This window comes from Phaethon aethereus, assembly GCF_964289735.1.
Source record: "Phaethon aethereus genome assembly, chromosome: 12".
NCBI classification, from domain to species: Eukaryota; Metazoa; Chordata; class Aves; order Phaethontiformes; family Phaethontidae; genus Phaethon; species Phaethon aethereus.
The window spans coordinates 9,645,288-9,933,645 of NC_138588.1; the positions used below are offsets into that span (position 1 = coordinate 9,645,288).

Here is a 288,358-nt window from a genome sequence, read left to right on the forward strand (position 1 = left end):
GTTGTTTCAGGTGGTGTATTTGGTTTGCGTGGCCAGGTTTTGGTAGCGGGGGCTGCAGGGGCGGCTTCTGTGAGAAGCTGCCAGAAGCTTCCCCTGTGTCCGACAGCCAGCGCCAGCGGCTCCGAGATGGACCTGCCACTGGCCACGGCCGAGCCCGTCAGCGATGGTGGCAGCGCCTCGGGGGGAGCAGGGTTGAGAAGGGGAAAAACCTGTGCAATTGCAGCAGAGAGGAGTGGGAATGTGTGAGAGGAGCAGCCCTGCAGCCCCCAGCTCGGGGCAGGAGGGCTCCGGGCGCCGGAGCAGAGGGTCCCCGGCAGCCCCCGGGGAAGCCCTCGGGGAGGCCGGCTGTGCCTCTGCGGCCATGGAGCTCCACGGGGGAGCAGATCTGCACCCGCACCCGGGGAGGGCCCCACGCCGGAGCAGGGGGATGCCCGAAGGAGGCCGTGACCCCGTGGGCAGCCCGCGCTGGGGCCGGCTCCTGGCAGGGCCTGTGGCCCCGTGGGGAGAGAGAGGAGCCCCGGCTGGAGCAGGGTTGCTGGCAGGACCTGGGACCCCGCGGGGGCCAGGCTGGAGCAGCCTGTTCCTGAAGGACGGCACCCGTGGGGGGACCCAGGCTGGAGCAGCCTGTTCCTGAAGGACGGCACCCGTGGGGGACCCGGGCTGGAGCAGCCTGTTCCTGAAGGACGGCACCCGTGGGGGGCCCAGGCTGGAGCAGCCTGTTCCTGAAGGATGGCACCCGTGGGGGGACCCAGGCTGGAGCAGATGGTGAAGAACTGCAGCCTGTGGGAAGGAGTCACGCTGGAGAAGTCTGTGGAGAACTGTCTCCCATGGGAGGGACCCCAGGCTGGAGCAGGGCAGAGGGTGAGGAGTCCTCCCCCTGAGGAGGAAGGAACGGCAGAGACCAGGTGTGATGAACTGACCACAGCCCCCATTCCCCGTCCCCCTGCGCCGCTCGGGGGGAGGAGGGAGAGAAAATGAGGAGTGAAGGTGAGGCTGGGAAGAAGGGAGGGGTGGGGGGAACGTGTTTTTAAGATTTGTTTTTATTTCTCATTATCCTACTCTTGATTCATAATAAATAAAATTAATTTTTGCCCGTGACGGTAATCGGTGAGGGATCTCTCCATCTTATCTCCACCCACGAGCCTTTCGTTATATTGTCTCTCCCCTGTCCAGCTGAGAAGGGCAGTGACAGAGCTGCTTCGGTGGGCCTGGTTTCCAGCCAGGGTCAACCCACCATAGATGGAGAGATGAAATGTGGCCGAACCTCTCCTGGAGAACAAACACTGTCTTGTATACCCCTGTACAGGTTGGAAGGGTATAAAAAATGTGGGTAAGAGGGGACGATCTGGTAGAGCCTAAATCAAAACTCTTTTCTTGGCCTTGTGTCTTACCAGGAGCGTCATTGGAGCAGATGCCTGGATTTAACGTGAAATTTTGTTAAGCCTTTGTTTGAGGAAGCTGCCAGGAGCACAGCTACAGTCAAATAACTCTTTGCAATGCCACCATTACCAGCAACATTTTCATTTTTAGTGAAAAATCAAGTGAACCATTTGCAGGCCAGTAAAGCATGAGAAGTGGTGTTGCTCAGCTGACTGGACCCAGGATTGAGTTTCAGATAACCTGGGTTCAGCCCTCGGCTGTGCTGTGGACCTGCACCTGTGACCTTGAGTTAAGGTCCTTCTTCTCTCTCACCCAGCCCTGGTGCCTGCCTAGCTTTGTTATCTGTGGGATTTACTAAAGACGGTGAGGTTAAGCATCAAAACCATAAATCAAATGAGTAGCTATTGGGCAGGGAAAGGAGGTTTGAAGGTAGCTGGGTTTCCTCTAGCTTTGCTGTTGTCCTTCCAGGTACTGGGTCAGTAGCAACTTCCATGGTCAGGGATGGATATGTTGGACTTGGACTAGGCTGGGCAGGTTCTACAGATAGTGTGATCCCCGGTGGCCCTGGCTAAATGGGAAGAGCCAAGTCCCTTAGCTGTGGGCCTGCTGGCGGGGCAGGCGCTATTTAGTCATGTAGGTGGGTTCAATTGCAAAGTCTTTGCAGCCAGGACTGTTTTCAATCTGGCAGCTGTGCCCAGAAAAACAGGAGCAGGATGTCAGTGGGAGCCTCCAGAGCTGCTGCAGCACAAACATGGATCAGTCCCTAACAGATAATGTTTCCTTTCTCCAGCTTTTAAGAGAGCCTTGTGGGCCAAGTGAATAGAAATCTTCCTCTCTTATGGGTTGCGGTCTCCAGTTCAGGCAGGTATAACAGGGAAGTGCCTGTTCGCTGCTCCATCAGTTCTGGATGTTCTCCAGATGCCACTGGGGAGAACTGGTGACTCCTGAGAAAGAAAATATTATGCCCATGAAGGCTCATTGGAGTGATTACCAGCTATCCCACACCTTGGGAAACCAGTGCTATCTGTGGCTCTGCCCTGAGGAAACTAGGTACCGTCTGGATAACGGCCAGGCCTGGGCGAAATGGCCAGGCAGAGCGTAACAAGGGAGCCAGGAGGAAGGAAATGAAGTCAGCCCCCTGATCCACACCAGAGGCACGAGCTCATTACCCCCTGACCACACGCTGCCCTGATCCGTGGAGGGAGCTGCCAAACTCAGCAAGGAGCCGGCCGTTCCCAAAGCTCCCTTTCGGGTGCGAGGCAGCCCTTTGCCCAGGGCCCCGTGCAGAGCGGCCGTGGATAAATGAGTAACAGAGAAACGTCCCTGCATGGCCAGCCGTAGTGCAGCATCGGAGCATGGTGATTTGTAGGGACCAGTATGATTCCTCCCAGGCTTCTGTGGTGGCTGATGGACGGCCAAGGCTGAAAATGCTGGGTGGATAGTGATCGCAGAAAATATTTGCATTGTTTAACAGGACATGAAAAGTCATGGGGTTTAAAGGATATATCCACTGAGTACAATCAGTAAGTAGTTGCTTAAGACAGCCTGCTGCTGGGACAACCAAATCACGGCCTCAGGGCAAGAGGGGAGAAGATCCTGTTTCCCACAGATCTGCTGGCAGCAGCCCTGGCTCTGTCCTGAACTCCTGCAGGACCGGGATGACCGCAGCTCTGATCCCGGGGGCTGTGGCTGAGGAAAGAGGAGGTGAGCTCGGAGAGGTGGCTCTGTGGGAGCTTCTGACACCAGGAGATGAGGTGAAAGAGCTGGAGCTTGGCCTTTTCACGACTCTTAGTAGCACTGATTTGTTTGAAGAAGTAGCAGTTGGAAGGAGAGGGAGCAGAGCAGACACAGCTGTAGGGTAGGAGGCCAAAGGAGAAAGAGGCAAGACAAGGGAAGACCACTGCTAGGAAACTCATTCAGCCAAGCCAGCTGCAGATCTCATGTCGTGGTTTTTTTTTTTTTTAATTGATTTTCATACTAGCAGACAATTAAGCTGATCTATTTATTTTTTGATGTTTCTCTAGTACTGAGTCATTTCCTGGGGGGCAGGAGGAAAATAGCATTTTTCACAAAGCTTCATAACAGTGTTTTGGGGTTTGGGTTGAGGATTCTTTGTCTGTTTGTTTCCTTTCTTTCAATGAAACAGCTACATTTAAAAAAGCATGAAAACAAAAGCCAGAGGTTGACAGCCCCTAAACTTCTGCCAGAGTTGCTCTTTGTTCACAGAAATGGGTGTTCATAATGGTAGCACAAGGCAGCGTACAGGGTGAAGGATGAGACCTGCCAAAGCAGCCAAGCACCAGACTGCCTTGTCATCATATTCCCCCGCAGAGGTTGATGCTTTTTCCAGCTCCTACACACGTCACTGGTGTCGGTGCCCGTCTGCTGCGCAACATGCTGACCTTTCTTCTGGTTTACACATCAAAATGGACTGTTTTGGCAGTGATTTCCAGTTCAGTAAGCCACACGCCTTTGCGCTGTAGTGGACATAGGGCAAAGCTGGCTATTGACCCCAAAGCTTGTGTGTTAGTAATGCTGTTGGTCTAGGGAAGCCTAGAGGTGAGTCTGGATCTTTTTTTGCCAGAAAGCTACAAGTAAAATGTGTTAGTTAGATCTTTGACTAATAAAAGTGGTAATCTGCAATCAAGCTGATTTGGTAGAGATTAGAGCCTAATTAAAACCAAAGAAGCAAAGGGGCTGCCAGACTCAGAGCTAAGCACACACACAGAGCAGCACACATTGACAACTAAGAGATGCGCCGGCTTTTTGAAATTAAATAGCAGTTAACCACCCTGAAGGAGAAGCCACACCACCCTGAAGCTCCCAAGCACCAACTTCACTCCATCTTGTCTTGTTTGTGGGTTGGGCACAGGCGAACCACTGGCCATCATGGTATGAACAGCAAAACCTTCCATTAACTTCAGTGAGTCCTGGACCCATCTTGTGGCCTTGTTTGTTTGTTTGTTACACACGTCTTGCAGTACTTCTTGTCCAGAATGTTTTACGCATAGCTTCTCAATGGAGGAGGAAGAAAACATACACTTGCTTTGTGTGACATATTGCTTGTACATCACACAGTTGGCATGAAAGGGAGCATTGCTCTTCATTGAGCGTTGGCGTAATTAAGCTGGAAGTCAAATAGAGCCTGTGCAGTTACCTCAGATCCAGAGAGTCTTATATCACTGCAGTATTAACCTGTTAACATCCCTAAAGGGTATGCCATGAAGCCAATGGTGGGAGGAAAGAAAACTTTTAGATGTGTGGTCACTGACCCAATGAATACTGCAGGAAACCACAAAAGGTATGCTGGGACCATGCACAAAGCAAACTTGACCCTGCTTCTACCCCCCAGTTTCTCATGTCTCTTTTCTTGGTGCTGATGCTTGCAAGGGCCCTTAGCACCGCATGATGTGCAGTAACAACTGGAATTAAGTGCTAGCCTGAAGCGCTAACTCTTAGAAGTCAACATGCACATGGTCAACATCAGGCACTTGTAAAACAGCTTGATTTCTTTCAACAGATTGTATTAACCCGTTCCTAACTAAATCGGGGAGGAGCACTGATTTAATGTTTTAAAACAAAAGGAAGCAAGAGGATACTGGTGACTAATTTCCCCCAGACAATATCATGTGGGTCATCTTCCTCATATGTTGTTTGTTTTGCTGATTAGTCTTTAGGTAGATATTCATATATCAACTATTATTTTCCGCTGTGAATTGTGGTTTTCTGCCCAGCCGCAAGTCCAGTTTCCAGGGTAATTGGGAAGCCAACTCCTTTCTAACTACGCAAAAGATGAACTGTGTTTCCTGCAACTTTAATGTCTCTACTGTTACTGGTTGAGTAATAGCCGGACACAACAGTGTCTTCTGTAAGGAAATATGCCAACAGTTATTGCTTAGAAGTGAATAAAACTTACTTTTTTTTTTAATCTAAAAAAAAGTGTTTTGAATTATTTGAAGCTGCAACAACAGTCCTTTCCAGTCAAAGCTTACCCTTCTCAACAACAGGATGCTCTGCTCTATTTAAGCAAGTAATAATATTGGTTTTAGGCACTACACATGCTTCGCTTCCTGTTGGGGATATTGCACAGAAAACAAATTCACTGCGTATCCGATAACTAATTCACTGCGTATTTACAGATTTTATATACAGAGTTGTTTTCTAATAACATCTGTGTGCAAAGAAAATATGTTTGCAATAAGCTAGCATGATCTGTTTATTGGCTGTACGAGCTACAACAAAATTAAGGAAAGCAGCTTCTAAAAGACTGTGTTGCTCTGTTAGTATTAGCAAAGCCGTGTATATTTAAGGTCTCAATGCTTCTGATTTATGGTCAGAAAAATTTACTGTCACAAAACGTTCATTCTGGTTGTACAAGACCTTTCACCTACAAACTCCCAGTTGCTTAAAAGGCAATTACTGGGAGCAACGGCAAGATTTAGCCTAAGGACTTCTGCATTTGCCCCCTGCTAATGATCTGCTGGGATTCTGTCATCTCCCAAAACATAAGCACAGCAGCAGTAATTCTGATGTCTGTCACTGCTTCCTTACTTATATTAACAGTTTATTTCACAGCTGCCTTCCCGGCTTGCTAAGTTAGTTTCTCCATGTCAGGCTGTACTAGTGAATAGAGAAAGATCCTGAGCTCTCTCTCTTCCAGGGGAAAAAGCACAAGCTCGGCTGAAATCCATGGAGTTGCTCTGCCTTGACCCCGTAAGGAGGATCCTCTTCTGCCTTCAGGTAAATGCCCCGGGGCTTTTCTTTCAGCCAGGCAAGCGCTGCTGATGACATTCTCCTAAAAGCAATTAACGTTTCAATCATCTCTGTATTTCAGCAATGCGGTTCCTGTCATAGTGCTGAAGCAGTAAGACATGACAGGCAATGCCCCACGCCTCCGAACCGAGAGGCTGTAACGAGATCTTGAGAACTTCCCTTACGGTAGAGGACAGGCTGCATCTCTGCACTGCACATTTAGTGAGATGCTGGGGAAGGAAACGCGTATCAAAGCTGGCGACAACTTTTGGGTATGCATATGTAAATCAAGACTGTGCTATGGTCTCCATTTTTTTATAGAAACACATAATTTTTTTAATCTATCTATCGATATGTCAGTGGAGGGGTTTTAATCAGAAAGCTATCAACATTTGCAGATCCACAGCATCATTCATCCTCTGTAGTCAAACTGAACATCTGCCAGCCCAGCTAATGGTTTTAACATTTTCCTGCTGGGCTATCCACTGCTGGGAAGAGGAAGGGGGTGTTATGCCACCATCTAACCCCAAGGGCCAAGTTTCCTTATTAGTCCAAATCAGGAGCCTCCTTTCAGTCCAGTGGAGGGAGAAATAAAATCATGATCAGAAAGGACCATGTTTCTCCACAATGCCAACAGCTGAAAGGGGCACTGGGTCACAATGAATAGTGCACATAAAGGGAAAAAAGAGGCTCAAGGGGAACCTTGCCATTGAACTTCACCCTTATCCTCTTGCCACATGAATTACGGTCCCTGAATGCTTCAGCTCAAGCCGTGTTTAGCTCCTTTAGGACTTACACTCCTTTTCCATCCTATTTGTTCCTTTGGCCAGATCTTTCACGGCAGTTAACTGAGCTGGTTTCACTGATTTCTGTGAAGATCTGCCAAGCCTCCCAAGCTGGAGAAGTGGGTCACCATGCATCACCGACACCGGGGCTTTGGGGGGAAGTTGCTTTGAACCTCTCTTAAGTGAGGAGCCTTTCTGCTGACACGTGAAGCTGCATTTTCACCTCTGTTTCACCAGATGATGACTGGCTTCCGCAGGAGGAACGCCTGGGAAGTGGTGTGAGGAAAAGGAGGGCCTGCTGACTCAACATCTGTGCGAACCATGCGTACGTTGCTTCAGATAAATTTAACTCAGGACTTAACTCTCTTTTAAAAGCTTCAGACAGAAGAAAACTCCAGCAGATTGTAAGTCCCCGATGAGGGAGTTATTGCCAAATGGATGCAACGCATCAAGCGCTTACAAGAAACAAATGTGTCCAAGAGGGAGAAATAATCCTTCTGTTAAAAATTACTGCAAACAAAACTGCAAATGTTGCCATCACTGCTGAAATTTCAGCTGTGACAGAGTGGAATTTCCAGCCCTCAAAAAACTGCCTTTTGGCCTAAACTGGGAAGCAGAAACCTTTCTGTTAAAAAAAAAAAAAAAAAGAAAAGAAAAAAAGAACAAAAGCCACAGGCTCTACCCCTTAAACCCACTTTTGTTTTAGACCAGGCTATAATTATGCCTAGAGCTCTACTTATTAAATTAAATGATCAGCTCTAAAAAGACCAAATCCAGAAAAACAGGAAAGTAACTTAGTGGTTATGGCCAATTTTATTCATTTCAATGGAAGTACTGGACTCTTTCAGGTTAAGCACCAGATTAAGTACATAATCCAAATTAATCAAATTTCTGTAAGCAAAAAAATCAATCACATCTCAGTACCACTAAGAAGTGTTTGTACTTTAACCAGTTTCCCTTTTGAAATATAGAGAGTAATAGCAATTTGTGAAAACAGACACCTCCCAGGCTGAGTCGCAAAGATGCTTGGAATGAAGAGCAGAGTTCAGGTAGTGACACTTAGCGTAAAACAAAGCAGCCCCACCTCGCCTTAGTACTCCCATATTCTAGTGTAACGCTACTCACTAGGGTACAGTTGCAAGTGTTTTTCTTAGTATAGTGTGAATGACTCAGCCCAAAAGGGTTTTTTCCTCTGTTCCGCTCGAGTGACTGATGTGCAGGAAGAGGAAGATGATACGTTTCACACAGGGAGTTTTCCCATATCTTCCTGAACTTGTCAGACCTTCCTCCTCTGCTTTCTAACGCTGCAATACTTTTACTTCAAGCTGGTAATGGCTATGTTGAGACTGAAAAGGGATGGCTAAGTGGACCAGCAGATGCACAGAGCTATGTACCGTTCTTGGTCCACCTACTCAACAGTGCCTTCACTACTGAATATAACTTCAGTGTCCATATGAAGCTAGTGAGCCCCTGGCCTGAATGCAGCTCTGGCATTTAACACCGTCGCTGAAAGCCTTGCTGGTGTGTACCAGTGATAGCCTGCGGGAAAGAGGTGTCTTCTTCTAATAACTAGAGCACAGAGAAGATCTGTCAGGCTGGTCACCACTCTGAAGGGTTGTGAGGCATCATCTCCTACGCAGCATTTGTAGTATTCAGTCTTTATGACCTGCTGACAAACATGAGCACCAAACTCCCTTTTATTATCGAATGAAGCGAAAGTAGCGAGATATTCCAGTTCTTGTGGTCATGGAAGAATAAGGAATGTGTGCTTAGCTGTAGCATGGCGCTCAGCAAATTGGGACCGTTGCAGAATTGTTCCAATTACTGCATCGTTATATACACAGTTAACACGTGAAAGCCACGGCAGGCAAACATATGCTTTGGGGTTTATCTTCCGCACAAGCCTCTAATCTTTCCTCAGGAAATTACCATGTAGTTTATCAGTACCTTGGCGTTAATTTTTAAAACCTCAAGACTTCAACCAAAAGGAACTGGCCATTTACTGGTTTTCTTTCTTATAAACGTAGTTGTCGTTAGCTCATTAACTATTTAGCAGCCTGGCAGGTTACCGCAATGAGCTTGGCTCGGCAGAACCGCAGGGTTGTAACCCCTGAAGGAAAATGTCATTGCTCTCCTTATCTGATACATTTTGCTGAGCAGAGATTTAAAAGCAGCAGTAACGGACCCTTAATAAGATACGTTTGGCAGGAACATAGGAAATAACTATTAAGCTGGTTTACATCTGTCTCCTTTTTCATTCATTTTTGCCGTATCTAACCGCATACTTATCATTAAACTGCTATCACGGTAACTTAGATTATTTTGTTTCTGGGTTTATCCTCCACATCACTGTCATTAAATTTCATTACTGCTACTTCACCAGTAAGTAATGAGAGTCTTTTCACCTATGTACCCCATCTCCTGCAGTCAACGTGATTAGCAGCACCTCTCTTCAAACACTCATGTCAGACAAAGGTATGAAGAATGACTAGCCCAGCTTCGTTCCATCCGTGTTGCCAGAGAGTTCCTATGTGTAGAGTCTGGTAATTATACATAAAACAGTATGAGATTTTGGAAGATCGGGGCAAATCTGTAGAAAGCTTTACGTACTTCAGAAAAAAAATGTCTTTTGAGTAAACATAGTTCCCCTAAAGCACCTCATATATAACAGCAGACGTTGCACAGCAGGTTCAGCAAAAAAAAGGGGGAAATAGTTATTTTTTTCATAGGATGGTAAATAATTGTGTGGGGGATTTTTTCCTCTGGTGATGAGAAGATAGATGTTTCATCTGTTTAGAGAAATGTGAGAGTTTGCTTCTGCCGGTCATTTTTCGACGTTCGGGTGTAGCGGGCTGACTCGTGGGGTGTGGGTTGGGGTGGGGTTGGCGTTTTGCCATGCAGCAGTGCACTTGCTGCCCACCCACGGCCAGTGTAAGGGGCTCTCAGAGAGGCTGCCTCAGTCATCCTGGCTGGCCAACAGCCGTAGTGCGTGTCATCTATAGAAAAGAAGGGGTCTGAAAATAAGAATATTAAGTGCTTCTTGAAAAGGCAGGGCTGACCTAAGCATGGCCCCTGTACTCCGCTGTATTTGTTTGCAACTCTGCAGGTGCTGAGTGTGTTGACTGTATTAGAAATGGAGAAAGACAACCCGATAAGGACAACTGTGATGTTCTGCGTGTTGGTAGAAATAATCAGTTGCAAAGAAATGGGGTAAAGAGCCAACAGAGAGAGCAGCAGTTGGCTGAAAACATGTGGGGGTTAGAGTGAACTGTGGGATCAGTGGGATCAATGGGAACCAGCAATGTCATGCAGCTCTTAATTAAAAAAAAAAAAGGGGGGGAAAAAAAAGGCCAATATCATACTGAGATAGATCAGTGAAGTCTATAAGCTGTGAGATCATAGTACCATTCTACTCAGCATGAGTAAGGCCACAGATGGGGTACCTTATCCAGCTTGAGATTACGCACTGGAGGACAGTTTGTGGGTCAGCTTGAGAGAGGCAAAGAACAGGAATGACTCAGAAACAGAAGTTACAAAGAAAAACTGAAGGAACTGCATTAATCTGAAGAAATGACTGAAGAGAGGTAATGATAAATATGTAAATAGCTGGCTGCTGCAAAAAGGAAAAAGAGACTACTCAATGTTGACTGTAGGTAGAAAAGGTAGTGGTGGGCTTAAATTGTCAAAACATATAGCTTGGAAATCAAGAAAAAAAATTGCCAACAGGAAGAATAGAGACACAATGGAATAGGTTGCCTGAGGTTGCCTCCCAAGAAGTGTTTAAGAACAGGTTAAAACATGTTAGTTAGGCATGGCATGGGTTTGCCTCCAAGCAGGACTGGGAGACCTCCTAAAAGGTCACTCGGTTCTATTTATTATACTTGTGCTTGGATGTAATTGTATTGCTTTTTTAGACATTAGGGACCAAATATAGAAGACATTTATAGGAAACTTCCCCTAGACTATGAACATCAGGGTTTGATCTTTCAGAAACAACGACTAAAAGGCAACGTGTGGGAATTCAGTTTGCCAGCAAAATGACTCTAAGACAGCGCAGGGGACTCTCTCAGCTCAGTGCCCCCTCTTCTTCTTCCCTCTGTTCCTCAGAATTTCTCCTTGAGCTAAAAAGATGCCATACTTGTCTTTAAGGAACAGCAACAGTTGTAGGGAGTTGGTGAGGAACAAAGCCAGAACATGTCTTTCCTGCTGCCTCCTATCGCTTTTCTCACAGAGAGGAGCACCTCTGCTCCTCTGCTTCTACCCCAAACAGCTGTATCTTCCATAGGTCCCACACACCCAATCCATTCAGCCAGCGCTGCGTACGCAGTATACTCGGATTTACCGCAGCACTTCTGGTAGCTTCACCTCTTCCCTCCAAGTTCGTTTTGCCAGGGTATCTGTTCACTCAGTGTTTTCCCATTTGCTGCCAAATGTCAGGCTGGAGAATTCAAGGTGAGTATTGCAAAAAAAAAGAGCAGGCTTGGGGCACGCAGCAGTTCTAGAGGTCTTGCTGTTGTTGCTACAGGAGGCAAAAAAAGTGCCCCCAGCATATAGTGACAGGTAAAGTAACCCCCTGCAGCACCGCCAGCAAAGAGGGAATATGTTCCACAGCTCAGTTCCCTGCTTCCTCATGCGCTGATGAAAGCATGTTATCAGAACAAGAGGGGAACAACAGGCTTTATCCTGGCTTTCTCGGGAGAATAGGGGAGGCAACAGCTTAAGGAGAAGGAAGGGAGGAGGGGGTAATGCTTGAGGGTTGGGCTATCTGGTTTCCAGCCTGGCGCCTTGCACTCCAGGTGAAAACATGTGACCTGGTTTTCACATTTACGTCTCTCTCAGTGAGTCCAGGGATGGTCTCAAACTAATGGCGTTTTTTGGTGTTTTTTGGTTTGCATGATTTGAGAAAACAGTTTCAGTGATGTCGGGAAGAAAAAAATTGATACACCTCCCATAAGAAATGAAAACCACCCTTGGCCCTTCTGTGCTTGTACTTTTAAAAAATTAAATTCAAGCTACTTATAATAGATCTATTTCAGCTGAAGAATACAGTTCAGAGTTTGGATGTGAAGATTGTCTTCATTTGACAGACAGTTGGAAGGGTACACATGCTTCAACAAAGCATTGCTCATTTCTGACAGACAGGAGTATGCATAAGCCTAAATCTACTTTTCTATTTTAATTACATGACCAGTACTCATGAATGGGAGCCTGAGCTTTATCTCCACTGACCTTGAAAATCCCCTGGAGGTTTATGCTGAAATGAAGCATATGTTTTCTGGTGATTTCTAGAAAATGAGGAAACATTAAAAACAGTTGTTATAGCTTTGATTTTTTTTCAGGAAACAATGCGATACACCATCAGAGCTTCCACATTATTGCAGGAGAATTTGGACGTTCTCCACTTTAGTTCCTGTGACATACATGGGATTTGGCAGCTGTATGCAGATACTCAGACGGGGTTTTCATACATGACAGCCTCTCCCCTGAAAATCTGCACAAGTGTAAACCACATGAACAGTAATTCTGGCTCTTGCTGATAAATCAGATCATCTTAATAGATGTATTATTGTAATGAATGAAATGTACGTCTACACCTTGGTCACATTAACAACTCCGTAGCAGTGTAGACATACACAAACTAGCTTTTAACTGATAGCTTGATTATTGGTCTAGCCACAGCGACACAGCTCTGGCTCCGTCCAGATTTTGTTTGGTAGCAATGCCTCAGTGCTTACTCCAGTTTCAGACCTGAACGAAGGCACTAGCCATAGCCTAAATCTAGATGTCCTAAGGAGTCTTTGCAGTGAGCTTGTTACCCCCACGCTGAATGCGTGGATGGGAGTGGAGTGTGGATCAGCTGCTCCCTGAAGGTCACCACAGCTGCTGGGAGCCCAGCTGGAAGCCAGGGCTCCTAGTGAGCATCCTTGATGTATCAGCAGAATAAAAGTTCTCACCAAGGGATAGTATAGAAAAAAGGTGGACAAGGACATGAATGCAAAGAGAAATACACCTACGTGAATGTGCTCAGCGGGAACTAATCTGCCTTTTACCCCAAATATTGAGTGACTGCAAGGTAGATGGATAAAATGGTTTTGATGTGGTTTTCTACAATTAGTATTCCTTTCTTTTTTTTCTTTTTGCTATGGGTTTTCTATTGTTTTTCTTTTTTTCTCTCTCTTTCATGCACTGTCTGCATATCCATGTCTTACTATTTTTCACACTTCTTTTCCTTAAGACTTTCACTACACTTCATCTCAGTTCTTCCCAATATAGCTATGCAAATTTACAACCCCTTTCATTTCCCATGACACTGCTTACATTCAGTAACGTTATAAGTTGCCAGGTTATGTAGCCATCCTCCCCGCCACTCCCAAATGACTCTAGACTGCTCTTCCCTTGAGGACTAAACTAGATTGGGATTTATTAAACCCTTAGCCCCCTGTTTGAATGATATATGGCCTCAGGCAGTAGGAACCAAGGTGAATGCACACTGCTTCTTTCTAAAGGCACAGTAAACCATGCTACAGAGTGCCCTGCCCCAGGCATTCCTAAACTGTCTTGTCCTGTGTCAGCAAGATGCCTTAAGAGCTCTCTATAGAGATTTCACTGCTCCATTCTCCCTCTGCTCCCACGCTGTGCATTTCAATACAGTAAGGAAAGGATTCATCCTTAATTGAAATTCCTTTCATCAGCCCAGATATAGCCTGAACAAAGATACTGACATGAAAAAGCAGTCAAGAACATATCTTTAAAATGTCAATTTGCCAGTGACAGGCATAAAATGTAGTCACTGCAAACCAGGACTCTAAACCCTCACTGTATATCACATAGCTGCCACGTTGTTCCCCCATTATCCCTCCTGGAAGTTTTGATGTTTGTACATCTTTGTTTTCCTTTCCACATTCTTCTCATACTGTATTCACAACAAATCTGAGGATAGCTGAGTCTTGATTAAACTCCTGCAAACCTTAAAGAAAGCTCTTTTAAACCCTGAATAGTGTCATTTATCTTAGACTCATACTTCTGAAGAAATCGATCATTCAAGCTCTGTGGGTTTTCTCTACTATTTTTTCCTTTTTTTATTCATTCTGGTAAAGTAATTGATGCACTTTTGTCCATATAGACCTGCAAGTTTAATGCTACATGGGTTTACGTCGCAGGAAATTGCTACGATCTTGCTCAGCTGCAGAAAGAGAAATAAGAAATTAAAGTTCTTTCCACTGGCACAATGCAGGGAAGGATACACCCGACAGAAAAAACAGAAGTATGGGCCATCTACTGAAGGCTATATTTAGTTTGCTTACCCTGGGTGACTAATTGAGGTGTTACATCTTAAAGTCTCGACTACAGAGACCAGGGTCTGGCACTCTGGCAGCTTGCGTGATTGGAAACATTCACCACCCTCTCGAGCTTCAAGGCTACGCTAAGCACGAGGGGCAGCTTAAGCTCTCTGCAAAGAAGGTTTGCTGTGCCGGACTGCCAAGGGCGGATGAAGAGCCACGGCCCCAGTGCTGGCTTTGTATAGGGCAGCATCTTGGAAAGGAACACAGTGTGCTGCTGCCAACGGGGAGGCTGGTCTCTGTGGGGTGGAGGACCTGTCATGTCCCAGGAGTAGCAGTTACTGCCCTGGCTCTCCCTTCCTCCTGGCAGGAGAAGGAGCAGCAAGGCCAGTCCTCAGGGGCTCGGTGGCTGCCTCTCCTCCCTCGCTCCATCCTGTCCCTCCACTCTCCGCTTCCTCTGCAGCAGCGATTTAGCATCAGCCTGGCACCGGTTTGCTGGGGGCAGTAAATTTTACATACCTATCTGAGAAACCTGAAACTGGCTCTATGTTTCTAAAGAGTTGCTCACTTTAAAATACTTGAATTAAAGTTATTGGCACTTTTTGTTACTTCTTATTAGTGCCTAGAGTTTTACCTGTGAAGCTAAGGAAAAGAAGACCAAAAGCTAAGATCCAATTATCCAACTAAAGACAAGCAAATGGAAGAATACGTGAGACGCTGTCAGTCAAAGTGCATAATGAAGGTATCACTTTCAAATCCCGATTCCTTACCAGCTTTGGCTGTGTTGCAGGTTCTTTCTTGGGGCCTCTCCAATACATCCCTGTCATATGAACCCTCTTTTTTTTTTTATTAACTCCACTGGCTAATGCTGTGCCTGTAGCACATCCCATGCAGCGTTCTTGACTTCATTTACAAGATTTTCACAGTGTGTCCTCAGGCAACATTTCATCTTCTTCCCACTAGCACAAGAGTGATATATGTCTCCAGTAAGTTCTTGATGCCACCATCTCTTGCCCATGCATTGTCTTATTCAGACACACTACTTCCCACCACATCTGCTTCTCTTGTGTCCTCCCAGGGTCCTCTTCACCGCCAGAGCAAATTAATTTTTCTTTTTCAAATCCTTCCTTCAAGCACACCATTTCCCAGAAACTGCAAAGAACATGACAGTGACTTGGCTGATGAGAACACAGCCAAGTACGCTGATTAACAGTGCTTCATCATTTCCCCTACACCTCAGTTTGGTAGAGTACAGTGTGATCTCTTGCCATGTGCTTCAGCTGGGCGAGATACTGCCTTTCAGTGTTGCTACTGCTTTGACATATTCTAGAACACACTTGGGATATACACATACTAACTTACATAAGCAGTAAGAAACAATACTTGCACTCTTCACGTACTATTTGTCCAGGGGATAAGCATTGAGGACCTTCCTAGTCGGAACTTGGCATTTGTAACCAGTCCTGCAATCGGATGATGGCTGCACGTGTGCAGGTATGAGATGCGGACTGTTTATCCAGCTGTAACCGTCACGCAGTTGGCAAGCGGCAGCAGGAAGTTAGGCATGGTTAATGTTTAAGATACATAATCTTCACAGTGCTGCTGCCAGGTGTCTTCTTTGGCTTCAGCCTCACTGTCTTCTCGCCTATTCTTTTCTCTATCTAGTGTTCAGGAAAAGGAAGTGGAGTGCAAAGGGCTCTGCCCTTGTAACAGGCATGGTGAGACTGCAGGACATGGTGGAAATAATCAAGGCATAACCAACCACTGTGTCCTCTGTTTGTTATATTTACCTTTTTGGTAGCTATTTGAAGATTTTCCCTGCTCACCTGAGGCATCTTTCTAGGTCCATCAGCAGCTAATTAAAAGCTGATAGTGAAAGTCTGATAGATAACACATTTTCCTGTGGGTTACTTCCCATCTCTTAGTGGGCTTGACAATTTGTTTATTATTAAACACTTGCATATTCTACCCTTGCAGACCACATATTAACATTTAGCAATGAAGCAGGGTACTTCACGGAGTCTTAGTGTTATGTTAGTTACAAGGCACAGCAGTGGGGAGATCTGTATTTACAGATCATTAAAAAGATGAGTTCTGCGTTAACAGAATAAGCAGAAATACTTGTTTTTCTTGACCATTTTCACAGTATTTGGTCAAGTGAAAACTATGCAGACACCTGCTGGCTGCAAAACGAAAAGGAGAAGAAAGAGCAGAGGGAAGGATGGGGTTGGGGGAGAAGAGAGATGAGACAAGAAGGACCCGCTGGACTGAAGCAGTAGTATTGAGGGGAACACACAGAGAAAAGACCCAAAACAGCCATTCTTCAAGTAGCAATTTCAGCTGTTGAGCATGAGAACTACTGGCACATTCACCATCCGATGTCTTTCTGTGCCCACCATAGCTGAGTACTTGGGCGTAATGACATCAGAAGATTTGCACATCCGGGAAACATCCTCATCCCAGGCTGAAGGAAGGAGGGAGCAAGCTATGAGGAACCAAAGCTATCTATGGTGGTGAAGTGCCCAGCATGGTTGTTTGGCGGGCTAGTGTGATCAGTACAGCTCTAAGATTTGTCTAAAATGTTAGAACAAACCAAGCAGCACCAGGAACAGGGTGTGTGTGAGAGGCACGAAGCTGGCTGTGCCCAACTCTCCATAGCCACCCCTTCAGCCCAGCAAGCTCCAACCCAACCCCCCAGGACTACTGTGGAACCTGGAAGGTTAGAGAAATGGGTGCCACTGAAGCAGCACACAAATGCACGGCTTAAAATTATTTTAATTTTCACTCTCTTAAGCACTTGTTCATTACAGGTCCCCTCTGACAACTCAGGATACAGGATAAACAATAAATGAGTCCTAATTTTAATTCCTGGTTGCTTTACTTTATTGAGCTACAAACTCATGGACACTGTGTTTTCAGCTTGCCATGATGGCAGAAGTATTCAGGAACTGCTTTTTCTTACTTTTCCATCCTTCTCATGTGGTATGATTTCCATTTCAGTCACTCCCTCTTGCTCCTTTCTTCATTTTGTTCTTCAAGACACTGGCAAATGTTACCTTTCTTGAGGAGGCACCCACTATGCAGGAACTATTTTATTGTACAAGAGATGGACTGAGATGAATGTAAACTACAGAGAGCGTATGATGAGAACAATGAAGAAACTCTTAACTAACTCTTAACTATAATGCTTAACACCTCTTAAATCTTAACTAATGAGGTTTGCACAGCCCAGTTCACTCGAGGAGCAAATTACATGACACTTCCCCTTGGATTCAAAGAGGACACTTTAATCTCACTACTATAAACATGACCTAAGGAAGGACCAGGGTGGAGCATGGGAAATACTGTCCTTTTAATTGTCTATTTTTTGTAGTAGCAATCTACTTATGATATAACAGCCTCTGCTGTCTGGCTCCAGGCGAGTCATGCTGCTTTTGAGAGGGTTCTGAGAAATGTTACTTTCAATTGGTGGGGCATGCTGGAATTCCAGCTCTTATCTTGGTTTCAGTGTGTGTACAATGAGCGGGACGCACAGCGGCAGCACTAGACAGGCTTTTCTCAGATCTCATCAACCAAATCACTTCTCAGGGTATATCCAGGGCTTTCTCAGGGTTGTATCAGTCTTCCTGCAGTATATCAACAGTGCCTCTTGTAATGGCATAGGTGGAGCTTGAGGACATTTGTGTTCCCCAAGGAATTTCACAGGGTTCCTCATTTATCTGTTCTGGATTTTCTTTATCCAGATTTTTCTATCACATTCTATAGAGTAGGAGTCCCTTTCAACATTTCATCAGATGTCCAAACAGCCCGTACATGGGGCGCGTTGGCTCTGTCTCTGCCACCTGAAGGAACCCAGTGTCAGCAGATGGGACATGCTTAGTTATCCTACTCCACCACTGGGGCCTCTCACCCTCCCAGCGGGACATGCCTGGGACACATGTAATTAACTGGGTATTCTCTGTCCTCTGGAGGAAACAGTGCGTCCATGCCTGAGGCCACACGTTCAAGCTGTTTAGAGATACACAGCCTTCATTTCCTCCCTTAACAGTCAGTGTAGACACAACTATTGCTGGATGAATTTAGGATTTCTAAAATTCCCATTGTTAGCAAAACTAAATGGAAGATTGATGTGGATGGGGGTTGGTCCTACTTTTGACATTCCAAAGACAAAGGAATATCATGCATGACTGACTCTTTTGTATACAGGTTTTGAACTAACTTTCTTAGAGCTGGCAAATGCTAGCACTGAAAATGAAGTTTCTCTCAGGCTTGTCATTAATGAAATGACCTGAGCTCAACGTTCTTCTTGAGTTTTGGAACTTTGTTCTTCACAGGTAGCAGATCAGGTAATGGACACACATTAGCAGAGCACCATGAAGGGGTGGATGCGCATGGCATACCTGAAGTCAAGACACCGGTTGGATGTACATGAATTACACGGCAAGTACAGCTGCATGGGTGTAATTTTGATTATATTTTCACTTGGGCTGTTTATAGTTAACGCTACACTACAGTTTTTTTCAGCAAGCACACAGTGCTGGTTAATTAATTGAAGTGTATAGTCATAACCAGTTTTAGTAACACAATGTTACACTTAAGTATGTCCAGTTGTCTTTTGCCTGCAATCTTCTTTGTGCTCTTCACGATCGATGTCTTGCAGACACACTACCATGACCAGTGCTGCCATGTGCTCTAATGATTTGTTAATTTATTCAATGAATGATTTGGGATATGGGTTATTAGCCTTATTTTCTAAGGAAATGAGGCTTCCACAATGGCACAGTATCTCTAAGTTCTCTGTGGGAATCTCTTGAAACTGCTGACCAATTTCAGCCAAATCTAACAAAGATACAGAGGTTTCCGTAACTTTCAAGCCTGGGACGCACAGCACGCTTGACACCAGGAGAGCGGAGCTTGGCACGCTGCAGCTGAGGAGCAGCTCTACGCACCCTTCTGCAACCTACATCGGCAATTCTCTAGGAGTGAGACTGAACGCCATCGGGCACCCCTCATCCGGCCTAGCCGGAGAGCAGCCTGCCATGCCCCGGAGAGCTCCCCGTGACCGGCACCCTGGGCCCGCCATGCCACGCTGTGAGGGATGAGCGCGGCCTGAGCAGCAAACAGCCCTTCCTTTCCCCAGGGTGACCCGAGCACGCGGGAGCAGGAGGGCTCGGGAACAGCGCCAGATGATCCCGAAGGCTGCGGGAGGGCAGAGGCCGCCCCGAGAAGGACAGAGCGGCCCCGAACGTGAACACCAACAGGCCGCAGACCGCCGCCGCCCCCGCCTCAGCCGGCGCGAAATGGCCCCCGGCGCCCCGCCTGCCCGCAGCCCCTGCCCCCGGCCCCGCCGCGCATGCGCGAGAGGTGGGCGGCCGGGGAGGAGGAGGGGGCGCGAGCGCTCCCGCCGCACGTGACCGCGGCAGCGGCGGGGGGCTCCCTTAAAGGGCCAGGCGGCGCGCTGCTCGCGCGGGCGGCTGTGTCCCGGCTCGGTCTAAGGGCTGGCGCTCTCCTCCCCTCCCTCCCTGCCCCGCCCCTCCCCGCGCACCTGCTCGGCGCCCCTGCGCAAGGCCTAGGGGGCAGCCGCGAGCCGCGGCGGGCGGTGCTGTGAGCAGTGCCGGGCACCCGCCTCGTCCCCGCCGGCACCTGCGGCGGGCGGCCCCGCTCCGCGCCCGTAACCCGGAAGCGGTGCGGCTGCGAGGAGGGGGGAGCGCCGGGACATGGCCGCTGCCTGCTCCTGCCTGCGCGCCGCAGCCGGCATGGCCTTGTCCGCGGCGTCGCGCGGCTGAGCCTCGACCTTGCCTTCTCCTTCCCCTCCCCGACGGACCCTCCTCCTCCTCCTCCCACCGCCGCTCGGACGCTGCCTGGGCCGGGCCGGGGGCGGTAGCGCTGAGGGGGGCCCTTGCTGCCTTGCGGGGGCCGCGGGGCTGGGCTGGGGCGGGCGTCCCTGGGGACTGGGGCCGGCGGGGGCCGGTAGCGGGGTGGAGCCGGGCAGGCGCCGGCGGGCCGCGGGTGGTCCGTGGGGAGGAAGGGCCCTCGCCTGGTGTGGCTGCATGGTCCCTGCGGGGGGGCGTCCGCTTGTAATTCTGGAGCGTCGCCCTGAGCCGTGGGATCTGGGGATTCATTTTATAAATGTGGATATGTACGTGTGATCTATTTTCTTTGAGGGGCTCTAGGGAGGCATGTTAGAGGGTTGCATTTACTGTAGCATTAGTTGTGGGATTTTTAAGGGCTAGTTGTACTTCGCTTATATTTTGTGGGGTTGGTGTGGTGTTTTTTTTTTTAATAAGCACGTTTTCAGGCTTTGAAGAGCTGCACTGCTTTTGCTGAACTGTAGTTCCGCCGAGGTTGTCGGTGTTCGCATTTTGGGAGGGCAGCCGGTAGCCTTGCAGGAAGGTGTGCAGGTTGCGTCGGAGGAGGGCTCTGGGACGGTTCGGTTTGACTTCTTTCCAGTATAGGTTAGTTTTTTTCTCTGGTGTCTCTGATGCCAGAACAAGGCCCCAGAATGAACGGTTTCTCTCTGGGCGAGCTCTGCTGGCTGTTCTGTTGCCCGCCTTGCCCCAGCCGCATCGCTGCCAAGCTGGCCTTCCTGCCCCCGGAGCCCACCTACACCGTGCTGCAGCCCGAGCAGCAGCAGGAGGCTGGGGCAGCAGCTGGGGCAGGGACCCCGACGGGATCAGGCACCTGCAGTCTGCACTTGAGCGAGCGGGCGGACTGGCAGTATTCACAGCGGGAACTGGATGCCGTGGAAGTGTTCTTCTCCCGCACGGCTCGGGATAACAGGCTGGGCTGCATGTTCGTACGTTGTGCCCCCACGGGCCGGTACACGCTGCTCTTCTCACATGGTAATGCTGTGGACCTGGGCCAGATGTGCAGCTTCTACATTGGCCTTGGCTCCCGCATCAACTGCAACGTCTTCTCTTATGACTACTCTGGCTATGGGGTGAGCACCGGCAAGCCCTCTGAGAAAAACCTGTACGCAGACATTGATGCAGCCTGGCAGGCCCTCAGGACAAGGTAAATGGATATTGGGGACAAGGTATTTCTGTATCTCTGTTTAAGCCTAACAAGGCCAGTGTCTGCACAATTAACCTGCTGAGAGGAGGAGTGGAAGCGTTTGTGGCTGGCTTGAGTTATTTTGATGACCTCACCAGATGTTCCATCAACAGCTACAATGCTATTTGCTGGATGGCTTCATTTGTTAAAAGGATGCACAAACCTTCATCCTTGGGTTTTTTCTAGATTTGGGGGTTTATTCAGCTGTATTTTGTGCTAGCCATTGCTTCACCATTGCAAATCTCCATCTTGAGCAGGAGATACTGCACTGGTTGCAGTTTTGAGCTCGCAGGATGTAAAAAAACTTTAGTTTGACTTGCCCACTGCTGTGTACGCTTAGAGGTAACCCAGTTGAGCCAAACCTTTGAATTTGACGGTAGCCTGGGGTAGTGCTTACCAAGAAATGGCTGGTGTTCAGTGATGCATTTGGCATTTCATGCAAGCTTGTGCGACATAGATGTCTTGCTCTTTTGGCAACAAAACAACTGTTATCAAATGGGCTAGGGTAGCGGGGTGGAAGGAAAAATTGTTGGCAGGTGGAAGTAGAACTGGGGATTCTGCCAGGAGGAGATGCCGAAGTAGCTGGCATCCAAAGGGATGGAGCAGCAATGAGGAGACTCTGGCAAGGTGGCATGGCTGGTAGGAACAGGAAGCCCTTGGCTTCTAGGAAATCCTGAGCTGAGCTGCAGCCTCTGGCTCCTTCCTACAACTGATTGCCATCTCTGGGCCTCTGTTGCTGCTTCTGTCCACAGAAACCATGAGCTTCTTTTGCTATTGCATAAGTGGTTCTTAAAGTAGGACCTCGCAGAACAAATCCTGAAAGAGAGAGCTTTAAAAAGCTTAAATTGTGGCAGTAGGGCAAGAGAAAAGAACAACCAACGTTTTCTGTTCTTGGCTCTGGGGTTGTGTAGATGAACTTAGCATATGTGAAATGAGTATTTAATACCTATCTCTGGGATACGTGCCAGCTTCAAAAATAGTGACAGGAGTTGTTACTAATTTAGATAATTGGCTTTTCAAGGATCTGGAGATTGGTCAGTCGTGGAGTCCAAACGGCTTTTGACATTGGTCTGCCCGAGTCAAATTAAGAACATGGGGGAGAAAGGTGTAGGGGGAAGTTGCCCATTCGTAGTGTGTGTTCTGTCTGTGAGCAAACCAGATTCTGGGTTAATTTTCCAGGACTCCCCCCCCCCCCCCCCCCCCCCCCCAAAAATACTTTGCTTGAATATAAATAATATGGGTTTATGTGAAGAAATAATTTTGATATGCTGTATATGCAGAATAAATTATTAAATGCCACTATTATGCATATGGATTATATAAATAAGGTTTAAAGGAGGAAAAGTGCTATGTCTAAGCCAAGCCTTGTTAAGTTGGTCCTTCAGTTGCTGTGTGTTCTCTCTGTTTCACAATGTTTGGTTGATGATATTTTTTCATGAAAGCCTTCTAGAGCTTTGAAAAAGTGCTTTCATGTCTGCCTAGAAGTGCTTCTGTCTTGACAGGCAGTTAGTATGTGTTTAAGATCTACGTAGATCCAGAAACAAGGGGTTCCTTTGCTTAAGTCTTTTGAGAAGCCTGACCCAATAGGTGATGCCAACACATGCTTAGGTTGCTCTGAGAGTATTGGGCTCTTCTATTAAAGTGTAACTGGAGGAAGTTTGTAGTTTTATATTAGAATCCTTTCTGTGGTTTATACAAGGTCTAGGTTCTGCTTTCCTCTTTAAATTCAAGGGTTGAAATTTGCCAACTCTTACTTTGCCATGTTTGTAATTCCCACATCTTAGTGCTACTTTGCGAGTACTGTTAGAGTAGTTGTGTTATCATTGGTTAGATTTTTGGGAGTCAAAGAAAATATTACAATATTTTAGGTGTCCAGTAAAGAAATAGGTTACTGTAAAATGTAAGCTTAAGAAAAAAAAGTTAATTGATTCTGTCTGTTAACAAAGGACTGTCTTCATAACATGTATGAGCTGAAGTAGTAGTCTCTCTGCTGATGAATTCTCTAAGCAATAGTGAGAACTTAGAGACTGACAATTTCTTAGCCCTTTTTAATAAGTCCATGTGGGTCACAATTGAGTGAAATATTCTGCTGTAAAAATACAAGTCTGCTTCTTGAGGTAAAATGTCATATTATGCCATTTCAGGTGCATTGGTAGCTTCCAGGAGTTTGTGTATGCTTTCATTCTTAATGCAAATTCCTAACATTTGTCCCGTGGTCGTATATGGTAGTGAACAGTAATGCAAAGTTAAAAATGAAGTCTTAAAATAGGAGAGGTTCACTGTGCTGTGAAAGCATTTAGTCATCTGTGCTAAGTTCTGTGGGAAGCTGTTGCTCTTACGAATCCACCAGACATTTCACCTGGCAGCAGAAAGGAATCATTAAAATATTGGAAGTCTGAGATTCTTTTTTTTTTTTAAATTGTGCCTGTGAAGTACCAATGATACTTAGCAAATGTTAATTTATCACTGTATTTTGAAAGTTGCCCTAAGGTGGGAATTAACCCTACACTTGGACAAAACAGATTGCTGCCCAGTTTTAGAAATTATGGTGAGCTGACTGTGGTTGCAAACATGGCTGCAAATCTTGACTGTATTTTTTTTAAGGTACTGAAATGAGGACCTTGCTATCACATACACATTTAGGTATCAAACCTTACATAACAAATTATTTTTCATTTACTGTTTGAGTTTTACAATCAAATCATCAAATTTTTTTGTTCGGTTTCAATTATCAGCCTGTCTTTGGAGAATCAGTGTCAACTATTCTCCATTATTTTAGTCTTTGAAGAGTAACTTATTTTCCTTAATTAAATTAGTATCTCTTCTCATGAATAAGGTATACTCTTATATGATAATTTTACTAATTATTAAGTTTGAATGCTAACTATCTTTCAGCCCAGGTAAAGATGTTGACATATGATTTTATTCCCTTGAAATGAGTTTTTATGGAAGTTCCTTCAGAGATCTGACTGTAGCATTGGTTGTTCTAGTTCCAATATAAAGTATTACTCAGTAATTAATTTGTTGTTTTTTTATGTATTTATTTCCACTTGATTAACAAATTTCTCAAAAAGAATCTCCTTTTCATTGCTTCAGATGACATTTTTTTGTGAGTGTTTTATTTTAGGCAGGTTGATCTGTTTCTGTTCTGTTTGTTCCATAACCAGATTGAAAAGAAGCTATATCAGACTCATGAGTTTTCTCTCATGGTCCGTATGGTTTTAAGTTGCTGCTTTTTATTGAGATGTGATTAACCTTATCCTAATACCTGATTGACTTAGTACAACATCTGCACAGAATGTCTTGACTGTCATTGTCCTCCCCCCTTTCCTGAATTCCACATGGAAAGGTTGAACTTTTGAACACTTTTACATTAAGACAATGTACAGTACTTAAAAACAGGATGCACACTTAGGGTTTGGGTACAGTGCTTAAGCACAAAACCATGACTGCTTTGTTGATTGCATGCTATTTATATTAAAATAAATTTGTATGTTCTCTAAAAACAGAGATTTGTGAAATGTTTTAAAATCCCTGTCAAATGAAAGAAGGCACTGCTTCCTGACTCTCTCTGCTTCTCTACTAGAGTATCAAAGAGGACAACCTATTAGTCCATCTTTTGAATATTGAAAGAAGGTGAAGAAAATATTCTTAATAAATAACTTAGAAGAGCTGTTCTTGTTGCATTTGACAAAATACAGCGTGATGTTTTTTCATGACGCACAATATAACCTAGTATCTTATGTTTCTATTTAAGCTTTTGGTAAATGATAGATGTTATTGTAATGTTTAAATGCTTCATTCTCAAAGCATGTATATTTGAGTTTGTCTTTCAGTCTGTAGAAGAGCATTGGTTCACTTCCATATTTCATGAAGCTTCTTGGCCAATAAGGCATGGTGAAAGGAATTTAGTTGTGAAATGGTGTAGTAAAACACAAGGGCTTTTGATCAATGGATGGCAGATAGTTTAGAATGTTTAAATAGTTTTTTAAACTTTTTCCTCAGATTTAATGTTTAAAAAAAACACCACCTTTTATTATATGGGAATTTTATTATTTGTGGTGGTGATTATCAGTCTCTTCTTATTGCTGTTTGCTTTGCAGGAGATGGTAGAAAAGTGTTATAGTTTTCATTTGACTAAAATTAGGAAACACACCAAATTGTATTAGACTAGAGTGATAACTAATCTTCTGAGGTTGTGTCAGTTTAGTTCATCTCCATTCTGATTTGCAGAAGTGGTTGCAGCTTTCTAGGTGAATAATAGCTTCAGGGTTTTTTACCTTAATTTATCAAAATAGTTAACTTCTACTTTAATTTTCATTGCAACAGAATCTTCTTTCACTAGCACTGTGTTCCTGTGCATGATCTAACCTGAATTCTTTAGATTGAATATTTAGAGGTTTTGGTAAAAAGTTACCAACTAAATTCCTGACATGGCCAAAGGCAGTGCTTGGCAGAATCGTGATCAATAGTCCTGGAGTAATTAGTAGGGTTCCCCTTGCTCATGGTGCATCAGCTGGTAGATTTTTCTGTCATTCACTTTGATAGGGTATTACCCACTTCCAGTTTTCAAATAATGTTGATATGGTATCTGCAAAGGATCATTTAAAGAGGCTATTCTCAAAAAGTTAACTTGTCCTACCTGCCATGGTCAGCACTTCAAGAAAAAATGTGTACAAGTTTGCTCAAAAATAGAAACATTCAGAGTAGTGTCCTGTTGTCATCCATGCAGTGAGCAGAGATTAATTCAGATGATGGGTGTCCCAGGGATAAATAACAACAACTGTTTAAAACAGGTGCTCTGATGCTCAAGTGATTCAAAATGTTTACTGAGCTTTGGAGTCATATTACATAGTTTAGTCACTGAGGTAAAAGTAGTTTTGTTAAATATTTCCCTATTTCTGTTAGGATTGCAAGATCAAAGCTTCTTTAAAAAAAAAAAAAGATTTTTTTCACTGTCAAGGATGTTTTGCAACTAGTGTTATTTGTGAGGAAAAATAAGCTGCCAGAGAGACTTGGCTAACAATACTTGTTATCCTGGGTGTAGATGGTCCTGAAATTCAGCTGCCTGAACTGGAGATGTTGGTTTACCCTGCCGTACAAAGGTTGTAGGACCTGGTTCTCAACATCGCCAGAGCAATGAACATAAAGGTTTCTAGAGGACCATATTGCTAAATCCTACATGCTGAAGTAACTAGAGGTTTCCGTCTGCTTTTAGTTACATTTCATGAAGTGTACGAGAAGGAGAAAGGCAAGCTTTTTCCCTTGATCACTCTGGATAGAGACGTGTCACCTTTTGAGGTTCAACTGAGGGCTGTTACAGGGTGGCTGTTTGACCTGGGTGTGTTGCTGGTACCACTTAGATTTGTTCAGTTTGTTCTTAACAGTGGAGTATGAGCTGGACTGTGTAAACCTCAGTGGTTTTGCTCTGAAGGCAGGGTCAATCTCCAGTCCACTGCAACCTCAAAAACAAAAAATCCCTCTAAATTCAACCTTTATCCTTTGTTACTCTGATATTTTGGAGGGTTTCTAAGTGCTGGGCTAAGTTTACACTAGCTCATTACTTGTGAATGTAAGTAAAAAGAACAAAGAAAAAAACCCCAAACATTTAGCAATGCTATCCAGGACTGTAGATACCTGTGGTCATAGGTGGAGAACGATTTCAAGCTACAAAAGTGGGTTATCTGTCTGCAACTGGTTTTGTGGGGAAAACTGACACTTCTTGAGCAAATGGAAATTATTTTTCCATATTAAATGAAGAAAACAGGTTCTTTCTGGTTTTTGTGGTTTTGGTCCTGCGATGCTTCCTCACACAGAGATAGACTAGTACAAAGGCAGTGTCAAGCAAATGGCTGTTTGGAGCTTAAGTTCTGTAGCATATGTCTGAATTTTGTATTTCATTTTAATATGATATTTGCTAGGTGGAGAAGGCAATGTGATTATAGTAACTTTTACTTTTAAATCCTGCCCTAAACCTACTTTTAAGCAAAATATCGAGACATTAGTTCCTCAGTTGCATTCTCTGTTGGCTTTAAAGACGACAGTCTCAAAATTATGTAGCAGTAATAAATTAAATAAACAAATAACATAGCCATTTCTTTTTTCCTAAAACCAGTAATAAATTTAATGAATAACTAACACTCCCTTTTGCCCTCCCTCGCAAATATAAATCAATTCCAGGGTGCATTGGAAGCAGTTGAAATGAGTCATAAAACAAGCTGCGAATGTGTTGTGCCTAACATGCTTGTGCACATACAGGCTTGCTTTTGCCAATTAGCCCCTAAAAGAAATCTCTTGGATTAGGAGATAGTTTCAGTTGCCACTGCACTGGAGAGAAATTGAAGGCAGTTCTCCATGTGCAAGGTGAGGAGTGGTTCCAGGTGTTTTCTTGAATCTAGGGAAGGCACATCTTTACAATTTTTGAATGCTGGTGACTCTTAAGTGTCTCTTCATGTTAATTTGAGTATGTATTGACTGTTTATATTGATCTGAAATAGAAATAAGTAAGGATTGGTTTTTGTCTGACTCTATAACCTTGTGTTTGTATGGGCTGAAATACAAGAGGTGGACAAACCTCCTGTATCTATAAAAGTTGGTGGACGGTGGACAATTGAGATCGCTAGAGACTAATACTTGTGAATTGAATAAGCAGTTTCAGTGACCCATCCTCTACTACTTCATCTTGACTGTCCTGCTTTCCAGTTTTCAGATGAATGACTTGCACTGCTCTTGCATGCTCAACCTGGCACCTGATGATGAAGCTGAATTTCATTCTTGTTCTCAAACTGAGTGTTTTGTTGGTGTGGGGTTTTTAATGTGTCAGGTTTGTGAGCAATGGAAGTGTGTGATTGTAAACCCAGGAAACTGTATGAACACAGAGGAATAAAGTTGCTTTTAATAGAAAGCTAAGGATGTAGAATGGGATGAATAGTGCATAGTGTCATCTTAAGGACTGAGGAATATCCTTGCATTTTGTATTCCAAAGGCTAATTTGAGAAAAATGGGTTATTGTGGCATGTTTGCACATGAAGCTATGCAACCTGCAAACAGTCTCCGGAAGGTGCAAATGTAGGCCAGTTGTATAATGACAGTGTTATACTAGCATTATCTATATCCATATCTTCATTGTATTTTTTTTTAACCACTATGTTAGCTTTACAGAATGAAGCTTCTCCTACTGGCGTTAAACATTGTGGTTGGATTTGTCAACTATGAGACCAAATAATACAAAGGCACAAAATTGTGCTAAACAGTAGGATCCAGCTCAGTGCCCATCCACCTTTCCACCCTTGGTTTCATGTCTCATGAGCATATGCATGTCTTTAGGAAAATCCCTAAAATCATGAAATAAATCTGTAAAATCTTAACTTTCAAAAAGAAGTCTATGTGGGTTCACAAATGAAGAATGATGTTGATGGGAAAGATGAAGTTTTAAGTTCGTGCACTTGCCTCAAAGTCCAGAGGGAAACATTTAAATTAGAGGTAATCTCAAAGCATTGCCTCTGGTTTTTCTGAATTGGAAATCTGTTAGAAAATCTTCATTTATGCTTTCCTGACAGTAATGCTATTTATTGGTACAGTCTCTTGAAATTCTTTCTAGGTACGCTTTTTAACTGTTAATTTGAAATTATTGGTTTCGACAGTTTTGGGTATGCTTTTAGGAAGATCTGTGTTACCGTGCCTGATTGAAAAATCCTCCTTACATAACGAAATGTTACTTTAAGAGCTTTGACTCTTTTGAGCCTTGTTTATCAGCCAAGGCATGCTGCTGAAACAAGCTGCATACATCAGTGTCTGGCAAATAACCCTTCTCAAGGCATGCAGTGTTAGCTAGTAGCTCAGAGATTTTTTTTTTTACAGGACACTGCCAAATTTCTTAAGATCCCAGTATGTTAGACCAGTTAACATTAACTTTGTGATACAGCATGGCCCCTTCTTTTTTTGTGCAGCAGATGAACAACTCTGCAGTAATGGATAATGGGATCCAACAAGTCTGAAAATTCTCGGACCAACTTCAACATGTTTCTCGGGAAAGCATGCTTTAAATAGTATGGCTCACAATGTTTCTTTTTTAATAAGGTTGTTTAGAAAGGATTTTGCTCAGATTATAAGATCTTTCTGGACGTTCCTCCTCTCTGACTTTTAGCTTTGCTTTGGATGTTCTCATAGAACTTGAAAAATGGTGTTCAATATCAGCAAAGAAGCAAAACCAGCTATGTATTTTTTTCCAGTGTACAGGTAAACTGAGATAAGGTTCAGATGATTTAATAATTATTCCATGAATCTTAATGGCTATTTACAATAAAAGTTTAAACAAGACACTTTGTCTTAACTATTGCACTATACAATAAACTGCAAGCCTTAATAATATGCAAAATAAAAGAGAAGCCAACAGTAATAGGAGGGTAGACTTCTGTCAAGCGTTTTGCAACCAAATGGTGTACGTAACCATCTATACTTTAAAGGAAATTTTGAGTAGTTAACTTGCCACTGTAAGCATTGGACTGTTTGGTTTTTTTGTACAGTAATTTTTGGCCCATTTCTGTATAGTCTTCCCCAACATCTGATGAATTTATTGAAGTAGGTTGTTGGTTGTATGACAGCCTGGGGAGAATGGCATCTTTCAGGAAAACAGTCTTGTTCTTGAAGCATGTTCTCCAGGGCAAATTTACAAAAGTTTTCTCCAGCATGTTATTTGTTCTTTATAGCTTCATTTCTCACAAAAGTGTGTGTATGCTTTGGTGTGTTGTGGTTGGTTTGTTTTTTTTTTTTTTAATTGAAGTAGCTAATTCAGTATAATATTTATTTTGGAGGTGTTCCCTGGACAATTCTTACCTTGAGGCAGCTGGTCAAGAACCAGTCAGTCTCCTCCTTCCCCTAAGACTGGAATGTACCTCAGCTTACCTACTAAGCTGTATTACAGATTTTCTTCATCATATTTTTTGTTGTTCTCTACTGTAAAAAGCTTGTCTATTTTTCTAGTAAAGCATGGTTTTTAATGTGTCTTAATAATACTACAGAAAAAGTTAGCGTTTCAGTCTGGATATGAGCATCTTATCAAGTTTAACCAACTGTGAAAGTACCAGTGTTGTAGGAAGAGGTGGGGTAGTGTTTCAGCTACAGTTTTGCTATTTTTATGCATACTAGTTTATGAACATGTAACCTTTGCCTCAAGACTGGTTAATAATTACACTATGACTTAGCATACATTGCAGGCATCTCTCTCTGATGCAAGAAGCACCCTTTCAGGAGTCAGTACAGTAGTTTAAGACATTGTGGTTTAGCTTTAGGCCTGACTAATATGCCTAAAAGGTTTTGACTTTTGCTGAATCTCTGCTAGCTTTCAAACTTCTGTTTCTCTGATACAGAAACCCTCTGCCCTTTCCCCAGAGCTCTTGCTAATTATTCATGTAATGTGATCTTTTTCATTTCCAAAGCCCCCTGTGCGTAAAACCGGTACAATTAGTTCTTTATTCTGTTTTTGAAATTTGTACTAAAAATCAATCTGATAATGCAGAAAGTACTATCTGTGAAGGAATATAGGCAGAAATATAGTTGTCTTTTTACAAAAGAAATTATTGTAATTGTATTTGATTTTACAAAGAACGAAGATGACAACGTACCTGAATATAACTTGGATCTGAATTCTTGATGCAAAAGATAAGATTGCCATAACTATTCAGTGTTCACCGAGTTTTGTACAGGTGAAGGTTGTCATGTCTCCTTGGTTTATTGAGTTCTTTTCTATCCTTTATTGTTCTGCTAAGACTAAGCAAGCAGGTGCCAAATATACCACCCTTCCAACTTGGATGCCCTTCTGTCAAAGCTCATCTAAGATCTGTAGACCATTTGCATAGAGCATTGAACAGATGCTATTGATACAAATAAGATCTGGGACCTTCCAGTTATTTCAGGAAATTACCCTTTCCATCCAAAAATCCACTTTAATAATGTTCTTAATGAGGAACATTAAACCTAAGGATCTTGGATGTTTCTTTCCTGGATGTAGTTCTAAACTTGTTGCACTTTAGTAGCAGGAGAAACTGAACCAAAGTTTATTAGTCTCATTGGACATTCACAGCAATTTCCTATTTTTCTTTTTCATTATGAAGTGAGTGTTAATTTGGAATAAAGGAAGCAATGTTAGCTTAAACTTGGCTAATTTTATTACTGAGATTTTGAGGGGGAGAGGAGAAACTCAATTTAGCAAGCATTGTTTGTCATTTCTTACTCTGTTTTTCTTCCTTCTGCTATTGCCATTGCTTCTGGGCAGTAGTCTAATGTGAACTATGTTCTTTCCTGCTCTTCACTGTAGACTTTCTCTTTAAATAGTTTCTTAAAAATTCTCATTAAATATTTCTATTTTGCCTCTGTCTAGAAAGCTTTGTGGTACTAGGAGAAAGGGAAACGCTATTCATTTGTAAAATGTAACTGTGTGCAGAACTAAATATGAAAAATGTGTGTTGGGGGAGAAAACAGCAGTAGCTTACAACTAAAAGCGCATGTGTCATGAAATGGTGAACTGCAGAAAACCTACGTAGCCAAAAAGTTACTGTCCAAATTGGCATTTGGCCATAAGGTAGGCATTAATACACCTACTTTTCCAAGCACTGTTATCTGTTTCAAAAATAGAAACTCCAGCATCACAAGACTTCTTTATGCTATGCTGGTTTATTGGTAGGCAGTTAAGTGCTGGTGTGGCATGTACTGGAATTGCTAAGATTTTTTCCTGCATAACCAGTTGTTCCCTAGTGATACTGCAATCAAGTCAGTGCGTGCTTTACAAGGACTGCATCACAGACAGAGGGAAGTAGGGTGCTGAATAACATCAGGAAGCTGCTTCTCGTTTCCCTTTTGTTTTTATTTTTTAAATTTTCGAAGAGGCATCTGCAGGTCAGTTTCTACCTTTAGCATCAGCTGAAATAATGCACTCAAGTGATGGCATTAGCAATTGTCCTGCATCCACTGCTAGGTACTTCTGCTACTTGTGGAGTAGCCAGCTGTTAATTGGTTAGCATCCTTTTTTGAGGGGAAGAAGTTGACTAGCTAGAAATCTTTCACCAAAAAGGCTACAAAAGCAATGGGCCCCATTAACTAGGTGTGTTGGCAGAAAACAAAGTATGCAAGCATGCTGTTTGACCATCGTTAAAATATCTTGATTTGCACAATCTGGGCAAAATGTCTTTTACTCCATAGAGGCTCAGATCATGTCAAATAAGGTAGGTGGATAAGCTGAAAAGCACCTATGGTCTGCTTTCAGGACTGAATTTTCTGATGTGAGTTTAGGAAAGTTATGAGAAAATTAGTACTTTTCTAAATGCACAAAAATAGTGTTCCCATTTCTTAGATTAGCATTTTTTTACTTTAAAACAGATAACATTTACTCTTAATGTTTTTGCGTATAATTAAATGCAAACATCTGTTTTTGTGATAAATTACTTTTTTTGTGCTATGTTGTTAAGTTCCTGGAGAGAACAGGGCAGGTTTCATGAGCACTTCAACTGAACAGAAGTGTTCAGGAAAAACTTGGACTCTGTGCTAAATTTTATTGTTCACAATTCTAACTAGTATTTACTGGGAGAAGAGAGGAGGGATTTAGCCGCGGGTTTGTGATAAAGGCTTTGGCAAGGAAATTTGATTTTTAAGCTCTGAACTAGTTATCTGTGGTCTGCTTTTTTAGAACATCTGGTGCTGTTAATCCTGGTGATTGCTATCTATTTTTTTAATCATCTTGGTTTTATATTGACTGTTACTGGGGCCTGAACATTCAGTATGCTAAAAGTTCATTAATGGAACATGCACAAGAAGAAAATGAAGTGTAAAACAGTGCAGCTTTGAATATTGGCTTGCTAATGTATAGATTTTGTGGAGCAACAGATCTTTAATCATGGTGGAGTCAAGTTAGCCCATCTTTGAGTGACAGGAATGGAAGAACTTGAGGATGCTTAAGAAGAAAGGAATTGATGAGTGATTTAAAAGTCAGAGTGCAAGTATACAAATGGCACGGAGAAAGAAAGAATGCTGAGGTTTTCTTGTTTCTGAAAAGATGCTGGAAAATTCTTTTCTAGTAATAGATTGCTTTCATAAAATGACTGTCGTCTTCCATTTGGCAGTTATCACTCCTGGTGTTTACTAGAATATTTAATGAATCTAGCTGCAAATGGATAATTGAGAGAAGGCAGGAGAGACTCATCAGGAGAGTAGTGTTTTGCTGTGAGGCTGTGAATTCGCCACTTTGAAAGCAGATGCTTAAGTGCATACGGATTCACACTGTAATAAAGCTCAGTGTTTGGAGCAATTAGAAAATTACTATATGTTTTCTCCACTTATCTGGGGGTGGGGGAAAAAAATTAGTGTCACTTACCTAAGTAGGATTTCTTCCTGTTCATGATTCACAAGACATGTCAGTGCAGAGGAAGCACTGATTGTGTTTATTTTTAAATCAAAAGAAAATACTACCTTTCTCTTTTAAATCTATGGAAATGGTTAGAGTAACTGAAGGAAACATGAAATATTTCCAGAGAATTAAGGACTATCCAAGCAGGATGTGTGGTCTCCTGGATAACACAGGCCATGACACTTCTTCACTTGGCTTCTGCATAGAGCCCTTCAGTGTTTGAGATATTGCATATCTTTGAGAGGAGCCCAGTCTTATTAAATAACTTGTTTGTTCTTCTACAGTGCTTGGGCATATTAATGTAAGTATATAAGGGAAAGAGAAATCCTACTGCCAGCTAAGTCATCTTCATATAATTCTGGCTGATAAAATATTCATGTACTGGGGACAGATGCATTCATCTGCAGTCGGTTCATGTTAGGAATATTAGACCAGTTCATTGGTACCAATCACTTCTGTATCGGGACCTGTCTGCTGTTCTTGTCATCCATCCTGCCTTTCTGCCTTTTCATCCCCTTCCTGTTTGAGACTCTCAAATCACAGCCAGAGCCATACTGATGCTTCTGGATGGGAAGAAATGATGCATACAGTTTGTCTCCCTGCATACTTGCACAGCCTTATCTATTCCAGCTCCCAAGTAATCCTCTCGGACTCTGGCTTTGGTGCTCTGTGGGAGAGACTGCATTTAGCTTTCCAGGGGTCTTTGAAGAACAGTGTGAAAATGGCTTTAACTTTGTCTGCTGTAATAGGATTTCGGATACAAGCATCTGCTGTTTGTTGAGACTGTTCAACTTTTTCTTTGTTCTCCTCCGTTAGCGTGATGGGGATAATACTTGAATCTTTTTTTAAAATAAATAAAAATAAATTTAAAAATCAGGTTGTTTTCTGGATATATTTAAGAATGTCTGTAAGTGACATAAAGAAAATGCTGTATCAATGCCACGTATTTCTTTGATACAGCTTACAAGCCATTAAATGTGAATTGTAGCAAAACTAGGTATTTAATGCTAGCAATGAAAACATGAGTTCTTTGTAAAACCTGTAGATGAAAGAGCTTTTACTTGGGGACTGAAACATAAATAAAATTACAATAAATAGGTGTAAGAGAATGCAAAAAGAAAGCAAGAATAGGAAAAAAACAAACCACAAAACTTTCTTTTGTGTGGGGGGTTTCTGTTAAGTAGTTTCCTTTTAATTCAGTGGTGGGACTAGTTACCTGAGTAGCTCCAAGGCCAAGCCTGGTACGTATCAAAGTTTTTGAGTGGTCTGCTTTGATTTTTTTCATTTAACCTTCCTAATATTACTCTCCAAAGGATTAATTGCAGCTTAGTAAACCATTTAATTCTTCTAGAGCATCTAGACAATTGCCTTCAGCAGAATTTTTTAAGATCTTTAGGTTGGGAATACCTTTTCTATTAAGTAATAGTGTGTATAGCTAATCAGCTGTGCAAACCTAGAAGTGTGAAATTTTAGATGAGCTTTGCAGCTTGATTACAGTTTAGTGTTAGTCCTGTTTCATTATATGCTTATACAGTCATAACTGTATTTTCAGAAACTACAGCCTGATATATTTAAGGAAAACTTATCTGGTGCCGTCTCTTTTTGTCTTGGCTGTTCTGGTTCGTGCAATTCAGTAATTATTCCCTGCTTTGAGCAGCTGAGCTCTACCTGGCGAAAGGGTTGAAACATCGGAGATGAGTGGAGCGGGCAGCAGCTCTGGTTAAAGGCCACTGCGCTCCTTCTCAGATAAGTAATCCCAACTCATGAGTCAGAGGCTTCAGTCTTGCATAGGTGCAGCTCATGGCAATTAGTGCCATGGCAGGATGGCCTTAAACTACTGTGTGGTGCTATAGGTATGTGGAGCTAAGGGAAATGCATCAGAAAGTTGATTTAGTGTTTTGATGTGAAGAGGAGTCAGGATAAGAGCAGTGCTCAAGATTGAGGTGTCAGAGGTGTTCCAGTAAACAGATGGGAGTACTAGAAGAATAATACAGTTACTCCTGAACAAAAATGCTTTGAGAACTGTTGGAGAGCAGCAAGATTGCTTCCTCCAGGTTTGTAAACCCTCAAATCTCCCAGTGCTGAGCCAAGGGTGGTGAGGAGGGTTATGTGGTGTGCTTGGGAGGTAAGCCAGAATGCATTGGCTCACCGTGAATTTTCAGCCTTGGGAATAAGGCAAGGCTCTCCAGTTTGGAACTAACTGAAGTGTAAGAAAAGCTATGAAAGCACAGAACTTGGGGGAATGCATAACCAGTGTTAATATTTGCAGTCAGCTTTTTTAATGTTTCCTAGGGAATCAGAGGAGACTTTTTTTCCAAGCACAGTTTCTGTATTAGTTGACACTTACTTGGTTTACCTGAAGTCTTTATATAAAACATATATTTTGTTTAGGTACATTAATATTACCAAGTCTTTCTTGTTCTTTATAACAACCCTTATAGGAGTACAATTTTAGGGAGTATTCAGCTTTCGAGTATAGCATATCCAAAGTGAAAGTACAGGCTTTCTGCAACACTAAAAGGTTTGTCAAAGTTTTAATGTCATGTTGTTGTGAGGATTATGCTCATCTGTCTTAGCTCTGCTGTATTATAAAACAGAGTTTGATGTGTGCAACTGAAATAAAAATACCACAGTGGGGCAGAAGCTGAGGGTGAAGATAATAAATTCCTCACTCCAGAGGATACTATAGACTGAGCTTCTCTGAGAAAGTAACAGAATTTTCTTTGCTGTCTTAGGTTATTTAAATGTACCTCAGAGATTGGCTATATAGATTTTTGTAGACAGTTTACAATAAAGAGTATGTAATAGAACGTAGCTGACTGAGTTTTTGTGAATTATTGATGCTGTGGTCAATGAAGATAGTTTTTAGTGGCCAGGAAAGGTTTCCTGTCTTTGATAAATAAAGCTTAAGACTTCTGTATTCCACGATTATTTGCTACAGAGCATCTTAATTAACTTTAACAAAGTATTTTGCATTTAACTGCAGTGCTCTATTTTTAAAATAACTGGACTGAAAGATTCATTTTAGTATGCCATCTACCCATTGTGTTTTGGGACTGAATGGTGTAAATGAAGAGTGCTCTAAGAACTTTGGGACAAGCAAGAAACTATGAAGAGTAGAGAACATTTGTGTATCTTCAAAACCATAACCTTGTGGCTTCAGAACTCTAGTTGATTTCTAAGGTTGCTAAAGCAAAGAAAGCTGGATGTGGGTGGGAATTAGATTTAAATATATCCATGTGTTTAAATCCTGTTTCCACTGTTACTAGCTTCTTGTCTTTCAGATTACAGTGGTTGTAGGTTGCATTTGCTCCTGTGATTAGGGAGATAAAATAAGCCCCCAACATTTGGGGGTGTTTATTTAGGACTTAATTTAGGAAAGTGCTCCCTCCCTTTCATTGCATGAATGCACACTGAGTATTGGAGGGTTATTTACCTTTTGTCATAAAGTATTGGAATGATAAAGGTAGGAATTCAAGCAGAAGACTCAGCTGCATCATTGCTCATTTTTATTGGATGTCCTACAAGAGTCTGGTTTTGCTTGTCAGTGGCCTTCTTGCTAACTTTCAATCAATATAAAATAATTAATGATTGTAGAAGCAAAGTGATTCTGTTCTCTTATATCAGCGTGCCCATGGCACAAGTTCCTGCTTACATTTCAAAGCACATTTAATGAAAACTCCATTTCCTCATTCCGTGCTATATAGGGAAAAAAAACCTTCAGTCAGGCAGAAGCAACTGTTCCAAATCTGTTTGTTGTTTATTCATACAACTGGTAGTTCATGTGGTAGACAAGTGAGCAACCTAACATAAACCAAACACCAAAATTTAGTATTCTGTATTACTGTGATGGTAGAAAGTCATGTCGTAAATACAGTTGAGTTCTCAGTACAAAAATGAACAAAAGAGGTTTTACTATGTAGCTCCTTAAAAGTATAAAAAATTGATCTGCAAGCACAGATTGCATATTTCTGCCCATTCTGTCTTTTGTATCACAATATTTTGCTACTGTTCAGCTATCTTGGGGGAGATTTCTTCCAGAACACAGGTTTGCAGAAGTCTTCTTTCCTGGCTGATGATGTGTACTATCTGGTTTTTTTCCAAATGTTCTTATATTTTACTTCTCTTTTGACTCCTGTTTCTGAAAAATGCTTGAAAAATTAGAATGGATAGGTGCAGTCCGATTGCAATTGTCAAACGATCTCTGGTTGTCAGATTGTTAACTATAAGTGGTTGTGAGGATAGAGCCTGGTTGATGAGTGACAGGAGAGAGACCACAGGCTGGACCTGCTACCTGCCGGGCTGCTTAACTGGGCTGGAGGTAGAGTGGTGGCAAGTTGGCTTAAAAAAGTGTGGTGCAAGACAAGCATGTGGAAGTGCTGCCATGCTGTGGCATAAAATCCTCCAGTAAAATGGGTATTGAAGCGGGAGGAGGAACTTCCTTGTAATGGTGAAGCTGGGGAAAAAAGGAGGGAACTGGATTTACTGTTTAAGAATGTTTTGTTTTGCTCTGAGTCTTGAGCAGATTTACTTTAGTTAAGGGAGGTGTTTCCCACTTTGAAATGTGACATCTTCAGGAGCCTATTTTTAAGGCAAATGAACACAAGGTAATTTAAGGTTGTATTTGACAAAGAAGCGAGTTTGCAGAGGAACTAGTATTATTTGGATTTTTTTAAAAAAAGACACACACACCCCCAATCAGTGTAAATTCGCATAATTCACTTAATTTAAAATGTAATTTCATTACAGTTTCTACCAGAAAATGCCATGAAATAGCTTTCCTTTACCTACATGGGTTGTTCAGGGCAAACTTGAAGTGGGTTCACTACTCTGCAGTGTATAGATCACCTGCTTTTGTGATGGTTGCTTGAGCTCTCCAGTGGTATTTAATATCCTTGTTAGGTCTTGATTGAACTTGGAGCACAGTTCTCAATATTTGATAACAGATTACTGATTAACACAAGACAGTAGCCAAGAAGCAGTTGTAGTGGTTCATGCTTCGGTATAATTAAGTTGCTGCAGTGCAAATGATCATCCTGAGAAGTGCCTAGAAATTGCTTCCACTCGATCCATTTGTTTCTATGAAAAGAAGAGCTGGTACATCACTGGATTAGTGCTACAGTCACACAGTCCAGCAAAGCTGTAGTATTGTGATATTTGCAAAAAATGATGTTCCAAAATAGCCTTTAAGAGGGCATTTTCAAGATTCATAGGTTCATTCTGTAACTCCAGTATTATTTAGCCTATATTGATTAGGACTGGGGTTTTTCCATAGCATAACCAAATAAGTACCTGGTATGGCAGTAAAATAATAGTGATATAAAACTGTGGCAGATTCGTTGATTAAATTTCTGTCAGCCATTGAAATTATTTTGAGTGTGAACACATTTGTGGAATTATTTGTCTGCTCCTGTGACAGTGTGCTGGGATATATGCCAAAAAAATTTGTCCTTTTTTTGTGGCTTCATAAACCAGAATACTATGCAAACCATTTTTGGCTCTCACTACAATGAAAATGTAGACTCAAAGGGAGTCTGCTGTACCTGAACTGGAATGACATGGTACTTGCAGACTTGGACAGGAAGGAGGTAGAGGAGGAAGAAAACATTGCATACTTTAAAGAATCAATGTCTACTGTGCTCAGTAAAACACTGAAGAATTTTAGACCCGTGTTTTTGTGAATTCAAGGAAAATGGAGTGAGAAACTGGCACAGGGACTCTTGCTATGTGCCAGGGTTTCATGTGAATCTTGAAATAATTCTGATTTTTCTCATTTGACAGTTGTTGTTATGGTTAACACCAAAAATTCTTAATCCAATGCCTTGCTCTCAATTTAGTGATGGCATTTAGGCTGAAAATCTGCTGTAATTTCTGTGGTATTTTGGCTGACATGCTTGAGTGGTACTTGCTGAAGCATAATGTGAAATTCAGTGTTTTGTTCTGATACTGTAAATTACTTGCAATAATATTTATTGACTGAACTTCTCTTGTTGAGCTTTTTTAACATAAAGGTCCTACAATGTAAACTCTTGCTCAAGATGCGCAATCTGCCTGTGGCGTTTTTACTTGATTGAGGATTTTTGTTTTTCCTTTCTACCCCTAAAAATTGGATTTTTAGATTCATACGAGATTAAATAACCACTTGTTTCTGAATATGTAGATGCATATCTTATGGAAAGGTATAATGATGCCATAGAAAAACCTGTTTCTTAAAGCGATCTAATTTCTTACAATTTCTCTGGATTATAAAGTTTGGAGAGAATGCATTTTGAAAAGGGAAGTAGTAGTATGTTTTGACAAATGGGTCGTATAAACAGGAAGAAATAACCTTGAAGAATAGCCTGTGAAGATCTTGTTATAACTGAGCACATGTACGTTCTAGTAAAAATAATCTAGAATTCACTATTTCCTCCAAATGTGGCATGATTTGTGTCATTCCTGATGTATGCTGGATTTTCTTTGTGTCTGGAAATGAATTATTTCATTGGTGTTTCCCTTGAGAGGGGAGTGCACAGTTTCAAACTCTGTCCTCTGGCAAGAAGGCATGAGCTAGTTACCTTGTTTTCCTGGCCTTTTATCTTTATATACTGTGTTTAAGCAAGAACTTGACCACCAGTAGCTGCCTTAGTTTAGTAGCAGTTAAACAGTAGGTCTCGACAGTGTTAGGAGATGGGGTTTGTGTAGTCAAAATGTTCTGCCTAGGTAGTTATTGTGACTGTTTTTGAAAACGAATTTGTTGCTATTGCTGTATCCATGCTGTTCTATATGCTTTCCAGTTTAGGTAAGGGATACTGGGACAGCAAATACCATAAAGCTTCAGAACTGAAAATAGAAGGTGTGGTTAACTTCACTGATTCAGTAAGCCTGAAAAAAGGGCTGGCCTCATAAATGAATATGTATTTATCACCGTTGAGGATTGGCACAGATGCTGTAGCTTCGGCCATGAACATTGCAGGGCTTCAGCTGTATGAGACGTCTGTAGTCCCTGACGCAGCATTCCACTAGCGCTTTTAACTGAGTAGGAAGACGTTAAAAATAGCAATGGTAAACTTTCCATCTGTATAGCTCGAAGGTGAAGCCCTGAGGCGGTGGGGAGAATCAGTATCTTATGCTCATAATTAAATATGTTTTATGATAATACATAGTTTGCACATAGTGCTGTCAGCCAGAAAACATTACGTACTTTACAAAAGCGATTGATACCGTCATCTGTGTTGTGTGAGGAAGCTGAGGGGGGACATGGCCCAAGCCACAACCATACAGCTAAGCAGGCTGAACTAGAAGTAACTATGTCCCATCTTCCTTTTGATATACTCACCATCAGTGATGTTCCCCATCTCTCCCATCCCAGTGACCTGTTGGTGTGACCGAGGTCTGTTATTACTCAGTGCAGGAGTAAGTAGAAGAGTCTAGGATGTGGATTCTTAATAGCCAACTTCTGTGCAATAGTTCCTGGTAACATAAGGAGACCAGAATTACTGGTAAACCTAATTTATATAAATTGAGACAGTAACATGGGGAGGGGAAAAAAAAAAAATATTTTGGAGTGTGTTGGTGCCTTAGCTAGACCTGACTTGAATTGGAAAGTTGTAGGTGCAGATAGCTGTACTGCTTGTGAAGATAGCCAGAGGGTTTTTTTGCACACATAAGAAATGTAATCTGTAATCCAGATAATCTCCTCAAGGGTTATTGAGAGTAGACTAGGCTCGGGAATTTTGCCACTTGATAAGTGTTTGTGGGTAGGGAGGAGTAGAAATGCTTGCATTGTTTTAAACAGCAGTAGCTTTGCACTTCTCAGTAATTGACTTTCCTTGGGGAAAAAAGCATGTGTGCCTCCTAGTTTATTTTTCCCCGCCCTTGTCAAATTAGTGTTTTACCTATGCCCACAAGAACTATTTGAATTGTTTCCTACTTTGCTTTTGCCGAAGGCTGGTTTCCACACTGCAGTGTTGCTCTGCTTGTTTTGAACTCTGATGAGCTCCATAGGAGAAGTGCAGCAGCATACCCATAAATTTAACTTGGGTCTCCCGCTCTGTCGGATGGGGCTCTGTTTCCACAGAGACCAAAGCTTGCGTGTTTCAAGAAAGATATTTTTAGGAGCTGCTGGAAGGAATCCCTTCCTTAATAGGAGAGCAGACTGTAACAGGATTCCTCTTTTTCTCAGAATACTGTTTGTCGTCTTCTATCACATTCTTTTCTTTTTTCCATGTCATTTAGTTTCCCTTTCACTGCTGCTGCCTTATCCATGTCTGCTCTTCCTCTGTTCTTCCGTTTCACTTTCTGTACCACTGTTCCTGTTGCACAAGAATCTAATACCACGAGGGAGTTTGCAGAGAGTGGGGAAGGGGTCTAGCTTTTGCTTAAATGATACTGTATTTTAAAAATAAAATCCCCAGGTCATTTTGTACCTCAGTTGAACGGTGCTTGCTGAGTCACCAGCTGGGCAGCGTTTGTGAAGACACAGAGTGTCACGGAGCCAAGCCCTGGCCTTCAGCTCCAAGAACCTCACACGTGTCAATTATTCATGGCCCTTGCTTATGAGTTGTCATATGTCCTTTGGCCTTGCAATAAATAAATTTTATGTGTAGCTGTTTCTGCTGATGTTTGCGGTAAGCTTGATGTCTCACCTTCTGATTGATGGCCTAATGGTAAAAGGGCTTAAAAAGATAAATCAGTTACTGTAACTCTTCTGTCTTGGAAAGTTGGACTGTCCCTAACTAAAACAGTCCCAGAGATTCTTTTAGTTCTCAGTCAGTGAGAATACAAAGTAGAAAAGACATTTGACCTAATGACAGGCTACAAGTACACTAACTCAGTGTCCCAATACCCTTTTAAGGTTTTTTTTTTTTGGTCAAAATTGTCATGTTGACAATTCTGTGGAGTTGATACTGAATAGTTGTAGCATTTATTTAGTGATGAAGGGTACTTTAAATTCAGAGATCTCTGTGGGGGTTTTTAATGATGCTGTAGACTATATCTGGCTTTAATTGGTGTACTATGAGATTGAGATTTTTTTTTTCTAGAGTATTGCCACAGCAGCAAAGTGCTCCACTTATAATATGAGCTGTTTTCAGAAACAAAATAACATCAAAAGGTGTGAAACTAAAGCAGATCCATGTTGAAGAAAATTGCCATACTAAGGCAATTGTATGTGTTGAAGGCATTCTCTTGCTACTCTATGCTGTCCTGATACCCTGCGAACAAAAGCTCAAACATCTGTTTCCATATCCTGTGTAGATTGTAAACCTTTAAGAAAGGAGACTTTTATCATGATACTGGAGTTCGAGATGGTATTGCAAAACGTACTAGCATTAATATCATTCCATCCCTACTTAAGTGTCATGTAGAGGATCTTGTTCCAGTCCCGTTTGCTTGTATTCCCTGATGTTGATGTGTTTCTGCCCATCTTGAATACGATGCAACTGCTGATAGATCAGCAGATTGGATGCATGTGCTGCCTTCAAAGGTACATGCCTCCAGCCTTCCCCACCCAACAGCCAGAATGAAGTCTGTGAGGACAAGACTTCGCGCCAAGATCCTGTTAACAGGCATACCAAAGTCCTGTAGGCTCTACTGTGTGCTGGACTATTTCTAACAGCAAGGGAGAAAAAATTTTCCGAAAAGAGCTTCAGAACATTTCTTTAAAAACATCAGGCCACGGCTGTGGTGATAGACCACCAACGTGAGCTGCTGCTTGGTTACCGAGGGGATAAAATTTTACTCCAGGGAGATATTTTTATACAGTTGCTTATTCATGTTTCAATAGATACCGAAAGCACCCTTACACTCGGTGGTGTAGAAGTATTAAGAAAATTCCAGTTTCACAGAGGTTACCATCCAGTCTAGTTTTACTTCTTCATAAAACCAGGCAATCTTGATAGCCTGTATTTGGATGATTAGTACTGGATTATTCTTTTTCTATTGTAACTTTAATTATTAATTGATTATTATTCTATTGTAATTTTCTCTTTTGCACATATCCAACCATTTAGCTGCTGGAAAGTCAAGTACTATGCAGGCCTGCCATACACCTCGCCATCAGCTTGGCAAGGAAGTTGAAACCTTCCAAGTGTATGTTTGGTATAGCCTAAGGTTTTGATTTTCATTGTCATAGCAGTGGACAGCAGGACTGTAGACAGTGTAGACTGTCAAAAAGACATGTTCTGCACAAATTATTTTCTACTAGAAATGTGTTCTCTTCTGCACTCGATTGTTCTTTATATGGCTTGCAGTAGGAAGTGGAGTTACACATAGAAATCTTCTGGGTAAATATTTTATAACTAACTGAGAGCTGTGATTTGCAGCTCTCCTAACAAGTTGTGGTGACCAAATGCTCGTTGTACTCTTCACTTCTTCCTAGCCACTGTCACCGCCTTCTGCACCCCTTCCGACTTCTTTCATATTTTGCATACTTTAAGTAAAAACTGAATTAGTATCATCCTCGACTTTTTTGCAGCTGTGAAACGGCACACAAGCTAGGAGAGTTTTATAGACTGGATGGGAATATTGGGGAGCCATCCAGGACTACCTATGAACCCTTCATTTTATAGAATGGTGTATCTTTATTGTTACAAGATAAGCTTGACATTTTTTAAACTGGAAAAGAATGAGGAATAATTTACACTGATCAGAAATTGAAAAAATTAACAGAACTATCAGATTTTTGTCCTCTTTGGTATCTTTAGCTTTCGTCTTTTTGTTCCAGCTGCATGGAATGAAAGGTGCGCAGGGATTAACTACCTCGTTTAATAGTGGAAAAGTTATTAGCCTCCAGAGTATCTAACTGAAATTCCTGAGAGTGACTCTGGATAGCGGGGAAGTCTAATTTATAACTTGCGGTGCTGTGGAGTGAAAGATAAGAGGTGTTCATGAAGATCGTGAAGATTAATGAACAAACTGATGTTCCTTCTTTGAGGATAGCTCTCTTCAGCTTGTGTATTTTCATTATTTACTTTACTGGACTGTTTTAAAGTTTAGACTTGTAAATACATGTCTCCTAGGAATAGATTTTAAAGAGCTACGATGGGTAGGAGAGATGCTTTGGGTATTATTCCCCTCTCCTTTTGTTTTGTTTGGTTTTTTTCATTTTGTGATGCAAAATGTGTTGGGTTTTCTGTGGTTTTTCTTCTTTTTGAAGGGATGTTTCTTTTCTCTACAGGTATGGTGTTAGTCCTGAGAACATTATTCTGTATGGTCAGAGTATTGGTACTGTCCCTACAGTAGACCTGGCATCTCGGTACGAGTGTGCAGCAGTAATCCTTCATTCTCCCTTGATGTCTGGATTACGGGTAGCTTTTCCTGACACTAGGAAAACCTATTGCTTTGATGCTTTTCCAAGGTATGTATAAATGCTACAAAGAGGGTTGTTCTATACTCAGCAAGCTGTTTAGGTGTTTAAAAGCAACTGTTGTGTAACTTTCCAGGGAACTTTATTGATTGTCACCTGCATTTTAAACTTGAGATACGCACACCTTCTAAATCCAAGCAGAGATTCACCATGTAAGAAACAGGCTGATGTCAATCTCAAACTGACATGACTCGATGAACAAATAAAGTCTTTGTGTTTACAACTAATTTTTCTCCTGTTTTATGTGTTATGGGTTGTTAATACCAGAATTCTTATGCTGTTAGGTTTTGGAATCGTAGCTTAACAACTGATAATACACTATTAAGTCCTTCAGGCTGATGACTAAAATTCGTGATTGTACACTCTTAACATCTCAGTCAACTTTGATTTAGAAGGTAATATGATTATCATGAAATGGATGTGCTGTTTTTGAGGTGCTTGTTAAAATGTTGCTATAGTTTTACCAGATCAGAGAAAAAGGTATAGATACTTGCTGCTTTTAAAGGGAGAAAACAAGAGAGGGTCAGAGGCTAGAGTGTTAGACTGGTGTGGTTCGCTTTTCAGCTTGGTTCTGCATTTCATGTATAAACTTGAGGGAATGCATTGAGTGTTTCTTTGCCTTTGGTCGTCGTAAGTAAAAGCATTTCTGCATTTTTGGCATGCTGTCCATATCACTGACGATACCAAGACTTGTATTTTGTTCCTCCCTGATGGAGATCATGTAAGATCCTAATGTCTGTGACCAAAATAAAGTAGATTACTGCCCCTCTTGTGGAAGATTTTGAGCTTGTTTTAAGAAGCTGTGGCATATTTTACATACAGAAAGCTATATACAACTGTTTTCAACATAAAACAGTTGCCTTTATAGCCTAGTGTTTCATTTAGAAAAGCAATTGCAACAGTCCTAAATTAGAATGTCCAAATATTTGGGAATAGTAGAGGTCCTGGGAATAGCAGATGTTCTAGGAATCTTTTAAACTGGGTCAAATGAGAAGTTTTAAATTGTGGGAGAATACGAGAGGGGAAGCCAGTCTCTTTACCGCAGTGTATATAGACCTGGCGGGGGCGGCGGGGGGAGGCACAGATAAAAAGCTGTGGTCTGTGAAAGGGAGAAGACAAAGCAGAGACTCACTGAAGTCTTGTGCAAAGCTTGGCTTTGCTTCAGAAGGTCATGTTTGCAATAAGTGTAGTAGGGGATATTCATAGCATTTATGTTTGTTTTATTTTGGTTACAACAGATTAAAATTAGAAGGCGGGGGAGGCCATAGATATAAGTCTGTGTGCCAAAACAGCTAGAAGTAATAGTGACCAAGTGACCAAGTAATAGTGGCTCTCACAGTATCTATGGCCAGTCTCCATGTTTAGAATTCTTCCAAACAGGTTAAGTAATTAAATTGTTGAAGGTGCAGTCAGAATTTGAAACACTTGTACTCCAACTCATTCATCATCCTCAAACCTGAAATCCAATATTTACAAATGCTTCTGCGAGAGGGGAAAAAACAAAGCCTTAAAAATAGCTCTGATTACAAAAGTAACAGTGATTAGCTGGTATCAGCCAAATCAAATAACAGTTTAAAAAAGAAAAAGTGGGAGGGGGAAACAGTGACAACAGATGTACTGTAGCACTGGAGTATTTTGTTCTTGCCCTACTGAGCTGTTCATTGCTGTCAGTCTGACTTCACTTACACTGCAAGCAGTGAAAATAAAAGTGCACTGCTGTTTATGAATGTGTGCAGCTCAACTGTCCGTCTTCACAGTGGGAAACAAAATAGCTCTGTGTGCACCTACAGTGAATTGCTATTATGTGCATTTTATGTTGGGACTCCATGAGAATTTGGTCTCTGTAGATTTTTCTAGCTGCAGAGTGGTATGGCTAAGAATACTAAGTAAGTCTAATGTGCAGTTTAAATACTGCCTTATGAGTTGCTGAGTTGGCAATGGGACGCTTTCCAATTTTCTGCAAAATACAAATACTATCTAGCATAATGGTCTGTGAATATATGTGAAAAAATAGTTTTATTATCTGACTACTAAAGTGAAAGGGGTTTCCTGCAATAAATGGCTTAGTATATAGCCACTAAAATTATGTATAAACATCTCTGTAGCTGTATGTAGCTGATCTGTCTGTCACATCGTGGAACTTGGAGGCAGACCCTTCATGGTCTTAAGACTTCAGTTTATATAGCATGTTGATTATAAAGTATTACATTTGGCTATGATTTGGCTATTAATTAAGGATGAAAATTATGGGGGGAAAAAGTCTGTGTTATTCTGATATCTCTCTTATGTTCTTGGGATGTTTTTCTGTATTCAACATAGTTGCACACAACTCAAGTTCCAGACAGGAAAAGTTAAATAGGCTACATTTACACTTTTCCTTTTTAAATGACATGAAGCCTGTTTTTTGGAGAAGTATTGCGACAGAGACAGAAATGTGTTTACACTCAGCTGTTTACTGGAATACCAATGGCGGTTCTCTAGAATACTAAATGCTGAGATTTATATGCGTGAGGTTTAGTGCTTCAGTCTACATCTTAATTTTTAATTAACTTCATATTTTCATAAAACTGCTTTAAGCCTGTTTAAGTCAGTGTATATTGGCACCTGTGTTTTTTAATCATTTTAAGCAGCCTTGATCACTTTGTGAAATCTCTAGTCTTACCAAAATTGCATGCTTTTGCATTCTTCAGGAGCAGGAAAATCCAAACACCTTTTATCAGATAGTGTAAAGAAATAGACTTGTCCTTCTGTCAAATCAAATATTACTGATACTAATTTTTCCAGCCACTTTATCCCATACCCTGCATAACGTCCTGAGCCAATTCCTCTGTTGTTTGATGTAAGTGGAGCTGGTAGGCAGCTCAGAGTTCGTTAGCACTTGGTGTCTATATACTGATTTGGAATTATTGGTAACTGCCAACATGAAATGTCCGTCTGGAAATAAAAGCTGGTGCCTGCATGAAGACAGTCAGAGAAAGCTGCTGTTTACCACTTCAAAGTTCACGTGCTACCAGCATGCTTCACGGTTGGGGTTTTCTGGTCTGAACTCATAAGTGTGAAGGTGCCTTTGTCACTCTTCTCTTTCCTCTGAGAGGTAGTCACTAGCTATATAAGTGCAGCTGGAACAAAAGGAAAAAAGTTTACTTTAAGGCCATTTTGCAGAGTAAGTTGGTTGCATGACATAAAATCCTATGTGTTTCTTCTGGCTTGTGGTTAAATATCCTTGTGTAATGCTCTTTTCCCACAGTTTTCTTTCTTGCCATTTGAACGTGGACAATCAGTACAAAGAACACATTGTTTTTCTTTAGCTGAAACTGGGGTTTAAAGACAAGTTCAAACCTCAAAGCTGAGGCTTTTTTTTTTTTTTTGCATGAGTCTTATGACCAGAATGTAGTTAATTAGTTCCTAATCTGTTAAATTGGAAGGTGATAATGTGTAATGTGAAGAGTCCACACTGGCAGCATGTACCATGGAATCTTACTTGCCCCTCAGTGGTTTTTGTGGCAGATGTATTCCCTGTTTTGGGGTTATTTTTGTGCCAAACTTTATTTGCGTGCTGCCCATTCAATCTTTCTGTTGTTACAACTCGTGGTATGATGGTGATGGCAGTGCAGGCTCCTGTTTACACGTGTGTTTTGGGAGCAAGCCTTGTTCCGTATAACCTGGGCACAATTCCAGTGCTTTGAGACATTTAAAAGCATGCCGTGGTAACTGGATCCAGTATCAATAGTTAAACTTTCTTTCTTTAATGGTATGAAAGTGAAGGCCCCAACCTGAGCTATGTTTTTCTCTTCCATCCCCCAGCATTGACAAGATATCTAAAGTAACCTCTCCTGTGCTGGTAATCCATGGTACCGAAGACGAGGTAATCGATTTCTCCCACGGCCTGGCCATGTACGAGCGATGTCCACGAGCAGTAGAGCCCCTCTGGGTGGAAGGGGCTGGGCATAATGACATAGAGCTTTATGCACAATACTTAGAGAGACTAAAACAGTTCATATCTCATGAACTTCCCAACTCCTGAAGAAGCCTACCCAATTTTACCTCAGTTACTGTGAATGGAAGAAATTACCTGTTTTTGCACATGCTTTAACTGGATAGCTGTAATAGCTTTATACTATGAAGAAATACCCTGTCTTTAGGGTGTTCTAATCAAACATCTGATGAAATTTGTCTTTTATATCTGGAAATTATTCTACTAATGCACACAGATATGGTCAACTACTGTAATTCCAACAATTTTTAGCTTCGTTGCCCTGAAGGAAGTGGGAATACTAGCTGCTTATGGGGACACTTTTTACCTAGTGCTGTATTAATCGAAGATCAGTTTTCTCTGTCTCACTTCAGATCGTTTATAATTCTGTCCTACAAAGACTTTTTTTCCCAGTGCTCTCAGTGCGGAGAACACAACTGTTATGAGCTACAGCTTGCTCTGAACAATTGGTTTTGGGTTCAATCTAAGGGAGTATTTTCTCTGTAAAGTTTCTAGCTGTGGTATTGTAACTGGAAAGTTATTGTGATGAAGTTTCCCCTCCTCCCTTCTAGTGTTCTTTTGTTAACTTACTGATCTTCCTGAGTAAATTATTTAAATATAATTTTTCCTGAAAATAAACAAACTACTATATGGGGCTAAACTCTGTAACGACCTCTCCATTACCTGTATAAACATAACTGGGATATTCTTAAAGGAACGAGGGACAAAATTGCTTTTGTTTAAAATAAATGTGTAAATTTACTACTAGAAAACTCATTTTAATATTCAGATGGTCTGAATAATAGCCATAACAGACATTTCCTTCTGTAAAGCATTCCTGTAGACTTTTTAAAAGTACTGTACATATTTGAATTTACATTGTGCATAGATTCTTAATTGGTAGTTTTAATTTAAGTCTAGTTACAATAAACTGCAAAATTCTGGTTTGTATATGATTGAATACATTTTGTTAAAATATGTTTTTATCCCTATATTATTTTGCTATTAAAGTTTTATAAAGTTTCCAGGACAAAAAAATTTACACATTTATGTTTTGATGAATTTATGTAACTAAATTTTCATTGAGCTGATCTTTTTAGTTTAGAAGTAATTTGATTCTTTGACACTGGAATCGCACAGATTATGCATCAGAAATGCAAGACACTTAAAAATTGTTACACTACTAGCATAGGTCTAATTTTTCCAAATTTAAAGGCCTTAAATGTACTGTAAGCCTCAGATTGTTGTATAAATTGATTGCGATTGATTGCAGTTTGTGTCCTGTTGCTAGAATGCAACACAGTGATTGTAATGGAATAAAGGATGCATGGATTAGAGCTTGCTGAATTTTGGAATCTTATTTGGTGCATAATTTTCCATACACAAAGTGTAAAGTGCAGATTACGTGATAAAGTAACTTGAATTTCATTATTTAATTCCTTCCTTTCAAGGAAAACTCTCCTACAAAGCCACGTTCCCATGAAGCTTGGTATGTAAATCAAATGGAAAAGATTACTTTTTAAATGGTGTTCAGCTGCGTTTAAGTAACAAAAAATCATGATTCATTGCCTAGAAGAAATGCTTGAACATAGTTGTCACGAGTCCTTATAACAGGGCTGCAGTTAATTGTCTGCACTTCAAGTGTATCTGTCGTTTTTGATTATTCACTTGGCCCTATTAGTGTAAAAGGAGTGGGGGGACATGAGGACAGCCGTCCTGCTCCACGGCATCTGGATCCCTAGAATCTGGATCGGTGTTGCCCAGGCTGGAGTTTGAAATGCCGCAGGCAGCAGGGCCCCCAGGTGTTCTCTTGGTGACTATTCCAGCCAAAATTGGCAGGTTTTGCCTAATCGTCACCTCACGCTTGCGACTTCCCTCCTGTATTTGAAATGTATCTGAATGTTCAGATACATGTCTCGGTTTTTTTTTATTTTGCACCTTTGTAAATCTGCAGTGGATTTTCTTCCATTTCTACATGTGTTCTTCCTGAGACTATAGCCCTGTGGAAACAAAGCTGATGTCTATGGTGTTGATATTCAAGACAATGTTTGAAAATATAAGTCTGTCCATGTAGTGACTTGGGGCATTTTTTACCTTTTAGGCAATGCTTTTTGATACCCACATTGAACTTTGTTGCTCTGAAAGCTTCAGCCTACAGTGTTTCTTTTCCGCATGACCTCTTGTACCTGCCCTTTTACTTTAACGAACTGGTACTTTTAACCTTTTCCTTATAAATTGATTATTTTTCATTAATTACTCATTTTCCAATTCCTGCAGTCCTTTTTGACTTGTCTTTGGATTTGCTTTGCTCTTTGTCAGTATTCCTCTGTTAATGAGAACGCCAAATCTGAATTCAGCATTGTCACATATGTCCCATGGTCTCTGCACATGCAGCCCAAGTTCACAGTATTCTGGCTGAACACGAACTTCCACTTGTCCTCTTTTATTTGTCCAAATCCCTGCCTAACTAATTCTCAGAGGTGCCTCGCTGTTCTGGCTTCTGCGTTGTCTGTTTTACTTTGTGAAATTCATCTACGTTTTTAACTACAGCAATTGTTTTGCTGTTAATTAAAATGTTAATGACCTATCAGTGATTCACTGGTATGGATCTTCTTCCCTCTCTTTTAATTCAATAATTTGTTTACCTATGTGGTCCCTTAAATAATTTTCCTTGTAGCCCTATTCCCATCCAGTAGTTCTTAAACGAATTCTGGAATGTTTATAATTTTCTGACATATCCTTTACACAAAATAAATAGTAGTAGTGAGCTGCTTTATATTGTGAACTTGTGTCAAAGCATCGCTATTTCAGGCATTTCAAAACACTACGGCTGGTCAATATTAGAATCATCCGTTTAAATGCGTAATGTGGGCCTTTACAGGAACTTGTTATGCATATTTTAGAGCTACCAGGGTGTCACTGTAAAAATGGCTGGCTGTGCCTGGATAAACTGTGCAACAGGTCTTCCAAGGGTGTAAATGATAACTAACACTTTTTTTTATGTGGATGCTCTATCCATTTTTCCTGTGTGACTTACCGTCTTTCTTCATGTAGTACAGCTGTACGTGAAGTACAGCTTTTTTTCAGGAAGGTAAGATGTGACACACTTGTTTTTCTGTCACTAGTTGTCTAATGTTTGTACTTTTGAAAAAGCCAGGGGAAAATATTTGTTACAACTTTAAAGGTAGCATTTTCCAAGGAAGTTGATACACATCTGTTTTAAATTTATGTAACTGTTAGAAATTTAACTTGTATTCACACAGAGAACCGTTACTTGTGTGGCCTCTGATGCATTTTTCTTTCTCATTCTTCTGTGCCATTCCCATAACTTCTGGCAACCCCACTCTGGGCGCCGACCCTTTAGCTTTCAAAGTGCCCAAACCTGTATTTACACTTAGTATTGTACACATCTTTTATAAACTCTGCATCGTAGTTGCTTTTTCTAAATTATGCTAAACACAGAAACAACCAATGCACTTTCTTCCACTGGTTATTTGTTCAACAGTGAACCTCGATTGCTCTCATTTGGAAAATGTTTTCTTCCCTAGGTCTATTCTCATGAATGTAAATTCATAGTCTCCTTTAAGTCCATTTAACTTATTTCTCCATATCCAGCCTCCCTCCTTTGTGCAATTAACCAGGCATTTTAGCTCTGCAATGTCTTGTGTTGCAAATGCAGCCGTTTTGTACTCCCAGCACTGGGTAAGGGTGGGGTGGCTCTTTGGTTGTGGGCACTCTGCTATTGGGAACGAGGTCAGGCACAGAAACTACCTGCTCAGTATTTATTGCTTTCGAAGTCCAGCAGTAATTCTTGGATCAGTGTGGGATGAATTCCAGAGCGGGAGCTTGTGTTTCAGCTGTGCAGTATTTGGGTCTCATAACTTTGTTACAACAATGAAAAGGACAAGCTGGTTCTTGCAGCAGTAGAGTGAGTACCAACTCTTCTGATGCTTTGCTTCTGGCAACGTCTGGTTTTTGTAGCTGGGTTCCTGCGGTAACCAAACTCATTTTTCAGAAAGTGTTGGAGTAACATGCTGCTGTATTTTAAAAAAAAAAAAAAACCAAAAAAAAAAACCAAACCAAGAATACCCCGACGCTTTCAGCCTGATACTTGTAAATTGCCCTCTGGCTCCTGCTAAAGCTCCGCGCGCTTTGTGGTGGAGCAGTGTGGTGGCGGACGGCGGGCGAGTTCTGCCCTGGGCCGCTCTGGCCCCTCTGCTCGCTGTGCGCGGGGGCCGCGGAACGCCGAGCCGTGCTCGCTGCTCTGCCCCGCCGGGGACGGGGCTGGAGTCTCCGCGCTGGGCAGGGTCTGGAGCACCGCGGTTCCCCGCGGGGCAGCGCCGCTCCGTGCCGGGGGCGGCAGCTCCCGGTATAACCGCCCCTTGTGCCCAGGTGGGGTGACCTCCTGCCGCGGCCCGGGCAGCCGCCCAGCCGCCTGGGCTCCGCGCCGAGGGGCAGCGGGGCTGGCGGCGGCGCCGGGCTGCGCTCCGCCGGGGCCGGCCGGGCACGGCCGCCAGCGATGCCGCTCCGCCGGGCGCGGCCGGGTAAGAAGCCGCCGCGGGCGGGGGGCGGGCGGGCCAGGGGTGGGGGGCTCTGCGGGGCCAATCCCTCTGTCTGTGTTGCAGGTGGCCCCCCCAGGAGCCCCGCGGCCGCCCGGCTGCTTCTGGTGCTGCTGGTGGGCGTCCGGCCCGGGCCGCAGGCGACGAGCGTCAACGGTCAGTAGCGACGGGGGGACGGTCTCCCCGCGAGCGGCCGGCAGTGGGGTGGGCAGTGCTGGCGGGGAGGGGGTGAGGAGGAGGAGGAGAGGGGAAGGCGGTGCTGCAGCCGCCCCGGGACCGAGCCCCTCGGTGCGTGCCCGGGGCCGGGAGCGCTGCGCCCGCGGCAGCCGCGGCCGCTGCCCCTTAAACCCCGGCGTGGGCCGAGACCGGGCCCGGGCTGCCAGCGGGGGCTGCCCGGGCGGTAGCTGTCCCGGGAGAGCAGCAGGAGCGCGGCTGCGAGGGCTAACCCTTACTTTTATCTGAAGAAAAAACGGAAGGGAAACGCGCCTCTGGTTTCCAGTTTGACTTCAAGACACACAGATGGCGTAACTGACTGTGGCTTTGGAAGTGACTGCTTGCAACGGGCGCTTAATTTATTTTCCCCTTTAGTTCCTCAGGCCGTTTATCATTTAAGGGCTGCCTTTGAAGATGAGACATTGGGGAAAAGTTTTGTTTATTCTAAATAACGTTTTACACAACAGTTTATTCTAGAAAGCTTGCAGACCTACTTAAAGATTTAACATTGCTTACATTTCAAGTCACTCTGCTGCAGGGGTGTCATTAGGTGCACTTAGGGACGCTTTGGGTCTGCCCCAAAGCCCTTTCCCTTCGGCTCAGGCCGGCGCCGGTCAGACGGCAGTAGTGTGTGCAGCCCTTCTCTGCATGGACCATCCTCCCCTCAACACATCTGCACAGGAGAAGAGGGTAACATGGACTCCTTATTACTGGGGTCCTCCTGGAGCTGGGTCCCCCTTCCTCTCTCCTTGCTCCTCCCAGGGATCTCGCACAAGCAGTTTGCTCCCCTCTGTGTCAGCCCATCAGTAAACTCGTGGAAGAGCTCGTTGATCTCTCAGGAGTCTTATGACTGGGGTTCTTGCAATGGCTATTGATCACTCTGAATGAAAGATGCAGTAAAGATGCAAAATGCTTCTTTCACTATGACATATTCCGGAGCTATGCTCTGCGACCTAGTCCTAGCAGTCATATTTTGCAGTTTCTAAGTAATACAATGTTCTATTTCAAGGAACAATTACAGACATCAATGTGCATTTTTATATGTACAGTTACAAGAGAATAGTAGAATACTTAACTAATATGATGACAATATACAAGCAATCACCTGGACCGTAAGTCACAACTACTTGAAGCTGATAACCTTAATCTTGAATCAAATAATAAAAAAAAACACCTGAAGCTTCTCAAACATGCTGGACTGGGATCCACCTCCAGGAAACAGAAGAACATTCTTAAAAATCTTGTTCCCTGCTTAGAAATGAAAAGGAAGGCTGCAGGCACATTCCAGGGCTCCCAGGACGTGACCTCCAGCCTTTAGCAGTATGCCGCTATGTTAAAACGTTAACTATTTCAAACACTTTTTTGCCACATGCAAGTAAGGTTTGGATTCCTTGTCCCTTTTAATTATTAGAGCTTTCTTGTGTGTTTGCAGCCCTACTTGTCATGAAGTCCCAGCCTACTTAGGTTGCATTTAATTGTTTTATTGATCAATTCTCAGAGTGTAAATTGAACCTTCAGGCTCAGCCTGGATGAAGGAGAGCTGAGTAGGGGCACTACCTTAGAAGCAAATTTAAGCTCCAGAGAGTCCCGCTTCTCCCGTACCAGTCCCCTCTTGTCTGCAGGAGGAAGCTACTGTGGCCTTTGAGCAGTCGCAGCTTAACCCTGTTACACCAGGCTAATGGCTTTCATAGCAGGCAGAGACTAGAGACATCACCCAGAAAGCAAAACTGAGCCTTTCATTTAAACCCAGCCTATATCTATCTGAAACCTAGAGGCTGTGCTGGGCCCTAGGGCTGGGCCCAAAATGCAAACAGCCCAGCGGGAGTGTAAAAGTTTCCTGTCTTAGTCATGTATGAAAAAGGCTTTTATAGTCTTTCATAGGAATCTATTTTTCTTAATGTTTTTCAGAAAATGTATATGGAATAGTACATATTCTTTTGGTGATTGGGGTTTTTTTTTAGGAATCTCTACTCTGGAGTGTGTGTATGAATAACAAAGGTAGTTTTCCTGAGCATTACAGAAAACATTAGTTTAAATAAAAAAAAAGACAAATGATCATTGCTACCTTCCAGTACCTAAAAACCTGTCTATCGTAAATCTATTGATGTGGCCTGTCGAAACGTTCAGTAAGTTGGTCAGAGTAGCGTAGCGATCTGTACTGTATCCAGGGCTACAGCAGGATGTTGATAAGTGTAGAGAGAGATATATATATATTTTAAAGAAACAAACCCACCGGGATTTTTTGCTGTTTATGTTTAATAGATTTTACTGTATTTGCGATTATTTCAGAACATAGCCTGAATCCCAACAGTTCTTTGTGGGATATGGATTATGAAAGACTGTTGCACAGTAAGAAAACCCCTCCCGGTACCGTGGGCTCTTACAAACCCTCCAGCCTGTTCAGGAGCAGCTCTCTCCTGAGTCACCAGGGAAGGAGAAGTTTGCCAAGTCAGAACCTGGACCAGAAACCACAAGAAAAGCAGTTGTCCTGCAACATGCTCCTTAAAATTTCCAGATATATTTTAATGGATACCTTTGGTCCTAGCTTGGCCTGGAATCTCTTTCGGTTTTATGACTGTGATCGAGAAGTCAACCTGCCCAAGATTCGTATCAGTCGTCTGAAGATGGCCCAGCACAAGGTGAAGCCGTTCTTGCTACACGAGGTGCTTCGGCTCCTCAGGAATATGGGAGCGTTGTCTGAAGCTCAGCAGTCCAAGGCCTTCTCTCTGCTCAAGAAGCAAATGCTTAAACCAAGGAAAACACCGTTAAAGCCCAAAGTGGAACAGAGTGGTAGGTATATAAGGAGGACACGCGATTTTGATATCTCAAATGCTTTCTGGTGCTGGTTTAGCGAAGCCGTGGGGCCAGGCTCCGTGCTGCTGGGCCGAGGGGTGCCGGCAAGGGGCGGACATCACTGGGTGCAATTCCGTACGCGGTGGTCCTGTGTCGTGCCAGGAGCTGGCACTCAATGTTCCGGCTGAGCGAGAGCCAGGGCGCGGAGTGCTCAGCCCTAAGCAGAAGGTCTGTGATGAGGCGGTAGGAAGCAGTTGCCATCTGCAGAAGAGCAGACACTAGACAAAGGCTGGTACGGCGTGCGGAGGGCAGTCACCACAGCTGGGCCATCATAAGGAGACAATCTGTGCGAGTCAATACAGGCGCTAAGCCACGTTGTGGTAACGTGGTGCCCGGCTCAGTGGGGCTGCCAGGCCCACGGCAGCCTCCGAGTGCAGCTCTAATGCGAGCATTAGCGGTGCGGTGTGCTCCGCTCCCCTGCTCCCGGCTGGGGCTTGCCTGCGGAGATATAGTGACCGTGATGTTAAAAACTTCAAATGAGTTAAAAAAAAAAAAAGTGGAGACTTACAGGAAATGCGGCTGGGAAAAGGAACAAAAAAATAATAACGGCAATACAAAAATCTTATTTGTTAGTTAGTAGAACGCAGGAGCTGAGGGCCCGCGTCCCGCGCCGCCGGGATGCGCAGGCAGGCTTGCCCAGCCCGGGAGGAGGGAGGCGGGGCGGGGCGTGCGGCGCGGGGCGGGCAGCGGCTGTGCAAGGGCGCCGCCTTCCGGCCGCCCGCGGCGCCGCAGGGGCAGGGCGCGCGCCGCCGGTCGCTGCCCGCGTGGCCGCTGTGGGCAGGCGGCGGAGCGGTGCCCGCGGGGGGCTGGGGGGTGTCCGGACGCGGAGGTTTGGGGCAGTCGGGTCGGAGCCGGCGCCGGCCCCGCTGCGGGCGGCCCGGGGCCCGCGCAGCCGGAGGCATCCCGGGGTGCGGCCAGTCCCGGCTCCGTGGGAATGGGGTGCTGCGCAGGGGATGCTGACGCCGCTTCTCCTTCCCCTCTCTGAGCTGTGAGAAGGAGAGAGGAAAGCCGTCCGGCGCGGGAGCGTGCCGGGGAAAAGCACTTACGGAGGAGGAACCGTCCTCTGCATTCGTGTGCGAGATCCGCCCCTGGGCAGAGGTGTTCGTGCTCTGGGAGCCGATTCTCCCACCGCTGACTCATTAGAGCAGCTTTGTTTTCTGCCCCTGCCTTGAAACGAAGCCTCGTCGGTACTTGTTACTGCATGTGACGGTCGTGTCGGTGGTCAAAGTAGTCTTTGCGGCAGGCCGAGACATGAAGCGGTCGAAGTTGCCTCACACCTGGTAGCCCGTTACAGAAAATGACCCGGTTTTGTTTGTTCGAAAGGTAAACTTTGGTTTATAACCAACAATAACACTCAAAGGAGGGTTTGGGTTGGTTAGTTTTGTGAGGAAGAGTTACACCAGCCATACGTTTGAGGCAGCGGGTATTAGTCATGATTTCCCTCTTGCGGGTGTGAGGAAGTTTGGGAATGTTCTTGTGCTGAGGATGTGTCCTGCTGTAAGCTTCAAAGCCGTGCTGCTGCAAAACAGAAATGAAATTTGGAAAAGAGTGAAAGGAAAAGAGTTCAGCTCCCGGGAACCGAACTGCAGATAACAATAGGCACGTCTTTGTTTTCCTTAGAAAGAGACAGGAATCTTTAGAAAAACAGGATGACATATCTCGTCTCATTTACTCTGAAATGTTCTTCCTCAGGCCACTGAAAACTCAATTGGGAGGGAAATGGCACTGAAATCATTCGCCTGAAAGTAGTTCCTTTGGAAAAAGAATCATGCCAGTGTATTTCTGTGGATTTTGAGGCTACAGAGGGGGAAATGGCTTTGAAGGATTTAAACAGTGCTCGCACCTTAAAAATTTGTGGTTCTTGTTCCAGAAAAGTCCCATGTAAACAGGAGTGACTTTGGCTTTGCTGATCATTTCATGAGGCCTGCACAAAGCTTAGCACTAACCACAGCCTGTGTTACATTTATTTCCACTATCACTATGTTAGATTAATCATTGTTGCCTTTTATTTAGATTGCAAGTCCATGAAATTTTTTGCACCGAGTAAATATTTTAAATAAAGATGTATGAGATTTCTAGGGACCTGACAGGTGTAAAATAAATGTTCAAGTCCTCTTCTACCTTAAATCTTGCACTTGTAGAACTGTTGAATTCAGAGAATTTAGTGTGTTTTAAGACAAAATATTCCCATTTGTCTTGTCTTGCCTGAAACTTCCACCGGCAGGTAAATCTTTCTCCAAAAAATTTGAGCACAGCCTCCTCTGCCTCTGATAACAGCTCTGCTTTTCCATGACCTGCATTCATATGTGTCATATTCAGATAAGAAGGAGGCACGACACTGACTAATGCGGCTTTTTTGGAAGGAAAATGACAAAAACTATTTGAGACAGGAATAGAAGTGCCAGCACTAAATGATAGATGAGCAGCCGGTAGCAAAGGTGGCAGCTCTAACGTTTCCCTGTATTTATGGAATATTGAAATGAGGGAGCGTTACCGGGATTTGTTTTGCTAGGCTGGATGCTTATCTTCAGATTCAGCAAGACTCTGGGTCCCAGGACAGGGTGTAAGAGAGCGGATGGGTTTTGCTTAGCGCAAGAGAGTGTTGCTCCCTCTCCGGAGCTGTTGTCTGGAGCGTGGGGCATGTTCGTGCCCCTCACCCACTCCCCTGCTTCCAGTCTGTTCCCATATTTTGTCTGACAGTGCTTGTTCCTTATTAACATGACTATAGCCTCTTTGTGCCCTCCGTCAGGAGAAACCCTGCACCAGAATAAATTTCGGAGGTGACAGATTGGAACAGTTTGAGCAGATGATGGCACACAAATGTCTCTGAGATCGGCAGCACCTGTGGCTTTGCTCCTCTTTGGCTTTGGCCCTGGGCAGGAGCAGTGACTGGCTCTGTTGCCTGCCCGCTCCTGGCTTGTCCTCTCAGGATGTTGGGCTCTGGAGTGGAGATGAGGGATTATGCATACACCCTAGGAGGGAGAAAGCAGTGACCGCAGTAAGCAGTTACCTATCTTTGTGTGTCACCTGCAAGCTCAGTTATGCTGTACTTTAGAGCCTATAAAAAATGTGGTAACCTGGTTATGGAAAACAAACCAGTGTGTGGTGGCTGTTCTGCAGGCAGTGCCATGTCCTCTGAGACTGGAGGCCAGACCTGCAAAAGCCAGGAATGCTGTCCCAGGCCACTGGGGTGAAAGCACATGGGTTTCTTTGAGGCCATGTCTCATAAAAGCAGATTCTAAGGCTTTTCCTCTCTTTCACCGCAGGCTCTGACTGCAGGTTGATTTGACAGGTGATGGGAGGTGAAGTGGCAGACACGTCTCTGCTCACCCACTGTCAGGGGAACTTTTGCAGCCACCGGGTTAGCAGCGTTCTTTGGAGACCTGCCAGACGCAGGACAGCACAGGGCAAAGCACCCCCAGGGGAAGGTGCCGGAGGGGCCAGCTGCCTCCCAGGAAGGGCCAAGGCATGCCAAGCTGCAGTGCCTGCATGGGGTCTGGGGGCTGGAGTGCCTCAGCCCTCTGCCCTGCTTGGGGAGGCAGCTGGCACCCCAGCCGCAGGATTTGCATGGGGCTGTTGAACCCAGCCGGGTGCTCTGGGGTCTGCCCAGAGTCCCTCGGGCCCTCCTCGGGCTGGGAGTCGCCCCGTTCCCCAGGACCCCGGGGATCCCGGCGGAGAGCTCGCAGGCCCCAGGGGCTTGGAGCCCGGGAGGACCTTTGCGTGCGGGCAGCGGGGCCCTCCGCGGCCCCCAGCATCTGGGCGCCGGTCGAGGCTACACGTCCAGGCTGGAGGGATCGTCCCCGGCTGGGAGGAGCCAGCAGCTCCGCTGCTGTAAACAGCGCGGGCAGCGCCAGCGGTTGGAAGATGGATATAAATAGGGAGGCGGAGGGGAGGCAGCCGGAGCGGAGGAGCGGGAGCTGCCTGCGCCTGCCTGCCCCTGCCTCCGCTGCCTGCAGCCGGGGTGCCCAGCAGCGCGGGTCAGGAGCTCCCGAGAGGCGGCGTAGAAAGTTTGCGGCTCGGCCCTGCCGGCGATAGGTAAGCGGTCTTTGCAGCCCGAGTTTGAAACCCGCCGGTGCTTCTCGTCGATCTGCCGCTGGGGTTTTCTCCTCGCCGGCTCTCCGTTCGTGCTGCCGTTTCGGTTGCCTCGCCGTGCCCGGGGTCGTACGGAGTCGGGGAGGGAAGGGGGGATGATTTCTGTTTTCGGCTACTTCAAGTGGAGGAAGGAAAAAAAAAAAAAAAGCCCAAACCCATCCAAAGCAAAAGGTGCCTTTGCGCCGGCCCCATGCAAAGCCGCGCAGGTGCTGCGGGCAGCAGGTAGCGGCTGCGCCGGCGCCCGGGACGCGCCGGCCGCGGGGAGCCCCGGGGAGCTTCGGCTCCTCCCGCCCTCCGCGCCGGAGCCGCACACGGACCCGGAGCCGGTGCCGGTCCCGGCATCGCCGCGGGATGCGTCGGGGAGCAGCGAGCGGCGGCAGCGCATCAGGTCGGTACCGCGCCCCACCGCGCCCCTCCGCGCCCCGCCGCGCCCCGCCGCCGCTGCCGCCGCCGCTCGTCTCTTGCAGGGCGCTGCCCGGAGGCCGCCCCGCACCTCGCCCCGTGGCGACCCGGCTCCGACACCCGTCGCGCCGCCGTGGTGGGCCGGGGGGCGGCCCTACGCCTGGAGAGCTCCGCCGCCTTCCACTCTCTCGTCATCCGCGACGGAGGTAAGCGGGGCCGCCTGCCCCCTCGCTGCTCCCGGGGTGCTGCGGGGGGCGGCCCGGCCGTGCGCGCCGGCGGGTGGCACCGCCCGCCCCCGGCCGCTGCGCGCCCCCAGCCCCGCTCCTCTCCCCTCGCTGCCAGGGAGGCTGGTGTTCGCCGACCGTCCCCACGGGCCGCCCATCACCCTGCGGGCCCGCTACATCCTCATCCGCGACGGCGGGGAGCTGCACATCGGCTCGGAGCGCTGCCCCTACGTCTCGCGGGCCACCATCTCGCTGTACGGGCGAGCCGCCGAGGAGGAGGCCGTGGAGGGCTTCGGCCAGAAGTTCGTGGGCGTGGGTCGCGGCGGCGTCCTGGAGCTGCACGGCCGGCGGCCCCGCTCCTGGACCCTCCTGGACAAAACCCTGCACCCCGGCGGGCTCCGCCACGGCTCCTACTCGTCCGAGAAGCGGTGGGGCAGCCGCGGGCTCAACCTCCGCGTCCTGGACGCCGGCACGGCGCGGGTGCTGGCGGCGGGGCGCTTCGACACCCACCTGCAGCCCGGCGAGTGCCGGCGGCTGCGCGCCTTCCTGGCCCTGCAGGCCCCCGGCAGGGTGGTGGCGGCCGCCGTGGGGGACTCGGCCGCCCGCAGCCTCACGCTGGAGACGCGGCGGCTGCTGCGTGACCGCCTCGGCAGCAGGTTCATCGCCCGCCTGGGCTACAGGTGAGGCGAGTAGCGGGCGGGGGGGCGGGCCCTCCGCGCCACCATGGACAGCTCCGCGCCGGGGCCGCCGCGCCCGCCGGGGGCTCGCCCCGACGGCTGGGCACGACCGGGGGCCGGGCCGAGCTCGGCGGGCAGCCCGGGCCGGGGGCGGGGGGCGAGCGGCGCTGCACCCTCTGCCCAGGCTCTTTGGGGATGGGGGGGTCGGGCTGTCGCGCGCTTTGCTCCTTCCCCGTCTCCTGCAGGCAGCCCTGGGCGCTGGTGGGGACCCTCGGGGGGGATCAGCTTTCCACAGCAGAAGACAAGCGGGAGTACCGCGGGAACGGAACAACGGGGTTAGCCGTAGCCCAAAGAGACTTCCTCACCGACGACGGCACCCGATTTACAGTTACTGCGTTCAGCGGATGGATAAAAGGTGTAGTCTTCCCTGGCGATTGCTTGTCTGCTGTTACCTTGCTCTGCTTTTCTGCCTGCTGTGAATCTGAACAGGGCAGTGATAATAATACCGTAGTCTTCTGCTCGCATGGATGGTGACCAAACTGACAGCGGTACTCTCACAAAGTAACGTTTTAGCCACCTACGAAGGGAAGACACTGACATATTTAATGGCTGGAGCACTTCTATCACAACGAGAGTTATCTAGATAAAAATTAAAGCGGTATGCTCTTTGGCTAATTGCGTGATTCTGTCATACGCAACTCTAAAAATAATTGATTGCTTCATTTTTCAGGGGTGCCTCATAATGGATTTAAAGTGGAAGTGTCCAAAGGAATAATTCTTCATTTGGTGGATGAGGTTACAAGTTGGTTACCTGGCGACAGGATCGTCGTTGCCAGTACAGATTATTCAATGCATCAGGCTGAAGAGTTTAATCTCCTTCCTTGCCCTGAATGTAAAAGTAATCAAGTGAAAATTGATGGTATGAAATATTTCTATCAAGCTGCTCATTTGTGGTAAATATTTACATTGTCTTATCTTTTGCATTCTACACTTACTTGTCTTTTTAGCTAGTTTCTGTCTCATAAACATGTGGGCACATATGAGAGCTGAGGGCCCCAATATTACATTTGGACTTGAAAGTTTGAGCAGGGGCAGCGGTCCTTTGTAGAAGCCAGGGGAAATGCTGATCTCCTCTGGGATCAGATACTAACAACTGGGCACATCCCCAGACTTGGTGATTGCTTAAATGAAAGGTGTGCACTTGCTTAGAACAATGCGATAAGGAAGATGCTGTGCTCACCCTGAATAAAAAGGTTTCTGATTTTCACAGGCAGCCCACTTTATCTTCACATTGGAGAAGTCATCGATGGTGTTGATATGAGGGCAGAGGTTGGTCTTCTGACTAGAAATATACTTATTCAAGGAGAAATGGAAGACTCCTGTTATGGACAAAATCAATGCCAGTTTTTCTCCTTTGACACATTCGGAGGACATATTAAAGTGAGTAATTTCTAACATGTATGCCTGTAAGATGGTTTCAGATTGTTCCTTTCCTGGTTTGTAAACAAGCAACATAATGCATGTAACTACCATTGTGTCTGGGGGAAAAAGTATACTTGTCTGTGAAGAAGGGGAAAGTTTGTTGGCCTGTTTTGCAAAACTAGACTCATGATGAGGCTGTACCATTTTCTTCACCGTGTATACAAAAACATACCCTTCCCTGGGCTAGAGGGGATTTGTCGTCGGCACCACTGTCAGTGGGAAGTTACATAGTTTGTGAGATGTCACTGAAGAAACTGTGCTTCCTGCAGAGCAAACCTGCTCCCTTCATGGCTCAGAGAGGTGCTGGGTCTTGCCCTCTTGTGCCTCCTCTCAGTCGTCCCTTGTGTTCTTGGTGGAGGTGCAAAGTCTTGCTGTTGCAGGAGCTTTGTGTTTTCCAGTTGGTGGGAATTGGGGCACTGTGCAAGTCTGGCCTAAAATCACTTGACAGAGATAAAATTGCCAGGAAATAGAGCCTGGTGGTAAATGCTACCCCTTTCTGTAGCTGGCAGGAGCACGTTGTCTGTAGCCGTCACACACTGCTGTTGCTAAATGCTGTTCATGGTGTTTGGCAGCTGTTCCTTGGCAGCCCCATGCCCGTAGGTGCGCAGCCGCTGGCACACAGCTCTGCAGGTGCTGCGCTGCTGTGAGTCAGAGCCGGGACCTGACACCTCCTTCTGGGATCAGGCCCTGTTTTACTCTGCAAACACATTGCCTAATGAGAGAGAGAGGAAAAAAAAAAGTTTTTCTTTTTGTGTGTGTTTGTGTTGTAATGACTTACTTGGATCTACATTTGTCTCAACAGATCCTAAGGAATTTTAGCTCTGTTCACATGTCAGGAGTGGAATTAAAAAACATGGGACAGCAAATCCTGGGCAGTTACCCTGTGCATTTTCACTTGGCTGAAGATGTGGATGAGAGAGGAGGATACGAACGCCCAACGTACCTTGATAACCTGGCTATCCACCACTGCTTCTCTAGGTGTGTTGCCATACATGGAACTCATGGCCTTCTGGTAGGAGACATATTTTATTAGTACCAAGTTCATTTCTTTGCTTATGCACTGCTGAACAGTAAGAGCCATTTGTGATGCAAAGAGAAATCAGAATATTGAAACAAGGCATTTTTTCCCCAAGAAATGTCCCAACTTGTCAACTTCATTTGACTGGTGTTCGGGTTAGGACTGTTGCTCTGGTGGTGCAGCTCTTTTAAATGAATTTCAGGTCTCATTAATATTATTAAAGGTGTGATCAGATATCATGAAATCTTTGTCATGGTTATTCTGGACAGTTTGAGATAATAAGAACTTTCATTTAAAATTAAAGCACTTTAATTTATGGACTTTGAAGGGACCTGACTGAGGCAATGGACCTTTAATTTGCAAAGGAGGTAAAAAAGGCAGGGGTTGTCCAAGTCAGGGCTATGTGAAATATATCCAAAAATATTCACATGACAAAAGGAATGAAATATGAGAGGGGCAGACCCAAACGGCTGCTTCAGTGCCAGAAAAGCCCTCAGGAACTTGGCTTTGGCCTAGATCTTCACAAGGGCATTGTGGAGAGGAACTTAAAAAAAAAAAAAGAAACAAAACCACAAAAAAGCCTGACGTGTCCCTGCTAGAAAATACAGGTTCCCACTCTAGCCCCAACACGTCCAGCTGCTGTGTGCTCTGCAGGACCCTGAACGGTGTTTTGTAGTCCACGGGCTTTTCCTCATTCACCCGATGTGTGCTCAGGCAGAGACACTCCCTGAACTATCCGTGACCTCCTGTGTTTTTCCTGACAACTTCTTCTCAACCCTGGACATGAAGTTGTGTAAGGCATGACATACATAGATGCACTCTGGTGGGACGCTTGCCTGAAAGGCTTGCCCCGAAAGGATGTATTCACAAAAATGTGATGCTGGACTTGGACAACGGGGAGCACTTTTCATGTATCCTAAACTGGATTTGTATTGTCCAGATCACTCAATATTATTGATTGCCTTATCATATGCCTGATTTGCTTTGGCTGTAGAGCTTGCTTTTGTGTACAGAGCCCTTAGGAGGCAGGAGACTTGCCCAGAATGCGTGGGTATAGTTTAACTCACTTTCTCTTCCTGTTGGTGTTAAACCTCTGGAATTGAAGGAACCTGCCTGGCATGAAAAATTACAGCGTATGTTAATATTGGTCTTGAGAAGAATGGTGCATGGTCTTGCTCTTTAACAGAAGTGAGGTTGTCAAGGGTTTGTCTGGATGCATGTTGTGAAATCAAGAATCCAGCCCCCCCATCTGACTGCTGAGGGCTTTGAGTCCATGAAGCGGCGAATAGATTTTACAGCAAAGGTTAAATATGTGATTCTGTGGAAGAATGATGTGGTTTCAATACAGTCATTAAGATAAAGAGTAATTAAAATGCAATAAAAAGCCTTGCTTTAAAATAATCTGCAGTCCCAGGGAAGAGCATGTGTATCAGAGCAAGGCAGCTAAATAACATAGACGGGTACCCGTTCTAGCATCAGATTACGAAACTTCAGCCCTTGAGGCAGAATAAACCAGACGGGTGTTTTTTTCCTCTCTTGTTTTGAGGGTTTAGAGGATGTAATTGTAGAAGTACATCGCAGGAGCGCGGTGGTTTGTGCGTTGCTGTGTGCGGGTCACGCAGTGCTGCCCGCAAGGCCCTTCTCCCGTCAGCCGCTCCCGCGTGCCAGGCGCGTGCCGCTTCGCAAGCCGGCGGCAGCGGTGCGCGCAGCTGGGCTTACTCACCGTGGCTGGGACGCGGGCTGCGGCGTGCCTCTCGCCGCCCTGGCACGCCTCAGGCGGGCACAGACTGCTGTCGGCTTTCACGTCTGACGCTGCAGTGCATAAAGGTCACGTATATTGTGTTGCTGAACTATATATAATTCAGTGTTTAGAGGCATCTTAATCATCTGGTGTTGGGCACACCAGCGGGGCTGTAGCCCGCGTCCTGGACGGTGTTTCTTGCTGCCACGTACAGTCATATGCTATTGTCGCAGTGCCGCGGGTGGGCTCTTGTTTCCAGGCGTTGAGTTTCTACCTGTGATATGCCAGAATGGATCAGCTGTTGGGGTTTTGATCCAACGGCATGGGCCTTTATCTTTTGATGCAAATGTAAATGATCTTTAAATTATGTTATTTCTGGTTAGGAGAGTAATCAATATAGTTTTGTGTATGTAAGTTTTCAGGGCTGCCATGTGTTTCTGAAGCTGTGATAAATCATATTAACTACAACTAAAATCTGGTTTCGGATACAAGGCTGGTTTTTAAAGCAGCTGTCTGAAGCACAGGTTAGCCAAACTTCAGCTAAATTCAGAAGAATGAAACTCTACAACTGAAATGCCGTATAAAACAGCGGGCAGTTTGCTGTTGCAGTTTCTTTCTAAAAATAGTCTTCGCACAGCTTCTGCCCATCATTTGGAAGAGCAGAAGTAGCCAGGCTTAGTGTTCTTAGTAGACTGGCGAGGACACGTGCATTTTGATCTAGATCCACTTCTTACCGGTGTTTCCAAGACTCAGCTGGTAGGGACACGTTCAGGGTCGCTGCACGTAGGTTCTCTGTTACCCTCCTGGCAGCTCGCGCCGAGCTACTGCACCGGCGTGCAGGGTCTCTCTGGATTTCCAAAACTGTGTCGGTTAGGAGTGTTGTGCCTTATTTTTAAGTCTCTCTTGAACACCGCACCGAGGCAGAAGCAAGAGCAGCAGATGACAAGTTTCGAGCCAGGAAAACAATGAAATCCAATAGAGATACACCTATGGGGACTATACCGTTTGTGACTCCAGATGTTAACTACGGTTGCAGCCCATTAAGGGGAAACCACAGGATATGAATCTGAAATGGATATGGTTCAAGTATCCCTCTATATACAGAAACAACCAAGTAGGTTAATATTAGTTAATCTTGCAGTCTTACGTGGACATAACTCTGACGTCAACAGGAATTTTGGATGCCTGAAGAGTGAATAAATATGCTGACAGGGATCATTTGAGCACAAAGTTAGGTTTCAGTAAGATTTAGTAACAAATAGCTGGCATTTTAACTAGCCTGATTTAGTATTTACATTTAAAAGAAGGATTTCTGAATTTGTCTTCATAAGTCTGTACATCAAAGGAGACTTGTGCTAAGTCCTCTTGCTCAAATTAGGGTTTAATGCAATATCCCTGTGCATGCCAGTTAATCTTAAATAGGCTGAAACAGTAAAGTACCATCTCTGCCCAAGCTGATCGTTAGAGAAATGATGTGGCCCTGCACGTTCTGAGTGGAGGAGAAAGAACAGAAATCTAGTTAATATAACATATTTAATATGGTCCATTTTAAAGAATTCCTTATTTTATTTGGGAATTGTTGCAGGCATGAAAATTTCTTTATTAACCAGGCTAACTTCTTGGTTTATCATGCAAAAGACATTATCTTTATGCAGATATTTACTCCCAACACTGAATTGAATATTCTGTCCCAGAGCTGGGGACAGTTTTAAACCCAGTATTTTGCAGTTTTCCTTTAATTATGCACGTGATCTTCCTCGGAGTAATTTTAATAGCAGTTTTACTGTATAAGAAGATCAGTCCACAGTTACGCAAACCACATGTAGTTTGAGTTAGCTCCAGGACAGGTGCCTGTGGAGGCACTGCTCGCCATGCAGAGGGATGGATAAACCACTCCATGAGTGTTTCGGGAATATATTGATAAGAAAACCACATCAGTCACAGTTCCTACTGCTGTTCACATTGCAATCTATGGCCTCTATACTTTTTTCCAGGTAAAAGACACCATTGGCTACGATACTTTGGGGCACTGTTTCTTCCTCGAAGATGGGACAGAGCAACGCAACACCTTTTATCACAACTTGGGCCTTCTCACGAGGTCGGGGACGATCTTGCCTTCGGATCGCAATGAGGCTATGTGCCTTGCCATCCGCAGCCACGTCTATGGGAATTACGTTCCTGTGCCAAGCACCGACTGCATGTAAGTGCTCCAGGAGCTGTAGTGAGGTTTTGCAGTTATGTTGTGCTGTATAGCTGAGTCCCAAAGAATGCCATCGTGAAAGATTTGAAAGACGCTCTTTGATATTAAATGAAAAATTGTCGCTTTTTCTATCGTTTTTCATTTTAAAATAATTTCAGTACTTGACCATGTTTTGCATGTGAAGATATCTATTAACACCTGCGTGAACCCTAAGCAAGGAATACTTGCTGCCTGTTATTCCTCTCGCTGTTTCCTGAGAGTCATAAATATGTTAGAGCATTTTGCTCGTTTCTGAACCCCTTTCAATTCTTTTTAAGAAGGATGTTGAAGTCTCCATGAAACCTACCTGATAAATGCAAGTCGGTTCAGCCCTGATATAGGCTGACAAAAATAACACTTACTACAAACGGAGGTTTTTTACTGCAAAGGGAGGGCTGAATTAGGGCTGGAGCGTCTAGAGTAAATTGGGCCATAGTACATGAGTGCATGAATATCTAGAGTACATCAGGAGAGTTAGTGAGAATGTAGAGATTAGCATAAACTAATTTTGAGCATCATTTCACAATAAACAATATCCTGCTATAGCTGACCAAAGTTAGCTTCTGTTTTGGAAACCAATGAGCTGTAACATGGGCACTCAGTGGACCCGGGTATTGGCCTGGCTAGTGTTTGTGAGTAAGAACATAATTTAGCCAAGGAAATCTGTATTTTCATGTTTTCTGGAAAAGGATGCAGTGGCCAAACCCAACTTATTTTAATTGACATAAATAAATTATTGATGAAATGCTAAGGTTGATGGTACAGTTAATACAGATTTATTTTGCACCTATTTAGTGGTTCTGTTACTCCAAAGGAGTGTGGATTCTTGATTATGTAATAGTTAAGGTATATAAAAAGTTATTGAAACTTTCTGCGTAGAATGATCAAATTAATTGGTATGGTCATGAGAAAAGATTTACAGTGTTTTTACATGTGGTCTTTATTACTGCAAAAGATGTTATCAAATGAAGTAAGACAACAGATGACAATGTTTTCATAGCTATATCTAGCTTCTGTTTGTGTCACTACTGATCTTCCCTCTGAAGCAAAATATCCTTATTTGAACAAACATCAAAATAATATCTCCTTAATCTCCTGCTTAACGAGCCATTTGGGGCTTGTGAGGATATTTGTTTTGTTTTCTACGTAGAAGCTTCATAAATACATAGAGAATCTCATACCTCCTGCCATTCCCCCGAACTTCCATAAAACAACCCAATAGTTCACCCTTCAGACATTTTCCAAAGATGCATAACTTAAGAAAAAAAAAACCCAGGACATTTGGTTTCCTCAGAGCATGAATTTTGTGTTAACGGTCTCATATAATTTACAATGGGTTCAGCATGTGGCTCCACAAATGAACGTCTGACATCACAAGATGGTTTCTTTTCCTTAAAGAGTATCATTAAAAGGTTGTGTGGAGTTTTAAAGTCAATAGGAGAGTTGTGGCTCAAGTCCAGTGCAGTGCTATGAAAATGTATCCCTTCCTGTTCAGTAACTGCTTAGAATCATTTTGATTTTGATTTTTCAGGGCTGTCAGCACATTCTGGATTGCAAATCCGAACAACAACTTAATAGAGAATGCAGCAGCTGGTGCTCAGGTAAAATAATTTAACAGCAAGAGCTATACTTTGCCTGCAGTTCCCGTATATTCTACTCTTATTGATGTCATTAGCATGAGGGCAATGAATTTCTAGTAAGCCATCGTAAAATGCGAACATGTATTTCTGCAATCTTTGTTAAGAACAAATATTTGCCTACAATTCTCACACTGGTATCTCTCACAACCATGGCTGGAAGTGCTGTGTGGCATGTCTTAGCAAATGTTGATTTTTATTAGTAGTTAATAGTTAAATGTCCAATAAAATTTTATATTTGTATATATAAATATGTATTTTCTCCTTGTTATTATCTCTGATGTTTACCCAAATCATGTTTGTGTTTAATGTGCCTGTATAGGGAAGGCTGTGTTTTCTAATAAACCACCTGAATTTCACCCACAGTATATGCACTTTGAAAACCCGAGTGTGTGTGCCCCAGGGGCCCACTGTCCGTGCCAAAGGATAAGCTGGGAGGTGTAAGAGTATGGGCTGGTGTGTGTCCCCTGGGGCTCACATATGTTTGGCAAGCTCAGGTTAGAAACCTGGCCAGCATAGTGGGAAGCCCTAAAGTCCCCAGGATAACCTGTATCATTAATCGTAGTGTCCCATTTCTCAGACCTCCCTTTGTCTTTTAGGATGTCGGCATATGGTACATCTTCCACCGGGTTCCCACTGGACAGTCCGAGGGGCAATATCCAGAGGGACAAGCAGAACATACCCCCTTGGGAGTATTTTACAACAACAGAGCCCACTCCAATTTCAAGGCATGTGGATGATTTTTATATGTTACTATCAATAAAATAGTATGGCGTAGGGCTGACCGTGTGTGGTGCTCTAATACCAGATGATCGTGGGCATCTTACATTTTTATAACGGTCTTTTAACACTGTAGCAAGGGACAATCAACTTTTGGGGGTGATACTCTTTCTAATGGTTAACGAGGGAGCTGAGCAGAATGGGTCTCCCATTTCAGGTGCTTCGGTCGGGTGCCTGTATTAGAGGGGATGTGCCCAGGCCATAGGTACACCTACTACTAGGTGAGATTTAAGGAATGACAGGCAGGACACTGAGCACTGCTGTTGGCCATAGTCGTGCAAGGATATAAGGGGATGAGCAAAAGTCGTTTGTGCCAGGGCCTGCTCATCACCTTTGAAAAATGAGACCAAAAATTCGGGGGTAATTCCAAGAAAAACACTTTCCCCCAAATATACTGTTGACATGAAAACATAACCTGTAAGCTATAAAAATAATTTCTAACCTATTTCTCAGGATTCTGGATTGAAATCGGTGCTGTTCTCTGTGACTTGTATATTTTACATCTTGGTCCATGACAGCCGCTGCTCTATCCCAAAGCCTTTAAGTTGGCTGCAGCAGCTCATGTTCTCTTTTGACTGTCGGGGGACTCGTCACTCTTTATTTAAAGCCTTACTTCTTGACAACACTCTTTTTCCAAAAAGTTATCAAGAGCTTGGCAGAGTCCCTTATTGCCTTCTGCGAGGGAGAGAGAGAGTGGGAGTCCAGTGCCTCGCTTTGGGTCAGAAGACAGCCCAAGATGCTGATGCATAACATATGGCAGGGCAGTCTCTGTCCCTGCGTCAGCCTGCTGCATCCTGTGCTAATGTCATGCTGAGCGGTGCCAAGTGACACCGAAAGGGAGGAGAAAGCCCGGGCTGCAGCCGCTCGCTGTGCCTGCACGCACTGGCTGCCCACGTTCATTGATAAAAATCTGGGCTCTCTGGTCTCTGTGGGGTGGTCTGTTAAAATAATTGGAGTCATGTGCATTTTCAGGCTGGTTTGTTTATTGGAAAGGGAGTAAAGACAACGAGAGCCAGCGCTGAAGATCCCAGAGAATATCTCACTGTCGATAATGCCAGGTAAGCACATGCTGTATGGCTAAATATTTGGGATAGCTGTACTGCTGCTTGGCTTCTGCATTGTATTTAGCAGATAGTTAATGCCTCATTATGGCTGCAGCATCCGAAAAAAACACACAAGCTATCTCTGATGTACAGAGGCAAATACTTCATAGCTATGCACTGACTTGTTTGTGTTATTGCTGACCAAAAATGATATGTGTGCACTTGGGGTTATGAGGACTAAGCAGTGAAGCACATGAACAGGGATCCAAATCCCATTATTCCATTAGTGGGTTTATAAACGCCAACATTTCTTATTAATTGCTTAAAAGAACTTACATGTGAAAGATGACATAAGAAACTGCTGAGGCTGGTCTAGGATTAAGGAGGAAAATAAAGTAGCCTCAAAGCTTTTTGTCAGCCGCTTTAAAATCCCTGAGCTTCCTTTCGCAGATGGAAGCAGGTAAATTAAGGCCTTTTTCTCTCTCGCTGCAGCCCTATGGGCCTGTGTGAGGAGGATGTGGCAGAAATCAGCCACTGCACCTTGGCTTTTTTCCTCCTCTGTCATTCCCTCTCAATGCTCCCCTATGGCGGAAAGGAAAGGGTGACTGTGCCTCCCTTTGTGAGACTTCCCTCCCCAGGCCACCTCCTTGGGCTCGGAGGTGGCACGTCCCTCGGGACATCAGCTGGAAGAAGTAGGAGGTGAGGGTAGACTCAGAAAAAGCAATGGTGATTTTTTTCCAGACAGGGCACAAGTCTACCATTAACAGCCAGCGTGGCGAGAGATAGCCTGAAAGTAATTGAGAAGTGCCCGATTCCCAGGGTGAATCCTTTTTTCATATGACAGCTTCTCTTTCAGCAGAGAGAGAAGCACATGGAGGTCTCGTCTGTATATGCAAGGAAAGCAGCTCCAATTACTCTGTTATCTTTGGTGAATGAGATTCTTGAAAGTGCCTAATTGATTTTCTAGCATCAGTCCAGGGATTCTCAATGGGCCTTGTAAGGACAATTACAAAAGGACTCAAGTGACTTTGGAAAATGTTTTTTATGCATCTAAATCACACTGAATCAAATTAAGCAGTAACCATGGGCCCCCTGAAGTCTAGCAAGAAATCTCCTGTTGATTTTACTGGGGCCAGAATTTCACCCTTATGGATGTTTCTTGTTTTCTGCTTTGTACCAAAGCACAGAGAGGAAATCAAGCTAATAGCCTGACTCTGACCCAGGGCATATCACCTCTTTAGGCCCATCCTACTGATATTTGGAAGCCAAACGAGGTCTGCCAGGCACGACCTCCTCTGTCTGGGGTTGGTTCCTATGCCTCCTGCGCTGCATTAACTAAGCTCTTTGCTTCAGGTTTCACCCACATCGAGATGCTGATCCTGAAAAGCCGCGAGTTCCTGCCGTGATTGATGGTCTTATTGCTTTTAAAAATAATGACCACGGGGCCTGGGCCAGGGGCGGAGACATTATTTTCCGCAACTCGGGGTAGGTTACTGTAATTACGTGTTATATCATTCCCCTCATGGCAGACATAAATACGCCTGTAGGCCAAATTCGCTACAGACATTCCTCCTCATTTACACTGTTGTGTTTCTTCTGTCCCAGGTTTTCAGACAATGGAATTGGACTCACTCTGGCAAGGTAATTTCTTAAAATCGACCTTCTTCCAATTTTTTCCCCCAGTGTAAGAGGCTCAAGAATGGAAGCTGAGACACTCCCCTGGTAATTCCTGTAACACACAAGAAAACCTCAAGTTTCCCTCCCAGACCACATCAAGTCTTCCCTGCACAGCCATTAATACAAGGGGCAATTTAGCCTTTCATTCTTTTTGCCTCAGCCTGTCTGGGGAATACATCATAATTGCTGAATATTTCCTCTTGGATGGTAGGTCCTGAACCAGCAGACTAAACATCTGGCTCTGCATTCAGGGAGACTCTTCTGCTCTAGCCCAGTGGAGCAGCATCACCCATAGCTCTGTGCTGCAGGGGCAGGGTGGCTGGGATGGTCCCACGTGGTGGCACAGCAGATCTTCTACCTCCTCTGCTGTTGTCTACCATGCTCCTGCTGCTCTCGTCTCAACGCCTCTTGCAAAAGATCCGTAAAAATATGCCATATCCAAAGCCCACTGCAGGCAATGAGAATCAGTGATGCCTGGCTCTCACTTCAGGGATGTAGCTAAAAACTTACAAAGGAACTCCCTCTCTCTATACACACATATATAGGGTAGAGCTGGTTTTACCCAGACTGAGTTACCTGTGTTACTGATGTCCAAGCACTAAGCTACCTCAGCACTAACTTGCTGGTTTCTGAAGAGATTTTAAAGCAAGTTGATATACAAGTGTATGCACTTTCTTCTAAATTAAGAAAGAAATTCTACTGTGTCTGTGGTGTAATTAAAAGTGTTAATTAATTGTTTGTGCTGTGCTGTGTAGTTACCTGGTGTTTCTTCACTTGTAGTGATGGGACTTTCCCAACAGATGAAGGCTCCAGCCTGGAGGTTACACGCTCCATTTTTGTTGGAGAAAGCAGCAACTTCGGCTCTCAGGGAGGTCAAAACAGCTACTGGGGAAAAGGGGCCAATGGAGAATACAGAACACTGCCCAGAAACAAGTGAGTTATTCTTCTGCCATTTCTTCTTGGTGTTAGTGTAAGCTAGAAGAAAAGCCTCAGGAATGAATGTGACTACCAATAAATAATTTATACCGGGTGTTTAAATTTTTGTACAGGCCAGAAATAATAAGCATCTGAATAAACTCACTCTTCAGGCCCACAGCTCGAGAGCATTCTCAACTGAATGTGTTTGATTTCATTTTCTGCTTAATTTATTAGTCACTGGAGAATGGATTAGAGAATCTGAAAGATACCAACTGGCTTTTGTGTAGTGCTTCAGTAGCACAGCGTTGAGCTGATGGTGCAGCTCCCATACACCATGCCACCACCCCTCCTGCCAGTGTAGCTGGGCAAACATGGCCGGTTTGACAAAGGAGAAATCATTTTTTGTTATTGCATCTTCTTTCTCTTTCAATAGCTGTATGTTATTTTCTATTTTGACAGCAGCACAGCCTCCTGCCTAGCAACTGCAGTGCCTACCCACATCCCCATAGCAAGGTGTGCTTCCCCAAGCCTAAATTCTACCCTAATGTCTGTTTTTGATGATGCTCACCCATCATTAATCGCTCTATGATGAAAATAAAATCAAGGAATAAGCATTACTCAGCAGACTCGCTATGCACACAGCCCTGACTATCCACGTCTCAGCCATAAGTGACAGAGGAATGAGGTTTGTGTAGGACAGCAAGAATAATCAGAGCTCTCCTCAGTTATTACCGGTGCTGTTATTTTAATTGCAATTGCAAAAAAGTTCCTCTGCAGTTCAAACAAGGTGTAATCATCTGTGATACTGTTAAGCAACATGTGCTTGGAAAGGAGTATGCCAAAACATCTGATATCTGTCCTTTCATTACGCCATAGTGCAAGATGGGATGTGAGGATTGTACCAGGCCCAGCTGCTGGGATAACAGCTCTGGAAATTTAAGAATTATTTGGTCAAGAAGCACTGTTTGTGCCTGGTGTTTCCAATTGGCAGAGTGTTTCTGGGTCTCTGGAGGCAACCAGTAAGAAAAAACATCAGGGCTGGGAGGAAATCTGTGCCTCAGTGACCTCCAGGCTGGAAAGAGCCTGTGTGCTCATGTGATGTCCATCTTGTGGCTTTCATGTCTGAACAACTCTGTCTGGACTCAGTAAGCACTGACCTACCCTTTCACGCTACTACTAGGCAGCTTCATTACCGTCTGCGAAGCTGATGCAGGCCACCCTTTAATCAAACACAACCGGGGCCAAGAAAATTTGGCACCTTCTCAAAACAAACCATGGAAAGGGCAGGTCCTTACCTGTGACTCCAGTTGTGTCTCCTTCAACTCTGATGCCTTGACAACATGTCCATGGACTGATGCTGCAGAAATTGCTTTTCTATATGAAATGCTGTGGACTAGGTCCTAGGGATCTTGTGTGAAATGGCTTGTAGGGAGAAGAGAAACTGTGCTGCACCACTTGGTACTTGCTTCCAAGGTGACACTTACCTCCAGGGAGTCTGACTGATAATAATTTTTTCAATCATGCTGATGTTTTCCTGAGAAACCCATCTACCCTAGAACAGGGAACCTCATGGCAGTGCTGCCACACAGTCCTTTGGGTCTTCCTCATGGTGATGAACCCCCAGGTGGCTGGGGACAACAATTTTGAACTGCTTTACCCCAGCTTACAAGCCTTATGAGTCTTTTTTTTTTTTGGCTCTTGAGCCTTATCCTGTAGAGGATGTTCAGCAGAGTTTCTTCTTTCATTTTCTGTGTCATGAGCATCCAAATTCCAGTTTGGGGAAAGAAAAGGTCATTTAGCTACTTGTTAATATCTTTCTGTGCTTTCAGGAGAAGACTCAGAGTTTACCCAAGTTTTGAATACAGGATTGTGTTTGTTTTTAAATCTCACAGGACATTTCCTATTCGTGGATTCCAGATTTATGATGGGCCTGTCAGGATGGCAAAATGCACTTTCAAAAAGTTCAACCCAACTGTTGACAGATACTCAAGTGCCATTGGGTTCTTCATGAAAAACTCCTGGCAGATAAGCCCCCAGAATAATGTGTCACAGATCCTGATGGAGAAAAGTGTAAGTAAGAAAAGCAAGAACACGTGCTGATAGATGTGCAAGTTTTTGAAGTCTTTAGAAGCAGTGAGAGACCTATCCTAGAGCAGGAATTTCCAGGCAGTGATGCATGTTACATTGGTGCATACCATTGACTCATTTGGCAACACTTTTTTTTTTTTAATGAAGGTTATTTATAAGCCAGTAAAATGTGAAGGTATCTTATGCTGGGCAGACATACATTAAAAAATCTGCATTAGAGGAAGATTCCACCATGTAGCCAGAAGCCCCAGAACATCACTCTTAGCTGGTGCAACATTACCAGCCTCTATATGCTGAGGACCTGGCCTCAGAGGTTGAAGGGAACACAAATGAGATGTCAGGAGACAGTAAGCTGCAATACAGTTCTTATACTGAAATAAGCAAATGCACTTAGAAGCAAAGCCATGGCCTAGTTCCTGGGGTCAGCAGGGAAATTCCCCTTGAGCAGCGATAGCAGAACGGCTCTGTATCTCTGCCTTGACAGTTGTAGAATGCTGAGTAATTCCCATCCTTGTCCTGGATTCCTGCAGGGATCATGACCCTGCACACTTGGCTTGGGAATTGCTAGATTGCACCTGGCTCACTCCCAGGGATCATAACTTCTCCTTAGCTTTTTTCAAACAAGGTCCATGCTTGTTGGGATGTCCATGAACTGTAGTAACTTTGGCTTGAGGTTTGGCTTTATCTTGAGGAAATTTCCATTGTTCTGGGATTGACCAATATCATTCCCTCTGGCAAGCAGTTAGTTTGTCTGTCCCCTCTCTAATACACTTTAGACCAACAACAGGAGGGTGTTTCATGAAAGGATGATGTTGATTGCAGTCACTTGACTGCTCCTCTAAAGAAAACACAGTTCCTGTGCGTTTCAGTAAAGATATCTTAATTACCTTAGATGCTTTAGGGAGCTTTGGAACAAGAATAAGGGCTAATTTGCCATACCTTCCTTATGTCCTCCCTTGGGGAAATGGTTATAAGATGATCATGGGGAACATGAATGAAAAAATCAACCTAGAACTAGGGAGCGGAGCACAGAGAAAAATGTATGATGAAAAAGTTCGACTGGTGGACTGAAAGAAAGTGGAAATTTTCCTCCAGTAACAGGTGTAGGACTCTGTCCAACTGAATGGTTTCAGACAGATGATGTCTGTGCACATTAGCAAAGGGGATGATTACTTCTTGAATGGCTGCAAATGCAGCTCTTTATAATAGAGTTGCACTGTTTGAGGCCAATGAGCCTGTTAAATATCCCAGCATTTTTTTCTGAGAGGCAGCTTAGTACTGCAACACCTTTAAGATCTGAGGTTTTCAAGGTAAAAATGGCCAGAAGACTTAATAAATACTTCTGCAAAGCAAATTAAAAGAATACTGTGTCAGCCCATTACAAAAAACTCAATGACATTAGCACGATAATTATTTCTTGTATGTACATTTCAAAGAAACATCTATTTCTGAAGTTGGTATTTTGCCAACTTAAAAACCATTTATGTTTGTGACAACCTGCATCCCAGCATTTTTCACTTTGATTCTCTTTTATCTGGATTGAACCCAGATGTGCTAAATCTGATTTCAGACTTGGACCATGGTTAGTTTATTGTTTTGTTGCTAATTGCTATATGGGACACTATGTCTTTGACTAGTTAAGATTAGAGCCTGTAGACTGTTTTAATTAATTTTCCATCTCCAGGCTTCATTTTATTACTTGTTAAAGGGTAGCTAAGTACTAATTCCCTAAAGGACAATCATTTTACAGCTGTTTTTTAAGACGACATTAAACATTACTGCAAGTTGTATAGTGATGACAAAACTATTAGTCATGCTGAACGAATAGTTGTATAATTAATCAGAGCAATCAGGAGATTGGTTAGGCAACAAAATAATACAGCCAGTCAGGTCTTGTTTAATTCCAGCATAAAAATAATGGCCACGTAGAATGGAAGACTTAAAGGTTACCCTCCACAAAAAGTATTCTAGTTGCCTTTCTGTTGACAAACCTAAATGCCACATATTAAGATATCTGTGCATTTATCAATAGCAACATTATTGCTAGGCTTGGTTGTTTGTTTTATAAAGAGTGCTTTTTAAAAGTTATTTCAAAGCGGTGGAAGCAGCAATTGGTCTTAAGCCAGCTGAGGACATAACTGGTAGTCGTGGTGTCCTGTAGATCTAGTTACTGGCAGTCAGTAGGACTTGTAGAGCTCAAGGGAAATGGTCCCAGCTCAGAACAGAGCCATGCCCAAACAGGACACTTGTGCATCATTTCTTAAGAACACCTGACATATCTCTTTTTAGTCTTAAAATAGCAACCCATTCACACTTCTGTCCTTTTGCTGCACAGCTCCTGTAGAGTGAGCTGAGGAGCAAGAGAACTTGTATGTGACCTTTTGGCCTCGCATGAACAAGGCCACCTCCAGCAGGTGCAGAAGACTCACAAAATATCCCAATTCACATCCCTCGCTAATAGTCCTTCTGGTTATTTTTTCCCTGCAGCCAGGAGCTTAGGGTGGATTCAAGCCTATTCTACTCCTAGCTGTGCCAGCATTATGGCATCTCTGAAATCACTTGTGCCAAAGAAATCCAGTGGTCTGTGTCGGGTGGGTTTGTTGTCCTCAGAAGAGTTCAAAGGGGGCAGAACTGGCTCCTGGCTGTGGTCTAGCGACTCCCAGAGGATTGCAGTCCTGCCTAGCTGAGAGACGGGCACTTCCTAATGTTGCCTTTGCTATGTTTAGCCTGTGTCGTCTTAGCGCTGGGTTTCTGCGTCAAAGCAGAAGTTTGCAAACAGTTCATGATGGAAAAAAGAAAAGCAGACGCTGAGTTAAAGTGCAAGTCTGTTAACCCCTGAAAAAGAGGGCAGAAAAAACCCCAACCCCAAAGCCCAAAGAGAATCCTGACCAAAAGGAACTTGCAGGGTGAGGGCTTGCATCACTCCAGCCAAGTAAAAGCCACGCTGTTGAGGGCAGAGTCCTTGGGTGGTAAAGCAGAGGAAGATTCACACTGGCTGAAAGTGGTTTCCTTAAAGTGAAAACAGTGATACAGTGATACGGCTTTTTTGGGCACCTTGTGTCAATATTTGAATTTTACAAAAAGTTGCAAGTTATTATTGATGTTTTCCAGTACATTATTAATTTTTAATATAGAAAGTGTTTTCCACTGCAGTCTTCAGGAATTGTCTGCAGCTGTGTTGGGTGTGCTGCCTTTGGACAGGTTGAGTTAGCATATTCCTAAGAGATTACATGCTCGCATAACCGTCATCCGTCAGATCTCCCTGCCAGGCTTCAGACAGGTAATTCAAGTAACCTTTATACCATATCACTCCCCGGTAGTCCACACCTAATGAAAAGTGGGTGTCTGAACAGTAGTGTGGTAGCTAGACATGACCTGTCTCTGTACCTTCTTCCGGCTCATTCCTAGCTCCACAGGGACATACCTGACGTGCTGAGCCTTTTCTGTGTTCACTTAGAAAAAAAATGGGTGTTGCCATAGCTGTAACTGCAACCTCAGTGCACCCGTATCCCTCAGCGCGCAAAAGTAAGGTAACCTTGAGACTTACAAAAGGAGTGACGCTGCTCGTTAACCTTTCCATTTCGTTTCTGACTTTCAGACTTTATAGAGGAGAATGTTAGAGATCAGATTAGCATTAGCACCAAAACTGTCTGCTGCTGGATGGAAACACTGAGAACGTTAATCAAATGTAAACTGTACTGGCCGCACCTTAGTTTGTTTTGAAGTGCAGCTGACACTGTTCTCCTCTCTGGTGAAGTGCTTTTTTTCATATTCAACTCCAGAAGTGCACTGTCACAAAGTATTTATAGTGGAGCTTTGAGCAGCAACACAGTGTTTACATTTTTAAAAATATCTCCTTTTTTATAAATTAAAATGAAAGAAAAAATCCCCACAACCTTTGGGATCCTCCCACTTTGCCAACTAGCCCTTTGGGCAAAAATTTCTTGCAGTGCAGTAAGAAAAGGTTTCAAAACATTCAAAAATACACATTAAATTTCCATGTGGTTGAGCCTCCTTTAAATGAAACTGCTCCAGGTGTTTGTTTATGATACTCAGACAAGAGCGTGGCAGAAAAGTGGTTCTAGGCTGTAATTTAATTTTAAAGGAATAAAGACTTTTATTCTGCAAGTAGTTCTTGCTGCAGTGGTCATTCTTTTTAATCCAGTGGGACTTTCCATCTAAGTCAGAATCACAATGACCCTCCTATTCTCCTAAGCTGCTCTGTTTATTATTGTTAAAATAAAGCCTTTAAAGCCCTTAGTAAACTTGGAGCCTAATCCTGCTGACCCTAATTCTTATTCATGTGCACAGTCCAATTAAAATGAGTTGGGCTACATGGAACAAATTACAGTCCTTTGGGTCGGCGTGATCCAGTCGCTATTTATGCCGCCTGCTTTTCTATACCCATTGCTGCAGGATTCATTCGCAGTGCTTGACCGGAGTAATTATTTTCTTGATTATTTCAGAACTTAGTCATCCCACACTGTAATAATGTTATCTGCAGATTAAAATATTCCATTCCTTTTTTCTGAATATCTTCAGTTTCCTTATTTTGCTGGAATTTCATATCAGGACAGATTCTTTTACTTAGCTACTGAACAATCTTGAAAACAGAGCTATCTCTTTCCTAAAAAAATTCTTCAGGGGATATATTGGAATGTGCACAAGAGCCAATTCTGAGAATTGCTGTCACTTTCACGAGTTTTATAAGGTTTTAGGGGAACAATTAGAAAAAAATGGGACTCACGGAACTGCTTAGAACAGCCATTGAAAAGATGTGAGAAAATCCACCAAACATCTAGTAGTTTTTGTTTCCTTGATCACAGCTGAGATGTTCCTCAGTAAATTTCATAATCCTCCAGTACTTCGCTACCCTTTGAGTCATCCTCTTCCTTTTGCTACTGCGCAATTTATTGCTGTGTGATTTCAAGGAATACATGGTTGTGTGGGTGCATTTCAAGGAATCAAAAGTCTAATTTTTGTGAACATTTCTCCTGGGATTTAGAAATGAGGGGGAAAACCAATACAGTCAGAAATTTTTCTAAATAGAAGTAGACCAAAACTCTTACTCAAACAATAAAGCTTTCTAGTTCTCCCTGTATCACTATTTTGGCTGTTAAAACACTGCATCCCCAAGTCCTTACTTAGAACTAACCAGTAATTTTTCTTCTTATTTTCTCCTGATAGGTTGGACTAAAAGTGTTTTTTGGCAGATCAGGCCAGTGGTTTGGAAACAATGATAATGATGGTGACAAAATGTCTATCTTCCACGATCTGGACGGCTCCGTGACAGGGTATCGAGACACTTTCATAGGCAGAGCGGACAACTACTTGTTGCGTCATCCCGGGTGTCTCACTGTCCCGCGCTGGAATGGGGTGATGTGCACCGGGAAGTTTGCCCAGGTAATGGGGGGAGGCTGCAGGCAACGTTGCTGGGCGTGTTGGGCGGGTGTCCTCAGATGCTCTGCTGAGGGGTGATGGAGTGAAACCTACTCAACACTCCGTAAGACAAGAGGTGAATAATAAGCTGGGTATAATTTTACTTCTCTCAGTGTTATCTGCCTAATTCCAAGGACTCAGGAAAGCTCCTGTGCAGCGGACTGTAACCCATGGCTATAAGGAGCCCTGTCTCTTCCCATTGCCCACAAGAAGCTCCAAGTTGCAATCCAGTTGGGGGAAAGTTTGGTATTTTCTAGTTCTTGCTTCCAAGCGTTTGTCCACTCTATCATGGGGCTCTGGTGGACAAGTCTGGTGAATCTAGTTTCAGTAATGGAAGTTGTTACTCCTCTGATACATCTCACTGTGTTCAGGATGGTGAAATGGGGTGGTCAAGACACAAACTTACTTCTTATTTCCCATCCAGAAATCACTGGCCAAGGGATGGTCAGTCTTAGGTCAGGGTGGTCTTAAACCTTCAGACCTGTTTTCTTCAGCACGCTTGAGTTAGAGACTTTAACTGAGATGTCAACACCTTGGTAGAAAGGACTGCAAATCCCAGGTAACCTTCCAGTAGGGAAAGAAAGAAAGAGCAGAATGGTAAATGGAGGGGAAAATGTGACCTCAAAATCAGATTGTGGTTCATTGTATGTTGCTCAAATTTCAACAAGACAAGTTCTTTGTGTGTGGGTAGAGCACATTGTAAACACATGATTCACCACAGCTTTCACAATCACCTGTAACAGATTACAAATGGCTCTCCTTGCTCCTCCAATTCTAAAGGATATTAATGTATTTACAAAGGCTTTGTCCTTAATATCCTTACAAAGGATATTAATGTATTTATCCAGGCCTTGGACATTTTGCTGGGTCTCCTCCCTCTTTGTATTGAACAAGCCAAACATTAACAAGGTGTGTGGCAGGTGCGTGCAGCACCACACAGTTTGGGGTTGGAGAGTGGGTACTGGCACCCGTCGTGCGAGATGAGGACCGTTACGTTCTCCCCACTCCTGAGAACAGCTCTGCACTGTCAAATAGAGACTGCAGTGGGGTGCGCTGCCAGATTCGAAAGGCAAGAACGGAATATGAAGTGATCTTAATGGAAGATCAGAGTTCATGAGATACAGCAGGTGTTATTTATTTATGAAGAGTCTTTTGTGCTCTCGGGAGCACGCTGCAAACTCTTGTCTCGCTGGGAGTCGGTAGACACCACTGCTCAGACATCAGCAGGTGCGGCACAGGATGAAACTCTTGTCTGAAGACATTGAAGACTGGGCAGGGTTAAAATGCTTCCCTGAGAGGAGCAGGCTGTCAGGTTTCCCTTTGTAACATGCAGCTTTGTGACCAGGGGATTAGCAGAGCCTGACTTCCTACAGTTGCATCTCAGGATGGATTTCAAACCTAGACTCATGGATTTTCCACATTGGAAAAACGTGGAAGGTGCTTTCTCTGTGGCTTCTCTGCTGTGTAGTAATGTGTGGGCTCGCACTTCGGTTAGTCAGACACAGCACTCTACTCCCCTTTCTCCAAGGAACTTTCTGCATGAAACTTTTGGGAACGCAATTATCTTTGAGACCTCTATGCCTACATAATATGTGCACAGTCAAATCCAGACTATGCGTGTCTCCTTAAGCTAAAAAAAAATTATATGCATTTGCTTCAGTTGCACAGCAGAGAGCAGGAATAGCCGTTTAAGTGTCTAGACACTCGATTTACAATGCCTGGTTTGCTGTTGCCTAGGCAGAAAGAGGATTGGGTTCCGATGAAACACTCCTGTTGAATTAGGGTTTTGCACTTGGCACTTGTGTTTTGCTCTGTGTCTCTAGAGGAATGATACTCTCTGCTCTGGCAACCTAACAGTTAAATTCAGAATTGTAAACAAGTAGGCATTTATATTTTTTTTTTTCTATTAATACTCGCCCAGCTATGGCACTCTATGTGATGAGGCAGTTTTTCCACCATAGAAAATTTCCTTGGCTAGGTTTAGGCAAGCATAAACATTTGCTTCTCTGGGATCCATTATTTACCAGCGTTTTTCAACTAATCAGCATCCAGCAGGATGAGTAAAGTTCATATTAAATGCTTCACTTTATGGGTTTTTGGGTAGGGAAATATATGTGTGTGCAGGGTAGAAGAAATTGGTCCCATGCAGCAGGGTTTGATTTAATTTGGAGGGTATAATTATTGGAGTATTTCAGCTTAACCCTGGTTCTCAGCACCTTGATAAACTGATGATTTGCTTGTGTGCAAATTTATTTTGAGAATAAATGACTGTCATACTTCAGATCAAAAGCCTAAAAGAATGAATCCAATTATGAAGAAAGATGGTTTGCTTTGATCTTAGCAACTCTATTACAAAATCTGTTTTTCTTTTCCTTTTCATGTAGCTCTGGTAGACAAGAACTTTTATTCTTCCCTAGTGTAAGCAGGTGACAGTGTTCTTTCAGTTTAAGGAAATAGTGACTCTTATATTACTGCTGAACCGGGCCCAAGATAGTCAGCCTAGGGATGGGCTACTTGGTGTAGAAAAATGAGATCCAAGTCCTTCAGCTAACATTGCAGCCAGATTTTTTGTGAGCAAAGTGCCTAGAGTTCAGTAATTCCTTTCTGCTTGGTTTCTTTCATTCAGTTTTCATGCTCTTCTTCTCCTGGATGTAATTTGCCCAGGAAAGGAAATGCTTGGGGAAAACCTATTCCTCTGGCAGCATTTCTAGCTCCACAAAGTCCTGGGGACAGACTTTCCTGAGGGCATCTTAATCTGGTGACTCAAGCTGACATTCCCACCTTCCTACAGTTGTTTCATGGCCCTTCCTCCTCACTGTCTCCAAGTAGCATCATGTCACCTTCCACATGTGGTGTCCAAGACCTTCCTTCAGCAGGGAGCACTAAGAAATGCCTCATGCTTTGGCTCCAATGTTGCCTTCCACTACCAAAAAAGGGATCTGGGGCCAGCTTGAAATCTCAAAATTTACACAGGCAAGAACTATCAGGTCTTTCTGTCCTCCCCTCTTCATTTTGGAGCCTGTAGGGTTGACGTTGTCCAAACAAGACCAACCCCTTTGCTTTTTAATGACAGCTGAAACTCTCATGTTGTAACGTAAATAAAAGTGAGGAAGAACATCAAACAGAGAGAGACTCACGGGGAAATCACAAGAGTTGGCAGCACCACATCTTCTGGCAATCTCTGTGAGTCACTCAGACTCCATCAGCAGGGCGCTGAGGCCCTTGGTGTTCCATTGACCTGACTTTCAGCTGTTGCAAAGGCAAGTAATAAAAATGTAGGGAGAGGCTCATCTCATAGTTCTCTCCATGTAGGTAGGTGAGATTTCCAAAGGCACCAAACTGGAGACTCATCACCTGCACTACTTGTTAAAATGTAAATGCAAATTCTAAACCATTTCTGATTTTTATATGAATCGTAAAACAAGTGCCTAGGCTCCCACTGGGCAGCTGAGGCTGTGCACTTATTGTTTCCTCGCAGAATTCACAGCAACTCATCAGTAGAGGCTGTGAAACCTCTCTTTTTTGGTACTAGTTTTCATTAAAATAAGCACAGATTTCGGCAGCAAGTGCTATTTTCTCTTATAAGCTTAATAAGGTGTTAGACAGTCATAAGACACTGACACATAGCTAAATCAGTGTCAGTTTTGAATTAACGAAAAGCCAATACCTTGCTATTATAAAATACTTCAGGAGATGTTGATTTTTCAGCAGTTCACTTAGTCGCTACCTTACTGCAGGCAGCTGAAATAGAAATTCTTCCACTTCTCTCAACTCTGTTCTTGCAATGAATGTTTGCAATTGCATTGATCCTGCATCTCCGAGTTATAAACCTTCAGCTGGTATTCTGTACTCAGTACCTGTGCAGCTGGTGTTGGTACTGATGCTTCTAAACGTAAAGCAAGCAAGAGATGCAGTAGGTAGCGAACCGTTCTTTTCCAACCACAGGCTAAACCATACAACCCCAGGGTACCTGCGATGCTTGAGGATTGTCAGCGCCTCACAGACTGGGAAGAAAGAAAAGCCTGCAAGATATTTTTCAGCTAATGGTGTCCGTATTTGGACAAAGAGGTCCAATTTTGATCTTTGATGTACATTAATGGAAAATCAAGGTAGTTTTGCTGATGTCAGACACATCCTAACATGTTCTAGCATGTCTTAGAGAAAGATACATTTTTTTCCTTTCTGAAAGAATTTTAAGGTCTTCACTTGGAAATTTCATAGAGAAAATGTTTTGTTCTGGGAAATTAAGCTTTTCTGAAGAGTCAAACAACCAGAAGAGGAGAAGGTGTGTTTTGAACTTCTCATTTTGCCCCAGCTTGACAGTTGACAGCATAGCAGGACAAAAGCAATGTTAAAGAAACTAGAAAGCAAGCAAACCTTTTCTCAGTAACTAAGATTTTCTGCTTCAATGTTTTGTATGTCACTTATCTTCATACTCGCTATCAAGTTGAATAGCAGATCCCCCATGAACTGTAAAAGAACTTATCTTCTCAGTTTCACAATCTACTTGGGAAAATTGCCACGCAAGCACAGGGTAATCTGACACATCTTTTTAGCATGAAGTGTTAAGCAGCTAAAATGACAACTATGCCTATTAAACCATCCGGGAAAGTAGAAGGCTCACATTTTATAACATTTTAACTAGTTCTTCTTCTCCTACTACATTAAGCTGTCACCCCCTCTCACATTTTAAAGTGTCTTTATGACCCACTTTCTTCTCTTAAATATTTTGGTAGACCTAATAAAAAATTATGGAGGTGTTGCTAAGGAAGATGGATTTTTTCATTCTAGAAAAAAATATCTCTTGTTACTCTCCTTTTCACTCCTATTGACAAGTGTTTTACCCCTGCAAAGGTAGATACAAGGAAGAAAAGTGGTAACGTTTTCCAAGTTCAGTTCAAGTGAGTAAAGGTGTGACAGAGTGAAGGCTGAGGAAGAAAGAGGCCACGGTGACATCTCAAGAGCACTATGCTGGGGCAGTGGCTGATGTTACCTACCTGGGGCCAGTGGAGCTCAAAGGGTTCTTTTTACTTCATTCATCTCATTGGGAATTAAAAGAAGCCTTTGGTGGATGACTCTTCTGGGATTATTCTGAAGTAATCTGTTGGTCTTGATTGCAGTCCTGAAGGGGTAAAAAAAAAAAAAAAATACTAGGACTGACATGAACAGCATCACAGAAAGGAGACCAGGGATTTAATGGACAGGGATTGGATTCCTCTCTTGTCCCTTTTTCCATCAAATGAGGGGGGAGGCCCAGAGAAAGGGATGAATGGGAAAATGTGGGGTGCTGCTTTCTCTGCAGCTTGGTATTTGCAAGAAGGACCAAGCCACTAAGACTGGTGATCCAGAGCTGAGTCCAATTGCTGCAGGAAACTCACCAGTCAGCCCCTGCTCCCAGTCAGAGTCCTGTTAACTTAGTGGTGTTCCACCTGGGCAAAATAGCCTCTTCATGTAGTATCTGGATTGCTTGATCAGGGCATTTACCTACTCCGACCTCCTTTAGTGATAAACGTTTTGAAAGATCCACCAGATACGTTATTGTATTTCTGTGGGGCTGAAAAACAGATCCTTGGTGCCTTGCAGTTCTGGAAGGCATTCACTCAGTGGCCACTGTTGATGACTGCAGGAGACAAAGTCAGTTTACAAATATTTCTATTAACACAGAAGTGGCATTCTTCCTTGTTCTAGTAATTACTGTTTCGTTCTCAAAACAGCTGTCACCATTATCCTTAATGTCAGACCTGTGAACTTGGTCCCTAGGCACTTGGGGGAAAATGTTACCAACAAATCTGACATGCTTTCCTCATCGTCTTATTGAAGCATACTGCAAACTCTTCCAGCACTTTCCTGAACTCAACAATCATTGTAGTGAGCAGCTTAGGCCATGCATAGTCAACACCCTCCTCCCCCTTTTGTTACACAAATACCTTAAAGTATATAGGAAACTTTTTTTCTTGGTGGTCTGTAATTTAGGAACTTTTGGGGCTCATGGAATGCAGTCTTCCTTTCTTGGCTTATTTTATCATTGGTACATTTAATTTTGTAATAAGTGCACAGCAGCTGCCACCTTAATATTCTCTGCTTGCTGGAGACATGTATTATAAGGAAATAATGTCAAAGTTTGCAGTGATAGGACAGAAACTCTTGCCTCTTATCCAGAAAGACACAAGTGTGCTATTATTTTGCAGTATCAGAGTTCATTCCAACCGTTCTGTATCAGACAATGCTGTTTTGATTGAGAACTATTAACACATTGATGGATTTCAGGTCCAAAGGGACCTTACTGATCACCTGCTCTGACCTCAGCATTTCCCCATCCAGGCGGGGACAAACGAGATTGAAATGTGGTTTATTGCATTGCACATTACTGACTTTCCAGTCATGGTTTGAATGTGAAGGGAAAATAGGTTTTCCTCCTTGGTTTCATAGATTAAAAAAGGTCTTTTAACAGACAGTAAAAATAATTTATTCTTCCTTGATCCATCAAGAATGAGCAAATGGGCTGCTGCTCAGAGATGGTTTGGGGTGAATTATATGATCAGTAATTCAAGCCATCAAGAAAAGCTTGTGTTTAATGCAATTCTGGGATCCACTTTAATCTCCAAAGGTCTGTAGATACCACTCAGGATAGGCTGTCATCATTAAAGTGCAATGGTGTGAAAGGAGGAATGGACTGAATATCCAAGAAACATTTACAACCACTTTTGGATTAATTTTTTTTACATGAAATCCAAATTTTTAACTTGAGCATTCAGCATGAGGCTGCTGAATTCAGAGGTGAGGTGAGGGGCAGGCAGAGATGGCCTGTCTTTTGGAGGTTCTGAGGAGCTCAAACTCAACACCAGGAGCAGGCACAAGTGTAGAGTCCTTCTGGGCATGAAATGGGAACTGGGAGCTGAACTTGCTAGAAACCCCAACTGAAAAAGGCCCATATATAAACCAGTGACAGATAGTCTGTTTTTGCAGAGCTTTCAGTCTGTGTAGTCAAGAGGAAGAGAAGCAGATATGGAGATGTGAGAGGCCAAGGTCTCATAACCCTGCATTAGAATGCGGATATCCTGATAGATAGGGTCTCGCCCTTTCTGCTCGTCTTGGCTTGCATCCTCGGTTGTATCCTTGCCTGCGGTGTTAAAATCTGTTAAGAGAGACTGCTGCCTCCATTTTGATCCACCTCAAAGACAGAAGTTAAGTTTAAAATTAATTTTGCTGGATGAATGCTCATGTAGAAGGTTAGACATTTCTGAGCTAACATGGATTTTTATGTTGGATGTTTTAAATCCTTGATGCAAAGAGCACTATTCTGCGCTGTAGGAGAGTGAGGGAAGCAGGATTATAGGTGTCCTTGCCTGTCCTTGGTGCATTTGAAACCCTTCAGGGAATATGACAAGGTGTCTGCTATAACCCCGCATGCCGAGACAGTTTTCTATGACTAGCTGTGCATCCTCGTTTTGCACTAGAATTTAACGTGGGGGAAGCAGGTGAAGATCACCTGTTCAGCCTTAAAACCAATGTTTGAGACATGAATTGGCCTTCATTTGAGTGGTGGCAGGACAGAAAAAGCATACAGCTGGAGTGTAGTTTTGCAACTGGTCTGTAGGGTTGAACTACAGGCCAGGGGCACTTTTTGGTCCCTGCAGAGGAGAGGTCTCTGCTGAAGCCTATGGAACATGGTATTTAGTCTATAAGGTCATATAGTCAGGTCATTGAGTTTTAGCCCCAAAATTTCAGCCTAGTCTGCTGCTTGAGAGCGAAGATGTGGATTCCATTAGATAACTGGACCTAATCCAAAGCCTCTTGAAATAACTTACGAGTTTTCTGTATTTTCAATGGAATAAGCCTGGTTTTAAAGTGCAGCTATTTGAATTCATAAAAAAGAGTTACTTTGCAATATTTCCTTGATTACCCTTTTCCCTTAAGATTTTGAATAGTGAACATTTTTATGGCACTGTACAATTCACATCTCACTTCATGGTGTCCCCACGAATGGCTGCAGATTCTATTTCTATTTTACCTTTTTATTTGAACTGGAAATGTTTCAGTGACTTTCCAAATGTTCTGAGCTCTTCATTGGCAAAAACCATTTATAGGCAATGATGATCAAATGCACATGTTATAGCTGAGCCTGGCTGGTTTAATGGATATATTTGTCATTTTCAGCTTTATATTCAGGCCAGACGCCCTGAGAATCTGACCTTATCCATTGCCAGAGCAGCATACCATTCCCATCCCTTGCGGCTGCAAGGCGTGAACAGAGGAGCACCATACCAGCAGTACCAGCCCGTTGTCATGCTCGAGCAGGCTTATGTCATCCAGTGGGACGGCAGAGCACCTGAGGATATTATCCTGTACCCGATCAACTTCAACAGGTACTGCCCTATGTTGTTAGAAAACGTTCTGTTTTCAGAAGATCCGGAGCTATTTCCCAGGTTATTCACAAGTGACATTTCAAATGTCTCAGCAATTTCTGAGAGCAAGGTGTTAATGGCTGGCACTTACTGATGCAAAGAGATGCCTCTGCTTTCACTTTATTCCAGCTTGTTTGATGCACAGAGACGTTTCTCTTTCCAAAAAGTTTTGAAACAGAATCCAAGTAAGTCCTGGCCTGCTGTCCCTGAAATCCCTCCAGAAGAGCTCTGGCTCTTGTTCGTTTGTTTGTTCTAGTTGCTGCACACATCATTTATCTCCCATATATATAAGGTGCAGAAATACATCAGAATGTGCACAGAGCTTTGCATCTTCTGTAATCCAAACAGCACGGCAATCACTGTTTCTTTTTACATCAAGTTTTAAAACATTAGGACTCAGTACAGCAAAATTGTAGGCTGTGCTGTATTTATTTCCCAAATTTCCTTCTAGCGTTATATAAAAGCAGGGTATATCCATTAGGTTAGGATAGTTTTGGCAAAAGCTTGAACTCTATTTGGTTCCCCTGAACTTTGGAGCTGAAAAAGTTTGGGGAAAAATACTGTTAGTTACCATTATGAAGCCCCATGGGAATGCAGCCAAGAAGGGCAATGTTTCCTCTTTATACATGCCCATTACAGCAAGTGACATATACCTGTTCCTCTTGATTTAAAGATGTAGGTAGCTGTAAGGCCATGACCGAGTCACTGGAGGATCAGTGTTTGGGCACTCCTGTCACAGAGGAATTATTAGAATTAAATCACCGTTTTCTCTATTAATATATCTTTGTGCACTTTAAGGAAGAGGAAAACCCATTAGTCACTCATGGACAAGCTGAGCTTTGCAATTATTATCTGTCTTAAAATGATTAGCTATTTCCTTGCAATTGCAGAGCTAAGTCTTCTGCCGGGTAACTGGTGGTTACTCTATCACTGTGTCAATTAACACTTGCCAAAGCTTTGGCCCACTGTCTTCAAGCACAGATACAAATTTGAAGGCAGCACTGGGTTGTTGGTAAAACTCAGCTTGTACAATTTACTATTGAAAAACCACAATGCGGTTGTGGTTCTCTTTGTCTTGTGTGAAACCAGTTAAGTTATTTGAACAGGGCAAAGGTTTGTAGATTTTTCTGATCCAGAAACAGTTGGCAAGGTGTGTGTTTTGAAGAACTATAAACAAGAAATATACTGTAATGAGGGAAAACCACAATTTTAGTTCATTTGATTTAGTGCGTCTTGCAAAGAAGTAATTGGGAATGAAATGTGTGGCTGCTCTGTGTACACCTCAAGCATGCTGGATGCTAACAACTGTGAAACTTAAGGCTGATGCAGTGGCAATAGTGAAATTGCATGCAAAAACAGAGAAATGACATTCCCGTGGAAGGGTAAAGCAATTGAGGCAAAAAAGAGGGGTTTTGGGTTTGAAGGAAGACAAGTGCCTGCCTAAGCAGTTGCATGTGTGACTTTTATCAAACATAGTTTTCTAATCCTTTTTGTAATGGAGAAAAATCTCAGATTGTGGAGCGCAGAGTAACCAGAGTTAGAAAACCAGGGAAGACTTTTTCCTGTCTCAAGTGGCTTTATGTTTTGTTCGTTCTTTTAGAATCCAAAATACTGAATAAACTGCCAAAAAATGAGCTCCTAAGATAGTAACATCTGTGCAGAATATGTGATGCAAACACAAAAATGTTTGATGAACTTTAATAGCATATTCTAGGATTAATAATTTCATACATAACCGAGTGAACAGCTAAATTATTTTTAGTCTTGTCGTTGTAAAATGATGGATAGATAGATATCTGGGATGCTGCCTCTGCAGCCAGACAGCCCTCAAGCTTCTGGAGTGATTTGCTCTGCACTGGCTAAAGGAAGGTCAGAGAGGAAATAAGGAATTTGACAGAGAGATGTGTACCAGGATTTGGATTTTTGTGGAGGTCAGGCATAGCACTGATGTTGAATACTTGCATGATTAACGCTTTCCCTGCCTCTGAAGCACTGTAGAAAGACCCAACAGAAGTCATGCCAGTTCAGACGTCTATTAAAAGACTGGAACGTCCGGATTCCTGGGGTGGGCAGGAGCTGGTGGGGATAAATTCACATGACTCAGCTGAAATTGGCAGTGTGAGCTGCAAATCTCGTCTGGTGAGTTCAGAGGCACCACTCGGTGGATTTACTCAGCAGAGGAGGACACCAGTTAGAGCACTGTAACCGAGCACATCTCTTTTCTTTCTGCCAAGGGCACCTGAAGGGTTGCTGAAGTACTTGTGTCTTCCTCGCACTGATTCAAACTGTGTTTAGAGTAATTCTTCAGTTTCTTCACTTCCATCGGGATATGTAGCTGAACCAAACAAAATCTCCGCGTGCTGCCATCTGTGGCCATGTGGTGCTGCTTAACGCACACCAACTTCCCTTCCAAAGAGAGATGTGCGTGTTTGCGTTTGTCAGGGTAGCTGTGTCACTAGCTGACTGATGGGCAAACGCAAAGCCATGGTGGAGACCCGCAGGCTGTGTTTTCAGGCTGCTAGGGAACATAGCTGTCTCAGCAGAAACGCCTTTTTAAGCTGTAGATGGGTTGTTTGCCTAATGGCTGGGGGTTTCCCTGTGAGGATGAGAAGGCGGCTGGGTATCTGGAAAGATGTAATGCAGGAGAAGTAACTTCTGAATGTTCTGGCAAATGAACAGAAGGAGAGCGTCAGCTGGAATTTTAATGACCAGGAATGAAGTGTGCTCCAGAACCAGTCCAGATCTGCTGAGGATCGCTCTCACCGGGCATAAAGAGTGTGCAGACCCTTCCTGAACAGAGACCTCAGACCCCTTCTCCATGGGCTTCATCTCTTTGTTGGAGCGCTTTCCACCCCCTCAGAGCTGTTTCTATGTTTTCTTGGGGTTTTTTTCTGCTTTACAGAAGTATGAGAATTATCTGTAAGATGGGGTTAAGGGCTTTCTTCAAAATTACTATCCTGAAGCACGATGGCCCACAGAGGGCTCAAGCTTTTTACAAGAGGGAGGAGCCGCTGGTAAGCCAGGAGGAGAGGATGGAAAACATTATTTGTTTGCAAGTAAGTGCCTCCTCCTTTCAGGTGCTGGAAAACACTACAAAGATTGGCACTTCATAAAGTAAGCAAAGTCAGAAATGAAGTCCTTCAATTTAATGACCTAGGCTTTATGCCTGTGCAAATTTTCTAATCGCAGAAGAAGCTAAAGCAAATACTATTATCAAAGGCACAGTGCTGTTCAGTAAATCAGCCAGGCTTCTTTGTGCTATCAGCACATCTAAAGATAAGAATTAAATCTTCTCAAAGCACATATCTGAAGTATGGTGTAATAAGTTGTGTTGTTGAAGCAGCCTGAAAAGCAGTGGCAATTAGATTAAACATTCCTTGTTTTTAATGAGCACAGGCAAATATCTCTATACTTGGTCTGTTAAGGCTCAGAGGGAAGGGTTTTCCCTTATTAGGGCTCTCTGCTGTGGTTCAACAGAGCGAATTCAGGGAAATGTGAGCAGCTAATAGTATAAAGAGGGTATTTTTGGGGGGTGGATTGCCACAGTCCTGCAAGCAGGGGCTTTCCTTTGTACTCCAGCTCTCCTGACAGATACTGGCTCCAAGGACAGGGCAGGACAGCCTTCCCCAGGCTCTCTTCATCAGCACCCTCTTAGCTTCACCTGGGAGGCTACAGTGAGGCTCATAATATTGATGTTCTTTGGTGTCTTGTTGCAGAAGTTGGATCCCTATGAGAGCCTTTAAAAAAAAAATAACCCAAAAATGGCAGGGGAGGGCCAAATTTCTTGTCAAGAGCAAGCAAAAGCGCAGATGTCCATGTGTGTGCCCGGGCATGCGTTCAGCCTTTCCCCTGCTCCGGTGTTTGTGCAGGGGTGGGCACAGGAGCGCTGCTCGACTCCCGTATTTCCTAGGCTGAGTTCTGCGCTAGGGCTTTTTATCATATTCACCAGCGAATAATCTAAATTATCTGGAAATTCAAGAGCCTGAAATGAGTTTGCGTCTAAATTCTTCATTAAAAATAGTGGATGCTGGGTGATAGGAAGTCTCCAGGATGCTGCAACCCACCCAAAGGTGGAGATTTCAGTGCAAGCAAACATATGCAGCCCATATCTGCACTGAGACTCTAGGGGACCTGTTATATTTGTACTTGTCAGGGTTGTGTAGGTAGGTGTTTTTCCTGTGGCTTCTTATTCAATGCCAGTCTGATTCATACTTTCAGCTACTTGTCATTTTTGCGATTAAATTCCTTAGTGGTGATAAGGCCTGGAGGAAAACAAAGATAATGAGACAAGGCTAGAATGTGCTTGTTGCAAACTTGCCCAGTTTATGGATATTTCCTAAACTGTTTCTTTTTCAGATTAGTTCTAAATGAGCTTTTCCTCTTGCTTCCCAGATTGATAAACGCACAGGAAGACAAAATTAGTATTTCAAAGCGGAGCTAACAGTTTAAGGCTGTGACTGCTTTCGTGTTCTTGTACGTACACGAGTTCTGACCTCGATCCCCCAGATCTGGATGTAATACAAGTAACACCAGCACTATTTCCAATAATAATAAGTAAAGTGCTGCTTGGGTTTCATAGCCTGCTCCTCCTGATAACATCTGTAGTTCAGAGTTAATCATCCACACAACACAGAAGTCAGCAGATATATTTGAATTCCCTTCTGTCTATTTAAATCCCTTAAATTACGCACAGGTCAACCAGTGGATGAAAGCCACAAGATTTTTTTTTTTTTTTTAATTGGAAAGAAGCTAAAACATTTGCCAGGACACCAGGCTGCAGATTGCACTGTTTCTGTACAGCTGGGCCAAAGTGGGTGCTGACATTGCCATGTCCGAGCGACCCTAAAGCCCCGTCTTTGCCGTCCTGCCTGCAGCCCTTGTTGCTCTCCGTCCTCTGCGGCTTGCGCCCACGGCTGGCCCGGTGGCAGCGTCTGGGATTAACAAGGTGACTCTGAGGAGAGATGTCCTTCCTGAGCTGATCACTTTACAGCATGAATTAGAGCAAGGCGAGCATCAGTCCCCAGATGGCCGTGGCAAACCAGGCTGCTTGTCGCATTGAAGCCCGGTGCATGAAACCTGAAGGTTTTTCCTTGCTTTCACCCTTCTCCTGGCCCATGGAGTGGCGCTTGGGGCTCCTCAGGGCCACCAGCCTCTCCTGACATGATGTGCACCCGAGGCACAGCAGCAGGAAAATACAAAATACACAACAGTCAGCGATAGAGTACCTGGGAATGCATTAAAAAAGATACAAAATTAATTGGGATGTGATTCCTCCATGAAAACATGTAGGGTGGGAAAAAGATGATAAGATGATGTACTATATTTAAATGCAGGAAGTTCTTATTTTTGCTTGAATACAATTGTCTGTGAGCCAAATGCTGTCTGAGTCAGACCCAGGTTTCATGAGTATCAGCAGAAATGTACCTCAGGGCAGGATCCTTTCTATAATTTGTTGAGCTTCACAACAGCAAAGATCATTCTTTTTGCCTAAGGAGGCACATGGGTAAAACCAAAGACTTTAATTTATATTAAGAGACGGCCTATGCTTTTGAATTTTTAATGGCATTTCCTAAATGGCAACATTTAGGAAAGGCATTTAAATCCCAATACACACAACTCTAGTTAGCTAAACGCATATCTAACTTGTTACTATCCCCACAGCAAGCGGTCTTCTGGAAGAGTCTATCCTTAATAACAAAGTCTTGAAAAATATTGCTGGATGTTCACCCAGTAGCCATGTTTGTCATCATGGGGGGTTTGAATGTGTTTAATGGACTTGAGTTGAAGGCAGAAAATTAAAAAGAAATCTAGAAAAGAGAAGGAGTGTCAGCTGCAGGGAGCCAGTGGAAATGTGGGTGCAAGGGAAAGAGCTTGAACTGAGAGGAAATGGTGAGGAGGTGGCCAGGTTCCTTGCAGCCCTTTCTCCACTCTTCTCAGCACCTGTGAGATGCATGGGTATTTCTCACACTGTTTTCCAACTAGCATCACTGGTGGGGAGAGGAGGTGGCTTGTCCTAAAAGGTTTTGTGCCAGAGGAGATTCAGCCTGGTGCTGGGCAGGTGCTTGTGAGGTTGGGAGACATTTTTGGAGGGAAAAAAACAGCTGTATGCTGACTGAGAGCAAGGAGTGTTGACCTCTTGTGATTTGTTCTTGGGATGGGTTGGAGGCTGAATAGTGGCTTTGCTTTTTTTGTCTTTTGAAGTTCAAAATTTGGCCTGTGAGAGGCAAACTTACCAAAGCAGCACGTGGTGATTTCTGCTTAGTTCCCATATTATGAACAGGAAAGTTTCAAATTCCCAGTTGTCTCACTCCTTTTGAAAGTTCAGCTCATGTAGTTGTTGACCAAAATGTCAGAGGGGTTGTTTTTAAATAGGAGTAATAACAGTTGGGGGAGACTGACTCACTGGATGAAAGTCTCTTGTTTTTTTGAGCCCAAGGAAAAAATAAGTAACTTTTAGTTGTACTCTACAGTATTCCCTCACTAGCTTACCCCATACTTTCATCAGTGAGATCAGGATTTGGACTGTGCACTTCCATAGTCATCAGCTATGTGACAGACGATGTCAATAAATACGGTGGAGATGTTTTCTAGAGTAATATTTATCACCTTAGAAGTTCCCTTAGCTAAAGTACAGCCAGGACTGACATCCACCATAACCAGCAACTCCAGCACTAGATCATACCCATTTTCCCAGGTCTGATACTCTATCTGATGTAAAGGGGCGCATTCACAATATTGAACAAGTGTTATTTGTCCTCTCCTGGGTGGTAAAGTTTCCAGACGTGCACTCTTTCTATGTTTACCCGGGCCAAATTTCATCTCCAAGTTACATGACTCACTTCACATCCCACCACTCACAAAAGTCTCCCCTCTTTTGCCTGCTTGATCGCGTTTTTCTGAGTGGCTTTGCCTTTGGGAGTTTGGGGTTGAGCTGGGGGTGTTGTTCTGAGGGTTGTAAATGAGGTATGTATGTGTGTACGTGCAGATCTGTATCTACCACATGTCCAAGAACATGAAACCTCCTGCCTGCTTTTTTTTGCTTTTCCCTTGTCCTTTTTTGCTTTTGCTTATCCCAGGAAACCTGCTCATTGCCAAAACATAAGAACACTTTTTTAACACTTTGCCTGATGTTTTTGCTTCACCTGAAAGAGTCAGAACTGCAGATGCCAATATCCTGGTGCAAAAAGAAAGGCTTCTTGGGTTTGTTTCACCCAGACATTTCCAAAAGGAAATAAAGAGGCTAAATACATTCACAAAAATGCATGAAACGCACTGTGGGGATTGTTGAATGACAGTAACAGAGGGGCAGAAGTGTCAGGTTTTATACAGGCTGCTGTCGGCAGACTCTCAAAATTTTTCCAAGTGGTGTTTGAAACTGTTAGGACCCACTGAACACTGATTTTTTGATAGTGCATATTTAGCTTTTCTCCTTCAAATGCCAATTTTAATTTTTCTTCTAAAAACACATAGGAAAATATTGGCCTGATTAAGAACAGGAATGAAAAAAAGAAAGGAGAATGTTCCTTACTTCTAAAATGAACCGAACTTCATCACTAGAAAAGGTTGTGAACACAGTTGCTTAGTTTTGGGATGAAAATATCTTAAACAGCTCGAATTAGTTTCCTACACGTTAACATGGTTTTTACTTAAACCGTCAGCTAATTCCAAAGTCAGATTTTCCAGCTGAGAATATTTTTATTTGTTCCTCTTGCAAGAAATTCCTAAGAATGAAAGTTTTTTTTTTTAAAAAAAAAGTCCTGTGTATTGCTACATTGAGCAGCATTTTGTGTATCGATAGTCTGACTTCCAGCCCTTGTGCTTTAAATGATTTTTTTCCCCTTGTTTGTGCTTGTTTTTAAGCATAAAAGCATCTAAAGCTACGCGTTCCCACAGCATTCAGGCAGGGGTCTGAAATTACTCCGAATTCATAATTTGGGATCTACTGTGAATTCAGTGTTTTCTCTTCTCGCTAGTGCTGCGTGTGTCTCCAAGCCTCCAGGGCACCTGCAAAGATCCCAGCTGATGTGCCGGTACTGAGAGCAGAACAAGGACTTATTTTTCTTATTCTGTCTGCAAATATTCACCCCAGAGTAGCAGCTGGTAAATAAGACAGAATTGCGAGGTTTAAGCAGAGAAGTAAAGCAGGAGCCACAGTTTATTTACCATCCTGAAAAAGATGAAGGCTTCCTGCACTTGGGACCCAGCCAAGGTGGCCAGAGCAGCGGCTGAGGAAGGCACACGGACATCTCTTTTCCTTTGAACACAACGTCCAAGACATGCCATGCCTGATCACTGCTTGTTGCCTGAGGTTGCGTTTCTCCCTTGGTTTTGGCAATGGCTGGAGGACAGGCATCTAACCCCCACCCGCTGGCCAGCTGCAGGGCAGAGTCCTGGGGACCGTCCCACGGTCGCGCTGCTGTTTCTTGCTTTGCTTTTCCTGGAGATGGTGGAGCCTGGTGCAGCCACACAGCCAGGCATTTGGGAGGGTTTATGGTGGATTTTGTACAAGCTGAAGAAACAGACCTGAAGTAGAGAACTAAATAGGAAGCTGTTAAAATACCGCTAAATTAAAGAGAAAATAACCACCTTATTCTTTCCTATATTTACATAAAAGATAACTTCTAATGCCTTCCCTTCTCACATCTCCTCCCAAGCCCTTTGTTGTGGGAATGCACTTATTTCCATCTCTTCCTCCACAAACTCCAAAGTAGGTGCTTTTCATTTCACCCTTTCAATCTTGATATAATTTATTCCAACACTTCACCCAGCCTGCTCACATGCACACTAGGCTCTAGCACTCATATTCCCAAACGCCCCAGCGACCCAAGACGGCCACAGCTGTGGGTTTTTTCACACTGTTTTTTTTCTTTTCTTTCACCCTCCACTTGCCTTTTCTAGTGCCTTTCTTGTTCCCCAGAGAGGTGCAGTCAGTGTAGCATGGCACCAAACCCCGTTCCCAGCATCTGAGGGAGATGACAAGCCCTTTTTTGATGGTGACTTCAGGGGGTGAAATATGCTAACGCAATGCAAATCACCCTTATGAAACAGCCAAATGTCTTGGGACTCCATCCCAAAAATATTCCACAAACATGGCTCTGCTGCATTTCTTTCATTTCCTCTAGTTGGAAGCCAAATCATCTGAAAATATATCCGTTTTCTAGCTGTCCTGTGTTATGACACAGCTGGAGTTGTTTAAAATCTAGAGGGCAGTATCTGGCTTAAGCTGATGGGTCTTTGTGCAGCTTTGATATATTATTCTAGAACAGCCTGTCCCCTCTTCCATCCTGTAGATACTTTTGTTTTGTTTTAATGAGAATACCAGAAAACGACTGAAATAGCTTTGCTTTTGTGCTCTCCGTGTGTAATGCAAAGCAGAGGTCTAGGCCTACAGATTCCCCAATTTCTCCAAAGCGGTTTCCCCTCATTTACTGCTCAGCAGGCGGGGATGGGTGGCGGGTCATTTCGGGGGAGCCTTTGGAGAAACTTTGTCTTCTTCAGCTCTGTAGGGCCTAGAAAGACAGCCGATGAAGGTGGTATTTGTCTTTCTCTAAGCTAAATTCATATTCTCACATTTTAACCAGGAAGCCAGGTAATCAAAAGAATGCATTTAAAGCTGGGATGCTTTTGGTAATGTGAGGAAAGCCAACCATGGTACTGGCTCAGGCACTTTGATGTGGTACGCTGAGCCACTTCAGAGGGTGGAAAGAAAAAAAATAATTAAGCTAATTATTTTGGTATTCATTTTTATTTTCCAAGTGTGAACTTCTTGTGGCTTTCTGCTTTGTACAGTATAAATACATCCCGCAGACAGGAAAGGGTGTTGGGTTTTGTGGAAGATCCTTCCCATCAGTGTCCAAAGTTTACGGTAGCTGCATCTTTTGGCTCTGAATCGTGCAGCAAAGTTTTCTGGTTTGGAGCCAGGTTTCCTCTCCATGAGGGTGATGATGCAAATCACAGGATAAAAGAAAGCTACGGGGGCAATTTTTTGTAAATGTGCGTGCTGAAATTGTGATACACAAGCGTTAAAAGGCTATTTAACTTTACCCTTAGTTATTCTAAACTGACATTGAAGAAAGAGCAGGGGAGAGGGAGATTTTAATGGAAACCATAATAATAAACTTTGCTGCAAAGTGGAGGAAGCAGGTCTCTTTAGACCGTGGCTCTGGTTCAAGTCAGAGATTAGTTTCTAATTCCTGAATCTGTGCCCCCGGTGAAATGTCTGCTGGATGCCGGTTCCCTCTCCCGCAGCAGCTCTGGATGAACTAAAACAAGCCCTGGCTGCCTCAGGAGATGCGAGTGGGTATGTGACTGCTTGTACCGCAGCCTTATGGGACAAGGAAGGGAAAATCTCTGGTTTTAAGCCATCCTGGCACCTGACTCAAAGTCCTCTGAGGTCAGCCGGGGTCCCTGGATCAGACCTTCGTAATAAGCAGCCGTTGTTTCTAGACAAAGCAAAAAAATCTGATTTTCTTTGGCTTTGAGGATTTGTTGTGTTTTTTTAAAGGGGGAAGAAAGCCTCAAAGGACATTTCTTTGTTTTCCCCTGAAGACTGTACTCTTGGCTGCAGACCATCTCTCCTGTACTCCAGTCCTTAAGTGCATTTTCTCTCTTTCCCTCCTCCTCCCCTTTTTGCTGACAGAGGAGACTGGCTGCGCGTTGCCCTCTGCTATCCCAGGGAAGCCGTTTTCCAGGTGGTGGCGGATATCTACCAGCGACGGACAGGGACGGTGCACAGTGTGAAGCACTACCTCGCCGCTCCTTCCCGGGCCAGCGCTCTCAACGGGACCAGTGAGCGGCTCTTCTACTTCGACCGAGCATCGGGGTGAGCCCTGCATTGCCCCTGAGGGTCCCTCAACGAACGGGCAGCAAAGCCTTGGGGTCTTGCTCTTACCAGCCCCAGCACCTCTTTGCTTTCTCATGGTTAAAATTTAGGACCATCCATCTTGCGTGGTCTTTGCACCGATTTCAGGTCAAAATGGATTTACGGGCTGGAGTACCTGGATTAGGTCTATTTCGGTATCACGGAGCCGTAATTTGCATTGCTGTTAAGAAAATGGCTGATTTCTTGCCTGGACTTAGCTCCTTTGAGGCATCCCTGCTGCTCAGATTGCTGCAGGTGTGGGTGCAGTGTGAATATTTGTTAAAATTCACTGGACCCCAAAGGGCTGTGAGAAGGGGCCCTCTCATGACTGCTGCAGCTCCAACACTGAGATAGTTTGGGAAGTTTCAACCTCTTCATATACCCATAAAAAGAGAATTCTAAAATCATCACACACTAAAAATCAGGTTTTGTGAACAAAGGAGAGCACCACAGTGCATCTCTTATTTTGAAGGCATGAAAAGAGTCCTAGAGATCTTGCAGTATCTTTATAAGACTAGGACACCTTTGGTTAAAAAAAACATATTACGAAACTGTGTTTCTCAGTCAGCTAAAATAGGGAGGAAAAAAGTGTTTTGTGGTCTAACCATGGGTCCCATGACGCTTCACCTGACTAAGTAGCTGCTTCAGGAATCAATCCACAAGTGCCAGATTTGAAAATAAGATGGGATATATTTATTCATTCAGCCATTACACATGAGCAATCGAATCCCGGAATGCCTTCCCTGCTGACCGGGCTCCTTGCTGATGGTCAGGTCTCTCTCATGGTAGGAATTGTGAAATAACAGTTTGCTAATTAATCTTCCTTTTCTTTTCTTGGGGGAAAAAAAAGTTGCCCAAATTCTGTAAACAGGTTGTTTACTACTGAATAGCAGGTTACACGTGTGGGTCTGTGGGGGAAGAGCCATCAGCTGCCAGCAGCCATCTAGACACAGTACATGCAGATTGATGGAACTAACCTAACGTAACTCTGGCAGTATCAACCTTTTGGTTCTCACTTTAATTCAGCAGTGATTTTTTTAGCCTTTCGGAGTACAGAAGTTAGGGTATTGGCTTTTTTCTTTTCCTGTTGTTGTTTTTTAGACTTTATTTCATAATGACTGGATGTTCCCCCTTCTTTTTTTAACCCCACTTGCTGGATCCTTGGAGAGGAGCCAAGCTTACTCATTCTTTCTTCCAGACGAATAGAAACAAATACTTAGTTCTAAAAGAAATAGAAAGAAAAATCCCTTCAAAGCTCAAGTATCTTTTTGATCCTGGAGCTGAACTGAGCTGTTTATAAAATTTCCTCAGCCTGAGTTGCACAGTGGACACGATTGAAAACATACTTAGAACAGCTAGACAAAAAAAATGAACTCCGCAGGCCAGAAAACCTGGCTGCCTTTGAGCTTTTGTCATGCGTGCCTAGGGCTAAGCTCTGCCTGCGGGCCAGGATCGGGGAGCCAAAGTGGGGATGCCGGCGCTCCCAGGCGAGCCTGCCTGCTTCTGCACAGCAGCCCCAGCATGGCTGCCGCTCTGCCGCCGGTGCCACCGCGCCCGGGGGCAGCGTGGCATGCCCGGGGGGCCTGCCCGGCGCGGCGGCTGCCCGGCGGAGGCAGCCGAGCGGGCCCGGGTGCCGGGGCTGCGAGCGCTGCAGGCCTTGTCGTGCCAGGATGAGAGAGGAGCTCCACCCGCACCCTTGCAGGAGCCGTTTCGCAAGGGCCGCGCCATGTTACGCGGGCCTAAGACAGAGTTGGTTTGTGATGTTGGGAAATGGGGAGGAATAAGGCATCTTAGCAAGCGCAGACCCTGCCTCTACTCGGCAAAAGCTCTAAGCGCACGGTGGCTCTGATCCCTCTGTTTGCTCTCACTTAGGTACCTATTTGTTCACCTGCAAGCCCACGAAGCTCGGAAAGGACACAGTTACTGCTCTCAGCAAGGCTGTGAACGTATTAAAATCACGGCGCGTATGTACCCAGGGGACTCCTGGAGCTGTGACCCAAACCCCTTCCCGGAGAGGCCAGCAGCTGCCCAGCGCCCCGTGTCCCAGCGCCCGGCTGGGCCGTGCGGGGCGTGTGGGGCCCCGCAGGTACCCGCCGCGAGACACAGCATCTCAGCTTACGCAGTTTATGTGCATCCACATGAGGCCAATCCATTTCCACAACGTATAAGGAAAAGCCGTAAGGAATTCCCACTCGTGAATCCACCCAGCATCATGTTACCTGTGTAAGAGGGAAGGGTTTTGCTCTGAATTTCTGCAGTTTTTTGTACTACGCTTCAAAGATGGCCTCAAAGAAATTGCCCAACTGGAAGCATGTGAATGCACCTTCATGGCACCTATTTTCCCTGTTTCTTTCTTCTAAACGAGAAAAAAAGGAGTCTTGAGAGGGCTCAGATTGGATTAGCTTTGAATTCCAAAGTACCACATTGCTGCTGAATTTCAAACCGAGAAGTAATTCTGATTAATAGGAATAACTGGAAAATTAGAGCCAGGTTTTCTTCTCATTTACTGTAAATTCACCCCACTCTAAATCCTGTAGAAATGTTTCAGGCTCTTACAAATCTGCACATGAGTTTATAACCAGGCAAAATATATGAAATTTATATTCAACTTTTAAACTTACTTAGTGGCAGAGTGACCATCAGAGGTCCCTTCCAACCAGCATTACCACAATCCTTTGATAAATAGTGTCTTAATAATGAGTACTTACTTGTGGACCAGGATCACAGCTTTAAAAAAGAATTCTTAAAGTTTTGCAGTCGTATATATATGAGCATTGGTACTTTGTGTCATTTTGTTGATGAAAACCCATTAGCAAGCCAGTTTTTAAGTTTCTGCCTCTGGTGTAATTGCAGCTTGCTATCACTAGCACACCCTCAGTTAAGTACATAAGGATCCAGATACAGTCTGTCAGCAGGATGGACATACAAAACCACTTGACATCAGCATTCATTAAGGTATGTTGTGTTTTACCGCATTTGAAATGGTGATAAAAGAGGGGGAACTTTATCTCCAAGGAAAGTTACTACAAAATCTTGCTGAGCCTTGGCGGAAGGAAATGGGAAGTTCCCCTGGAAGAGGCAAGTGCATTGTTCTCCCCTACAATTAGCTCCATTAAAGTCACTGGGACTTCGTATTCTATTCAGATGAGGATTTGAGCCTTTAGCAAAGGAGGGGGGGGGAAGGCCTTTTATCACCTCAGAAGAAGAGTTAACACCATCACTCTAATGTAGAGGAAGGGGGGGGAAAGCACACCAGAAGTCATTGTTTACAAAGGATGTGGGGGAAAAAACCCCAAGTTTGTTTTTCTGATTTTCTCTGCTGGCATTGCACTAAAGGATAAACACAACTATATTTCACTACTGAAGGGGTTTGGAGCTGTCAGGTTGTCCCTGCAGATGCCTTATATGTCTGTCTAGATGGTGAAGGGTGACTGGAATCGTGCTTGCAAGGACACTCTCCAGGCTTACATGCCCGTGTGCTACTGAATTATAAGTAATGCTAACAAATGCCAAGCAAAGCTGGTACAGCATCCGTAAGGAGTCTGAGAAGCCAAGATTTCTTGCCTGGTACACTAGTTGCATCATCAAAAATTTATTCAAAACCATCAGCAAGCTGGTGTTACTGGAGGCAGCATCCTCACCTGCGGTGAAGTGCAGAGACCTACGTGTGTGCAGCACTCGTGGGACAGGCATAATATCCTCAAAGCTTCTTTGCTTTTTCTAAAGCTTTAATGCAAAGTATTGTTTTTCAAAGGAAGTTTTATTTCCGACACTTGTACTCCTAGCTGAATTAAAGGCTGGGCTAGGCAAATGATAAAGATTAATGTCTAAAGGAGGATTCTTACCCCAAATTTTAAAAGGTGTGGGAAATTTGGAAGTAAAGAAGTGAAGCAGAGGAGCCCCCACTATGAAAGCACGTGTTTTATTCTTGTTTTGCTGAATGAAATGCAGAAGTTAGAAATGTTTGAAATTTATAATCCAAGCTCCCCAAGGACTGAGCAACCTGGGTGCAGCAGTGCCCTGCTGCAGCTCCCGTGGGGCTGCCTCAGCCCTTCCGCTGGCTCCTCGGTGGCTCTGCGGCGCGGGGGCAAGGCGCACAGCAGGGCTGCTCCTTTTTCCCGCAGCTCACCTTTAGGTTCGTTTGTGGTGGTGGCTGCTCTCTGCTCTGCGTGCATCCAGACTTTGACACACTTCCCAGGCTTAGGACCATGAGACAGCCAGGACCAGGCAAAAGATCTAGTTTGTGTTTCCTCGGCCTCACTCCCCTCTGCCACCCATGGCCTGGACATTTGTGTTTCTCTTACCCTTGAACCCCTATTGCATTCAGCATCCTCTGATGTCTTGCAGAGGCCACTTTTTAACACTTGGCTCCCTCATTCAGTCTGGCCCTATATTCCCTGGAGGCATACACATATCTCGGATTGATGGGACGTATCTGAGCTCCCTGGTGCCTGTGGGCTTTGGACGACTATGTGGATTACAGTGTGGATTACAGATTAGTGTTTATCCTGGGCTCAGCTTTCTGACAGCCTGACCTTGGTATGCTGTTGCTTCCCTTGGTGGAGGCTGTGCAGCGTGTGTCCTCCCACCCCAGCTGTCCCCTGGGGTGCTGGGGAGATGCACCAGTGCCAAGCGCCTCAGAGAGCCTTTGCCTTTCTAAAGGCAAAAATCGTGCTGCATCCTGAGAGGTGTAACCCGAGGAAGGAGCCCTTGCCGTAGAAAAGGAGGAGAGTAGGAGCCACTTGTGCTACAACTTCTTCAAGGCACTGGGGCAGTCCTACCAAGAAGGAGTATTTTGGTTTTGATATTTGTATTTCCAGGGAAAACAAAAGAAGTCCATGTGCTGCCTCTATTCCCCCATCTGCTGTCTCAGCACCTTTCCCTTGCTCCGTGGCCAAATCTACTTTGTCATGTGACAGTAATTTCCCCTGCATGGAAAGAAACTGTATTAAGACTGAACTAAGCAGTTTACTCCCAGGATTCTTGGCTTCCCAAATGTATCTTCCTAATACACAAAAGATGCCGATAACCTCATTTCTCATGTATTTGTACCCCATTGAGAACTAAGGGTTTTGCTTCCTCCTGCCACTGACCATCTATCAGTGATGTCACTTCATCTGTTCTAATTATATGTTTAAAATTATAGGGTCTACACCCTTGATATTTTCCTTGCTTGTGACTCCCTTCTTATGGAAAAGCAGGATCAGTCTGAAGCTCCCCAGCCTGCCTCCATAAAACCTACCCCTGCTTTTTGTTGCAGGTAAATGACAGGGTTTTCCTGTTCAATAGCCGTGGGATATTCTTCGTGGTGCTAGATGCGTGTTCAGGAGCAGTCGTGAGTAGGAGGCACTTTGACACAGTTACTGGTGAAAACGCTGCCAGTGCAATAGCTGATTATGTTCAAACATTTATAAAAGAGAGGTAAGCAAACTGGTGAGAGCCCAGTTCATGTAGCAACCCATGGCTGCTGATAGACAAAGAAAGGAAAATGACCTACTTTCATAACCAAACCTGTGCTCTGAAGAAATCTGGCACAGATTAAATATGTACAAATCCCAAGTATCACCCAGATAATAAGAGAAGCGGCATCTTTCTCCCAGGATTGCACAGATTAGAGCAGACAGAGACAGGTTTTCTCGCAATGTCATTTGCAATCCTGTGTACCTATCCCAGTGTCCAGCAATTTCCTGGCAGCCGATGATTCAGTTTTCCATTTCTGAAAAGAGTTGGCTTCTGTTTACTCTTACTGATTGTTTTTGCCTCTTGTGACAGATGAAAATGATAGGTGTGCCAGATTTTCCAGTAGGATTTTCTTGGGTGCGCCAATGAATAGACCTGCCTGCCTGCGGGCTCTGTTACCTTACATGTGTCCTGGCAATGGTCTGGATCATCTCTGTTTGTGTCTGTCCCACATTCCTTGTGGTTTTATGTGTTGCCACATAAACACGGAACAACAGAGATTTATAGATAAATTCTTGGCTGCTGGCAGAAGCAGGTCAAATAATCAGAAAACAGACTTTCAGTCCAAGACATTTCTGAGCAGTTCATGACCAAAGGTTTGAACGCTCCTGAATTATTACAACTGTATTTATGCACATGAGTGTGTACATGTATAAAATGTGCATGAAGTGACATACATCCATATGATGCCTGTACATTCGGTTTGATTTTCTGGTAGGATGTGTACTTCGCAAGTCTAGGCATTCAGCTAAATGCAGCCAGTTCTGCAACCTGTAATTCATTGTAGGTACAATTCACTGGGGGCTGAAAACACATCTGTGAGGCTTGACTGAAAATCAGACCCAGGACATAGATAGTTTCGGAGTCTCAGGATTGTACAGCAACTGAATTTCTTCTGCAAGCTGAGTGTCATATTCCCATAAGGGATGCACTCACAAACAGTCATTTGTCCTTGTTTCGATTCCATGTGAAGCACAGGTCTAATTTAGGAACATTTAAACTTAGGAAAGGTTACATGTGATTGAAATTTCTTCACTGAGAGAGTGGTCAGGCATTGGAACAGGCTGCCCAGGGAGGTGGTGGAGTTGCCATCTCTGGAAGTGTTCAAAAAACGTGTGGATGTGGCGCTTCAGGACATGGTTTAGGGGACATGGTGGCGCTGGATTAATGGTTGGACTTGATGATCTTGAAGGTTCTTTCCAACCTAGTGATTCTGTGATTCTGTGATTCTGTGAAATCAAAGGGATTTAAGCATGTTCTTAAAGTTAAGCAAGCTCTTAAGTACTTTTCTGAACTGGAGCTTAAAGGTCTTGCAGATTCTTAGTTAAGTAATATTTTGTAATCATGTAGTAATTACTGCCCTTCTTTTCAGATCACTTGTTCTCGTGTGCTCTAGAGATATTGCAGATATGGTGGGGAGCTCTGAAATGTCTGGGTTTACCAGGTTAGGTTTGGCAAAGCCTATTGTCTTCCATAAGGAAGGTAAATGTATTTATTCTACCATGTTTCTTTTGCTTAAGAATTATTGGTGTGTTTCCCTACCAAAAATGTACACACCCCTAGATAGTGCTTATCAATGTATTTCCTACCACAATATGCTGGTGTAACCTAGTAAAAACCTCTTGGCTTAGGGATGGTAGGAGAGTTATTTTGGGGCTTTGACCCTACTTCACCAGTGAGAAGCTGCATGCTGCAAATTTTTCATCCTAAAGGGAGCTTGTTTTTCTAAAAAAAAAAAACAAAAACCAAAAAAACCTTTGATAAAGATTCCATGTCTAAAATTCAACTGCTTTGCAAGGACAACCAATCATAAACTGAAAGGTTGATGAAAAAGAAAATATCCTGAAGTGAAATAGGACCTATTTATTTTTTTGGATGGAATGAAGATGAAATCACCAGTTTTGGAAAGTTCTTGTTACAGTTTTACCTTGGATTGCTGCAAGAATTAGCAAGAAATCCATTAGCCCAGGAAATCCATGCTTGGCTTCTTACTGGAAGACTAGGGGCTATTGAGTCCAGGTTTGGATGAATAATTTGGATGATAAGGAAATCAGGAAAACAACCAACCAGCTTGATTAAGATTTCATCTGTAATCTCTCAAGCAGAGATCAGATGGAGAATTGGCTGTATTTCCAGCTTCCTTTTTTTCTTGGGGGGTTGGGGATTATTTGTTTTTCCCAACTTTACTAAAATTTATATCAATTTCTGGTTCAAGTCTCAAAGCTCATTGCTGTGACCATTCCAGGGGGGCACAACATAGTCTTTACAGCAGAGACAGTGATTTCACTTCAGTGCCTGTTTGATTCCTGAGATGTTTTTTTTTTTCGTCCTTTTAAAAGCAAAAATTTGAGGTTTTCTTTTTGTGTTTGTCCTGAAAACAAAGCCCTGAATACTTTTGAAGGGAATTTTTTGATTAAAAAGCAATCTTTTTTGTTTGTTTTGTCAAACTTTGTTCCCTGAGCCACCTGTGATGCTCTCTTGGGCACAGCACTTCCAAATCATTTTGGGAGCTCAGTTCAGCCTCCAGCCCCAACCACTCCCGTGGCACAAAAAGCAGCAAGCAGGGCCACTGCCGTCCTGGGGACATGCTGGGTGGTAGCCACCTCCTTGCCCTGCCACTTCAGTGGGATGCTGGTGTCTGGTGGCAGGACTAAGCTGCCGCTGGCTGATCATGTGCCGCCCGTTTTGCTTTTCCTAAGGGTGAGGGTGTTCACCCGCACGTCTGCCCGGGTTTCCAGTCTGGGTAATTACGTTCTGCTTCATGAGCTTTCTCCCGCTGGTTCAGGTATGCGCACTGTTTGACTTCACAGCTCCAAAAGCGGTCGCACGTGGGACTGGTCCACGCTGAGCGGGCTGCGTCTCAGGGCAGGCTGGAACGTTTCTCCCAAGTGTCTATTGCTGCTGCCAGGGATAATGCAAAAACACCCCGATCCCCTTGACCCCAGTGGGATCAGGATTTAGGATCTTGTTGCCTGGTTTTACAAAACCTTATTTAAATTAGAAGTGTTTACAGGAATAGTCTCGATCCAACCAGCTGCAAATAGCCTTGGGAGTCTTTGCAGTGAAAAGCATAATATAAACACAAGACATTATTATTAAAATGGAAGAATACATAATGCCTTTGTACTTTGTGACAGCAGAGGACCAGAGCAGAGTCGACATGGGGAATAGTTTAGGCATAACAGGAAGAAACTGATGTAAACTAATAAAAGAAGGATTCAAAGTGCCTAACCATTTTCATGTAGTCAAATATGAAAAAGTACCTATGCTTAAAAATAAAAAGTAAAACAATATTCCTGCTAACTGGGAACCTACCTTAGCTTATTGAAATACCTGCAGATCTGGGGTGCAGTGAGGTTAGGGCTTCAGCAAGGCTTGTTCTCTTTTTCATCACCCTTTTTCCTTCCTAAATGTTCTCTAATTTTAATCCAAGGTAAAAGAGAAGGGCTAAGAAGTTTCCGTGATGTGTGGCGGGAGTCCGTGCTGTGCTGCTAATAAGTGAACCAAGCCATCCAGAGGGTCACCCTCTTTCTGTCTGTTTTTCAGGGAGTTTTGCCATGCTTGGCTATAAAGGACAAGCCAAACCCTCCTGGATTAAAGTCCTTAATCATGCTGGTTATCAGAAAGCTGCTTCTCTACAGCATTATGTTCCCTTGAAGCTGAAAGAATATCAATGCCCAGCTAATGCTGACGAGTCACTAAAATTCACTTTTTCTCAGAACCACCTGGAGCACATCTCTGCAGAGCTGGTGGCATCCCTTGGGTAACACCAGCCAGGCAAAGCCCATGGCTGTCACCAAAACCTGCTCTTGTTTTTACGGGATTGTACCAAACCAATGGTGTTCACTTGTATGTTTTATAACTAATAAATACATTCTCATCTTACCCACTGTGGCAGCTTTATTTTCCAAGCGGTGCCTCACAGGGCAGGATAGGAAAAGCCCATAGGCTGCCCTTTCCGAGGAGAAGTGTTTCAACATATCTACGATTTGGTATCCAAAGGTAAGTTTTAAAGGCAAAAGCCTGCTCTCTGGTATCACAGGGACTGGAAATGAAATTTGGCGTGGAAACTTTAGCAACATCCAGGGAAACAGGTGAACTTCAGCAGAGGTAGGGAATTCTCCCTTCAGTCCTGTTTTCCCTCCATTAATGTCTGCTTTTAAAAAACCAAAGTGTCCATCTGCCTTGGCATCGGAGGTGAACTCGGTAACACCTGCTTGCATCGATGGGTAAGCATGCAGTGATCTTACAATAGTATCTTCTAACCGAACTGAATATATCGGGTGCAAAAGGAGTTATAAATGTGTTTCTATCTGTAGCTAATGACTGGTGAAATTATGTTTGTCCAGCGGATGTGAATATTAATTAAAGACCTACAGGAATAAAACCCAGGATAAAGCATGTGCTGTGTAGGGTAAAGTCTTGCGTTCCTTTCAGACAATGCTCATATTGAGTTTCGGCTCCCATTGAGGGCTGAAATGCTGCCAAGCATTAGCGGCTAATTCTCTTTGATTTTTTGTTTATGCTGCTGATTTTTGAAGTAAAGACAAAAATAGAGCTTTGTGTGCAAACTGAGAAACAACTGATGACCCCAGTGACTACAGTTTAAGTACAACGTTACCCTGAAATGATGACATACTCATTTTTGTTTGAACGTGATATTACTTTATGACAGCAGGGAAGGGGCGGGCGATTTCAGACTATCCATGTTTTTGTCACACGGGTTACTCAAACAGGTAGGTGAAGGCTTTGTTACCAATGTCCCGTCGTTTTTTTGAAATTCTCAGAAATGGCCAAACAAGTCACTACAGGAAAAGGTTAGTGTTTTGTTGGCCAGACTTCTGCTCCCCGGTGAGTTCGTCGCTCTGGCATCCGCGCGCTGGCCAGCTGATATTGTGTCTCTGAGCAGGGACTGAACTCCTTGGCTGGGACGCTGGCCTCCATCAGATGCATACTGCCCGGTGGTCCTTGGATGTGGGGTGAGAAGACACCTGCAAGGTTTACAGGCATAGGAGGAGACCGTGGCTCCATCCCCACACCAGCTAGGGGAGATGTGAGCCGTGTTTGGCCAGGGAAGAGGTCCTGGCTTGCTAGAAAGTGTGAAGAAATCACTGATGCTGCTTGGTAAAGGTAAGCTAAAGAGTGATGCACAGGACATCATGGGCCTGAGCTGGCCCCAGCAGGGAGCAATCGAGGCTGATGCCCTTGGTGGAGATGAGAAGAGGTCCAAGAGCCTAAGTGGCTGGGACTGACCCTCCAAGGAGCTCCCTGAAGTCCTTTTGAACTCCTATTAGTACCTAATTGTTATGATTTCTGAGGCTGTGCAGGGGAAGAAAAGCAAGATGTTTTTGGCTTGCGAGCGTAAGCCCAATACTGGAACAAGTACTTACAGAGCAAGCTTTTAGCTTCTTGGAGATTTATTTGATAATCTGTGACAGGTCCAGACCCTGGATCCCAATAAAACTTTGCAGAGCTCTAACTCCAGGCTGAGACTAAACAATTGGCAAAGGAAGAGCCTGGCGAAGGAAGGAGAGGAATGTGCCTAAACCTCTGAAAAATCTCTATTCCTCCTCCTGCCCCAGAAGGAGAGCAAATGGCAAATGTCCTGGAGAGGAAGGCGTGGAGCCGTGGCAAGCCAGATGCAAACAGTAAAGTACCACAAAAGCAAAAAGAAAAATATTTACATCCTGATGCATTTATTTGGGTAGTTAAAAGCAGCAGTTTGAAGAGAATTCAGGATGCTGTGATCCTCTTCGGCCACTGCACACACTTTCCTTACCTTGGGAGGGAAAAAAGGCTTCAAAACCAGGGACACTCTGCAGAGGGTACAGTTCCTCCATGGACCCTTGGGACATTCAAGAGAATATTTTCAAAGGCTGCTGCTAACTTGGCATGCACCGGGAGTCTGTGTGTGTGAAGCTGCGGGGGTAAGTGTTGCGTGGGAAGCCGTCATATTCCTTCCGGGGATTTCCTGAGCAGGAGGATCTCCACCCGCATGCTGGAGTCCACACGGACTGTGCGTGTCCACATGGACCTCCAGCTAATCCGGGCACGTTCAGTACATCTAATGCATTCAGGATATACAGACGTCCTGCTTATCCCCAGCGCATTTCTGCAGTGGGAGCATAGTACCTCTGGCACTCCCTGGAAGCACAGCTGGGCTGTACACTGAGTTATTGTCGGCAGGCACAGCAAAGTCAGTGCACTCTGAGGCTCCAAAAATGGGGTTCAGCTTCCCACCGCTCTGATGCTTTGAAAACTTTATGCGGTAGATGGGGGCTGAATTCAGAGAAACGCTGAGCACTTCGAAAGCATGTGAGACTGGGAGTCAGTGAGCCTCGGCTGGGTGGAGTGATGTGAATTGCAAATGGTTTTGTTTTAGCTGAGCCAAAAATTGCTTCCTTTCCCTTTCAAGGTCTGTAAGCCTGTGCAAAAAAAAGTTAATTCTGAAAAAAAACCCATAGCTTTAAAATAACTCTTTTTCCCCCTTTATTTTTGTCCCAAAATAGGTTGCCAATATTGCAACAAATTTGCAAACACCTTAGTTTCCTTTAATTTATTCATTGTAAAAACTTCCTCTAACTCCTGCTCCTCATTCAGAATCTGTTCTTATGAATGTCAGGAATCAGGGAACTTGCAGTGATCTTTATATGCAGAAGATGTGAGCAGAACCTTCTTCCTTGTAGGGAAAGATATTGGATAAATTCATAAGAAACCAAGATTCATTGGGAAAAAAGTCAGAGTACGGCTTTTGACTCCAGTATTGATTATATTGAGAAGTAAAGCCTGTCCCTGAGTTTAATCCTGCTCTACTTGCCGGTAAAACGTGCTGCCGTCACGTGCTGGGGCCGAGGAAGCATTTTCATCAGCAATCCCTAGAAATGCCTTTGTTTATTTGCACGGCCGCCCGAAGGCTTTAGCCGTGCTTGTGGCCGGGCGTGCGAAGGCTCCCCGGGACAGGAACGTCACTGTGGCAAGAGCTGGCTTGTCCTCAGGTCAGCAAGGAATCAGAAAATTCAAATCCATCTCCCCAGCTGCGGCGAAAACGTAAAATTCCTCAAGTGGGGTGAGAGGGCAGTCGGTGCCAGGCGATGTCAGCAAGAAGGTAGCAGAGGCGCTAATTAAACAGCTCCTCCCTCTCTCAGGAATCAGCTTCCAAATCGATGCTGGCTTCTTTGCGTATGGATGAGGAAACACGCAGCCAGGCTTCAGACCTAGCCACCAAACCACTAAGACCTCGGCATCAGCGGTGGCGGTGGAGGGTGCGGTTTGGCCAGCCGGAGCACGAGGGGTGCACCGCAGCCCTGGCACTGACCCGCCAGGGCCTCCTGCAGCGTCTCGCCTTGCGGAGACGGTCCCCGGGGAGCGCAGATTTTACTCACAGGTCCTCTCAGGGACCTGTGCGAATTAGCGTCTGCTGCGAGTTCACCCTCCGCCAGGCTAAACCGCAGCTTTTCCATGTGAGCTTTCCCTGCCCTTCTCCGGGGACGGCCCCGGGCCCCCACTTTGCCCCCGCGCGGGGCTGCGACCCCTCTTGCTGGGCGGTTGCAGCAGTAGCAGCTGCAGACAGGTTGCAGGCAGGTTCCTTGCTCCTGCTCGACGTCTTTTCCGGGGGCGATCAGGCAGCTGCTGCTTTTCTCCCGCCCTTGCTGCGTTCGTAATGGACGGCTAATGCTCCTGTTACGCCCTGCATTGACATACCAGAAAGGAGCCGTGTCTTCAGGTGCTGAGGGTACATCCTCCTAAGCGTGTCATGCCAGTCATATAAAACATGTTAAGATACCCAATATCACGAGTTACTCTTTTAAAATTTTGGTGCCAGACTTGGGCGGTTGGCCCAGAGTCGTGCAAGGTGACGAGTGGAGGTTGGAGCCTGGCTGCGCTGCGCCGGGGAGCTCGGCTCTGCCCCCACGATTCGGGGTGTCTGTGTGACCCCACCACGACACCTGTGATGATCCAGCGCGCTCAGAGCATTTCTTCACCGTTTTGCTCTCGGGATCGTCTGCTCTGTGTTGCCTCCAGCATTAAATCCGCGGGGAGGGCAGCGGATTGGAATTCCTGTCTGTGCAATGCGCTTTCTAGTACAGCATCGCTGCCGACACCTGCGGTAGCGGCCAGCTGAGGACTAATGGTTTCCTGCATCTACTTTTAGCATTGTCTGCCGCTATTGTTCGCTTTTTGGACAGATCCAGCAGCTGGGAATCGTTTCAGAAAGCCTGCCTTGCCAGATCCAGGGATATGAGTCCCACTCGCCATTGCCAGGCAGCTTTTAACGGCTGGATGAAAAAGCTTTTCTCACCCAAGAGAGGAGTCACAGACGGTATTTGAGAAACGTTGGAGATGATAGACTTAGGAGGACACTCGTACGGCCCTTTATGCTCTCAGAGCGCCCGAGTCTGCAGGGAGATTTGTTGACATTGCTGGTTACATCAGAGCTGAGCTCAGCCGCGTGGCGCCTGTTCAAGCGAATGCGGTGTATCGCCGTGTCGCCGCGCGGCTCAGCGCTGAGCTAACGAACCGGCTGCCTGGCAGGAGGTAACTGCTCCGCAGTCCTCGCCAGCAGCAGACCTTAATGCAAAGAGTCACTATCTCTTTCCTCCTCTTGTATTTAACAGCAAAATCAAACATATCACTGTTTGTGTCTAATATTTAGGAAAGATGCTTAATTGGGAGCCTTTGAAGGAAAATTCCTGAGATTATCCTCCAAGCAGCATTTTCCAGCAGCGTGTTAGTCAGCGCTGAGTCGGAGGAGTCAGATCCTCTTGGCCCTCTCGGCTCTCAGCCTTTCCAACCCGAGTGCCAGTTAATACTAACACTGCAATGAACTCGGGCTCGCTGCAAGCCGAATCAAACACCCCACCTCAGTCACAAAATAAGCAGGATATTCTTTGGACTGTGGCAGATCAGACACCACAAAAACAGTGGAGCCTGGCACACAGCTGACGCCTCCAAAACCGCCATGACTTTCCCGTGTCTGATTGCTTGTTTTGACCTCTGCTGCTGCAGATGCGTGTGATCAGGGAAGCGGTCCCTGCTGAGCAACTGGGGATATAATAGCAGAAGCCCTTTTGCACAACCTGATGGTAAGTACTGTGCAGTTCTTGGCTCTAAAGAAAGCAAAGGCGGTGAAATTTCTTGTGCTAATTTCCTACCAGTTTGCTACAAGTTCCTGTCAGAAACAAGATCATGAGCTGGATGGAGCAGAGATGCTCCTCAGAGTTTTTAATGGGCCAGAGCAAAGAAATTTCATTGCTACCTATGAAGCAACATGAGAGCAAAGGCATGCCATCACTGCCAAAAACTCAGTCCCTTCTTTTTATTTCTGCTGACTCTTATATCATCTGATTGTATTTTATGACCAATACCTTACCAGTTGGAATCTGGCTTTATGCAACACTAACATACAGCTGTGTCCACGGTATAAGAAACACTGTTTATTCTTAATGATCATCCTGTAGTATTACCACTCGTTTATTTTTTCCTCTATCGTTAAAGCAGAACCTAGTGATTGGGTTTGCAGATTAGGCTGTCTAATAATCGCTAATAAATCTTGGCATTTTAATGGTGACTGCTGTACTTTGGGCGTACATCTAATATTGTTCCTTTAAAAGAGCCCTGGTTTATCAAATATTGGTGGTTAGTGCTGTTAAAATGTCAGACGCGTGCAGCCTGGGTCTGGCACAAATTCCACGGTGATGGTATTGCTCTCTGATAATGTATATCATTCAAAGTTATAGCATTACTAAGTGCATTCCTCTTTTCTACTGTTCTGTAACAGCATTTCAGCACCTGATAGACTGCGCCGAGCCCTGAGTCTATGCTGTTTCCAGAGCTCACAGCTGTCACATACACTATACCAAAACAAGCAAACATTTTCCTGCTGGAATATTTCCTGACAAACCTGGTTCTAATGCTATTTTTAATACAATTATTGGATTACACGTGGTTTGAACGTATCGTTGCACCTCAAGCTATATCACCTTTATGAAAAGTACAGAAGTGCTTTGCGTGTATACACTGTAAAATTTCCTCCCGACTAAATCCTGGCTTCTTGCATATCTTTTTCACATGCTTTTTGTTTGGTTTATATTAACAAGTGATATGAAAAATAACATGTGTTTTTTGCCCTCAAGAAATTGGGGCATTCCTGGAGTTTTTTTCAATTCCTTTTTTTTGCGTCTAAGCAAGCTGTGTGATGCATACGTTTATCCTATTTCATCATTGTGATGTCATGACAGCTACAAATAAATGTCTTCGATATTCCTCAGATACTGGCTTACATGATAAAACCTAATGGCTCCAAGGACTACATGTGAATTTTAAACTGTGCCTTAGGAACACAGAGCATTGACACAGAAGTGGGTGTCCTTGCCTCGGTGTGAACATGCACGTCAAATAAATTGTCATAAGCACGGGGCAGGGCTGCAGAATCCATCATGGGAGAGAATCACATTAATTCTAACTTTGACTTTCAAGACACTGCTTGTTTGTTTTTGCTGGGGGTTGGCTACTGAAGAAATGAAAACAACGTTAGATAGACGGGTTTCAAAAGCAGCTTTTGGTCTTGCAAGAATATTCTGGCACATTAAATATATAATGTTTTCTTGGATCTGAACTCTAAGAAACTGTATGCTTCAGACTGGAAGTGTGAGTACAGTTTATCTTGGGGGTGCACAAAACACCATTTTGCTAAAAATGTGCGGGTAGTACGGAGGGAGAGAGGTGCCATTGAAAGGTTACTTCATGAAAATTTGTCACTCTGCAAACACCTTCTCTCTTGTGTTTCATTACGTCTTTGCACATGTGAATATTCAGCCCTGGAGAGTCTTGACACTGGATGTGTTTATACTGCATTCCTAAGGTGTTTTTGGTTACATCTGGTGGTTGCTTTCCGAGTGTCTATTTAGATTCCCAAGTGGGTTTATCCTAAACCAAACAAAGGGTGAGGAGCTGCCCCTGATTTCTAGCTCTGTTCAGGCTGGTCCCGAAGCAGCGTGAAGGTGTTCTCAGCCATAGAGCTGAATGGGAGTGGAAGTGGGCTGGCATAAAGCTGGATATAACCTTTTTTGTGCAGTGAATGGTTTTTGCATGAGCTGGGGAAAAAGGAGTAACATTTGCTTGATATTCTTTCTTCACAGGTATCCATCCAGAGAATTAAAAATCCTGAAGAATGGCTCTACCTACCTCCAAGTACCTGGCCAAAACCATCATTTTTCTTCTGTTTGTAATCTCTTCTGTAAGCACAGGTAAGTTTTTCTGCCATTGGGAAAGTTTGTAACACTTTTTAAATAAAGACATTGCTGGTTTAGATTGAGCAGCTTTTCACTCTTCGTATAAGAAGAGTCAAGGACAGAGTGAGAAAACTCAGGAGAAAAGCAGTTTCCTGATGTGCCAATACTCCCAATCGAGGGCAGCTGGAGTGGCAAAGGCTGAAATTTCTGAGCAGGTAAAAGTACCCTCAGGAATCCCTCAGACTCTGCCACGCGTTCTGAAAACAAACCCAAATCCAACAAACTGCCACAAAGAAATAACAAAAGAAACCTCAGGTCCTAACAGGTCCTCCCTCGCCGTGGGAGGTGAAGTCGAGCATTTTGCCCAAGCCCAGATGTGGAGAGCAAAAAGCTCTGGGGTGGGATGTCCCTGCCCCCTGGGTTTTGTCTCTTCCGAGTAGCCCTTTTCCTAAGCAGTGAGGGAAAGGGGAAAAGGGAAGCTGGATATACATATTCCAAATACAGCTAATTTGGGGGTTGTATTTGTTTAAAACAAAGAGACCATATGTCTTGCCCCAAACGCTGCAGCTGCATGAGGCAGCCTCTCACTGCTGTGCTCAGGCCCTTTTGGTCAAGAAGCAAAACATTCAGTTAATTCCTTCTGCGGGGTAGAAGTTGCACTCTTATTTAAAAAAAGACAATGAGAGTAATAATCCAAGCTGGCAAGGTACCTGCACCAGCTGGGAGAAGGTGCTCAGCCCGCCGGTGTCTTTGGTGGAGTGCATGCCGGTGGTGTGCACGGCTTCTGCTCTCTGGTGTGAATTGGGTAAATGAAATTGGGAATTTGGGTCCTTTGTTCTGGATTGTGTTGGCTCTTGCTGAATGTCATCCCAAACATCACCGTAAATTCCTCTTGATTTCCCCTTAGGCTTCACTGTCTACCTCTCTCTTTCTAAATAATGAATTTTGGGGGCACAAGTCATCTTTTGAGACTGCAGGAAGCTCTTTTGAATGCTAGCATAGCCAAGTAAAGGGAAAAATGAAAAAGCTTTTATTCTGTCCACTTAACCTAGTTGATAAATTATATATCTACTTTTGAATCGATTCTTTTGGTTTTATTTAGCTTCTCATCATGAGCAAATTTTATTATTATCCTTATTCCTATGGGAATAACAGCTCATTGTTTTGAATTTGCTCTCAGTGTGTATTACAGTTATATTTGAACATCTATTTACAATGCAAGTCCCATTTCCGCCCTGAAATATTTATCTTTTCCAACTCATTAATTCTGCGTGTCTTCTGGTGGGAGCTCAGAAACTGCTCCTTATTTTCCTCAATTACTGTGAATTGGAAAAAGTGCCTCTGACATTACCGATACACTTCCAGCTTCCAGCTGGCACAGGTGGTATCAAAATCAGGTCCCGGACATTTATCAGTATTTGCCTTTCTACCTGGTAGATTATTAGCCCTCTCTGATTTGATCACTTCATGTACATGGAAAAAAGTTTGCAGAGAGCCAAGACATATGTTGCCCACATGAAATGTCCCTTGCTTACCTTGAATAGCCGGTATTTAATGGGTCTCTGGAGACAATAAGGTGGTAGCTGGTCCAATTCTATTGTTTTCTTAAGACATGAAACTGGTGGAGCAATCTGAGAGGAACCTGGATGCAGATGGCCAGGTTTTGCTTCTGTTTGCTGTGGAATTACAGATGTCCCTCAAGTTTCACAGTGGCAGCACACAACTCTCTGACTAGCACCGGGACACACTTCCTTGCATGGATTCACATCATCGTCCTTTCCATTAACTGAACGCATTAGTATCTGTGAGGCAAAAACCACCCAACTTTACTATACTAAGTGCCAGAGACATAACCCTGCTGAAGTGAAGGTGTTTTTCCCATGTCTATTATTATTGATGTGTGGATCCTGTAGTTTTCCTATGGTGTTTTTGCTTTAAAGGATAAAAATTGGAGACCTGGTGAGAACTCCCAACCCTTTCTGATGGCAAAGGGCTCATTGTTCAAACTTCCACTAACCTCTAATCCTAGGATTAGAAGATTTTCTACCCTCAGAAAATATGCATCACACATGGGACTCTCGCACTCGCCGTTTTGTTGATTAGAGTAAGATGTAAGGCTCAAATATCAAGTGAGATTATATCAGGGAAATATTTTATCTTAAGTAAATACTTACAACATGAGACTCTTGGATTTGGTATGAGAGCCGTTTAGACTAACACGTCATGGCAGTCTGTAATCGACTTTGTGTGTGGAGACTGGTGATGTGCAAACCCCGAGTGAATGAATCCTTATTGCTTCTTCCTAGAAAAGCTCACAAACCCAGAGTCTCTCTCTTGTGAGACTCCTGTTGCTCTCTGTTACTGGGTGGACTGGTAATTCCTTGGTGCTTGGTGTTTTCATGTTAGTTTGAGCACTTTTACTTTTCAACTCCAGAGAAAATGCAATATGCAAACATATTTTAAGATCTTTACCTTAAACAAAGCTTTTCAAACCTCACGGGTATTTTGGGGGCATTCTTAAAGGCAGTAGTTGTTTTATCCTTTCATCAACATCTTCCCTGGACTTGGGAAAGGTTTTGTGTCTGGATGGTATGACCAGAGCTGAATGTCACTGCAGGAAGGGCTCAGTTACAGCCTCTTCTCGGCAGTTTTCTGGAAACTGCATCCCTCGCAAGGCTCCTTTGTATCGGGTAGTGGGTTTTTCCATGCTTCCAGAAAACAGAAAACCATACAGCTTAAGCTGTTGTTTGTTTTCTTTTGGTCGTGACCCACATGTACTCTGCTGCACTGAGATATTGCTGTGTTCCAAGGAGACAGCAAGGGGGGTACTGCGGATGATGCTGTAAAGATGCCCAGATATGGAGCTTTCTGTCTTGCACCGAACAAACAGTAATTGTCTCCACTCTCCGTCTCTACCCAGCAGAAGCAGCTCTCGCATGTCCTGATAAGGATCCTGAGTTAGAAAACTGGAACCCAGGTCACAATGAAGAAAACCGCATTGAAATCCGTAATGGCAGGAAGCTTCTCCTCTCTTCTTCTGCGACTGTCCACTCCATCCACATCACTGACGGAGGTAAAACGTGCTGGTGGCAAGGCTGGGTGAAGTGTGCTTTCCACTGTGGCTATTTAAATCACTCTGTCTCACGCTGGGAGAGCTTCCTGCTTCTTGCTGAGAACTGGATGGCTGCTGGACAAACACAGCTTTAATTTGGTGCAAGGGTGGGCGGTAGCTGAGATGCTATCGGTTCTTTAGCCATTATAATCAACATATTTGCTGTCCTTTCTGGAGAATTTATAAAGTACCTCTGTATACTCGTTAGTTGTACTTCTGGGATTTGCTTCAAAAACATTTTTTTACTAAATCATTATCCTGATAACATCATACTGCAGTAGTTGTGTTCTCAAGGTCTCAGGACAGGGCAGATACACATGTGCCCCTCTGTCTCACTAAGACAGAGTCATAGTGTTGCTGGTGGCTGCTAGCATGAATAGCTTTTATTCATCTTAAGTCTTAATTTCTGTCTCAGTTTTGAATGAGTCCTCTTCCATGCAAAACTTAATTGCATTCTTCAAGAATTGGATTGAATAAGAACCACATAATGTCTTTAGGATTTGTATTTACAGCTGTTTTGGGGAGGATGGGCAGAATTTTTCAAAAATTGAGATGAGAGCCCAGCACTGGGTTTAGCACAATGGTATCACAACCTCTGGTGAGCTACTGTGTGTTAAAGCAAATGTCATAATCTTTTCTACTTAGGAAAACTGGTCATTAAAGATGATGTGCAGCCTATCATTTTGCGTACTAGACATATACTCATTGAAAATGATGGAGAGTTACACATCGGCAGTGAGATGTGCCCTTACCAAAGCAATGTGTTTATCATCTTATATGGGCGGTACGTATGTACGATAAAATATTGTGCTGCAACTTTCTAGGATCTCTATTCTACAAGAGGGAACAAAAATGTTCCTTAAAATTACATTTTCTCAGATATACTTATCATGAGTGCTCCGTGGAAAGTTAAACAATTTAATTGCCCTGTAAAAAATAGATGCAGTTTTGGTTCTGGTTTCAAATACTATTGGGAGATGAGCATCGGGGTATTTGGGCATGCCAGAAAATCAGCATGCACCTTGCCACTACTCAAGCTGATTTTCTAGAATAGGCTTGAAGCCCAAATAGTTATTTTATTCTGAAAATTCTCCTCCCTAAACACCCTTTCTTTCTGCATGAATGTCGTGAGCTAAAGGATAATACACTTATGTTTTGTAGATTGCCACAGGATCTCTTAGATTTTCAAGGATGCCCAACTTCTATTTAATAACCACTAGACCTCCTAGCTCCTGGTTATGGTCCTAACTTCCTCCAGAATTCAAAACCACAAATGTGTCTGGGCTTCAGACCTCCTCTGGCCTGGATATAATGAATACAACTTATATAATCAGAGTTCCAGATTGCTGCTGGTGTTCGGTAGTTGCTAGTATTATTTAAAATAATTTGTTTTCTATACAACATCAGCAGTTGCTCATTCTGAGAGCAGTTGAAATAAATACATTGCAAATCATGACACTTTTCTGCTTGGGCCATAACAAAACAAGGGGAGAGGCTCGTTGACTGTCAGATACAACCCCAAAACTGGTTCCTTTCCTCCCTTCCTGCTGCAGAGCGGGTGACGGCAGCCAACCAAATCCCTACTTTGGGCAGAAGTATCTTGGAGTAAGTAAGGGTGGCACTCTTGAGATCCACGGAAAGAAAAAGCTGTCCTGGACTTTCTTAAACAAAACTCTTCATCCTGGTGGCATGGAAGAAGGTGGATATTACTTTGAAAGGAGCTGGGGCCATCGGGGTGTCATTGTCCATGTTATTGACCCAAAGACGGGGGCAGTTGTCCATTCAGATCGGTGAGTGACTTTTCAGCTGTTTAGATGTGAGGATCTTTGGGATCAGGCTGGGGACAGCAAGCTCAGAAATATGCATTTTAGCGTCTTATTCAAATGGGTGTTATTGCATGTATATACCATTCTTTCTAGATCAGTAATCTCCAAAACCAAAGAGTGAGTAGTGTTACTCCCTTGCCATTCTGTCAACTAGAGTTTAATCAATTCAGTTTAACAGAAACCCCTAATATACCCTGTTAGGCAAGTGCTTTTGCAACAGGATAACATCATTACTGTAAACAATACATAAGAGTTATTTCTTTATAGCACTTCTTTTTCAATAGATAAAGCCGCGATGCTCACTGAAGTAAATGTTTTCGGGTGTTTTTATCACTTTAGATTTGATACCTACAGAGCAAAAGAGGAAAGCATACGTCTGTCCCAGTATTTGGGCAGAGTTGCGAATGGCATGATCCTGTCGGTTGCAGTGAACGATGAAGGATCTAGAAACTTGGACGACTCTGCCAGGAAAGCGATGACCAAACTGGGCAGCAAGCATTTCCTCCACCTTGGGTTTAGGTATGTGCCAGTCCTGCCAGTTCTCCCAGTACAGAGGCTTTATTATGCTCCTGAGATGTCCAAATAATTCCACTCTTTCAAAGGCACAAAGTTCTTTCACATGAAAAAAAAAAAAAAAAGAGGGAAATTTCTCAATGTGACGTTTTACCAGTTAATTAGATAGTTTACGATGTACTCAGTGTCTATATTGGGTATTTTTATTAGCAGATTGAGGAATAGCATATGATTCACATTAAAAGAGATGTTTTTCCAAGATATCATTCCCACAAATTACTTATTCCAATTTATTTTCAAGCTATCCCCCAAAGATTTAAGAAGCATTTCTACATACACACAGTGGACTGGATGGGCTGAACGTTAAGGAGAGTAGAATAATAGCCATGTAACCATGGCTAAATTCATATAGACGCACATAGAGCATATTCTTCAGCTTGTCCAATACATATTCAGGGACTCGTGCAGCACAGAAATTTAGGATGCATGAATTTATGCTGTGGACTGTAAATACTTCTGTGGCCAATACAGTGTCTATGTTGGCACACACACTGTTGAGAATATTTGCTATTTACCCAACCGTAGCCATTATATTTTTTGTTTTTATCTGAATTTATGTAGGGTTTTTTTTTTTAAAGAGGCACTAAGAGGGTCACTGCAGAACATGAAGAAAAAATCTGTCTTGTGGGGAGAAGTACAGCAGTCTGTGAGAACAAACAAGTGTCAGCTAGGCACGTGCAGATGGAGCAAGATTTGGGGTGGTTGATGAAGACGTTGTGTCAAATATTACAGGGACTCCTGTGCACCAGATAATGCATTTCAAAGAATCGGCCAAGGATGCAGAAATAGTCTCCAAAACGAGACTATCTTCATCAGTGCAATGCTTGCTCTCAAATACCCAGACATCATATTAAAGCCCAGTAGCCTGAGGGGTTTCTTTTCAAAGACTGGAATTAGGGAAATAGAAAAATATTTTTGAACATTATACTTTTTTTTCCAATTGTCCAACAGGAAGAAATTGATGGGTTTCACATATGTTTATAAAAGTAAATTGCACTTGATGCTTTTAGGCTGCGGTGGTGTTTTAATGTTAGTTTCTCACTTTGCCATAAATGTTTATAATGGAAATACCATAGAAATTCATCCATGGAAGTGTGACTTTCAACGTTGCTATTATTTGCAGTCAAAAAGCTAATCCTTGCCATGCTGTTATCTGGAATAGAACAATATTTCTTCTATAAATAACAGGGACATTGTGGGTACCATAATGTGGTAGTAGTTGGTAAATATTGTCTCCCACCAGCATGGAGGTATGTGGAAAAACACCTGCATCTTGGTGTATTATTTAAAAGACTGTATTTTTAGGAGTGTTCTCAGCGTTTAAGTTCATCAACTTTCAAAAAAAAAAAACATTGTCTGGATGGCAGCTGGGATCAGATTTATAAAGGCGGTTGGATGGCAGAGTGGAAGACAGGCAACGTCAGATGTATCCAAGTTTTTCTCCTTATGCAAATGGAACTTCCACATCACTTTAGTGTAACAAGATTTAGACATATTGGTTTATGTTTCAGACACATCTATAGCTATGAATAAGGATGTATACACCTGACAGGTGCTTTTTGGAATTTTTTGGAAGATCTAAAAGAAAATGTTCAGGATGAGAAAATTACAGACACGCGTACATACTTCAACCTGTATGGCAAAGGAAGGCTCTGACAGAGGAGAGTGGATGGATTTTCCTTTCTAACATGCCCATGTACGTGCTCTCACCATTCACTGCCCGGCACCCGGGGTTTGCTGGCTGGTCCCCTGAATCCTGGTTGTCAGATCTCAGTTCCCTGCCAACGGCTGGGGCTGACCATGGGCATCACTGAGACAAATAACAGTGTAAGTCCCGGGCGGTAATTTGGCTTAGGAAATTTCTGTTTCACATTTTGTGAGGTGCCACTTGAGTCGGGCTATTCAGCTGTAGACTGGGTTGTTTTCTGACTGGGGTGGTGGCAGGAGATATATGGACAAATTCCTGCCTATCTCCAGGTGCTCCATATTCAACCAGATTGTAAAGTTGTGCAACTCCCCCTTGCTGTAGCAGAGCCAATGAGCAACGCTGATTTACCCAAAAATGTTTTTGTGCTCCTGGCATCTCTTTCAGTTGCCTATTTGCTGAGTCCAGAACATTAGGAATGAAAGGAAAATTTTGCATTCCTCCTCTACTGTTGTGCTTTTGAAAAGCGAGTCTACTCTTTAAGTGTGAGCTTTTTTTTTTTTCCCCCTTCTAAAAAAAAATTAAAAGAAAGCCTTTCTGCGCTTGATGACATAGTTGTTCTCTTTGGAAACCCACCCAAATATCACTAGTTTGGTTCTGGACTTAGTGGTCCCTTCATCTCCTACAGCCCAAACAGATTACATGTGTACTTTTGTGTCCGGGTTTAAAACTATTATTAGTGATAAAATAACTGGGAGAAACAAGTATTTTAATGTATGAAATGGGGCCAAACCTTGAGTCGCAGAACGAGATAGTTTCTTATTCTTTAGATTATTTTTGAGATTATTTTTGGGCCGTCATCTTTTTTGTCATTTGTTTTGAATTTGGTGACCAAAAAAATAATAGCAATAATAATAATAAAAAAATCGACCTTGCCTGCTGAGTGATAAAGTGTCCTTCCTGCCCGCAACCCCCTTCTCTGCCTGGATGGAGATCACAGCCCGGCAGTGCCTTCGGCAATTGGCGCACAGGCCAGTTTTCCAGCAGGAGCATCTGGCTTGCTGGCAGGTTCCCGAGGCAGTTGTGCTGGCGGCTTCCTCCGAGCCTGTCCTGTGCTCGGGCCGAGGACATACCGCTGGGACCGCCTCGCCTTGAGGAGCCGTGTCTGGTGCGTGCGTGGGGCCTCAGCACGGCATGGGGTGCACCAGCGCTCACCCAGAACCTGCTCCTGCCGCCCCCGAAGCCCAGGGCTGCGAATCCCAGCAAAGCCCAGCTCACGCCACGCGATTTGTGCGTGCTTTAGTGGCTATCTGTAAATGTCTAGATATGTTTTCTTCTGAAGTCCCAGAGTGGTTTGTAACTTCGCTTATACCAGCAGATGATAAATGTAAGGTGACCTGCGAGACTCCAGGGTGAATCTTGATGCAATTGGAATCGCTGGGTGTTTATACCTATAGAGACATGATTTAATCTATGGGGCTGTTTGATAAATTCAGGGTAGGGTTGACAGTCTCCCTAACCACCCTAGAAGCATATTTTTTATTCTGTTAGACCTTAAGAGCAGATATGCCTGAACTTCTCTTTTGAAGATAAAACTCCCTCCTGAACCCTACTAATTGGGTTCACCTCCAAGGTCGGGAGCTGCTTCAGTCTCTGTCTCCATTGCTTACTCACGCATGTGGTCATTCTCCGGAGTTGCTGATAGCTATTGAACCTACTCAACCAATAACCATCAGGTGGTAATGAACTTACTTCTGACATGGGATCAGATTTGGACAGACAATTCAGACTCATAAACCTTTCTCCCTGTTCAATGTTCAAAGTAAGGAAACTAGATATGCAGAGACTCTCCAGGTATTTTTTATTGTCCCTTGCCAGCCAGTCCGTCTATTAGGAATTCTCATGGGTCATTCCAAAGACAATTGTGATATACAAGGTTTCAGGGTTTCAGCATGAGCTAAGTCTATTTAAGCAGAAATGGTTTCCTTTCATATTCTTTAGTGTACAGGCACACACACACAAAAGAAAGATTTTCAGGCTCCCCAAGGAGTCGCCAGTGTCCCTTGGGTCTTTTACACACAAGCCTCTTTAGACACTTATTTACAACAGAAACACACTTGTTACAGGAGTGTATTAAGCGGAGATTTGTCTTCAAACTTCCTTCTCTTTTGATACATTTATTGAAAAAATACAGAGTGTTAGGATATTTTTAATTTTAACTAAGCTGCCTGTCACACTAATCAGACTGGTTTGAATGTGGTGCCCCTGAGAAATGCAGGAACATGAGGCTATAAAAAATATGCATCTCATACACGACATAACTTGATCATTTCTCATTTTCTTTTTCCAGGCACCCATGGAGTTTTATTACTGTTAAAGGAAATCCCTCCTCTTCTGTTGAAGACCACATCGAATATCAAGGTAATTCATGCACAAAATGCTGGCTTGACATTAACTCTGGAAGTTATTAGAGTTATGGCTGAGATTAATTTGGTCAATGATGTTTTCACTTGACGCTGCATTACATTGAAGCTGTGAGCAATTGATGGTTAGACATATTTAATTGAATGCTCTCTGTATATATTTCTTCTTCCCATTAATGCAGCTGAGTGAGATATAACCTAGGTTACCCAAACCCTGAGATAAAAGGTGAGGTCCTGCATCAGTGTAAAACCATGTAACTGTTGAGCTCAGACTCTGCCGCTCTTTGACACAAAGCTATGGAACAAACCCAGTTCACACCAGATGAAAATTTCATCAGTGTATCCTGTATTGGTAGCCTCAAATACTCCTGCAAAATCATTTTCTTGCAAGCTGAAGACTTTTCAGGCTGTATCTTTTCATGACATTTTCAAGAGCAGCAAACAACATGGCTTGCTACAACATCAAATAAAAATAGAAATATATTACAAATAATTATTTTTTTATCCTCTCTTGATTTTTGAAGATTTTTCCTCATGGTTGTCCAAGCAGTTGTAAAAGTGTCTGAAGCCTCATTCCAAGATCAGTAAATTTTTCTGGAAGCTGTGCAGGGCTAATTCTGCATACTGCAGCCAAAATATGCAAACACACACATGGACCATTACCTTTTTGGTTCTGACTTTTATCGATTATATTCAGTGATTTTACCAATATTTGTTTTTTACAGGTCACAAAGGGTCAGCAGTGGCCAAAGTATTCAAACTATTCAAAGCTGAGAATGGAGAACATTTTAACATCTCTTCAACTAGTGAGTGGGTTCAAGGTAAGAGGTCTGTGTGCCATTAACTAGGTGATAGACAGTTGACAAATAGGGTGAATCATTCTTTTTATTGCAATACTTTTCGATTTGGGAAGAGCGGACTTGGTAGCTGCTATTTACGTCACTGCTAACCCAAGTGAAGAACACACACAGATTCTTTCCCCAGTTGTCTCCAGGACTCTCCAAATAACTGGGATCCTTTTTCCTTTACTGTACTGGGTATGAAATTCCATCTCTTATGATCTAAGAGATCACACACAACCTCTTACTGCTTTTGACTGCATAGTCATCATGTCCATGTTTCAGACAACATACAGTAGCTGGTCGTAACTTGATCTGAAGATCAGAAAAGGCAGCTAAGGAGGACACAGATCCAAAATTCATACCTATTAATAATGCTTATACTGCATACTCCAATTATGTACCTTTTAATAACTCCACTCTCCCTTGGCTGGTTACACTTCACAGGACCATGAAAAGCGGCTGACAGACTGGCAGGATGAGGCAGGAATCAGATCATCAGTGAAGAAACTTGTGAATGATATCTGAGATCATATTATGCTTCATGCATTTTTGCTGCATTCATTAAGCTTGACTTTCAAATGACTTTTCTTGTTTGCACTTGTCTCCAGATGTAGAATGGACAGAGTGGTTTGAGAAGCCTGATAAAGCGAGATCTAAGGACATGGAGAAGCTTTCTGACTTCAACGCTGCTCATCCTGATAAAATCTGTAGGCAGCCCATTGACATCCAGGTAGGCTAGCTTACCACTCACTTCAGAGGGACAAGTCCTCTTTAGACTGTCACTGAACCCCAAAATGATTGTGCTTGTCAGTAATTTTTGTTTCTAAAGAAAAGACACCAATTATTTTACGGCTCTAATACATAATCAACAAGATCTGGTATCCAGTCTTGTATCATTCTAAGACAGAGTTTTATAGAATTGAGCTCCTTTCAGTAAGTTCTGGCCTCTGGCATGAAAAGGAGTACAGATAGGGTCAGGGACAGCACAGATGCTATCATGAAATATGTGGTTCCCTGCTGGAAGATTAAAAGGCAAAACCAGATGAAAATTTCAAAGTTTTTAAATGATCCCAGAATGGACCCTCCCTAAAAAATTAATCACAGCAAGTAATGAGATGGTAAAGTTACCAGCTGTAGTAGGTTGGGAAAAAAATTGGTGAGCTTGCAGCCATTTCTTGGAGTCAATTGTTTTTTCTCTGTAGAAAGAAACTTGAATTCTGTTTGGGGCTAAACATTATAATGATGCCATCAGGCCAGCACACTGAGGAGAAATCATACCCCTTTTCTGAGGCTGCAAAAGCCTCTTTAAGGACACAAAGAAAAAAGGGTTTTTTTGCATGTGTTCACTGTATACTTTATATGTCTACCTGGTAAAACAACTATAGCAGAAGCTTTGCCTAGCAAAAGACAATAAAATGCTTCATATTTCTGGGAGGCTGAACCTAAGGTTCCCACGTACTCTGAACCGGTGGAGTTGTCCTTATTCACAAGAATGTGGCTATTGAAGTAAACGGGAATGCTGACAGTATGAGTGAAAGTTTCCAGGGCTAGATGTTATAAAGAATCTCCTCTTGAACAGAAAGGAAAAAACTGCCCTACAATTTTCTGCCAGGTCTTAGCAAATCCACATTCATTTCTGCTTCCATATACATATATTAGAAGTGACAACTTAGTTCAAAACAGGGGTCAGATGTTTGTTATGATACAGCCCCTTCTAGCATGCATTGAAAGAGAAATGAGAAAGATATTCTTCTGTTCAAGAAACAAACCATTTTTCTCTTCTATTAAATGACAGTTAGTTACTTTTTTTTCCATGTATATTAAAAGCGAAACAACATTTTTCAGTTTATCCTGCAGATCTTAGGGCAAATCCTCAGGTAGTGTAATCTGGTGTTGCTCATTGCCTTCATAAAGTTACACTGATTTATACCAGCTGGCCTGCTCCAGCTATGCTACATACAAGAAAATTGAAGATATGATGATAGTAACAGAAGTGCGGCACAGCCAGAGGCACATTCCTTCAGCTGATGGTGCTAATCCTATACGTGGCGGTGGGATGTATGCATCAATAAGGAAGGTCTGCTTGAGTGAGAGAATCAGGATCAGACCTTTCATTGAAAGACGGCTTATCTCCTGGTGCCGTGTTAAAATGCCCATGTTATTTGGATTGCCTAATGCAATGCATCACATTTTTGTGAAAGGGTCAAGAGAATTGCAGGCTCTAGAGCTGGACTGTGAAATTTAACATGACCATGAGGGGTGATAATGGCCCAGCAGGAACACGGGAGAAGCTACATATCGCACTGCTGCTTGGCATGATACAGCCTTTTTCCTCAAGGCAGCTCTGCAGGCTGGTACTTCTATGTGAGAAAAGGCCACCTTTCTTGTTCCTTTTGAAGCCGTGAGTATCGGAGCAGCTTTGTTTTTTGCTTAGAGAGACTGATCCATGCAAAGGAGAAACAAGACCCCCACCTCTTTCTTCTGCAAGGTTCAGACCTAGTCTAGCCGTAAGCACTGAAGTGAGTGCAGTGAAGAGGCTTGAAACCATGAGTTCATTTGGGTACAAGCATCTGTGTTCAGCGTCTTCATCTGCCTTCATCTGCTGTTCAGTGTCTTCATCGCTCAAACCAGCGGCAGGAGAAAATCTAGGGCACCAAGGCAGATGTTAGTGAAGCTCAAGATACTCCTCCCAAAAAAGCACACGGTCTTAATATAGATACAGGAAAAAAGCGTGCACCTAGCAATAATCTGTGCAGCTTGTGGATAGAATAGCTGTGTCTGAGCACCAGCTGGAGTGCTGGCTGGATAGTACACGTAACAATCACCCTGTTTTGTTGCACAACTGTTGTGCAGCACCCAAAACAAAGCAAAAGCCTCTTCTGATGGCATCGATGTTTCGGTGAAATCGCTCCACCTCAAGGTATCACCTCTTTTATATTTCTATTCTCATTCTAGGCAATGACGCTTGATGGAGCTAATTTAACTACTGAGGTTTTCTACAAGAGTGGCCACGATTACAGGTTTCTGTGCCACGGCAAGGACCAGACGGGCGAGGGCTGCCAAAACTATAGAGTACGGTTCCTGTGTGGCAGATCTGGTATGTGCCCCATGTTTTAAAGCCAGATCAGGGAAAAGCAGAAATGCTGTCTTCCGATGACTGGCTCTTGTTTGGTGTAAGAACCTGAGTAATTCCCCAAGCTAAAACTTTTGCTGGGCTATTGACATGAAGGCAGATAAAACAGCTGAAGATTTATCTCAGGAAAAATTCCTGACTGCTAACAGAGGCAACAGGGTGGTGTCTCAAAAACCCAGCAAGGCTACGGCACATACTTGGCAAGTCCCTTCCTGTAAATATCTTGTCTTTAGCAAAAGCATTTTGGGATGAGGTAGGATTAGTCAATCAGAGTGTGCAAAGACAACAGGTTTTGAAAGTAATACTTTATTTTGTAGTTATTAATTCCAACACTGCTGTCCCTAACCTGGTTGTTAGACAGGTCATTAGGATTCTTCAGCGCTCAGCTGGCGGGAAAAGGAGGGTAGAAGACTGTTGTTTTGCTGGAAAAAACAGTCATTAGGTTAAAGACCACTTGGCTGATGTAAATAACAGTGCCCAGCGCCCACAAGTGCTGCTGCTAAGTGGGTGTGGTGAAAATGAGCCACTAAGAGCTACATTTAAATTTAGTCCGGGGGTTAGTGGAAAATCCACCTGCCTGCAACTGAAAGAAAACACTTTGCTTGCTTTCCAAGCCAAGGCCAGTAAAAAGCATGTTTGGAAGAGTTAACTATTTTTTGTTGCATGAGGAAATCATCATTTTTGTTGGCATTTCAGGAAAAAAAAAAAGGCAAGCATTTTCTGATAAGATTAACTGAATTCTCCACCCTTCCATTTTGACTTCTCAGTGAAACCAAAGCTTACTGTAACCATTGACACCAATGTGAACAGCACGGTCCTGAATCTGGTGGATGATGTGAGCTCATGGAAACCCGGAGACAGGCTGGTGGTTGCAAGCACTGACTACTCCATGTACCAGGCAGAGGAGTTCCAAGTACTGCCATGCAGAACCTGCAGACCCACCCAGGTCAAGGTAGCAGGTAAGGTGCTTCATCTTGTCATGCTGGCGTTACAGTTCACAAACTCTGTCATTTGTGTTGAGGTGCCTCCATTAAGAATTGCAAAGAGTTTAAAGACACTTGAATTTGACAACTGGTTTTTAGATACTTTTGGGAAGATATAAGCCTTTTGTGCTTGAAAGCCATCTAACTTGATTCTGGTTCCTTTCTGCTTTTCCTTTGCATAGCTGACTCCATTTTCTGCCCGCAAACACACTATTGAATGGATGTATTTATTAAAGAGACAAATACAGGTCATGTATTTGAAATGTTCAGTTTTACATAACTGTATTTGAAAATGTGTCACTTCCTAGAAAGCAGGAGATGAGCACAGCTGATCCGAAGAGTGAGCTAGGGCAGGAGCACTCCGTGGGAGACTGTAGGGCTATGAAGTAATGTGCAGCTGGCTATTTTCCTAAGAAAGTTATATTTAACTAGAACTGTAATCTTACATTTTAGAAATACTGTTTTGTACTACTGAAGCTACTGTTTCTCTTTTACTGTGTCTCTAGACAGCATTGCTTAGAGGTGATGTATTAACCAAACATTTCTGGAGTCACGTGGCCGGCAAGTTGTCCTGAGCCACCGCACTGGGGGAGATGGAGCTGGTAGAGTGCTGCTTGAGTTAGTCTGAGCAGGAACCTTTGTAGAGCCACAGCATTTTTCTCTTGAAGGTGACTAGCTCAAATCCAGAACAAATTGCTTTTGATGAAAGGACATTGTGGTCCAATGACCATAAAGTGGCCTTCAGATACTAAGCCCGATTAAGTGTTCAAAAAAAGTGTGGATGTGGCGCTTCAGGACATGGTTTAGGGGACATGGTGGCGCTGGATTAATGGTTGGACTTGATGATCTTGAAGGTCCTTTCCAACCTAGTGATTCTGTGATTCTGTGAAGTAGCATAACCGTGATGAAGCCCAGACTGCTACTGATATAAGCATGAAAGTGAAATCCAGGGTGGGAGATTTGCATCTCCACTTGAGTCTGTGAAGTGGTATTTCCCTTCTAGGACTGTATTTTGGCACACTGATAAGCAGAGCATGGAAATACCACATGAACTGCCTCTTCTGTGAATCGATGAGGAGGTTTTAATTTATGTAATTTAGAAAAGCAAAAGTTATTTTACAATATAAACGTATGTAACAGCTGAGGCCATATTTCAAAGGCAGCATCTGCTTCGTGGTAAATCATGCATGTTACACTCTCTTTTCCTTACATACTGGCAATTGCTCTAGGCAGAGGTTTTGTCTGCATTTACAGTAAGATCTTTCTGAGAAACCATCAGGGCACTTGGAACATCCAATGCACCAGGGAGTTTGCTCAGTTCTGTGAAATGAACTGCTTCACCATTATCTCTGATGCAACATCTTCTGGAAGGTACGAATATACTTCCTTTGGCAACTGCCTCGCACAGAGCTCTAGCCACTCATTGTTGGATGGCCCAAAAGAGAGATGTTCATCAAGCCAAGAAAAATGTTATTCACAGTTTGAATGTATCATAGTCTTATGACTTCAAATGACTAGTACTTTCACAGACGACATGCTTCCAAGTTGAATATTTTTCTTGAGCAACTTTTGAGCTATTGGAAAAACTGTACCAGACTAGTATGATACAAGTCACATCATGAAGATGATCTTGGAAGATCGTCAGTAAAAATAAAGACGACATAGGAATATGTCTCTCAAACTTCCCATAATCTAATGGATCTGTGAAATTCATGTAATTACATTTATCTTCTACAACAATGGCAACTAAGATAGTACAAGTACATTAATAAAGGGTTAAAAACAACAAAAAAGTTCATGTGAATTTCAGGCAAAACAGCAGTGGAAATACTTGTTAAAGTAATTGTGCTTTTGGTCTCCGATTACTCTTTAGGAGAATTAGGACATTCCTTTTATTACCACAAATGACATGAACACCAGGGCCAAAGTCTGCCCGTACTTATATCCAGGCAACTCCACTGACGTCAATGGGATTTCACTGATTATATAAATCAAGGCAAAATCTAGTCCAGTAATAAAAATCACATCCAACTTTCTTGTAACAAAAGCACATTCACGCTAGAAAATAAAATAATCTGCCTGATTCTAAGTTCAGTCTGGATGAAATAAAACATGGGGAAGGCTGAGACGTCCCCTGTTGTTAGGAGCCAGGAGGTCCCTGAGCTGCTCTAAGCCCAGCTATGGTGTAAGTTCATCCATTGCCCTACGCCATTACATGCAATTAGCCAGAATAAGGACCACTGATGAGGCAGGGGGTGGTTGCTCTCCATGCCTCCTCCCCTCCGCTGCGGTGCCTACAGCTGCCTGCACAGCTCTGCCTGCGCCATCCCTGCCCCTCCAGGCGGGCGGCAGTACCCGAGCGGTGGGTTTCCAGGTGTTGCTCCATCGCTGGAGGAGGCAAACACCACTGCACTGAGCGCTTGGCTTGGACTCAAACCTGCCTGCGTGCGGGTGTGCACGTGCGAACCCGCTATCCCACGATCAGGTGCTGACTTTGATGAAACTTGTTGGGATTCAATTAATTACCTGTGAGACTTCTGTTAAATAGAGCTTTATTTGTCCCAGTGGCTCGTCATGAAGGGAGAACGGCCGACAGAGAGCAAAGCACATAAAAAATAGCTGATGGGCGGTGGGCTGGCCCCTCACCTTAGCACAGCTGAGCAGCCCCTGCACAGCTTGTGCTTGCCCGGCGCGGTAGTCGCTAACTCTTCTGCAGTAGCGCAGGAGATGTCTGTCGTAAATGTCTGCCTGCCTTTTGCTGTGTGAGATGTCCAAGATTGGTTTGCTCCTTCTGAGGAAAGACTTCCACACAGATACATGTATATATGGGGTCTCAGAGGGATGTCATTTGTAATAGGTGGGGTGGCTTCATTTTCCTAAGAGGTTTATTTTAGCAGCTGAGAACCCCGAAAGTCTGCCCTTTGCAAGACAAATGATAAAACCATTTGTACCTCTGATGGTTTATTTCCCTTCTAATCTTTATTTTTTTTTCCTTTCCACTTTTTTTAAGCAAAACCTAAATGTCAGATCTGAACTACTTAAGAGTCTCTTTGTTTAAAGAAAGGCAGAAAACCTCTGCTTTGTGGACAGACAATTTGGCATACCAAGATTTAATTATAATTGATGCTCTCATAGTTTAATAATATTTTAATAGACGTGGTTTAGTGTATTGTGCCAAATAAGTCAACCTCCTTAGTTAGCTCATGTCCTATTTATATTTGATACTTCCTGCTGAAAACTCATACTTGCTTTACTTGCTAGAAGTGGATTGATTAGAGGCTGGTCTTTTCAAAACAGCTTAAGAGTGTTAATACTCAACTGCCATCAGGTTTTAGTGGGATTTAGTTGTCTAACTCTGGATTTCTGCAAATATCAGTGTAGAAAGCAAAAGAGGGCACCCAGGTACTGATCTTGTGCACTCCTTTACTGGAGTAATTACACTAACGTCAAAACTGTGAATTGCAGGAGTAAGCGTGGTTTGCATGAGGAGTCAGCTCTGCAGGTCCTGCTCCTGGTCAAATGGTTGCTCACTCAAATGGAACTTTTTTCTTCACTTGCCTCCTTTGTTCAACTTTTTTCACTTGTCATTTTTGTGCCTAGATTATTTTCTCTGTGGGAACAGATTAAAACTGTTTGATCTTCCAACTTCACAAGGTCTGGGGAGGGACAACAGTACAGGGCAGAGGGAGGGAGGAGGAAGGAAGGAAGGAAGGAAGGGTTGTGTTGTTATGATAGAACTGGATAGTAGGAAAGATCAAGTATTTTGTCTAGTTTCCCTGGGAAACAAGTCTTATCTGCATCTTCGTTGCTCTGTATGAAGTTACTACTAATGCTGATAAGTTTCACCATGGAACAAAAATGATGAAATGCTCTTTTGTGCTTCTATATGCTTTCGATAAAGCATGAAAAAACTATTTGTGCCTGGCATAATTACTCCAATTATCCCACATACTGGTGAGTCTATGATTAGAAGCACATGTATCTTAAATCCTGCTTATTGGATTGCAAATACTAGAGAGATATGTTCTCTTTAGTTCTCTTGTTCATGCAGAGAACTTTGAATTAAAAATGTAAATGCATAGTTGTCTAACAACTTCACAGCCTGTGTCAGCATTCATCTTGTGCTATAAGGATGGGAGAAGTTACTCCACTGTCAAAATTCAGATACTTACAGAGATTCAAGGAGATCTGTTTAGAAGTTGGCATCTTTTTATCTGGAACTTGCCAGAAGCTCTTCTTTTAAGGCAACCCTGGTGCTTGAAGGCTGGGCAGTAAATGTTGTGAAATGTCCCTTTCTAACAGTTTTTCAGAACTTTCTTCTACTTTTGGGCATTGCCTAGAAGCAGACTTGAAAGAAACATACTCAAGTTTACATAGCAGTTCAGAAGGGTTGAGTTTGGGCCTGATTTAAGTAAGGATTCGATCTGTTTCTCCACCAGGCCTGCCTAATCTTCCCATTCCAGCTGCAAGAGTTTACATGTCAAGTTAAGGAGAGGAAAAACCTAGAAGGTCAGAGAGGGAGAACCTAGCATTTACAGAAGTATGTCAGTAGATTGCCCAGTAGCTTCTGCACAAAGAGGGCATGAGGTGGGACAGGAGTGGGCTTAAGAAAGAGTGTGACACTGCCATTGGGATAAAACACTACTAGACCTTGCAGAGACCTCTCAGTGCTCAGTTAAAGCCAGCATGAGCAGATGCACTGCCCTCGGGCCACAGCAATCCTCCCGCCGCACCTATCTGCAGCAATGAGATCCACTCAATTCAACCTTGAAACCAGCTACACAAGCTTTGATCCAATACAGCATTTAAGCATACACTTAATAATATCCACATGAACTCAGGGCTCTTCACACTCCTGCAACGGAGGGTGTATTTCTGACCTTTGAAGGACACCGTGCAGGACCATGAGGGAGAAAAGGGATGAAGGGCAGTAATAGGATGAGTTACCCAGCAGAAAACTGTCCCAAGAAGGCTTAATTAGCTCCGAACTCCTTATAAACTTTCATCCTTGCTGCTGTATGTCTTTTTACTGGAAACTTAATATTCCATGTAAAAGTTATGAACCGGAGGTGTATTTATTCATTAAGACATCAGGTTGTACTGCATGGCTCGGGAAGCTGGTCAACTCACCCAGACCATGCTGCGCTGCATTATGGGCTTGTGGCTTACAGATGCAATAGCAAACCCCATCAAGACCATTCAGAATAATGAGGATTTGACAGGTTGCCTGTGTGAACATTTGTTGGTTATTAAATATAAGCAATAGGGGCATTGCCACCATGACAAATGTTTGGCAAAAATGCTAGATCTGTCAGAGGTCTGGGCTGGCATCTACAATGAGTTGCACTGATTTTAAAGACACCCTGAAGAATTCACTGTCACTGCATTACATGTGTTCAACACACAAGTTTGTGTTTAGCATTCCCTTTAAAAACTCTTGTTTAGGAAACGTTAAAAGACCCTGAGAGAGAAGGTCTTAGCCTTAGAGAGCCCATAGGAGAACAAAAGACTCTTTAGAGAAAAAAAAATCCTGGAGCATCTTAGCTCCAATTTATCTTCACCAAGCCCAGGCCTTCAAGTGCCTGTTTCACTTCTGAAAGGGAGATTTAGCAGTTTGTGTCATTTAGAGCCAAGGCATTTAGGCTTGAATGCATGAGTGTACCTGGGAGGGTTTTCAGAGACATCTGTAACTCACCAGAGCTGAACATTCTTCCACATCTGTAGCAGCTGAAATAGTTTTAAAATTCCACCCTTCCTAGGTTTGATAAGGCCTGAGACCCAGGTTTTATGGCTAGGTTCAAGTATGGCAGGTTTTCCTGGAGCTTTGTGCAGTTTGGAAAGACTCTGCTTTGAATTGCTATGTTGACATAAGCACGCTCTTGATTAGTGGATCATCTATGTTTATCTTAATGCATACTTTCTTTTAATAATTACCTTGAGCTTAGCAACAACTGGCGACTTTAATAGTCACTGTCTTGAGTAATAAGTATGGAAATGTGCTCATATTTTGCTGAATCAAGACTTGTACCAGGCAAGCCCAAACGTTAAAGAAGTGGTTCCCTGTGAATTTACATTTTGCTAACTGGAGGCACCGGTATGACAAATAGAGCAGTAAACCCAGGGCGTTTTTCCTAGTCCATCACACTGGCCTGTTGTGGGACGACGTAATCCGTGTCACTGCAAGGCTTTGTTTGGTTTAGATTATAACATGGCACAAGTCTGGTTTGCTGGCGAGGCAACATGTGTCCATGAGGGAGGCAGCAGGACTGAGCCCAAAGGAGGAGATGGTGAATCAGTGACCCCTGGCTTTGTGAGCGGTTGGGCAATCACAGGCACTGGCTTTGATGCTGAAGCAGCAGACACATTCCTCCTACGTTCAAAGTACAGTGTTGCCTTTTTAGTATCAAACCACTTCAGTGCCAGTTTGCAAACCCCTGGCTTGGGTTTGCCCATGGTCAGTGCCCAGGGTCTCAGATGTCGTGGCTGCTCCCTGGGAAGCTCCATGTGCTGGCTGCGAGCAGCAGCCTAACTTCAAATTTGCAGCTCTGCAGAGGGAGAAGCTCCCGTCCCCATGTGAACTCCCTGAACTCATCACAGAGCAGCCTCTTTTGTTGGTTTTTTTCATGCTCATCACTAAACATGCCCCAGTGGCTCCCTGGAAGTGCCATGTACCTATAAATGCACATTGTGGTGCTCCCAGGCACGTGGGAAGTAGCCGGTGCTGGTTTCCAGCAGGCATTTAGAGCACCTGAGGGCTCCCGTGCCAGGGTCTGTCTCCTGCGAGACCTCCTGTTTCAGGAGCACAGCCCTATTGCCATGGGGAGCTTGAATTTCTGGCTGCCTGAAGGAGAGGTTTGTTTTTCAAAACTCTGTTAAAGGAGCTATTATTCAAAATCCACTTTTACGTTGGAAGGGAATTGCTTTCCATCTCTCCTTTTATCTCCAAACAAGTCAAGTCAGCAAAAGCACAAAGTGAAAAACATGCATCCAAGAAGTTATATTTAGAAACTGGTTAGTCCGTATTTAACATTCCTGTCAGTGCTTACACTGTTTTGCATGTCTGGACTGGTGTTTAAATTAAATACATGCAAGCATGACATTTATTATTCTAGAGCTCAGCGCATGAATAACAAAACTGCCTATCTAATTTCACTGCCACAAATTCTGGAGAAGTGGCTTGAAATAGGATGTTCTTATGATTATCTGAACTTCTTCCTGCATTTCAGTAAATCAAGGAAAGGTCAGCTCCAGGGGAAACTGAAAAACAACAGCTTAAAAACAGTTTCATAATGAGAGGCTTGTGCTCCTTAACAGACTCTCCCAAGGGTCCAGCCCAGAGTATCCTCATGTGGAGGACACTCACTGCAGCGGCTTTTTTAATGTATGTGAACAAGGGAAGCGAAGCTGCTTTTTGGATGGGCTGGGCCTGGTTTTGGCCACATACCTGATGAGGCTCACTGGCTTCAGGGCAACAGCACAGGGAAGCCCAGGACTTTCCTAGGGAGGCGATTACAAATGTGGGCGAGGTACAAACCCATGGCCCTTTGCAGCCCCTCACTTCTGGGCTGAGCATGCAGCTTGGAGGAGCCTCATTTTCCTACCACAGCCGCGGGTAAAAATGTCCACTTGTCCTGCCATCACCACTCCTAGTTAACAGAGTGCTTTTTCGTATGATCACATTATTTTGAAGGTGTAGATGCCGAGGCAGAGGGCACACGTAGTCCTGCAACACAACCCTGTCCTGCAACACAGCAGTCTCAGAGCAAGGCGGAGTGCTCATCTTCCCCAAATCACAATATAACCATCAAACTACACTGCTCCCCGTTCCAGGAGAAAGAGGGAGTGAATGGTGTCTGCTTATCTTTGTTATGAAGTCAAAGCATCATGTTTTGCTTAAAACCAAGACTGTTTCAATATTCAAAATCCTCCCCTCAACTTGGCACCTCTGCTTAAGCATAAAGTGCTTTGCAGCTATAGCCAGGCTTCAGGGTTGCCATTTGTTTCTAATTACTGCTTTGAACGATTCCATTGAAATTAAATACATGCAAGTGTAGCATTCCTTAAAGTTCAGTGTTTACTTAAAGAGTTTATTACTTATTTTTACTGGAATAATACAGAATGTAGTCAGTAAGATGAACCTTTTCCCAACTGCATTCCCTGCAGAAAGCCGCAGAAGGAAGGAGGAAGTATGAATATGTTTGAATGAAATTACAGCAAAGAGATTATTTTGCTTTCTAGACATCTGCATTGCCTGGACTTCACCCCTTTCTGGTCCAGACAGGGAAGGCTTTCCGTGCTTTTAACCCCTCCGTGGAGCCAGGTGTGTGTGGAGGAGGTTGTGAGCAACCTGGCTTGGTAAAGAGAGATGTAGCACGTGGGGTAAACGGAAGATCCCTTCAACTCTGACTGCAGCAGAGCAGAGGGAAGCATTGAGAACAAGTTGGAGACATGCGGGCGGATCTAAAATTGAGAGATTTGGGAGGGCAGGCAGCAAGAGGTTTTTCAGCCCACAAACTGGATGAGGGGTTGCAATTGTCCCAAGCCACAATTTCCACAAGGCTTTCTGCCCAGTCCTCTCCCCGCTTCAGTTAACAGCCGTGGCGCTGGCAGGATCAGACTGACGCTTGCCCGTGGGCAGTGCTGTGGGATCTGAGCAGCTCCCAGTGCCTCACTATAGGAAGTGCTGAGCTGACCTTGGGGGTTTAGACTTTTCAGTAGCTACCTCATCAATTTTCTTTGCATTGGATGTTCATACACAGCTGACTGTAATCCAAAGTAAAAAGGTCTCAAGTGATCCCTTCTCAAGGTAGGAAATGTGTTTTCTCTAACAGACTGTTGGTTTAACTCCCTGCCTAAATGAAGAAACTTAAGACCAAAAATCCCACTTCCTCTGTTGCAAATATCTCAGCAAGACCTTGGGTGACACCTGTGCTCCAGCCTTCCCTCTTTCGAGGTGCTGGCCAACAGTTTTTGCTGACTCAGTTACATCTTTCATTATCACGCCAGCCCCACCACAGGAAGCACGAGGGGAAACCAGCAGCATTGGCGGAGTAACCCTTAAACTGAATCTTGTTCCTTTAGGGAAAGCAACATACCTTCACACTGGCGAAGTCGTTGATGGCGTTGATATGAGGGCAGAAGTGGGGCTGCTGAGCCACAATGTCGTGGTGATGGGCGAGATGGAGGCGCGATGCTATGAATACAGCAGCAAGTTATGCTCCTTCTTTGATTTCGACACCTTTGGGGGACACATCAAGGTAGGGCTGGAGCCCTCTCCTTGCACTTTCTTCCACCCAGCCACACCTTCACATACCAAGGGAACCAGGATGCTGGAAGGGAGGAATCCTTCGTGTCAGCCACTGAGCAAACGGCCTCTCCCCACAGTGCAGCAGATCCACCCCACGGCTGCTGCCTGTCCCTTGACTTTGAAGTGCACCTCACACCTCCGCACATGTTGCTCAGCCAGCCAGGCTGGTGCTCAACCCATCCAAGATACAGTCTCCACATCCCAATCCCAGTTTTCCCCAGATTCTGCTGGTGCTCAGCCCAGGGAGTTTGATTTGAGCCCAGCTGACTGAAACTCATGGAAGATATTAAATCCTTCTAAAATGAAGTCAAATGTAGCCATGGCAGCAGTGGTGGGATCAAAGAGCAGCTATGGTCCCCTTAGCCACAGTGACCTTCTTTCCCTTACCCTGCAGCCACACACTCCCTTCCACACAGTAAATCTCTCTAGGAGATACAGTGCAACCCTTCCTATCTCCGTATTCCCCATCCTTCTTGCCCTCGACGGTCTTTTATGTCTCTTGACTGATGTTCTGTTGTTCTTCAGATTGGTCTTGATTTTAAGGCTACGCATATTGAAGGTCTAGAACTGAAATACATGGGCCAGCAGACGATGGGACATTACCCAATTCACTTCCATATGGCTGGAGATGTGGATGAGAAAGGAGGCTACAACCCTCCAACGTATGTGAAGGATGTCTCCATCCACCATACCTTCTCCCGCTGTGTCACAGTCCATGGATCCAATGGTTTACTGGTAAGAAGCTCAAATGTCTGCCTTAGAGATCAAGGCACCAGTCAAAATATTTCCTCATAGCATGAATACAAGCTTAGTTATTGCAGGGTGATGTGTTTTACTGTTGGAACTAGTGTCTGACTCCTCCCCCCATCCTGATTATGTGAATATATATTCCAGGCATATTTCAACCTGCATTAAAAAGGAGGAGGCTGATGTGGCACTGTAGGCTGTGTGTGACTCAGAGCAGGCAGAGCTGTTGTCTGTGACCAGCCCATCTCTAATGAGTAGTTGGATCTATCTATAGACAGACAGCTTGCTATTTAGAGAGGATAATCAGAAGGTTTAACTGTGCTTCATCTTTCCTATAACAAAGATTTGTGTTTGCGATGCCATTCATAACATTAAGCACTCACAGAGCTCTGATTTGTCAGAGCGGCTCTCCAAAACAGTAAATCCTTTAGGATAAATCTATAAAATGACCTATGCTTACCAGACAAGTTACAGGACACCAGGGATGATAAGAACATGTTCAGGTTCTCCCCAGATGTAGGAGTGCCTCCTTCTTTGGGGTAAGGATGCAGAGGGAAAACAATGCTACCTTACCGAGCATCCTGGAGACTGGCACATAACCCCAAAAGTCTTTCCTCACTCTTATCCCACCTCTGATGGCTGCTTCTTACCCATATTCAGGAAATGTGCAGAAATTTATCCCAAAAGCAGAGCTGCTAAAGGTGTGAAATAAACAACAGGTTTGACTAGACAAGTTTTCCCCAAGTGTCATCTCAAATACCAAGTCTTAAATGCCAAGATTTCTGTAGGCAAAGGACTCTCACCCGTTCAGTGAGACAGCAGTGTGTTCTGAAATGAAAAAAGTGTATGAGAGCCCTGAAGAGGAATATTTGTACAGTCAAGAGCCCTGCTACCGTATATAACAGAGTTTAAAGAGAAGACACATCATTAGCAGTTGTAACCTGGATGGTCACAGCGCATTAGGAGTTCATATCTATACCACTGTTTTAAAGTTACTGTATGACCTCATAGCAGGAGCCTGTAAGAATTTGGGGGATAGCATTTCCTTTCAACACCTAGCTAAGACCCTTTACTTGCTGATTAATACTTCCTCCTTTACCGACTCCAGCAAATGAAGGACTTCATCTTATAGCCTCCCTTTTGGCAAGGACCACAGGCTACAACCTTGAAAAGTGACAACATTGGAAGGGGAAGTCACAGGCATAATTAAAACGCACAGAAGCTGAGGAGAGGGCATTGAAATTGCAGCTCCAGAAGCAGAGCAGCTTTTATCTGCTATTTATGAATCCGAGGTTTTGGTTTTGGCCTCTATTCTTCTGAGTTTATAGCATGACCCTAAAAAGCTACCAAGTGAACACAGCTTCTAAAGAAAAAAGACAACCTACTATAAAAATTATATAAGGCATTCAGGGTCATATGGCATCTTCCCAATTCAAAGTCGCCAGCACAGGGGCTCAGTATACAACTAATGTGCAGAGTGGAAAGGCAGTGTTGCGGGATCCCTTTGTCACACCATCATGGGCTGCTACCAGTGGCACCATAAACACATTCTCTGGCTGCACGGAGGTTACCCAGCTGTTGATGCGCTGCAGGTCAGTTAAAGCCCTGCTTCTGGATCTAATGTGAGATCTTCATTCCCTATTGATTAATACTAGCCAAACCAAAGACGCAGAGCCTGGCATTTTTCTTATCGGTCAGACAGATGGGTTCATGTAGAGCATTTGGAAATAGTTCTGTCTCTTATGCTTTCTCCGAGTGACAGCTATGCCATGGGGCATCCATGGCATAGGGTTCCACATGCTCAGGCCTTTTCAGCCAAGACGGCATGATGACATTTAGACAGGCTGATGTACCTGATGAAAGCAGCTTGATTGTTGTTACTCAACAGCCACAATTCCCAGAATGACTGTGCTTCGCCGCCATGACAAGGCATCCAGGAGAAATCTTACAATTTAGGACATATAACCTGAAACATTAGTCAAGAATTTAGTCTCTGTTGATTATAATTTATAAAAATGTGTGAATACTAAACTCTACTCATAATACTTAACCTATTGTATATTTTACCCATTTAATTACTGACAGCAGAAATGAAAGCCCCAGTGAGATAAAGCAATCTGACCAAGTTTGTTCAGTTGCGTCACTGAAGACATGTTCCAAAGGCTGCATCACTTAAATGTTGTTTCATTACTCTGTGATAGACATCTGTAGTCAAGCAGCTCCATGCCCTGATTCATCAGGTGATCCCACCACAATCTCCTCATCTGCTTTCTGACTCTATTTTCCTTCCTTTCGTCTTCCTGCTACCCCAGATATATTCACAGACACCCACATGAGTGTCTGATGAGTACAATGGTTCTTCTACACATTTCCTAGTTGCCTATTATCTTCTTACTTGGGCAATGCTACCTGTTTCTACATGCATGAACACCGTTTATGCAAACAGCAATGAGTTCCGCCTGCCCCCAGGTAACATTCATTCCCTCTGAGGACAGGTAGATCCAAAGCATACTTGGCTAAGGGAAAATTTGCCTTGATGATGTGCACAAATCACACTTTGGAAACAGCCATACAAAAAAATCTAGCTGGACTACTAAACCTCAGCAGAGCACAACACTTAAGGATGTCCTTAACATTAGGCCATTGATTTCAAAGGGGCTTCTTGCACGACTATGGTTGAGCATCTGTGCAAATGCTTTAACAAATGAGAGAGGGGCTTCAGTTATTTTTAACTGTCATTAAAGCAGGCTGGTAATTTACATACAGACTTCCCTGCTTGCTTTGCTGTCACTTTTCTCATGTCACTTCAAAGGTACTCGTATGGAAAACATTAGGACAAAAGAGTGTCCTGTTATTCCTAATGAAAGTTTTTCTGTGGATCTGTACAATGTGCTAAAAGTCACTGTCTCAGCATTAGCTCACTTCATTGATGGGCTTCATTCTGCACAATGCTACAAGTCCATATTCACTGGAAGACTCAGAGGGTCCTTCTGGAAACAAATCTGTAGAAATTCTTTTCTCACCATAATTATTGTTTGAAAATGCAATAATTACCCAATGTTTTCTTTAATACATTGGCCATGAAACCACCTAGTTATGCCACTGCAATCCCAGGGATGAAACTTTGCTCTGATTCCCACTCTCTCCACTGGATGCCAACATGCAGGCTAAAATAAAAACAGTCATCAAGGCGGGAAATGAAATGGAGGTCAATAAACTGTCTGGCAGAATCCAGGGGAGAGCTGTACTTCATGGAATAAGAGGTTGGAATAACTGCTTCGGTGGTATCTGCTTTTAGTAATCCAGCTACACTACACAGCAGTTGTTTCACCATGAAGGGCATTTTCTGGCCATAAATTACTCATGGTTAAAGTAAGATTATGGACTATTAGGAAGGTTTTAATCAAATAAAAAATTAAATTAATTGGAAAAGTGATTTTGGAACAAGCATCTCGTTTGCTATCCAAGCATCTCAGTGGTGGGCTTGTGCATGAAAACACACACAGCAAACCAAGTCAGAGCTGACCAAGAGGTGAGATATGGGGAAAGTAGTTAATCAAATGGAGGGTGACAAATACATTAGGGACCAGGTCCCTGGCTGATAGTTCTGACTTGTTTGGAGAACAAGTCTTATGAGGAGCGGCTGTGGGAACTGGGGCTGTTTAGCCTGGAGAAGAGGAGGCTGAGGGGAGACCTTCTTGCTCTCTACAACTACCTAAAAGGAGGTTGTGGTGAAGTGGGTGTTGGTCTCTTCTCACAAGCAACAAATGATAGGACTGGAGGAAATGGACTCAAGTTGTGCCAGGGAAGGTTTAGATTGGATATTAGGAAAAACTTTTTTACTGAGAGAGTGGTCAAACATTGGAACAGGCTGCCCAGGGAGATGGTGGAGTCACCATCACTGAAAGTATTCAAAAAACGTGTGGACATGGCACTTTGGGACGTGATTTAGTGGGCATGGTGGTGTTGGGTTGACGGTTGGACTTTATGATCTTAAAGGTCTTTTCCAACCTTAATGATTCTGTGATTCTGTGGTGTTCTGTGGGCTTTCAGGGATGAGCTAGGAGAACAATGGGTGTTTGCTGGCTCTGAGCCCCTCTGCCAATGCGCCCTCCTCTCTCCGCTTCTCTCCTCTCTCGCCGTACCGGGAGATGCGTTCCCCTGTGACGTTACTTCCCATGCACAGAGGTGGGCTTTGCCCTGCTATGGTCCGGTCATTACAGGTTTTCATGTCCTAGTCCTGGTGCAGTGTGGTGCTGGCTGCAAAGATAAATGGCCATCCAAATGGCTATCATTTCTCTAAGGAAACCCTTCCTGTCATCTAAATGTCACAGCACCATTACTTACGTGTCTTTCCAATATATGTTCTGTGAGAGAAAGCTAACAGGTTTCGGTGGCAGTTTCTGTTCAATTCTGACATCTCTGTGGTTAAAAGACTTCCTCTACATGTTGGAAAACTCCTTCTGAAGGTAGGTCATTCTCCTGGAATGTTCTCCTATCCTATAAACTTTTACCATTGCAAGGCTGGGACAACTCATGCTTTCAAGGGGAGACAGTTCGGTCTAGTATATACGTTTTACACCTGAAAAAAGAAGCCTCAACCTTGCAAAAGCTATCATCTAATTAGATCAGGGAAGTTAGCAGTAAATTTTGGTGAGGTACTTTAAAGGAATGCGCCACTTCGCAGGTTATTTTAGCTGTGTTTAATTTTCTGTGATGACTTGTGTTCAGAGATTTGAATATTTACACTGGAGCACAGATGGTACATAATACACGTGTGTGCAGCTGTAAACTTGTAATAGATTTGGCAAGCAAAGTGTTCTTTCTTATGTGAAAACATATTTGTAATCATTTAATCACTAGTCCTGGCACCTGAAATTGGTGCTCCTTGCCTTGAGAACGAGGCATGAAGATGACAGAGGAGTCTCAGGCCTGTTTACAGAAGTAGTTCAGGCACTTGAGCACCCAAGTGTCTCAATGACCATAAAGAAAAGGCCTTCTACCTAGTTTAATATTGTCTTTTGCCCTTTGGCAATTGCTGTTTCATTGGAAGCATTTGTAGGAACACGTTGGTGTCAGGCTAAGCTTTGCCAGGAAGATTTCCTGAGTCCAAGGTGGTTGATGGGTGGAAGAGCCAGGAGAGAGCCCAGGAGAGCCAGAACTTCACCTGGCCAATGGAGACTGAAATTAATTTTCCATATCCCAGACATATCCACTAACAACTGACTTGCTGGACACGGTGTGTCTGAGGGCTGTTGTTTCCCAGCCAGTCCTAACCTTAGGCTTCGAATTCACATATCTGCTCCTGAAATTGTTTTCTCAGATTTTTCAGTGGGGTGATGGGTATTGTTCTGTCCAACACAACGGTGTCCCAATGTTAACAACATTCAAACCAAAACCAGAACAGCTCTGATTAACACCAGCTGATTTGTCTCAGGGTCAAGTAAAGCTCCTGTCAACAACTTGCAAAAAAGGATCAGGTCAAACCTAAGACAAGGCAGCCTGTCTGGAAAACAACTTGCCGCCTCTCTGATAGTCTGAAAAAATATTTTTTCAGCTCAGCTGCATTTTTCAGATGCATTTTATGTAGCTGCTCATGTAACTCCACATGAAGATGAATGAGCCCAGATGTGATTTGAACATCTAACATCCTCCATTCATCCCCCACCCTGTGCTTTTTCCAGCCTCATGCTAAGACAGTCTCTGATTTCACAGGCAGACAAATGACCATTTCCTAGGTGATGACAAATTCTAATTAAATTTGTGTTGGAGTTATTGCTTATAGTATAGGCTTTTAAGAGCAGAGTGTTTGTTTTTGCTTATACACCCTGAGTTCAAGAGGGTACTGAGGTTCCTATGTGCCATTCTTCTTATTATGCAGTGGCTGAAGCATGAAACCTGAACACTGACCTTTGTTTTCTGCATGCAGGTGAAGGATGTTGTGGGTTACGATGCACTGGGACATTGCTTCTTTACGGAGGATGGACCAGAAGAGCGCAACACATTTGATCACTGCCTTGGACTGCTTGTTAAACCTAGCACTCTGCTCCCCTCCGACCGAGACAGCAGGATGTGCAAGCTGATCACGGAGGGCGCTTACCCGGGGTACATCCCTAAACCCAGGCAGGACTGTAGGTGAGCGAGATTCTTCCTTTTCTTCTTTCTTTTCTTTGCAGGACTTAGCCACAGAAGATGGCTAAATATGTACATGTATATGATTATGTAGTCATCTGTAGAGGTCTGGGCTGCACAGCCCAAAGGTTGGGAGACCAGACTCCTGGGATCTTTATACTTGTGCTATTCAGATGCCTGCACAGCTAGGATGTAATTTTAATTTTTAGCATAAAGTCAATTGAGATGGTTGCTACCTCAAACATGGAAAATCGCTCCTTCAGAGTACATGGTGATGCCTTGTGCCTTATGGAGTTTTGGTCCCAATGGCTCAGCGAACAGTTGCTGAGTTCAGAATGGGCTGGGTTCTGACATTCATGCTCATGTCAAATGGGAGATGATTTTGAAAATACTCCTATTAATCAAGAAATCATTATTTGTAAAGAACGGATACTGTTAAGCATTAGAGTTTTTTCTTAGACGAATTCGTGTGTTCTTCATTAGCAGTAATTTTTAATGACAGGTTAGAGAAAGGCCAGTCGCAAATACTGTAGTTGCAGTTGACCCTGTCATAAGGCAGGTTATGGACTCACTGAGCTCCTGAAGGCCATTCTAGCCCTCCTTTCCATGATTTTCCAGCTGTTTTTCTGCCCCAAAATCAAGGTGCACAACCTAGGGATATGATTTCATTGCTAATTACTGGCTGTTCAGGGAACCTGCTCATTTTCATGCATATCAGGCAGCTAATTATCTTTCTTTTTCTTCCCCCATCCCCCCAGCTCTTCTTGAGAGAGTACTAAACTCTTAAAGTAAAACCTGTGTGCTTAGCAGCTAGGCAAGCAGATCCCCAGCGGTAGCCCAGGGAGCATAGCAAGTGGTCTGGAGAAAATCTCTGGAACCATGTTGTTTTCAGAGTGTTTTCCATTAAAAACTGGATGCTAAGCTTGCCTTTAAGAGTTTAAAATTGATGATGGACCATCTTGAGGACAAGACTCCTGTGCAACAGAATGGGAGGTCTTCCACAGTGAAGTTTTGTCTTGAGACCATAGAGCCCTGGCGCTGTATTGAAGCTGCTGGGAGACAGGGACACTTCTGCCCATAGTCCAGATTTTTCTCCAGGATTTTATTCTGCTGCAGTTGGAAGGCGGGGGGGGTGGGAGCTAAGTTGCTGACACACAGAAAGTCAATGAGAAAGTCTCTGGAGCCAGACTTACATCCTGAAAGTGAGACAGTTAGAAGCTGATTGATGCCTAAAACTAAAAATCTTCAGGGATTTTCTTTTATTTGGAAATACTCTCAATCTGCTGAGGCTGTTTCAGTATCACCCATGCCGTCCTCAGAACAAACTGGGGTTTTGTCCAAAGAAACATATTTTTAGCTTTTTACTTTGGCAAGGGAAAGAGATGAATTCATGCAATGCTCTTTTTCACATCTGTGTTTGTTTATAAATTACACTTAGTGTATCCATTCATAAAATAAGAGTTAATCAGCCATTGTGCTCATTTTCCACTGATAATCCATTTAATAGACAGAGACACATCTTTTGTGTCATTTAGGAGACTCTTACATGAAAAAGCACTAGGAGAGATAGGCGGAGATCTAATGAAAAGGTCCTACGGTACTTTGATCTGTGATGTCTTCCTTCGTAAAAAGAATTCAAGGTCTGATCAGAGAAATAACTTGTTTTGCACTGGGATCATCCACCCTGCAAGTGCATGAGTACACTAACGCTACCCCTGAGGCAGCAGCGAAGGCACTCAGCGCAGGGACAAGGGACAAGCACCGGCTGCAGCTCCGTCGGCTTGGAAGAGGCAGGCAGGCAGGCAGCTGCTGCCAGAAATTAAGACAGTAGGATTGTGCCAAACAACACAGTAACCTGCCCAATCCACGTGGCTCTGAGAAATGGGAACGGGCTCAAAGACAGGTCACTGTGGAAATACAATGGCCTTGCATACGCAGCAGGAGGTAGTCTATAAATAATCCCAAATTGTTTCTTTCTAGGCCTGTCTCATGCCCAAAATAGAAAAATTTTGCTATGTTTTCATGATAAAGTCTCACAAACGGAACTTCATCTTAGGCCAGCAAAATCAGTTGGCCTAAAGCCCCCATGAAGTCCTTCACAGCAAGATTAAAATAGACATAAAGGTTCCATAGGTTCATTCCCTGCAGGAAGGTGAACCTTACCCAGCAGGTTTAGGCAGCCAGCCTGCTGGTTGTAAGCACTGGATGTTTTCCTCCCAAAGTTCATGTGCTGTCGGTTAATGAATGCTGTATGTCACAGCACCGACAGTGGCGGATTGGTCTTTCCTCCTTGATGGGAATCTTTCAATTAAGAATCTTTTATGTGCATTAGGCAAATGGACCCCCTTTGTCCCAAAAGAAATGCATAGGAGGGTGGGAGCAAATAAAGTTAATGAATCACAGCAGCTCTTGGACAAGGAAGGTACCAGGGTACACCTGGAAAGCCCTTAAGAGGCAATTCATCGGGTCCCTTGATTAAACGAGTCTCTAATGAACCTGAGGGCTTATTTGGGGGCAATGCTCTTTTCTGTAACCTGTGCAACAACATATTTACCTTATCATAAAACATGATTGACATCTTCAAAATTGACAGCTTCATAGCAGGCTTGGAATTGCAGTAGAAATTCCTCATTTAATACTCGGCTTTTCAAAAGATAAGGCCATGCTCTCTGTCAAATCGCAGAGGACAAATGTGGTATGAGAAGAGAAAGAAAAAACCCATTCCCATTGCCCCCTAGGCAGGACCCCTTATCTGGGGGGTTATCGGCCCTGCCTGTACTGGGGGGAGTTGATCAGTGACTCTGGTGTGTGCTTGAAGTGTCATTTTCATGTTACTCTCTGTTTTCTTGACCTGCAGCGCTGTATCCACCTTCTGGATAGCCAACCCACACAACAACCTTATAAACTGCGCAGCTGCTGGATCTGAAGTGAGTGCAGAAGTTTCTTATTTGGTAACAACTCAGACCAGTTACAGCCCTGCAAGGCTGAGGCTCTTGCTGGAATAAAACCTGCTTCTGTTACTCAAGCATTTTTGAAACTGATAGATCGAGATGTATATTAATGTGGCTAGTGCTGCCAATAAAAAATAATATTTTTCCTTTTACTCCACATTTCTTGTCACTTGCTGTTTCTAGAGCTGGATGGCTTTAACAAAAATTCCCAGGCTTTGCACGGTGTGCAGACTGAATAAATTAAATAAATGTTACTGTGGAGTCCCAGTGAAGTCTTTGGCAATGATTCTGTTGATTGCAGTACAGTAATGGTGCCCTGAAATTTCAATCAGCACCAATGCTAATTCAACAGGAATTCTTGGTCACTCCAGGAGCCTTTATTTTCCTACTAAGACAAATAAACAAGCAAACCAAGACTTAAACGAAGAGATGTGGTCTTTCCAAAGCTTCCATTTACATCGATTTCCATACATCGATTCAGGCTCCTAGATACATTTTTAAGCAACTAAATAAAAATTATTTGATTTTTAAGATGCTCACATGCAGTGATAGGAGGACATCAGTGTATATGTGCGTGTTATGGATTTCAAAAGTCTTGCTTATAGCTTCAACACAGATGTCAAAGCTTAACTTAAGGCACTGTGAAGATGCTGGTCAGGAGTGTGAATGGGAATGTATGTGTGTGTTAAACTCTTTGCTGCATATAGTTATACAGGTCAATGCTGCTAGCTGTGATTTGTCCTGAAATCTTCTGGCTTACGTCTTGTGGCTTTATTGTTAAATCGTTGGGCTAATGTAGACCAGCAAAGAAGCTCAAGCAAAGGCTCGGATGTCTGTTGTCTTTCTCAGGAAACAGGCTTTTGGTTTGTTCTGCACCACGTGCCGACGGGGCCCTCGGCGGGCATGTATTCCCCTGGCTACTCAGAGCACATGCCGATGGGGAAATTCTCCAACAACCGCGCACATTCCAACTACCGGGTGAGTCTGCACGCAACGGGAACACTGCCCTCGAAAAAAACACCATTTCGGTCCAGCTCTCTGGGTCTGCAAGCTATTAATGTCTGTGCTTTCTGTTTCACTAAAAGTTACTGCAAGCTTGTCTGCAGATAAAGCAGCTTGCGTGCTGGCGTGGAGGCTCTCGGAGTCAGCCAGCACCCGCTTCACTTGGCTCTTGGGCATTCAGAGAGGCTCTTCCCTCTGCTCAGGCTGCTTCTTTGCTTCTGCACTCCTAAAATAGTGCCTCCAGGAGCATCTATTGGCAGCTTGTCTAATTATAGACCTCAACTGCCAATGTTAGCAATTAACCGAACAGCTTCTAGAGGGATAAATACCGGCCGCTGTGTCTAATCGCCTTCTCTTTACTTATTTACCCTTCACATGCCGTGTTGTGGGGCTGTATGTTACTGCTACCGAGGGCTTTAGACTGTAGTAGGGTGTTTATGTGTATGGGGATACATGCATTTACAAGAGATGTGCAGTTTCTGGAAATTTGCAGCAATTTGGGGGCGTATATGCAAGTCTGGATAGTCCGGCAGCCCTCTGTTTCACATGCTGCTAACGGAAGCAGTTATTAGGGTCATGCGAGCGACTTTGGCTTAGAACACCTGGAGGCAGAGCCTGGAGGTGGGAAGAACTGTAAAATCTATAAATATACTGTAATATTGCTTATCTCTTTTCTTTTAGGCTGGAATGATCATTGATAATGGTGTGAAAACCACTCCAGCCTCAGCCAAGGACAAAAGACCTATCCTGACACTGATTTCTGGGAGGTAAGGGTTTTGCACACTTCTGGTTTGGAAAAAACTTCTCTATAGCACTGACTAAAAGCTATGAAATTGCCCCCAAGGAGGCTGACAAGAATCATTGCAATGCCTTTGGGGTGGCTCTTACTGAGGAAAGGTCTTCGCTTGGATTTACTACTTTTTAATTTTGTCTTCCCCATTCCCAATCCTAAGGGACACCCAGCACCCACACCCTTCTGGTTTTGTCCTTGCACTTTAGCTGGAGGGGATATTACATCTGTTCTAGGGTGTTCCATTGACTTTTAATTTTTTGTAGATAAGTAAGAAAATTACGTGTTGTCTGGTCAACAGTCCCACTGGGCAGAACTTGCTGCAAGAGTTTCCCAGGAATAAGAAATTAAAGTATTTCCTGGGAATGCTGTTGATCGTCTTCATTCTTTTAGGACCTGCTTGAACAGGGAGCGCTTATGTGATGGAGCTTACACTTTGATTTCCAGTTTCTGTCTAGTTCCAAATCTGATGATGCAATAACAATTAAATACGCAGATCGACCCTTCATCCCTGCTGCTGTGCCCAGCCTCTGTGCGGCATAATGGAGTCATTTAGACATACTGAAAACCTCTCTATAGACCATATCGTATCAGCAGACCTAACACGGTCTGAAGGCTTCTGAGAGTCCCCACTCCTTCCCCAAAGCTGACCCCAGCGAGGAGGCTGATGTAAGCAGAGGGCTTCTTGCGGGCAAAGTGTCATAGCATAAGGACCACACTTGCACCCTTTTATCTCTTTAGGTTGAGTCTGGCTCTTGACTTAGTTACCAGCCCCAGGGAGAGAAAAGGACTTAAATATTCTCAGGTTTCATAGTTTTCTTTCCTGCCAGACCAATTGCCTCCAGTGGCACCCAACCTGCATTCCCCCATGACTGGGTTTCCTCATAGAAGAAACCAGGTAGGGAAGAGAAACCTGCTGCAAACCTCTGCTCAGCAGGGCAGAATGACTCTTAATCTCTTCCCTTTCTCCCTTCCACCTCTGGGGAAGAGAGATGATTCAGAGAGAGGTCCAGATTGCTGCAGTCACCCACTGGGCAAGCGTTGCAGGGGTGGGGTCAGTCCTCGTCCCCAGGGAACCCAGCCAGCAGCTCAGGTATCGGTTATTCTGTGAGCCACATCGCTCCAGTGCCCTGCCTAATACCTGATGATAAAAGATATTCAGAAGTGAATGTGATTTACATTATTTTTATGCTCAACTAATTGAAATTATTAATTCAATAATAAAAGTAACTCCTAAGAAAATAACTTATTAAGAGAAGCCTGCTCTGCAAGTGTCACCAAATTCTCTTGGGAGCTTGATGCTTTTCCATATTGCTGAGCACGTGCCTTGGGAAACTGCCTGCTGCCACAGACGCAGTAAGTGATTACAAAAGGCAATTTGTTCCTTGCCATACAAGGGCAGGAATGACCCCTGGAAGCCAAGCAATTCATAATGCAGTCACGTTTATGCTTGGGGGTTGCCCCCCAGCACAGGCTACAGCTCACATTTTTTATACCACTTTCCACTTTTCATGTGTCAAGACTGAAAGACTGAATGAATTATTATAGCTGGACTGTCTGGGGCAAACTGTGAGGTAGGCTGGACAGTTGGAGACATTATTCTGCATTCAGTTACAGCATTAAACATCTGGGCCAAATTCTGTACTCTGTAGTGTTCCTCCAGTTATACATGGATGTAAATGAAATGGGAATCCATCTCAAAATATCTGTATTTAACAATGTCTGGGGAATTCACAAGGGCTAATACTAAATCTCTCTCTGAAAGCAAACTCACAGTGATGAAGCTGCCAAAGCAATATTCATTTACTGGAACCCTATCAGCCCGATGCTCAGTTTTAGATTGATATGATGGCTTATTAAGCAAAGCAAAGCGCTATTGAATATCTGTTAGCCATTTGACAGCTTGGCCTCACTAACCATGGGTGAGGCATGAATTTTAATCTCTGGACCATCCTTTGCTGGCACTGAGTTGGATACTCATCTGTCAGGCTTTCTAAGCTGTATAGTGTGATGGAAGATGATTCTTCAGTAGCAAAAGGGAGAGCTGTGCCTCCGGACTGGGGAAATGAGAGCCGAGCTCAGCATCACCATAGCGAGCCAGATCCTTGCTCAGATTCTGTAGCCCAAGTGGTGGCCAACAGGCAGCAGCTGAGGGCAAACATTGCTGCAGTTTCCACTTGTGTCTGCTTTTTTCCTACGTCAGGCCAATATTTCATCATACTTGAGAACTTCAAAGTTAATAAATCTCGTACATGTGTCATGCGTGGGTAACGTATGGTGGGAATAACAAAGGACACACTCTCAGCCCCTCTCCAAGATGTTTTAATTCCTTTCCACAGTGAGGAAAATTTGGCAGTGGTGCTCATTGCCACAGTATAGCCAAGGTTAGGAGATAAGAATGTTCAAAAGGGAAAACAAAAGGATATTTATCTAAATAACAGGGATATACTAAAGGATAACAGTAAGGGTTTAAAAAATATCTCAGACTTTTGGGAGCAATAATAAACTTTCCATGCTTTCAGCAATATATCAGCAATACAATAATGGAAAGGTGAAAGGAAACTTGGAGCAGGTCTTTACAACTGCTTTGCCTGGACCATCCTTCCCTTGGCAGTTGGGTCTGGCCATCGCTGCTTGACTAGACATGCTACTTGGATGGACTGTTGTCCCAAAGCTGTTCCTGAGTTAGCAGAAACCAGATGTTTAGCAGAGTCGTGCACCGAGCAAGGCTGCCTTCCTTCGCCAACCTTTCTTCTCTCCTTCTGGTTACAGATACAGCCCACACAAAGATGCTGATCCTTTGAAGCCCAGGGAACCTGCAATAATTGAGCGCTTTATTGCCTACAAGAATCAGGATCATGGGGCCTGGCTGCGGGGTGGAGATGTGTGGCTGGACAACTGCCAGTGAGTTTTGCCTTATTTCAACTCTCGGAGTTCAGCCTGGTGTTTATGGCAAGCATAGCTGTGGTTCAGTCTATTTATATCGCTTTGCACCTTTCGTATATCCAAGATTGAAATAAAGATGAAACGTTAAGTAAACACAGGCATTATTTTAGACAAACAAAACCTGCTTTGTCTGAACTGAAGTTCCCTCAGATTGTTTCTCTGTGTGATCCTGACCAGCATTCAAAAATGGTCACATACACACAGACACAGAACACACAGATGCAAATAACTAAAAATAAAAACTATATTTTTACATGAAAAAATTAGGTGCTTTGATAAGAAAGCAGCAAAATCCATCATCTTCTGTGGCTAAACCTGATCACAGATGAGTTTTATGTGGTTCACTGTTATGCTGAATAAGCGAGTACTGATGAAGCAGACCTAAACCTACACATCAAAGTGGCAAGGGAGGGAGACTGGGCAAGTGCATGTTGTGCTCTTTCAAGGCTGTTTCCTGCACTGGTCAGAACAGATATTTGTTGCACTTGAAAACAGATGATCTTCTACAGTTTCTTCTGCTGAGCCTGGCTCTTGATATCAACCTCAATGAAGAAAGAGGAGAAAAAGGAAAAAGCTACTTTACGAGGCACGTTGTGATAACCCCAGCAGGAATAGCTGCCACGCTGTTATCTGGTGTCCAATTCCCAGCCAGAACTGCCTTACCTTTGAGTGACCCAAATCTCTTAAAGCAACCGGTGGTACGAACTTGCTCTAGCGACCGGTCGGGTTGGCGAGAATGAGACTGGAGCAGAACAGTCAGAAACACGATATTCAGTAATACAGTTTGCGCTTCTTGCGAATTTATGAACCAGAAGTATCTAGCACACTCCATGGCCAGCAAGAGTTGTCTTTGCAGATCACACTCGTGTAACTGAGACATGTGCATCGCTTATGGAGCAAACGCAGCGCGTGGAGGTTGCTAGAAGACTGAGCACCAGTTTGCAGCAGCAAACCTATGAGTGTATGTGAACTCGAGGAAGCAACAATCAAAGTCTAATTGTCTTTATAGCCACAGTAATTTCCAATTCTATTGCTACAGGAAGACTTATGTATTACGTTAACAAAACAAATGTTAATGGGACGTGCAGTACCTAAGCTACGGTGTAGGTTTATGGGGCTGGAGAAAGCGAAGGGGAGGCGATAGCGTGTGAAGGGCTGCCACCTAGAGCCAGCAGCAGGACAAAGCTGGGTTTTACTCTGCTGTGGCGTCTCCACTGGTATTTTTGCCGAGGTCAGTGATAGAACTGTTAAGAGTGACACCGATATGAAGATACCATCAAGACTTAACTCATAGTATCATATTAATTCTAGCCTTCCTATAAGCAGGAGTCATGGACCGACAGTTGCAATTTACGTCATCTAAAAGCTTTGGAATTGCAGCAAAATGGAAGGACATTTTAATTTTTTTATTATTTCTTTTATAAGCAAGATCTGAACTCTATCCTTCTGTTGATGAAAGAGAAGCCAAGCTTCTCTGTTTTTAAAACAGTTCCTCTTGTTAAGTTATATCATCGAAGCGGTATGTGATACATGATCACAGGGGAGCACAGAGGTGTGCATAAGGTAAAGCACTATTAAATAATAAAAGCTAGCTGGAGTGCGAGATACGTGTGTTCTTTTCACAGTGAAAAGAGCATGGTCGTTAGACAGGGAAAAAGCTTTATCAGACAAGTAAACTATGCCCAGTAATCACTGACTTAACCGCAGCTTGGAGCAATCAGGTGCATGTCTGCTGCTTCGTATGATCTGCACATACTGCAAGCTGTGCCAAAAAAGATCTTCCAAAACTGGACAGGGAACAAACCTGGAAGAGCCTCGCCATGAGCACTGTTCAGTAATTAAGCCCTGCTATCCTCCACCTCGCTGGTTTGGTTATTTTAGTTTGACGTGATAAAACAAGGCAAAACCAAACGTCTTCTGAAGCATCTCTCTTCTCTCTGCAGGTTTGCTGACAACGGCATTGGCCTGACCTTGGCGAGGTAAGAGTGGCGCAGGCTGTGCTGCAGCTTGGGGCGCAGCTGGTGGGGATGGGTGTCAGCAGCCCCTTCACCTCCCGCCCTTCCCTCCTAGTGGTGGGACTTTCCCTCATGATGATGGCTCAAAGCAAGAAATCAAGAACAGCTTGTTTGTTGGCGAGAGCGGAAACCTGGGCACCGAGACGATGGACAACGAGATCTGGGGACCTGGAGGTCTGGATCACAGAGGAAGGACGCTGCCCATCGGCCCGTAAGTTCAGCTCAGCACATCAAAGCACTCACTGTTCCCACTCTCAGTGCAAACTCCAGCCCAGTGTGGGCTCTTCAGCACTGTTCAATTTAATAACCATTACACAAAAGGGATTTGGTTTCATGTTTCCCGATCCCAAAGTCCTCACCGTGCAGCTGCTGCTGGCAGGTACGTACTTGCAGGCTGCCAAGACAGCATCAAACTCCTCTTTCCTTCCCTGTCCCCTTTGCAAACAGAGTTGAGAAGAGAGCAAGGGGACTATGTGCTAGCTGGGCACTTCTGTATATGTGGTCAGCAGTGGTTGAGCACTGTGGCTGTCTCCATCCAGGTCAGCTGCCAGGAAAGCTCATAGAAGCCCTTCCCTGGGCTTGAACTGGCCCAGATATGGTCATAGATGTCCTCAGAGCTGCTGTTTCTATTGCTACTGTGCTACAGGAATTTGATACCTTTGTTAAATAGTTTTGAAATGGCCAGTGAAATTCACGTGTGGCCTCTTCCTAGACCTTAGTCCTACAGATTGATTTGCAAGTGCAGCAATATTTTGTTGGTTTTCCTAAGAACATAGTTATCCTAACGGTAGCCCTACAGTGAAACAGCTCAGCCGATTTTTTTCTGCCATATTACACGCCACAACTTCGCTTGTCAATAGTGATAAAGGAGGCTTATTGTTAGCTACAGTAATAATGAAAACCCAGTGTGCTACAACTCTCCTTCTGATATCCTTTATGTATAAATATGTGGACATATCTCATCTTGGGTGTTGTGTGCGGAAACTCAGAGGGACAGAACAAATGCACAGGAGCAGGCAAGTCTTGTCTAAGGGAAACCATTCATATGAGGAAGGGGTCAAATTTATTTATCATAAGTGAAATTTTAAACATCTTATCTTAGCCTCTTGAGCAGTTTAAACATCTCGTTCACTTAATCAGTGTGAAAAATGGTGTCGTCTTTACCTTGCAGATGATATCAGAAAAGGCTGTTAATAAGGGTTCATTAGTCTGCCCCTTCACCTCTTTTCAACTCTATAGATTGTAAGACCTTTTCTTGTTTTCAAATAACTTTTTATTGCAGTTGAGTTGCACTGTTTCTCTGCAAGCTCCTTTGAAAGATGTGGTGGGACTTCTTTTAGCCCTGCCATTACTCAGCCCAAGGAGTCTGCATGAGTTTAGGGTTTCACCGCTGCCGAACTCATTTCTGATGGCAAACATGAATTTATTCATTTTTAGGTCAATGCTTTGGCATTGCTCTAAGTTCCTTCCCTTGGAGGAGCACAGAGCAAATAAAGACGATCTGTTCAAACATGAGAGAACTTGAGCTGAACTTGCAAGGATAAGAGGACTTCACAGACCTAAAAAGGAGGGAAATCCCTTCTTTTCCTGAACATGAACCCAGGAGTCATCTTAAGGGCTGTGAACAATGAAAGCAGCCGAGAAACAAGTGCTGTGGGACTGTACGTGTCTAGAATATGTTCTCATCCTCATGCTAATGTGTCATAACCAACTGTCTCTTCCAAATGTATTTTAGGGATTTTCCCATTCGAGGGATTCAGTTCTACGATGGACCGATCAATGTCCAGAATTGTACCTTCCGCAAATTCGCTGCCCTGGACGGCCGGCACACGAGTGCCCTGGCCTTTCGGCTCAATAACGCCTGGCAGAGCTGCCCCAACAACAATGTCACCGACATTCATTTTGAAGATGTCCCTGTGAGTTATCCTTCTCAGAAAGGCCTTTTCCAGTTGGCTTGGAAATGGGGTTGTGGGCAAAAAGAGTGTAGCAGCCTTTAGGAGAAAACATGAGATCTTCAAGAGGTTGCCCATCATCTTTGCCAGAAGTTTAACAAAGAGGGTGGCAGCTAAGAAAATCGGATGGGTGAATTAACAAGAAAATCCAATTCTCTGACAGGTTTGCAGCAAACCAGAAGCAGGCATCAGTTTCAAAAAATAAATAATGACGTTTGAGTGAAAATAATTTCCATTTCTGTATGTCTCAGAAACTGTGAAATAGAGAGAAGAATCTGCCTCTTTATTTTCAACAGCGGTATAATATTAAAGCAACAACAGAAGAAAGTCTCCTGTGGAAGGTCTGACTCACCTAGAAGCAGAAAATACTGATTTTGGGAAACAGCCAGTGAAACTGAGCCTGTGCAGGGTAATTCTGCAACCCTGCACACCAGGGTAATTCCATGGACTCTGGTACTGCAGACATAAATGAGAGCAGAGCACAGCCAAAAGGGGTCTGCCAAACTTTGAATTACAGTATGAACTTCTGGGTGCTGGTCTGAACCTGTCCTGGGGTCTTTGCTTTTGAGTTATTTTTGTATTTGCTTGCACAAGTATGTGCTAACTGGTTTGCTGAGGTTCACCTCTAGCAGCTATTAAATCCAACTGCCAAACATTACAAACAAATAAATAAATAAAGTGGTTGGGACTGAAATTGTTTGAGTTGCTTAACTTTCAAAAACTTAGCAAACTTGCTCACATGTCAGAAAAGTGCTGACTAGTGATCCTTGTGCCAAATGGGATGGGAAAGGCAAAATTCCCCTAAATGTGTTGGTTGGTCACTCTCTCACATTGCACCAGGCAGGCTGGTGACATGACATTTATTTATGCTGGATAAAAATATCAGTCAGAAGTTGCCTGAGCAGCCATTTCCCAGGGGAGTTCGCTGATTATTCCCAGCATCAGTGTGACTTTATGTGGCTTTGGAACCTTAAAAATATATCAGCAGACAATGAGTGAAGTGGCTGTAGTGAAATCGCTCTGGCTCCTGAACCTTCCTCCAGAATTTTAAAACAAACCTCACAGCTGAGGCTGAAATTTTTGTTTTAGAACAAGATTGTTTTAGCCTTTCCTCTATGGTCAGCAGTGAAATCTGTGTCTGCTCTGTCTGAAAATCAAACACACCTTTTAAGTGTGTGACCCAGCTCTACACTGAGCTCAGGCTTAACAAAGTGTGCAGGCAGAGACAATCCTAGTATGCCTGTACCAAATGGCACCGATGTTCCAACCAAGACCAGCTCAGCTGAAAATTATTTTGGTGCTTCCATTTTTGGATGGTCGGTTTCAGAAGCTCATAGTTTTCTTACCACGTTAGTGCCATCTCAGAGGACCTGCAATCCCAGACTTCATCTGGAGTCATGGGGCCTCAGAGCTGTTGAACATTAAACCTACAATGTCTTAATCTGAGCAGCCAAAATCTGTGGCCATTCAAAGAATGGGGGTGTTAGTGCATACACAGATTTCTTCATGCACAAGCTGACCTACAAACCCATCACTATTTCTTATCCAAGCTACTTTCCAATGCCAAATAAAGTCAGAAAATGGGTCCTTTGAGCCATTCTAGTGACCATAGCTATCCTTTGCTCTGTACTCTAAGTGATGAATTCCTTTCTGGAGACCTAAATGTGTTTCACTGTTTTGTTTAGATTACCTCAAGGGTCTTCTTTGGAGAACCTGGCCCCTGGTTCAATGATCTGGATATGGACGGTGATAAAACATCAGTTTTTCATGATGTAGATGGCTCTGTGTCAGAATATCCAGGCTCATACCTGATAAAAGAAGATAACTGGTTAATCAAGCACCCTGACTGCATTGATGTGCCTGACTGGAGAGGTTCCATCTGCAGCGGACACTTTGCACAGGTAAAGCTGCTTATTTTGCAGTATTGTTGTTGCATTTTTTTATTTTAAAATTCTTGGCACTGTAAAGCTTGATCTTTAGAAATGGACTTTCTTCAGGGTTCTCAGGGTTTATTTATCTGCATGTCTGCACAGGTAGTTTTGAACATGAAGATACTGTCGTACATTTTCAGATACTTTGGCCTTGACTGCTAACAGCTCTAACTTCTGCCTGAAGTCCCCTAAGAGCTCCATGAGCACTAACAGATTAATATTCATAAAACTATGGGCTGTCAGCTAGTTATTTGTACTTGATTTATGGAGGGAAGTGTTGCCCACAGTGTATGGGAAATGTGCTGAGCAGTCAAAATGAGACTTCAGCTCTCATGATCTTTCATCCTGTTGTGTGACCACCAAACCATTCTTCCTACCACACAAGCTCTGAGTGCTGCTGCCTTGAGAGAGTACTCGCTTTCCTCTGATGAGTAGCGCCTGTTTTTGCCTTAGGTGTTGCAACTGTTGGTTTTTTTCTGTGTAGTGACACTAAAGCCAATTTCTAACCACTGACCTGTTTTTCACGCTTCTGAAATCCAGGCAGATGTTCAGTAGAAGTTAGATGGCTGAGGTAGATACTGTCCCACTGCTGAGGGTTGCCACTAACGCTGTGAAATGCTTCAGCCCTACTGCAGGCCTGTTTGAAGCCTTGACTGGCACATACTCTTGAATTCAGTGGATGAGGAAATGATCCTTCTTTTTTTCTGAAAACAGTTTACTTCATTGAAAAGGAAATCTAAGAAACCGAATATAAGTGTATGGCATACAGGGCACTGCTGAAGTCACAGGCTTCGCACCAGTTCACATCTGTTGAATAGCTGCACCTTTAATGTTTTACCATCACTCATGAAACCCTTGGTGATCTTTGTTTTCACCTAGATATACATCCAAGCCTACAAGCCTGCCAACCTGAAAATGAAAATAATAAAAAATGACTACCACAATCACCCACTCTACTTGGAAGGGGCTTTGAGCAAAAGCACTCATTACCAGCAGTATCAGCCAGTTATAACTCTGAGGAAAGGCTACACCATCCACTGGGACAAGACAGCCCCTGAAGAGCTGGCCATATGGCTCATCAACTTCAACAAGTGAGTGATCCTACCAGATTCCAACATTCCAGCTCAATAATGTAACTGCACATTTTTAACGGGTGAGGTCATCACCTCATGAGCTCTTCCAGAATGAACATGCTTGTTCCAGGAAGTCCATTGACTTCACCATCTTTCCATCTGACATCTCAGATTCCTGTTTCCTCCCCTGGGAAGCCCTGCAAGATAACACGGTTCATTTTTAGAAGCCTAGAGCTAATTCATTCCTGGTGCATGGAAGTCACAGGTGTAAAAGTCAGGAGCAGATCTGACCCACATTGCTTAACTAACCCATGGTTATATTGTTATGTCTAATTTACATTGCACTGCTTCATCCCAAATCATAAAATTTTAGCTGGCCAGGAAAAAATTAAGTTACATTTCAGAGTGAATTATTTAGCTTGGCTTCTACAATGCCCAGGAAAATAATAGTCACGTGTCAACTTGTTATAATGTGGGTCTTTGCTATTTTTAGGAACGACTGGATCCAAGTAGGGTTTTGCTATCCTAAAGGGACGACATTTTCCATTCTCTCAGACATCCACAATCGTCTCTTGAAGAAAACGTACAAAACTGGAACTTTCTACAGAACCTCTCAAATGGAGAAATTGGAGCACAGATATCCTAGCAAAGGATACTACTACTGGGATGAGGACACTGGGTAAGGAAGCAGGTCTTGCCTATTTGGACACGGCTTTGAGTAAGCTGCTGGAATCTGAGCCATTTGGCCAATGCCATTAGCAGGGATCACAACAAAACCAGAAAGTCTTTCTGGGAATGTGACCAGCGTTTAATTTTCCTGGGACTCCCACAGCTGCCAGTCATTCATAGCCTGTGCTGCACTGCCAATTGCTCTGGGAAATGCTTTGCCAAGTGAATACAAATTAGGAAAAAAAGACAAAAGCGAAGCGCAGGCCATGAAACTGAACTGGAGACACACCCAACCCTTTTTGTTTTGAACAGGAACCATTTGTAAACACCATGACAGGCTTGCACAGGAACTAAGAGTGTGAAGCACAGCCTGTCATTTTCTTGTAAAGAATTACAATAAGGGGAAAGAAAGAGAGACCTAAAATACGAACTATGTATTTCTACATAAATATATCATTATAAAATAGAGCTCAAAGGTGTTCAGGTGTCATCTGATTTCTGTGTCTTAAGTTCCCTGACCTCACCAAACCATTTCTGAGATGCGTGTCCCCTTTTCTTTGCCTGTGGCCTGTTGAGCACTATAAAATGAGACATCGGCACTGAGGGCTTGCAACACACGTTATTGCAAAGCATTAGGAAGGAGTTGACCAAAACTGGGAGTTAGTTAGTAACTTTTTTGCACAGAACTCTGAAGGACGCTCTTCACTCTCCTCCCCTACCTGCAGGCTGCTGTTTCTGAAACTCAAAGCTCAAAATGAGAAGGAGAAATTCGCTTTTTGCTCTGTCAAAGGCTGTGAGCGAATAAGGATCAAAGCTGTGATCCCAAAGACGGCTGGCGTCAGCGACTGTGAAGCCATGGCCTATCCCAAGTACATAGAGACACCAATAGTAGAAGTGCCAATGCCTAAGAAGCTCTCTAGTGCACAACTGGTAAAGTAGTTGATTTCGTATCACAGAATTACTGCCGGCGTTAATCTGTAGTTCTGGCACATGCTGTGCCCACAGACATAGAAAGACTTTGTACCAGGTTCAGTATATCCTGTGCCTGATTTTCTGAAATGGTCCAGGTACGTGAAACAGCGTGAAACAGATTCTTGCACATGCAGAGAGCACAGGTCCTCGAAGGACAAGACTTCGGTTGAAGTTGGATACTTGGTCTTTTGAGGCCTGTTGTGAAGTGCTGTGCCTAAAAGCACAGGGTGAAAAGTGATGAGCTGGAAGACAGGTTGTTTCAGGGATGTGATTCGGGAGGGACACAAGGTTTCTTGCCTGGCCTCCAGCTCCTCCAGGCTGTGACACAGCAGCGTCAGAGAAGGGACGGCATAGCTGAGTGTCTAATTCATATACAGGATTTTGTACAACACTCTCTCCTATATCCAATGCAGTCTGGTTCTTGGGGAGAGAGGGGGATATTTATCTGTTTTGGCGGGTTTTTTTGCTCATCACCCTTGGAGCAGGAATGCACAGCAAAGCCTCAGAGAACTATGTGTCAGCTCTGCAAAGTGAGAATCACTTATACTATGCCATTTGGTGAAACAATTTAAATGCTGACAGGATGAGCAGAGAGGTTACCATTGTGCCCGGTCTCATTAGCAATGTAATTTGGCAAGTCAGTGCTTATTATGTAGTTTTCTTGTTGATTGAATTTCAAGGTTCAAAATGCTTTCTGAAAATGCAGCTTTCAGGTAATGGACATCCTCACTAGAAAAACTCTTTTTTCTCTTTTTTTTTCTTTTTTAAACAGAAGACTAAGGACCACCTACTAGAAGTGAAAATAGAAACTTATAAGAAACAGTACTTCCACCTAAAGGATGATTTTGCATACATCGAGGTGAGCAGGTCCTCTCAGTGAACTTTATGGGACAAAATTCTAAGATACTTGCTTCATTTTTATGGAAAACTTGCTTACGAAGTCACCATGGATAGTTAGTTTCAGATCGCTTTGTATTTTGCGGAAAAAAATGACTGTAACTTCCCCATATTAGCAAAAATGCAGGACAGCTTGACCTCAGAGATCTGGAATTCTGCCCTTTGATAGAAAGAGTAGTCCCATGACTCAACGTTGTCAGTGCATCTTGCAGGTGGTTGTTTGCAATTGTGTTACTGTGGTAGATCAAGAATGTTTTTCCCTACGCACAGGTTGACAGTGTCAGGTTTTTCCTCACTGATGAGGGTATCCAGCTGGTTGTGATTGATGGACATCATGGAAAAGTTGTTGATCGAGTAACATTCAAAAACTCAATTCTACAAGGAATCCCAGCACAGATAGAAAACTATGTCAACAACATCAAAGATCAGTGAGTAAATAACCGGGTGTTACTAAGGTGCATTGTACAAGAATGCTGCACGACACTCATCTTTTTCCTGGTTTTTGTCACCCAACATGGGCCAGACTGACCCAGCTAACGACGTGCGTTTGTGCCTGCTGACTCCAATGGAGTCCAAATGTGAGCAGGGCGTGCAGGCAACAGAAGGATGCAGACTCTGTGATTTAGGGACGGATCAAGCCCCAGACAAACTGCAGAGCTACATTTGATTCATAAACTGCAGATCTACATTTATGTTGTGGGTTCCAGACAAACTGCAGAGTTAAATTCACAAATAAACTCTCAGCACTAATTGGTACTGATGTGCACAGTTTACATTTTTCTATTGCTTGCATACTCTCTCAAACTGCAGAAAATTCCACTAATAAAATACATTCTTCTTTGCACATGTTCCCTGCCCAGACCTAAGGGCTGGATGCTTTTATTTTTTAAGTATGGGCAGCCAGAAAACCAGAGTTTTGGGAGTGGGTGGTAAGTAGCCAACACATGTTCCTGCATCCTGGAGGACAGCGGGTTCACCTACTGGAATAGCATTGGGAACAACATCAGAAACCTTTAACCAACGGGGTTGCTCTCATACTAGTTTGTGGGCTGCTGTTGGGAAATGAATGTATTTCATTGTTATTAAGTCTGTTTTGATTTGAAATCTGGTATGTAACATTTCATACAAATATGATTGCTTTGTTGATGAATCATCTGAAATAACTGTAGGCAGATCGGCAGGATATTATTGTTCTAGCATTTATTCTAGAGACTTGGGGGAAGTTTCAGCAGGATGCCATGCAGGTGGATACAGATGTATTTCTATTGTCTTAAATAATTCAGAAGGTTACAAAAAATACATCGAGTAGTTACTGCAGAGACGCATGGTAGTTGCTCACTTTTCTTTCATTAAAAAAATGAGAGCTTTTCAGAGAGGCTATCATCCTCCTTTGCAAAAAATCCAATCTCAATCCTGGCTAAATCCAGCTCCTGGATTCTTTCTTACTTTAGAGGATGGAATTGTCACTAGACTTTGGGTGTATTTAAGTCTTTCTGAGCCTCATTGTCTTATCTGGATTAGTGTTGGAACTGGATTAGGATTAGGATTAGGGTTAAGATTAGGATTAGGACTGGAAGTTGATCCAGCATGGTCAGCACCTCTCAGGTCTCACTCAGCTGTGTCTTTGCAAGGATTAACTCCCAAATTATCATCCTTCTTTCACCAAAAGTTTTCCCAGCCCATCCCCTGCAAGACTTTCAATCTGATCAGGCAAAGGCTTCAGCTACAGCCATGAGGCACCTTTCATCCCTTTTCTGGATGAAAGTGTTATTCAGATTCCGATGTGGACACCGTGCAGATGGTGGGACTGTACAGCCAGCAACTTCTTGTCACCTCTCCCCGCCAGGCTGCGGAGCACGGACGGTACAGAGAGATGGTGCTAACGGAGGGGAAGGGGCCCCGCCGGCCTTGCCAGCCTCTTGTGTAGAAATTGCTAGAACAATTTTTGGGTTTATGGATTTGGGGACGCAAGAAGAGGTGTTTCTAGCAAGGACAAGCCTCTTTGTTCATTTAAGCAACTCTCTGCAGGCCAAATTCCCTTTTTTTTAATAAATACACTTTTCTGATGAGTTTCCCAGGGATAAGAAAACAAAACATCTGGTGAATTTATTTTAAACTTCCATAGCAGGAAAGGCTTAATAGGGAGTAATGATTTTAGTGAACTGAAGAAAGAAAAAAAAGGTGATTCAGCATTCACAAAGTACTCAAAACCAGCGTGCCAGCTCAATCCACTCTTGTAAGCAGCGGCGTAATTTAACACCTTGGGTTTATTCTAGGAAAAGTCCTGATGACTCTTAACTCTTTTGCTCCTCTTGTTCCTCTGCCACCACCTGCTGCTATTTTGCCCTGAACAGTTCCAGTTCCAGCTGAGGTGTTAAGATGTAACTGCTGCACTCAGTAGCTCAGGGCTTGAGCTCTGCGGGACCTGTTGTCTAATTAATTTTAGTGACTTTTGTCCACCGTGGTGCGGGAAAGCAGACCCAGCAAGGCTCATTCTGCAAGACTGCAAATGCTGTTTGAGGCAGGGAAGTTTCATCCGTGGAAACCCTGCAAGGTGGAACGAAATAATTTCATCTAAGCGTTTGCTCAATTACTCTGTGATGCAGCTTTAATTAGGAGCTGAACAAGCATGGTATCCCAGCCCCGCTGAGCTTGACAGCGAGACTTCCACTGAACTCCCTGGAGCATAGCTCTTCCTCTATACACTTTGAGATAGCCGTCGGAGGTGGTTGTGCATCTTGTAGGAAGTAAGGAGGGTAACGTCACCGAGCGGCCGGTGCTTCTCTATGGACAATTCTCACTCTCAGATTATCCCCTCATGTTGAATTTGGGATTTTATTCTACCCTTTTAGAATTAAGCTTAGGCAGTTACTGACTTTCACCCAAGCATTTACAGATTTGCATTAGCTTAACGCGCTTTCCTCATGTCTTTTGTGAATTTTGAGGTAAAATACAGTACAGGCAAGTAAAGCTAATGATGATAATAATAATAATAATAATAATAATAATAATAATAATAATAATGGACTTTTAAAGCAAAAGCACACTGAAAATGAAGGAAAAGCATCAAGCCAGCAAAAATCTCAAAGAAGTGAATTTCTTCAGGCTTTATCCTGCTAATGATGTATGAACAATAAATTATGTGAGACTTGCTCAGAGCATCCCAGGGAGAGCATGTTCCTTTCTGAGCAAAGCAGGCTGGAACTGCTGGTTGAAAACATTTAAATCACTCTAGAAAACAGTGTTTAAAAACAAAAAAAGTTACTTCTGTCAGCTTCCTAATGGGTTTTGCATGATTGGAAAAGTGAATATATGACTAAGCTGTTGGAAAGCATTGACAAAAGCCATTAAAGCAGAAACCACAGTAGTTCATGGGTGTCTCTGAGTCACACAGGCAGGGTTTACCCATGCTCAAGACAGACAAGCAAGGAGTGTGTTCTGACTCTTCATCTGTTTATAAATGGCTTTGTTTCCTCCAGCTCTATAGTGCTGGTGACATCTAAAGGAAGATTCATTTCAAGAGGACCGTGGACTAAAGTCCTGGAGAAACTTGGAGCAGAAGAGGGTTTAAGGTTAAAAGGTAACCACTTTTTAAAATGCGTTTTTTAAATTGCATTTGTTCTGTTCCTTCCCTTTGATCTGTTCCCCTTCCATGGTTCCAGTAAAATGATCATTTTTTGTTTCTTCTAAGCTTTGCCTTGCTAGTTTTTATCAGCATGTGCTCAAACATCCTGGGACCAGTCATTTAGTTATTCAGTGAGGTTGTATCCACTGCAGCTTTGGATAACAGCACTCAGTTTAATACTGGAGATGGAAAAAGTGCTCTGGCAGTTGTTCTTAGAAGCAAAGAATTCAAGCGGCTTGATTTTCCAGATTAATTTTAAATAAAAAGGCATTTTAACTATAGGAATATTGGACTTTTTTTCCCCCCAAACGCCCCGAAACAGGATTTTTTACGTCTCTGAACTTATTTTTAGCTGATTTTCTCTTGAAACAAAATTTGCACTTGATGGCACAAAGCATATCAGTTCCAAAGCATCACATATTGCACTAGAATATTGCTTTATTGTGCACGTTGCTCTGATCAGCTCTAACTGTGAGCTTTTGCCACACGTTCCTCTTTTGTGTGTGTCTCTCTTATACTCGCTAACAGAGGTCTTGTCTGTTGTCCTGTCCCTCATCATCCCCCCACCTTCCCCAAGCAGGAGAGGGTTTTGAGTATAACCACCATGCGAATAATGATAGCTGCAACAGATAGCTGCCTGCTAGGAAGGGGTTTTCCTCCTCTCTTTCTCCTCTGCTATGTATCACACATTGCTAATCAATGGAAGCATGCAACATGTAAATAAAAATTTAGTTATTATTATTAGGAAAGTATTTCTTTAATACCTGGAGAACACATACTTGGCAAAGTTTGTGTGCGCAAGTGTGCTCTTGTCCACCTGCATCCATCCGGCCATGTGGGTGTAGCCACGTGCACGGGTGCGTTTCTGGCGCAGCCTCAACACACTCCTAATGTATTTGTATATGTACAAATACGTATATGTATTTCTATTGCAGAAAAAATGGCTTTTGTTGGATTCAGAGGCAGCTTCCGCCCTGTCTGGGTGAAGCTGGTCACTGACGAGGACTCAGCTAAAATCTATCAAGCACTGCCAATTCCTGTGGTGAAGAAAATGAAATTATGAGGACACACTGCTCTGCCTTCTGGCTGCCAGCACTGCCCCGTGGGACAGACTACTGACTGCTCACCGCAGGCACCTTGACAGCCTGCTCCAGAGGTGTAGCATTTTGTTGTTGTTGTCGTTGTTCAAAAAGAAATCTTACTGTAAGTAGCTAGAGTGGCCCATGTGACAGAAAAGCCTTCCTCTGTGATCAGCGTATGTTCTGTGATCGCCAGCTCCTCGCCGGCTGACTTGCTCACCAATGCCTTGTTGATTCTCATGTTACTAAGCAAGGTTTGACCAGTTTTAGAAGGTTTTGGTTTTATCAGCACCCCTGTGACAGACTAACTTATGTGCTGCCTCTTGAAGGGGGAGCTCTGGGTCTGAAGGCCGTCGAGGATTATTGCTTTTACCAGCCTCTAAGTTGTCCAAACACTTTTTTTTTTCCCCGTAGTGTAACTAGCTGCTCATATAAACATGGAATGCCAATTGAAAGGCTGGTTGAAAAATATAAGATGGAGTATATTTGAATGATTACCTAGATGCTGGGAAACATAACTGGACAGTAAGAATTTATCCTAAAGCTTCTATGATGTTTGATCAAGCTTTTTGGGATCTGTGTTGTACCTGCTAACCCATGGCACATAGTTGGGGAAGAGATGAGAGAAGGACAAGATAAACCACGCCAGTGGAGACTCATGAAACCACATCTTTCTGCTTGCTCAGAAAACTGCATGTTTCTATGGATCAAGGGTTTTTAATAGTGGTTACTCAAATAGGAAGTCTTCCTTCAACAAGCAGCTGTAGGCTGGAAGGAAAGCAATGTCAAGTAGCACATACATTTTCTCAGCCTTTCCCATACAGTCCCCCCGTATAATGATGTTCAGGACCAATCTGGAGGGTTTATGGTAGCCAGTCAAAGGGAGCATCCTGTTCAAGGCTTCCAGTTTTCAACTGGGAATGCCGGGACTCACCTTATTCAGCCTCAAGGCTCCAAGGAGGTCAGAAGGAATGGGATCAGACTGCGCTGCTGTGTGTTGCTTTCTGATCCTGTCTCAGGCGTAAGAGCGTGAGTGTCTTGGTCCTCCTGGAAGAGTTACGTGGAAGAGTTATGTGAGATCTGGATAGAAGATGACAGAGGTCTTACCAGGTAGCTGAAGAATTAGAGTAGGAATCCCCATACACTAGTTGGATGTCTTGTAGCTCCTTTCCGCCGTCTTCAGAGCAATATCTGGGTAATGAAGGCGGATTAGCGTGAATCAGGACTCCTACGGGGACATCTCGTAAAGCTGGGAAATTAAACATTATCTTGTAAAACATTGTAAGCACTTCTAGTGTTCAGTGATGCTTCTGTCTGTTGCTCAGAAATGCCAGGAAGGCGTCTCCGGAGGCTGTGGCTATTCTAAGAAATCTAAGGGGAGGGGGCATGTAACAGCTAGGATGACGAGTATTTCAAAGCACGTAGAATGTCAGTTTTGCCAGTAATGTCTGGATTTGTTTCCCCACTGCCTGTCCTTTCTTCCCTCTGCCTGTCCCCATTACTACAGAAATTACTCTAGTTGCTGATCATTATTTGTTTTGCTGTGTTTTAATTAGAGCTCATGTAATTAAGTTGCTTTTTTCCCACTGTATCCAAAATGCTATCTTGCAGCTAGACTGAAAGAGCAGACGTTTTGTGTGTCATTCCAAAGGCTGGGCAGGTGTTACACTCTGTAAGCCTGGTTTAGATAAATTGCTCTGAAAGTCAAAGCAACCATGAGCAAAATTTAGGTAGTACTGTAGGTTACATTCCCCTCAAGCCTCTCCTGGGTTTTGAAACTGGAAGTTTTCTTTTCGGTCTTACGATATAGTTGTTTTGAACTTGCTGAATGTCATGTGTATTGTACTTTAAAAAAAAAAAAAAAGAAGAGGAACCAAGTTTTCCCTCCCTTGCTTCTCAACAAAAGTCTGTTAATGAATGGTCTTTAGGCATTTGTGCCTTTTCCAGAATGAATGGGCAGCACTGGTAAAAGGCAAGTAAGGTGGGGGTTTTCCCTGATGGCTTGGGGATTTCACAAAGTATTCCTTGAAAAAGTCAGTCTCACTTGTTGTTCAACCGTGATTATCTGAAAGTTGTTTATCCCCTGTTCTTTGATAGCCAAAATAAAGCCAGATCCCTGAGGTCGAGCAAACAGACTAAAAAAAAAGTCCCATGAGTACGTTAGTCTGGGTTATCTAAACCTCTTCACTGTCCCGAGGCAATTCTGTTGGTATCATTGCACCGGTGTTAGTGGAACTCACTTGCTTCCAAGAGACGGACCAAAGCAGGAGTTTGTATTTCGTGAGCGGTAAAGCCGGGCTCAGAACGTACTTGGTCTGGGACTTGGCTTTGTACGACCCGCCGGGGCAGGGGCTGCCCTCAGTGGTGCACTGAGTCACTGGGTCACCAGCGATTTCCCTTCTCCTGCTCTCTGCAGGCGTGTAAATGCCCAGGAGGATCATGCCGGGTGGGTCTATCCCCTAGACTGGTTTGTTCAGCTTCTATGAGCATGCTGCCTTTGTGCTGAAGTGTAGCTTCTGATTTTACAATATTGGGAATTCTCAGGGTGAATTCGTAAGACTTGGCTCTAGGAAAACTTTTTTTTTTCTTTCCTAAAAATTCTTGTCTTATTAAGAGAAGAAAACTTTTAACTAGCTTGTTTTATCACGCAAAGCTTGTCACATGGGGCCTGTTCTGGAGCCAGGGTGGGTCTCACGCTGGGGAACGGGATCGCTGCAGTCTGTAAGCCTGAGGGACAGCAGAGCGTGGGAGCAGCGTGAGGGGCAGCCACGCCTGTGGAACGCAAAGGGCTCCCATCCACCTTTACGCGATCAAGCCAGCGTGTTGCTCCAAAGGCAGAACAAAGCCTAATACCGACGCCAGTCAGCAATAGTTTTGTGCCATATGATCACATTTTAATCTTTGACTGTTCCAGAAATCGCACGCGCACATTTTGTCTAGTGAGTTACCTGACTGCTTGTGCTTTGTACATCCTTTAACAGTCCCTGCACAAGCTGCAGTTATCCTCTTTGTAAGGTTTTATTACTGCAAATGTTTCCGTGTTTGCCTACGCAGTTGCCATTGGTAGAGTGGGGTTTTTTTGATTGCATTTTGTTTGTCTGTCTGTTTGTTTGGATGTTTGGGTTTTTTGCCTCTATTCAAATGCTTGTTTTACCTGTCGCCGAAATAGCTGGTCCTTTTTCGGAGTTAGATGTTTGTACATTTTCTTATAGACTTTCCAATGAAAAAAGATATATTTTCTATTAATTTATTACAATGGCACTAAGACAACTAAATTGCAGACATATGAAGCATTTTTACTGGAGTTTGGCATTGTCCAGGCTGTTAAGGAGGTCAGCAATACGTCTTTTCTGATAATCTGCTTTGCACTTGAAAGCTCTCTATGTCCGCAGACCGTGGTAATGCGTTGACTGTCTGGTTTATGATGACAAGAGCTCTTGGGACGCTGGTTCCAACAGATTGTGGCTTACAACCGAGGTAACGTGTGTAGTTGTTTGGAGTACACAATGTTTATCAAAATAAATATTCAATGCAAATTTCTTACTCTTTATTTTTGTCTCTTGTCTCTTCAGTGTCTCTCTGTAACAATGAACCGGCTTTTGCTGGAATAGCAGCCGTTTTACCCAGCATGGCACCCGGAGCGCCTCAGCTTCTCTCGCAGGGGCTTGCGTGATGTGTGTGAAGCTTTTGTGTGAAGCTTTTGTAGCGGGGAGCTATTAAGGCTTATGAGAATTTCACTATCGGGTCAAGTATGACTTTGACTGTAAATTTTCCACCCTGGGATGGTGCCAGCTGGGCAGACTCTGCTAGAAAACTTTTCAGATGCTCCAAAACTGGAATGGGATTTTTTGGTGGCAGCAATCAGCATTTCCAACATCCAAGCACATATTTTTTAATCACGTATCAAAATAGTAGGTAGTGCATTAGATGATATCACCCACCTAATGCCACCAGGCCGGGAAACTGAAAACATACCCTGCCTACTTGTCTCAGGTTGAAATTACTGATACAGAGGACTTTTGCAGAACAACTCCATGGGGGGAAAAAAAAAAGAAAAAAGCTGGAAGTCAAGACAGAAACCTCAATCCACACCACCAGCTCAGGGAAAAACTGAAACTTCTGTTCACCGGTGTGATAAGATCAAAGCCTTCCATGGCGAGAGCTGCAGAGGCTGCCCGGAGGCGCAGGGGCAGAGCTGGGCTTTATTCTCCGGCTGCAGCACGAGGGTGAGGTGTCGGGGTGGCACGGGGGACCCCGGGCCGCCGGCAGCCTGCTGCCCGGGCAGGCCCTGCGGAGACCCCCGGCGCGGGCAGGCCAGGAGTCATCGTGCACGCCCTTCTACACGTAGCTTATACGTACACGCGCATACGCGTACACACATCTTATACACACAGCTCATATCTATGCACGCACACGTGCACACATACACATATATACACGTAAACATCTTATACACACACACGTACACATATATACTGATTCAAAAAAGTCAAAGAAATTCCTTGTTTCAAGACACATGCACACATATCATGTATCTGTACATTCACACCTACACGTATCTTACGCGCACCCTTATACACACGCTCATTTACGTTAGTCCATTATTGATTTTTTTGAGCGAGTCAAAGGGAGGTGTTAAGAAAGAGGGTTGTGTCCCCCCCAGCCTCCCACAGCCTGTGGCAGGTGCTACCGCTGCACTGTTGTTGCTCTGTGTGTATGTGTGTGCGCGCGCGCACGTGTGCGCATGTGTGTATTTGTGTATAAGGACAGTGTGTGTGGATATGTATGTGTGTATTCAAGGGGAGGTGTCTGTGCGTGGATATTTATGTTTGTGTATTTGTGTGTTTGTGTGTATAAGGGGGTGTGTGTATTTCGTGCATATATATACGTGTATTTGTGCGTGTTTAAGGGGGTGTGTCTGTGTTTATGTGAGTGTGTGTGTGTGTGCATGTGTACATATTTGTGTGCATGTGTATTTGTGTGTGTAAGAAGATGTGAGTGTGTGGGTATGTATGTGTGTGCAGCTGTGTGTAGACACCTGTGTATATGCAGCCATTAGAACTAACAACAACAAACCATACATGACCATATACAATTCATTACATTAGTTCTAAAATTACCACGTAATTTTTAGTTATATGTATATGATTAAATATAGACCAGATTCTATCTATGAATAAATAAAATGCACTGTACATTAAATGTATTCTTTTGTATGACAATACGCTTGTCATCACTAAAGAGTAAAAAGCATAAAATATATTATATTATATATAGATAATATGTTATAATTTAAATTGTTACAAATGTAGCATGATATGGAATGGAATGGAATGGAATGGAATGGAATGGAATGGAATGGAATGGAATGGAATGGAATGGAATGGAATGGAATGGAATGGAACGTCGTGTGATGTAACTACGCGTAACCGTAAGGCCGTGGCCTGTCCGCGCCCGCCCTCCAGTGGCCGCCTCGGGCCGTGCGCGGCTGCGGGCCAGCGGCGACGCGCGTGTGTGGAGGCCACGGGTGACCCGTGGGTAGGCGCACTCTCGGCCCCCTCGCAGGGCTCCTCGCGGAGGCGTGGGAAGCGCAGCGGCCTTGGCGGGAAGGCTGGTTTTGTGCCCGTGCCGCCGGGAAGGGGCGGGTCGGTTCTGCAGCAGGAGCGGGGCCGCCCTCCGCGCAGCCCCGGCGGTGGCGGCGAGGCCTCCGGCCGTGCTGCGCTCCGGGACCAGGTGGCCGAGCGGCTGCTGGGGCAGCGGGGCAGGCGGGGAGCGCGCTGGGCCGGCTTCCGCGTTCCACCCGCCGGCAAAGCTCCAGCCCCATTTATGCAGCTTTTTATATGTCGAACACTTGGCAAAACTTCATTTATATATGTGAATTAGAGAGCTACCTGGCAAAACTTTAGGAACTAGTATTGTGCTTGTAGCTGCAGCTTCTGCCTGTTAAAGGGAAGTGCAGTGAGAGCGTTCAGGAGGGGTTTGGGGCCTTTTTTGGTATTGGTTTGGTGGGGTTTTTTCTTTTCTTTTAGCTGCTGCTTTGGACAGTGGAAAAAGGGTATGGGTTGCATCGCGACCCAAGAAAAAAACCAAGATTTTGGCTCTTACATAAATGCCTCCTTATCCCAGCATGACAGCAGTATTCCCAGCTGAGTGTCACAGTCTCTTCTGAGCAGCAAGCAAGTAACTAACAACGGAGCTGTCGCAGTTGCTGCTCCCAGCTACAAGATGCAGGGATGCTCCCTCCTTCTCTTCACAGAGCTTCGATTCTCCCAGATCCACTGGACAAGAAGAAACACTCATTGTCCCATTCCCCAAAAGAAGTGCTTTTCGTACGAGCCTTGCAGATCTTCGGAGCAGTCAGTCCATCACCTCCGCCGGAAGCTGAAGCTGCTGTGATGAGTCCAGGCTTTTTCAGCCCCAAGGGGCCATTCCAGCAGCTGGCTCAGAGGCTGTTTTGTCACACCACCTTCTTTCTGACCAAAGAATGGGGGAGGGATGTGTAGAAACCACCACTGCAGCTACACCCTTCCTTCCTCTTGCATGCCGTCTTCACAAAACACACCTTCGGAAGCTCCTCCGTGTGGTGACCCCTTAGCCATGGAGCTGAATCCAGCATGCACACTCACTGTATAACCTTAAAAACGAAACACAAGGGAGATCTCCACTGCTTTGCAGATAGATAGAACAATTTGTGATTTCTGAGTTTGAGTCTCAGCTGGAGTATCTCAGCAGTCAGGAGCAGTACCAGGACACAGCGAGGGGCCTGTGATAAGGAAGCAGTGACAGGACTCAATGGGAAATCGTTCTAGAGAAAGCCCCTTATGAGTAAGTATCATCTCTCCTCTTTTAGCAAAGAGTGTAATGTGAGCTCATGATGAAATCCCTAGCACAACCGTAACCTCATCTCATCTTCTGCTGTGTTAGTGTTGAATGTGTAGTACAGGATAATGTTGCTTAAAGCACAAATGCCTCACCTAAAACCCAAGGGTCTGTCAGTTTATAGCAACGCCTCGGGAAATTAATGCAGCTGATTTGACTGTTATTTCTACTTTTCTGTAGTCCATCTCCAGTATTCAGCTGATCCCACTACCTCATTTGGGTATCTCTTCACCATGGTCTTCCCTGTGACAAACCTAAAGTCGATTTTCTCATCCCAGAAAGTGAGACTGTCCTGGCTTATCACTACAGATGAAAATTATAGTGTGGTTGAAACATATTTCAGGCCTTACTAGGGTTATTTGAGGATTGAGCAATATGGCTTAAATGGTGATGCTATGTGACAACAGGGATTGGGGAGGAGCAGTGAAGTGGCCTTTCCCTGGTTACGTTACACAGCTCATTAGAGCCCAACAAAATACCTGGCTCCCACATTAAATGAAAGAAAGTTATTTTTTCAAATCTTCTGCTCAATTGCTGTCTTAAATACCAAACCACTTACATACCTATGCTTCCTTTAAGCTCCCTGGCAACTCCATCCTACTATAACTGCAATTATCTAAAGTTCACACAGTCCATTACCATGTTTTACAGCACCAGAAAGACAACAGCTGACTGCCAAGGGTTGAGAAGTCGTAGGGTATAGCTGTGGATACAGTTGGCAGAACGAGTAGTAAAATATTCATACAAAAGTCTTGTGTAATTTAAAGTATGCTCTATTTTGGCTACTGGTGAGATTTCATTTTAGATGAGGGGATGAAAACTGACTTATTTTTTGCAAAGAAGTCGAACAAAATAAAACTGCATTGAGGACAAGTTAAAAAAATCATGCAGGAGGGCTTGTAGCGATGGGTCTAGGAAATAATAAGCAATGATCACATGAATACACATATTAAACCTTTTTTTTATTTATTTGTTTATTGTCTTGGCAAGTGCTCAACCACAATATTTTTTTCAATACAACCTTGCAATACAATTATTCATGTATAACTCCGCCTTTCTCATTACAAAGAAGAGTTTACTTTAGTTACAGCAAGATCCAGGTTACTTTGTGGTGCTGTTCAACGAACAGCTACTCATCCCTGCTAATGGCCTTGCACCTTGCAAGCAAATGCTGGCTCCTTGCTGTTCATCTCTTTCCAAAGCACACGCAGGCTTGTGGACATGTAACACTCCCATCAGTGAAGGCACCTGAACTGATTTAAATATTAATGATTTCATGAGTGCTCAATGCTCTGGTCAGTGGTTCCCACAGAATTAGTCAGCCTTTCACCAACACAGAAATCCAACCAATTGTAGACACCACTGAAAATTATCTTTAAAAGCAGTAGTTGTTATAGGCAAAAAGACAGGCCCACAGTTGTGGGTTTTTTTGGGGAAAAAAAAAAAAAGCCAAAAAAAAAAAAAGGTTTCGGTTATAAACCTCATGGATTAGGGCATTCTAGTCCCTGTTCTGTAAAAACTAGAGTCTATTCTGTCCAACTGCAACAGAGCAGAGGCACAATAATTCTGGAATAAGAAAGAAAAGTTTCTGTTTCTGAGAATTATCAACAAGTCATGCACTCCCCCTTTTATTCCATGTTGCCAATAGGATTGTTATTACAGCCTCAGCAGGCACTGAGGCACCTGAACATTAGGAACCCTGGCACAGGTCTCCTCTGTGCTGCTCTTTCAGCAGGCTCTGCTGTCAGTGCGTTATCACTGTCCTTCACTGCCAGGCTGCGCAGCAAAACCATGTGCTGCAGGAACACGTATTTGCTGGACTTTGCCGGTAAGATGGAGAAGAGGCTGAAACTCCTTTAGTTGTCCCATTTCTCCCTCACAAAATACCAACGTCTCTGTAATAATTTAAAAAAAAAAAATTCCTTGATTTTTTTAAAAAAATCTTTATTACAATTATTACTGTTAATTTAAGTGATCTGCTTTTGGTATTATGGAAATTCATTGCCACTGATAACTGATCCCCAGCTGACACCAGTATCAACAATGAAAATACTGGTCTGTTAAGCAGCATCACACAGGAAAGAAAGAAAGCATTTACCAGCTGCCTCTGGATAAAGGCTGGCATGCCCTATAGTGCTTGATTGTAATGTGTTACATCAACCTTTTAAGTACCAAGCAGAAACTACCGGGCACAGACCTCTTCTGCTCGAGAGAGATGGTGTGTCCAACCCCCTCACACTACCTGACTTCTCTACTGGAGGAGAAAAAACCACCACCACCTCAAAATTCAAGTGGCCTGTTTTTCTCTTCATAAATCCAAGCAGCTCTAAACTTCTGGTAATTTAATATTACCTGAATCCAGTGGGGTTTTGTCCCTGTTAAAATGGCACGGTATAAAAGACAGAAAATAATGATATGCAAAACCAGTTCATTTTATCCCAGAATTATCAAATAAAAGTGTATCAACAGACATAGTAGGATGGCAATCTTAAGAATTAGAAACATGAGAGTACCAATGAAATGGGTATTTGTAAAACGGGGCCATCCCCACTGTCCAGGCATGGGCTCTCTGAATTTCTAGAAATGTCCCATGCAATTAAAAAAAAAAAAAAACAAACAAAACAAAGAAAACCCAACTTCTGGAAAAGCTACTCCTTGAATAGAAAAGGAAATGAAGCACAGATAAAGACTGAAAATACTTTCCAAGCCTCACTATAAGGCCCGTGAGAACCGTGGCCAAGTATCAGACAAAAGTAGGCTGTTCTGTATCCTAACAAAAATGGTATTTTAATTTACGATTTCCTTTCTGCAAGAAAATTGAAAGAGTTCAGGAACAGTGACAGGAATGTAGAATCTTTTTGAAGCCAAGGCAGATCTGTCTGTTCAGAGAAATGTTTTGACCACTCACGCGAGAATCAGAAATCCTGTTATAGCTTACAAATGTGTCATAACAGACTTAAAGATGCAATTTAAAAGATGTGCACTTCACCTAGTAACAAGTGCAGCAACAAAGCGAAAAGACAAACTAGGAGAAGCTGCGAAAGAAATGGGAACCACGAACTTCCCTGATAGCAAATGATCCATCCAAAGAGAAAGACCGAGGTAAGACTGGCAATAGGCACGGTGCTACAGGACATGTCTTGCACCGTCACCTATAAACCTTAGCAATGTAATAATGATGGCACCTGCAAGGCTCACCTTTTTTAAATGAATGTTGACAGTGCTTGCATCTCTAATTAGTACAATTCAGTAGTTGGTGATGTTTTGTTATAAATTCAACCACCGGCATTCATTCACTTACTGCACATGGTATTTCTCTCGGGTCTTCTAGGCGCTGGTCCTAGCAATCTAAAACAAGCTTATTTGCTTCATAAAGTCAAGCCCTGAAGAACAGGGGATGCACTTGTACTCTTCCAGACTGGAATTTAAATGGAATTTAATTTTTCTTTTCAGCAAAACAGATAAGGCACACAATCTACATTAGGATTATTTTAAAAAAAAAAAACCACCAAAAACCAAAAAACCAACCAAACACCACAAGCCCCCCAAAACTCAAGATACTTGTTCCAGTATTTTATTACATAAAAAGTTGATTGTCCATTGGAAATTTTTCAGAGTGCAAGCACATCTTGTGTAGTATCATTGACAAAGTGTTTGTTCCAAGGACAGCTGGCTTAAAAATATAACAGTAACTTAGAAAACTGAGTTACAGCACCAGAAGAGAGAAACCACTGAGTGGAAGAAAGCACAGGTATTTAACTGTCATGAAAGCAGATGATATTCCATGTACCTCTGTATAGTACTGAAAGATAAGGAAATAAGAGCTATAATCACCACCCTACTTGTTGAAATTAGTTAAAGGCTGTATCTGAATTGCCTGTACATAGAGCCAAAACTCTGTTATTAGAAGTCTGATGAGACTCAAACACACACCACCTATGAAGCAGAACCCACCATCTGCTGGGATACTTACAGAACATTTATGACCTTAAGTAACTTTTGGAAGATATTTATATATAGGTATGTGATATTGTGTTTGGGCCTCTTAAATAATTACAAAATAACATCTGCTTATGTAACACTGCACCGAGACAAGTGCTGGGGTCTCAAGGACTTACAAGTTTTAAAAGGGAACATAAGTTGTTTTGGAGTAGACTTATGAACTGCGGTACCAGAGAAAGACGGGCTGGTGAAGAAGTTCCTGCCAGACTGCCACATTATACTTACCACCATATTTACTTATTCATTGAGTGTTAACGCATGAAAAGGGTAAAAGAAAAATGGAAGACAAAAAAAAGGTACTTAAAGGCAGTATTTTGTATTTTATATCAAAAAGCAACCCTCAAGTCATCACTGCTATTAAAAACCTAAACCCCCCCCCCCCCAAACAAAACTCCAAACACTTTAAAATTTAAATAAGCTATGTAGCACAAAACATGCCTGCATCTGGTATAGGCAACTTAATGACTCAAAACACCCAAACAAAAAAACCCCAGTCAAGCCAGTGGCTGAATTTCAACAAAGCTGCCCCCCCTCCTTTTAACTATATAGGGGAAAAAAGACACAGCCTACTGTAAAAGTCATTTTATGAATGACCTAAGTATCTATTCTCCAAAGTTGGGCTATAACTATAGTGTAGTAATTATTTCTCCTCCTTGGCTAATTTGCCTTTGTTTCAATTGTATACTGTTTCGCATTGCTTAATTATTTAGCTCAGGAAGAACCCAATTTGGTCAAAAAAGAAATCATGTTTATGTTTCATAACATTAGGAAAACTACAGAAACTGCATTTCCACATGTTTCTGATCATAATCTGAACTGTCATCTCTATACCACAGATTGAAATTGTAAAAAGAAAAAACTCACTAATATTTCATATTTATAGTTTCCTCTGACTTCTGTTCATCTCTTGAGATGAGAAGCAATAGTCTTTAAAACAAAAAAGGAAGGCGCAAACCCAGAACACTTGGTAAAGTGATAAATTGGTTATGAACAAGAAATAGACTGCACATCTCTCCTCAATGCAATATCCAGATATCTACAGAAACTCTTCGACTCCACGACACATTTGGATTAATAGTAGAATACAAAAGTAATACAGTTAAACCTGAAGAAATACATGATTTTCATTTTTCCACTCAACCAGACAAAGACCTGTTTAATGATGTGTGGCAGGTAAGGTTTCTTTAAGCATAAATTCATACAAATGTAATTCAAATTAAATAAAAACAATCACCTGGAACCATCATCAACATCATTTAGTCCTTAGGTACAGAAACCAAAGGTGAGTTAATCTGTCTCCCGAATATCTAACTAATGTGTAATTATTTAAAAGGTTTTACTACTCAGTGAAACAGTAAGTTTAGTGACATCTTTTATTTTAGAACAAGCACTCAGTAAGTCACAGTTTCCCACTTTTGATACCGAAGTAATGCACAAGATCAACCATTATGGTTCAATTAGGACCTTTTACCCAAAACACTTGGATTTTAGCACCTTAAATATTAAAGTAACATCTTAGTAGTATTGAAGGAAGACAAATAAGACTGTGCTCATCCTCTGGAAAACTATATGGACCATACATACTGGGTGCATTTAGTCCTTAAGACATAGTAAGGCAGAATTGTTTCCCTTCTAAGTGATGCATTTAACCGAATACAATCTGAATAATAATAAAACCTTCCCAATTTGTATACAAAGTCTTCTGAGGAGAAATCAAATTTCTCCCATATATCAAACTTCATAGTATTTAAATCAAATGTTCATTTACAATCAAGCATGTCAGTCAGGAATCTGTACCCCAAAAATGTGTAATTGGTTATTAAACATCAGTAAGTGATATGTCTAACTCAAAGTTTAACTCTGTACTGTAACTAGTGCTTTTTTTGCAGATTTAAACAAACCCTTAAACCAGTAAAACTAATTAATTTCAGAGTTAAAGCTATTTCTTTTAGCTCACTGTCCCATAACGGGACATACGTAACATTTGCTTCCACAGGCACAGTCCTTTGGCAGCAGTAGCAACCTGAACGGCATGAATCTGACTTTTCCTTTCACCCCGACACTGCTCATGAGGGGTACTGTAATTCCATTAATGTCCCAGCATCACTTCTGATGGGTACAGAATCTCCTTTCTGCACTGATTTGGAGTGCATTAGCCAAATATCTACCTTAGCTTCTACCATGCTTCTAAGCACTTCTGTGGATTTGTGGGGACATACAGAATGAGTTTTATTTTGAAGAAACAGGCAGCCTGACCAGGTATGTCCTAAATGCCACAATTTCATCCATCTTTGGCCACTGTAACACTACTCTTTGCAACTTTAGGCAGTTTTTATGAAGTGAGTCTAGCAGACCGGCTTCCAAGAGAATCTTTTTGCACTGTACCCTGCCACCTAACAGCAGCTATGAATCAATGACTGACTTGTATACCCAAGATGGACACGGCTACTGCAGATGAACATTGGTGTATTCTGAGACTGTATTTCTTCTTTTCCACCTAAATTAAGTTTGTGATGTTAGACACACAGATTTGTTAATTTTAAAGAACAATAACAGCGTAAAAAAAAATTACAAACTAAAGTAGTCAATCACTGGTATTAAACATTACCTTTCTGTAACTACGCAAATGGCCAACATGAATAAGTAAACTGGTGAATTTCAACACAAAAGTCTTTTAACCTCAGTAACCTCTGCTTCTTTCCTTCCCCACCCAAGTAAAGCCAGGAATTGTATAGAAAATTAGCTTCCCTTCAAGGAACAGCAGAGCAGTATTCAGTCTGGTTAACGTGTCCATCATAGGTCATCTCTCTGTTTGGTTGCTCGGTTGTCCTCTTTGATGCTATTAGATTTCTTGTCTGCATCTTTTTTCTTCTTTGCTTTTTCAGGTTTTGTTTTGTTTTTCACTTTCTCATTTTCTTTTGCTCCTTTGCCAGGATAAACCTGACCTTCCAGAGTAACATCCGCACACCTTTCTTGATTTATCAGAAAGTCTTTGATCTCCCAGGCATAACCGCCATCACGCAGCATAAATATGGCACGATTTGAGCCAACAATAAACCTGGAGGAGAGATATATATTTTTTCAGTTAGCCCCATGCCTTTCAAGCGCTACAACATTTTGCTTAATTCAGAACATCTCCACAACTGAGGCATACATTTAAGAGCAAGAAGTTGGTCTTCCTGTTGTTGCCTAGGGATGGGGACAAGAGAATGATTTTATAGCACACGCAAGAATAAAACGTATTAAGTTTACAGTAAATAACCAAGGAGGAGTAAGAACACGAAGAAAACTTAACAACTAATTTGATACTGTGTCAAATCCACTAATGGGCATTAAATTTGCTTTATACACTTGCTGCAACCCTTCTCAGCCTCAATTCAAGAATGCAACTTTCCTCTTTTTCAAAATGATCCTCTCCCTCTCCAAGAGAAAAATCACATTTTTTAGTCAGGGGAACAAATAGCCCTTTGTGGTGACAAGTCTTCCAAGTGTGATGTTTTCCATCAAGCACATAAAGGCAAACTACTGCAGCTAAAACTGGTAAATAGCTGAAAAGTAATGAGATAAAAAGCAACTAGGCTGTATATAGATCATGCACAAGTGTTAAAAAGATTTGTGCACCACACCAGAATTTTTGTAGCGTGACTTAGTCACCAACTGGTATATCACCAACGAATTGGTATATAAACTGATACAGAAAGAAACAGAAACAAAGAAATAGTGGCAGATGATTGAGGTGGGGAAGGGCATAGGATGAATAGGTGAAAAGATTTTCAGGAAGAAAAAACCAAGGGATCTGTAAAAGCAAGAACTTGACCCTTGTGTACAACAGCTTACCTTTGCACATCATAGTTTGCATTGAAGAGACTGCCCTGCCACAAGCTAGTTATTTCTTCCGTCTCCTTTTCTGTGGGATTTCCTGACACCGTGACAAACATCATCAAAGTTTTCCCCTTTTTTGTCAGCTTCAGGATACTTTCAGGCTTGCCTGGATCGATTTTGGAGAAATCTATTGGTGCTGGAGGCCTCTTGTGTTCAGGAAGATCCCCCTCTTCAATGTCATCATCTTTCTGTTTTTGAAAAGGAAAAAGAGGCTTTAAACTCAACTGTTCCACAAAGCTGTTCTTTTTTGAAACTTCACATTGTTTAGAGAACAACTCTGCTTTGATAAAGTGAAAGCATTGTGTGGTTTAATGACGAAGATGCTCAAATCAAAAGAAACAGTGAGTTTTGTCTCAAGATACTTCACCAGGACTGCTCTTCCCATTTATAACCTTCCCCTCAAAATGATGCACACGTTGATACCGACAAGTAGAATCTGATTTTACCACGTACTGAGAAATAATTTAGTCACAAGGCTAATTAAATACAACTCCACCTAGGTACTTCATAAAATAACACTTTTTTTTTCTTCACGGTTTCATAGAAATTTATTAAGTATACAAGATGGACTAAGAAAGTTGCTCTAAAAAGCCTCATACACGCATAAATAAAGTCATCCATCTGCATATTGCTTTCAGAGGTCAAAACTCACTTCTGCAATCATGTGATCACTTGAGAATTTAGTTTTCCTTACTTTGTATCTTTAAATAAATAAAAAGGCAAAAATTCAGAATTTCAATGCTTATGCTACAGGAAAATTTTTATTAAAGTTTTATTAAAGTTTATTTAATAACTTTATCAAACTTTTATTAAAGTTATTATATTTCCTAATGCACAGATGAAGAGCAGTTCACATTCTGACAACATAATCACCAAGAGTAAATCACTGTTAGAGAACAGAAAAAAACTTTTGATGCCTCTGCTGAGTTTGACAGGCATTTAAATATTTGGAAAGGCAGAATTCAAACTGCTGCCCCTTAAAACAGTTCCTAACAGCAAGAAGTGAATATAGTGACAACTTATATTGAGCCAGAACTCTATTTCTTAAACAGCATCTGTATCACAGAATTAAAAAGAAAAAAAAAAGAACAGAAAAACCCAGAAGTCTCATACTGGCATCCACCCAAGCACTAGTAACTTCAAACACTTAGTAAAAAACATGCAACACTCCATTAGGAATATGAACTGTAGCAATACCTAAAGACATTCCCTCTAGAAGCAGAGTTCGATTTTTAGATCCTAATAGGCATTACCTTCTCGTCTCTGCACATGCATATATACAGACTCAACAACATTCTCTTACAACATCCCACTACAGGTAGCGTCCCATACCCTTTAAACGTTAAGGTTTCATACGAGTGACCTTCTTTTCCCATCTCAATTACATAGAATTTGCTGTCAATTCTGACAAGGGAGTTTAAAATTTAGTTATCGCAGAATAAAAGTTGCGGAAGCCTTAGATTTCATCCTTTCTTTCCTTACTAATTACATATCTGTTTCAATTTTGCAAGTCTGAAGCATGCTTTCAAGTAGTTTACATGCCTTTGAGAATTCCATATTAAGTGAACTGTGAGCAAAGGAAAGCCCCAGGAAAGTCCTGCTGCCCTCACTAAGTGGGAACAATACTTATCTTAGAGGAACCTGGAAAAAGTTCATATTGGTAAAGTACAGTGAAAATACAAAATCTTACATGATTGAATGAAAAACATACTTCAGAAGTAAAAGCAAAATCAATCCTAATTTTAGACCAGTTTGGCTAGTGCAAAACCAGCTTATTTCAGTTTTGAAAGCAAAAGGCAGAAACATGCGTTTCCAAACACTCATTACACAATACAGAAATTGACTTTGGATTTAGTAACAACACAACCTACTGACATATATTACCTCCCTTCTCTTAACTATTCAACTAAATGCTCATAAAGCTGTGTTGTTACAGTTTGAATAGAAATACTGTAAGAAGCGGCCAAAAGCTCCCCTACCCAACACTTCTTTTCTTGATCCCGTACAAACGATTGTACAGTTTTGTATCTACAAATGTATCTACAAAGTAGAAGACTGGAAGAAAAGTGTAAGCTTTTGCTTTGAAACATCCAGCAGATTCATTCAGTTAAACAGTAACGTAAGGCTTCAGAGGGAAAGCATTACATAAACACTGTAATAACTATATATTCCCTCCCTTTTCCTCCTCTCAGCTCCCATTCTCGTGCATTTCTCATCAATGCCCTGGATTTTTATTTTTAAAAATATTAGGAACACATGTCACCTAATTCCTGAGCCTAGGAATAAGCTTAGCTCAGAGTCAAGCCTGAGAAACCCTGAGCTTACAACAATAATGAACTGTTTTAAGGAATATGACATTTCAGTAACAGAAGGACCTCCAGACCAGATTCTCAGATCTGTTTTCAGCTCCTCTGGACTCAAGGATGCTGAAGAGTCCCCTTCCATGAAGGAAATCCCTATGTGGCTTCCATCAAGCTCTAGTTGTGCAACTGAGCTGCTGAAGCAACCTCTATCTCTTTTCCCCATTCCCCACGCTCACTTTGCACTAGATCACTCTCCCAGTTCGCCGGGCAGTCATGCGCACAGTTGCGCACCAGCACGGCGCAAGGGGCAAGGCAGCACAAGAGCCCGAACAGAGAGGTGGCTGCTTGTTCTTGGGAAGGCTGCTGGACCCACAGCCACAGGCTCACCAGGCCTGTGGCTGACCCCAAGGATGTTATAATCACCACCATCCTCCAATACTTTTAGACTAATTGCCAGGGAAATCAAAAAATATTAGGAGTCATCTCACTCAGTTGAACGTAATGACACTTGATTCTGTACAGATCTGTGCCCCTCACTCCCGAGCATAATTCCTGCTCTTATCCAAATTCACAATGGCCCCTTTGTTTCTTATCCCACCACCCCCAAGTCCACTCATGCCCTTTCTTATCCTCCAGCCACCACCCCCTCAAGTCTTTCATGTTCCTTATACACATCCTGACTACCATCAGGCAAATGCCATACAGCTGACCACCCTGAAGGCCGAACAACTGTTAATTGTTGAGCCCCTGCTTCAGTAACTTTTTTCTTCTAGGGCTCTGGCTGTATGTGTGTTTCCTCAGAGGCAATGCCAACCCGAGCTGCCAACTCCCCAGCTGCACAGCCACATCTCCACACAACATGGCTACAAGCATTTGTGCAGCACATGGTGAACTGGATCAGAGACCTGCTCCAGCAAAAGAGGAAAAACCCTGAACAGCCTCCTGACCCTGCATGCCACATGGGTGGAACTGAATACACAGCCAGAGTCACGACAGCATTGACTTGAGTCTCCCTTTCATCAGGCATCTAACTGATAACTCAGAGATGCTAATCTTTAAGATTTTTTTCTTACAATGCCAGATTTGGTTGAAGCTGGCCAATATTATGATTTAAGCCTTGACTTTTTAGCAGCTGGGACTATCCAGTCCTTGGCTGATACCACTGACAGAAAGGTGAACTTTTAAGGTTTTTTTAGAGAATTTCATTTAAAATTAACTCAATTTTCTAACAATCTCCCTTCCTAAAGGGAGACACACTAACAGCCCATGGGATGAAAAAGGCCATAAGCTGCCAAGCAGGTCCAAAGCAGACACCCTTACCTCCCACAGAAGTTACTTTATCTGTATTACACATACAAAACCTACTTCTCCACCTCGACCTACAGCTGTAGCTGGTGTTACAGGAGACAGATGTTTTCACTCTAGTATTTCCTCCAGTTTTTATGCAAGACATTTCGGGGAACAGCCTCATGGGAAAGAATAAAAGACACTGATGAGTGCTCTGGAATTTATCAGAAGATGAGGGAAGACAAAAATAGTGAGAAGAGCCAAACAGTGGCATGACAACCATGTGGAGAAAATAGTAATGGGGAACAATCAAAGGAAGTTAAGGCAGTAGGCTGATGGGGATGAAGGGGCACTAGGAAGAGCCAAATTAGAAGTCATTACCATGAGGAGCTGGCAAGGAAGGAAACACCAAGCCACAAAACCAACTACATATCTACCCTGTAAAAGTGAAATGAGTGTTTCTCCTGCTATCCATCCTTCGGTCACAAAACACGTATCCCTCAGCACCCCGAAACCACAGGCATTTAAGTCAAACCAGGCTGTCGGCATGCATCACCAACGTGCGTTTGCGAGCCAGGCCCTGGGAAAAGGGAAGGGGTGGCAGGGCAGGCCGGGGGCACCGGGGGCGAGAGCAGCTCCCCCAGGAGCCAGCCCCCTCTGTGCCCGCTCGTCTCCATTTTGTAACCTCCCCCCACACGAACCCGGAGCCTCAGAAGAAGGAAACGGGCACCAGCCACCCTAACGCCACCCGGCCGCGGGGATCCCTCCCGCCGCGCCAGGCCAGGGCCCCAGCTAGGCCCGGGGGAAGGAGGGCCGGGCCGCGGGCGCCAAACCTCCCGCCTTGCGCCGGCGGAGGCGCCGCGGGGCCGGGCAGAGGGGCAGAGGGGCAGAGCGGCCGCCCGGCCGCGGAGGCGCCGGCAGGGTTGCCCGAGCCGGCAGCGCAGCCCGCCCGCTGCCAGCGGCCGCGGGGTCCCCGCTGCTGGAAGTGCAACCCTCGCCGCGGGTCCCCGGCCCCTCCCCGCACCTCCCACTGCTCCAGCAGCCGAGCCATGTCCGCGTCGTTGTAATCCCGAATGTCCTTCTTCTTGGCCGGCCCCGCCCGCCGCTTCCCCTCCGGCTCGCCGGCCCCAGCTGCCGCGCACAGCCACAACGCCAAGCCCAGCAGAGCCCAGGCAGCGGCTGACGCCATCTTCTCCCGGACCTCGCCGCTGCGGCAAGGCGGCCCCGGCTCCTTTAAGGGGCGGGGGCAGCGGCGGCTCGGGCCGGGGAGGAGGAGGAGCTGGAAGGGGAGTAGGGGCGAGAAGGCAGCGACAGAGGCGGTGGGACGTAACTGGCGGCAGGGACTGGGCGATGGGGTGTGCGGCAGCTGGGGGCTGAGCGGAGGTTGTGCCGCCTCCCGAGGCGTGTCTGAGCACCAGGAGCGAGCCGGGGGGGTGCGGGCACCTTCCTCCTCCTCTTCCTCATCCTCCTCCACAGCCGCGATGTCGCGCCTCGGCGCGCGGTCCCCGCACGATGGGCCGTTAATGGGGCCTCCCGGCCTGCCGCCCGGGGCCGCTCCGGGTGTAGGCCCTGCGCATGTCGGCCCGGTCTGCTGGATAAAAGATGGATATTGTTGGGCGTTTTGGGGGGTTTGTTTTGTTTTTTTTTAAACAACGTATGATGGACCAGCCTCTGGAATACAAACTATGCCATTTTCTTTCTGCTGCTGTTTTAAAAGTAGGATGACAAGTATCTGCGTTCACCAATTATGTGATAGGATCTGGGCCCACGGCACTGAGTCTTCTGCTTTTAACTAGTATCTCAGCAATATTAGGGTTTTTAGAGGAAGACTTAAAAAAAAAAAAGCTGTTTTGTTACTAAAGTACAACTCCGGAACATCTGAACACCACAAGGAATTAAGAGAGAGGGCTTTTTCTTTGTACAAACTACTTTTCTGTTATCTTCAAACAACCACGTTGCACAGATTGATGTCTGTATAGCCTTATTGCGCTCTTTGGTCTTCAGTTTTTCCTCATGGAAGCTGTTTTAATTATAAATAGCACCATCTCTTCTTTAGCCTTTTAGCCTCGGGCTCCAAGGAGTTTAAACTTGGGACTTCAAGGAAGCACCACAGTGACTGCTGCTGGTAGATCCTAGTTATGGTCAGGCTGCTGAGTGAACAGGGCACTTTTCCATTCAAGTGGGAGCATTGAAGGGAGAGTAGGTTCAGAGCAGAGGAACTAATTCCATGGAGCGAACACTTCAACCCCAATTCTGTTACTGTATGTAGGCCTGTAATGAACCAGGAGCCCACTGCGCTTACGGGCGCAGCATGCAAATACAGAACAAAAGCAGTAAGTAGGCAAGGGCGTGGGTTTGGGAGGCTTTCTGAATCCAGGACTAACTCGTGAAATTGTAAGACACTGAAGGGCTGTGTAGCTTGTGAACACCAGGGAGACACACCGCACGAAGCAGCAGCTTGCCAAGTGCACGCATAGCATGAGAAACGACAGGGGAGGATGTGGGATCCAAGATTTCAGCACTCTGATAAACAACCAGCCTGGTCTGCAACCTCCATACTGAGGGTTATCGTTTTACAACATTTCAGACACGCTACCAGTGCGCCTGAGAAACAGGAAGCAGTTAGACCATAGCTATTCATGGAGCTTGTTAAATGTACAGTAACTGAAACGGGGTTTTAGTCAAGCACCTTTCACAAAGTTGTCCAGTAAGTCACTAATGAGCACATTTGCTCAGTGATTTCTCATTAAATATAATGAACATCAGGTATACTATATCAGATTGCCCTGATTAATGAGGTTTTACTAAAATATGTTTCTGGTAACTTTTGTTATTACTGGATCATGTGTACATTCACTGGAAAAAAAAAAAGACTAAAGATTCAATTTTGGAATTGCTGGACTTAGAGCATATTTTCAGTGAATTTCTACTGGGAAATATTTTCTTCAATTCTGTTTTCTCTTATTAGAACAAACCAAGCCAACTTTGACTTTCTTTAATATCTGGTGCTACATTCAGATGTGGATCTCGAAAGTGATCCAATTTCCTTTGGTAAGTGAACAAGTCATTCAGTATATCCAGCACTGCACCGAACAGCACTATACATTTCCTTGTCATGGATGTAAAAGCTTTAATTTGAAAGGCAGATATTTTTCATGCTTGGCTCCGACCTTGCAGCTATCTCTGTTCCAGCAGAATTCTGTGTCCAGGAAGAACTTGTTCAAAGTGTGCTCTTCGTGGAGTCAGCTGCAGGACAAACACCTATTCAGCCTCTCTCTGTCCTCTGCTGTTCTTTCCCATGCAAGAAACAAAAGCAATGCAGCTAGAAATACATATCACTGACAGGGCCAAATTAAATTGCACTTCCTTTTTATTGAAGCACACTGTTTTTTGTTCAGAGTATCTATAGAATCATACAAATATGCTTTTTATAGCTTAAGCATTTTCATATTGCTTAACATTATAGTCCTAGCAGCTAACACCATACAGAATGTAGCCAATAATAGATGGCTGCTTTCATTATAGATTGCACAAGTAACATGTTTAAGGCTTTATCTTACAGTTTAAAGACCCATCTAGTCATGGACGGGAATGTCTCAGGCTGGCATTTTTACTTCTGCAACACGCAAATTTTATTAGCAGTACTTTCAGTTATAAAATTACGCCTTATCAGAAAGGCAAATCTACCTCCCCCTGTTTTCATTAATGAGTAGGGTTGGGTCAAGCTGCAATATGAGAGGACTCAGGATGTTCTGAATTTCTGTTAATGAAGTTTGGGATTCTCTTTTTTTTTTTTTTAATATAACCTGCATTTTTTGAACTATATTTTTGCAAAATATACTTCCCATACCATTATTTCTTACGAGTTAGGAGAAGAATGTGCATATATTTTTAGCTGCCAAAATCTCTCTCAAGTCTTTGCGCATGGTGGGGTTTTGTGTGCGGAGTTTTCTATTTTAAAGTGGATTTTCATTTGTCACATTTTACTTTTTTTTGCAAATACAGTAGGGTCTTAAAGCTTGTCCCTTGACATTCCTTGGAATAGAAACCTTGGAAAGAACAAAGAACTTGGCTTCATCAAGGAAAGGGACGCGCCTTCTTGGAAGGACATCTAGACAATTAAGAGATTAAACTAACAGGATCAGAAGATCAGCCCTAAGCATGCAGAAGGGAGAATGAATGCAAGGGCTACCTGCTATCAACACGTGGCGTGTCTGGAAGAATTAATTCATTTTAAGAACTCTTCTAATACAAGAGGATGTTTAATAACGGCTCAGATGAACTAAGTCTTGTGAAAGGCAGCCTTTTAGTGATTACTTTGAATATCTAAAATGATTGAAGTCTGGTGTACAGCCTGATAGGCATTAGAACTGCTTTTGCACCTACTGGCTTAGTAAAGGACCAGAACAATATTTTGTTAAATAATACAGAAGTCTTGCTGAGTAACAGATTCTAGAAAACTTGAAGTAAGTTTTGAGATGACCCAGCATTCAGAGTATTCTTACCCCGTTTAAAAGCATTGTCATACTTTTTACAGAATGTCAGGATATTCTGCGTTACTTTCAGTAAAACATTCAAAATTAATGTTTTCATAGGTCAAATTATCTTAAGTACCCTAAATGTTCCCCTGCAGAGACAATCTAATGCATGAGCTCTCATGCAAAGACAGTGCATCTGTTAATTCCGACCTCTGAATGCAGTCACGTTCAGAGAAAAACTTGAAGAATCAGACCTGAACATGTTATCTTTAAAAACAAGAATATTTCTAAGTCTCAAGAAAGAAAATATGATTTTCAATACTGTTACTAGCAGCAAAGCAAGAAAAATATGCTATCATCTAGAGCATAAACATTTGAATGATTCAGAATAATTTCAGTCCTCAAATTAATTTCACAGAATCACAGAATCACTAGGTTGGAAAGGACCTTCAAGATCATCAAGTCCAACCATTAATCCAGCGCCACCATGTTCCCTAAACCGTGTCCTGAAGCGCCACATCCACACATTTTTTGAACACTTCCAGAGATGGCGACTCCACCACCTCCCTGGGCAGCCTGTTCCAATGCCTGACCACCCTCTCAGTGAAGAAATTTTTCCTAATACCCAATCTAAACCTCCCCTGGCGCAACTTGAGGCCATTTCCTCTTGTCCTATCACTGGTTACTTGGGAGAAGAGGCCAACACCCTCGTCGCCACAACCCCCTTTGAGGTAGTTGTAGAGAGCGATAAGGTCTCCCCTCAGCCTCCTCTTCTCCAGACTAATTTCATGCATAAAAGGAGCACACTCACTTGCCATCTATTAAGAGAATGCAGAATTTTGTTCCAGAGCGAGTCAGGCTTTGAATTTCCAGGTCCAATTTGAAAAATTAAGTCTTTAATTCTAAATTCTCCCAAATTAGGGGTTAATTATTGTGATTTGGACATGAAATACCGATTCAGGTACTAACCTTGAAATTCAGATTCTGAATTCAGTTTTGACCACAAAATAAATCTTCACCCAAAATTTATGTTATCCTGAGCATGTGCATTTTATAAATTAAAATGTATTGACTGAATGGAGATGATTGACAAATGACATGTTAGCTGTGTATCGTTACCCATCTGATCAGGTTTGGGGAGGGGGTATGACGCCTGACTGTCTCATCAGCTGCAATAAAGCTATACACTGTAATCCTTACATTCAGAAACACCAAAGAATGTTCCTGTTACTACTCATCTTACTGCAAGATTTGCTACAAATCTGTGCTGGTTAAAACTATGTACCGGTTACACAATTTCAAGTTACCCCATTATGAAAAGAATTACGTTAAATCAATGTCAGAGAAGGTTTACACAGTTCCCACAGGAATTCCATTTATAGTCTAATTTCCACAATCTAAGTGAAATTAATTTTGTAGTCCCAATTTAATTTTAGGTTTACAGGTCGGTTTGGGCACCTACATGTAATGTAAGTAATACATTACACGAACTTCTGATGAACTAAAGGTGCTAGACTTAAACCGGTAATGATCAACAGCTCTCCTCACAGAGAGACACAGGCACACTGAGAAAAGCGCAGGGTCAGACACTCCTATGAAAACATCTATTAAATTTCTCTCACGATATATATTAAAAAAGGAGGGGGGGAACCCAAACCCTTCTGTAGAGTATTACAGCTGCAGGACAGAACATACTACCAAAAGTGCAATTCAGGAAGGGTGTGCCCTTGCACATTTTGTTCAAAATACTGCATTCTCCTTTGATCTCAGAAAAACCCTAGACCTAAGAGTGTGAAGGAGGGTCTTAGATTCCTGTCTGTGCTGGACGATTCTTATCGGTAGCATTTACCACTCTTCCATGAACTGCTTCTGCATTTCAGGCCAACTGACCTACAAGCCTGGCCCTTCTTGCCTGCTCCAGGGAGGGACAATGGGCACAAGGAGCTATGCTCTACGTAACGCTCTCCTAAAACACCAGGTGTGGGATGGATATCTGTATGTGTAGAGGGTAGGTAAGAACATGAAGCAGAAAGCCATTCATGGTTGTGTCGACACAAAATATGGTATCGCCTTCCATTCCATGCAAGAGGAGCTGCATTTTCCGTTTCGTAAAAATGTGTGGCAAGTGGTGAAAACAACAGTACAATAAATGGTGAATAAAAATAGAACAAAGTAAAAACCACTTTTGTTGCATTATCTTTCACTTGAGCAACAGGAGCTAACCGGTATTTTAGACATAACTCAGGTATTTACAGATAGCGATGTAATTAATTTTTTCTTACCTTTGATACTGTGTTTTTAACTATGCTATAATAAAAAAACACCACACCAAGCTTAAGCCTGTCTGAGAAAGCCCACCTGTTATTCAAACAGCTACTTATTTATGCACAAAATCAGTTTCAAAGAAAGAATAAAACTTGTGACTGTGTTTGCATTTTGCTGTCGCAAGTGACCAGTTAACTGTTCCCCCAGATCTCTGTCTGTCTTTTCTTGCTACACGCAGAGCAGTTCTCAGGTTGCATCCCTACTGTAGCAGCCGTGATTACCTCTGCAGACCTGAGACAGACCCAGACCTCGCTCATGAAGTAATGACTGTAAGTACTGACCACAAAACACTTACTTAGCACCAAACCATTTAAGACAAAATAGATCTTAAAAACAATAAACCAGTCAACACACTTGCCTTTCTTTCTGTATGACTTACTAGTCCATTGCTGCAGAGAGGAAGGCCCGACTTCTTCCAGCCCCTTCTGCAAAGTCTGCCTCTGTGTTAAATTATTTCTTGTGTCAGTCTCTGCCAACTTTATTCTCCTCTGGTTTTTTGTTCTCAGCCTGACAAACCAGCTGCATCCCTCGGAATTGGAGCTATCATCTTGTAATTACCACCTCATGGGTTTAGTCACATACAGCTAACACAGGGGAACCTCTGAATTGCCTTTTATTCCTCCATCAGCTAGCTCCCTATTAAGTTAGATCGATACATCTATACAGGAAAGTAATATAAAGTGGTATAACCCATTGTATAGTAACTTCCTCTCACCAACCTGGCCACATACAGTGTTCATAAAATTATTACAACTTGGTATTCTTCAGCTATTACTCGACACTGGCTACACTGGCAAAAATCAATTCCTCCTTCACAAAAAAAAGTTTTACTAAGCAATAAAAGGGCCAAGCCATGTCAGATGATTCAGGAAAGAAGACTTCAGCCTCCAGCTTCTGTTGTACTAAGCACAATGCAAAATAAAGATCAATGTGACAAAAGAAGAGCTCATACAAGTAAGCCAATCTTCTGTACACTACTAAGCCACATTAAAAAGCCTTTTAATCCCTTGTATCTGACAATGCCTGCTGTTTTGAGCCCCAGACATTGCATTCGGACTCTTGTCAGTGAAATCTTTTTGAAGCCAAGCATGGCCACCTGATTCTAAGTCTGTACACCAATACACAGAGCTGCCCACGTCCCGTGGGTCACCTATCAATGATCTGGATGAGGGGATCGAGTGCTCCCTCAGTAAGTTTGCAGATGACACCAAGTCAGGCGGGAGTGTTGATCTGCTGGACAGGCTGGATCGATGGGCTGAGGTCAACTGCATGAGGTTTAATAACGCCAAGTGCAGGGTCCTGCACTTCGATCACAACAACCCCATGCAACGCTACAGGCTTGGGGAGGAGTGGCTGGAGAGCTGCCCGGCAGTAAAGGACCTGGGGGTGCTGGTTGACAGCCGGCTGAACATGAGCCGGCAGTGTGCCCAGGTGGCCAAGGCGGCCAACAGCATCCTGGCCTGTATCAGGAATAGTGTGGCCAGCAGGAGTAGGGACGTGATCGTGCCCCTGTACTCGGCACTGGTGAGGCCGCAGCTTGAATACTGTGTTCAGTTTTGGGCCCCTCACTACAAGAAGGATGTTGAGGTGCTGGAGCGTGTCCAGAGAAGGGCAACGAAGCTGGTGAGGGGTCTGGAGCACAAGTCTTATGAGGAGTGGCTGAAGGAATGGGGGTTGTTTAGCCTGGAGAAGAGGAGGCTGAAGGGAGACCTCATCGCTCTCTACAACTACCTGAAAGGGGGTTGTGGTGAGTGTTGGTCTCTTCTCCCAAGTAACTAGCGATAGAACGAGAGAAAATGGCCCCAAGTAGCACCAGGGAAGGTTTAGATTGGATATTAGGAAAAATTTCTTTACTGGAAAAGTGGTCAAGCACTAGGACAGGCTGCCCAGGGAAGTGGTGGAGTCACCATTACTGGAGGTGTTCAAAAAATGTGTAGACATGGCACTGCGGGACATAGTTTAATGGGCATGGTGGTGTTGGGCTGATGATTAGACTTGATTATCGTAGAAGTCTTTTCCAACCTTAATGATTCTATGATTCGGAGTCAGCAGACAAGAAATAAATGGCTATGCACACATACCTTAAAAGAGATGTGCAAAAGACTTATGAAGGAAATGCCTACCCCAAACATCACTGAGTAAAGGTTTCCTCCTAAACCACACAGATACATCTACTGGACCTTTAAAGCACGTAACTAGCTGATCCTCAATTCTACTCAAATTCCTGGACCCAAGAGAATCTGTCTTCAAGGCTCCCTTTTACAGTAAGACTATGTATTGATGGTCAAATAATAACCATGGTAAACCCAGACTACGAGTGATCTTGAACTTAGTCAGGCCACGTCTACTTATGAAGCAACAACACAGTATGTAGGAAGGATCTAACAGGCAGCTGCTCTCTTTTCGTCATGCCTCTTCCATGATGAAAGCAACCAATTAAGGTGGTATTTTCTACTTTTTTTTTTCCGAACAGCAAACCAAAAATGATGGTCAGGTCACTCTTTATCACACATTTCATATGTAGACAATCTGAACACCCAGGGCTACTACAGGAAGAAAATGACATTTGGCAAGACTGCCTTGGAGACACATTGTCCACAAGTAACACCTACTACATGACAATAGTTACTGGTTTTTCCCCTTGCTAATACTGAGGCTAATAAGCAGTGGCTCAGTCTTGTGGATGGATTGAAGGAGCTTGAAGAATATTTGCTTTATATTATAGCAGTTACTAAGAGCTTTGCTGGGCCTGTCAGCTGCTAGGAGCTGCCATGGGTTACGGCCTAGCTGCGTTTCTGGCGTGGGCATCTGGGAGGAAGGCTGGTGGAGGAGCCACAGCAGGAACTGCCCAAACCAAGGATCTCTCTGCTTTGTCCTTGGGGAATGGCACAAGTCATATGGAGCATCACGGCGGCCTGCAGCATCTAAAAATGGAAAAAATTATTAGGTCATTTAACACCTCTTCTAGCCAGGGGTGAGACCTACGTTTTCAAAAATTAAATCTTTCAAACCCTAATTAAGTGTAGTCAATCCTCATTAAAAATAAACTAGGTTAATATTTATGAGGCATTCCTCGTGCTACATCATATCTCACTGCCTCATTTAAGGACATATCTGGAAATATTCTGAAATACAATTCAGCTGGCTTCTGCTGCCCATTGATTTTTATTTTTCAGAGTATTCTGAAATCTTTCCTATTTATAGTTTTGAAAACGAGTTGCTGGCAGCAAACCAAAATTGTTTAGGCCCAAATCATGACCTTCCTTTAAACTGCTATAATCTGACTCCAGTAAATAGAATTTCCCTCACACTGTTTCTGTGAGGAGGGATGGGTGGGGAACTGTCGTATTTTCAACACACCCAAAGACTAGACTCTGCCCCTTTCCTCAAGCCTGGCTCTACAGCAAGGGTTTCCACCTGCCCCCCAAGTTAACCCTCCACTTTCAGCTCTGTATTCATCCTGCTCACGTCCCTCCCAAGAAGTCCGTAGAGAAAGTCAAGAGTTCCTCTAGCTAATGAGTGAGAGATGTACAAATAAACTTGGCTGAAGCTCTTTAAACGTATGCAATCCATTAGACGGGCTCTGTTTGTGCCAGGACATTGTTAGATCTGGCCTGCAAGTGAGGAGTCTGGTCCAGTTTTCATTTATTTCAAGGTCGCTTATGCCCCTGCAGTAGTAGGAACGTAGCAGGACGTTAACGTAACTGTGAATTGGGACGAATGTATTTCTGGATTTCTGTAGCCTGCTAAATGCATTGTAAGTGCCTAGAATTAAGAGGCTATCTTAAAAAGGAAAGTCTGATTGAAAGGAGCAAAAGAATGTTGTTATTTAGCTGCAGCTTAAGCTGCAGCGAAATACGTAACGACTGTTAAGATGTGGTTTCAACATGGACTCTGATTATTCAGGATTACATTGATGGAGATTGTCCTGCATAAGAGCAGAGAATCTGATGTGTGGAGCATAAATATTCTCATCACCATCATCTACCAAACTCTATATTCCCTTTGGAAGCATCCCAGGCAGCATTAAGCCCATCTTATAACTTGTTCCAGCCCAATTTGTAATTTCAATTTTGTTATTGTTTAACGGCATTTACTTGAATGCCTCAGATTTACTGAGCATAACATCCTGCTTTTGACAAGAGAATCGTCTAATAAAGTTCTTGGTGTCCTGCAGAATGGCAACAGGCCAGAGGAGAGAGTCTTCTTTGCAGCAGCTTTCCATACACAAAGTTAGTGTGTACGTTTTCCCTGCTATATTCTAACAAATGGTAACCAGTCTTCAAAAACAATGACAGAAACACGAGCAAAACATACCAAATTCATTTCAGTTGGTTTAAAAAATGGGTCAGGACCAGGGCTGAGGGAAATATGTCCGTGTAAATAAAGATGTAGTAATACCCCACGCTATGTTTACAGCACCAGTTATGGCGAGGAAAAGGTTGGGCTTTGTACCTAAATTAAAGCAAAGCAAGCCTGGCCCCGGGCTGATGTCAGCGGGGCCCGCTGCCTTTACCACGGTGAAACCGTCTTTGACCCGTTACCGCACCGGCTGCAACGGGGAACGGATCCTTCCTGCCGAAGCCCGCCAAGGGCGCCCGCTGCCGCGCCCTCCCCGGCCGGGCCCCGCCAGCGGTGCCAGGGACGGCGGCGCGGACCGGAGCGTCAGACTCACCTGGCGGGCTGCCCGGGGCAGCAGGCCTGGCCGAGCCCAGCGCGGACCCCGGGACGCCTGTGCCCGGCGGGCTGGGGCGGAGGGCGGCTTCTCGGTCCCCCCCTCGGCATCTCCTCCGCCTCCGATATCCGACTGCACGACGCGCTCCCGCCCAATCGGCGGCCGCACCAGCCCACCCGGGCTGAGCTCATCCGGCTGCCCCTCTCCGGCCGCCTTTCGCTTTCCTCCCACCGGCCTCTCCCTCCCCGCGCCCACCCCGCACCCTCATTTGTTTATTCGTTCAGCCCTCTGTTACCCCCCGCCCGGCGGGGACGGGGGTCGCCTCACGCCGGCGGGGCAGCGCGCCGGAGAGGGGGCGCGGCGGCCGCCGGTGCCGCTGCTGCCCGGCGCGGGCCCGCGGCCGGCGGGCGGGCGGTGCCGGCCGCGGCAGGGCGCTGCTGCCCCCTCCGCCTGGGAGGAGCGTGAGGCGGCGGGCGTGGAGCGGGGCGGCGGGGGGGGCAGGATTTAAACGAAGGGCGGTGACACCGCACAAAAGATTTCGATAGGCTTAAGTGAGGTTACAGCAAAGGCAACGGGGAGGGGGGAGCCTCCCTCAGAGCCGTGCAGCGTCTGGCTGGCAGATCCGCCGCAGCCGCCTCTTCCCAATAGTTTGTCTGAACGCCTGAGAAAGGGAATTTAAAAGAAGACTGCCTTCCCCCGCCCGCTTCTTTTTTTTTCTTTTTTTTTTTTTTTTTTTTTTTTTTCCCTGGGAGTTGGCGGCTCAGCCAGAAAACATGGCAGGAGGAGCGCAAGGCCGGGCGGGTCGCAGCATCCGCGGCTGTAGCCCGCAGCCACCACCCTTGTTTGCGGGAAGAGCCTAAGTTGGTGCGGCGGCGGCCACAGCAGGAGCCGGGCGAGGAGGCGCCGGCGGCGCCGAGTCTGCGGGGCCCTGGGCGGAGGGGCATGGACCGCGGCGGCGGGGAGCGATCTCGCGGCGGCCGCGTGAATGATCGAGGCAGGAAGGAGTGAGGCAGCGGCAGAAGGAAGGGGAACGGATCCCGCCCGCCCCCAGCACCCGGATCCGGTGGATCTTTTTTTTTTTCCCCTTTTTTTTTGTTTTTTCCCCCCCCCTCCCCTCCCGCGGCCGTCCCCGTCCCGCTTCCCCGCGGTGCCCTCTCCCCTCCCCGGCCCGGCGGCGGGGCGCGCGGCGGGGCTGTGGCGGCGCGCGGGCCACACCCTCCGCGGCGCTTCCTGCGAGCCGGCGGCGCGGGGCCGCGGCGGGCGCGCCGGGGGCGGCACATGGTGCGCAGCCGCCGCCCCTCCGGCCCTTGCGAGCTGCGCCCGGCTGGCGCTGGCGGACGGGAGGCGCCGGGGGCACGGTAGCCACTCGGAGGGCTGCGCCCCCGCCCCAGCTGCGTGCGGCTGCTGGGCGTCGCTGAGGTATTCCGTCTCGTAAAGGGAACTTTGCGCAGGAGCCCGCGGCCGGGAAGCCGGAGGAGGAGGTGGTGGTGGAAGGGAGGGAAGCCAACGTGCGAAAAGGAGAAAACAGAAAAAAAAAAAAAAAAGAAGGAAAAAAGAGAAATATCTGTTAGCTAAACGATGCCGGGACGGGGCCCGGGGGCTCCCGGCGAGCGCCGACCCGCCGCGGGAGCGCCGTAGGAGCGAAGGCTGGCGCCGGAGCGGGGCGGGCGCCCCGGCGGAGCTCGCTCCCCGCAGCAGCGGCAGCCCCGGCGCCCAGAGCCTTTTCTTGCCTCCCGGCGATTAATGGAATGATGTTGCGGAAAAGGCAGAGCGATCCTGCCGGGCTCTGTCGGGACTGCTCGGGCGGCGGAGGCGGTGGCAGCGGGGTAGCGAGCGGCATGCGAGTGCCCCCCCGGCGCTATGGCTAGCGGCGGCTCTGGCAAGTCCAGCAGCGAGGTGTCTGGCGGCGGCATCCCCAGCAGCGGTTCCCTGCAGAGGAAGAAGCTCATCTCTATCTGCGACCACTGCAAGATCAAGATGCAACTGGTGGCTGATCTGCTGCTGCTGTCGAGCGAGACCAGGCCGGTGAACACGGAGAGCCTGTCTGTCTTCGGTGAGTCCTTCGAGAAGTGCAGGGACACGATCATTGCCAGGACCAAAGGACTCTCCATCTTGACCCATGACGTCCAGAGCCAGCTCAATATGGGACGCTTCGGGGAGGTGGGGGAAAGCCTGATGGAGATGGGGGAGCTGGTGGTCTCCCTGACCGAATGCTCTGCCCACGCTGCCTACCTGGCTGCAGTGGAGACTCCGGGGGCCCAGCCTGCTATGCCTGGCTTGGTGGATCGCTACAAGGTGACCCGATGTAGGCATGAGGTGGAGCACGGCTGCGGGGTCTTGAAGACCACCCCTTTGGCAGATATGAGCCCTCAGCTCCTGCTGGAGGTTTCTCAGAACATGTCCAAGAACTTGAAATTCCTGACAGACGCCTGCGTGCTGGCCAGTGAGAAATCCAAGGATAAATTTGCTAAGGAGCAGTTCAAACTCAGTGTCAAATGCATGAGCACCAGCGCCTCTGCCCTCTTGGCGTGTGTCAAGGAGGTCAAGACTTCACCCAGCGAGCTGACCAGGAACCGATGCGTCTTGTTCAGTGGACCTTTGGTGCAGTCTGTCTATGCTCTGGTGGGCTTTGCCACTGAGCCCCAGTTTTTGGGTAAAGCTGCCACCATTAATCCAGAGGGCAAAGCTGTGCAAACTGCCATCCTAGGAGGAGCCATGAGCGTGGTATCTGCTTGTGTGCTCCTGACCCAATGCCTCAGGGATATAGCCCAACACCCCGAAAGTAGCACCAAAATGAGCGATTACAGGGAAAGATTGAGGAACTCAGCTTGCGCCGTCTCGGATGGTTGCAACCTGTTATCTCAGGCACTAAGAGAAAGATCTTCACCCAGGACTTTACCGCCAGTGAACTCCAATTCTGTGAATTAACCCCCACATCTTCTGTTTAGATCCCAGTCATTGCTAAAGGAAAATAATATCCCACCTCCTCACTCCTTTTTTGTATACCAAAGAATTTGCTTGGATGAGCCCAATCCTTTGATTTCATGTGGTGAAGAAGCAGAACATACTCAAACTATACGTACTAATAAAGGTAGCCAGTTTTGGCTTCTTTATATTTTACTTTAAAGTCAAGCAAGTATCTGCAGTTAAATTTTCCTTTATTCAACAAGGTCTTCGCACAAATGGTAATAACAACTGTTTAAAAGTTTTTTATATTTGGGGAGGTGGGGGTATCTTGAAAAAAAAAAGGAGGAAAAAAAAAAAAAAAGCTTTAATCGCGCTGGGTGCGGTTTTTAAAGTTTGTCTTGTCTTGTCTTCCGAAATTTCCCTTCTAAATTTTTCTGTTTGGTTGTGCAGGAAAAAGGTTACCTCAGTTCTCACTCGTTTAAAAAAAATGAAAAAAACCCAACAACTCATAGATGATGGATGTAGCTACTATTTTGTTTGGTTTTGTTTTGTATGACTTTTTTATTTTGCATCAAGTGTTAGGTTAGAAGTGCATTTGGTGTGTAGGAGTGGAAGGACTGGAGGTTGTGATTATGTTTTCCATGTGTTGATTTCCAAACTGGGGGAAAAGCTACTGTGAGTGTTTAAACAAACAAACAAAAAAATTACACTATAACAAAAGTGATTTTTAATTTTTTTCCAATGTCAGTTTTTATCTTGCATGTACTGGAGTATTTATTTCATCTATTAAAATGTTATGTTTCTCAGATGTCTTTCTGTGAATCTCTTAATACTTGAATAATTGAACAACTAGGCCTGTTTGCATTGTATGTCATTTTCCCCAGGGAATGGGTGGTACAAATGTAACTGTAGTTCTAGACAGCAGCATAGAGGCTGCAATTCAGTTCTTTTATTTTCATAAATACTGTCCCTCCCGCAATACCACCCCTCCTCCTCCTCAGGATGCCTCTGACAGAGATACTCCGTGGTTGTATTTATGGAAAGCTGGACAGTGCTGCGTGCATCGGGATTGCTGTAGCTGCAGAGTGCTGGCGGCTGCTGCAGCGGGGCATAGGCTGGCTTTGTTATCCGTGTTATCTTTGAGCAAAGTTTGTGTATTTTAACTCTTGCAGATGTTGTGGGCCATCTGTGTTAAGTTTGTGACTTTCCATATTAATTTATTAAGGATTTCTTGAAAAACTTTACCCTGTTGGGTAGCCCTGCTTGTTCTGGGTGTCTGCTTGGGAGTGTGAAGGTTTGCTGCAGGGGGCCCCTTGATTCCTCAGAGGTTTGTGTTGGAGCTCCTCAGTACAGATTTCTGTCAAAGTAGTTCTAGCTTGATGTTGCAGATAGCAGGAAAAGTTAGCTAACTTTGAGGCCCAGTCCACATCCAGTTGAATTCCTTGGGAACTGTGATTGGACCTGAGGCTATACTGCAGTAGTTCCCGTAATTGCAATGATGATGATTTTTTTTTTTTCCCCCAGCCTGGTCTTTGTGGACCTGTGGGGTCTGTTGCCTTCTACATGTTCCATGAAAAGTAAATAGAAGAACAGGTCTTCTGGCAAGGAGGCTTTGTTTGTCTGCCCAGGTCCATTGCATAACTGTTTTTTTTTTTTATAGGTCTGCAAATTGAACAATGTTGAAAGCTATTGGAGAATGTACCTTTAAAATGTTGTTACCGTGGTTTAAACCTTTACTGTACAAGTACTGTCTTATTTATTCCTTTGAAAAAGTAAACCTTTTGGGTTTGGATATGGAACAGTCCTGGAATAGTGAAGGGTCTTCCTTTTATAGCATTATTGTTTCTCACACATGATGCTTTTACTTCATTTCAGAGGGGAGTAAAACATTACTGGGTAGTGGACAAATGCATCCTGTCGAAGGAGATACAAGCTGAGCTTGTATATCTGTATCTTCAGGGCTCGAAAAAAATAATTCCGTGACTTAAGTACAGTGGACCCCAGTATTATGTTTTGTTTATTTTTAAATGAAACTTTTCTGACTTCAGTGAATTGCATGATTAGGACTTTTCTTTGTGAAAAATCAGTCCCAGCTACATTTCTCTGGGGTATGATTTTCTCACTACATTATCTCAGATGGAATATAACCCTATCAGTATATGCTGCAGAGGAATGGATGTCCTCATCTATGCGGTATAGTATAGAACTTCTCTTACTCATTTTTTCAGAAATAGATAAATTTATACACGTGCTGTTCTACCTTTGACTTAGATGCCTCTGCAGGTATTTCCTCAGAGGCACTCTCACACATGTGTGCACACACGTTTTCCCATCTGGATGGCAGGAACAGCTGTAGGACTCCAGAGGGATTCATAGGAAGCCAAGGCTATCTACAGGGAGGTCTTGTGCCTCTGTACCGTTTGCGGTTGTCTGCTCAACTATCCTTTGTATCTCCCTCCCTTTAGCATGTCTCTATGGAAGCCAAGATACCGTCCCAATCTCCCCTTCCTTCTTTTCCGCAGTTGCGCGGAGGGGAAGGAGGAAAAAGGGATTGTAGCAAACGTAATGCTTTCAGGATGTGTTATCTTCTGTGGCTGCGGACAGGAGGCAAGGAGCTGGCTCCACCCTTCCTTTGCATAGATCCTAGATGGTGCAGAACTTCGTGTGGGACGTGCAGAGATGATGCTGAGGCGGCTGCAGGGCAGTGCTGCTCAGGAGAGAACAGGTACCAGGGTGGCATCCTTCAGCTCCAGTTTTTAAGTTACCATGACCTACATTTGTGAGGCCTGCTTCCAGATATAAACCAGAGGATTCTGAAGGGCAGCTCTGCAGCATGTCTGAGAAAAAAAAAAAGTAACGTCCCATTGGCTCTTTTGATGTTTCTACTTAATAATTTTTGGTGCTGCTGAACTAATTAAATTCTTTTTGATTCGTTTGTATGTTACTGAGGTTATATGGATCACAGTGCAGCCTCCTTATTACCTCTGCATAAGAAAGGCAATATATTATTAATGATGATAGTGCCGATTTTTGTTGTGGTAAGATTTTGTTGTAAGTGGTTTAGTGCAGTTTTTGTTTCAACAAGGATACTGTAGATTCTTCCCCCCTTTCTGATTAAATTTTGAAGTGAAGTACATGTGTACATATGTAAATATGTATCTTCTTTTTCCTTTTTTAACACTGAAGGAAAACAAACTGCTCAAGATCTTGAGGTTTTGAGGTGTGTGGGGTTTTGGGGGCTTCAGTTTTATAAAATAAAACGTGAAATGTAGCCAGGCCATGATTTTAGTTAACAGGCTGATTAAAAAAAATAATATATATACACAAATAGTAAATTCACTGAAGTAACTTACTGTAACATTTTAAAATTACACTAATTTTAACACTTAAAAATGTTCAATCATTTCTTTCTAGAGTGGAACTCTCACAAAGGGAGCCATGTGCTCCCTGGCCTCGGCTCAAGAGAGTATCTGTCAAAATCTGTGCTATTCATATAATTGGCACAGCAAAGTTAAAAAAATAAAAAAAAAAAAGGCTTTTGATGCAAACAAGTACAACTGTTTTTATGCACTCTGAGTAAGTGATTAACAGGAAAAAGCCTATATATACATATGCACATTGTGGCATTTTCTGAGCAAAAAGAGTGTGGTTCCATACTAAGAGTGAACATACCTATGTTTTAAATGCTGTAGTGCCACACTTAGAAAGACTTAAGGTATATTGAGATATTTATTGGGAAGGTATTCCTATAGAATATTAATTCTGATATAAGACATTATTTCAGTATTCATGTTTGTTTACTTTGTACTTTCTGGGACAGAAAAAATACATAATGGACGAGTTTTCAGGGTGCAGTTGCAGGCTACATCGAGGTCACTGATTATCACTTGGCATCATAATTTAGGCCCTTGTTGCCCAAATGCTTACTCCATTTGGGTCAACAGGTAGTGTCACTATTTCAACATAGGCTTAGACAAGCATGAGATGTGATTTCTGATCTAGAACCTTGGTGGTTTTGACAAAAGAGAGCTTAAAATTTCAAAGTCCTTATATCACTTATGTCATAGATCTACTCTAATAGTGCATTTAATAAAAGGGTTAACTTATTTCTAAACACATTATGCAATGCCCATTTGTTGCCAAAAATAACACTATCCCCACCAAAAGAGAATTAAGCTTATTTTTTAAAAGTAAGATTTTTTTAACAGGGAAGAAGTTGTCACTTCTGTATTGTCTGTGAATTTGAAATTACCTTTTGGTTGCTGCTTCATCACATTGAGGTTCATTATTGATTTAATACAGCAGCTGAGTCTCAGAATTTGAGATCGGAGCAATGTGTTTTCTGATTCGAAAAAAAAAAGTTCTGTAAGACAATCAGCAGCAAAATGCTATTGAAAAGCAAGTACACAAATGAAGGGAATTTGCAAATATAAATACATGTTATTTTTCAGAACTAAGGAAAAAAAAAAAAAGACCATGGGTCAGATAATTCCCTTCACTTTTTACCACAGGAAATGATCAAAGTAGCAGAAAATCTGCTCTTTTTGGCCAAACTTCTGTCAGAGGCAGAAGGGGTCGAGCCAACACATGGTGTATGCAGCCTTGCAGCAAGAGGGGATGTGGCTGATGGGAAAGGAGGTGTAACCAGAGAAAATCTGTAGGGTAATACCTCCTATTAAACCCACAGGAATTTTCCTATTCTAGATAAAACAGAGGCTGATCCAATAAAGCGAATCTCAAACAACGCAACCTTTCTTTCTGGGCTGTGAGAGGCTTGTGAATGAAGATGTGGGGCTAGGAGAGTTTGGGATGCTCTGCGTCAAGCAGCTGTATTGCTGTAGGGAACCAAGGGCCTCTAGGGTTGCCCTAAGATATGTAAGAAGTACAGGTAAAAATGTGTACCTGCCAGAACAGTTTGGTGGGAAATGAAGGAGTGGTTCGTTTTTTTTTTCCCCCCCCTTTCTTCCCTATCAGGCTCTTTCTAGACTTTAAAAGCAGAAGCAGATTGTAGGGACCAATACATTTTACTGCTTTCTTCTTGCTGCCTGTGAAAGGTGCCAGACGGGCAATGATAAAGATAGACATTCTCTTCCTGTAGCCCAGGAATAGCACAAATGCAGAGCTTCAAGGCTGCCCTGACCTCACAGGATCCTCATAACGTGGTGTTTTTTTGGGACCACTGGTTTCACTCTGACTTTTTACCAAGAAACTGACAGCAAATCCCAGCAGCAACTTGACAGGGGCATCAAGACCATTACAATATTTCACATAGGACACCAAACCACTACCAGGTTTGGGTCATTCACAAATGGGCCAAAAAATATACAGGCTAGGTACGAAGTGCAAGGCCAGATATTTCATGTGAATAACTTGGAAAATTAAATACTGTGTACTCTGAGAGGTGTTTATTTACTTAGGAATTATGAATTATCAAAATTTTTATATGAGAGTTCAAAGGTGTATTTAATTAACATAATTAGCAGTACTCTTCTGAACCATTTTCTTAATGAAGACAGACATCTATGGACATGAAAGGGCCTCATCCATGACTCAATGAAGTCTGTGTAATTAAATATTAATATTTTCCACAAACTACATTAAAATGTTAGGAGTCATCTTGTGTTGCAAAGTGAGGAATTACATATTGATCCTCACTAACCTGAGTCTTTTCCTAGAACTGTTTTTATTGTACCAGAGTCCGTTGAACCGAAGGGGTTTTTTTGTTTTGGTTTTTTGAAACCACAGAGTGTACGATGCTATATTCCGACAAAGTCAAAAGCAGCACTTCAAGATTAATGCAGCGATTCCTGGGGTCTTTTGTCAGTTTTCCAGACTCTTGTTCCTGTTCTGACTTAAGTTTTTATAATTTCCTTTTATGTTAATAAAGGGTTCTTGTGGCTGTAAAAGTTGAAGTTGTCTTACTCCATAGACAGCCTGGTTCTTATGTAGATACTATTTAGATTATTTAGAAATCCTGCTGGTTGCCAGATGGAGCTCTTTTGGGTTTTATGTTAAATACTTGGAAAGCTAAATAGCTTGATTTTTCTCCCTTCCCTCCCTTCCTCCCCCAACAAAATAAATAAATACTTGAAAAGTGATTACTAACAAGTTGCTTAACTTCAGTTTTAAAATCAAATTAGTTTGAGGTGAGGTGACTGCAAGTATGAGATACCTCAGAGAAGTCAGGTTTTGGTGGGCTTTGACTTACCTACCAAAATTTTAAACTAACAGTTTTTCTCTAGGTTTGTATGGGCAACCTGAACCTGAACTTTAGTCCAACGATAGAGAATGTTGAAAAACATTGAACACGGTCCTGAATCCTGCAGTAGTGTTTCTTACAGGATCTTGACTTCAGATGGAAACCCCAAGATGGTTCTTAGACCACAGTGGCTGTTAGGATTGCTGGAAATAACTTGAACGGTGTGGTTTGGTGGTATGCTGGGCTGCTGCAAGCTGCCTGTATGCCTGAATGAGTTTTTCAGTCAGTTGAGTTCACAGGGTCTGCATTTGTGCGCAGAGCATCAGCAGCAGAGCCAGGCCAGGTCTGGTTGGCCTTTGTGTGGATTTTAGCAATTGTGAAGTTTCATTTGATTGAAAATTAGGCAAACTGCTGAGTCAAGCAGTGCCTGTTGGCCACTGTGGCACTGATGAACTGAGAGCGCTTCTGTTTCATACTCTGTGTATACAAGGTGTTCCTCCAGTTCATGCAGAAGGTGCTTGGGAAACACTGTGAGTCAGTGTCCCACTGATCATAATTCTGTTGTCGTCAATTCCCAAATGGTCAAGATAGTTATTTTGGCCTTCAAGGTTATGTTTTTAAAGTATAGAGTAAAAAAATGATACTTCCTAGTCAATTTTTTCAGCATGTATTCATTCTGTCTGGTTCACATTAAATATAGGAGGTCTCTTGAATTGGTAGGCATGCCGTTCAGGTGTACTTTTGGCCCGTGTTTGCATTCTGAACATTCACACTATGGAAGAAAGTGAGAAAAGTCAGTGTGACAAATTATAGGCCCTGTAGCACTTCTGACTTGGCATGCAGTTAATGCTCTGGTCTTGTTTAAATGCTTCAAATTTAGTCGATGTTTAAAAATTTACTTTCTGTTTAAAAATTTACTATGGAATCAATCTGTTCTGGCAATGTTAGCTTCATAATTGAAAAACTTTGTCTCCTTTTATCATCGTAAAGTAGCTGTTAGTCCAAAACTTTTCAATCTCTGGGTCTGGCTTAAAAAATGAAAAGGAAACTGAGCTCTATATTTCAGTTTTAATATTTTTGAAAGCGTTAAGCTAATGGGTCAACCTATTTTTAAGTTACAGAGCATGGAAAAATAGTGGGTGTATTCTTTTTCATGTTGAAGTGAGCTATTGTTTCTCGGCTCATAATTAAAAACCCAGATTGGTTCTAAGCACTGTGAGAAGATCTGTGAGCACAAATTTCTGCATGAAATTTCCTTAATACTGACTTCTAGGCGTGAACTCATTCTATAGTCTTGTCTTCTCTTGTGACTGTCATATTAGAGGAATTTGTCCCAACAGCCTGTAAATGGAGCTGGTAGCATCTGAACAGCCTGAAGAGCAGTTGTTGAAGTGAGTGGTACAACCTCCAGAGACACATGAGTACTATCTTTGAAACTTCAGAGATACGCGCTGCTGGTTAGGGCACTGCAGGTTGTAATACTTTTGAAGAGTTACAGTGAAATACAGGACTGAAAAAAGCTATGAGCAAGAGTGGTTTGTTTCAAAGTGAGGGTGCAATTTGAAGTTTTTAAGGGAAAAAAAAATTAAAATACTTGGTCAGAGTGAGAGTATACTAAATACTGCGAGAGTATTTAGGGTCTTAACTCCTATTGATTTTCAGTGGGAGCTATACGTCTAGATGTTTTATGGACTTGGTCATTTGTGATGCAGTTTGATTGCATGTGGTTTTAAAATTAATTGTAGGATGTTGTGGTAGAGTTTTACTGAAACTCTATAAAGCTAGGAAATCTGCAGCTGAAGTACGAACACAGGCCGTAGTTCTGTTCCTACCATCCTGACCTTTCCGTACGGGTTAAAAGCTCTTGTTATCCTTGCGTACGCCCTGGCTGGCAAGCAGCCAGAGGCCCAGCTCTACCTCGTTTGTCTCTTATGGTTGCCAGATGCCAGCATTGTACATCTTACCTTCACATCAGAATCACAGATTTCCCCTCCCTCCCTCCACCTTCCACTCCTGGTACAACACCCAGATGTGGAACAGAGATCCCTTTGTACTCTGTGTGTGTGTCCTCATGCAGGCCATATACTTAAAGATAGTTGATGCTAATTGAGGTCCAGATCGCGTTAGAAACATACCTGTTCTCTCTGTATGCAAATTCCAACTACCTCAATACCACATACATCCTTTCAAAGTAGGTCTTGAGGAGTTGCCTGTAATCCATATTCCCTGGAACTGTGTTTCACACACAGTTTGTCAAAGAGCTGTAATGCTATTCAGAAGAAAGGGTAATCTGACTTTAGGTATTTATGAGGTGCTTTTAAGTCGGGGCAGGGTGGCGTGTGAGCTGGATACATGAGATGTGGGTTAGTGGCTAGCTTAAAATTGTAGCAGTTCTAGGTAGCAGTTTCCCAACAAAGCAGCATGTGGGCTTTATGGGGCATTTTCTTTCTATCTTTCAATTAAATATACTGTTCTGCTAACATTGTGTATTGATTTAATCTGCAACTTTGAATTCAATAACAGAGAAGTTGCATCTGGATTTACAGTGCCCTGTAAAATCTATTTATTGATGAATCACCGATAACTTTTCTATATTGGACCCTGAGGCTTCTTGTAAAATTTCTTGTCTTGCCACAGTTTTTTTGTCTATCAAAATTACCTTAATTTTCTCTCCAGCTGGGAAAAAACCCAACCAACCAACACCTACTTAGTGTATTTTTCCAGTCCACTGCCTATTTGGACAGTTTCAAGATAATTAGATGAAAATAACTTTCTTTGAATAATGAGTTTACTCCTAAATTTCAAAGTCATATTCTGAAACTTGTGAGCATTTTGCTTTATACGTGATTAAAACCACATTTGTTTGTCAGGGTAGAAGAGAGGAAAAGGCACGCTTTTCTCTCTTGGTACATAAGATAACAAAAGGCCAAATGTTCTTCTTTGGTTCACTTACATGATCATACCGTAGTACGCAAAAATGCCTGGCTGCATCAATATTGCTGTTTTGGACATTGCGTATCCTTTTGATTACAGGCCCATCACTTTGCAGTCACTTGTACTGGGGGGAAAAAAAAAAACACTGTTGGAGGACCCTGTTAGTACATTAGAATGTTCTGTATTACGTTTGGTTTTGTTTAAGACAAGAAAGCTCAAATCAGAATTACGTGCCAATTCTTTATAAGATCCCACTCATTTGGCAAAGGAATTGCAGTAATTACATCTTGTTTTCTGTACTGTGTCATTACAGAAGAGAGAGCACATGCTGCACTTGTAAGGGGATGAAATAATTCACTCGCATCTTTGAAGTCTTGCTGTATTTTTCCTTTGAAAATAACGGTGGGCTGTAGAAGACTTTCCCTGGATGATAAATATGCTTTGCAAATGTACAATGGTGCTCAGAAGCTTGAGTAAAACAGACTTTTAAAAACTAGTAAATCTATCTGATAGAAACACAAAGTCAAGGTACTTTTTCCAAGCCTTTCCCCAAAGTATTGTTTTAGTCATAGTTTTACCTGGTTTTGTTGTTATATTCATTTATTGCTGTTAGATGTTTCTATGAGACGATTTTGTAAGATGGATTGATTTCACTTAGGGAAGAAGCAGTTGCTCACTGGTTTTGGATCCTTTTTAAGGCTGTGATCTGTGAGATGTTGCATGTCCTTTCCTTGTAAGACTGCATTTCACTGAAGTGATCTGGAGTTCACTAGCATCCAGGGAACATCACTCCTGTCAAGAGAATAAAGAAAGAATGTTCAGAGCACGTCTATAGGAAAACTCTGTAAGATGGACAGCTGTCTTTCAGTAACTCTGTATGAATTAGCCCCTGTTCCTCAAGAATATTAATTTAAAATTAATGAGAGTATTTATAGAATTTCAGCTGCCAAAAAACCTGATAACCTACATGATGCGTGAAAGCCTTCCTTCATGTTTTGCTTCTGTTCATAGTCTATTGATTTAAAAATAACAGTTTAAATGTATTTTTATGCCAAAAAATAGCTTTTTTTTATTAATGAGCGGGGAGAAAACAAAGTTTCTGGTTTGGTTTTCAGAAGTGGACTGCAAAACAATCAATATCCCTTTTGCTCATTAGATGCTGTTTAGCCAAGTTATTTTCCTGCTTACTGCACTCTAAAATACCTTTTTACTGTTGATTTGCATTGACATCCTACAGTTGTATTTTAGAAAAGCGCTCATCTTGTTTATGTGCTTCAGTCATATTGACATATAGATTCTTCCTCAGAACTAAGTAATCCTGGTTAAACTTAAGGGGAAAAGCTAGTGCTTTACATAAGTTCAGCTTGATGATAACTTCAACCCAGTAACTTTAAAGGCTGTTGCATTTTTAGTAGTGTATTTGAGCATATTATTTTCAAACTCTTTAATTTTATCACCACTCCAGAGGGTACAGAATTACCTCTTCCAGACCAGGTTATTTGGGAATTAAAGCCTTTTAGAATATGCTTTGCAAAAATGATCCAAGTTAGAGCTAGTTTGCAGGGCGAGCCCTACCTGCAGATAGGAAACTGGGATGTACAGGTTTAGCATGTTGTGAGGGGAGTTGTAATGCTAGTTAAGAACTGCATTACCTGAGATTGAGGTATCTGGGATTTTTCAAAGAAATATAGATTTTTATTTTTACAAGTGTCCTTTTAAATTTTTGTGGGTGAAAGCCCCCCCTAGAAGCTTTTTAGGGTGATCTCACCTCTCTTTGTCTCTTCTCAAATGCTTCCATTGCTTTTTTAAATTTTATTTTATTTTCTAAATACACAGCAAGTGCCTTGTGCAAATATGACCCATTGATGTTGGTAGCAAATCATCTCCTGTCCTCAGTGGGGATATAGTTTATATCATGATTCTCTTCACTGCGTAAATTCTTTTGTCCTTAGCATCCTACTTGTACTGTTAATCTTGATGGATGAACTCTGAAAACAATGAACTTTGCCTTGATCTCAGTAAATTGTGTAGCCATGGGGATTCTTTCAGACAGATAAGGATCTGGTGTGGTAGATGCAGGTATGAGGTATACAGATGAACACACACTCACAAAGAGGACTTTTTCCTAAGACTTGACCTTTCTTCTTAACGTGGTTCTCCACAAAATGGTATGTTTCTTGCCTTCAAAGAATAATAAGTACTGTTGAGAAAACGGAGTCTTCTGGAAAGGCAGTTAACCATTAAACGGGGGCCCTGGATAGACAGCAGATCTACCGAATTACTACTAAATACTTATTACATACTAAGTACTTATAAAATTGCTAAAAATCTGCATCAAAATTAGCAGGTAGCTGAGAACTTCTGCTTATAAGCAGGGACCTACATGGAAATGTATTTGGTAATAAGGTAAATGCTTGTTGTCATCATGCCTTGACAGTGATTTTAGGCCTCTGCATGTAAGGACTAAGGAAGAATGTGGAAACTTGGTTGGCCAAAAAGTATAGATCAGTTCTGAGGAAAGAAAAAGGCCCATCCAGAGTTAGCTTGAATTAAGCCGATACATAGGGAGATGCATCTCTGATAATTAAGGGGTTTGTAGGGCACTGTGAGTCATAGTACCTGTTAAGGGCACCTGGGCCAAGTAGACTTACAGTGAACCATTCTTCTTCATCAGAGTGAAAGCTTTATTCTTTACCCCTAGGCTGTTATGTCTTCACTTTTCCATGTGTAGAGGGCCGTGCCTTTTCTAAAAAAGAGAGCTAAAAAATAACGCACCTCTTTCCCATGAAGTATGTCTCGCCAGTCATCACTTTCTTGTTGCTGTCATGGTTCCTGAGGCTGGTGCTACGTAGTACTGTCTAGTGATGCTTTACTTTTGTCTTGCTTTTTGCATTGTCACTCACATATTCCTTAGTGTGCATCATCAGACTAGGAGCCATTCCTCACCTCTGTTTCTATTTCTTCTCTAATGCTTCCAAAAATCTCTTGAATTGACTGACAAAAACAGCTGGAACTGCAACATCACTCCATTTTAAGCTCTGAATTGTGTTAGCCATTACATTGGTTCCACATGCTGCTTGGGTGGAGACATCAGTTAAAATTCCCAACACGGCCAGTCAGGCCAGGAATTGCAGCTCTGTGTAAGTGATGGTGACTTTCTAATTCTTGATTACATTATGCTAGAAAAGAGGATAATTCCCAGAGCAATTTACCAAGAGGTGAAAAATGGAAATACTGTTCAAGGATGACCTTCCACCCCAGTGATCTATTTGGCTGGCGTCTGTTATTGCTCAGCTTCTCCGTCATGGGTTTTGCAGTAGTCTAGCGCTTTGTCATCGCTACTAAGTGGAAAACTCCTGAGTTCACTAAACAGTTTGTGAGGGGTTTGGGTAATGGCAGATGGATTTATGAATGCAACTGCAGGACAAAGTATTCATCAAGGTTACCTGAAATAAACATGGGTCCTATTTCAGCAGACTTCAAATGCATCGATTCTAAAAACTCCTTCAATCTAAAGTGCTATTCCTGAGTCCAAGATCCTGAGATAGAGAAGAGGAAAGAGGAAAAAGAGAGGAATTACTTTTACCATTCCAGCATGGGAGCAGGAAAACTGTTGTTGCAATTGTCTCCAAGAGAGAGGCAGTGCTGTAATCCTGTTTCATTTTCGTACGCAGAACTTGAAAAGATTTTTCCTAGAAATGTGTAATGGGACTGTCAGAAAACAGACCACTCCCCTTCCCAGTAGTTTCCTGCTGAAGTCATTTAAGGCCTCTCACAGCTTTCATCTGTGCAGGCACTGAGAACTCATGGGCCAAGAATTTTTTTTATTTTTTTTTAAATGGAATACAAGCAAAAATGAAGTGCTTTTAAAAAAAAGTCATTAGGAAAGAAAGTTGGAAGTTTCTCTGCATGTGAAGCTGGCTTACCACTTAATCAATTTCTCATTTCCGTCAATCCCAGTCAAGTGGAGCTAGGTGTTTTTCTTGTTTTAGGTATTGCTAAAAGCATGTATGCAAACTGCCCAAAGGGGCGGAGAGAAAAGTTGTTCCTTACTTCACCTCTGGGACTGTCTGTTCAGGGCTTTACACAGGAGGTGACTTGGAAAGGCTTGTGAATTCCATTTACTGTGCACTCAGACCTGATGATCGTTCAGCAGTAGGCTGAACATATAAAACCGGCTCTGCAGGCAACAGCCCTACTGCAGTAGCTATTTAAAAAAAAATTCCCTTTGTAGGGCTGTCAAGACAGCCTGCATTCACAAAAATGGGAATTTTTGTTGGTATATAAGCCATGTTTAACACAAATGATCAAGGCAACATGCTTTTCAAAGAAGCCATTACTACCCTGAATAAATGGATGCTACTCGGCATGCATTTTCTGGTTGGCCTGAATTCAAGCCTCCCATTCTGAAATGGATAGCTTTTTTGGATTGTATTCACTTGTCTCTCAGATAATCTGTAGTGTGGATTTGTTCCTTAGATGAATGATACTCATTGCATCCGGTTTCTTTCAAGTTGAACTCTGCCTGGCAAAGGAATGATAAATGTTTTTTTCTTTCTCCTTCTGTCTAGAAGACCATGTTGTACTGTGAAAGATGAACTTCATTCTCAAGACAGATGAACTGCATTCAGAGGTGGATTTACTGATGCATGTTTGTAATGCTACAGCCGTGCCATAGGCACCTCATCAGACAGACATATATTGTGGTAGTATTGAGCCTTAGTCACATTCCATGTGTCAGCCCTTTTGTAAAGCTCTAATTGGAAGTTGTGTGTCCTTCAAGCCTAGAGGAGTCTTCTCTATAGGGAGTGAATTTTCCTATTTTCTTTTACCATTATTCTTTAGGGGTAGTGATGTATGTGCAAGCGTTCTAGCCTTCAAGCATGAAGAACTTCATGAAGTTGGCTGGACATTATGAATTACATCTGCATTTAAGAAAAGCAAATGCTGATATTTAGGCCGCCAGCATGCTATGAATGCAATTCACTGTATTGATACAACATTTAAAGTGTGTATTTGCATTTGTTACAAAATTGTACATACCTGATGTGTAATTTTTTTGAATTTTCTTGATCCAGTGGATAGAGAAGCTCAGTGCATATGGCCTAAAGAACAACTTCGTGATGACTTTGAATTAAATTCCCTGTCAGGCCCCAGGAGCAAATTTGAGATTGATGAGCTAACTGGCATACTCGGAGAAAACTTGAGTATGCTCCAAGCATCTGATACTTATCCTGCAGTGCTAGCAGGCTTTGAGCATTACGGGGCCCAGTCACGTCCCTATGTCCCATCTGCCCTTGTGATGAGACCATATGTTTGAGGCTGCATGGACAAGACGTCCTGTGGCCTTTCTGATAAGGACTGACATGGTGTGATGTGAGGACACATGGCACTTTTAGACAGTCTGGATTCAGGCTGTCGGCAAGGGCCACCTGGAAAGGAGAATTTGGGTTGTGTCACAAAACCTGTTTTGAGGGGTGGCCATCTCAGGTACAATTTAAGCAAACCTCCAGGGCTCTAGCGGTGGGCCCATTTGTGCTAAAAACTTACACAGCCTTTCCTAAGGCTTTAGATCCTTACCTACTTGCTAAGGTATTTTTGTTTGTCTGTCTTGTTACTGGCATGATTCTAGCTGCTTAACTGCAGTGTCGACAAAAGTTCTTGTCATACTGAAAACAAGATTTGAACTGAATCCAGAGATGCTGGAGTCAGTGCAGCTGTGTGATGAGGAGGAGCTGGTACATGCTTTCAAAGATTTGAAACTATTAAGCATACATTCCAGGAAATGGCATCTGACATGCTTTTATTTCTGGTGGTAATTGATGATTTTGACCAAGTACAGCTTTGATTCGTATTATAACCTCTTGTATTAAGAGTCTAAGACTAGCCAACCCTACTTTTGGGACTTACCAATGGTAATTAGGATGCCTGGTCTATTTTATTGTGGTATGTACATATACCAGTATATGTTGATAATAGGAAGCATGTCATTCAGAAGCCATTCTGCCAAAATCTCTGTCTGCTGTTTGGCCCCTTATGTAACGGATGGCACCAGTCACCACGAGTCACCGGTGGTGACCTAATGACCAGTCACCACTAGTCACCACCTAGTCTTAGTGCAGCAGCATTTTTATACAGAATCCCTTTCTGTGTGCGAGAGCCCTTCTAAGAATCGGCAGCATACAGCTGGCTGTCTGAGGCATGCAGTGTACAGAGGTGGCAAAAACTTATACAAGCAGTGTAAGCCTTCCTTCCTAACAATAAAAGAATTGCTGGCAGAAAGTGATAAGAGTGTCAGTGTCTGTTTAGATTAGGGAAGGATCGGGTGTGTTCAGCGAGGGGGATAGTGTTTGTTTAGGTTTTCCCTCCTGGGACTAGCTTAGTATTTCAAGCACGTTTGGGAATTTTTTTTCTTTTTCCCCAGTGGGCTAAGATGTGAACTGGACAGCGTGTATGGATCGGAGAGAGTAAGACTTACCAATGCTTCAGAAAAAGCAATTGCATATCCTATAATGCTAGCTTTGTTTCTGGGTGCCTGTATAGACTCTCTTGTTTGCTGACTTTTCTTTCAGCTTAAAATACACAAGAAGATGCCTGTTTCAGCCTGTTGGGGCTGACAAAATACTAAAAACAGGCAAAACTATAGAGTACAATGCAGCAGCTGAAACCAGTCCTGTATGGGGAGTCCCTATGAGTGCTCTATCAGGGGGAACAGCTGAGATCTGCTACTGACAACACTACTAAACCCACGTTTTTTTCCATCTGTCTGACTGTATGCTTAGTGTGCGTGCCCTGTCCAGCAAAATGGAGAGCTGAGACTTGTCTCCTTTTTATTCAGTGTCTGTAGGGAGGTTATTCAGAGCAGCGTTGTCTGAGTCACTTTGTCACAAGCTAGTTCAAAAGGCGTATGCTCTATGTAAAACTTCTCCAAGAAGATGAGGAGCAGCCACAAAGGGACATGCTTGTACAAATCACTATTCAGAGGTCATGAAACATAAAAACACATAGCTCTGAAAGAAAAGGCCAGGACCCCGAAAATAATTGGCCAGGGTAATGGAAATTGTTAAAAGAATGAATGGGAGCAGCCACAACCATTGCCAAAATCATTACAGTCATCAAGCTGAAAAACGAGCCTGGCAGCAGCAGTACATCCAGATGGCCAAACAACAAGACTTATCGGTAGTCCATCCATTTGCCTGATTGGAATCTCATCCACCCACCAGCTCAGGGAGAGACTCCAGAGTAGTCCCAAAGGGGCTCCCAAAATCACAGGCACTGAGCTCCTCTTGGTCTCGAAGAAGGACTCGGCCTCCTCAGCAGTTAGACAACCACCAATGAAGCCACAGGTTCAGTGGAGCCCTGTGTGCAAACATCGCATCGTAATATTAAAACAGATTACTTTTGAACACTGCAGATCCTGTATTCCATGTGGGTCGGCTGGAATGCTGTGTATGCTGCCAGTGTGGCTAAATGTGTTTCAGCAATTAAGGACCCCAGGAGGTCTCTCTGAAAACTGATGTACGGGCTTGTGTAGTTCGCCTTGGAACATAAGTTTTCCCAGCAGAATATGATTGCTGTAATATGGAAGGGAGCTTTGCTCTACACATGCTAAGTACCCTTATGTCTCAAGTGGCCTGACTAACATAATTAGATTAAACTAAGAGGAATTGGGCCTAAACTTGTCTCTAGCTTGGATTTTGCTACTCCTTTTCACACCCAGAGAAAGGACTTTAAGCTTGAAAGCCTGCCTGTTCTTTCCAATTATATCAATTGGCCTAATAAAAATTTTATGTGTATGTTCTATTCCTACAAACTCTGCTTCTCTCTTGCTACAATATAATTATTAGTTCCATCCTAGAATGGTTGTCATGTATGTAAATCAGAATAAAGGGACCTGATCTGAACTGTTAACTAAGTTAAAAAAATAAAGTAATGCCAAAGTTGCTGTGCATTAGGGTAAGAGCCCTTAGCCAGCTGACTGAGGAAGAAACTCCCTCCCCAGCAACCGCATATTAGGCTTGGGAGCCTGAAGTCACTGTCACGCAGAGGATATGGGAACACACAAAACACGAGTCCGTTCTCAGAAATCAATCTATGGTTGTAACTGTAATGGAATTTGCAGCATTTTAGGACCAGTTTTGCTCCTCAGACCAGCATTAGGAACAGTTCCTGACTCCTACTTCCTACGGTGTGGAAGCAATCCTGAGTTAGGAGACTCATCCCAGCTGGCATGGAAACAACCAACTTTCCAGGTAGAACTGAAGGAGATTGAAAGGGGTCCTGAGTCATAATACAAAAATCCATAGAAGCAGCTGTTTGTTCTATGATCGCAGCTTATCGCTATTCTCACTGACATAAGCTAGTTTGATGGAGGAAATTCAGAGTAAGAAGCAGGCGCAGAAAGTGCAATAAACAGAAAAATGAAGCTTCTACTTCTCAACATGTCTTTTTAGGTTGAGATTAAGAGGCAGAGTTTAAGCTTAAAAAGACACAGGTGCAAATGAATAGTGAAAATGTTGCTTTTGTGGTTTTTTTTTACTTTTGTAACAGGTAAAATTTTTTAGTTCTTTTTCTGAAAGTTGTCATTAATATGGCACTATTTATTAATACGGTTAAAAGTTAAATCCAAGTGCTTACCATAATATTAAGTGATCATCTCCACAATTCACCAGTCCTCTTAAAGAGACAACTTTCTCCATAAAGCACCTGCTTTATATTTAGACAAAATTGTGCCTATTTAATGTCTAGCTCATTTTAAAAACTGCTAGCAAGGTAGAACCAATAGACACTGACATTACATAAACCCCAGTATTTTTCTTTATTTGTAACCTTTTCTGTGATACTAATATTGCAATATTATTTCTTGCTCACACTGACCAGCATCCTGATAACCAATAGCAAAAACTTGATGTGATAACAATAAACACTAGAATAGTCAAAACTGTCCTAGATGTCCTTGTGCAATACATCAGCACTACAAAGTGAGGTGTCAGCTGCATTAGCAAAGTAAAGGTGCCAGGGACTAGTTCTCACTTCCCCTCCTATTTAAGTAAGACTTTAAAAGACAAACAAACCTCCCCTCCAGTGTGGAACTGAAATGTAATACAGAATGATTCACACCAGATAAATAAATGTTTTTCAGTTGCAATCATTCCCTATTGAGTTGAAGTGGTATTATGCTGTTTTAATCTCATCAGTTCCAGAAAACATGCACAAATGAAAAGAAGTAATTTTAACACTTTAGGAGGAGGAACTGCAGCTTGCACAGAGCATCCAGCCAAAGGAACAAGAATAAATTTACAATGACTGAGCTCAAATCTAATGCCAGTTTACAACTTCCATTACAGTTAATTTCATGTCTCCATTCCTGAAAAATTAGCCCTGCATAATAACGCCCATGGATTTCATCTATCTGCAGTTTCTACAGTATTTGCCACTGAAGAACTCAAAACACGAATAACCCTTCTCCAGTTTAATCTGATTGCCGCTAGGGCTCCTACCCACTGTCTCAGGGAAATTCAATTTTTACTCCCATCTACAACACCAATCCACCTTAAAGGGTATCAATGAACATATGCAACAAAACTTTTGAAATGGTCATTCTGAGCAGAAATGGATGCATAGGAATACTCCCCACTTAATGCTGAAACACAGCCACCTCTTTGGTGAGCAGCACAGGTAATATGACAGATTGTAGCAACACTAAATAATCAACTACTTAGCCTGGGGCAAAAATTGAAGCAGTGGGAATGTACAACGTTTGAATCAGCATTTGTTGGGAAAACATGTCTCTTGTGACATACAAACCTTACTGACTGCAAATATCCAGAACTTTGATAGTACTGTACTTAAAGCTGGTAAAAATCATCAAAAAATACTTCAACACTGTAATTATGACAGAGATTTTGCTAATAGCTAGAGTGAGCTGGTCACACAAGAATGACCGTTGTTCCTGCTGATAGTACCTGTGCACTTCTGGGAAGATTTCTTATCGTAAACACCAGACTACTTCGCTGTGAATTTTTTTCATGTGTACAACAGGAAGCTCCGGTCCTGCAAAACATATATATTCTGGTGACATTGTAGCGTGAAATGGTGCAACAGTCATGACAGTAATTTGTCACATACAGTTTCTATGTTCTGCCTCAGTGAGTCTCTCTCTCTCTCTTCAGACTCAGCTCTGTAGTGAAAACACTTTGTTTGCGATCTGAATTTGTTCTTTCCTTTCATTCTTTAATAGTCCTGGAGAGGTGGGATCTGATACTCCTGTTCATGTGGAATAGTATCTAATTTCCCAAAATGTCCTATTGATTTAAAGAGGATCATTTGGTATTAGAGATACCACGCAGATGTTAAAGTTAGCATTTATGAGGTTTGTCTGTGCTGACAAACAATTCTGCCAAGCAGTTTCCTCATTAAAACAGTTTTGAAAAGCAAATCTAGGCGAGACCTGAATGCATTTAAATTAAGTTTTTCAGTATGCTTAAATAACAAAAAAAAAAAAGTTGAAGATTCTCCTGTATTATTGTTAATAAGACAAGAGTGTATTTCTAACGTTATTTAAAGTTCAGTTTTTCATTGGGTTTGGGATCTATGGAAAGTCTTTCCTTAGTAAAGAGAAACAAACAAACAAACAAACAAATCTCTGTTTTCCCAGTGGTGCTCATTACTGATGCAGACTTGCTGTCAAATTGCTACTACACTGCAGAAAGATACACAAATCAAAAACCTTCATATACTGGAATGTTAACAATTTAGCAAGCAGAATATACAATTCATATAGCTAAGAATAGAGAGTAGGCACCAAAAAAATTGAAATATCTTGTCGATTTGAGTTTTCTTAATATAATTTAAGAATGTTGTCTTGGAATATATTCTTATATACTGCCAGATTATCTGAATTCATTTCTACCACCATAGGTGCCTTCTGCTTGGAAAAAATACATGTTAAACCACAGTAATTATCTAAATTGTTTTCATTGGAAAACTGCACAGAATTAGTTGCAATTATAAAATTTCAGATCAAACTGCTTAAAATTTAATTCTGTAGTTAAAAAATACATACATATAAAATTAGCAATGTCGAAAAGTCTAAACAGATCAATTTTCATAGTAGCCAATTGTTCAATAGTAAATAAGTTCCACCTCTCTGCTAGGAAGAAGCAGATGAATTCTTGCAATTCTCTTTGTAATTCTGATCCAAGTCCTTCTGAAGCCAGTCGAAAGATTTCTATTAAGACAGCTTATTAGGACTTCATTTTACATGTGTTTGTCTCTCTGAGATGAGTGCTTATTTCATCTTGTTATTTCAGGGCTTCCAATCTCAACTCTACAGTCTGTAAAACAGAGTTGTTTTTTTTTTTTGAAACTGAGATAGTATATTAAAGAGACTGCTATTGGACAGCAACAGACATTTGTTACTGGTCCATGCCAAGATTCCAAATTGTATCAATTCTAAGAATATACTTTCAATAAATTTTGAGGTAACAGATCATACTGACCACAAAAAAATGTCCTTAGGTGACACCAATAATGAAGGAGAGTCGCTTTTGACAGGCAATTCTTGCTCTTGCAGGTGTGCTCTCACAAGGCTGGGAAAGTCTTTATTTTTTGGGGTTTCCATGGTAATGTTGGCAGTCCTAAATGGAAACAAAAATATTTAAAAGGAGATGTTAAAAAAAAAAAGGGTGATTCAAATGTGACTGAAGTTTGCATTTTTCTAAGAAAAGCAGAAATGTTGTTGTACATGGTTTTAAAAATTCTATCTAAATTAAATCCAAAGACAAATTCAGGCACATTTTTACAAACTGTTGTAGGCTTGGCATCATAAACAACACTTTAAGGAAGGCCACAAAGTGACTCCTTTCATGTTTTGTTTTCTGAAATAGGCAGCTGTTTTCTACAACTTGAATTTCGATACAATCAAAATAATCTTTGCAAGGGTAAAAATGGTTGCTGCCAAAAGTACATAACACAAAAATCCAAACGGGTTTCTTTTATTTTAGAAATAGCCTTTAAACATTTTGAATGCTTAAAATGAAACTTACACCGCCATCTTAAAAAGAAGTCTGCAACACTGAAGAGAGATTTTTAAATTAACTTTTTTTCTCCTGAAAGTGAAGTCCTGTAACAAACTCTGCACCTATGTTGCAGCAGGAAAGTTGCTTCAGGAAGGGCATGGCAGCCTTGCCAACCTCCAGCAAAGGAGGGTGCGGGCCCCTGCAACGCAGCCGTCGCTACCCGTTTCAGGAGAAAGGGACTCTGGAGCTATAATCAGGCGTAAGGCACTGGCCAGTTTTGTGTAGTCCCCTCAAGAGCAGAGTCAAAATGACTGAGACAACGGTGCAAATGTCAGCCCTGCATTAGCAAGCCCGTGAACAAGACTTCAGGAAAAGACAAGGGGAAGCCACCTCCTTTCTGCGCCCGCAATAGGCCGGGAAGAAAGCCTGAGGTAGGAAAATGTCACCTGTGTCTTCCTCTTTGCTTGCTTTTGCTTCAAATACAAGACAAGCAGTCAGATGGCCCATTGCTAAGGCAGTTTCAGGGACCTGCTGGCAGTGCTATTTATACACCACGGTTGAAAAATAGCACTTGAAAGTGCCTCCGTTATAAGATCCTGGTTGAAAAAAACCAATTCTGCATCTGTGAAAACTTCCAAAAATTGCTTTCCTCAGTGCAGAAGCCGGATATATATTTGTTGAATCAGGCTCTTAATTAGGTAGGATACAAAGTGCTTTCTCCCCCCGCGATACTTCCTGCTCAACAACAGCGTCCCCCTCGCTTTCTGCTAACCCTGCTAAAATTTGATGTAGGATTTTTTTTGTTGTTATTTATTTCCACAGAGATACTGTACCAGTCAGCAACTGATCCCCTTTCTTATCCCCCTCTTCCTTTTAATTTCAATTTTTTTTTTTTCCAGGCCAAATTTCTTCCCGCTTACTTGGGCTGGTCTTTTCATTAAAACAAGTTCTTCAAATGACCCCCAATCATTTGCCCTTCCTGTCCATTCTTGGTTATGCCAAAACTGTTAGTTCACAACAGGAAACCAATAGCTTGTGCTATCAGGAGACATTTCCTTCACAGCACAAAACGTCTGAATAATAATTTCAAGCAAGGCTTCACCCATTTCCTGTGAAAGGAGGGAAGTTTGCCTATCCCAGTCCCTCAGAGCTCTTTGTTTCCATCCCTTCGTGACGTAATGCTTTCTGCATAGGGAAGATGGATCATTTTCCCTTAACAGCACTGAATTCGATATCCTATGTAAAGTTTTGATACTGCTTTTCAGCAATGAAACATGTAACATTTACAGACAATAAAAAGTTATGCTCTATACTTGTGGTGTCTCTTCCAAAAACCAAACTACACTGTTGGTTACTGGAAAATAACTACAATGAAAACATGAAGGCTGAAGACAGTCTGGTTTATTAAATGTTTTACTTGCAGCCTATTTAGCACTATGGCTCTAACTACTGCCTATCCTCCCAGTAGATATGAGAGCTCACCTGGTATCAACTCTTGCTGAGCACCAGAATGCCCCAGGCTGAAATGTCCATTGTGGCACTGCATTTTACAGCAACACTGGAGATAGATCAACTAAGGCACTGACTCAACACATCAATTAAGCACATGCTTAACTTCATCCCTGTATGGCAAAACATTCGCTTAGGCAAATACTGAAGAGTGACTGACTTTAAATAAAGTGATATGCTACATAAAGCCTTAATATAATGGCAATGCTCAATGGTTAAAAAGGGAATTAGCAAGCAATGCACATGTTAGCTCTCCAGTGCTGAAACATTTAGAGATATTTAGGATGCATACTTTTAGGCAAAAAATGTGTTAAGCTATCCTTTATCCAAACAAAGAAGGCATAGAGAAATTGCTACATATGAGCTACTTTTTTCCGTCAAACCCTACTGTGGTGTTTCTTAACCTACTTCTTTAAATGATGCAACCTGGAATTAGGATATGTACTTTATTTAATTTTCTACAAGTTTTTTTTTTAACAAGCTTAATAATGGCTTGTGAATATGATTTTTTTTTAAAAATCACCTGTTGCAGGAAGCAAAAAGGCTTAAAAGGAGAATTTGTCAAAGAGTTTGAAGACCTTAAAAATAGCTCTTGTCATAATTGTTATTATAATGCAGTCTTAATTACATCATTTGCTGTCACACAAAAGCCATAATAAATCTCTCTCTCCATTATTCTGAAGACAATAAAATTTTTATTACATTTGTGTCCTCTGTGTGTTTGTCATTTGAAATGTTCGAGCCAACATGAAATACTCTTATTCCAATTCATTTGTTCCAATCAAGAGGCCCAGCAGAGTCAGCTTAGCATTTTCTTCCCTCCTTTAACAGGCATCACATGCATTTCCTACTGTCTGCCTCTTCAGCTGGGATGCCGCAGGTAGTGGGCACCTTCCTTCACACAGGCTTTGGTCATGTTTGTATTAGCTAAATAAACCTTTTTAACACCTCTCCACTAGAAGCTGTGTTTAAGAATAATAGCTTTTTGTTTCAATGTCTCTTGACGTTGCTTGAAAGGCAGGAATGGGGTTTTCTTGCTGAAGGTTGGCAGGACCTACATTTGTCAGTTACGGACCCAGGCACCAGAGAGTCTCTGCGCTAGGCAGATTTCACTCTCCCTTACCACCTTCAGTCCTCACTTTCCCCACCAGTGTAAGATGTGAGACAATGCCAGTCTCTTTATATTTGTTTCAGAGGATCTGTAAAAATGAATTTTATTTCACTTCAGTTGGGGCTGAGGAGAGCGTTTCCACCTCAGTGTCTTTCATAGTTCGGAAAACTGTTTCTGAAGGGGGAAAAAAAAATATCTATGAACTATCATTCAGTCCTTTTTCCAATTCTTCAACCTTAAATGGGGACATCTTGTTGAAAAGCTTCTTTGAAGGTGGTACCCCAAGGCTTGTTGCATCTTGCTTTGCTTTTTTTCCCTTCCTGATTTTGAACTCCTTTCATCTGGGCATTTGAGTACAACTAAGTTACATTTAGTGGTCTAACAAAACCCCAACTGGCTGTTCATTCAATGGCTTATAAGGCCAAATCTGGAAAACCTTACTTTGTTCTGGCTGTCTGTCTCCAAAGCAGAATAACAGGAGAGCTCAAGGATGTTCTGAGAAAAGCAATGCAAATAACTGATGCCCAAAGAAATCAGCTACTGTAAGACTGGACATGCTGAATACATCTAGTTGTGCCTAAAGGCAAGAAAAGCTAATGACAGTGTTATTATTGGCTATTAGACAAATACCAAGGTATAAACATGCATACTTAAGAAAAAAAGAAAATCAGGACAATCATCCGAGAAAGCTTCCTGTCAATTCCATGTTTTAATATCACAGAAAGATCTTTTATAGCAACTGTGGGAACACAATGTCCTTTTCAGCTTGTAAAACTACATTTGTAAAGCACTCTGAAAAGTTCTGTGGGTAATACCACAAACTGGCAAGAAGTAACATGTAAGTCCCCTTCTTCCTATTATTAACTTGTATAATACTGTATATACTTCAGTACACTTCACTAAAAATCCCATGAGAAGGGGAGTTTGCGCAGAGTATTTTTATTTTGCTATGGAATAGATCACAGAACTCTGTCCATCTGTCAAAACATGTGAGTAAATCATGCTTAAACCTAATCCTCTAGTTAGTGAGCTGAGACTCAGAAAAATTAGGAAACTTTATGAAGGCCACACAGGAATGAATGAGAAAGAAGAGGCTAATGTCGCATAGCCTTTTAGCCATTACAAAGGCTGTAACTGCACGTACCAGCCCCTGTGACAGATCACACAGTGCTAGTGTGCAGATGGTTCTAGACTTGCCTATATCACACATATCAAAAAATTGGCAGAGAAGTCTAGGGTCCTCACTGCAGCAGCAATGATGATGCTCTCTGATACGGCTGGAGGGGAAGGGAGGAGAGGTAGTACAAAACAACCCTAATAGACCAGGCAATGCCAGTAGCTGGGAATGATCGAATGTCCCTACTGAACTCACAGAGGCACAAAAGGAGCTAATAGCTGACGTTTTTAACACTGGAATTTTCAGGCAAGTAAAATCATAATTTTATCAGAATAGTGATATAAACATTGTATCGTATGTAACTCTTGGCTTAAAGTACTGTTAGGCAACAGAGCAGTCTTGGAAACCAGATACCTTTATAATCTATGCCCCTTAAATAGGTTAAATCCCTTTAACACCTTCATGCCAACATTTCTTCTACATAGCGCAGGCTTTCATTATGTTTGACATTTTATTTCCACTATTGAATTGTCTTTTCCTTGTTTTGCTCATTCATGGTGCGTACTGGCCAGCCTACAAAAATGTAATTTGAATGTTTTAAACTAGACTAATATATTTTGACTGTATCCTCGCTGACACACAGGACTGTAATGCAGCCAGCTGTTCATTGTTACTATGTTAAATAAAGTAGAACTCTCTTGTGACATTCTATATACTAACAAATGATGTAATGAAATTCTGGCCATGTGAAAATTCTATCGTTATACCACCCAGCATCCCCATGAGCAGTCAGAGGCCAAGTCACTTGCCTGAAAAGCCCCGTTAACACATCATCCTTACAACTCAGAACTGTAATGGGTTTAACCTGATGGGCTGCTTATTTTCTGTGTCCTGCATGCTCCAGTAGTACAAGTGCACTTTTCTCTGTACTGGTGAAAAGGTGTACAAGACAAAGTCTGAAGACTTTGCTCCATTAATATGATGTATATCTGTACACACAGGATGTGAAGAGCTGATGACAAGAAACATTATCTACAAGTGACAAGTGGGACTGCTTGGGTAGGCAAAGACAGAGAAAGAGGGAGAGGAAGCTGTGCGTAGAGGGAAGATGTATCCTCCAAAAGAACTTGGTGAAGCCAATTTAACAAGTTTCTGCCCGCTTCCTTTCCCCATCCCCACCTGTATAGGTGTTGGATCATGTCAGTGATCCAGTTTCTAACACAAGCCTACACACAGTTCTAGGATCACAGCTAAGGAAACAGAGAAATACAAAGTGAGACTACATGCAGACTGTTTAAGTCTACTTCAACACTGAAACCAGCTTCTCATAGAGCTGTACCTGAAAGTGTGAAAAGAAAAGAAGCAGGGAGAGGAAAAAAGGCAAAAAGGTGGGTGAGCTTTACCTTCGACAAGTCTAACTACAAACAGAAATTTTAACCTTGACTTAGATGGCTATGGATCGTCTCTGCAACTTACCCACATGCACCAGGGTGGCAAGAGGTACAACACAAATGGACTGGGGAAAGCTGGGAGCCATGAACTGCCTGTGTGTTCCCATTACACTTGAGGAAGCAGGAAAGGAGATAGGAGCAAGCACTGTTTTTCCAGGGGAATTTTCAGGCAAGAGAAACCAAGTCAAAAATAGCAAACTAAATTTAAACTTTTAGAATTTACAGATGGGTGCCCAGTTCTTCAAAGGAAAATTTGTATGTGTGGGGTACCTTCCAGCCAGTCACATGCTGCATAGGAGACCTGGTTGTGGAACTAAGTCACTTAAATAAGCGAATCAGCTATGGAAATAGGGCACTGCAATGCAATTCTATCTGAATTCAGTGGAGAATGTAACAAAAAAAAATAGGCCTTCTCTGAATTTCTACTTCTATTATGTTGCAAGGATTTATCTCTTGCCCTTTTTAAAAGCTGTACAACACACTATTGGTGGAGAGCAGATGCTGTCTGGAAAGTGGTGAGGCAGAAAAGCGAAAGTTTGGGGTTAGCTGGGTACCTGGGGAGAAGAGGACTGAGCGCAGCCATTCCCAATAAATGTTGGGGCTTCCAGGGCAATCCTGCATGATGCTGGGCTTTTTGGCCTTTCAGAATAGGACCTCTAGAGCAAGTACATGAGCACTGCACCATACCTGACTAGGATGTTAGCCTCTTTTTTTGGAAACTTGAGTTATTAGGAGATCCCCAACTCTTCCACTGTATGACCATAGTTCAGCACTCCTAGCAACAGTGAGGGCTGATTTCTCTGGTGGAAGGACATGAGTTTGTCTCCTTTTGAAATGAAAGACAGCAATTAGCTGAAGCATTTGCAGAAACTGAAGTTAGGAGAAACCCTAAGAATGCATGAGGACAGCAAAGCTTTGTGCTTCAGAAGGCAGAACTAGTTGAGAGTTATCCCCGTGTGCCTGAACAAGGCAGTAGGGCTGCACAGCCCAGAGCACAGACACACAGACGTATCAGCACATCATAATTAGTCTTATGCAAAGCACCACTGACACAGCTGTGTTGCTTGTGGCTCTGGAGAAAGCTTGCTTGGAGCCAGAACAGGTGTCTTTACTATGCAATGCAGACATATCCCAAGAGCCACTGTAAACAGGTTAAAGCAGCCTAGATGCATCTCTTGGAGAACTGATGATGTTTCTTCTCATGATTCATGTAAGACAGACAGAAACAGTAAGTCTGCAAACACCAGTCCCATGTAAGCTTTGCCCAATTAAGGCTTTTGGATGAGGCATAAACTCATGAGCTTGAGCCTTGCTATGCTGCAGTTTTGTCTAGGTGCTTATCTGTTCTCTTCTAGAGAATTCACTGCAAAAATATCAGTGGGCTTTCACTAGCAAGGATGAGGAGGAGGAAGAACACCATATGGCATTTCCCAAGTGTGTTTGTATCACATGCCTTTTACATGTTTACATTTCTTGACCATGGTCTGAGCCCAACCTCAGGCTAACCTTGAACCTTGCAAACTAAATACAGCCCTGCTAGCGCAGCTGGAACAGGTGGGAGAGCCAGATAACACAGAAAGAGCTCAATCTATAGTGTCTTAAGAAAAAAATACTCTGTGTTGTTAGAGCTACCCTTCTTGCTACACTGACAACATTTTATTCTGGAAGTGTCAGTGAAGCATGTTTGCCACCACATATCATGAAGCTGAATGCAAAAATCTTACAGTTTTATTGCCCCAATAGCATGCAGGATACTGACACCGTAAGGACAGAGACAGACTGCTGACTCATGCGCCCTTGCTTCCACCTGAGCAACAGCCTTGGGGAACTATGGAGCAGAAAAGCCATTATACGGATCTGCTCCTACTTCATAATCTGCCTTGAGAAAATAAATAGATATTCCTTTCCTATGCCCTGGATGGCGTCTGCTGTGAGCAGTGCTAAAGCTGTCCAACTCCCACAGAGCCACATCTACGCTTGAGCTCCCAGGAGAGCTGCTGACCCAATTGTAGCACCTGGGGGAATATTGTGCTAAAATTCCCACGAGCAGATATGACTGTGAAACTGTGGGCTGTGATCCAGGATCTGAGCCTTCATGAAACAGTTTTAGTTCTGCAAGATAATTAGCAGTGTAAATGAATTTGCAAGAACCATTTTGCATGAAAGACCAATAAAACAATTCTTAATTCTTAACATGGCCACCAAGATTGTCTAATCATAAAATACATGTTCTATATAATCTTTATTTTATTTTTTAATTCACTTCATTTCTAAACAAACAGAACTTCCCCTCCCCTCTCCCCCTGGAAGACAGATAACATTTTATGAAGTATTTTGGCAGAAGACACAGGTTATTGTATTTATTGGCGACCTCATAATGAATTAAAGTAAAAGGGAAAAAAATTAAAGCTATTAGAAAGAGGTCAAATTCCAGCCATTTCTCTAGAGTAAGGTTCAGTTTTGAAGTAATTTTTCAAAAGATGTTTTACATTTACAAAATCTAATGAGGTTAATTTGAAACTGAATGAGCTAATCATTGGTTTGATACCCTGGACTCTGCAAATGTATTGCTTCCTTTAGTACAATAATGTTATTTATCATCTTTCTTCTGCTACCCTGTCAAAAGAACCATTTCAATTTCAGACTTCCATATTCATGAAAGCTTGTGCTGCTCCATTATCTCAGCACTGGAAAAACCATCTCTGGAAGGATCACAATAGTCTGGGTTGGTAAGGGTGGAAAATAGGATGCTGCCTGCTGAACATTACCTGTTCAGGATTGCTACGCTTAACGGAGTCTTTCCAGAGAACTGAGCATGAATTCTACCTCATCTAAGTTTTTGGAGTTTTGCTGGTGGTTTTTTGTTTGTGCTTTGTTGTTGTTGGGTGGGGTTTTTTGTGTTTTTTTTTTTTTTTCCTCTGGCCTTTCTGGCATCATTTCTAGAACAACTCCCAGGAAGTGCTGAGTTTGAACATGTCCAAAATTTTGCAGGTTCTCCCTGTGACTTTGAAGCATATGTAAATTCTACAAGGCAGGAAAAGTGAAAATAATGGCTTGCCTTCCACCTCTAGGCCATTAAGCTGCATCATGCTACCTTGTAAGAGTTGTTCAGTGGCACACGTGAGTGATGCTCGCAGTTTCAATACATGTCCATGTTAACATCCAAACTCCTCTCCCATCTAGCCCTACACAGCCAAAGCCCTCTGGCAGAGCTTAAAAAGAGAGTGAGAATTGAGGGAGGCAGCAGCCCTAACACAGATGTTTACTATTTAATTAATTAACTCTGGTTTGGTGTTAATCACTTGCACATTCAACTCAGAAAGCAGAAACATACAGGAGGAGGACAATATAACAGAAAAAAATCCACACCAAAAAATCAATTTCAATATTAACTGGGAGGGGGAAAAAAGGAAAATTTCAATGCAAAAACTGGGTGCTCTGCCCACAACTCGAAACTGATGAAAACACTCTGCAATATTGCTGGTTTCCCTCTTTCCACTGAAAACCAACACATACATAGGCATTACTGTGGAGCAAGTCCTGTGAAGACCCAGCGTAAACAACTGTCCTACCCTCCTCTCATTTCATGCAGCTCAGTGTATGTCCCTTATCACAAGGCTTTACCACTACACAATTTCCCCCTTTTCCCATTCTCATTTCTGCTCAACACACAGGGCCCTGTGACCACTCATGGACTAGCCAACACATCCCCTTCCACCCCACCTCTTTTTAGAGGTGAGACACATGGACCTACATGGAGGAACTGCTTTACTGTTGGGTATTTTGGTGTCTGGACCACAGCGTTTTGAGCTGCTGCTTCTTAAACTGTGAGAAAATAGCTAATGTAATACAATGGCTATCTCCACCCTAGAGGCAGTGGTTTTCTAAAACCACAAACTGACTACATGGCAGCCAAGTTCAATCCTTTTTTATATATGTATATATTTATAAATTTATATGTGTATTACAGTGTATTCATACTTCTTAAATGGCAAATGGATGAATCTACTGATTACAACTTATACATAGAAGATGCCAGTGTAGGCTAGTTTGAATGTAGGCTACAGAACTCCAAGAACTTTGTTGAGAGGAAAAACCATCAGAAAAGATCTCTGTTACATGGTTAAACACACTTACGAAACTGCCTAACCAACAACCTTTGTACATTGGCTCGAAACTACAGCTGCAAGCTGTACAAAGGAAATGACGACAGGATATAAAGGACTAGGGAATATTCAATATTTACTAAACAAAGATCTTAGTTTGAGCATGTGTCCAGTCATACCATAAGTATTTGACAGAAACGGTTCCCTGTGCTTGGACAGTTCAGAGAGTCATTGCAGTCATTTCGCAGTGCACATGCAATAAATGACCTTGCATTAATGTACTTGCAATAGCCAAATTTTTCCTCCCCTCTTAAATTATGAATTCAAGCTAGAAAGGCTCTAGCAAGCCAAAAGGCATTGATAAATACTGGAACAAAACCTGAAACCCTGAAAGACCCATGATCATTTTGACAAGTTCATTTGACCCTGTAGTTGTTCAAAGGAACTCTCTTCAGAGGAAGCATTTCCAAGCTCAGACCTGAACTCATGTTAAAATCACACCAACTTGCCGAAAGGGATTTTACAACTTCATCTGACTTCTGAGGTGACTAGAAAGCAGTTCAGAACATTTTTAATATTACTAAATGGGAGCTGTTCCTTTAACACAATATGTTATGTCCTCTCCTTGGGAACTGAAGAAAAGGGCTATTGTAAAACATAATTATTTATGAACTGTGTTACAGTCTTTGCCAGATGACAGTGTGCAGGGGGCCCCATGTCTAACCAGGCTGTACAGAGCTTAGGCACTGTAGTGACAGACTGCCACCTATTAGAAGCCTTTAGGTCTGGAGAGACGACAGAGGCAAAAGGTCAGCCCTATATTGGAGATAGCAAAAAGTGATTAAAGTACTTGCCCAGCTTCAGAAAGCAAAACCTGTGGCAGAGCAGGAAACTAAGCTCAGATCTCCCCAGACTCGTGGTTGCACCCCCGATGTGCTGTGACTCACAGCTAACTCATGGTTGATTAATGATAGTTTAGATTTTAGTTATCAGAGATTACCCATCTCCTCTCCCCCTTGCATTAAGTTTCTAGGATCATTCAAGTGGGCACATTTTAGTGGCATTCTTGTTTGTAGAAATTAATTTTGAGGCCTAGATACCTATGCATCTGTAGACATCTTGGTTCAAAAAAGATGATAAAAGACATGAGAGAAGATCTGTAATTCCAGGCCACTCATCTGAGTCAGTAACAGGCAAGCAGCAGTCCTAGTCCTAGTCCTACATTTGAAAAGACCTTTGATTTTCTATATGTAAATTCAGGGGAACTGTGATTGCTTTGCAGTTAGTCCTTGAGAAGAATAAGAGCTATAGTCTCAAAATAAATTATTTGCTAACACCTTCAAAGTAGACTCCATTAGAAGGGGAAACCCTGGTGGTTCCACATTTATGATGGACTTGCTTCTGCTTGCAGGTTTTCTGCTCTCATTTTATCAGGATCCTCTGTCATCATTGCATTTCCTGAACTTTCCTATTTCCTTTACTTTTTTTTGTTCAGATGTGTCTCTACTTCTTTTCTCAGGTGCTGCTTATGCAGCAATTTGAACAAACTGATAAGCAAACATTTGCTGGATCAGTGTAAGAAAAGGTTTGCTTGATTCCTAGCTGCTAACATGGGTGCCAGATTGAAGTGGTAAATCAAGCTTTTTGCACCTCTTCAACATCTTTGAAATGCAACTTGTTCTCCTTTAACCCTCATAGATCAACTAATACTGAACTCTGAGACAGGTCTCTTCAAGAAAAGCCTGGCTCCTGTCTAAGATAGCAATATGCTCCATAGGTTTTATACCCCAGCACTTACTATTCAGTCCAGAACTGCTATAAATGTCTCTAAGCTGTCTGCAGATCTTTTTTTTTTCCCCTCTTGGGAGCTGCAGGAACAAAAAGTTGTAATATTTAGATTCCCTGCAAAGTTTCTTAGTGCTACTTATCTCTGGAAAGGGGTTTGATCTTTTCCTGCTTTGATTAGAAGATGACACAGATGAGGAAGCAGTGTTATTTGTGCCATTAGCAGCATTGCTAATTTTCTCAAGTTGACAGCCCAAGTCTAGGTGAGAATTTATTGTAGGCTTTTTTTTTTTTTGTAGTACCTATGCAAGGTATAGAAAGCAACAGAAATAGTATCTGGCTAGCAAGCCTTAACAAAGTCATTTACTTCAGGTGTGCTTGATGTTGCTGTATGGGGAGTCCAATCATTATTTGGTAGTTAACTTTCTCTTTTGTGATCTCATTTTTTCTTGTTACTGTGAAAACGAAAGAGTTTTGCTCAATTCTACCAGCTTCTTCCAAAGTCAGGGGGGACTACATGCAGTATCAAACAACACAACACCACATCAGGAAAAAATAAATGAAATGGCTTTGTGGTGTCAGCTTGTGAAGAAATGAAATAAAATATTTTTTCCATGTGCTGAATGAACCCAGAAAAAATCTGTCTAGATACTAGCCTCACTACAACCTGCTTGTATAATTTTTGGAAGAGTGAACAGTCTGTTTTATGGCAGACACTCAACCATGATACACACTCTGAAAAATACTCCCTTTTCTCACAATAAAATTCTTCATAGCTAGATAAGACAGTGGAAGTTATTTGGTAGAGTCTTCTAAAATAACAAAGCACATTGGCTGTGATTTTATATAGCACTGATTTTTTTTGTAAGTTCTAAGTCCTCTTGAATCAGAACTAAATGAATAAACCCCAATAAAAGGAGAATTCAAAAAATCAAGTGCCTGTTCCAGGTGACCTCATATGTTGGAGAGCGAGTTCTGGGTGATTGTGGGTTACTGGAAGTCTATTCTGGGTGGAAGTATATGCGATTTTTTTTCCAGGGCTAGGATGCCTCTAGCTTCTATTAAGTTGATTTCAAGTAAATACATATTATTTAAGCCTTAAAGTTTCAGTTCAGAGAAACTTCAGATTTTTACTTTCTAATTAAAACAAAACAAAACACCCCCAAAACAACAACCACAAATCGAAAAAAAAGGAACAACAAAAACTTCATATTATTCCAGGGAGGATTCTCCATGTGTAAAATGTGCATTTTTATGTCTCTGACCTACCCACGTTCCTGTGAATTTCATTTACTATTAAACCACTGTCAAATGGGAGAGACAGCATTTTCTGTAAATAGCAGCCTGCAAGTCTCATTTTAAACACTGAAAATATGACAGTGTCTGGTTTAAGTACAGCAGATTGAGCATGAAGAAGCAGCTTTCTGGATAAGCTTTATGTGAAGAGCCTCACAGTCTCCTGGGCGGGGGGCGGAAAATCAGTCTAATGAAGGGAACCTTTTTTTTTCTTTTTTTTTTTTTCTTTTTTTAAACACACAGGCGGCAATTCTTGAGTTTTCATTCACAACTTCTCAAACATTAAGTACATTAACACCCATAGAACGGCTTATTCCATGGCTGCATTCCAAGTACTAGCAAGACACTTTATTCATTGCAATAACTGAAAGCACCACCCATTCTCACTGTATCTTTCAGGCCACAATCACTGGTGTCAGATGTGTTTTTACTAACAAGACTGTGGAACTGGTAAGCAGAGAGCTTTCCCACCCTTCCCTTCTCTCAAGCATCTGACAAGCCACGGTTTCAGAGTGGCCACACCCTGCTTGTTATTGTTGAATTCAAATATTAAAGGTGGGTTCTTTTATATTTTCCTTAGCCTTTCACCTTTATTTAAAATAGAGTGCATTCAAAGGACATCTGTGTTACTGGCAACAACATCACATGAAGGAGCTTTCTATAAATAACATCACCATTAAATAAACGGCTGGAGCATAGCATTTACTAGCACAATGAAGTCAGTATTGTATTATTTATTCTTGGTAGATCTGACTGTTAGTGAAGTAAAGTATACATTTATTTTCTTTTTGAAACTATATGTTTGAGGTGCAAATAAAATTGAAAAGCAAGATTCAGAAGATGCGTTGCCAAAATTGCTACATTTCCTAGGTGATACTGGCAAAATGACTAACATCCAAATTCAAAAAGTGGCTCCTCAATTTTTGCATTTCTGTTTTTTAAAGGACATTTTTGAAAGCGCGGTCTCTAGTCTTTTTTATCTCTGTGCTTTTCAGCTGTAAAATAGGGTTAATAACACTTAACTAGTTCACAAAAGTATTATGATGGTTAAAACATTCATGTGAGTAAAGTACATTAAGTTTCTCTGACTGCATGAGTCACTACAATACAGAAATTATTTCGATTTGAGATGTTTGGCACATGAAGGAGCAAGGTAAATACTAGATGATTTTCTTCTGTTTTCACAACTGAAAAAAATGTGAACTCTATAAAACAGAGGCCAGACTTTCAAAGAGCTACAAAAAAACTATCCAAGTATATATTCATAGAATAATGTAGACATAATCCCAAACCAGTCCTAAACTGGCTTGCTAGGGGTTGGTCAAGGTCTAGTCAAAGCTGTGATTTTCTTTGGAAATTCAGTAAATTAGCGTGACAAACTCCTTACTCCAACTCTAAACTATTACTCTTAAATAAGCTAACTAGGTAAACCTGGCTTGAATGTTTATGCTCTGAAGAAACGACTGCAGTGAAGACAATCTAATTTAGGTAAATAACATGATAAAAAATTAGGTTTGTCCAAGAGAAATAGGGACAGGAAAAAGAATGTAAAAAGACATAGGAAGCGGTAATAAGACATGATTTCACCAAGAGGGCCCAGTAGCAGCAAAGAGATTATGGAAGAAAACCTATGGAACTGATTAGAATAAGATATTGTTTTCCTATGCCCAAACATCCTGTGGAATGTAATGAATGTATTAAAAGAAAATTTTGCCTTTTTTTTTGCCACTAAATGATGGAGCTAAAAGAGATACATAAGCCACACGTTAGCCAATATTAAGTACACAGATTTCCCAAGCGTAATGTCTACAGTCTACATTGCATTTTTATTTCATGCTAGAGGTTTAAAATGTATATGACATTTCCTTAAGGAAGAAATCAGTTCAGCTGAAAGTGAAGAGCATTTTGTTAAAAGTTTTGTATGTACCAATGAACAGACCTTGAAAATACACATATTCAAGTACAGATGCCTTTTTGAAAATTGGACACATGATTCCAAGTAAATTATATACTCCGGAAAGCAAGCTATGTCGTTTCTGAAGAATACATGGATAATAAGGGTGTCTTAAGTCTTATTATGCTCCAAGCTTTTCAAAGTAGGCCCCAAATTCTCACCTGTTTTCTCACTTTTTTCTTTGCAAAACGCTCAAATAACATATCTCTTAGAATAAATTAGCATAGAAAAGCCTAAGAAAGAGGAACCAGGAATTAATACAGAATAAGAAATATCTTTTTGCCACCATATAAATAAGTGACTCATCCACACCCTAAATATGTGCAGTTCTGGTCCCCTCATCTTAAGAAAGATATGTTAGAACTGGCAAATATTCTGAGGAAGGTAACAAGGGTGATTAAAGATTTGTAAAAGCTTTCATGTAAAAAATTACTAGGCAAGCTGGGAATCTTCAGAATGGATAAAGAGGAGAAGGCTGCAAAATCATTAATGACATAAAAGAGTTAAATAAAGAGTGACTGTTTGCTGTCTCTTTCAACACAAGAACCAGGCATAAACATATGAAGATACAAAGAGCCAGGTTCAAAAATGCAGATTTTCTTCAGGCAATAGTGAAACCTCATTTTTAAAGGATATCACAGATGCAAGAAATTTAGGTGAGTTTGTGACAAATAAGAACCAGTACCTGGAAAATAAATCCTTTAGGGTTCCTCTACAGACAAACCACCACAGGTTCAGGAAATCTCCTGAACTTAAAATAGCTGAAACACAGGAGAGCACACAGCAGAAGTATCATACATTCTTGCTCCATTCTTATTCCTCCCTGATACTTTTTTTCCCCAACAGGTCTCTGTTGCCGACACTGGACGCACTGATGTTCAGTGATATAGCTCCTGGAGTAGTAATATTCTCAACACTCCTGGATTTTCTCCAGCTGCTTCAACTTTTCATGCAATTTATTGTCTACCCCATTGGCCGTGATCTTCTTGTTTCTGCTATCCTTGCCATCCTTCTGCCTGATGAGGCACGAACTAGGGATCTTGTGCTGCTGGGAGTTCTGCCTGCTAGGGAAAATATGCCCCTCCTTATCTTCTGTCAACTCCCCACTCTCTTGGTAAGGTCAATTCTTTTCCTCAGTACCATACATGTCTAACGTTGGCCCACAACTGTGGATGGCAAAATGATTTTATGCCGGCTTTTGATATTGCTCTTTTGCACATTCAGGAATCATGACAGATTTGTCTGTAATGCTCCACTTTTGGAGACAGGATGTTGGCTAGATGGACCCATGGGCTGTAAGGCCATTTTTATTTTCTAAGAAAACTAAATCACGTGTCACTTTACCCAAAAAAGTACAAACACAAAAAGGCTGTATTAGCACAAGTTCATTAAAAAGTGGATTCCAAATCCATTTTTAAGATTATAGTTGTAACAGTTAATGACAGATATTTGGTACATTTTTCACATATCTATTGTGGAGACATGAAATTATATCTTCATGGGTCAAGTATATTGCAAAGGAACCTTTTCTTCCAGGCCAGTCACTGGGAATAATGCCACATATCATTAAGTGCAAGTGATATTTGTATTATTTTGCAGGACTGACTGACTGTTCTGTTAGGTATCTTTTATTGAGATGCAGCATTAAAATACCAAATGCTGAAATCAATAAGGTTGGAGGAATACAATTGCCAAGTAAAATAAAACAGAATTAAATGTAAATTTCCACCATAGAACTCCCATGTGTTGGTATATGAGCCTTAGGAGAGGAGTAGGCAGGTTAGGTCTAAGAGAGAGTTGTTTTCTTTGGCCAGTAAACAGCTAATCATTTTTTAACTTGGCTCTTGTTTCAGATATCACATTCTATATGACTGCCCTTTTGTTCCCCTCTTTTAAGTCTTTTGAGTTTCTTTAATGTACAACAAGGTCTTTTAATTCAATATCAGTTTTTTGCTTAGAATAAGGCAGCAATCTACTGTGTAGTATATTAAAAGGAAGCCAAGTATTTTTGGTGACAACTCAACACCTACGGGTTCAAATCCACCCTACAGTAATGTTGGTTACCCTATCCTGTCTCCCTCAAGCCGTATGGATTTTTGATTACAGTGCAACCACAGACTTGTATAATAAATCAGTCACTACAGTAAAACAGTGGTAATGACATGTTCAGAAGTGTAACTTGTGGCATTCGGCCATCAGTTAGGGGTCTATGGGGAACTGCAGTAGTCCAGGGAGGGAGGGTGGAGCAAACACCATCTCTTCCAGAACAGCATTACAGGATTGAGGACAGTGAAGCTTGCACTCTCTGTTTTAAGTTAAGCTGACTGTCAGCTTGTTAACTGGAATGACTGGAAAAACTGATTTAGAGGCACTCGGCCTGAAAATGACAGTTCAGGAGCAAACTTTCATGATTTACCTCAGCTGAGAGTACAAACTCCAAATGCGATAGACTCTTGCAAACTCCTCCAAGGTGCTGGACTGTGGTGAGAAGCTGGCTTTCCTTACCCTCTCCCAGAGCTGTATGTTTTCCAGCGTGCCGGTCTTCTGAGGGGCTTCACTGGGATAACTCTCCAGCACCAGCTATGAAAAGAAGGTGCCAATCGTTTTACAACTTGCCTTTCAAATGACAATTACCCTTTGATTCTTTTGAGCCCTGGTTTGCTGACTCCTGGCACTGGTACAGATTGAGGCTGGAGGCAGGCCATCGTCCTAACAACAGCACTGCTCACTTGGGAGATCATTTGTCCAGACCCACAGTATTATTTTCCAAACTTAATTTCTAATAGCCACCCACTAAACAAAAATCAATACATCCACACAGAAATACCCAATATATTTGTATAATACCTTCACCACTCCATCCAGGTTCCCATATGGTGTTCCAATGACTGGTCTGAATTCATAGACTACTAGGAGCTTCACACCTACCACACCTACAAAAAACAGTAACATGGCTGTAACTAAGCATGTCATATAAGCAGATTGATTAATTAAGACAAAACACTGTGGATGTCTAAAATGCAACCCAAACACTGTATTTGCTTTACAGCTACGTGCCTGTTCTAAGGGCAGATGCTGAAATACCTCAGATATGTCATGACTAAATATGCTAACACTACCGGACTGTTGCATAATAGGTCAAGAGATGCCACAACATTTTTTGAGACACATCATTAAGTGGTAAGGTTTTAGTCAATCATATCACATGGGAAGGAATATGAATATGCAGAACACTTAAAAAAAAAATCACCATTGCAGTTTTAGGAGAAATCCCCCAAGTTACACATTTCATAACTAAAGAACTGTCATGATTTACGAGTGTACAGTAGAAACTAAGATATTTAAAAGAGCAGTTGAAATGTCTCATACTATATTTAGTGTTCACAAAACTTGTTACAGTTCATGGACCTGTTTCTTCCACCAGTTAAATTCATATTGCTTTTAAAGAATGACTCTCTTTTCTTAGTTTTAATAACCCTGGTTTTCTACTAACTGAACTTCCATTGAAACAGAGCAGTCTCTAAAAAGTAGACTGGCACAGATACTTATTTGCATTAAAATTTTCATTTTCCCACTACTTCTTTACACACAGGCTTCTCTTGATTAATTTTTTATTTCACTCTTACTTGGCTCTGTCTGCATTTTCACTGGTGTTTTTTTTTTTTTCCTTTTTTTCCGTCTCTCAAACATAATGAAAACATGCTGCATTAAAGCAGACTTGGAATAACATATGAGCGTAACAGGATTGCTCATCCCAAATATAAATACATTCCTTTTTCTACAGTTATCTGACACCTACTCCTTTCTAAAATAAACAATCAAAAAATTTTAGAAAATAATTCCTTTAAAAAAAACAAGCATACACATAGAAATAGAGTACTTAAGAGTAGATATCACTGTGGTCTAGTAGCTTTAAATTGTAATGTCTGGCAATTTTATTGCAGAATTAACTTCCTACGTATATACAGAATGTTCATTTGTGTTTGTTTTTTTAATCATACACAAACACACACATACGTATTAGGAGCTACCTGTTAATTGAATATAGCTGCTGCTACAATCTTGTGCGAACAAGAATTATTGCTAAAAAATTAAGTTGACAAGCTTAGAGTCTTCACACGGGTTTCTTTAACACAAAATACAGATGCTTGCAACAAGCTCTTCACACCAAGTGCATCCTGATGGTAGGAATTACATTTTCAATGCACTGTTCAAGAAGTTGACTGCACAACTTGCATTCATAAAGCACAGTATCAGAAAGAGCATTTTAATAGCATTTTGAGTGTTTATAACTTAAAGTAATGAAAGCCAGCCTTTGTTGTGGAGCAAGAATATTACACTCTACATATATTCATATTTCTTGATTAAAGATAATAAAGTCAGATTAACATTTGGCTACTATCCTTTTACAATGGTCAGAATTTATGTCTGAATGCAAGTGAGGTTGCCCAGCCTCTTACAGATCTGATTCCATACACGAAAGCAAGATGCTGCAAAAGGAATCAAGTGATTACTCAACAGGGCAGTCACGTTGGAATACTAGACAAAAATGCAGCAGGAGAACTTTGGCTTCAACAGCAGTCGCAGATCATTCTAGCTGCAATCACACTTAGCATCAGAAGAAAAGGACACCAATGATAATATTATGCTTGGGGCAAATTTATTTAACCTACTTATATCTAGTCTGCATTTGACACTCAGTGTTCTAGTAGACAGTATCTCATTAATCATGTGTATCTGACACCATTGTTGAAGATTCTCAGATGACATTTATCACCAGTGCATAAAGTACATTTACTTTATGGCTCACTACAACTTGGAAAACAGCAGACTGGCTTAGCTGATGTTATACAGCTATTTCTGCAGTCTAACTTTTGGACAAACCCCAAAAATTTCACAGCACTGAATCCCAATATACTTACAATCAAGTACTAGCTCATCTTGGAACTACTGAAAAACATTCTTTCAAATGAAGGCACACAGAGCTCAGCTGATGTTTGTCAGTCTGTCAAAAACAAACCAAAAAGAATTCTCTGAAAAATGACAAGTCATTAACAATAGTTTGAATATTGAACACCAGCAATGTGTGGTTTTGCTCCATCTTCTGTTTCTACCACTAGAAAAGGCAAAACCACACTACCATAACTGCAAAGACTGTTTTCTCTCCTATCTAAACCCAACTCTGGCAGAAGTTGAATGGGGTTTTTGGACTGTATCAAAGAGGTGAATAGGGAGGAAGTGAAAATAGCCACTCTGGCTCATTCACTGAACTTGTTACAGGAATGGAAAAGAGCCACTTTTTCTTAAACAAGGTGATCCCCTCAAAAAACCTGGCATCTAGTAGCTAATCTGCAAGCAGCCAAGTTAAACACCTGTGTGCCAGACAAAACCAGCTGTCTATGTGCCTCTGCCAACCCATCTGCTCAATATACCTCCTACTAGTGGGTTGAGACCTTTTGGTAAATACATAGTTCAAACACAAGGTTGGGTTTTTTTCCTGTTCTCTAATCTTCCTTAGGACCTAAATTTTCAAAGCACCCATTGATTAACTACAATGATACTACTACCTTTATTATCACCAGGAACTGGACATCAGCTCATTTTTAATTGGCCACTGAAGAGATATAAGTAACACACACACACTGAGTTACCATTAAACTGCTGTCACCTTCATCAACCATAGACACACAAACACTGTGTTGCTCAGACTTTTTCCAACAGAATTAGAAATTTAGGATAAAATTATGTTTTCAGAAAGTTAATCTTTCAAAGGATTCAAGAAGGGATTCTATGAGGGACTTAATAGAAAGCTCTTTTGGCTGTGTCCAGCATCAAGTCAAACTACCTCAAGAAATGAAGATAAAAGTAGGTTAGCTACTATTGTAGCATACATAAGTTTCAGAAGGGATTGTATAGTTGCTGGACTCCAGGAAGGAAAAGGAAAACATGTTGAAGTTGCCTTTTATTTCATCTATAGCAGCTCCACAGTTATACATGCAGCTGTTACTAACAATATCAGAAGCTGAATTTGTATCCAGGAAAGAAATGGCACCCCACGCTGCCTTCTCAGCACAGAGGTTTTCAAACTCATCCTCACAAAATGAATTTTTTCCAACTAATAACAAGAAATAGGTGTTTTTATCACTCACATTAGTGTAACAGCAGCAGCAGAGAACCCCCAGCAAAGTCCCACAGAATCAAACCTTGTGAGAAGGCTCCATTGTCATGGCCCATCATTTGTTCTACACACACAATAGCATTTATTTTCCCCTCATTGCCTAAGGACCCACTTGCTCCTTAGTTCCCAGGTCAGTTTTTCCATCTGGATACTTTGGGAAGTATGGCAATGTTTGTCTGGATGAAGTGGGTTCATTTAGAAAGACTATAATAACTTTTATCTCTCGTTCTGCTCTCCACTGTGTTGCTGTTTTCGAGGAGGAGGAGGGGTTAAATTTGTACCAAAAGAGCACTGACTGAATTTGCATCTGAAGAGGAATGACTATGCATCCACCTTTGAAACATTCCTACCAGCTTTGCTCTCTTGTTGCTGGGTGCAGGGAAGCTTCTCTCCACAGTGAACACTTTGTTCACTCTTTGTTCAAATAGACTATCTGTCTATTTTCAAACTGGTAAAAGCTTAACTAGTGCTACACAGAATGTGCCTGACCAGGGAAGCTAATACAAACCAGCAGGACACTTTTGGCATTGTGTACATTCCCTTTATATGATGTCACTCTTACTGCTGACTGGGGGGGGAAATGCATTTATACAATTTACTTTTCCAAAATATATAGGCAAAGTACAGAAACTATTTGAAGATTGTTAATTTCAGTATATTTCAACATATTTTCTGGCACGAAATAGGTTAGAAGAGGTAAGGTAGAACTACACTCTCACTCCTTTCCCAGCTAGGAAATGTTTGCTGTAAAGTTTGTGGCTATCCATGAACTGCAGTCTAAATATGGAACTCTAATTTTAAATAAGCTGTTGCCAAAAAGATTTGGGAAGTACATCACTGTATTCTTAATTCTCTTCTCAAATTACCTTTGTAAGCAGGCACATATCGTTTTGTTTCAGTGTAAGCTCTGTTAAGACAGACAGTGTTTTTCTTTGGATGGGATGGTCTGGAATAGTAAGCATATTATCAGGAATTTATTAGAGTCAACTCTTCTACTGATATGGATTCACATGTCTTTCAGCCTTCCTGATTCAGTTCCTCCAAATAAACGGTAGGGTGTGAGGAAGGAATACTCACATTTTTCTGAAGGAAGAATTTATACAGTATTTTGAAGTTTTATATGTATTATTTCATCATTGCATCTTCTTAGCAGAGAATGGGATGCACGTCCCACGGACGTGCACCATCTTTCAGAACTATTAGAGAATAGTTTATTCTGAGAAACTGGATCTTTCCAGAGGGAGAGGAAGAAGAAGGACATTGCAATCGCTGGTATAGCTCATCTTCATAGAATCACTCATGCCAAAGTGAACAATGATTCGCTGAGCTCAGTCTTGAGCAGAAACCTATAGATAAGAGATTGGGGGATTGAGGTTCTTGTTTGTTTGTTTGTTGGGGTCTTTTTGGAGGGGAGGGATGTCATCTTCATCGTAGAGCCTGGGTTCTGTGAAAGCTGGTGCCTTATTTTGGGACAGCTGCACTATTTCTTACTCTGGCATCTCCTCTCTCCAAGATTGCCCTGCTAAGAACAGTCACCTCAGGTCCTGGAGGAGACGATGCTGAATGGCTATTTACAACCAACTATACACAGGAAAAGTAGCATGAATTTCATATTCAGTCTGGCTCTAAATGCTGATGGTTCAGCAGCTGCAGGACACATCAACAAGGAAGGACAGCAGCCATTCCAATGTGATCTGTGCCCCTCGTACTAAAATCTGCGCTTTCATATTCCTTTTATGGATATCTAACTAGATATTAATCTAACTAATCTATCTAAATTGGGGTAAAAACCATATGAATACATTTTATAGGAATTTTTTTTTATGTTAGTGGTATAGAACTGCATTACTTGCTTAGCTATGAATTGATCCCATTAAAATTGAACTGGCAGAACTCTTTAAGAGTCAGGCACTTTTGGGAAGTTCCGTTATCTTTAACTACATCTAAAGCAGAGGTAAAAAACCAATTATTTTCTGTTTGGATTCAAAAGCAAAACTATACTCTTGAATTCAAATCCAGAGATGCGATTCTAACCTCCTCTCATTCATCATCAAAAACGTGGGATGGAATGGTTCTGAGTAGGAAGATACATCTCAAGTTTCTTTCTATTTTTAAGTAATGTTCACCCTATTTGCTACTGTCAGAGTGGCAAGAACTCAAACAGAATATCCACATCAAAGTCAGCGTTCACCCCTCTTTACTGATTTGTGTGAGGGAATGTGAAGAATTTAATACAGGCTGCAAATTGTTCCATTTTCCTTAATTATTTTCTGTGTCACATACAGTTCTTTGGTGGGTGTTTGTTTTTGCAACCATAGTGATGAGATATATTTGCTGGCTGCAGTCAAAATAATTCCAAACAGTTATCTACTGGCATCATCTTTTATTCAGCAAATCCAGACATTTGCCTGCTTTACACCCAAAGCATAGGAATTTGGAGACTATACTCCCAAAATAGCTCTTAAATTATTTTTCTACATCAGACCAATAGTTTATTTTTTGATACATTCCCACAAAAAATCAAGATTGCGCCTCACACCAACACAGAACTGCATCCATTCAAAATTTTCTTATTATTCCATTCTTGAGGAAGAAAAACCCCAGGTGATAGCATTTAAATCATAAATATAAATATCCTTCAGAGCAACTTCCATTATGTGTGTGCAATAAATCACTTTTCTCACAGTGCTGCTCTGCTACTACTCGTCTTGGTGTGAAAAACTGTCAGTATATGATTTGACAAACTGCTGACAAAACCAGCTTGATTTTAGAACCACATAGGAATCAAACACTCATTGGGAGATCGTAGTTATCCAGCAACAGTGTATTTAAAAGCATGTGTGTATATGTATATGTATAAATATACATTGGCTGGTTGACTTTACTGACCTTGGATGTAAGCAGTGATTTTGACAGATCCATACTGCTCACAGCTTTGTAGAAGAGAGTCTAACCCCCTGTGATTAGATTGGAGGCTCTGATTTACAATTTTTGTTGGAGTTATGAGTGATAGTGGGATAGTAACCTTTCCAGCTGACGAAGTCAAAATCCATCAAGGACTGTGAATTGGAGACCTCGGCAACTGCCGCACCCAGGAAAGTAAAAACTGAACTTTGTGGCAATTTGCTCTACTACACCAGACTGCAGCTTCTGAGGACAGGAACATTGTCTAACTAGCCACCCCTCCCACTGGCCTAATAGCACCTAGCAGGAGAACATGCAGAGAGCTGGAAGCAGGAATCTCTTTAGTGATGCCAGCATGAATTGGCAGAGCTTGGGATTCCAGGCACGTATTCACATGAGCAGGCCTTATTCTCAGAGCTGGAATAAGCCCCATTGATTCAGTGTATCCAAAATAATTGGGTTATGAAACAAAAGCTCATTCTATCCTCATGTTTTCTCTACATCACTTCCTGTTGATATGTGGTGCTTTTGATTCTATTTTTAAAAAGATGGCCATGGCTGCAATATAACTAGACTTACAGCGTAACCAGCCAGTTAATAGTGCTGGCATACCTGTGGATTGCGAAGAGATGAATATGCTGGTAGGAGAGGTAGGAGGTACTTGATCTGGGGAACTATCAGTGGTTAATATTCTTTCAAGTAACTCTGGGCAAGTACCCAACTGCTCTGAACTGCAGAACTGTCATAGAGCAAGCAGTTACTTTGCTAATACTCCCTGCCCACCCCCAGGAGCTGCTCTAAGCCATTACTGGAAGTAGCAGAGGACTAAAGGTTCAATTTTTTTGTCAAATTAGAAAATGAGATTGATTGCTGAAAGGAAACCAAGGCATAATCTTGCCCACATAAAGTGGAATTGGCAAAATACTTTTTGTCTCTGGCACACAGTTTGAATCCAATCTGAGGGCAGAGATGATTTGAGGGGCTTCAGCCTGTTCCCTGATTGACAGCTTTCCAGAATATTCACTTTCCATCATGAAGATCACATTGTCACAACAACAGCAAGGAATCCTTTGTGAAGGACCGAGTTTAACAATACAGCATTGTAGGAGCAATTTGTTTCCCTTTCATTAATGAAGATGTATAGGACATTAAGTACTAGTCACTGACTTTTCATTGTTTCTGTTAGAAGGGATGGCATTTGCTATTCCCAGTTTAAGCAGAAGTTAGGATAGCTGTCAGAGCAGTTGATGTCCTCCAGGATGGGTGTTGCTAGTGAGTATTATTGTTTAAAAATAAAAATAGTTTCTAAACAAAATGGTTGTGGGAGGATAAAAGTTCAGTTAAAGTTGGGCAGTAGCCAGCCTGGGTTTCATGGAGTAATTGCTAATTGTGTAAGCTCTGCCTAATGCTCTGTTTACCAAGGATGTTTTGCCCATTTTAGCTGAGGTGGGGCTCATTTCCTTAACAGACACAGAACAGAGCTGCAGTCTGCTCTGTATCCTGCTCGACAGAGCATGCTCAGATCCTTAGGCATTCACAAAAAGTAAAAGTAACTTCCCCCCTTCCTGCTCTATAGTGGGCTCAGATAAAAGGATCAGGATGTCCCTCACATTCAGTATATACCTTCTCTTACTTATATATTTCAGAAACATTCAAGGTCAAGTGCAATTCAGTGCTTGCCCCAGTTTATCCTTCCTGTCAGACTCGATTTAAAAGCAGCATTCCCAGTGTTCCATTTTGATCATTAGTGCATGTGAGCTGTATAAGAAACTTAATGCACAGTCCCTGCCTCGAGTTTGTTCAGTAACTCCTGCTCACAAGTAAGAATAGTACAGCAACATATGTGGTGTCCCGATACTAGCAAACCTCAGTCCTGACTGCAGTCAGAAGAAAGCTAAAATTTATTTATTCCAAAGACTCGCTGTGGGATACAAACTCTACAATGGATATTAGTGCATTCATATAAGTGATTTACTTCTCATAAGAGCCACTGGAAAACCGCAGAGTATAAAAACAATGTTTTGTTTGTTAATGAGCTCTTTTCTCCTTCATTATAAAATTAACCCAAGACTGAATCAAATAAAGAAGTCTTTTAAATAACCTAAAACTTAAAAGCATGTGGTATCTAACTGAAGGAATGGTTTTAGGATGCACAGAATTATCTGCCAAGAATTCAGAAACAACAGCCACAATACTTCTGCAAATCAGTGCCAGGTCAGAGGATTATAATTATCATTTTACTATGATTATTCCTCTCATGGCATATTATACTGGTAATTTCTCGTACAGCTGCAGTTAGGGCACCCACTTCTACTTTGCTATCTTGTAAACGCCACATTCTTGGAAATTTTTCAGATGTTGTGAGGTATTTATATAGTCCTGTGCTAAATCAGAACACTTGAACAAGTATTCTGAATCCATTACACAGATCTGGGTAGGCACTGGATGGCCCGTATGGAACTGTGTAGCTATATTACACATAATGGGACTAGAGTTAATTATGGCTGCAACAGCAGTCTTAACTCTGGATTGCTCAGCCTTTGCCAAGTTACATGTAGAACATGGAAAACCTTGTATGACTGACTGTGTAACAGGAGTATGATCTGCATACCTCGCCCCTAAAAATAAGTACAAAAGGATTGAGTACATCAGTCTTTCACTTTTAACAGTGACACTGCACTTGAGAAGGCAACAGATACCAAATAAAGCAATTCCTTGCACCCTGTCCCAAATCTGAGTCATAGCCATAGGGACCTCAAGGCTTCTGAATAGTATTTCCTTTGCCTGTTGTCTTTAGCTTACTAGCACACCCATCTAACTGAAGGAGACTGCTACTGATTATGTACCACCTTCAACAGTAAGACAGGGTGGGTCCTGGGGGGAAGGATGTGTGAAGTGCCATGGAACAGAAATTGTGCAGCAAAAACTTTAAGTAATATTGTTCCCCAGGGTTTAGGCATGCTGAACTGCATACCGATGCTTGAGAATGTGGTGCACCTGCTGAAAAGAAGAGACAGACAAATGGGCAAAATTTGTGGAAAAGCAGAAAAAAATCCTACCTTTCAGGAAAAATTGCTTTCTATTGAACTGATGTTCACAGCCTTCAACATACCCCTGGCAGGTTCTATTTACAAAAAGTGGCATGTTTTGTGTTTTGGCCAGGATACTATGAGTTTTGTTTCCACTCTTTCCTATTCCTGTGTGCACTCCCACAATTCTCTGCAGCAGGGTTTGGCTGTCATATTTCGCAAGATTTTATGGACAGTGAAAACTACATGCTTATTACAAAATACTTAAGTCCAGTGCTTCTGGATCATGTTGGAATTATTAAGAATACTCATATTAGCTCCACAGCAGGCTTCTGTGATGCTGCCCAAAAAACATCTGACTTACGGCAAATGCGCTTTTGTGTCTGTTCTGAACATGTAGCAAGAACGTATGTGGAATATCCAAGCTGCACAGTGCCTATGTCTAATTTGCTGAATATCCATAAATCCTGGACAAATATAGAAAAGGTGCAGATTCCTCCAGCAAACAAACTTCCTGATGGAAAAGGAAGACATACACAGGGAAATCAGCCCAACCAGACCCTAATTCAGAGATTCCTTGCAATCCCAGTGCTCTCCCTTGTCAAGAAGGATATGGGCACACATTCTCCCCTTTTTCTATGCCTGCTTTCTGACCCTTCGATACAGAAGTCAATGTTTCAAAGGTATCATGTGACACACACAGAAATGCCACCGAGTTGAAGAAAAGACCTTGCTTAATTAGCTTGGCACCTATTTAAAAAGAATGTTTACTATAAAAGCAGGGCAAACAAGCAGCACACATACCAGCCCAAAGCATCCCCAGTGCTCTTCCACTACCTTTTGCTTTTCCTTTAACAACAGAGTATTTTCCAGTTATCTGAATTAACCCTTCTATTTTTCTCCTCAATAAAAAACAAAATAAATAAGAGCTGTATCTCATGGTGCAGTTTCACACAAATAAAAGCAAAACCAAAAAAAGGGGAAGATTCTGTTTCTGTTCTCTCTCATGCTATTCCTGTTCTCTGCCATGGTCCCACCCTTGCCCCCTTGCACCAACCATGGCACTAATCAAATATTTGCATGAAATGATTCAGCTTATTAACTCAAGAAAACCATGCCCTTTTCATGCAGGTTGAAGTGGCTCACTGAGGAGTCTGTCAAGGGCTAGGCCAGAGGCAGAGTAAGTGCTGGGTGTGGTTAGCTGGGAGCAAAGGAACAAGATTACCCTTTCAGAGCTACTAGATCAGCTCACCTTGCCTCATGGAACCGCAAGCTTAGAGGTTTACCTCTAAACTCTTGTAGCCACATAGATAATCCACTTAACCCAGAGTCTTTATAGGGACTATGAGGAAAGAACGTGCTTAGCCAACAGGATCAGACTGCTGTATGGACCCAGAGAATTTACCAGCAATTCAGAACTCCCTTCTCTGCCACTGAAGGAGGAGAATACGGTCTTGATAGCACCTCTTGTCTAGATCTCTAGACATGGCTGCATTTACGTTTCAAACATCAGAGAGGATTGCTCCTTTGTTAGGTACCTAAAAGGAGGAGAAAGAAAGAAGGAATAAAATGAGAAGCTACGTGCCTTTACTATTCTCCGCTTGCTTTCTCTTTTTGTTAATCTTTAATTCACTTTTCAGTGTTGTAAATTACGTTAAAGAAATTGTGAAAGGATTACTTTAGAGTTTCATTTCTCAATAGCACGAACGAAACAAAAAGTAGCCCTATTTAGTAAAATGGGGCCAGTTCAGAGTAATACATTGCTGAACAGCTATTCTGTGGCTCTCCCCAAAACAAGCAATAACCAAAATACACAGAAATGGCCATAGAGAAACTATTGCTATTTCATGATCTTGGGAAGTGAATGATAGCTGAAATAATAGTTAAAAAACAGGAAATAGATATTCTCCTGACAACTGGTGAATCAGTGCACGCCCAAGAACACCATAGCATATCACCTCCACATTATACTGGTTCTATTAGTCTCTCTCGTGTCTGCCTCACTCTATGTCATACACTAGGCATGCAACCCATAGTAATTCCAGTGAGCCATTTTCAGCTAAAGTCATGTTAAAGTGTAGTATATAATGTTGTAGAAGGACTGATTTCCAAACAAATGTGCCTTCTAAAAGTATTAAGGAGCACAGCTTCCCAGAAAAGAGAGTAACTTCTTTTCCATGCTAACAAAATCTCACTTCATGTTAAGCTGTTTGGTCTTTAAACATAGACTCACATTTACCCCAGGAAATCCTTTCAGATGTCAGAAACTCATCTATTTTAGTTAAATGGAAAGCAAAACTATCTCCCAAAACTTTACTGAAATAAAAATATATGGAAATAGAAAATTACCTTTCAGCAGAATTTAGGGGGATATTCTGCTTTTGGCCTTAGCCATGTAATATATAGTAGTACAAAGTAAGATTTACTATATTATGAAATGTTTGAGCAGGTCCTAATGTTTCTAGAGTATCACTTTTGCTACTTGTAATTTATACAGAATAACAGCAGTTATAGGTCAGTACACGTTGCTAACTGCCTTATTCCTAAAGCTTATAATTTCTAAAATTATGTTCCATAACTAAACAATACTGTAATATAAAAGCATTAGTTTGAATGAAAACCAGTTATGTATCAGCCTTCAGCTTAATTTGTTCTTCACAGACACCAGAAATAAAGGAATTAACTATTGCAAACCCTTCTGGTACTTCACCTTTAATCACAAGCAATTTATGGTAATTTACTCCACACGTCTGATACCAATGAAAAAATTGCAAGTAAAGCTTGCTGATGCCTCCGGGAAGTGAGCTGTTCTTTTTGTTCTAATATTAGCAGCAGACTACAGCAATGCAACATGTAATACTCACTCCATATCCCCAAACATTGTGAGCAATCATTTTATGCACGTACAAAACAAATGAGTCGCTGATAGTGATTGGGCTGAGGATATCTGTCACATGAGTACTGAAGGACTATCAAGAACTGAAAAAGAAACTTTGCTGATGTTTCAGTCCAGTAGTAGAAGAGTATCAGAATTAATTTGCTTTTTTCATAACTGAAGGAGGTTATGAAAACATAAGTACTTTTAACATTTTCCCTTCGATATTGCACATACCCACAGTGCTGGGTTTGTTTTTTTTTTTTCCTTCTTTTGTTTTCATTTTAATCAGATAGATTTTTGAAAAGAAAAGCTTTCTTTTTAAACCCAGATATTGTAATAGAGGGATGGACTTCTGGGGTGCTCTTGCCAATGACTGGCCAATGTACCCCTTGTATGGCAACCAGGGGTTTGCTGCTCCTGCTAAAGTTTGATGGCAGCGAGATACTATGGACTCACTGATTAGCTCTATCTTGACTCTGGATGAGGCCAGGGCACCTGGCTCTCTCTCAATTTACAGTTCAGAATTAACCAGGAAACCTACTATTGGCACATTCAACTTCTAATTTGGGAAAAGAAAATACTGTCTGGCAAGCTTGCAAAGCTGCTGGAACAACACAAATCATACGGCTCTGCACTGCATCCTGAGCTAATCAGTCTTTACTTCACTTGCACAAATGCTTTGAAATCCTCTGTGTGAAAAGGAACCTGTGTAACAGATCCACTGTGTCTTCTCATCATTCTATGTCCAGCTTTAGGTATATAAACTGGACATTCTGGTGTGATTTTTTTCTGAGATTTTTTTTGCTTCCATGTGAAATCATAACAGGGAAGTAGGCATAGTATTTTTGGGAGCTTTCAGGTTCCATTAGGAAAACTAACACTCACTAGGAAATAGTGGCGTGAAAATGCCTGTCCAGCAGCTGCCTCAATGGCCTCCAGTTCTTATCAGTAGACAAAATACAGTAAAGTGAGTATTTAGACTGCAGAGAGAGGCTAGCTTGGCATTTATATTTAGATATTCGTTAAGCTCATAAGTTTGAAAGAGTTTCAAGGTTGGCTTTTTCCCCCCTCCTTCTAGAAGCACGTGTTCTCTATCTTCCTAACTATAGCTCTTCCCTGAAGGCTGCAAACCTAATTATGAGAGGACTAAAAGAACTGATTCATTTCCTAGTAGCACCATGTCTTGAGTCACCATGTGTATGTCATTAAGTAATGGTTAGGTTTCTTTTTACATCCATATTCTGGTCTGTGAAGGCCAGCAGTGCCAAGCACCAATAGGCAACTAGGCACAAAAAGTACTATTGACCTTGAAATTCAAATTACTAATTCACTTCCAGTACTTGTTGCAAGCATTATTTTTTCAGATTTTATAACATCTTGCTATATGAGGTGGTAGGATCCAAGCTGGCAAAACTCAACTGCATTATTAAATGTCTTCGGTCACTAATAAATAAATGGGTTTCTTGTTGAAACTAAGTTTAAACCACAAAGCAGGTTTAAAAGGCTAGAAGTACTTGTGCCACTGGGTAGCAAAAGATGAATTCTGAAAAATTAGAAAGATAAGTTCAATTTTCCTTTTTACGAAGATGGCAAACAGAAAACCACAGATAGTCCCAGAGGCCTTAGTTTCTCCACAGTAATTCTCATTAACATAAGTTTATGACAATATGTATGCAAAAACTGATTTTTTAAAAAAGCTCCCCCAAGTAAAACTCAATCACACCAGAGTTTTCAGACCTTTGGCTGACCCATGCATGGCTCAGGTGTGATTCTGGGCAATTTGTTGATTTCCCCATTCCAGGGCATTAATTTCAGATGTTCATTTTTTTCATGTTGCTATCATCTGTCACCCAGAGGGGTTTGGCCCGTTCAGTTATTTCTGCAGTAGCCAAACAGAAAAGACAGAATGTTAATAACAATATAGCACTCCCAGGAAATAGTCATGAACAGTGAATTCAAGGCTATACCAGAAAAGAACTGTAAGCAGATTTCAAATTAATAGTTTTGATGAAAATAGATGGCATATCCTAAGTATTTCAATTAGTTACCAGAGACAGACCGAATTAAGATTTCACAGTTATAACTTCTGCTCATGCCACTGCTGCTGTTCTGACACAAAAACAGATTACACATCCAGATTAATCTTGGGAATAAAATTTAAAACAATCATTAATTTTCTTAAGAAGTAAGAAAGAATGCCAGCCCTTGAGACCTGGTTGGTATGCCATCTCTGTATGATTTATTTGCCTTTGAAAACCAGAAGCATTATTACGTATCTGATTAGGGAATACTACAGTTTAATAGATCTGAATGCAGTGGGTAGAAATAGACGTTTCCATAGCCCCTACAATCAGATTAGGCAGCATTTTATTTAAGTTTTAAAAATAAAATTCCTGCTATTTTTATTACCAGGAAAAGTTCTCAGATGTCTAAATCACTAAAACTGCCCTATAGGTTTCAGTAGAATTTGTGCCAGTTTACAAGCAAATATGAAATAAGAAAATCCTTCCCAGATACAAAAGCTCTTACTGCCTACTGTTTGTCCCAGATTTAAGCATAATTTCCTGTTATATGCCAGAGTTTTTAACGTTAATCCACTACTAACATGTCATTTTTATGGGCATTTTCAAGAGTTCAAATGATAGCATGTTGATCATTTTAGCAGTTCTTAGCTCTCAAGCAGGCTCCTGTTTTCTCTGAAATCTCAAATATCCAACAGAAATTACATGAGCACACACACTGTCATATGAATGACGATCTTTGAACACATTTCAGGAAAAAGTGTGTGCTATTCTAAACAGCTTTAAAAATAGCTTCTGTGCAGACAGATTGATTTCTGCCTGGTGGTATTTCATTCTCTTCTGTCTGTTTAAATGAATCACCTTTACACCATAAAATGTGAGGGAAAATGGAATGATAAGCAGGGGAATGAGTGATATGTATGGGAATCTTGATGACACAGTTCCATTGTGTCTTTGTGGAGTTAATCTTTCCAGCTGTAAAATTACAAAACACTTAAGTCCATTATTTTATGGCAGGTTTGGAATATCCTTTCCTGAATCTATGGCTGGGTGGGAGACTCAGAAGTCTCTGTATTGGAGGCTTCCTGCTAAAGAGGAAATGCGTGACCAATCTGGTTTACAGAAACAGGTGTAGCTGTTGCTCTTCTACCAGAAAGCACTAAAGCAGAGGTTTGGAGTAATTTTCAAAATAAAAGATAAAAACAGAATTGAATAATTGCCAGTTTGCCAACATATGTTATGTCTACATTAGCAAGTAATTGTGGCACAATAGGAATGGATCACTACACCAAAACAATTTGTTCTTAGGCCTTTAGACTTACACAATTCACTTTTCTAGGGTTTCACTTTGGACTAGATTTAGTCTGGTCCCCAGATTAAATGTCTCCTACAGGTACAGTTTTACATCAGCAAAAGGACCAGTCATTGGTACAGATTGCAATGTCTCCATCAGGGTTTGGAGCAAACTAAGTGCAAGCCTGGAGTGAAGTTTTTTGTTCAATATTCTCTAAGAACAGTCTAGATCACATGTCCCAAAACTATTCTGCAAACTAATCCCATACATTGGGATTTGCCCCCAAAAATGCTATGTCTTCAAATCAAAATGCTAAGAAGAGATAACTCTCTTCTTCGACTTCTTTGTTCTCACACACTAGATCATCATCTAATGGCAGTTTCCAGATATTTGATTTTCATTCAAAAACCTGTATCAGTTCATCTCATCATGTCCTCTCCCACAAAGCGCTCTCACAGCTGGCACCTCCATCTTCTCCAGTAACTCTCTTCCTTGGCAGTAGGAAATCCCAAGAATGGTGGTCCTTACTTGACAGGTGTCTTGTTATAACTTGGCTAGACCTTGCCAACCCTTGCAAGAGGCTCCCTTCAAGCGTTCTAGGCCAAACGGTGAGCACTTGCTTTTTCAAACTAAATTATAGGGTTTTTTTTTTAAATGTAAAAAATAAATTGCTGTGCAGCTTTATCAAATCTGTGCCTTTATAATATGATGGAAGACGAAGTAATTTCTTTAGATTGGTTTATACAGAACTGTTTGTGGTTTCACCTTTCAAAATGAATTATAGCAGCTGCTTTAAGTTCATGGCAGTATAATATTAGAAGCCAAGTCCTCATTTAACACAAACAGAAAAGGCAATGAAGTTTCTTCCACAACATTGTTCCATGAGATTCCAGTCCTGGCCTGATGGGATTGTACCTCCCAATCCATTCTCTCCCTCTTCACTGAGATTATCATCAAGAGTGTAGGAACTGATTGTGTTTGTTGCAATGTTCCGCTCCAGGAAGTGGACTGTTCACAGCAACTCGTTTTACAAAGCCCACAAATTAACATGATATCCATTCTGTCTCTGGGCTGGACCCAAGTCTGAACTAATAACCATGCAAGGACTACGAAACAATCACAAGGAACTGAAGAGCACACGGAATTGACATTTGAACCATGTAGTCTGCTGTCAATCCTATAAATCCCTTGGGTTTTAGATATGGCCACATAGTACAGTTTGCTGGCCCAACTATCACTCTTACACCTGTGTCAGCTGGATTTTGTGTAATTACAAACACTATCAGAATAATAGGCCTACTGTCTAGCTCATAAATTAGTTAGTCTACAGCAACTGTATTCCAAAAGCTGGAAGAAAAATACAGAAGATACATGCAGGACTGGAACTGGTTGATAGATACACAACTAGTGGATGAACAATACTTCATTCCCCTACATGAAAAAAGCAATGGACAAAATATCTACAGTAATGGGCCTGGAGGATTTAACAGAATGTATTGCTTGCTCTAGACTTATTTTATTAGAGAAGTTTTACCAAAACTTAACAAGATCATGGGGTTTAGAACTCTTAGTTTGTTAAGTGCTCAGGCGTATCAAAGGGTCACTGACACTAGCATTTTCAAAGTAAATTAAAAACAAGCAAATGAAATTATTTATATTCACTTCCTCTGCAACTTTGAGAATGTATGATTTTGACATTACAAGTGAAAATGTAAACAGAAAAAACAGGCATAACAGAGTCTGCGAGTCTTCTGTTTTTGTCTTACTTTTCTGAGTGCCTAGGTCTACTCAAGTCTCACAAATGGACACCTTAAGAATGAAATCTTTTTCCACAACAAGAAAAGGCTGAAAATGTTGTACTCATAAGTACAAGAAACCAAACCCTACATAAAAATTTACTTAATGTCACAGTAATGTATAAATTCAGTGTACGCAGATGTAAAGATAAGTGAATTAACTGAAAAGTACACATAGAAATTGCATGAACTAGCTCAGCTCTGCTTTTCAGAGACTTGAAACAAATGTTTATTCCATAAATTTGCAAGGCTAAAAGCTTTAAAGATATTTATCCTCACTTCTTATTTGGCTAGTATTCCTTCTCTGCTTGTGAGCTCACTGAGTACTTCAATACAGCCTAAGACTCTAGCTACTTTCACAAAATAAAACATCACACACAATAAAGAAAACATAACATGTTGATTACCCATAGCCCCAATTTCTGAGAATCATTGAATGCAGTGAATGAGTTACCACTTTTGAAGAAGAAAAAGTTGGAGGGATGCAGGATTAATAAGTAAGCTTACTTTTTTATTCTAAAGATGATGTTACCACATCAGACTGACTTGAGATATGAAACAAAAACTTCCACATACCTCAGACCTTTTTCACTACCCACCTTGCCAACCTCAATGAAGCCAAAGCTGTTGCAAGCTGAGAGGAGACTGTGCAACTTGCACATGCTTCACTAGCTTACAGAGGGTCTAAAAGACAGAGTAAAAATATTCACAGGCAGAGAAGCTTTATCTACAGTGGACCTCCTACCAGGAACTGCCCTGGTATTAACAATGATGGGAAACATTTGCCCATAATGATCGCCGAACAAAACTACCAGTTATCCATTGAAGACAATGGCACATTGAAAATCTGCATTGCTAGTTACTCAACAGAACTTGTTTTTCACTTGGTCATACAACAAAGAATTAAAATTACCACAGATGCATGCTGCTTCTTTTTTTATGCAGAATTTATTATATGTTCTGTTCTCTTTGTCACAATATTGAAGGGGGAGGTATTGTTAATATAATTTAACTACTGTCCTCAGTAAAAATGAATCTAATTAGGGTGAAACGGTATTTTCCTCACTGAGAAAACAGGCATCCATCCTAAATTCCTTTCAGTGACTAAGGCATGATGACACATTTGGCATTAATTACATAGTGGTGCTATAACACTTATTTGCAGGGCTGACTGCCACTAAAAGATATTTTCCTACTCCTACCTTCAGCAAATCTCTAGAAATAATCAGAGTAACCTGCAGCACAAATCAATTTCCAAGGACTAGAGTGCTTTGGAATACCTACTATTATAAAAAAGCAATTTCCAAGGCATTATTTGCTCTTGACCACATAGAGAAAAATCATTCTGTCTCACTGCTTCCTCTTCCTTCCTCAAATCCTTGCCTTGTGTATCTACAAGGTTGCTGGAATTATCATTTGCTTTGCCTGACAATCATCATATTTCATCTCCTCTTTGAATCTCATTTACAGATTTCAACTTCCCTTTCCAAACTTCCTGTCTTTACCCTTCATGTCCATGCAAAATCTCTGTCACTGCCTTCAGTGCCTGCTTTGTCTCTAGACCTTCACTGCCTTCAGTGCCTGCTTTGTCTCTAGACCTTTGTACTGTCTAGACAGCCGAGGTAAAAAAATGCACCTAAGTACTTTTTTTTCAGAAAATATACAAATATATTATTCAGGATACTGCCATGTCAAAGCATGGCGATTAGGACAACACAGGAATACATGCGAATAGCATGTTGCTGAAAAGAATGGTAAGGCCAGTACAAGATTCCATCTGCTACCAGCAAGCTGCTTCTAGCGACAAGCCTGAAAACACTACAGATAACAGTCTGGACAACAAAAACTACTGTAAGGATGATGTTTTTTAATTCCAGTGCTTTGAATTGCCTTTTTTCTTTTTGCACTAATGATTGATATAAGCATATAAGCAATGTTATCCAGCTCTAACAAAAAAAATCCAGACAGCTCCAGCTATAACTTAGCTATCCTCTACTGAAATATCTATCTTAAATCATTAAGCAATTATGAATTATACTGGAAGAAAACTCCCTTTAATATCTTTTTTCTCAGAAGCTCACTTCTTTTTCCAAGCCTGCAAGTAACCCTAATGATCACAGAATCATTAAGGTTCGAAAAGACTTCTAAGATAATCAAGTCCAACCATCAACCCAACACCACCATGCCCACTAAACCACGTCCTGAAGCGCCACATCCACACATTTTTTGAACACATCCAGTGATGGTGACTCCACCATCTCCCTGGGCAACCTGTTCCAATGTTTGGCCACTCTCTCAGGAAAGAAATTTTTCCTGACATCTAGTCTAAACCTCCCCTGGTGCAACTTGAGGCCATTTTCTCTCGTTCTATTGCTAGTTACTTGGGAGAAGAGACCAACACTCACATCACCACAACCCCCTTTCAGGCAATGGTAGAGAGTGATAAGGTCTCCCCTCAGCCTCCTCTTCTCCAGACTAAACAACCCCAGTTCCCTCAGCCACTCCTCATAAGACTTATTCTCCAGACCTCTCACCAGCTTTGTTGCACTTCTTTGGACATGCTCGAGCACCTCAACACCGTTCTGGTAGTGAGGGGCCCAAAACTGAACACAGGATTTGAGGTGTGGCCTCACCAGTGCCGAGTACAGGGGCACAATCACTTCCCTACTCCTGCTGGCCACACTATTTCTGATACAGGCCAGGATGCTGTTGGCCGCCTTGGCCACCTGGGCACACTGCCGGCTCATATTCAGCTGGCTGTCAACCAGCACCCCCAAGTCCTTTTCTGCCAGGCAGCTCTCCAGCCACTCTTCCCCAAGCCTGTAGCATTGCATGGGGTTGTTGTGACTGAAGTGCAGGACCCAGTACTTGGCCTTCTTAAACCTGATACAGTTGACCTCAGCCCATCGATCCAGCCTGTCCAGATCCCTCTGCAGAAATCTTCCTGCCCTTGAGCAGATCAACATTCCCGCCCAACTTGGTGTCGTCTGCATAGTTACTGAGGGAGCACTCGATCCCCTCATCCAGATCATCAATAAAGATACTAAACAAGACCGGCCCCAAAACTGAGCCCTGGGGAACACCACTTGTAACTGTCCGGCAACTGGATTTAGCTCCGTTCACCAAAACTCTCTGGGCTCGGCCGTCCAGCCAGTTCTTTACGCAGCAAAGAGTAAACCTGTCTAAGCCACGAGCCACTAGTTTCTCCAGGAGAATGCTGTGGGAGACACTGTCGAAGGCTTTACTAAAGTCCAGGTAGGCAACATCCAAAGCCTTTCCCTCATCCATTAGGTGGGTCACCTGGTCATAGAAGGAGATCAGGTTGGTCAAGCAGGACCTGCCTTTCATGAACCCATGCTGGCTGGGCCTGATCCCTTGGTTGTCCTGCACATGCCCTGTGAACGCCCTCTAGATGAGCCTCTCCATAATCTTCCCTGGTACCAAGGTCAGGCTGACAGGTCTGTAGTTCCCAGGATCTTCCTTCTGGCTCTTCTTATAGATGGGCGTCACATTGGCAAGTCTCCAGCCATCTGGGACCTCCCCTGTTGACCAGGACTGCTCATAAATGATGGAGAGTGGCTTGGCAAGTTCTTCTGCCAGCTCCCTCAGTACTCTTGGGTGGTTCCCATCAGGCCCCATAGACTTGTGGGTGTCCAGGTGGCATTGCAGGTCGTTAACTGCTTCCTCCTGGATTATGGGGAGTTTATTCCGCTCTCCATCTCTGTCTTCCAGCTCAGGGAGCTGAATACCCTGAGGATACTTAGTCTGGCTATTAAAGACTGAGGCAAAGGCAGCAATAAGTACCTCAGCGTTTTCCTCATCCTTGGTGACAATATTCCCCCCCTCATCCAATAAAGAATGGAGATTCTCCTTGCCTCTCTTTTTGTTGTTAATATATTTGTAAAAACATTTTTTGTTGTCCCTTAAGACATGGCCAGATTGAACTCTAGCTGGGCTTTCACCTTTCTAATTTTGTCTCTGCATGACCTAACGAGGTCCTTGTACTCTTCTTGAGTTGCCTGCCCCTTCTTCCAAAGGTGATAAACTCTCCTTTTTTTCCTGAGTCAAGTCAATGAAAATAGTAACACAGAAGAAGTTAATTTAAGGTATTATGCCTTACCAAAAATGCAAAATTTATCAGCCTGTCTCAACAATCACTGTGATAATTGCCAACAAAATCAGCGAAGTCTGTGTTTTCACGTGCCTCCTAGGGATAATATATATTATCCAGTGTACCCAATATCCTGTTTTTGTCTCAGATGTAAAGACGACTGAAGTTCCGGCTGGAAGTTTTTCCAGCTATAAGAGCTGACCTAATAATGTAAAGATGCCAATCCAGAGTTGGTCCTCTATGCTGCCTGACCTCAGTTTGAAAACATCAAAATAGATGAATGCTAAGAGAACACTCATTGGAGTTTGGTAGCTTGGTCTGTGGTCCCCAAACTCCTGGCGCTTTCAATATGCATAACATTTCCTCCCTATTTTCCAACTTGTAATTTTGGGGCTATAAAGACTATTTTCCCACTCTGCAAGATTACGCATCTCACTAGTATGTTATTATTAGAGGAAGACACAATAAAGGAGGACATGTTATGAAATAGGAGAAAAGGTTGGGTAGAGATGGAAAGGGAAAAGAACACTGAGCACAGAACTGAAGAATTTATTAGTGAGAAAGGAAAAACTGAGAGAAATATTAAAATATTATTTACATATTTAAGGTTTCATAGACAATTGAAAATTTGTTTATAACTGCACCTAAGTATAAGAGAGTGATGTGAGGCATTGCTGGAGAGTTATTATTGACTACTTTTATCACTTAACATACGGAGAAGGCAGAGAATCTCTATTAGCTGGAGAGCCTTCAAATCCTGTTGGGACTCTATATTCTTAAGTGTAGAAATTCAAAGTTCATGGGCAACTTATATCAGGTAGCTGCTCACCCTACCTCAATTTCTCTACCTGTACAGCGCAGACACCCTATTTCAGTTTCTCTATCTGTAAAGAACGGAGACAAAAAGCTGCCTTCCTGAGCTGCTTCCCTGCAGCTAATCTTGAGCATGCTTTGAGGTAAACACAGCTATGCACTATAAGCAGATTATTAGATTCAGCTGTCATTAAAGGGAGAAGGATATCATAGAATAGTTAAATATCTTCTTTACTAATTCTTGAAGAAAAATGTAGCTTAATTTTTGGCACATTTGATAGCCTTTGCTAGGATTACCAGTTCACCAGCCAGACATAGGCCAACAGAGGAATAAATTGAGTGACTGGGTCTATGCCAGGATATGTGAAACAATGAGAATAGTGAGCCTTAATAGTAAATTAGGCATGGTAAGTTGGCATGCAAATATAAACCTTTTACAGGAGCAGCAGAAGTTATTAAAGCAACAAAGCTGTCCCTCACCTTTCCAAGTTTAACTAGAATTGCGTAGGATTCCTAACAACACAAAACATGACATACAAAAAAAATTAAGCAGTGCCAGATGGTGCCAGGCTTCCAGAATATTTTCCCGCTGATGGGAACAGAATCATCCTGCATGATTTTACAGACTGAAGCTCATTACTTTGATCAGCTTCTGCTAGAAGTTTACAATAGCCAGGGCTATTCCTAACAACTTCTTTTGCAGGTCTTGGTTTTGCATTTCCTATGCATACACAGAAAGAAGAATCAGACATATTCTATGTTTCAACTATTTCTTCTTTCAGATACATGTTTATTCAGTTTGCTTTTTTGTTTTCCCCCTTGGCAAGCCTTCACTAACATTTTTGTGGAAGAAAAACAGATTTAAAAATCATTATTAGAAGTCAGTGCAGACTGCATATTAGAAAGACTTCTATTGAAAGTGGGAAAGTATGTAAACTTGTTATGAAAAAAATTAGCCAAACTTCACCCAACTACGGGATGTACCTGCAACTTGTGAAAAGCCACACCTAATTTCCGCAACTCATTGTCACTTTTAGTCTCTTTCATGCTTCATAATAGGTAAGATGTGGCCAGCAGAAGACACTTGCTACAGAAATAATGTTATAAATACACTCCCAAATGTGATATATTTATAAACGATAGGTGATGGACTACAGGATTTTCAAGATACCTTTCAGAACAGATTAAGGCATTGCCCTTCAATTTTATTGTGGTCTACATTTTAGACAGGGTATAACAAATAAGCGTAAGAGGAGATAATGGATAAAATAACGAGGATATGTATGATACTCAGTAAGTACCTGCAGGAATTCATATCAGCAAAAATATCTGTAACAGTAAAGTCTCATCTGAAATGCCTATGAACTCTCAAGGGACTAAACAGCCTTGATAGATTCCATGAAATACGGGATTAGGAAAAAGAAACAAAATTAATCAAGAAAACAATTTGAGAGGAAGCAAAAGTAAATAAACTGGAATTTGAGAGGAGCAAAACAACGGAAGAAAAGAGAACGGGGTGGGGGGGAAATAAGTTTATTCTAAAGCTTCCTTCTCTGTCATGATAACACTATTGCATTCCTTATCAACCAGAATCGCATGGTCAGATTTGATTTTTTTTCTTCACGCCCTGAGCCTGAAAGAATCAGAAGAATGCCACTTATTCCTGCATCCAGCCACTAAAAGGCAACCTATTCTCTCTCCTTACTGCCAGTGTTCACCTTTCTTCTCTCTAAATTTATTTTGTTTCCCAAAGGCATACCATATGCAAGTGGCCTCAATTACCACAGGAAACTTCTTTGGTAACTTAAACAATTCTCTGATGTTTCTTATTTTGCACCTTCACTAATAATTTGACATAAAAGCCTGCATCGTCACCCTAATTGGATATTTGTACTCTTAAGCCTTGGAATTTGCATTCCTGCACGACCATCTCTATTCAGAAATTTTTTATCTCAAAGTAGACTGTACTGAATCATTTACATACCCTGTTACATCATGGGAAATCATGCCAGTCTTCTGTAAGACACCATTGTTCCTTACAGTTTTGCCAAAGACTGCTGCCAGGATCAACAGAGATTAAAAAGTGCTTTGTGGATTTAGTGATTGTTCTTTATAAAGAACTCCATCCCCACATGACTTCTGTAAGAGGGAGAACAATTTTTTAATGTCAAAAGACTACGTAAAATGGAGGTAAATGCAAATGTATTCCCTCTTTGATTATTGTCTTATGCAAATGTAAGTTCATTTACATCAGTGGTGTACCCTGCAACAAGAAGAAAAATCCATCAGCTTTTTCTCTTATTTAATATAGCCCATTAGTTTTTATATCACTATTTTTTTCTTTCATTTCTTGTTTCCTATAGCTACTACTGCTTAAGGTTGCTCAAAGATAATCGGGGTTTCACTTCCCATGTGAAAGCACTAGGTAAAAAGCTAAATAGCCTTGAAACTTCTCCATTTACTTGATATTACTTACTCCTCAGTAATTCCTACACAGATTAAACAAATTTTTTAGGGACTGTGTAAGTTATGAACAGAACTCCGTGCATTCTTTTGTATATTTGCTACCTCCCTCCTAGATAGATTCCCAAAAGTTTAAATAATGGCAATGCACATGGCCTGGTGATCTTCATAGTGTATCCTTACCTTCTAATTAGTCCTGCATATATTATTGAAAATGGCTTTCTGCTGTCAGAGACATTGTTGAAGGAGGCGGGAAAACTGCACTTTTATTTTCTCAAGGTACATAAATAACACGTTTTAAACACCTTTTATTCTGAAGTGAGCCTTAGTCAAGAGTTCCCTGTATCTAATGAGACAGAAATACGACTCAGTGGTGCTTCCAGAGGCTCTCTTTACTAAGAAGGGAGGACAGACACCCCCCCTTGTGGAGGCTGCCCAGTGGTCTGTGTGAGCAATCCATACACCACTGGAGCAGCGTGCTCCTCTCACAGCACAAAGTACTATTGCTGCGGACAGACATTCTGCCTCCTTTCTAAAGAGCCCCAACCCTTGCTTTTACAGTAATCCCCCTTTTTTCAGGGGGATTCAGGTAAAACGTGGAGAAAAATGGCCCATTCTGTATCATTCTATTCCACTGAAAAAAGCAAACAGGAGGACGCTTACCAATACTTAAAAATTATTTCAGCAAGAAAGTTATGTCTCCCCAGAACAGGTGTTCAGAGAATGAATGGTCTAGCTTTTCATTTTGGACTAGCAAATACACTGTACATTGCAATGACCATTTTAGTAACTGTGTTATTTATTACATTATTTGTGCTTTGTCTGTTCCCTGAGTCCTCAGCATTATATTGAAATACCATTTCTCTCCCACAGCTCAAAGAAAAGCTACCAGCTAAGAAGTGCTAATTTACTAACCAAGAGCGACAAAGAAATACCAAAATGTTCAGAGTCTCAAATTAGAACAGTTGCCAGGGTTTTCAGACATATAAAATATTTTCTGTAGGCCGTGATGTCTGACATAAATACACTGCCAGAGTAAGGTCATCCAAATCAAAACCATAAATAGTGGAATGGCGGCAGAAAATGTTAAAAACAATTACAATACACATGTTCTTTTCCCCTTAGGACAAAAGATTCTCATCATGTTCCTTTTTGTTATGCCAGAAATATTTAACTGATTCGTGTTTTGTGGTGTAAATATATAAGTCAGTTTCTGTTCCCGTTTCTTAACAGTTCATTTTATGTAACATACAGATTCATTTGAACCAAAGTAAAGTATTTTGATCTCTAACACTTCTTTGTCTCTGAACCTTGACTACCACAAATAAACTTCTGATGTGGGCCCAGTGGGATACAGCATCTAACAAGCAAATTTAGCAAATGTTTGAAGATGGACTGACAGGCATGTCTAGTGTTAGTTGTAAATGTCATTACTTTGCTTCAAGAGATTGAAGCAGATATTTCCACTACGGAAAACTAAGGGAACAGGCTGTTTTCTATCTTAAAGCTATCATCAAAGGGAAGTAAAATCCAAAAGGAGAGAAGTGACATAACTGGGCCATGATTGATGCACATAGGGAACTCACAATAGAAGATAAGGATCATGCTGCAGGCAAGGCTAAACAGGGAAGCAAAGGCAACCCTAAGCACTATCTATAGTTAGCCCTAAAGTGGGAAGAAACAGAATGATCTGGGTTCACAAGAGGTCATGCAAAAACTTTTTTGCTTTTCAGTTTCAGGAGCAGTAGGTTCACATTGGCAGGACTGCATGCTTGAACAGACCCCATAGTCAAAGTCAGCTAAAGTCATGGAGTTTAGGGCTTTCTTTTCCCCCTACAGACCATCATACTATTCCTTTTTATACAAAAAAATTGCTAACAAAAGCAAATTTCAAAATCTCAAGCATGAGTATTCATGGTAACCAAAGTTTAAACAGATCAGTAAACAAGAGAGACAATGACCTGATTTCCACCCATTATGAATAGAACCACGCCTCACCCACAATGATTTTGTGTCAGTGCCTGTGAGTGATGACAGAACTTTGTAGTTCAGTAAATGCAATGCACTCAGTATATCGGAAGTAGGGTGGAACATCACTTTAACAAAAGTCTCTACTTTTGTTAGTAGAGGTCCCTGGCAAGTAGTATTTAAAAGAAGTCAGCTGAGATCATGTTATGTACATTAAATACTGCAAATTAAATATAAACCTTTCGCCTAGTCAATGACATGGCCAGCCTCATTGTTCTCGTAATGATACCTTGGACAAATACTCCATAGCTTGACAAATAAAATTTTTTAAATTGCCTGAGGGCAGACATACATAACGCTCAGTCCTGTGAAGAGATAAACATAAGCAGCAATACAGCTTTGTTACTGGTGTTTCTGCTTACACTAATAAACACAGTAGTTCTCAGCTGAGCTATTTCTTGCTGATGAAAGTATTCCAGCTTCTTCAAAGTTGCTGTAGATCTCTCTGCAAAATACAGTGTTATTCCTTGGAGACATACTTTAATATTTCTATGTTATTTTCCTAAGATACTGCTCCTGAAATGACAATGTTTTTCTGAGATTCAGAGCTCTAGTGGTTTTTCAAGCTCACCTCCTGAATAAGATTCAGCCAGGCAGAGAAGAAAATCTTCAAATAGCTAGCATGATCAGTCATGGTGAAACAGCTCAATCTGAGGAGAAAATATTCCATTACACAACAATTTAGCAAAAGGGCATGCTCCGTACAAGTCTAAATTAGAGACCAATAGAATGAAAATACCACAGAGATGTGGATAACTCAATCCAAACTTTAACTGGCAAATGTTTGGTGGTCTTAGACGCATTGCAAATTATTCCCTCCCCCTTCCTTCTCTCTCTCGAGCAGCATCTTTTGGTTATAAAACACCAAATGAGCAATCATAGCAATTTTGGATGTCTTCAACCAGTTCTAGTATTGGGAAACTTTCCACTTGTGTATCTACATCAGCAAACTCACTATCAATACAACACACATGCATTCTGCTCCCTTTTCTTGTAAAAGGTAGACTGAGAGGGCTGTTTAACGGATTACTACATTTCAGCAACTACTTTACCATGAACAGGTTGATTCCTCCTCAACAAGCATTATAGGAAAACGCCACACTGAAATTCACAGCCAAAATGAGACACATCGCTGCAAGTGTCTGGCAAAACAACAATCCTTAAATTTTTTCGCATAAACTACTTAATCCTTTTTGTGCTGTGAACAGATGAGTGTTTGGGGGATAGGTTAGAATAAGAAACTGAAATTATATTATTAACAAGCAGATTAATAATTTTAATAGCCAGAAACCTAATAACAGCAAAGAAAAATGATAGCTATGAACAATGCTAATGTGAAATAACAAAATAAAAGGTGACAAATTGTCCTGAAGAACATATGTTAATCAAATTTGGCACATTCATAATTTTCAACAGGTAAAACAAAGGAAAACAGGAAAAAACATACTCTCCCAAGGCAGAAAGGCAAGTATTAAAAATATTCTCATCCAACCTGCATATGATTAAACATTGTTTTAGTATTTTTTCAGTATGAATAGAATTTCATAAATTGCCAAACAGCAGATACAAGTAAAAATCATGTTTTCCACCATGAAATAAGAAGGTATATGAGTGTAAGAACTCAACAGAAAAACTTAACGCTCTGCCACTTCCTTTAAAATAAAGATGGTGTACCTCTTTCTTGGACTTAATTTATGCTCATATCCATTCAGACCTTGCCCTTTTTGCCAAGTTTGACTAAACAATGATAAGTTGTACTACTGATACATACCAATGCATTTATATATTAAATTATTTAAAACATGCGCTATCTCACACATTACTGACAACCTTAAGGCAACTAAAAGCCTAATGAGCCCAGCCTTTTATGTAAGCTAATGGCTTAGACAGCTCTATATGTTATTTTGGGTCTTCTCAACCATATCTTTCTCTTTCATTAACGAAAGAAAAAGAGAAAAGAGAAAGGGGAAAAGAGCTGTAACTCTAGAACGTAGGGGAAGAGTCTCTGAAAGTCCACTATTTTAAATGCTAAGTAGAAATTACTAGCAACACAGGAAATGAATTAAATTTCTTTTTTCCAAAAACACTTCAGATTTCTAATTACACCTGATACTTCCAAAAGAATTTTATATTCGGTCAAGATGAGCAAATTTTCCTCCCTATTTCAATTAAACAATTTTAGCATTGCGTCTAACACGGATAGGTATAGGAAAGCGTCACTTACCAGAAGTGACCACAACGTGGTGCTATTTGAACAAAAATGGATTTTATTTTGCCCTGAAAAGGTTTGGGATGTGCTGAATAACTTTTTGTGTAATAACCTTTGGTTTAAAAAACATCCCACAAAAGAGCCAGGTTTCATCGGAATTGTTGCCAAAACTGGCCGATGACAACATGCAGCCCAGTTGTCCATACAAAAAACATTTTCTTTCAAGCTTTTTAAGTTGTTCAGCATTGAAAAGGCATAGGCATTAAGGCAGGTGATCCGAACTCAGACAGGCATGAGGAGATGACTCGCTGCTTTGGGCCCAGCAGCATCGCTGCCCTCCCAGCACATCCCTGCAGGCAGACAAGGGTCTCAGCCCCAAGGGAAAGCAGGCCTCCCGCTTTCAGAGCACCTGTCAGACTGGGCAAAAAACACAAGGGCATACAAATGGATTTTTAATTTTTTTTTAAATTGTCTTTACTCACCAAGGCCTTTCCCTGCTAGATCGTGATCTGGTGGGTACTCCTAACAGGGCACAAATTCGGGAGGCTTGCTCCCGTCAGCTAAGCCGACTGCCCAAGAAGGGGCAGTCGGCTTAGCTAAACTGGTTTTAACATTTATCGCATCTTTTTCCCCTCAGGATCCCCCGAAGACACATACACCACTGCCCGCCGCGCTCTGTCTCTCAGGTTTTGTCCCGCCCCATCCCGCACGCTCTCTCCCGCTCATTGGCGGGTTCTGCCTCTCTAGCGCCCAATAGCTAGCTAAAACGATCGCCATGGCGACGGTGAACGCCGCGCGGCCTAGGCGGCAGCCATGGCCGCCTACAGGCCTGGGGTGCTGATGGGCAACTGGAAGGAGGACGCGTGTTTGGAGGAGGTAGTGGTGGAGCCGGGCCCTTCTCTCCTCTCTGGCTCCCGGGGAGCCCTGCCTGCTTCTTACCTCACGATGTTTCCCCCTAATTCTTTAAATTTAGTTTAAACCTGAGATTGTGAGCGCTGGATAACATTTCTGCCCCCTCTCTCCTTTGCAAGCAGGACCGCTTGAGGGATTTTATGCATAAAAGAGAGCGAGGAGAACTTTTTATACAGAAAATAAACAAACTTCAAGATAATCTTTTAAAGAAGGTAATTTTTTTAAGAATGTCATGTCAATCATTTAGGACTCCACGTAGAATGGCGTAACTGCTATTAGTGTTCTTTATATGCATGAAGAATGCTATGGATTAGCACTTATATGCTAAAATACTTCTGATATAAGGTTCAGATAATTCTGTAAAAAATTATGTATATTTTAATTTAGATACAGCTGTCGGTATCTAAGGATGGATTTGTTCACTTCGGAGACACTGTGATGTTTTTGAACCCAGACAACAAACCCTCAGTGGAGAATTACCCTGGAAAGTGCAGAAGTCTGACTTTGGCAATTAATCTGGATGAAATGTCCATGTATTCGGCCGAACCATTGCAAGCCCCTTATGGAGTTAGCGCAGTCGAGAGTGTGGACCCTGTGGGTCGAAATACTTTTTGTATTTTAAGGTTTGGTACTTTATTCTGAATTGTTTTCAATTATTATGTTAGCTTTCAGTATCTTGTTTTGAGAAATGGGCAATGAAGTTTGCTAATATACAAATTAATTTGAGTAAGATTTATTTAAGAAGGAGTCTTTAACTTGGGTCATGCATTAGGTTTGATTCTGTTCCACATATTACTGTGAATAAACTCAAGGAAGTTTAAATCAGAATAGAACTGGTGTGAAAACAGAATCAAGTTCATGGTATCACTTGCTAAATGTTGCAGCTGTTTTTAACGCAGTCATATTTCAGCTGTAGAATACAAAACGTGTCCAAAGAGCACTTAGTATATTATTTGTTCTCCTGCAAATAAGCTCTCTGAAGCAGAAATTTGTCTCCATGCTTTTGCTATATGTGAAGCGGACAGTGTTTCTGTTGTCCTAAAAAAAAAAACCCCAACCCATATTCTCTCTCTCAAAGACATATTTAATTCCAGCTGTTTGCAGGAGAAGAAACAGAACAGCGTCCTGCTCAAAAGTGGAAGGCTCTGGCTGAGTGCATGTATTTAACAACAATAATAGTACATAAGAGTATGAACCAAGCCATATAATCCTGGTTGAGCAAAACACTTTGGGTTAAACCTAAGAAAGAATTTTGACACCAAGAGCATAATTTAGGCCTTCTAGAACTGCAACCAAAATATTTTTGCTTCGCTGCTGCTGATCTTAGAGTCATTGGCACGAATGCTGTCAAAGTCCTTCATTAACCAAGTACTAAATTAATTCATCAGCTATGTAAGTTTTTTTACTTAGAAAGTCTAGCACTTAATTTAGTGATTCTTTAATGTAAAATACAGAAATCATTCTGGAAATGGGGATATACCAGCATGTATGTTGATGTAATGAAACAAATTATTGAATATCAGTTACATATATTATTAGCAACACATGTTACGTTACAAACACACACTGTTCTTCTTTTAGCCTTGATATTTCAGATGTTTCTATTAAGTATATTTTAAAGGGGCCCTCACTGCTGAATTCCCATTGATTTTTAATTTGATGTTAATGCACACCCTGCATGTTAACGAATACATCATAAAAAGTAATCAGTACAGTCTGTTTCTATTCTGTTAAATATTTTAACCAGTAAGTCAAGTATGAAATGTCTTTTCAGTTAAGATATTTTACCTATTTTTAAAAGTAAACCTAATACAAAGTGTTGCCACAAGACCTAACTATAGACCAAAACAAAAAAAGAAAGAATAGTAAAGCTGATTATTTAAATATCTCCCTCTCCTTTTTACAATTTTAACAGTGTTGATGGAGGTGCAGTGGGTGAACCGATTAGATTTGGGCAAAACTTTGTTCTTGGGACAACAGGAGGGTTTTCTGACCGTATGGTAAGGCAATAAAGGTGCAAATGTCAGTAGTAGCATTTACTGATAGTATGCATTTAATTTTTTTCTGTGTGTGTGCGTATGTGTGTATATATATATAGAGAGAGAGAGCCGTACATTGGTTCAATATCTTACCTTTACAGAACAGAGTCAGAATCATATGTAGATCAAGATACTCAATAGTTACTTAGAAAGTTTATACAACTTGCCCGAGATCAGGTGTGCAGGCCAGGAGGCTGTCAGCCAGAATGCCTGGATAAGAGAGGTTTTAAAAAAGAAAAGAAAAAAGGAAATTAAAACTAGCTTGTGAATCATGAAAAAAATTCATCATTAGAGGGAGATTTTTTTATTTTACTTGTTCTTCAAATAAATCCAAAATGAGAAGATTTCATTTCTTGTGAAGATAAAGCTATAGTAGGTATGTGAAGTAACATACTGTTCTATCATTCTGAGGGAGCAGATTTCTATTAAACGTTAACATGGTTTCCCTATGCACGTTAGAAGCAAATAAGACATTACATGTTATATGTGTACTCAAAATAAATCACCACAACTTTGAAAAAATTTTCCCTCTCAACAACCAGTTTGGTGAGAGAGAATCTTTGTAATGTAAATTCAATTTTAAATTAGTATTCAACAGTCTGCGTATAGGATAGCTACTTAATGAGTTTATCAAGAATATAGAATCGATGTTATGGGTTTTGTATGTGTAGGTTTAGCTTCGCAGACTGATTTTTCAGGAGCCAAGAGAATTTTTTTCTGTGTTGAAAAATATATTTTAAAATTACATATCTTCTTTCCTTTCTATTTATACTGTCCTTAATATTTATTTTTATTTACAGTTATATCTAGCAAGCGACCATAAATCATTTATAAGATTTGCTAAAAAATCTTACCTTCAGCAAGTATTTTTGACAGATGAGCTTTCCTATTTGACTTGCTGGCAAGCAACCTTCTTGGATCCACAGCTGCGTCTGGAATACGAAGGATTTCCAGTTCCTGTAAGAAATTAAAACTGTAGAAAATATTATGAAGATTTAATTGAAAAAGTAAATGGAGTACTTAGAAAAAAGTTGTGTCCATTTTATTCACATATTTTGCTCATATAAGTTCTGACCTGTAATTTTAGGAAGCTGGAGAGGAAAGAAACAATATCTTTGACCAGGGAATCTGCATCTACAACTATTAGGTTCTGGTGTTCATTTTGAGGTTGACTTGCTCAGTTTTTCTCACCAGAATTTTACAAAGGTCGACATGATCATGTTGTGAGGATGCAGTACTTGGAATCTACTTTTCAGGACTTCTGAGCACTAAATTTCATTTCCAATATAGGAGCTGTGTTTAATTAAGAATTCCTGTACATTAAATTTAAAAAGTATTAAAAAACCCCACAAGGCATCTGAATAAGTGGATGCTTTTCCAAATGTGGTTTTTAACCTTTTGTAAATACATTAAGCAGATACAATATTTTCCTGTTCCACATAACTACTAGCCTTCTTGAAGTGCTGGTGTATAGAAAAATACCACAAATTAACTGGTTCTCTACAGCCTTGAACTGTGACTCATTTACATCAATCAGCTCACTAATAAACACAGCCAAAATTACGTAATTGTCAAAGGCAACTTTCATTATTCACAGTATTGGTAAATGGGAGTGATTAAAAATTAATTCTGTTATACATAAAAAATTGCAAATTGGTAAAATATAGAGGACCGTTTCTAGGCTGTGTCCCCAAACCATCTCTATCTTTCATATGGCAAATATAAATTGTAAGAGGAATTACTCTGATGGCACAGGCCACTGGAATGACTCTCTATTATTTGTTTGACTTTCTTTTTTAAACACACAAGGGATTAGAATGGACTGTATTGGACAGGAGAATGTGTCTGACGTGGGGGCTAAGCATTTGCCTGGTCTGAGCTGTTAAGACAGTTGTGTTGAGAACTGACAGGGTGTAAAATATCTCACTATCAATATACAACAGTCCCAGAATGATACAGAGCAATGTGGGCTTATACTAAGCAGTAAATAAAAGCATTTAATTTGAATAAGAATAGTTAAAATTAGTATAAAAAATGTCTGTCAAATGTCTTCCCTTGTTTTGTTTTTTTTTTCCAGGCAAACTCTAAAATGATTATTACTCATTGCCACACTAATCGGAGCTTAGCCGTTCCAAGGAACTTCTGGACAAGGTAAAAATAATTTATAATTGGCAGGGATGTGTATAATGATGTGCCAACATCAAGTATTACTGCAAGAAGCGAGATAGTTGCTTTAGGAATGCACTTAGAAAATGGAAAAGAACACAGAATGGACATTTCTTTCCCTTATTTTATTTCTGGGCTGTAATGTGTGCCACTGTGATGCTGCAGACAGTCAACTCAGTCTTATTTGGTTTTTTTTTCTTTTGAATTCATATCATATCATGCTTCTAGCCTTCTCTAGTTTCTTGGTGGTTCTCCCTTTGAATATCTTGAACAATTAGAGTTGTTTGTTTTTTGGTTTTTGTTTGGGTTTTTTTTAAGAAAAAAAATGAAATATTAAGAAGTGTAAGGAGTAAGAGAACTAAATAAAAACACACTGCATAAAACTATATATTGCTTATGTCCATATGAATCAATCTCTCTACAAATTGAAGTTAATCCAACAATTCTAGTTAATAAGCATGCATTAAATTGATGAAGCATTGTTAAGGAGTATGCCAATTGTTGCCCATTAAATTCTGAGCAAGATCTGACTGAGGATTTTTATGACCTTTTTGAGGATGAAACAAGGTCTGAAAGTTTGAGGCTGAAACAGTTACTAAGTAGCCAGGGTCTTCCTCAGTCAGAGAGAAGTGGTGATGAGAACCTAACCAGCTTGTACATACTGAGTTGGTGCCTTATACTGACGGGGGGCTGCTTTAGCTCTGAAGCTAGAAAGGTGGCATTCCCTTTGATTTCAAATTCCTAAATTATTCATAGGAAACGAAGTGGGCTATTGTGTTTCTTGTAAGGGTCTGCTATTTCAAAGTGCATGGTGATATTTCTGAATAAGCCAAGAGAAACATAAGAAAACCTTGAACAATTTACAGATAATGCAGATTTGCTGAATTTTTGTATATATTAATTCCCCCTGTCCATCCCATTGTCTTTGACTTTGCAGGTCTTATTTTGGAAAAGAATATGAAGTAATTTGTCACACTTATCTGAACTCCCATAAAGCTGAAGAAGATAAGAATTACTGGGTAATAGTTACAGGAAATCCCAGCAATGAGGGTGGTACAATGATTGATAGACCCAACCCTCACTCAGGTGGCATCAGAAAGAATGAGTTTCGTGAAGAGACATAGAATATAAAAATCCCAGGCTACAGCTGACAGAGGTTGATGAGATTCTGATTCTTAGCTTTTCTGTTCAGATTTTGGTTTTAGAGATTTTTTTTCTAAAAATGGAAATGAAAATCTACCATTAGTAATATTGCAAAACCTCATTAACTCATCAAGGTGGGCAAGACTAATAAAATTTGATGAACTATGCACAACATCAAAAATTCATGAATCAGGAAGGGTTCATTTTCCCATTTTCACAGTCACTGATGGCAAAAGACATCAGAATCCAGGAAATCCAATACATTTTCACTACATTACTGGCCTTCAGAGTGTATTTAACCAATTCTTCCAAACCCAAACCAGTGTCACACTTTTTGAAAGGATGAGTGTACAGTTTCCAGAACACTGAAAACCAAACTCATGCAAGCTATCATGGGATTCTTTGACATTTAAAGTTCAGCTGAAAGTAAGTTGGTTGTTGAGCTTGTTCCATGCTCTGTCTAGCACAATGTTGCCAATTATTAAAAAAATCACAAGCAAGTTATCTTTAAGATTTATGGAGGTTAATTAAAAAAGGTATAAATTAAGTTTTTTACCTTTGTCCATGTATTCTAAACATTTAAATGCCAAGTAATCAAGAACTTGAGCACAGTAATACAGACTAGAGACTTCCGACAGCCTTTTCTATGCATTGTCAAGTTCCATTTGCCTCCCAACCCTCAGAATTTTTCAATCCATAATAATTTCTACTAAGTTTGACAGCAAGATAAAATTGTCAAAGAAAATTAAGGCCCTACAAGTTTCATGAAAATAAATGCTGAAGTAGAAAAAGAATAAGAGACACTGTAAGTTTATCCAGTAAGAAAAAGAGTGTAGTCTACGTTCATACCTAATTAGACACCAGAGAATCCACATGAAAATAAGGGCCCAAGAATGGTAAAAATGTCAGCTGGAACTTACATTTTCTTAAACAACAAAATCAACCAAGCATGAGATGCAAAGGCATGGAAAACAGATATCATTACTTCATAGAGTTACCTGTCTTTATATGAAAGCTGAAACGGCACCACAGAGAATCTTCTTTATGTATGACATTCTATTACATCCATTTAGTAAAGCTACATGTATATGTATTCCATTTCTTACTGTACCACAAAAGCGGACTTTTTTTGCACAAAATGAGTGAATTGTCGAGTAAAATACTACATAGACCTCAATTCTCAAAAAGGATTCCAAAGATCTTCAATGTTCATAAAGGTCAAATAAAGATTTCTAAGTTTTACCAAAACAAAACCCCTAAACTTTCACAAAAGAGGGCACCAATCCAAACATGTTATATCTTCAAGCTCTGTCCCAGATAGAGTGTTTCAAACCCACTGGCAAGGCTTTAGAAGTTCTTGCCTTTATTCAATGTAAATTAAAACAGCAGACTGCAGAACAGGCTAACTAGCACTTGGCATACAGTGTCTCAGAGCAGGAGACCGATTACAATTCTGTGACATGTAGGTTTGCTTTGCGGGTGCATACCTCAAAGGACATTTTTTGAATCACACTCCTCATGTGCAAGCCTTTACAGGTCTGTTATAGATAGGGCATTCTAGAGGAAATTATCTTTAGGAACTTCTTCGTTCCATTTTTCTTTCACTTTCTATGTAAAGGTAGGAAACCTGATGTGTGGCAAATGATGCATGTTTTTATGGGGGCAATGTTAGTACTTACTCCAACTTACAGAGATTAAAATTCTGCACATTTTCACAATAGATTGACATAATTGTGCTTTGATTTGGTAGATATTAAACTAGAAAAACTTAGGCTGCGTGAGTGCACTGCAGTGTTTCTAAATTGACCGTTGTGTACATTTATTGGTATTGGGAATAGCTATTCAAAATCTGGCAAAGTCCCTTTCCTCTGGGTTAAATGTAAGAAACAAGAAGAGGCCTTAACCCAAAACCATTGCTGAAACAAAGCTTTGTGTGAACTCATGCAGGAATGAGAACTGTGTGGGCAGAGTGCCTTGGCTGACTAAAGTTATGGATAGGAGTGTTTGTGTGAGCGTGTGTGCATTTGTGTGGGAGAGAAGCAATGCAGGCTGTACAAAAACAAGGTTTGTACAGTCTTAGAGGAAAACCAAAGAGATAAACAGATACAGAAATGAGTACAGAAGTAGACAATGTTGGAGTTAGCTGCTGATTAAACGTGGCTTGGAGACTTTTGTGTGTGTTTCGATCAGTCTGTGCTCATGGGAAAGGACTTCCCGAGCTGTTGGAAAATAAACAGAATTGAATCAACAACTCTTGATTCCATTTTCAGTTTTTCTTCTTACCTAATACGTTTTAAAGACCACAGATTTGTGCATAGCTTCTTAAAGTATATAATGCATACTTATAATTCAGCTGATTTGTGATGTCAAATACAGACATTTATCTGATACCTAGTTGTTTTTTTTTTAAACCTGTTTTTACAGTTCTTAATATTGTCCACATGATGGCACCATATTTTTCTAAACAGCACAATTATTGCTACATATGTAAAACAACATGAAATGTTTAAATCCAAATGACTCCCTGATACAATGCCACGAAAGCTAACCAAGTTAAATCAGGCTTGAATTCTGGGCTAGGAGATGTCATTAACGTTTTATCATGTTTTTGGAAAATAAAGTTAAGAAACAAAGGTAAATAGAAGAATGTAGAACATTGTGTATTGCATACAATCAACTTCTTAATGCTAATTGGAACATTAAGTAATTTGTAACCAAAACATACTTAGAGAAAATTATCTTTAGGATCTTCTTCTTTTACTTTCTATGTAAAGTTATGAAACCTGATGTATGGCAACCAATGCAAGTTTTTATATGGGCAATGTTAGCACTTACTCCAAATTACAGATATTAAAATTCTGCACATTTTCACAACAGAATAACATCATTCTGCTTTGATTTTATACATACTAAACCAGAAAAACTCAGGCTGCGTGGAATGCACTACAGTGCTTCTAATTTGGCCATTGTAGACGTTTATTGATAAACACAGGATTTAGTATAAAGAATTATGGGATTGACTATTAGGGCAGAATCTGAACAATCTTGCAACCACCAATTAGAGACACAATATGGTGTAGTGTAGACCTGACTACTGTGTAACTAAGGGCAGGCACTGTATTTAGCTTGTGTGGGTATTGCATACCATGAAACATGGACAGCAATGCTTGCCTCATTTGCAAAGCACTTTGACATCTGACAAGGAAAAGCAAAATCAGTCATTAAGAAAGCTGTTAATGCTTCTTCCAAATTAGACCCAATATTGTAATGCTCTACAAAGTTCATTGTGGGAAGATAAAACTCACTTTGCTTCTATTCCAGCCAGCTTAAAAGCCCTTAGCATGAAGCTGATCCTGAGCTGTTAGTCCTTGCTGAGGGACAGGGTGCATTAGGTCAGATTTAGTGCTGTGCTAATATAGCTTTTCGTAGGTCTGTGGCACAGAGAGAGCTCACATCTGCACATTTCACTGTGCAGACATGTGTTAGCAGCACAATATTGACATAAAAGAAGAGGGACAGGGAATTCAAAGAGTCAGCAAAGAAAAGCATCCTCCATCTAGTTAACTCACACATTGGTAACACTGGAAAATGAAAATCCAGTTTTCACTTCCCTCTCTTTTGCATGCTTCCCCAACTCATATTTCACATCACATCACATCATTCTCCTCTGCTATGTCACCTAGCCCAAATTTACTGTTGTGCTGTGGTTATAGAGTGCTCTTCTAGCACCCAGCTCAAGTCCCTGTCCCCTCACCCTAATCAAATCAGTATCTTCAGAGGCTGCTTTTCTTTTTAGTCAGTCATGAAGTGTTGTTTTAGCTCAGCTTATCAGAGGCGGTGGCCATATGCAGGTGTAGGAACTGGATAAAACATCTGGGGGGAAAAAAAAAAAAGCACAGCAAACATTACAATAATAAATTCCACACAGCAGTGGAAGAAAATATTCAAGCACTGGAAAACTTGGTGGAGTTGGCAGGTAGGAGGGTGATTTTGATAACATCTGTGCCCACTATGCCTAAATTAATATTGCACACCTGTAGTAATTTGGAGGGGGGGGCAGAGAACATTCTTTTAAAACCATAGCTGTTGCTTTAGAAACACTCAAGGCTTTCTAATGCATGAAAACTAAACTAAGTGGGCCACAAAATAAAAATACAGATGTGAAACGCAAAATATGTTAAACACAAGTGGAAATTAGGAAATCTCTATATCATTTTGCCAGCTACACCTCTCTTCAAATTCTGTTTTGCTTTAGGCTTTGTCCCAGGTCTTGCCTTCATTCTCTGCCTGACCTGCCTTATTTCCTTGCCTGTATACAGTACAGAGAGGGGCAAGCCACAGTTTGCTAGCTCCCCTCTTCATGCTAGTTTGACTTCATCCTGGAAGCCATAAAAAGGAATCTAATCCTCAATACTGCATTCCCCTGGGTGAGAGGAGTGAAAAGACCTGTCACTTTGCTGGATGTGTGCTATTTCAGCAGGGATATGAGCGGCCATAATAATGTCAACTACATGATTTGCACGATAGGTTAACATTACTTATAATGAGAGGGACAACGTGCCATAAAGGCCAAGGGAGACCTGCCCGTTTTGGTTGGTTTGGTTTTGGTTGGTTTGGTTTTGGTTGGTTTTTGTCAACACTGTGTATAGAAGGTATCGTAGTGAAACAATTGACACTTTTTTTTCACTGGTGGGTTTGTACAAGGCAATGACTTTTATGCAAGAGAACAGAATCATCAGTACTGCACTAGAGAGCATTGCTACAACAGAGTCGCTTCAATTTTTCTCAAGAAGTTTCTATATTTTTTAGCAAGGAGCACTCAAATCACAGTAGAATAGGCACAAACATTAAAAATGCTTGATGACATTAATACCCACATTCTATGATGAAATTAATTCATACAGATGCATCTCTGCTGTATGTTTATATGAGAAACTCAGAGAGCTAATTTCCGAACATCTGTTAAACGCTGCTTCATACAGTACGTCAAAACAAAACTAAACAGACCATCCAGTTACAGGCCAGCTAGTATGTGTTCTATTCTATAATGCTGGTCTTGTTTTAATTACAGGCTCCTTGGGGCAGGGACCATATCTTCATGTTTTTTTCCAAATACGAGCAACTACAGCAGAGAAGTTCATCAAGTAATACCACAAAGCTGTTACTAAATGGTTGTAAGATGACAAGAAATTGAAGTAGACCTGGTGCAAATAACCAGAGATACATGCATATAAAACATACACATAAAACACCGTCATATAGTAAACTCTTAGTGTGGTGTATGAAGATGGAACTGCCCAAGTAATTCTGGCATCAGTAGGAGTTCCTAGAAGAGCCCAAAACCACAGCGCTGTCCCTGTAGGTCTGACAAACCCATAGAAGGGAATAAGAATTGTAGATGGCAGTATTTATTTTTATATGTATATTTAGTTATTTAATTATATGGCATGCTAGTTAAAAATACCTAACCAACTGTTAGTGTAAGTCACATTTGCAAAAGTGGCACCGGTCCTGAGAAATTGAAGAGCTGTTTCTGCAGCTTGTTCACGTTAAAACTGGTAGGAATCAGGTTGTAAATACCTTTGGAGATTTTAGTCCAACTAAGAAAATCACTTTCAAAAATTACATTTGGCTGTTTCTGAAAATGTTACCTGTAGAATTTACAAAAACATTAAATCCCTAAGCAAAATGAAAGCAAGAAACTAGGGAATAAGCAAAGCACTGAGTTAAAGTGTGAGTTATCTTTTCTTTATGGGCAAAACCTCCTAAAACTCCTAAAATGCTAATTAGCATGGATTATTATTATATGGTCTTTAAAAGATTAAACACAGCAGCTTGTGAAATCCACATCAGACAGCAATTTCTATCCTTCCTCCCTGGTTTTCTACTGCTCCTCTTGCTCGGGCTTTCTGCCTCTTCTATGTCCCGAAGAAACAACTAAGGAGTTGTTTGGGGAAAAGTTTAAGGTTCATCTACTTTTCCTGTCGTTTTGCTGACAATTTTGGCAGCATTAGTTTAGCCAGAACGCCCAAGATGTATTAGTCTTGCAAATAACCAGTGAATTTAACTGACCATGAAGAGAGGTATATTTTTCCATACAAATAAACATATATATGTATATACATATATATAGGAATAAAAATTAATTGGCACTATGTACACATATATAGACACTAGGTACTTTAATGCTGACATAGAAAAAACATGTAGTTCAGCATATGCAGGAGAACAATCTTTCCTCATCTAAAAATATTAATTGGTTTCTTCTGAAACTACGTGAACCAATTAGTTCTTTCAGTGTAATCTTAAGTGGTCAGGGACATATTCAGGTCTGATTATAAATGGCTCCAAGGCATCACATGGTAATCCTGAATAACACTCTAGCTACACTTGCTGCTTCACCATGCCCCTTTTTTCCTTATTTATCATCATTCCCCTTTCTGCTTGCTGCGCAACTGAGTCCTCAAATCCAGCTGACCTCAGGTTCTACTCAGTCTCACAGAGAAACTGAAAAGTTGCCTAGAGATGGGCCAACTTATGAGCCATGCTCTTTGTTCCTCCTCAGCCAGACAGTGTGATAATTCTTTCTAGAACATGTTGAGTAGAGGACCTAGATCACTTTACTGTGTGGTCTATAATTCATAATTACAATGAAAACAACTTTTAACCTTGGTGGCATAAGTTCTGTGATAAGGTCCTAATTTATTTTACTGTGTTTTCTGAATTTTCTGCCAAAAAGGCAATTGAAATTTGCTCTTCAAAACTTTCTTATTGAAACACCGGCTTTGGATCAAACCAAGAGTTCTGGCAGAAGTCACCATATTGTACAGAAATATTTATGACCAATAAAAAAACATTTTTAGACATTAAATTGAACAAATGTTAGTAATTTGATCAGGTTGCTGTGGTATTGGTAAAACATTTTTTGGGAGTCCCAAGCAGGCATAGTTGAATCCATCAGTGTTCAAACTCTTTAGCAGAATGGGCAACTTGAAAAGTAACTAAAGAGTGCCTCCCGCCTTCTTGTCTAGTGTGGGGAAGCCAACCAGGATAAAGGGGAAGGTCTGAGTATGAAACCACGAACCTTGCAGACTTAGTGCAGTTAAGTCTGGCCTAGCAAGTTCTCGAAGAAAGTGGTCAACTACGGTAAGCACTAAGACAAGCAACAGAGGAAGAGGCCGTCACCCCGTGATTAGGTGGTCACATAGCCGCATGGCATTACAAATTCGTGCTTATCCCTATTGTAAAGTGTGTTCTATTATAATAGATCATAATTACAAAAATGGGGGGTGGACTAATTTCTTCTGTACAAGGTAAAGTGATGCAGCTCGGGTGAGGGGCAGTAACTAACTCTGGCTTTTGTTTTTATGGCACCATTTTAGATCAATGATCGTAGCAGGTAGAGGGAAAGAGCAAAGAGACTACCCAGGCCAAAAATCCCCTATGTTTGAGCTTTGTATCCCCGTTCACTGTTTCAAAGAAAGACAAAACTCCTCCCATTTCCCTAGCTAATACAGATAACACTAATGATAATTCTGCACTTTGTCATACATGTATCATGTGCCTTTACATCCCTCATTTGGTGTATCTGTGCGTCAGCATCCTTCCCTGTTAAATGGGCATAACTCTTTCCCAAAGGAAGATATTAAGAAATATTCTGTTCTGATGTTTATTAGGTGCTCATAAGAACAACACAGAAATATTACAAAGAAAATGTTATCATTGTTCTTAAGTGTCTTGGCATTTTAAAATTTACCTGCATATATTTGGTCTCAAGTGGCACCATATTTCACAGGTTGAATTAATAAAGTTATTAATTTTTATTAAGTTATCAATTTATCCAGACAAAAAGTCTCTGGATCTATTCTCTTTTCCCCACATTCCTTTTTCAGACACAAATAACCATTTGTTTAAAAGGGATTCATGTAGCTATCTCAATAATTACAATGTATGATCTTTGATACAACATAGCTTAGTGTTCTCACTGCTTATTAAAAACTTTTATGCTTCCAGAAGTACTTGTAATTTCACATTTTCCTCTGTTCCCATGCTAATTCATATCTAAGTATATATCAACCGATTGTGTCATGTTAGGCTGTTACAGAATTTTGTCCTTAAACACTAACTGATTTTTAAACAGTATCACACTTTGGGACTAGTGAATGTTTTCTACTGAACACTAGGCTTTATACAGTATTCAGAAACACCAACACAAATTCCTGCTTCCTATGAAATGAGCTTAACAAGGATTTGGGGAGCAACCACTTGCACTATATGCTTAATGCGTGCAACCTTTTCATCTAAGCAATTATTTCTGAGAACAGAATGTTCATTCAGCACAGAAAGAATTGAGGCAAAGTCAATTTATACCACATATTTGGCCTGTTACACGACACAACAATTAGCTGTTTGGTTTTAGAAGTTAAGCGTTACATAAAAGCCAACAAGTGGTGAAGGTTGTTTGGTCAGCCCATGTAACCTATAGCAATTTTAGGGTTTCTGCAATACTCTGCAATGTTCGTATTGTAAAGAAAGTTGTTATCGGAATTGGTATAATCAAACACATTTGAAGCTATTCTAAGGAAGAGAACTTACTAACATGCTAGGGTAGGGCAGCGGTTTTTCCAAGTTAACAGTGTAATTAAGTGAGCACAATCCTCCTGTGTAACTGTCGTGAAGAGAGCATTCGTCACCTAGAGTTCCTGTGCCTGCAACATAACAGCGTTGTTGTCAAAGACAGGCTTCTTGAGGGTGGGACAATGAAGTTGAAACTGAACTGATAGGCAATGAAAGGAGTTCTTAATGAGTTCAGAAAGCACATCCATGAAAACGAAATCACAAAGAACACCACAAACTGAAGCTGTTCAAAATATATTTAAACCTGCAGAGCAACCTGTCCCTGGGGAGAATCCAATATGATATTAAGCTTCTGCAGGTGAACATAGGTTATTTTCCCCACAGAAATAAAAGATTATCATCGCTACAATTTAGTAGTCAAATATAGCCATAGTTCTATTTTTCAATAACAGTCTATGCAGTTTTCTCTTGATACTTTTCTCACTTGCTGATAAAAGTTAAAAATGCTCATTTGAAAGAGTGTTCTAGAGATCAAAAAAATACCTTTGCCACAGGTAAAAACAGATTGCCTCACATAGTTCCTGCTACTGCAAAAAGATCCTGGTATGATAAAGCCACTGATTATCGAATAAAAAGTATATTGGGTTTACATCTCAAAATTTATTAATCTATGTAATGTTTGCATGTTGAGTACAATCGGGGCAACATCTAATAATTAATTAGTTACAATTAATAGCTTCACTTAGGTAAAGAAAACAAACCATCAGTGAGGTGAATCTACTTTACCTGATTTTGCCAATTACTACATTACATCCTTCCAATCCAGAAGAACATTAATGCAAAACATGAATGGCTGGACAGGCTTTTGAAACAAGAACAAAACAGATACGTAGCTCCCAAAATTGGTTATGAGAGTATTAACTGTTGAAATGAGATTAGCCGCTATGCCCAAATAGTACATTGCTGCTGTGGTAAATGGCATAGAGCAGAATAAACATTTCAGGAAGTTCCAATTACCTTAATGATGAACTTTCATTTAACAATATTTCTGATTCAAATGCATCTGCCTTCACATCCCAGTCGTCTGGACTGTCTCATGAAGGTATGTACACAAACAGCAAAGAAATAACATCTCAACAATCTGCTGAAAGAAAATAAAACAAATTCTTTAGTCTCTATTCTAAATTCTTTAGGCACTGCATCCATCTTCAAGGCCGCATTCAAGGCCACAGTGAGGGTGGGTGGCCTGCGACTAGCTAGAGAAGAGAGTTGCATTTTCCAACCCCTCTCCTGTTCTCATTTCCCTTTGCTTGAGCAGCCTGAGACCAGCACCAGCTGTTCCCCCAGGGTCAAGGAAGCAGGGAGGGGAAGATGGAGAAGTGAGACTGGATGCACAAAAGAATGTTCTTGGGCTCAGTACTTAGGCTGAGAACACCTGAATTCAGCTGTTAGTGAATTAGTCCACGCTGCTCTTGGGAGACTGGGACTCCTTCGCATTGAGATTATGATTTTCTCTCGTTCCACCGTTCTGCTGCTCTAGGTAAATGCTACCTTTGCCTATTGCCACTCTGGCTGTACTTGTCCATGCAGAGTTTTAACAGACAATTGCCATTAAACTCTTTAATAAAGACATTAGAATAATGGATTAAAGTATAATTTTAGAGGTATAACCTAGCTGTACATTTTAAATGGCATAAGGTGTTAAAGGGTAAAGAATAGCTGAGGACTAAGAAAAATATTATGACTCAGAAAGTAGTGAAGACTGAATAAAAAAATACAAGTTAATTGTTATTTTCAGCTGGGAAGGATATTAACAAGGGGATATCCCAAGACTTACACTAAAACTGGGGTTGATTTAATAGATTTACTACTCATTTGGAAAACAAGTATGTAGGAGCAGAGACAGCGTAATTGTGAAATTATACATGATTGTTTCGAAAAGCCACAACTTTAGAAAAAAAACAACCACCAACACTAAAGGAAGGGACCAGACAAGATGGCAGCTGAAATTTAGTGTAGGTAAATGTGAGGCAATGTGTACTGAAAGGAACAATTTGAGCTATTCATATACACTGATGGTTTGCAAAATCACTCAGGAAAAACTTCTAGGCGTTACTGTGGACAGCTTAATGGAAACTTTTACTCAGTGCACAGTAGTGGTCAAAAAAGCAAACAAGATGTCAGGCTATATTAAAGATGGATTGGAGGATAATACTGGATATAATAACAATTCCATCAAATACCTCAGTAAAGTATTCTTCATTCAGAGATTAGTTTATTTTGTTTTCATTATCTGAAAAGAAATAGCAATCACCTGGAAAAGGGAATTAAAAGGGATTTAGGGGTATAGATAACTTCTATAAAGTGAAAGATTTTTAAAGGGTGTCAGAATCATGACATCCTTCCAATTAAGTTTTTTTTTTTTTCCTCTAAACAACTTCTCTGCTCCAGTTTGTAAACAAGAAGAGCGGGAGCCACTGACCTTTGTCCTATCTGCTGAGATGAACGGATGAAAAGTGGCATACAGACTGTGGATGAACTTCTTTCGAGCACGAGGCCTGAATGTCATTTCCCTGCTGCTCCAGAGAAAAAGGGAAAGGGTCAGTTCCTCACCAAATCTCTGCCCTGCTCCCCTCTGAGCCCAGTCTGCAGCACCCATCCAGCACCACATCTTAACCAGCTGATGCCTATACCCAAGACCTTCTAGTCAGTCATTACCCACTTCCTCAAATCCAGCCTAGCACCCTAACTTGAGACCTTTCCTCCTTTAATTCCTTCCTTTCCCTCATGCCCTACGCTTACATATCTGCGCTACCCTCTGCTGCTTCCACAGTCTCACACCCACTGCCCCACGGCTCCCCACATGGCTTTTTAGCCCCCTTTCCCCTCACAGCAAGCACATTTCACCAGCTTAGTTCCTTCAGTGTCTGCTGTCAGGATTATCAG

The 288,358-nt window shown here is 42.4% G+C and overlaps 6 protein-coding genes across 6 annotated transcripts; 5 read left to right on the plus strand and 1 right to left on the minus strand.

Annotated features, from left to right (window-relative positions):
* Positions 1–19,415: 19,415 nt before the first annotated feature.
* ABHD17C (abhydrolase domain containing 17C, depalmitoylase) lies at positions 19,416–49,018 on the plus strand (the record flags this gene model as incomplete). The annotated part of the gene is made up of 3 exons (XM_082005386.1): positions 19,416–21,211; positions 44,806–44,985; positions 48,799–49,018. The coding sequence occupies exons 1-3, from the start codon at positions 20,679–20,681 to the stop codon at positions 49,016–49,018; spliced, it is 933 nt and encodes a 310-aa protein (XP_081861512.1). The 5' UTR covers positions 19,416–20,678.
* A 3,441-nt stretch (positions 49,019–52,459) lies between these two features.
* Positions 52,460–110,542, plus strand: LOC309409021 (cell surface hyaluronidase CEMIP2-like; the record flags this gene model as incomplete). Its single annotated transcript, XM_082005061.1, has 24 exons — positions 52,460–53,682; positions 56,029–56,529; positions 61,152–61,292; positions 61,429–61,990; positions 62,233–62,402; positions 62,718–62,906; positions 63,258–63,427; positions 64,272–64,481; positions 68,223–68,428; positions 69,999–70,068; positions 70,704–70,832; positions 71,857–71,942; positions 73,281–73,412; positions 73,533–73,568; positions 74,385–74,537; positions 76,415–76,592; positions 81,798–82,013; positions 90,207–90,415; positions 101,094–101,276; positions 103,188–103,401; positions 104,169–104,270; positions 106,576–106,736; positions 108,148–108,257; positions 110,322–110,542. Exons 1-24 carry the CDS (start codon positions 53,487–53,489, stop codon positions 110,540–110,542), a joined length of 4,545 nt encoding a protein of 1,514 aa, XP_081861187.1. The 5' UTR covers positions 52,460–53,486.
* Positions 110,543–117,945: 7,403 nt separating this feature from the next.
* On the plus strand, positions 117,946–170,615 carry CEMIP (cell migration inducing hyaluronidase 1; the record flags this gene model as incomplete). The annotated part of the gene is made up of 28 exons (XM_082005007.1): positions 117,946–118,021; positions 120,927–121,079; positions 121,764–121,902; positions 122,672–122,908; positions 123,284–123,463; positions 127,513–127,583; positions 128,311–128,406; positions 129,036–129,157; positions 131,383–131,524; positions 132,328–132,519; positions 141,625–141,800; positions 142,376–142,585; positions 148,527–148,732; positions 151,587–151,656; positions 152,530–152,658; positions 153,364–153,449; positions 156,245–156,376; positions 158,362–158,397; positions 158,489–158,644; positions 160,169–160,349; positions 162,071–162,286; positions 163,196–163,407; positions 163,883–164,068; positions 164,784–164,988; positions 165,803–165,889; positions 166,198–166,355; positions 169,407–169,507; positions 170,488–170,615. The coding sequence occupies 28 exons, from the start codon at positions 117,946–117,948 to the stop codon at positions 170,613–170,615; spliced, it is 4,083 nt and encodes a 1,360-aa protein (XP_081861133.1).
* Positions 170,616–184,147: 13,532 nt separating this feature from the next.
* Positions 184,148–191,004, minus strand: MESD (mesoderm development LRP chaperone). The gene is made up of 3 exons (XM_082005356.1): positions 190,009–191,004; positions 185,350–185,582; positions 184,148–184,570 (listed from the first exon to the last, which is right to left on the minus strand). Exons 1-3 carry the CDS (start codon positions 190,171–190,173, stop codon positions 184,306–184,308), a joined length of 663 nt encoding a protein of 220 aa, XP_081861482.1. The 5' UTR covers positions 190,174–191,004; the 3' UTR covers positions 184,148–184,305.
* An 11,188-nt stretch (positions 191,005–202,192) lies between these two features.
* TLNRD1 (talin rod domain containing 1) lies at positions 202,193–203,468 on the plus strand. Its single transcript, XM_082004975.1, has one exon. It carries the CDS (start codon positions 202,323–202,325, stop codon positions 203,388–203,390), a length of 1,068 nt encoding a protein of 355 aa, XP_081861101.1. The 5' UTR covers positions 202,193–202,322; the 3' UTR covers positions 203,391–203,468.
* Positions 203,469–271,187: 67,719 nt separating this feature from the next.
* Positions 271,188–276,816, plus strand: CFAP161 (cilia and flagella associated protein 161; the record flags this gene model as incomplete). The annotated part of the gene is made up of 7 exons (XM_082005412.1): positions 271,188–271,451; positions 271,610–271,699; positions 271,875–272,110; positions 273,403–273,487; positions 274,327–274,485; positions 275,604–275,677; positions 276,630–276,816. Exons 1-7 carry the CDS (start codon positions 271,389–271,391, stop codon positions 276,814–276,816), a joined length of 894 nt encoding a protein of 297 aa, XP_081861538.1. The 5' UTR covers positions 271,188–271,388.
* Between the last annotated feature and the right edge of the window lie 11,542 nt (positions 276,817–288,358).

Bases quoted from the DNA above. Each gene is read 5' to 3' on its own strand.
- MESD (XM_082005356.1), bottom strand. From the start codon at position 190,173: ATGGCGTCAGCCGCTGCCTGGGCTCTGCTGGGCTTGGCGTTGTGGCTG. The intron at 185,583-190,008 runs GTGCGGGGAGGG...TTTCAAAAACAG, and splicing joins GGCTGCTGGAGCAGTGGGAG to AAAGATGATGACATTGAAGA. The intron at 184,571-185,349 runs GTAAGCTGTTGT...TCTCTCCTCCAG, and splicing joins GCAAACTATGATGTGCAAAG to GTTTATTGTTGGCTCAAATC.
- TLNRD1 (XM_082004975.1), top strand. From the start codon at position 202,323: ATGGCTAGCGGCGGCTCTGGCAAGTCCAGCAGCGAGGTGTCTGGCGGC.